Source organism: Manis javanica, chromosome 3 (genome assembly GCF_040802235.1).
Source record: "Manis javanica isolate MJ-LG chromosome 3, MJ_LKY, whole genome shotgun sequence".
Taxonomy (NCBI): Eukaryota; Metazoa; Chordata; class Mammalia; order Pholidota; family Manidae; genus Manis; species Manis javanica.
Window position 1 is genome coordinate 19,758,616 of NC_133158.1, and position 288,358 is coordinate 20,046,973.

The following is a 288,358-nucleotide window of genomic DNA, read 5'->3' on the forward strand; positions in this document are numbered from 1 at the left end:
ATGCAATTGTGAATGGAATTGTTTTCCTATTTCTCTTTCTGCTAGTTCATTGTTAGTGTATAGGAAAGCAAGAGAATTCTGTGTATTAATTTTGTATCCTGCAACTTTGCTGAATTCAGATATTAGTTCTAGTAGTTTTGGAGTGGATTCTTTAGGATTTTTTATGTACAGCATCATGTCATCTGCAGATAGTAACAATTTAACTTCTTCTTTACCAATCTGGATGCCTTGTATTTCTTTGTGTTGTCTGATTGCTGTGGCTAGGACCTCTAGTACTATGTTTCTTGTGGGCCAGAATAACAATGGGGAGAGTGGGCATCTCTGTCTTGTTCCTGATCTTAGGTGAAAAGTTTTCAGCTTCTCACTGTTAAGTATGATATTAGCTGTGGGTTTGTCATATATGGCCTTCTTGCCCTCTATACCCATTTTGTTGAGAGTTTTTATCATGAATGAATGTTGAATTTTGTCGAATGCTTTTTCAGCATCTATGGAGATGATCATGTGGTTTTTGTCCTTTTTTTGTTGATGTGGTGGATAATGCTGATGGATTTTCAAGTGTTGTACCATCCTTGCATCCCTGAGATGAATCCCACTTGATCATGGTGTATGATCCTCTTGATGTATTTTTGAATTTGGTTTATATTTTGTTGAATATTTTTGCGTCATGTACATCAGGGATATTGGTCTGTCATTTTCTTTTTTTGTGGGCTCTTTGCCTGGTTTTGGTATTAGAGTGATGCTGGCTTCATGAATACTTTGGAAGTATTCCCTCTTCTTCTATTTTTTGGAAAACGTTAAGGAGAATGGCTATTATGTCTTCTCTATATCTCTGATAAAATTCAGTGGTGAATTCATTTGGACCAGGGGTTTTGTTCTTGGGTGGTTTTTTGATTACCGATTCAATTCGTTGCTGGTAATTGGTCTGTTTACATCATCTGTTTCTTCCTTGGTCAGTCTTGGAAGGTTGTATTTTTCTAGGAAGTTGTCCATTTCTTCCAGGTTATCCAGCTTGTTAGTATATAGATTTTCATAGTATTCTCTAATAATTCTTTGTATTTCTGTGGTGTCCATCATGATTTTTCCTTTCTCATTTCTGATTTTGTTTATGTGTGTAGATTCCCTTTTTTTCTTAGGGGCTTATCTATTTTGTTTATTTTCTCAAAGAACCAGCTCTTAGTTTCATTGATTTTTTCTATTTTATTGTTCTCAATTTTATTTCTTCTCTGATCTTTATTATGTCCCTCCTTCTGCTGACTTTGGGCCTCATTTGTTCTTCTTTTTCCGGTTTCAATAATTGTGACTTTAGACTATTTATTTGGGATTGTTCTTCCTTCTTTAAATAGGCCTGGATTGCTGTATACTTCTTAGAACTGCCTTTGCTGCATCCCACAAAAGTTGGGGCTTTGTGTTATTGTTGTTATTTGTCTCCATATATTGCTTGATCTCTGTTTTAATTTGGTCATTGATCCATTGATTATTTAGGATCATGTTGTTAAGCCTCCATGTGTTTGTGAGCCTTTTTGTTTTCTTTGTACAATTTATTTCTAGTTTTATTCCTTTGTGGTCTGAAAAGTTGGCTGGTAGAATTTCAATCTTTTTGAATTTACTGAGGCTCTGTTTGTGGTCTAGTATGTGGTCTATTCTGGAAAATGTTCCATGTGCACTTGAGAAGGATGTGTATCCTGCTGCTTTTGGGTGTAGAGTTCTGTAGATGTCTGTTAAGTCCATCTGTTCTAGTGTGTTGTTCAGTGCCTCTGTGTCCTTACTTATTTTCTGTCTGATTGATCTGTCCTTTGTTGTGAGTGGTGTGTTGAAGTCTCCTGAAATGAATGCATTGCATTCTGTTTCCTCCTTTAATACTGTTAGTATTTGTTTCACATATGTCGGTGCTCCTGTGTTGGATATATATATATTTATAATGGTTATATCCTCTTGTTGGATTGCCCCCTTTATCATTATGTAATGTTCTTCTTTATCTCTTGTTACTTTCTTTGTTTTGAAGTCTTTTTTGCCTGATACAAGAATTGCAGCACCTGCTTTTTTCTTCCTATTGTTTGCAATATCTTTTTCCATCCCTTCACTTTTAGTCTGTGTATATCTTTGGGTTTGAGGTGAGTCTCTTGTAAGCAGCATATGGTGGTCTTGCTTTTTTATCCATTCTATTACTCTGTGTCTTTTGATTGGTGCATTCAGTCCATTACATTTAGGGTGATTATCGATAAATATGTACTTATTGCCATTGCAGGCTTTGGATTCGTGGTTACCAAAAGTTCAAGGGTAGCTTCTTTACTATCTAACCATCTAATTTAACTCTGTTACTAATCTATTATAAACACAGTCTGATGATTCTTTATTTCTCTCCCTTCTTATTCTTCCTCCTCCATTCTTTATATGTTGGGTGTTTTATTCTGTACTCTTTTGTGTTTTCTTTGACTGCTTTTGTGTATAGTTGCTTTTATTTTTGTCTTCAGTTAGTATTTGGTTGGTCTGCTTTCTTTGCTGTGATTTATTTTCTCTGGTGACATCTGTTTAGCCTTAAGAGTGCTCCCATCTAGAGCAGTCCCTTTAAAATATCCTGTAGAGGTGGTTTGTGGGAGGCAAATTCCCTCAACTTTTGCTTGTCTGGTAGTTGTTTAATCCCTCCTTCATATTTAAATGGTAATTGTGCTGGATACAGTATTCTTGGTTCAAGACCCTTCTGTTTCATTGCATTAAATATATCATGCCATTCTCTTCTGGCCTGTAAGGTTTCTGTTGAGAAATCTGATGATAGCCTGATGGGTTTTCCTTTGGAGGTGATCTTTTCTCTCTCTCTGGCTACCTTTAATACTCTGTCCTTGTCTTTGATCTTTGCCACTGTAATTATTATATGTCTTGTGTTGTCCTCCTTGGGTCCCTTGTGTTGGGAGATCTGTGGGCTTCCATGGTCTGAGAGACTATTTCCTTCCCCAGCTTGGTGAAGTTTTCAGCAATTATTTCTTCAAAGACACTTTCCATCCCTTTTTCTCTCTCTTCTTCTTCTGGTACCCCTTTAATGTGAATATTGTTCTGTTTGGATTAGTCACACAGTTCTCTTAATATTCTTTCATTCCTGGAGATCCTTTTCTCTCTCTCTGCCTCAGCTTCTCTGTATTCCTGTTCTCTCATTTCTATTCCATTAACCGTCTCTTGCACCTCATCCAGTCTGCTCTTAAGTCCTTCCAGAGACTGTTTCATTTCTGTAATCTCCCTCCGCACTTCATCCCTTAGCTCTTGCATATTTCTCTGCAGGTCCATGAGCGTGGTTATGACTTTTATTTTGAATTCTTTTTCAGGAAGATTGGCTATAGCTATCTCACCAGGCCCTCTCTCTGGGGTTGTCTGAGTGATTTTTGACTGGATCAGATTCTTCTGCCTTTTCATGGCGATAGAAGTGGTCGCAAGCATGTGGCACATGTTTCAGCTGGGAGAACAAAGTCCCTTCCTGCTTGCTGGTCACCTTGCCCTTCTCTGCTGCCTGTGCCAGTTACCCGCACCCTGGGAACAGTCTCTGGGATAACCTCCTGAGCTACCATGGGTGGGTCAGCCCTCGGGATAGCCTAGGGCCCTGCAGGGGGTCGCAGCCATGCCAAGTGTGTTCTCCTGTGAGAACGGCGTCCCTTCATGCCCTCTGGACCTTGTTCCGGCTTCTGCTGCCTGTGCCAGTTATCCGCATATTGGGGGTAGTCTCTGGGATAATCTCCTGAGCTGCCATGAGCGGGGCAGCCCAATTTGCTATTGTTTCATGCCACTCAGTTTGTGGTACATTTCATGGCAGCCCTAGCAAACAAATCCTGCACTAAGGACATCATCCCTGTAACCACTTGTTTCTGCCAATCGGAAGGATTCACCTGAGCTTCTGAGTAAGCTGACGCCATCTTGGTCTTCACCTCATCTCCTCACAGGTCACCTCCTCAGAGAGGCCTTCCCTGACCACCGCATCAGAAGCAGCAGTGTCCCCCTCATTCCTCATGACCTGCTGCATTGTGGACTCCTTAGTGCTCCCCACAGTCTGAGGTGGCCTGTTCAGGTGTTTGTTCTTTGTTTACTTGCTTCCTCCCCTCCCGTCCCGCTAGGACATGAGCCCCAGAGGCTAAGGACCTTGCCTGAACTGTTTCCTGCTGTATGTTGGTTTTCTTGAACAGTGCCTGCTACTTAAAAGGCTCCTGATAAATATTTATCTAGTGGCTGAGTCTAGAGTAAGTTTGAGATAATAAAACCATTTTCCACCTGTTGTTTTTCTCTCTCTTTAGGTTCTTCTTCCTCGTTTCCCATGTCCCTGGAAGATCTCAGGGAAAGACTTTTTCTCGCCCCTCCCCTCTCTCTCTCCATCTTCCTCTTCCCTTTCCCTCCCCCCCTCACTCTCTTCTTCTTCCCTCTGTCACCATTTGACCAAGTGTCTGCTGTGTCTCAGGCACTGGGCTATCAGCACATCCGCATGGAGCTTCCTGTCTATCAGGGATGACAGGCCCTAAACAAACCGTTAGCATTTTACTGAATATGAGGAAGGAAATTTCCCAGGAGCTATGCGTGCTTGCAGTGGGAGATCTTCCTCAGTCTGGAGAGTTTGTGTGGATGGTGAAGCTTCTCTGAGGAGCTGTGATGTCTTTCCTGCAGCCTGTAAGTAGAGGAGGAGTTGTAGAGGAAAGAGGTGAGGAAGGAGATTCTAGAAAAGGAACAGAATGTGCAAAGGTCCTAAGTGGGAAAGAACACCCTGGAAGAAATTGAAGAAGGCAAGTGGGGCTGGAACAGGGATTGGGCTGAGGAAGGAGGCTGAAATAGTCATGTTTAGAATCAGGGGCTTTTCACTGGAGCAGTGGGAAGTGTAGGATTTGGGCTGAGTGAGGGATATGTTCAGGTTTGTATTTTAAAAACAATCATGCAGGGGTGGGCAAGACTGAATTTTGGAGACCAGCTTAAAGACTGCAGTGGTGGTCCTGCTGAAAAGTGCTGGTGGCTTGGGACAGGGAGGTCCAGGTGGCTTGGACACTGTGTACGCCCTATTCTGACAGCTGCTTGTGTGAATGGTGTTTCCATAGATGTCTGTGATGGGCTCTCCTCACACACTCCACACAGCTGGGCAGCATAGCAGTCGGCACAGCCTCCCTGGAAGTGTCATCTCTCAAACTAAGAAAAGATATTGTGATATCCTTTAAAAGCTCCATTTGTGGGGCTGTTAATGAAGCAATGGAACAGAGCTGTAAAGGTGGTTCTGTGAGGAGGTTCACTGCTGTGCTGCTAATGGGAAGCAAACACAGGTGACAACTTAAATGGCCCTTCTCATGGCACGATTCATGCCCATGTGCCCATGTGACAGTACACTGCGCACTTGTGGGAAATGATGGACACGGATGTTTATTCATGGACGTGGGGAAATGTCCACAGATCTTTTGTAGGGGAAAAAGAACGCCACAGAAATTATGATCCTATTCTTGAAGTAAGTAGACAGGTGTGCTCCAGCTTCCAGGCAAAGATAGAAATGCCTCTTTGAGTATTTTCTTGTGCAAGAGGCTCCGTAGGCTTGCTCTCACTCAGGCACGAGGAAAACAAGATGGTTTGGGGGATGGCTCAGGTGGTTCTGTGCTGAGACATGCAGATGGATGCAAAGTCACTTCAGGAGGTCGTTCTCACTCATGCAGCTGGTTTTATGACCACCCTTGCATCCTAAGGAAGCTCCTAACCATGGTCAGTTGTTTGTTTAAAGCGGTACCCTCAATTTCAGGAGGGCTCAGCAGGCCATGTAGGTGGCTAAGAGTGCTGACTTTGGAGTGAGCCCTGAGGGTGCACCGTGGCTCTGCTCTCTACCACAGGCATGGTTTTGAGCAGCTTACTGCACCTTGGGCAACCTCACAAGGGCAAAGGGGCATGACCTCCAAGGACCTCTATGCACCGGTTGTGATCCCAGAGCTTAGTTCAATGCATGGCACATATTAGGTGCTCAGTGAATGTTGAGGGGTTTTTACTGCTGCCTTCTATCTACTCCCAGATCCTGACAGGTTCTCCTCAATTTTAATTGACTTTGTAGCCCTTGGGGACCACATTCGAGGGAGGATGGTGTAGAGATAAAAGCATCAAACTATAAGTAAGAGACCTGGGCTTTTCTATTCTTGGTTTTCCACGAACCCTCTGTGGGGCCTTCAGGCTAAATTTCTTTAACTTTAGAGCAGGAAGGTTACTCTGAGTAAGCTTTCATCTCTATAATTCTAAGACTGCAGGGCCTCAGGCCTGATAAAACCTATTTGACTACCCTGGTGAGTCTCCCAGGTAGAGGCCTTATCTGTGTGCTCTAGGCAAGAAGGGATGTTTAGTGGACTAATAACAAAGAATTCTGTTTCTATTTGCTTTCTGATCCTGTCGCCCCAGCTGATAGGCCTGCATAAAGCTGTTATCAACAATGTATGGTTACCTCAATGCCCTGATCTTATCAGCAAAGCTAATCACATTTTAAGCTTTTTGAGTTTTTCTACCTCACATAATTGCTTGCTTTTACTGCCTAGCAAATCTTTAAGTGATAGTTTGAGTCTTCCATGTGGGAGAACTCAAAGATGTTTCTGGTAAACTCCAGCTCTTTCTGCCCCAAGTAGGGACCTACTGGGAGAAAATGACAGTGGCAAACTGTTCCTGCTTTGCAGAGAGCTGTGGGCCTGGGCTCCGGCTGGCTCAGTATTGGCTGACTTACTGCTTTTTCTGTGTGTCTCTAGCATTACCCATAATTCAAAGTTTATTACCAGCATTTTCCAATTATTTTCCTTAGTAAGTTGTTCTTCGAGATGGGATTGGATGTTGTAAAATGAAATACAGGATGCAAAAAAAGTTTGCAATGAAATAAAATTAGAGTCTTTGTCAACTGCATTTCTTTCTTTTTCTGGAGATGCATAAAGTATTGCACCGCAGCCAAGTTACTAAGATGCCCTGTCATCAAGAAACACTTGTTTTTCACTTACTTAATTCAATTTTATGAATAACACTTCTTTTGTAAATAATGCTTTTTCATTGCATCTCAGTAAACTTACTTTGAAAATATTCTGGATTTTGCCATTGACCCTTTGAGCTGAGTTGAACTCTGAATGTGGCTTCTCTTTAAAAGAACCTTTGAAAAGCGTGGTGTACTTGACTGCCGGTTTCTCAGCTATGGCGCGAGTGCATGAGCTGTCTTCGCTAGGGGTCACTCACTCTCCCATCTCCCCCACCGGGTTGTACGCCCCTTTCAGGGCCCTGTGTGATGTCTTCTGTCCCCACTTCACGGGCCTTTGTGTAGCTGAGCTGGGTTCCTAGTTCAGACATGAGGGGAGCATAATCTTTTCTCGCCTACCCCATTTTGGGAGTCTAGCAACTCTGGGGCAGGCCAGGGGCCAAGTGGATATTCTGGCCCCTGAAATCCAGGTTCTCCTCTGTGTTCTTGCCCTTGTAACATTGGAAATCTGGGCCACCTGCCTCCTACCTGGAGACTTCACTTTCCTGCTCTCTACCTCATCATCTTCTCACATGCTGTTCCAGAGGAGGTGCCTGCACCTGCCTCTTTTGAGCCTGGCTCTGATTGTTTGTGTATTTTTATATACACACACACACATTCAATAAAATGCAAAAATCTTACTACACAGCTCACTACACTATGAATTTTGACATACATACAGTTGTGTATTGATCACCCAGATCAAAGTATGAAATATTCTCACTAATTTTTTCCCCCTTTACCTCTTTCACCCATCCCTCCACCCCTTCCCCATGGCAACTGCAAGTCTGTTTTCTGTGTTATGAGACTATTTCTAGCTTGTTTATTATTTTTCAGATCCCATGAATCAAATGGTATTTGTCTTTGTCTGACTTATTTCATTTAACATAATACCCTCTAGGTCCATCCGTGGTGCTGCCATGGCAAGATTTCATTCTTTTTTTATGGCTGCCAGTTACTCCATAGTATATTTGTACCGCACTGATGGACAGTTAGGTTGTGTCCAGATTTTGGCTATTGTAAATAATGCCATGATAAACAGAGGAGTACACATACCTTTTTGAATTAGTGATTTTGCTTTTTTTTTTTCAGTTAAGTTTCCAAAAGTGGAATTATGGGTCATGTGGTGGTTCTATTTTCAGTGTTTTGAGAAACTGCCACACTGTTTTCCACGGTGGCTGCACCAAGTTGTGGTCGCACCAGCAGTGTCCATGGGCTCCCTTTTCTGCACATCCTTGCCAACATTTGTTATTTCTTGTCTTGTTGATGTTAGCCATTCCAACTGGTGAGACGTGGTACCTCACTGTGGTTTTGACTTGCATTTCCCTGATGTGGAGCATCTTTTCATGTGCTTGTTGGCCATTTGGATGTCTTCTTTGGAAAATATCTGTTCAGGTTGTCTGCCTAGTTTTTAATAGGATTATTTGTCTGGTTTTCTTTTTTATACATTTTGGCTATTGCCCCTTATTGGACATATCATTTGCAAATATGTTCCCCCATTTAGTAGGCTGTTTATCATTTTGTTGCTGGTTTCCTTTGATTTCATTTGAGTTTTTAATGGGGCACTCCCCAGGCAAGGAAATAATTCAGTTTGAGAAAGAGACGTGTTGCCCTATTCCGTGTGAGTGGCTCACTTGCCAGGGCTGAGGTGAGGAAGTGCCGTGACATGGTGGCCTGGACAGCAGGCATTTACTCTCTCATAGTCCCAGGCTAGAGGTTCACAGGTCACCATGCCAGTAGTTTGGTTCCTTCCAAGGCCTGTGAGGGAGAATTTGTTCCCTGCCTCTCTACTGGCTTCCACTGGTCTGCGGACTGACCATCTCTAGCATTTCTTGGCTTGTCGGAGCGTCAGTTTGATCTCTGCCTGCATCTTCCCGTGGGCTTCTCCCTGTGTTTGTGTCTGACTTCCAATTGTCCCTTCTTATAAGGACCTCAGTCCTATTGGATTGGGGACCACCCTGACGACCTCACTTTAACATGATTACCTCTGTAATGGCTCTCTCGCCACGTAAGGTCACATTCTAAGGTACTGGGGGTTGGGAGTGTAACACAGGAATTTGGGGGGACACAATGCAACCCATAACATTGGATGTTAGGGAGCACCTGAATGGTGATGATACCACAGTATTCCCCATTCATGATGTAAAACTGGAGGAAAGGGCTGTTGACATTACCTTGCAACATCCAGACCACAGCAGCAAAACTGTGAACCATCTTGGACCTGTCGTTCATTTAATGCTTATAGAGCATCATGCAAGTTGGCATGAATCATCTCATTTAAACCCTTAGAAAAACCACCCCACTACCTATAGGTGGTCCCAGGTGCCTAACATCACCTCTCTGACCGAATCTCCAGTCGGTTACTTCCTGCTCTCCTGCTGCAGCCCCACAGGGTTCCTTGCTGTTCTTTGAACATCCCAGGTAGCTTCGCGCCTCGGGTCTGTTGGACTTGCTGTTTCCTCTGCCTGGAATGTTCTTTCCCTGATACCCACATGGCTCCCTCCCTCCCCATTCTCATCTTTGTTCAAACAGTGCATCTCAATGAGGCCTTGGTTGAACAGCCTATTTTAAAGAGCGATGCCTCCTTACCCTCAGGACACCTTAACCCCTCCCTTGCTTTATTTTTCTCTGTAACACTTTTCATCAAACACGTAATGTTCTTTTTTGTTGTTTATTGTCGGTCTCCCTCTATTGGAATGTAAGTTCTGTGAGGGCAAGGATTTCTTTTTTCTGTTTTGTTCACTACTGTAGCCCTAGCCCATCAAACGACACCTAGCACATAGTAAGTTTCAGTAACTATCTATTAAATGAATGGATGAATGATTGGGGCAAGTGTTGGCCTCCTAAATTACAGATGAGGAAATAAATTCAGATGGCTCAGGACCAAGAACCCAGAGATGAGCAGTGGGGCCACAGTTCAAGTCCATGCTCTAACAGACATGTGCCTCGGAACCACAGTGAGATATCACCTCCCGCCCTGTAGCTACTGTCAGGAAAACAGAAAATGACAATTATTAAAGAGGATGTGGAGAAATTGGAACCCTTGTGTCATGTTGGTGGGGTTTTAAAGTTATACAACTGCTACAGAAAACAGTGTGGCAATTCCTCAAAAAACTAAAAGTAGGATTACCATATGACCCAGAAATCATACTTCTGGATATGCATCAGAAATAACTGAAGGCAGGCTCTGAAAGATATTTGCACCAGAGACATTGTTTTCAGTGAAATAAAAGTCACAAAAAACAAATACTGCATTGATCCCATACTTATGAAGCACCTCAGTTAGAAACAGAAAGTCAAAAGGTGCCTATCAGGCCCTGGGGAGAGAGTTCTTGTTTAGGGGTATAGACTTTGAGTTTTGCAAGATGAAAAATTTCTGGAGTTCTGTTTCACAAGAGCGTGAACATACCAAACTCTACCGAAGTGCAAACGGTTAAGATGAACTTGAAAATGGTTAAGATCATCTAATAAAAAGAAAAAGACCGTTGCTGTTTATACAACATTGAATTCTGAATAAAATGAGGGAGGGTGAAGAAAAGGAAGGGTTTACATTGCAGGAAATGGCAACTAATAAATGTTGAAGGAACATAAAAACACAGAAACAATCCATACTCTATAGCCTCTTGGGGTTTGATCTCTTGAATGTGCCATCTGGGTGCTGGCGAATGTCTAGGCAAAATGGTAATGACCTCAGCAGGGCCGCCCCTGTTCAGAAACGGAAGGGTCTGGCTCCGGGTCCCAGCTTGGGAGGAGGCAATGTTCTCTAAGGTTCGTAGAGCACATTTCCCATCACCAAGCACTTGTATGTCTGTATGTCTCATTTCCTCAGGAGGAATCTGGTCCTGGGGAGGTAGGCAGAGGCCAGATAGAAAAATCCAGGGCAAATGCATGGCAGAGGCTCTTAGACAGCAGAGTCAGGCCATACTATGTGCTGGTGTCTTGCTGAGGGTATTTCTCAGAGAAATTAGGGCAGAAAGTACAGAATAGAGTACAGAATAGCTTATACTGGGCAAAAGTAAAAAATAGGGCCTAAGGAAATGCATATACCCAGAAAGTTGTTTTCTATGCAGGGGACAAAGGAGAGCTCAGAGAATCTAGGGGAGACGTGTGCCTGAGACTGGCTCTGATGCAGGCGCTCAAGACATCTCAGGGGACGTCTCAGGCCCAGCTGGATAAGACAGAGCCTCCACCACCTCCTCGGAGCTGTGCCCTTCCAGGTGTGGTTAGGGCCACGTGCACCCCCAGGGCCTTAGGAAAGCAGTTTGAATTGCATTTGAACAGTCTGGCAGGATGCTTTTGGGAAGCTGGGGCTGCAGGGGAGGAGAAAAGAGACTTTTTTTAAAATGGAGTCCCGAGGAGTCCTAAAATTTGGATGGTGATGATCTGTGATGGTCATTTTGATGTGTCCACTTCGTGGGGCAACAAGGTGCCTAGATTTCTGGTCAAACATTATTCTGGGCATTTCGATTAGAGCACGTCTGGCTGAGACTAGCAGTGAATCAGCAGGCTGAATGAAACAGTTTGCTCCTACCAGTGGGGGTGGGGCTGTCCATTCCGGCGAAGTCAGGCCGACCATTCTCCGAGGGAGAGAAATGTCTTCCTGCCTGATGACCTCTGGATTCAGGTATCAGCTTTTATTCTGCTTTGGGACTTGCACTGAAACTTTGTCAGCAATTCCTGGGTTCAGGCCTGCCAGGTTTTGGACTGGAACCAAAGCGCTAGCTCTCCTGGGTCTCCAGCTTGCCCATCCACCCTGCAGATCTTGGGGCTTGCCTGCCTCCAAAACTACATAAGCCGATTCTTTATCATACATCCCCCCTCATCCCAGATGCTATTGGTTCTATTTCTCTGGGGAGTCCTAATATAAGTTCTAAGTTAGGAGTTAGCCACTACGGCCTGTGGGCCAAACCAGCCTGCCACCTGTTTCTGAATGGCCTGTTAACTAAGGATGCTTTTTACCGTATTTGCATCGATTTGATGACAGGAACACAAACTTTGAACACTAAGGAAGCAAAATGTTACCCTATCCATTCCATTCCTCTCCTTAGTAGACCTATATTACTAAAAATTGTACTCATATGCTTTGAAATTTACCAATAGAAAATTTTAGAAATTTATTTTCTCTATTCCTGTATAAGTATCTACCTAACATCTTTGATTTTGTCTCTTTGCTGACATATCCTAACATATTTGCTGGAAAAGTTTGCTGACCACACCTCTAAATTCTAATCTTCTGCTTTAAGTGAAATTAGTGTGGATATCTTAAAGATAGCTACAACACAATTTTTTTTTTTTTGCTATATGTAACTTCAGAAAGTTTCTCTGTTCATATTCTGCAGTTTTTTTTTAACACTAAAAACATGAAATCAAGAAAATTTTCCCAGTGGGTATAATTGGAGCAAAGCTTGCATCTGTTACCGATACAGGTACATGCAGAGAGGAGGCTGTGCCTTCCGTGTCTCTCTGCCTGGCTTCGCGTGTTGCCAAGGCTGGATGGGGGCTGGGTGTGCGTGACATAGTGTTTCAGCAGTGGCTTGGCCTAACCCTTTCCTCTGGCTCCAGGAGGCTTGACTCACTGCAGTTGTGTGTGTCCCTGGCTTCCCTCATTTGCTGCCTTTCACCCCCATTTTCTGAAGCCATCCTGACTTGGTGTGTATTGTCTTAAACTGATGGGGGCTGGGCTAGCGTCAGAGCATTGTTCAGAGTCAGAGTGCCTGCGTACTACCAGGTTCTCCAGCCTTGCTTGCTGGCTGGCGCCCTGGAGCCCTTGTCTGGGAGTTCATCCTGATGGGAGCTGGGCTCTGCAAATGATGATGGCTTTGTCTGAAGCTGGCCGTGCCTGGTGGTTTTATACACACAGTCAAACAAGCAAGGGAGTGATGCTCACAGAGAGGGAAGATTTTTTCATCTACTGGTTAAGTTAAGGGGAGACCAACCCTTGTGTTCCTTGGGGAGGTAAGACTCTGGATCCCAGAGTCAGAGATGGGATTCTCAAACTGCAAAGTGTGGCTTGTCAGGCAGTCTGGTTTTGAAGAAGGTGTTTTCCTACTCCAGGGCTTTTGCACTTGATATCAGAGTCAGCTTGGAACAATCTTGCGCATACTCTTGGTATGGCTGGCTCGTGCTCAAATTTTAGATGGCAGGTTAAATATTTAGAGAGGTTGTCTCTGATGACCCCAATTGTTCACTCATTTATCAGATTTTATGAAGTACCTACTATGTCCAGGATTTTACCCCAAACATTAAAAATCTCTGCTTAGTTACAGTGTTTCTCAAACTTTAGCATGCACCTGAGTCATCTCGAGGGAGGGCATAGTACAACAGATTGCTTGGTCTCTGAATGTCTGGGGTGTGGCCTGAGGATCTGCATTTCCAACAGTATCCCAGATGATGCTGGGGCCCCCACTTTGAGAGCCAGTCTAGCGGGTAGTGATGTCCTCAGACCTGTGCTTGTTTCCAAGAGTTAATCTGCCTTTGTTCACTTTGTTTCTGTTTTTGCCTCTCCCGGCTGGAGTGGGAGCTCTTTGAGGGGGGATGACCTCTGCCCTGTCCCTCATGTATCCCAGGTGCCTTGCAGAGCAGCCAGCACGTCGTGGGTGCTCCGTAGATGCACTAGGAGCTGAAGGCTGGCAGGGAAAAGGCCCTCTTTGCTAGCCTTGCCTGTGAATGCCCGTCTGAATGTAGCTGCTGCCGTTCTCCAGAAGTCGTGGCTGGAGGGCCAGGCAGAACTTGGGTTAGCTTCTCATCCCCAGGGAAAACCTTACATATTCAGTAGGATTACTGCGGTGAAAACAGTGCTTTATGCCACGAGGCAGGAAAGTGAGTGAGACACACACAAACAGAGACACTGTGTCACAGTGGTGGTCCATATGTTGGGTTGGGTGGTGGGAGGGAAGTAAAAATTGCAAATAAAATGCAGCACTTATGTTCATTTCTGAGACAATGTACATAACTCCCAACAATGCTTGCAACAATCTATGTTCCCAAGAAGCCAACTCTGGCTTGCGAGTTAGAAGACATGTGTTATTTATATATATGTTTAAATATTTCAGGTTTTTTTCTTTTAATATAAGAAAGCATTTACTGAGCTCTTAGGGGTTTTAAGAAACACATTAATGACGTGGCTTTCTTTTTCTAATGCAAAACTATATGCCAATGTATATGTTTGTTTTGGAATTATGCTTGTTGTTAAATGAAAGAATGAATCCCAAGTCTGGCTTATAAATTGTATGTGTTCTTAAGGGAAATCAAACCATGATATCTTAGGCAGGTATTAAAGACGTGGCCCCTGGTAAAGAAGAGGAAAAAGCAGGTGCGTTAGTGAAGCAGAAATAGAAGCAGTTCACATTCCTGAAAAGGCTGGATCAGGAAGAGCCTGAAGATTTACAACTTGATTAAAAATTGGTCAAATATAAGCCTCTCCCCACCAAATAGCACTTAAAACGTTGGCTTGGAACCCTCAGAGCGGGCATGCCCGTGACCTTAAGGCGACAGAGTCCACAATGCTGGCAGCAAGGTCAGAACCTATTAACCCCTCCCCCTAAGGCTCTGCTCTATAACCCAAAAGGCAGGTTTGGTTTGGGTTGTTCATTCCGGGCAAGCGTTAGGCACTCACAAAACCCACATTCTTTGTTTTAAACACCCCGCTTCTCAGAAAGCAGGGAAGAGTTTAAATTATATGTAATTGGGATTTATTTAGCTTCTCGGTGCTTCCAGATCATTGGCGCCGAGTAACTCCGATATGGCCCATATGGAGGAGGCCGTTTAGTGCCTCTGGAACCTCGTGGCCTCTGCTCATGACACCTCTGAGATCGCTTACGGAAGGAAGCAGCAGCTCGCTGGATGGCAGCAGGGGTTGGAAGGCCTCCCCCCTCGGTATGGAGTCGCCCTCATCAGTTCACGCAGCAGGGCGCAGCTCGGGAGAGGTGTTTAAGAAGGCTGGCTAATCAGGGAAGCTCTGTGGCCTGAAAACTAGCTAAACTGCCTTTTTCATTATGCATTTGGTGGGACCCTTTCCTCAGATCAGGTGCTGCGCGTCCAGGTGGTGGTAAAAACTGGTAGGGACAGCTGCTGCTGGAACCGAAGGAAGGAGGGACCTTCTCTAAGCTATGTGTTCGTGGTGGATTGTGGAAAGGGAGTCCCGTTAGGATGTGTTCAGGTCAGTGGTCAGCTGGGCTCTGCAGAAGTGAATTGACTAAGCCAGTTAAGGTCCTCATTTGCAAGGGCGTAGAAATGGGAAGCAACATGGTTATAAAGAGAGTTATCCCTGGGCTAGATAAAGGCAGAGCACAAAATGATCAACAGGCTATCCACTCTTAACTAAATGTCTGCATGACCCTCAAATTCACGTGTTGATGCCCTGACCCTGGGTGATGTAATGGTATTTGGAGGTGAGGTTTGGGGGAGATAATTAGGTTTAGAAGAGGCCTTGAGGGTGGGGCTGCATGAAGGGATTAGCATCCTTAGAAGAGGAAGAGACCACTGCTTGCATCTTCCTCCGCTATGTGAGGATGTGCTGTCTGCAGGAGAGAATTGTCACCTGAAGCTGATGGTGCTGGCACCCTGCTCTTAAGACTTCAGGCCTCCAGAACTGAGGGAAATAAATTCTGTGAAGCCACACAGTCTGTGGGATTTTGTTACGGTAGCTGGAGGTGAAACATAAGTGTTAGTTATTTGCTGATCTCTGAGCCTTTCCAGAGTGAAAGCCTGCGAGCCCCTGTCATGGAGGCACTACTTCCCACCACAGTGATTATGGATTGTTAGAACTGGCGTCTCTTCTCCTCTAGCTGTGGACTGTTTCACTTTGAGCAAGTTGTTTCCCTAAACATTTGTTTTTTTAATCTGCAAAATATAATAACCCATCTCATGGGCTATTTATAGTTCAGCTAGTTAGCGTAGGTAGATTTAGCATATTTTTTGGCACACATTAGGTGCTCAATAAATGTTGGCTATGTTTAATAGGTATTATTTATGGTCAAGTAGATAGTCTGGCTCCTTCCTACCTCCCAGTCTCATTATACATTTTCCTCTCCTCTGTTGCTTCCTGATCTCAAGCCACATTGGCTGTCTTGTTAAAAAAAAAAAAATGCCCAGGCTCTCCTACCTCAGGGCCTTGGCATATGTTGATTTCTTCTGCCTGGAGTACAGCCTTTGTCTTTGTCTAGTTAATGCACATTCATCCATTCGCTCTCAGCTCGACCATAACATGTGGCCTAGCCTCACTGTCCATCCTTCCCCCTATAGGATCTTAACATTTGTTTATTATTGTCTTTCCCACTGGACTGTAAGCTCATGATAAGTCACTCTTGCCCCGAACCTAATGGGCACAAAAGCTACTGGCTGAACAAGTCTATGCTGGCTTCTGATAATTTCTACAGAACAGAGGTGGTTAATGATTCCTGAAACTACTAAACTAAACCCATAATGTCTGGGGTGCCAGCTGAGAAGACAACTAAATATATGTTTCACCTTAATCCTAATAAACTTTTTGAGACTCCGAGGCCCAGGGAGTTTCTTTTGGCTTTTGAGGATTTTTGACAAGACTTACTCACTTGGGAAGAAGTTTACTTTTGCAAGAGCCCCACTGAAGGAGGGGTCATTAGTTCCTCATTTTGCATTTTAAAAAGATGCTGAGAGCACTGAGATCAGTGTTCCGCCCTGGAAAGGCAAAACCGCCTTACAGGCAAACCACACGTCCGCGTGGGCCATGCCCCTTCAGGATTAGTTGAAACTGGAGCTGAAGACAAATGGATCATTTAAGCAGAAAGGCCCAACTTAATGAAACCCAAAGAACCACACTTTGTTTTCTAACTGCTTTTGGGAATTCACATTTAATCAGAATTGAAGACTATATACAGCATTTGCCATGAGAATTCTTGCATCTTATCTCGGTTTTAGTGATTTCTTTTCAATTAGTGGATGAGCCACAGAAATCCTAACTCATGGAACAATGGGGAAGGGTGCTTGTGGCAGGACTGTGTTTACTTCCTTGGGTTTGGGTAGTAACTTGTTCCCTACTCCCAAGGCTGCAAGCAGAGAACTGTTTAGTTAATTTCCTTACTGCAGTTTATAATCCTTACCAGTTCTCCACCTAGTATTCCCGTGGCAGTGGGTAGTCCTACCTCCTCAAGTTTGTGATTCTTGCTATTTGGGATCCTGTTTTCATACCAATGTTGAAAAGCTTAGTTTGTGTCCTCAATTCCTGTATTTATGCGCACCATTGTATGTTCTTGCCAAGAGTTAGAATACTCTGTATTAATTCCAAGGGAACTGAGTGAAATGCCTGTTGCTTGGAAGCAGTTTTTTAAATTGAAATCCTGTGTTACAAATGGTATCAGAACCTGAGCAGACTTCCAGTTAACTTCTTGAGGAGATGGAGGCACAGTGGTGAGATGGAGAAGGTTTGGTCTCAGGTGGATGCAAACTGAAATTCAGTCTCTGTGCTCATCCGGGCAGAGTTCCTCATCTGACTGTAAACTGTGGATAGGGCCATCTGTCTCACAGAACTGCCCATGGATTTGGTGACAAGAGGTTGAGCATTTTGCACATATGTCCTGGTCATCCATGTATTGGTGCTATTGATAGAAATGTAATTTAAAAATTTTCTAGCACCCACATTAAAAAGGAAAAAGGTGAAATTATTTGTAACTGCAGTTGACCCTTGAAGAACTCAGGAGGTAGGGGTGGTGGCCTCTTGAAGTTAGAAGTCTGTTTATATAACTTTTGGTGCCCCGAAAGCTTAACAGCCTACTGTTGACTGGAAGCCTTATGGATAACATTAACAGTTGATTAACACGTATTTTGTATGTTATCTGTATTATACACTGTAATCTTACAATACAGTAAGGTAAAGAAAAAAATTTCAAATTGCTGCAAATTTCCAGAGATGTTTTCAGTGTATTTATTGAAAAAACCCTGCTATAAGTGGACCCATGCAGTTCAAACCTGTGTTATGCAAGGGTCAATTGTATTTTATTTAACCCTACCAATGCAAAATATTATTTCAACATGCATAAAAATTATTTAAATGTTTTACATCTTTTTTTGGGATACTAAGTCTTTGAAATCCATTTTCTCAGAACATTGCAATTTAGAGTAACCTTATTTTAGGTGCTTAATGGCTAGATGTGGCTGGTGGCCACTGTATTGGACAGCATAGCACTAGATGATCAATCCATTTCATTTCCTTCCCTTTGTATTTTAGAAATTGTTTGACCTTGAGTCATCCAGCCAGTTGGAGTGGCTGCTGTGCAGTATCAGGAACGTGTCCTCATAGTTTTACAATTTATTCAGCTTTGAGAGAAGCACCTACTAGTATAGTGACTGGAAGAGCAAAGGGGCTGTTGGTTTTTTCAACTTCAATTGCCTTAAACAATGTGCCCTCAATAGGAAAAGAGTATTCCTTGATGTTAAAAATGGGCATTACAATCAGACAGTGCTGTAAGATGCAACTAAAGTAATAGTTTGAGAAATAAATCCACAGAATTGTTAAGTTTAGTGGGTCTACACTTGGGATTTTTGCAACTTTAGAGGAGGTCCAAGAATGGACTTATGGGGCATGTAAAACCTCCAAAATTATATGCAACTTATTATTTGTCATATGTGTACTTTTGTTTGGAAGAATACATAGCTCCAGTTAAAATTTTAAATGGGGAGGGAAATACAGCACCAGCGGGTCAGGTGGTAGAAAGGCCCGTTGGGTGCAGTGGGCATCCTGCTGACATGGCAGCTAGGATCTGACGTGAGAACAGAAGTTATAAATGGTCTCTTGTCACTGTTTCCTAGGAGAAGCCCTCCACTTGCCCACTGGCTTGGAAATGCTCGCACTGTGAGGCACTTGGGAGATCAGAGTCAAGAAGAAATGGCCGAGTCACGTCTTCTGGCTAATGCTCACCCCAGGGCATCCACTGGTAAAATGTTGTAATTTTTTGGTTGGGGGCACATGGTTGAATGTATCTAACTTGACTGTTCTTCACTGTGCACTTGACGTCTGCTTCTCCCTTATAGAGGTGCTGATGGGAGCTGTGGGAATAGGTGCTGGGTTTGCAAAAAAAAAAAGGAGGAAAGGAGGGGAGGAAGGGAAGAAAGGCCCCCTTTCTGTGTGGGTCATGCCACACAGTACAGCCCACCCAGAGTCACCACAGGCAGCAGTGGTTCCAACCAGCCACAGACATTTGCATTGTAAGTATGACCCTGACTGATAAAGTGGCTCACAGTTATTCTTGTTTATATTATAGGATTTTGGGCCGCACTGATGCCATCTGTAACACAGCACCTGGAATACGGACAACACGGTGAGTTTGATTCTGTATTGTTGACACACTTTTGTTTCTTCCCTCTCTCTGGGTTCCAGGCAAAATGAAGGTACTGGATCATCTGAAAGACTCAGATTCTTCCAAGGTAGGATGTAATGCAATGAAAGAAAAAAATAAACACTGCAAAAGGCTTTTATTTTATAAGCACCACTGCAAAATGAGGAATCACTTCGGAACATATCAAATAGAAAATAATTTATTTTAACTTCATTTTACTTAATGTTTGTAACTAATCATGATTTCGTGAACTTGCTTGTAAAAGTCTGTCCCTTCCAATCTACAAAGCAAAGGTTTACTACAATGATCGCTTAAAAGTCCACAAACCATCTCCGTCCACAACTTTCCTGCACATGCACATTCTTCCAACAGGCTGCAATATTTGCAAACATGCTTTAAACTTCCATAAAGCTGCACAATAGTTTGCTTTCTGTTGAAACCTTTACACCCTCTTGGGAACTTTAACCCAAAAAATGTTTAACTGAGCATCCCAGCTGTAAACACTGCTGGTTTGATTATGTGTGTTAAGTCGTTAATCAGAGTTTGGTGGTTTTTGAGTTGAAGCTTTGACCTAAATAATATATTAATGGTCACTCATATGAAACACATTTAGCAAAGTAACATTATAAAATACTGTTCCATTAAAAATACATACTGGCAGTTGTATTTGTGTTTTTGGCAGGAAAAAAAAGCGTGTTTAACTTCTTTATATGAATATAGTTAAATTATTCTGTGAAAGTATGCTTAATAAAAGATCTTTCTGAAATTTAAAACACTTCATGTAAAAGGTAAGTAAAAAAGTACAATTGCTATTTGAAAAAAGCTTTGTTTGTTAATATGCCTTCCAAGACAGTTAAGGGTGGTTTTTCTGCACTTAAAATAGACCTCTGACACTTAAGAGTTGTGAAGTCCACCAATTTTCACTATAAACAGGGTGATTTTATTTATCTTATATACAAAACATGCCGCATTGAACGAGGCAGGAATTTCTACCCCAATGGTAGTGTTCTTTTATGTACACAATGCAGAAGTGGAAATTATACAGTAGTCACAGATAAGAAGGAGTTGTATACTCTAGTGCCATCGGGTGACTTTGTGCCGTGGGTTAAGAGTTCTTGGATTGTCATCCAGTTATCAAATATCTTCTTATTCCTCTTCTTCATCATCTTTTTGTGGCTGAGTTCGAGGATGTTCATCTCTCTCCTGTCGTCGGCCCCTTGCTGCTCCTTCAGGCACTCCAGCCTGCTCTGCATCATGAACTCGCGCCTCCGCCGCTGCTCCTTGGCCTTGACCACGTGCTGCTTCCTCTCCTCTTTGCTCCAGTAGCGCCCCATCTTCAGCTCGCTCACCGCGTCGTCGTCGGTGGTCATGCCGCTGCGCTCCTCACGGATCTTGAGCGCACGCTCCCGCAGCAGCCGGTCACGTACGGGCCTCTTGGTGATGTAGCGCGTCCCGTCGCTTCGGATCTTCACCTTCCACTCCATTCTCGGCTCCGACTGGTTGGCGGAGTTGAGGTCCTTGCACATGCTCACCAGGCTCATCTGGCTTTGCGCGTACTCCACGGCCGACTTCTGCTGGATCAGCTGCATGTAGCTCTGGTAGTGCTGCGCGTGCGCTGGGATGTGGGCGTGTTTGTACGGGGAGTGTGGAAAGGGCGACAGGTAGGAGCCGCCCAGCTTCGGGCTGGGGCTCCCGCTGCTGTCGCTGGCTTTCCTCTCCTTGCCCTCCACGGCCTGGCTGGGGTCAAGCTCTTGGGAAGGGCTGCAGCTGGGGCTGCCCAGCTCAGGATCTTCCGTGATGGAGAGCAGATTCTTGGGGGTCGGTCCGTAGGCTTCCGTGGTCCCCGCAGCCCCTTCGCCGGCCGGGCAGCTGACGCTGTCTGCCGCTCTCCTCAAGGAGTTGTCGGGGGACGTCTCCAAGGTGAGCGGTGTGCTCCGGCAGCTCTCCCCGGTGTTGTAGGCGCTGGAGCTGTCCTTGTCGGACTTCTCCGGGAGCTCGGTGATGTCCGAGAGCTCGTGCCTGCGGACGCCCACGCTGGTGTTGTAGTTGCGGAAGCCGCTGTCGTGCAGCATCCAGGACTCGCGGCACTGCTCCTTGAGCTGCTGCATCTTGTGCGCGCGCACGATGCTCAGGCACTCCAGCTCGATGCTGCGCAGTTCCTCATTCAGCAGCTCCAGCTCCTTGTCCACACTCTCGGGGTCGCTCTTGCTGGCGTCCAGGGGGCTGCTGGGGTAGTACAGGCTGTAGGCGCCGGCGCTCCTCACCTGGCACTTGAGCTCCAGGAGCTCGCGGAAGCGTTCACACTCATCCACGGGGATGCCCAGGTCGTCGGCGTCCGCACAGTCAGCGGAGATGAAGGACTCGTTGCTGAAGGGCAGGTCGCCGCTGCCCAGGGTGTCCCGGCTGCATGTGAGCTTCCTCTGCGCGGCCAGCGGGGTGGAGGATGCGGTGGCGTCATCCCCGTTGTTCTCCTGCTCCGAGCTCTCGTCGTTGCGGGTGCTCTCGTCGGTCCGCCCCACGCCACTGTCCTTCTCGTGCTGGTTGGACAGGATGGTGGCTGTATCTGTGGTACCACCGTCTTCTTCGTGCTTCTTCTACACAACAGAAAACAGCAAACTGATATGATGAGGGAGGCCTCAGGCGCGGTGATTGGGGGACACCCTTCCTCTGGGACAAGGGCCTGGGAATTCCCCAGACCACCGTCCTGTAACTAACCACAGACACTCCGCCTCATCTAGTTTTCCCACCTCTAAAATGAGGAGAGAAGTCACCTTTACCTCAGTGACTGATTGTAGCTGGTCAGTGACCTAGTGCATGGGGAAAGCATACAGGCCTTACTTAGCTCCTGAAGTGCTCCTTAGTGAGTTAGTATGAGTCTGGCAAGGGTGGGGACATAGAAAGGACAGTGAGGACTCAAGCAACTCAGGTTCAACAGGGAGTTGGCTTTACTTTTGGAACCACAACTTGATTTTCTCTTACCTCTCAATGCAGACTCCTGTGCCTTCCAAACAAGTGTCAGAAGCTTAGCTATTCCTCGGCATCACCACCCGCCTCGGAAGCCCCATGGCCCTCTCATCCTGGGAGGCTAGTGGCTTGCCCATCTCTACTGCTCTAGTCGGAAAGCCCTGAGTCTTTGCCGCCTTCCCGCGGGTGGGGTTCTGACAATCTTGAGTATCATGAAGGAGCTCTGGGTGGGGCGGGGGGTGCAGATCGTCCCCCAGCTCGGGGGTCAGGGGCGGGGCCAGCCGGTACCTGCTGGAGCACACTGGCTGTGAACTGCATGGCCTGGTGGTGCTGCTCCTCAAGCATGTCCATGTGCAGGTCCTCCAGAAAGTCGTTTCTGTCATCGTCCATCCAACCCTCGTCCAGCTGGGGAGAAGCAGCAGTCACATATGCCTCAGATTCCTTTGGCTTTCATTTTACTCATTCTTATCTTCAGCAAAGGGGCATTACCCTGGGGAAGAATATTCCTCTGACTCCCTCCAGGGTTGTTGTTTTGCTACATGCCAGGAAAGCACCCCATCCTCACATGAAAGGGACTGCCCTCCCTCCCCCACTCCATGTCTAGGGAGGCCTCCCAAATGAATTTTTATTTTTGCAGAGGGAGCTCTTTCATCCTCCTCAGCTTGGCGATGCAGGCCACCTGTGCGGGGAGCTGGCTAGGTAGAGCTAGCCCCGCCTCCCAGGCCACACCCAGGCTTACCAGGCCCTGAAGAGAAACTACTTTCAGGGTGGAAAGAGTTCTTTTTGACCAAAAAGTAGGTCTACTGACTTGCCGTTTTTCCTGGGCATGGCCTCTCACTTTTATCAGACTCCTCCTTGCTTGTAAAAGAGCAGACCATTCAGGGATCTGAAATCTACAGTCCAGGGCCCAGCTGTGGCCTGGTGTGTAAAGTTTAATTGGGGCCCGGCCACACCCGCTTGTTTCTCTGTCCTGTGGCGCTGTTTGCGCTGTAGCGGCCAGTTCTAGCACCTCCACTGGAGGCTCCATGGCCCCCCAGGGCCCAACACATTATTTGACCCTTTAAGGAAAAGTGTGCTGACCAAAGTTCGTTCATTAAAATAAAACCGGTGTTATAGTTGAGATGTGACTTGGTATACACAGTGACATGATTACTACAGTCAAGCTAATTAACATATCATCATCCTGTGGAGTTAGCATTTTTCCAGTGATGAGAAGGCCTGAAGTTTACTCTCAGCAAATCGCCCGACTCAGTACACTGTTACCTACAGTTGCCATGCTGTACATCTCCACTCTGCAACTATAAGTGAGGGGCACACAGACCTAGGCTGAGGCAGCTGTCAGGCTGGGCAGTCAGTCGCCTGGCTGGTGGCAGTTGCTAGCAGTGTCTCCATCCCATGACACTTCCCTCTCTTGTTCTCTGTTATCCCTGTGTTAAGGAACCTGCGGGGCCTACAGTGTAAATGCCAGGTGGATGTTCTTAAGTGGTTAAAATACCAGACAGAGTCTAAGTCACAGCAAGGTAGATGAGCTTTGCATAGTACAAGGTGCCTTCACATTCAGTTCTAATACTTGTGTGGTGTTTTGCAGGGTGGGGACTTGGGTTTTTGATTTTAAAAATTCAGATCCAGCTTCCTGCACAGGAAGCTGACTCACCTGGAGTTCAGGCCTTGCAATCAGCAAGGAGAAGTTCTTGTTTTCTTCACTGGTTAGGAGAGCCACAGCCTCTTCACGGTTCTGTACCTCTATCCCATTTATCTTTTAAAAAAAAGGTGCGTGGAGGGGTGGGCAATAGCATAATCAGATCATGCAAAATCAAACAGGACTGTTTCAGGCCTGCATCTCTCACCCACCCATAGCTGGACACAGAACTTTGATGTAACTTGGAAAGAATGCTGACTTCCAGAAGGAAAGGCCTTGCTAGACTGCTCCAGGGTGGCTGGTGTGTGCAGAGGCCTCCGCAGGGTACAGGCAGCTGTAATGTGGAGTGGCCAGAGAGGCTGGGACTCCAGAAGGCAGCCTGAGAAGTACAGTGTGTGCAGAGGGAACATCTAAGGCATCTGAGCAGACATCATACTCAGGCAGGAGAGTAAACAGAATATCCTAGAGCATTATTACAGCTATTTCAGATGCCGGGAGAGGAAAGCAAGCCACATGTCTCCTGTGAACGTGATGGATGCCGTGGGCAGAGAAGGAAATGGAATGGCCCGAGGTGGTGGGTGTGCCCTGCCTGATCCTGTAACGTTTTCAGGCAGGTCAGGGTCACACGTGATAACCCTCTCACAGGACTTGTGCTTCCTGTGCAGGTGGCTTGGAGCTCGGCTGGTCTGAGTTTTAAATGCTTCCTCCAGGGGACACAGGGATGGTTCCACTGGGCTGGAAGGTGAGCCTTCCACCAACTTCTTCTGCCAGTGAACCAACAGGCAGAGAAAGGGGTGACTTTATTGGCTGGGGCAGGTGATGCTGGGTACCAAGGGGACAGAGGGCTGAGGCCATGTCGAGAACTCAGGATGTCCATGCCCCAGAGCAAATGCCAGCAGTAAACTAGGACAACCAAGGCAGGCAGTGCTGCTGAGGGGTCAAGTCTGGGGGAATGTGGAACAAGCAGTGGAAACAGCAAATGGCAACTACTCATGGGGGTTACATGATGGCAGACAGGAAAGCAGTGAATCAGATGAGGAGAGGCAGAAGCCAGGCCTGTGGGACTCAGGGAAACCAGGATTTCCATTTCTGTGAGATTACAAAAGACTGGAGCAGAGAGACAGACAAACTGCCCCATTCTGACTGCAGAGACCAGCAGGGCTCTAGGTGGAGAACCTGACCTTCCATGTAACGGCGAGATGTGAGTCATTTAATTTGAAAGACTTCTCAAAGACGTTCGCACTTTAAGGACAAGATTAAACTTGAAACACTTGGTCCAAAATGAGTCCCCAGAGAAATGTGACCATTATTCTGGTTCACAAGGTGCACACGTTCAGCCCGCTTTGGCCCACCGAGAAGAAAGGCAGTGAGGTGAGCTGGCTCATACTCTGTAAGGTGCAGAGGCAGCTGCCCTCTAGAGATGGGGTGCCTTCTCCCCACTGTGTCTCAGTCCTCCCCATTAACCTGTTGTTTTCTGCAGCCTGGGCTATTGTCTGGCCTCAATACCCGTGTTCTTTAAGAGTTGCGTTTTTAACTCAAAAGCTACTCTCAGAACCAGTTTGCTCTGTGGCGGCAGGCTGAGGCTGAGGCTGAGGCCGCAGGTCAGAAGCCGACCTACCTGGATAATGCGGTCTCCTTCTCGGATGCGCCCGTCCTTTGCGGCGATGCTGTTAGGGTCGATCTGAAACACACAGCGGACATCTCAGCATCAAGTGGTAACTAAGACATACACAAACATCAGTTGTAGGCTTTTCAAAGGATGTCTCTGAGACACAGTCATGCTCATCCCCATGTTTTCATTTTGCATAGAAGTAAACAATACTTAGTACCACATAAGGATAGAAGCCTGGATGGATCTGTGTACAAGCCTCTAAGACGGTGCACTCTTACCACTCATGGGAACCCTGCCATGTACCCTGCGGTGTGCACAGGCCCCACTGACCTCGGGACTGGAAGGGCCCTGTGACTTCCGCGTGCAGAGGTGGCATTCAGAAGTGTGATGCAGGACAGGTTAAAGGGTCCCCGTCCTTCAGTATTGTTGACCAGCAACTTCTTGATTATTTTACCAAAGGCTTATGTTCAATTTTGGAAGGCAACTTTACAAATGAAATGTAATTAAAGTAAGTGAGACGGAGTGTGGGAAAGAGGTCCCTAAATGGAGTAATCACGGGCCAACTTAAGCTTAGTGAACCAAGTACACACAAAGGGGTAATTAGGAAGCCTAGCAGATCCATCCTTGGTTACCCCAGAGACACAGATTTTATTTCCTGACAAAAGTGGGTTTCTGTGCTTGCAAATATGGGGGTGGCAGGTAATAGAGTCACACTGCCCTCGGCTGCTTTGCATGTCTTCTCTAGGAAGATCCAGACAGTTTCTGTCTCTGTACTTTAAAGTTGCATTTAACTTGTATGAATTCAACAATATACAGTCCACCAAAAGAAAAAAAAAAGAGATAAAGAAACACTTTTAAAAGTGTAAATGGTTCACTATCTCATTCAATGAACATGAGATGGGAAATGTGAATCTGCTCTGCCCTCCGGGTTGAACACACACAACCATGTAAAAGGCTCCATTTTATGGCCGATTTGCAGGCTCCTCAAGGGTAATTGTGCCTCATGTGCAGACATTGGAACTTAACCCCCACGTAAAGATGTAACTCCATGGCGGGCGATGAAGGGGACAAAGACATTGTCTGTGTCTTTCCAGAGATTTCTCACTGAGCCAGAGTTAAGGTCAGTTAACACATAAAAAAGGCTCTTTGGGGCTTGGTGTGATACTGGGAGGAGAGCTGCCTGCACACCCACCTCACTTATGTAGATCCCGATGTCCTCCTCGTCGTCTGTCCGGTAGCACACGGTGAGGCCCAGCTTGTCCTGGCTGTTCATTCTGTAGAGGTCCACCTCCTACACAAAGAAAGGGTGCTCCCGGTGAGGTGCCAGCAGGCACGTCCTCTGCTTTAAAAATATTTTGTTTAAATGATGAACTAGATTTCTTCACATGTGGCTGTGTAGAGCAGTTAAGTTACTGAACAAAAAGTGATTATGGACATGGGATCAATGCCCAGGGCATTTCTGACCTTTCAGTCAATATAAAGTCATTTTGAAAATAGTTATTTTATTGATCCCCCAAAGAAAAATTACCTATATTTCACTCAGCGTCAAGACCTTTTCTGAAGTAGAGCTTTTTGAAAGCATTCTTTCAATGTCTGCCACAAACCAGAATATCTCCATCCCCTGAGCCATCCAGCCATTTCAGTACAAATGTTTCCAGTGCTTTCGGTTAGATTATTTCCCGTGGCATGCCCTTAATATTCACAGTCATAGAACTTGCAAACAGATTATACATAAATTGATCCAAGAAAGGAGGGTAACGTGATAGTGTGCAATTAATGCTTTCCACAACAGCTGTGATATTTACAGTCAAGAAATTAGTTTCAGCTGCTATTAGTGCAAATTAAATAAGATAAAAGCAAAGCGAGCCCAAATGCGAGACACATGAGCAGAGGGAACGCCACTGTGTGTGCCAATTAGTATGCACTTCAGAGTGAAGTCAGAGCTCCGGGATTGCTGGAGCCGGGGGAGGGAGTTCTGGGGTCTCTGAAAGTATTAACAGGCCATGCCGACTCTGGCCCTCTGCCGACTCCCCATGGGGGGTTCTGCAGCCCTGAGCCGCAGGCCTGTCTGAGGGGCTGCCTGGTAAGTTCTAGGTCTGGTTTTCAGGGTTATCTGCTTGCCAACCAAGAGGGTAGGGGGCTCAGGAAAGGCGTCTGTGAGCCATTGTCTCTGGGGGCTATTTTCTCTCTCCAGGCTCTTCTTGGAGAATGGTGGCTATGCCACGATTTTTGCGGTGAAGCTCCAAGTGGTTACATAGCAGACACTTCCTTCCTGATCCCTTCCCGGTGAAAGACAGGGTGCCCCACACCACGGACACTTTCCAGGCAGCAGAAAAGCAGGTGCAAAGGCCCTTGGGCCAGTAATGCCAAGGAAGAGGGGGTGGGTGGAGCATGGCCAGGCAACGGGGCCAGACTAGGTGATAGTCACTCATGTGACTATGTGATAACCATTCAAAGGAGCTTGAGATGGAGAATGGCCATATTTTGGTTTCCTAGGAGAGAAAAAGCTCTAAGAAGAAGATTGGAAAATGGACATTTCTAGAAGTTGGAGACGGGCAAGGTTAGCAGACATGCCTCACAGTCCAGGGTGCAGATGGGGTCAGCTTGTGCGGCAAGCTGTACAGGGGTGAGCTACGTAGTAGAATCACACGCTGCCCAGGGATGCCCTGCAGAGTAAACTGACTGGCTATGGACTAAGCCCTTGTGGCTTCTCACTGTGCATCGTGTGAGAGCCACGAATGACTGTGTAACACACATCTCGAGCTGAGAAGTCCGTTTGAGAGCTCAGGAAAGTGAAAAGTCTAGAAATCATCTCTTGGAAAAGAACCGCATAATGTACTCAGGATATTCAAGTAGGAAAAGGGAGACTCATATGGAATGTGATGGCTGAGGTCTGCTAGGTAAAAAAAAGGCTTACATTTATTTGCCTGGGACCAAAAATGTAGGTGGTCTGATATCTGAAGGATTTAGCACATGATTTTGAAAAAAAACTACTTGAAAAGCATTTTTCCTCTATGTTTTTGATTGACAGATATTTGGGGAACTATGAAGCTATAAATGTGGATATGAGATCATGGTGCTACAGGTGGGGTGATTTTTAATCCTGTACTTTTCCTTTTCTGATTCTGCTAGTGTCTTCCAACAAATCTTTTATAGCCAGGGAGAGAGGTTTCTTAGAACAAAACATCAGGCTGGAACGGAAGATATCCTAAGACGTATCACTTTAAAATGTTTTCCTCTGACTCACCGATAACAGAATCAAGGACTGTGTCTTATGCTTTCCTTAAACACTTGTATGCTGCCAGTAACCCACATGTGGCCAGCCAATTAAAACTGACTCCCCATCAATATTGCTTGGAATTATATCACATCTAATACAGGATGGTCATACTTTATGGCATTTTTGCCTGCGAGAGAAGTGGCGCTCATTTCCAGGTCTGTTTCCAGTTACTGAAATTCTGGGATTGCAGTGCTCCCTCAGTACAGCACAACCATGTAGAGCCCAGTTGGGCATCTAGCCTTCACGGCCCACTGCCGATCCTCCTAGGACAGGTGGTCATGGGTGCAGTCAGCCTCATGTTGGCTGGACTTGACTTAAATATGGCAAAGGCCAAATTCCATCCTTGACGTGGATGAGAGGCCCAGGCCTGGCTCTAGCATGACGCACACATCCCGGGTCGGGGCAGGATCTTGGAAGGGCTGGCTCTGATCTGAAACATTTGCCCTGAGTATGTCAAAACTCTCTTCCACCCTCAATGCCAGTTGATTATGGAGCAAAACTTCAGGATTTGATCTTTAAAACAGACTTAAGAATAGGAGAGTGATTCTAGTTTAAGGGCAGTTCCCTGGGAGCAGCTTTCTACCTTGGTAATGATCTGGTTTTGATAAGGACAGGAGCTGGAAAAGTACACTTCAAGAAACAATAAAGCAGAGGGCACTCTGGACTTTATTCTAGGTATGTACTTGACATTGATGCTCGACAGGATAGTGTGGACTTATATAATATTGTGTTGTCTGGATCTTCTTAGGAACTTTGAACAAAAGCCAGAAAAGTTTCCACTGGAAGGCACCCAGATCACTTAGCTATGGTCCCTCAATTTCTAAGGGGTGGTTCAGTATCACACAGAAGAGCCTCATTGCTAAGAGTCAAGCAAATTTTGAACCATAAAATGTTCTCAGACCCTGTTCAAAAACACCACTGTAGGGGTTGCTACTGTTTTTGGGTCTGTATAGATTTGGGTTTTATCCTGGTTGCTGATAAGGAAAATTAAAGTAAGGCAAGAGCAGCTGAATAATGAGTCGTGCAGTAAGGCAGTGTCTAACCATATATACCGTGCACAGCAGGTAGTCAATAAAATGGAATGAATGAGCTTCAGACTCCGAGGCAGAATAAAGATACCAATGAAAAATAAGCCCGGCCCTGCCATGGACAAGCCAGTTCACCTTGGGAAAGTCACTTCACTTCTCTGAAGCTTCTGAGCTATTCTACAATTTTGTAAACAGACACAGTATTTTGGGGCTCAGAAGAAATTAGGATTCCTCAGACTTACTGAGTGGTTTGTAAAGTCTCAACATTTCATTCTGACTCTGAGCTAGAGGCAGAGGCTCACACAACTGAGCACATGGTGAAAGCAGAGAGGGTCTCAGTAGCTGTCTGTGAGGGTGGAGATAAGATTTCAAAGATAACTGTCAATCAGATGGGTATGAATAATGTACTAGCAGTATCTGGACTGCGGCTTCCCTGCCACTGGTGTCCTGTGGCTTATGCGCCTAGATGGACTATTGGATAAAAACGCACAGCTAAGCCTGACATTTCAGACGAAACTGAAATGGGAGCCCTATTAAGAGAATTAGGGCAGGATGGGGGTGGTGGGGGGCATTCCACCTCATTCTACCTTGGTGGTTCAAGCTGTTTCAGCATCAGCTGCTTTAATCAGAGGGGGTTCCAAGGACCAACTGATGGCTCACCACCCCTAGGAGGGCTGGCCACCGAAGTGTGACTCTTCTCTGAGGGCCAGGATGGCTTTGTGTATTTGTGTTGATGCATGGTAGTATGGGGGAGTTAGCCACATCTCTAAGAAGACTGAGGTTTCCTTTAAGAACATTAGATTTGAGATAGGGTGACAAGGCATTTATTTCTTCATTCAAATGTTTATTGGGTGCATCTACTCTACGCCAGGTCCTGTCCAGGCAGGAGCCCAGCCCTTGCAGAGCTGGTGTTCTGGTGGAGAAGCCCAACAGTAAGTGGGAAAGGGTACAGGTGCAGTAGGGGTGCTTCAGAGTGGGAGGCAAGCTTCTCTGGACATGACACCTGGACAGAGGACTGACCCTTCCTGGGGCAGGTGGCAGTACAGAGGATTGGAAAGTGGTGAGGTGCCGACTCCATGAGAGCCTTACTCTAAGAGAGGGTTCCCTGGAGGAGCTCTGGAGGCTTGCCTTAAAGGCTAAAGAAAAATGTGCACACTGGCTGGGACCTCCTGCGGCACCTCCAGGGCAACCCCGTTCCCTGTGACTGGCCTGTGCTCTGAAACCAGGTTTGGAGATCATTTTGGTCTCCCAGTTCAAACTGTAGCTTTCCTTTCCTTTCTGGCCTCAGAATTACATCTCAGAACACCGCCTAGGGGATGGCAGCTTCCTAGCCTCGATAGAATGCTACCGATGAATCAACTGGGAAATTAAAACAATAGATTAAGGAAAAATCCTTCTTTAGACATGTATTTTCTTTCTTAATTGCCTACAGGAAGATCTAGAGCAGGTGTTTGGTACCTGAAAATTTATGGGTAATTATTTGGCTGCTCAACCCTGGGGTATACTTGAGTGGAATCCTTTTACCTCTAACCAGTTCCACAATAACAGGGATTTGACACTTACCTAAATACGATCATTTTGTGTGCCTTAAAAGACAGAACATCTGTTTTTCTCTGTGCATTTGCTTCAGTAATATCCCCACACACTCATATATCTTGGAACCATGGAAGTAGCTATTTTCTGAAAGGTGTGGACGTCAATCTAACTCACCTTGGATGGTGAGTGGTGTGTGGAGATTGGCCCCCTTACTCACACAAGCCTGCTCTGTGATCTAACCTCAGAGAGGGAACAGACAGGCAGCAGGCCTCAGGAGACAGGCTGTTGACGGTTCTAAGAACTCTTGTGAGGAAGAAGGGGTGACAGGTATGTGCCAGTCTCCCTGAAAACTGCGCCTGCTTTAGGAAACTCGGTTCTTACCAGTGTGGTTTCTTAGCCTTCTTGAACTGACCAGGCTACCCTCCAAGGACAGACCTCTGAAACAGGGCAATATGAGGGGGACACTCTGGTCATTGACTGCAGTGAGCTTGGGGAGGACTCAGGGAAAGCCGTTCATCCACAATTACCATGTTTACTTTAATGAGATGGTGCTTAGTTAACAGAAATAACCTGGTGGCATCTAAGCATTAGACAGAAGTCTAAATGTGAAAGCAGCTGCCCTGCCTAGTACAGACTCATGTGACTATGTGATAACCATTCAAAGGAGCTTGAGATGGAGAATGGCCATATTTTGGTTTCCTAGGAGAGAAAAAAGCTCATGTCTAATGAACCTAATGCGTTATGGACCTCAAGGGATATGAGCTCCTTAAGGGCAGGGTGGTGACTTCCTCATTTCAAGTGTCAAACAGTATATATTTAATATAACAGATTCTCAGTAGAAGCTGGGGCGAGTAGAACAGAAAATGCCTCATGGCATCAAAGGTTTAATATCAAGCACTTGGCTAATTTTCTAAGTACTTGGATTCTTTGTCTCTGCTTTTTATCATGAGAAGAAAGAAACCTTAGCACAGTGTTGCATGTCTACATGGGACTTAGTCACTTCTAGCCTATACAATCTCACTCTACATGGACAGTGTGGATGGTATTAGAGGCTTAGAAGAGCATCTTTACACTGCGGTGAATGAAGCACAGCCAAAACCACCCTGACGCTGTGACTCATGAGAGCAAACCAAAGCTCAGACTTCTCCACCGGGGCCACTGGCCTCAAGGTCTGGGCTCCTCAGACTTTAATGGGCACTGAGACACCTGAGGACCTTGTTAAAATGTAGATCGTGATTCTGTTGGGCTGGGGGGTCAAGAATCTGCAATGTGTGTAATCTCCCAGGTGATACTGCACTAGTCCAGGCACAATACTTTGAGTAGCAAGGTTTTTTTTCTACCAAAAGCAAGGTGCTCTCAGTTCACTCTGAGAAAGTTTCTTCCGTTAGGACAATAAGACTCTGTTGGGGCTGCCTTAACACTTCTTTCATACTAGCCAGTGTTCTTACAAAAAGAGAAAGAGAGCCAGAGCTAATAGAGAAAACTGGCCCCAGGCTCCCATCCCTTGGCAGGCACCAGGTTTAATCACACTGCCTTGTGTCCACTGGGTTTACTGGATGGCACCTTCTGTTCATGGCATTGATGCTGATTTTCTGTGTCAGGAAGTGATATGACATTTTCTTTAAAATAAATTACCTTAGTTTAAATGAGTTAAAGCAAACAATGGTTCTGGTGGTATTCAGGTGTAACAACAAAAAAGGTAAGGCAGAAAGGGCCAAACTGGGCAGATACTGTGGAGCTCAGTGACCTTCCAGAGACCATCAGGCAGCCCTTAGAGGCAGGAGTGCTTTTCCAGGCACAGACCATAGCTTCCACCAGCTTTACAAAGGTGTTCGAAACTAAAATAGAACCATTGCTATGAAGACTTACAAGACTACACTAGCCTTTTAAAGACCTTTACAGGCATACTTGGTTCTATTGTGCTTTGCTAGAATGTAAAAAAAAAAAAAAAAAAAATCTGTGATGCACAAATCGAGGGTTTGTGGCACCCCTGCATGGAGCAAGTCCATTGGTGCCATTTTTTACAATAGCATTTGCTCATTTCCTGTCTCTGTGTCCCATTTTGGCAATTCTTGCAATTTTCTAAAACTTGGTTAGATTTGTTATGGTGATCTGTGATTACAACTTGCTTTAAGCTCAGATGATAGCATTTTTTAGCAGTGTTTTTAAAATAAAGCATGTATGTGGTTTTCTTAGACACAGTGTTATTGCACACTTAATAGACTTTAAACATAACTTTTTTATGCACTGAGAAGCCCAGAAATCCCTCTGATTTACTGGCTTTACTGCAGTGGTCTGGAGCCCAACCCACAGCATCTCCGAGGCATCCTGTGCTCTGTCACAGTTACAACAATCAGCAGAGAACAGTGTTGTTCTATACTGGTTTTTAAACACCCCTTCTTCCTGCAAAGCAGTGTTCCAGAAAGCTCTAGACCCGAGAAATGGTAACAGGTACTTGGTGAAAGAGAGGCTGTTAGGTCAAACAGGTTTGGCTATTGCTACCTACTGTATCCACCCCTCTTTCCTAGGGCCTTTATTGTGCTGATTAACATATTCCAGAATCTGAGAAGTCCTCCAAGAAAGAAACCTGTTTTTATCTCTGTTCAATCTGACATTTTTCAAATGCCTCCAACTGTGGAGCCCCCTTTGGGGTCCCCACTGGGCATTCATGACTCAATGAACAACTGAAGAACCAATGTAGGTGGGGTGCTCCGGCTGTTTCATGAACTAGCCCTGAAGCTGGAGAGATGGGACTTGATAAACAAGGGGCAGAATCCTGAATTTCCTGGAAGGCACAGGCACAGTAACCTGTGGGGGGGCAGTTGTTGGGAGGGTGCGGGCTTTGGTCTGTGGCTGACAGCAAGCAGAAATAGCTTTTATAGTTAGGATAATCGCCATTCTAGTTCAGACCATCTGCATCTCCTGTTTTGGAGCAGAAACTCCAGGGGAACGAAGGCTTGCAGAGCGTGGCTCTCTCCCAGCCTGGTGCTGCCTCTGTCACTCCGGGCACCTAGTGCCACCAGCCAGCTCATCAACCCCAGGAGGACTGGTGGGACGCCGCACGGTGGATGGCTGTACATTGAATTAAACATTATTGGATTTTTCTTGGCTCATCTGCTTGGGCCAAAGGGTTGATCTCTCAACATCCAGTAGCTTTTTAAAAGGTACCCCATTTCATAAATTCTGTTTTCAAGAAATGTGAGGATACACAGAAATATGAAAGTATTTACCCAGAAGTATACATACTTATTGAAAAGTTGATTTTCTTCTCATTTTCTACCTCTCATTAGAAGGAAAATGAGGAATGCACCAGTAAATGGCTTAAATATTTTAAAACTCAGAGGCCAGTTTGATGTTATACAGCATCTACAATCATGAGTCCCAGTTGGTCTCAAAGAGGACTTAAGGAGAGTTAGGGATTTGCTTAATTTCTTTGAGATCAATCAGCATCAGAAAACTTGTAGCCAGTGAATCAGTGTGTAAACCCTCGGACTTGGGCTAGGATCCACTTTAATAATTTATCTACCTCTTCTGAGCACTTGTCTTGGAGTAAAAGTACTGATGACTTAAAGAGTAGAAAGTGAGGAAGCTTACATTAGTTCTAAGAATGTACAGATTTTAAAGCCTGACAGGAGTAGATTACGTAAATTCAAACGTCCAGCACAGGACTTACTACCCTATCTTTTAACTACTTTAAAACTTCAATTTCTACCTTGGGACCTGATTGTTCAGCTCTGTTTTGAAGGCAGGGAGATGAAGCTCACCTGTGACTTTGAAATGGCAGGACCAAAAGGGGTTTTTTGAACAGAAACCCACTAAAAGTCCATTCAGCTTCCATAAAGTAAGTTCATGCTTTTAGTCGTTAACAATGACTCTCAGAACTAGACCAGGACGGTCTCCATACCTCCAGCTCCAGCTCCTCTCTGTCCATCTCTTGATGAAGGCCTGCAATGTAGTCATTTGGATCGTAGTATTCATGGGCTGCTGGGTGCCTGAGAAAAGAGGAAAGACCTTTAAGGCCCTGCTTGCAGGTAGAAGGTCATGTTGTCGGCGCATGTGAAGCCCACAGCTGGGTGCTCTAGGGCCGGGGGCACCATCTCAGCTCACATCTCTTTGGTTGTGTCTCCCGGCAAGGTCTAGGGCCTCTGTCATACTATTGCCCCTAATTCCACTAAAGTCTGTCTTCTCCGGAAGGAGTTAAGATGCAGGGTGTGAATAATAGGGGCTTTGTTACTTGCAGCGCCCAATTTCCAACGCCCTCTCTAGTCAGGAGCTGATATACCGTGTAGCACTTGACGATTAGATTTTATCTCTGGGGAGAAAAAGGCTTGACTTTAGGCAATACTAAGCCGTATGTCCTGGGTTCTGAGACAGGTTCAAAGGGTACTCTATCATCTAGGACGGTGCCTTCTCAATACTGCTTGTCCCACAACAAGAAATGTGTGTGACATCACACCCCAGCACACACGTACATGTATGTAATGTACATACATAAAATGCCTGTGTGTGCCACTGCTGGGAGAGGGGAGCTTGTGTTTCTCTAAGACAATGTTATGTGACACACCATGCACAGAACCCACCACCTGTCTGGGAACATCACTAACAGAACCCCGAGGAGTGAAGGCAGAGGGAATTATAACCTGCTCAGACAGTGGCTCTGAAAAGTGCCAGCTATGGATGGAAGGCTTCAGGCTGATTGTTGGCTGGGGACCCAAACCTTCACGTTCCCAAAGGTCAGCTCGGCAGTCAGTGGGCTCTGGTCTTCCCTCCCAGGCACTTAGTTTTCAAAGAACAGATCAAACACGAGTGGTCATCAAACCAACTGGCTTTCAATTTTCTGGACCCATCCGGCAAATATATTGCCTGCACTTAAAGGGCTTTTAGTCCGGAGAATGCTGGCGGAGGGCCTGGGCTTTCAGGCCTCAGGGTAACACTCCTGTTCAGTCCCCAGGCACGCACTTGCTGTCCTCAGACCCAGCAGCCGGGGCCGGAGAGGTCTGACCTCTGGACTCATCTGACATTTCTCAAGTTTCCCCTAGGGGATGAGTCCTGTCATGTTAACTAGACTTAAGAGGAAATTAGGGGCTAAAAGGCCCATCACCATGACAGTTCAGCATCTGAGAGTCAGGAGTAGCCTTAAAGCCCTCATCAATACAGAGAGGCAGTTTTGGTCTATAAAAGCAGGTAAGTGGTTTGAATGAGTGTACTCAGGGACTCGGCCAGTTGTGTTAGCAGGATCAAGTGGGACGCTACATAGTATGGCACCTGAGGGCTGGAGTCAGGTGAGAGAGCTGGCTTTCACTCGGGCTACAAGGAAAGCTGGGCAGAATTGCTAAGCCTGCAGTTCTTCGTTCTATAGAAGTGACAGTGGTCAGAAATAAACAATGGTTCCTCGCACACTGTGAGTGAATGTCGGATGGTGCCTCCTCTGCCTTTACATGCTGTTGGCGGCAGCTGTTGAATTTGCTTTGTGCACGCCTGGGGGATTAGCAGGTTCGACGGCGGTGAGCCTTTGTCTGGAATCTGATGGAACCACAGGAAACGTGCTCACTCCAGTGACTGAGTTACTCACAGAGGTCTAACAGGTATCACTCCAAGGTTTCCTCTAGAAAACATAAAATGCCCTTTGATCTGAACCAGGAGCACAGTGAGAAGAGCCAGGAATGACTCAGAGGTCAGCTAACGAGACTGACTGAGGGCAGTGGGCAGCTTGTGAGCCAGGGGCCTGTCTTAGAAAACTTCTTGTCATTTTTTTCCTAGATATTGTACATCAATTACTAAATTAATATGGGAAATATAAAGCTCAGGGAAAGAAGGTAAACTGGCCCGGTTCTCAGCTAGACATAAGCTTGAGCATGAGGTCTATCTGACCCAAGGGCTCTGAGCCACTCTATCTGCAGGACGTAAGATAGGAGGACAGTATGTGTAAGGTAATTAGTATGGGGTGTTGTATCACAGCTGTTACTTAATTGGTAAAGGCAGTACTTAGATGAGGCATGTGTGGCCTTATTAATGTCAATCCAGGTTTGAAATGAGACCCAAGAAAGCAGAAAGCACAACCTTCAGGGCACTCTCTTTACACCCACAACTTGCTCCGTTGTCTGTTCCAAAGAACCATGAGCATGCCTCTAGTTCGAGGAACAAACCCTTTGCACCGGAGGCAGCAATACCTCTTATTCTGAAACAACTTCTAAGACATTATTTGTAAGTCACTTTGTTCTTAGAATATAATCTGAGTAACTCTGCTCCATGGTTATAATAAAGTAACTAACACGTTGGAGCAGTTTTGAACAGGACTCAATTAACTGCCTTTCTAAATAATCAGGTTCAACACACGCAATGTGGAGGAACATTCTAAGGTGCATTAATGTTCTTCAGCATCTGGCAGGGAAACCAAGTCACTGTCCTTCCTGCCCACTCTCCACGCCCGAGTGCTGCACGATCGGGTTACTTACTCTTCTGGCAAGAGATAGGGAGCCAGCACAGGCGGGGTGGGGGAGGACATCTTAGTGAGGGCCATGATGTGCTCAAAGGTGATGTCGGTCTGGGTGCCCGTGTCCACCAGCTGTGACTCTGATGGCGGCGTGAACATTTTGGTCCGTGGGGTTCTCCTCAGCACCTGGACCACGATGGGCTCTTTGGCTGTCTTGAAAGCTTCCACAGCCTGGTCATGAGTTGCTCTGGATAAGTCTTTGCCGTTGACCTGCCGAACACATTTTGGGTGGGATAGGATTATAATTGAGCAGAAGCTGGTAAGGGTGTGAGCAGCTAGCCGGAGGAGCAATTTGGAGAAGTCGGAGAACTTTGATTTTGTGTGTGTGAGGATTCCCAAGGCCTGCCTGGTGTGGAGGGGGTGAGTTTGGAGGTGTACAGACTTGGCACTAACTGACAAACCTCGCAGCAGGAGGTCTTGCCTTCCTACCAGAATGTCTGTAACACAATTTCATCACCTGCTAATCTTGCCTGTGAGAGGAAAGAGCAGCCCTAGGCTAAGAGCTTCTATCAGGGAATAATAGCTAACTAGAAATTAATTACATTGTTATGTTCTAATGGTGTGTATTTTTCCAGTTTGTGTTAGATGACATTAGTGTTCCTTTTAGGGAAGTGATATGGAGTTTCTTTGAAAATGAATTCCTTTGGCTTTTCTTTAAAAAGCAATCGAAAAATATTAAGTAGATGATGGCCCAGGCTGAAGGCGGATGTGGTAGATGCCAAAGAAGCACTCCAATGGCTGACACAGGAGCTGATGTTGGGGACCAGCCTAATTGTCTCCCACTGGGTCTGGCCCTTGGCTGCTGCTGCGTCCCCAAAGCTGGTGCTTACTGAGTACCCCCATCTGCTGCATGCCTTAAATGAGGGTGCCTCTAAACCGTTTGCTCAGATCGACCCAGAACGTTGGCAGGACCCAAAGTATGTTCATCTCCCAACTCTACCGCCTCAAACCACATAACATCACCTTGGAATCTGGGTCCAAGTTGCTTTACAACAGTATAATCCAAACTAACTCAACATGGCTATCTTTAGAATGGCTTACACAAGAGAAAACAGAAGCCAGAACCTGATTTTTAGAAAATGAAGTTATTCCAAGTGGTGTAGAAGTCCCACTGTTTTATTTATCCTACCCTCCCATCCCCCACACAAAGGACTATGACATTATGTTCTAATACTTGGGTAACGTCAATTGATTGCACTGCATGAAAGTTATCAGGCTCCTAAATATTTCCATAGTATTCCCCAAGTGGTTGCTTTGCTTTTTAAAGTCAAGCATGAAATGATGGTATAGGAATCATATTCTGCTTAGCTTCTCAGATCTTTTCTGGAGAGCAACTGACACATTCATCTCACATCTTTTAGGAGTTCCTGAATTTAAATCTCTAGCATTCCAGTCTTTCAATATACATGGGTTATATTAACCCCTGCATCTCCTGCAAATGCTGGGCATAGAGAGTTTACCTTGTGATAGTACATTTGTCCCTGGGCTAAATTAGTGCCCCAGGCAACACCCTTAGGAGATGTGGGTGTGTCTGACACCATGTAGATATGCGGGCCTTGGAGGTCACTGGGGAATGGCTTGTACCTGAGGTAGTATTAACCACAATGAACTCAGACATTATTTATGAATGTCAAAGTGAACATTGAATCCTTTCCTGTCTGGCATATATGTGCCCCACCTTAAGTATCTTATACTTCAAAGCGCACTGACACCTCAATCCTCTGAGGTGGACGGCATTTCGGTTTCTCTTTGTGAATATGAGAATTGATTACAGAGCTGTTTTTCTATTTTTTCCCAAATCCTTTCACTCTGGCCTACAGAGATGGGAACTCTAGGGCTAGAGGGCCTTGTCAACAACTGTTGGGCTGAGGAAAAGAGGTCAGATTCTCTCCTTGTAATGAAGCCCAAATGAATCACGCCAGTGGATATTATTCATGCTTTGGAGTCAATCCACTTCAGTAATTTACTCATATTATGAGGGAGTAAGACAGACCAAGACCTCTGGGCTACAAACCAACTCGAGGGCTCTGGTAAATAAGTGAATGGCGGAACCAACAGACCCTTAAAAATGGCCACCTGGAGGACTGGCAGCACCAGGCTTCACACCGAACAGTCTTCACTCTCCTTCGAGAAAAGATTAAAAAGACACAAAGAAATCTTCCTAACTTCTAAACCATTTGCCCCTCGTGCTCAGAGCCTGGATCGCTGAGGGCCTGGGGTGGGTGGTGGAACAGCAATCTGGAGTGCCCTGAAATTCACGCTGAGGCAGGGCTCTACGCTGTGTCTCCTGCAAATGCTGGGCATAGAGAGTTTACCTTGTCCCTGGGCTAAATTAGTGCCCCAGGCAACACCCTTAGGAGATGTGGGTGTGTCTGACAGCATGTAGATATGCGGGCCTTGGAGGTCACCGGGGAATGGGGTACGGGGGAATGGCTTGTACCTGAGGTAGTATTAGCCACAATGAACTCAGACATTAAAGTTTTTAAATGGGTCCTGTAGATATGTCAGGTCTGTGCTTTCTGCTGAAGGGGAATGAGCAAGGGATTTTTTTCCCGGGAGTCTTCTAGTTGTGTCTAAAAAGGAATCCATCCTATGAGTCTTTACCTTTTACATGCACAGTTGGGTCTCTCAGCTATGACAGCAGACAGTTTTAACTGCCTGGTGCGCACTATTGTTCCTTGTTCCCCTGCTTCTGCTCTCGTTTCCTTTCCACGTGATCAGAGGCATTCCCTGTGGGCCTGTGGACCGGGCACCTGCATGTGTTGCTGGGCCTCACGGAAGCATCTTGGAATCATACTGGGAGCCAGTCTCTGAGACCAAATGAACATACTGAGGGATATGAAACAGTAAAATGGGGGAACTGGGGTTTCTGATGATATTGAGGAAATGAAGTAAACAAGCTTAGAACCTCATCAGGTTTGATAGTGCATTCCTTACACCTCAGGCCATTTTTTAACTTGGATATGTGCTACCTGCAGCCCAAAACATCCCCAAAGGGGTAAATAGTGCACAGATATAATAGAAAATTAGTTCCAGAAAGAATCAGGGAAAATGCATTTCTGACTGGGAGGTCATCCTAATCAGCTCCTTTTTATACAGAAGTGATGGCAACTAGTGCTTTCCTTGGATGGCTTTGTAAGCCAAGGCTAGAGCAGCTGCGAGGAAATGTAAACAGTAGCCAGAAAGAGAAAAACATGGAGTTCCCACTGGGTCAGGTCGGCCCAGAGGATTCTCAGGGGCGAACAACTGCACAGCACAGGACGGCTTTGTTGTGGTGTCCGCTTCAACAAAGTGGAAGGCATGGATGCAGAGAGCGCAGTGGCCAATGCCCAAAGGGCCACTCTCAGGAGCCTAGAGCCACGTGTGCACGTTAATGAAGCACAGTTCAGTGTACGCCTGCATGACCCTGGGAGCTCCTCCTGCCACACACAGCAGCTTGGGGCTGAGGGGGTCAGGCTGGGAGGAATCCTGACTGGAGGCTTTGGGAAATTCAATTATTCTGTTTCTGCATCTGCGAAATATGTATAATAACTACTGTGTTGTGCCTCTTGGGGTACCTAACATGCAAACAAGAGGGATTCACTAAGATACTAGGGCTAATAGGGGTCCTATACCAGAAGAGCCCTATTTCCCAATGAGAAACACCTCTGAGGCACAGCTTGGACATGCAATAAAGTGAGTTAAATTAATCTTTTGGTTTTCCAGTGCATAAAAATTATCTTTACACTACATGTACTATGTACCTACTGTAATTAAAAGACTATGGTGAAAAAATGCTAACCATCACCTGAGCTTTCAGTAAATTGTCATCACGGATCACCATAACAAATAGAGTAATACTGAAAAACTTTGGAGTATTCCAAGAATTATCCAAATGTGACAAAGACACACCAAGAAAGCAAATGCTGTTGGAAAAATGGTGCTGACAGACTTGTTCAATGTAGGGTTATCACAAACCTTCAATTTGTAAAAAATGCATTATCTGTGAAACACAATAAAACAAGGTATGCCTGTGATCTGTACATCAAGGACTCAGAAGCCTACTTAGGTACTCTTCAGAGGCATGTGCATCCTGCAAGGCTCTCTGCCTATCTCATGTTCCTGGACCACCCCACATACACATTAATATTTCCAGTCCTCGAGTTGGGGTTCTCCTGGGAAGGGGGGGAGTACAACAGATAAACTTGACCCCTGGCCACATACGCTTCTTGACTTGGTACTTTAGGGACCATTACATTCTCTTAAAGGATGACGAGATAAGGAGGGAGTTGACTATCCTAGACGATTCATTTTCACAGCCAAATTTGTTTTGAATTACCTTGTGCACATAACACTTATTACATTGTCATGCTGGAATCACATCACTGAGAGACTAAGCGAGGTGATGACTCGGGTGCACCGCCAGCCAACCGAGGATGACAACCTCTATTCCCGGGATTAGCAGACATCCACATTACACAAAACTGCCATGTCGATGGCTGCAATTCCAGGCGGAATGTTCCTGCAGTGACGTCTGGCCCGGTCAAATTAAATATCATTAACTCGCCCAATTGAGCAGATTGCTTTTAAAATAGTTTATGCAGCTCTAAAACCAAGTAAATGGAATGTTTTGGAAGAAGAAATGCTGATTGCAAACTTTATCTTTATTATAAATTAAATGCTTAAGTTATTCACCTAAGGCTCTGGCTGGTCCCCTGGGACTTAGGTGCAATTATGGTGAAAATCCAATCAGTTTGTCTCAAGGTAGATATCCTTGCCACAAATGTGACATGACACTAAGGGACCTCAGAGAGGTCTTTTAGTGTAAGGTCTGCAATGAGACAATTATGCTGAGGGCAAGAATGACTCCATTCCGGTTCCACTGACACCCAGTAACACGCCTGCTGCTTTTTCTATGAGGAGCTCCTGACTGCGTTTCCACGGTCCTGGGAACTAACGCAAGCTGATACGGTTTCCCGTGTGAGGGTAGGTTTCACTAACAGCCGACTGCCCACCTTTCAGTTACTCACTCATTCAGCAAGTATTTACTGAGGTTATTTTGTGAGATTTGTTCCCCTCTTAGCTGCTGGGATGCTACTTGGAAGAAGTTCTGCCGAGGCATCAAATGAGGGAGTTGATCTGGCTGAGATTTAGCTCACGGAAACACTAACTGAGCCCAGAATCCACAGAGAGACTTAAATTTTCACTGTCTACCTGGAAATATCATTGGTGAGATAAATGTGACACACCTTTTGCATTACATTTCAAAACAGGCCCAGAATGCTTGCGGAGTTCCCCACAATTGTAAGCAGTTCCAAAGACTATGAAATATGGTATCTAGAGAAGACGTATCATGCTTTCTCCAAATTAGAAAATAAGTATCTATTTATAGGAAGACGTGTGATTTCTGAGGATCAGCGTATCTCAATCACCTCTATTTCTATGGCCTGTGCAAATGACCCCAGGGTCAAGCGCAAATGCAGTTTTACATCCTGCCTACAATAAATTGGGCCCCTGGCTAAAACCCAACTTTTATGGGGTTCATTTAATTAAATACAGGGGCAGTGATTTTATTCTGTAAAATATCACACCTATGTTTTCAAACTAATTAAAACTTAGATTCCACTGGAAGCGATAGACTATAATAAACTACATATGGAAACGTAAAAGGTTTCAAGCCCTGATTTAGGCTGAATTTAAAAAAACCTTTTATTTTTTTAATTCAGGAAACTCGTGTCTGTCCTAATTTATTTCAAATTTATAGGCTGCTCTAGGGCTCGATAAAGGGAAGGCCACCTTATCTGAAATGTAGGTTTTTGTCAGCTAAGAAGGAATATGAGTCTTAATGAACAAATGGTGTTCAAATTTATGTGTTTCTATGAAAGCATGCTAATAGTTAGAGATGAGATCTGTGTAAGTCTAGCCTATCATACATACACAATTCTAAAACTTAAATTTCTACCATATATCTGATTTCCAAAAGGGAGTACGGTGGCCACAGTCCTTCGTGATATCTCAGTGTGTTCTGATGTTACTTCCCCAGGCTTGGTATTGCTACAACCACAAGATACGCCCACTTACTGCGTGCCAAGCCCCCTGCACAGGTGAAATGCTAGCTGGGGTACTTTTCCTGTGAGGGGAGTCTCCTTCGTCTCTAAAATAAGTATCTCACATTTTAAAATCGCTCACTTTTTTCCCTAAATAAAGAAGACACCTGGCTATAATAAAACAGGTAACGTATCTTAAAGAAATAAAGAACTAGAGACTAGAAATCATGCATGTACTTAGTTTTGTAAAACGTATTGGCCCTAAAATGTTATACAATGTTTTCTTTTTGGGTAAAAACTCTACCTTAACAATACCTGGCTTATCGCCTTTTGGAAGCCTTGATGGCATTGCCCCCAAACACCATTTTAAGTGATGACATCCAAGTGTCCATTGAAGTACACTACATTTGACCCACTTATGCCCATTTATATGTCATTTTAAAGGTGGTTATTTAAAGCAGCAGCTCAATGTACGTGAAAGCCCAGTGTCGAGGACTTGAAAACAGCGTTTGGACAGCTTAATCTCCCTACTTCCTTTCCCTTATTCCTTCCTACTTATCTGGAAAAACTCAACCCATCCTTAGCGCCCATCCAGGGGTCTCCCCGTCTCGCCCCCGGAGTTCAGTGATGCTGGAGAACAGTCCCACAATGAGGTGCCAGCTCGGTCAGATGGGTCCTCACCCCCCACAGCCTTCCCCTGATGTGTAATGGCCAGAGTTATTTTACATTTGATGGGCTGCATTTTCCCACCAGACACTAAGCTCCACGAGGGCAAGGACCTTGTCTTTTCTCCCCTCCACTACACACGGCACATAGTATGGCAGCTGGCATGCAAGAGGCTCACTATATGTATGACCGAGTGACCTACTGTTTGTAGAAAGTAACGTCCCCCCTCACACACATCTGTTAAAACACAAACTCTGCATTTTCTGCTCTTTGGTCTTATATGCTTGGCTAATTTGACCACCAACCTGATTTACATTATAATTTCCAGATTCCCAACAAGAAAATAATGTTTCACATTTTACATATAGGCATATTTCATAAGAAGCATTTTCAATCTTAAGTGTGTGTATATTGTACCATCCCTCGGTGTGATCAACACGGTATCAAGAAAGCATTACTCTGCTTTTGTGGAGAACACAGAACATGAGGCCAGAAAGGCCGAGCAGGTGACCAGGTGAGACACGAGAAATGCCAAACTATAGACCTCGCAGAGAATCAGAAAATGCTAAATGGCTTCTCTTCCTCTGCACGTTCCTTTCTCGCCTGCATCTCATCTCCTCCCAGCCTGGCTCCGCGTGCCCCACACCCTCCCCATCTCTGGAATCGGTTATGGTGTAATCCTGGGCAGTGAGCCCCGGCCGGGAGAGGAGCAGGGCCGTGGGCCGTTGGGCCGGAGGAAAGGGGACCTTTGCCTAACTCACGCTGATGTGCCAGAGGGGCTGGCAGCGGCGCATGCTGGCTGTCACCAGGCCAGGAGGCCGCACATGAGGACTGGCCTCAGACATACAGGAGGGGACTGTTGGCAGCTCAGCTACCGTATCGCCACACCGAAAGGGTCGGGAAAAAGTGCCCCCCCGAGTACTAGCAGGTCACAGAGTCTGAGAAAGCAGGTATCAGCTTGGTGCTCACCTGCTCTCTGCAGACAGAGCAGAAGCCTGAATACTTAAATGCTGGAATTTGACACTTCAGTCGCCAGAAAGCCAACAGTGGTCAGCACTCCCTCTGTGCCACATGGTATGCTAAGCACTCTATACATTTACTGATGCCATCTTCACAGGAGGGAGGTGCGCCATTGTTCCCATTTTACAGGCGACATGGAGAGGCACACGGAGTGTCTGTGTGTCTACAGCCAGCCAGTCAAGATGCCAGTGGCTTTCACCAGGCATTGGGAGACGCATGCTTAGCACACAAGTAATCACGCTTCTTTCTGCATGTATCAATTTCATTGCATTTAAGAACCTATATTGGCATCATCTCCCACTGTAAAGGTGAATACAGCCACAAATCAGAAGAGGAAGGCATGGCCAGGTTTTTGTAAGAATCATATTAAGAAAATCATCTTATTATGTCATTTCCATCTCATGGGTGGAAATTTCATATTGGTTTCATAAACATCTTGTAGAAACTTAAATTTGTTAGCTCTGTTTTCTTCAATGACTAGAGAGTTGGTTAGAATACAATTTCTACCCTTAAGCCTCAGAGGAAAGGACATGTAGGAAGATCCCTCCATAAAATGAACTGCTGTTGTGCAGATTTAAAAGAATGTTATAACAAAAGTTTGATGATGCTTTATGTCATAGCAGTCAGCTTTCTAAATAAGTTATATCTTCTTATATACTTCCAATTTCCTAAAGAGCAGTTTCAAAAGTTTCACACCAGGGAATTACTACATAGTACATCTGAGATTCAGAATGTAATTCAAAGACTAAAGCTACTTGATGGTAAGGATCCTGTCTTTTACTTCTTTGAATGAACACTTCTGAGTGTTTTCTGTGTATAATGCACTATGCTTAGGCATTTTACATTCAATCGCTCATTCACTGCTTACTGGTCTAATAGATGCTGAAAATGACAGTGTGCCCAGCATCCCTCCTGGGGTTTTCAGTACATTGGTGAGCAAAACCAGAAATGGGGGCTGCCCCCAGGACGTTCCCAGCCTGGTGAACAAAGCAGATGCTAACAATCTGATGAGGGAAGGAAAGACAGCCTGGCAGGGGCTGGAGTGAGTGGGCTCCCCTGAGGAGGAGATGCTGATTACAGAACAGAAGAATAGACAGGATTTACATGGGGAGGAAGAGAGTAGAGAGTATTCCAGATGCAGTGAGAATGTGCAAAAGTCCTGTGGCTGGAGGAAACCTGGTACACATGAGGATGTGGAGAGGTGGAACAGACTGTTATTTGGTAGGAAGAACTCAAAGTGATCCAAGCAGAGCAAACAGATATTTAGGAAGTAAAGCCCCTCTTAACAGCCATTGGAATTCATCCATTTTTCACTGGAAGCTGAGACTTGCCAGGGTAAGTGACTTGCCTAATGGTTACAGGCTATTCAACAGTAGTTTGGGGAGCTTGAACTTGAACTCCAAACACATTTTTCTTACTTAAGCCGAAATACTTGCTGAGGTATGAATATCAAGGCAAAACCAATGCAAGTAGCAAATTTTAAAAACTTGAATAAGGACCTAGGCAGATCCTAGCTTAACAATTTTTGCCACTCTGCCACTGGATTACCCCCTAAGAGACAGGCTGTGTGTGAAGGTCAGGATCCTAAGTCACTGCTCCTTCCAGGGGGGCTTCCCGCACAGGTATGCGTGGGCAAGTAGGGCGCTATAGGTAAGAGCTTCCGCCTGCTGTCCTTGCCCCAACGCAGGCTGCTACTTACTGCTGGAGACCTTGCTTTCTGAGACTCTGGAATCCTACACCTCTTCTCTTTTCCTGGAAAACCAGGAGGTTACATTATAGAAGGAAGAATGGTTTATTCTAGTGACTGATCACAAAAGCCACTCCATCCTGTCTTTCAACAACTCTCTCTATAAAATGGGACACATACTCCCCAGCCTCAATGGGAGAAGCTCTGCCCACTTGCTGCTAAAACACTTGGTTCTGTGCGTGAGCTGCCCCGCACCACTGGTGTTCTACAACTACATCAAAACATCTAAATCATATCCACTTACACAATTCCCAGATTTGTAGCTTTGATCTTTACTGGACATCAACAGCTCTGAGTGGTACTATGATGGGTAATGTTCAGCACTTTCATTACGAAAATTTTCGTCACTTTCTCTTTCCTCTTGGTGCTGCCCAGGAGGAAGATTGCAGATAGAACGGCGGCCACTGCCACTCAAGTGTTCTCAGAGTGGGGATGGGAGCCATATTTTATTCTCCTGACTTCTGGCAGTAGAATCATTTTGGAGAGACGCGGTGTGTGTGTGTGTGTGTGTGTGTGTATTTGTGTGCAGGGGGATATCATTTCAGTGCTTATCTAGTTGATATGATGAAAGCACAAAAACTAACCTGTTTGCCCTCCACTTGGACAAAATTCTGTATTTTTAACAGCAAATTATTGCTCACTTGGTTGAGGAAATTTAGGTTAGGAGAAAATATCTGCCTCTTTTCTGATAGGTTGAGATTTATTTCTAAATTTGAAAGAAGCTTCTAAAAGGTAAAACATTTTATCTTAACCAGCTCACATTTCATCTGTACTCTATGTGAATATTCCACTTAGGCGTGCTTATATGCAGTAATGAATCCAGATGTACCTTTACTGAATTCAGAGCTTGGAGAGACCCTCCCTTGCAACCAGAGACCAGATACAACTTCTTATCAGTAGGTATAAATTCTCAAATACACAATTCCCTAATGGGCACTGCAGAAATTAATGCAGACTGCTGGAAATAGTGGCTTTGAAGGAAAAGCCAATGAAAGTGAGTAGGAATAACTGACTGGGGGAGGAATGGAAATTGGGAAGATTTAGACCCTTTATGAATCAAAAATGAACTTAAGTTGGTACTTCATTCTCAGAAGATTTATAAATGTGATTTATAAATGGCACAAAAGAATAATGATGACATCCTAGGATATTTATCGCCTCTAAAATAGGAAATAAAATGACTCTCCCGCTCGGCCTCACAAGCACCGAAGGGCTTTAAAATACGACCATGTTATAATAATTGATCTGTGTTTTGGTGATTAAATTCTGGGAAGTACAAATGGCAGAGTAATTACCAATTTCTGCAGTACAGAACTAGCATATGGGAGGCTGTTGGTAAGTTTGTCAGAGTGAACAGAAAGAAAGATATTTGTGGAAAATACAAACTTACAGCACTGCTAGACACAACTCCACAATCCCCTGCTCTGACAGTTAGTCCCTTCCTGGGAGCATGAACTACGTCCCCAACCCTTTCACATCCCATGGATACTCATAAGGTAAACCTTCCCGATTGCCCTGTTCTGGTTGCAGGGAAGCGTCCTATCAGAGTGGTGGGCCCTGCAGCTATCTCCCTGACTCTCACAGCCAGCAGAGCAGAGAGGAGATGGACTTTGCTGGTGGCCAACCTGCAGGAATTTTGTTTATATGGCAAAATAACCTGGAGTATATTCCAGCGAGGTGAGCCATGAGCGCCATTTTGACAGCTCTCTCATGCTGTGCAACTGTTAACAGAGTTTTAATAATGAAGCTAACAGGGGTTGCTTTTGTGAGAGGAAGGAGAAAAAGCCACTGGGACACAGGAATGAGTGTGTACACTCCAATCCCTCTGACACAGAAGAACCAGCAGCATTTTCTAGGATGATTTATCAGACAAGGGTAGAATTCGCCAGAAACCTACCAGGACCGAATCATCTGGGAAGGAATTAATGATGCAAACAAAACACTTGATAATGCAATTAGGCAACAAGGAAATGTAGGGGTATTCCAGAGAGAGACACAGAGAGGAGTACAGTCCGTCATTTTGATGATGTCCATCTTAAAGCTGGCAAAGAGATGTTACAGTTTTTTAAAGAGTACAGTTATCAGAAGGGAGGGAAAGGAGCGGCGTGATATTTATAGTTATTTATAGTTGTGTTGCTTCCATATAGTTAGCAAGTGTGCCCAGTTGGGTGGAAAGGCACTTGCAGCTACATTTCAGCAAAACGGTGGGGGGGATCTGAGAAGAAGCAACGACGCAGCCGGCGGCAAAAACACGGATCCCCGCCGTAGGACAGCAGAGGGCAGCCATGGGAGCACAGCTTTTTTCAGTAGCTGCTTTAGGAAACAGTGAAGATTCCCCCCGCTTTTGTTTGGGTCAGGGATTTTTTTCCTTTAAACCTTTTCTTAGTTGAGTTAGAAACCAAGAGACTACAGCTCTTGAAGCTTCTCTTTGAGCTCATCTCACCATGCCTCATGGATGAACTCACTGGAAACTGTGTTTTGCAGCAGTTAACAGCTGTGTGCGTCCAGGGGAATCTTCTGGCCATGCGCTGGCCTAACTGCTCCCCAAGGCTCTGTGTACAGACTCTCTGGGTATAACATAGGGTGCCTCTTATTTACATGAATGGGTAACTATAATTCCCTTAATTAGTCTTTTAGTTGGGAGAGGGTATGTGTAATATTTTTAATGCCTATCCAAAACATTTCTTCCTTTAAATATACATTGTAGAGTCATGCCACTATCAACACAGCACTTTTATGCTTTCAAAAGTGTTTTCATCTGCTTTAACTCAATGAGTTTGTGTCAAACTTGGAACAGCACCCTGGAAACAAAGCCCCCTTAAACAGGAGAGAGAGCACATGAGACATAAGCACAGGAAAGCATTATTAATGAAATGCTTTTCCCAGAAGGCCAGGACCCCTCCTGCCCTCGAGCCTAGCCTGGCTGACGCTGGCTGGTCCATGCTCAGGTGGTCAGGGAGCCCGGCGTGGCCACCCAGACTGGGCCCTGCATGGCTGGCAGTCTGGCACCCACCCCCAGTGCTGGTCATGCATGCCTTTCCATCTGGTGAAAGTTGGCAATGCTGCCCCATCTCTGGGAGGAAGTGAGACTGCCGCCTTGGGAGTTTTGTGGCTGTCGCAGCAGCACTGCCACTGGCTGACCCTGCTTGGCACACAGCAAGTGTCTGATAAATAACACAGTGAACCAATGACTGAATCTGAGCATTTTCTCCAAATGTGCTGCATATTCCCACCTTTGCGTATTATTTTTGGGAAGCTCTGGCCTACATACGTGTGTAAAAGCCCCACTATCCTTTAAAAGAAATGTCAGCAACTGGTACCTAATGATGTCTACTAAGTTGTCCTTTTGGGATTCACTCCCCTTATGCATCTCTCTGGAGACCTTTGACCTGTAACGATGAGCCTTTTTAACCCAATTTTGGGGGCCTGGCTGCTACCACCTCCTCTAAAAATGCTAGCCTTCTCCCTCAGTCCCTACAGCCTCGGTCATCTTGTTTTACAGCACGTAACAACTAACACGCCCTACAACACCGTGCGGCACAGGTTCTGGCCACAGGCGCTGTGAGCACATGGCTGTCCTCAGTGTCTCCCTCAGCACGTGAGTGGCTCAGGGAACACAGTAGGCACTCAGTAAGTGCTGGCCGTAGGACAACCACATGGCGAGTCTCAACTGGGATAATAGAATCCCTTTCCTCCTTTAAGAAAAGAATAGGCTGGACTTGCACGCGAGTGTAGAATCAGAGACACACCACATAACCCCTCAAGCAGCAGCACTAACCCCAGTTTACAGAGGGCACCACTGAGCAGATCTTTGGCCTTCCTGTGATCCCTAGTTCCTTGGCATCCACCTTGTGCAGGAAGTACATGCTCATTAGTGTAAGATTCCATTTCTGACCTCCCTTCACCCCAGAACATCAGCCCCACAATGCAGCGGCTTTCCTTTCTGTTAATGGCCAGATACTTAGCCGGGTCCTGGGGTGGAGAAGGGCCCCCTAAGTGTGTGCTGGAGGCGTGAAAGGAGGGGTGCTGCCCGCGGTCACTACATGCCCCAGTCAGGCAGCCCCGCTAGGAGGACCCTGGCTCTGCCCCTTCCCAGCCGTGTGATCCCAGGCAAGGCAGTTGGCTTTTCTAGCTGACCCTCTGCTGTCTCTTCTGTAAATGGAAATAACAATAGTACCTAAGGGGCTGTGTGTGAATTCCTTGAGGTCTGTATATAACACATGTTTAGAAACCTTGTGCTGTGGCAAACAGCACAGTGAGTATTTATCATTTGTTATTAATTATTAGCATAAGAGCTCACATCACTGGACTATATTCATCTAGGGCCTTTGCTGTTAATTCAAGGATAAATAATTCAATGCCGGAATTGTTTCCTCCTGTCTCTGGACAATTCTTAACTGTGGCTGGCTAGGAGTACGGCTGATTCTGAGACTTCACGGCCAACTGAGGAAAAAGACATCAATTCACGCCGATTTCTCCTTGGGGCTGACCCTCCCCACCCCCCACCTGCCACCCTGTGCTCCCTGGGAAACAGCCACGTAGGTTCCACTTCATGGAGGAACTTGAACAGAAACTTATTTGGGCAGGGAGAGAGTAGACAGGACACACAACTCAAACCTTAATGCCGGGAAAGCTTCCCGATCCCTAGCCCTCTACTATAAATCTCAGCCATACAGTTCCCAGAGAGAAAACGCCAAGGGAGAAAATGCCAGGCCTGGGGAAACAGAGGCACCCCGCATTAGGGAATTGATTCCAAATCAGAACACACCGATATAGGCAGCTCAGTGCAGCATATGGTGGCGGATCTCCAACACGGAGAGCGCGTTCAATGCAAGTCATTCATGCCAGGCATCCCGTAACTAGATACACAGGAACAGACTCGCGGATGCAAAATACCATCGCAATTCTGGTGGGGAGGAGAGCCACTGCTTTTTATCTCCTGAGGCCAACAGAAATACTGTTATGAAGGACAGTAATGTCTCTCGCAGGCTCCCCAAACAGTGAACACTGGTTGGTAAAGGAAAATTGGCTCATATTCTTCAGAGTTTTCTTTTATTAAAAGGTGTGACCCCCCTCATGTGGTGTGCCACCACCACTGATGCTTGAGGGCCGCGGAGAGGAGTAATTAATTGTCACGTAAGGCAACCAGGACTGTGTCTAGGCTGGGGCAAAACTGCTCCACATATTGCGGGGGGCTGTTATTTCCCCAGATGTCTGACAAATTAACCATGTTTTCATTGGTTTAATACTGTGAATAGTTAAGTGTTTGCATTATTTGGTTTATGCACTGTTTGTTCACAAACAGTTTTGCTTAAAACTGTTCACAAGGACACTAGCTCTAACTGTAGTCTTACAGAAATCTTCTGTTACAACAAATATTACGGTTTGAGAGCATTCTCCTATGGATAAGAACGCTTAATATATTAAGACAAAAATAAGGCGGTATTTTATACTTTTTAAAGATCTTTATAGCCAACTAATTCCTTTCTCCCCCTCATTACTGTGTCTGATTTACTTTCCTTCAGAATTTGGGGGACAGGGAAGCTTGTAAGGTATTTCTTCTTGGGTATCTTAGTATTTTTATTTTATTAAACATTGAATACATTGACATTTTTCTAAGAGATATGTAATTATAAAGAATGCTCGCACATATATTTTAAGCCCACCACCCACTTTGAGAAGAACAGAGCTGATACATCAGTGTGACAAGCGGAACATCCCATGTCCAAGGGTGGACACGGTGTAGAGAATAGCCAAGGACACGATAAGGCGACACTGGGGAGGGACCTGCTCTACCAGGGACCAAGAATTACAGCATAATGACAGCGCAATACAACAGACACTTAGCGGCACACTGGGAATGCACAGGGAATGAAGGAGCCAGGTCAGAAAGGCCACCAACAGCCCCTACCACACAGGGAAACTGGCACTGACCCTTGATGGGGAAGGATGGCCTTTTTTCCAAGAGGGACTGAAAAAATCCATCTTAAGAAATTAAGTCGCTTCCAACTTAAAAAAAGTAAATGTGAAAGGCAAAATTTCTATAAAACTTTTAGAAGAAAATATGAGAGTAGCTTTATGATTTCAAAGTAGAGAATACATTTTTAAGCAGGTTAGTCCAGAGACTAAAAGCACAAACCATAAGAAAAGATTTATATATCTGACTATACTCAACTAAGGATTTGGTTCATTGGAAAACATCATAAAGTGAAGGGAAAGATAAGCCACCAGCAGGGAGAACATCTTTGCACCTCATATCTGATGACGAACTGCTGTCCAGGCTATGTTTTAATAAAAAATCCTACAAACCAAAAGGAAAGGATGAAACGTCCAGGAGAGAACTGGGTAGAAGCCTGAACAGATGCTTCACAACACCAAAAGAAACTCAAATATGGCCAGTGTACATATAAAAAAGTAAGACACTCAACTTCACTGTAACCAGAGTAAAACAAATTTAAATCATAGTGAGATACCGCTTCACATGCTCACTACACTGGGGAAGTTAAGTCAGACAATACCAACTGTTGCCAGGGATGTGAAGCAACAGGAACCTCTCTTCTATGATGATGAAAATCGATTTGGCAGTAGTAAAACTGAAGATGCGTAAACCCTTCACATGCCTGCCCTCCCTCCCCATCTCATGTCCTTTCACCAATCTCCCACCTTCATCCATGCATCCATCCCCCACCCATAAATTATGTATGTCTTAAAGGAGTGGTTCTCAAAGGGTGGCCCCCAGACCAGCAGCACCTAAAACCTGGGGGTGGACACAGGACTTGGGTGTTTTAACAAACCCTCCAGGTAGTTCTGATGCATGTTCTAGTTTGAGAGCCACTGCCCAGAGGAATTTTTGTACCTTGAGACTGGTGTAAAAATGCAAGTTACAAATGAGAGTCCATTTGCCTCCCACCCGCTTTTGCTACCAAATAGGCAAAAAAAAAAAAAAAAAGAAAAAGAAAAAGGAAAAAGAAAAAGAAAAAGAAAAGGACCATCCTTAATGCCCAGTGAGTATGGGGTGGGGATTGATGTGAGCAGACACTAATATGCTGGTGGGTATTACACCAAAAGGCTTATCTGGGAGGGTACTTTGACAAAGCTTATTAAGAGGTTTAAAAGTGTTCACTCTCTGACACAACAAATAGAAATAAATTTTAAGAGAATTTTTAAAGACTGGCCAATAGTATTGTTTAATTGACAGACACAGTTACATGGAGTACTGCGACTCGAAAGTCCCCGCAAGGCAGGGTCTGTAAACCATGACCTGCCATCCTGGTGCAAGCCCTGTGGCTCATTATCAAAATGAGGGTCCTGCTCAATTTACTTTCCCTGGAAGTCTGCAATTTTGGTTTTGTTTGGGTATCAAGGTCCCTGTCTCTTCTTAAAACACATTCTTTTCTGCCCATTGTCACTCACATTATTGGGAATTTCTTTAATTAGATTACTTCCCCATTCATGATAAGAAAGGGCATGTTTGCAGGAGTGGGAAGCCGTTTGGCTTAGGAGGAGCACAGGATAATTCTGGAGCCTGGGCTGATTCTGAGAAGGACAGCTGTTGAAAAATATTGAAGGTTAGTGAAGTTTTGTCTGTAAAATATATACAGACACATACACACGTATGTTGCTGTGTATGCATGTATATATATATATATATATGTGTGTGTACAAGTATCATTTACAGATAAAACTTCACTGATCTTCAATTTTCTGCTTAGAAACTAAGTAGTACACAACAATCTACTTGGAAAAAAGCTCTGCTTAAGAAAAATGATGTAACTTGGTTTTGGTATCAACCAACAGAAGGTTACATCTTCGATAGGCATCTAAGCACCTGAGATAGGAACTTGCTCCGCTGTCTGTTCACCCAAAGGAAGATGTGTGAAAATCTGCCTGAGTCCTTCCTTTCCCGGTGTTTGTGGTCTGACTTAGAACAGAGGTACTCACACTTAAATGTGCACGAGGCCTTGTTCAACACAGGCTGCCAGGCAGCACTTGCAGAGATTCTAGCTGGTAGGCCTGGGCATCTGTGTTTCTAACCAGTTCCTAGGGAATGGGGATGCTGCCTGTCTGGGGCCGTACTTCGAGAATAACTGACTTCAAAGAAACTTCTGGAGACTCTTAAGCAGTCAGAAAAGCTCTCCTTGCTCCCTATTTCCACTCACATCAAGACTTGGTTACTCCACAGTGAACATCAGTGTGAGTAATTTCCTTTCACTCCTGCCCTGTTTCAGCTTATTCCTAATTACAGGCTGATGCATATGATCAAATGTGTTTAAAAAAAAATCACCCTGGTAGGCAGGTGAACAGTGGGGCTGGGAAGGGGACGCTTCCCTTGAAGTTCAGTAACAGACACAGCTCAATATGCCCTTAATGGAGAAACAGGAAAGCAGGTCAGTCATAGTAGACATTCATTCCTGACATTTCTAAGGGCAGCACTCGCCATCTGGCAGTATGGTCCCCTGGCCTTTCACCAGTGTTGTGACATCTGCCACACCACTAAGGGACATATGGCTGGAAACACGGCCTTGTGGGCTTTGGAGAATGGATGGCATGTTCCGGCCCGGTGGCATGGTGGTCAGAGGATGCAGGACAGTCACTGTGGCTCTGACCCGCCTCTGGAGCTGACAGTGGTATTCCTCTGGGCCCCGTCCCCGCAGCCCTGCCTGGCTGAGCATGACCTCTCCCTGCATTATTAATGAGCGCCAGAGAAGTCATTCATGAAAGCTGCAGTTTCCCACTGTTTCGTGTGTTTCCATGGGCTGTCGTGGGTGGATGACAAGAATGTAGAGGGGCAATCCTTCCCCTGGGACTCTGTGCCACCTGCCTCCTGGCAATATGCAGCTGTGCATCTATCTGTGGGAGCCATCAGAGTCCTGGGACATGGGCTGGTTTGTCATTACTAAACACCTTGCCAGACCAAAGTGGGACCCACTTGATACATTCCTCCTTCAGAAGTTAATTTGGTCAACATGTCCTGAATAGTCATGAGGTGTGTGTCAGGACCCAAGGTGTCACAGGACAAGGCCACACCCCCACCTTCCAGGGGACTGGGGGTTGGCAACAGATAATAACTAAGTATCTGAGCTGTGAGACGTGCTAGGAAGGTAATGAACTGTGCACAGAGAGATCAACGTAGGTTGGGGCAGTGGACCTCCCAGCTCAGGGAGGGAGACATTTCAGCTGAATCCTCAAGGAGAAGCAGGTGAACTATGTGGCAGAGGGAGGGAACAGCCAGTTTGCAAAAGCTTAAGTGGGATCTGGGTGCTGAAAGGAGACTTGCAAGGACCAGGGCAGAGAAGCGGGGGGAGCACAGGATACAGGTCAGAGGCCATGGTCCCTTCTGCTCTGTGGGTACTGGGAGCCAATGAGCCGGGCGCCGGGGGCTCCCTCTTCAGCATGTAGTTGGCTGGTGAACACACTGTCTGAATGAATGAACAGTAAGTGCCTGTATCCCCTTTGTTCTCTTCTGCACCTTCTTGGTTCTAATCAGTCAGTTACCTGTCCAACAGCCAGTTCTCTTTCCGGACTCCTCACTAATACCCTTGTTCTGTTCTTGTTCCTCACCCTCTATAAACACATATAAAATCCAACCTGTTCAACCGTGTGCTGAGGATGAAGGTGGTGAGAAGCCTGCCGGGAGTTCCCAGGGCAGGGGAGGAGGCTGAATTAATAGGTAACCCAGAGATGAGGTGTGGGGAAGTGTAGGGATGCAGCAATGTGCAGGGAATCACGGGACACTCTGTGCAGGGCCTCATGGGAAGGCTCAGAATGGCTCCGGAGCTGGGATGGTGGCAGGAGAACTCCTTTACTGTCCCCTAATCTTCCTATCTAAAGAAAAGTCAAGAAGGAAGGGAGGAGCAAGCCTTGGGCTAACCCTGAGCCACTCCTTTTCATTGCTTCATCAACATAAAAGTGGTTTATGATCCATTGTTAACTACAGAGAAGACAGCTAGTGACAGATAAGTGCACACACTGAGAAGGGACTTGCTCAGCCACAGACAGGCACAATGCTCATTAGTAAAGGGCCCCCAGTCTGTCAAGGCAGGATGGGATGGGCTTTCATTTTCGATACCTGTATTGCCCAAACCAATTCAGAACGTAAAGGTGCTTCTAAAACAAAGCTTTTAGAATTGATAGATTGTTTAGGCAAACACACTCTTACTTGCAGGAAAATAAACCAGGTTCAACACTACTGCATGGAGGTCAAGTTTATGCTCATCCAATTAACCATCATTAACTCTGTCCATACTTAATCATACCCCAACCCAGCTGATTCTCAGCAGACACAGTTGCTTTGCTCTAAAGCCATAAATTCATCTAATTGAGTATTGCATGTAGCTAATTAAATATGAAAATAGGATTGTGTATAGCCAAGTTTCCAGAATGCTCCTTGAACTTGTGGATTCTGATTTGCATTTACTATAGAAACGCGTGGCCTTCTGGCCAACTGGCTAACAGACTGATGTAGAAAGGATTATGAAAACATACACATATAGTTTTCTGGTAAACTGCAGTTATGCGGTAAAATTTTTGCTTTTTAAAACCAACAACTTGAAGTGGCATAAAAACAGCACAAATTAGCCTTTTTTTTTTTATTACTGAGAGGCAGAGCACAGTATTTTCGAATTATTTATTCTTCATACTGCCGAGGCAGTTTATGGGAATTCTGTGCTCCACCTGATCTCCCTTCTCTTTGCCGGCCAGTCTCCATCGATCTGACGAACTAGAGGCTCTGTAACAACCTGTCACTTGTAAGAAAACAGACCCAAGTGCTCCAGGCTGTCGGAGGTGCCACGCAGCAGGCAGCCTTGTTTGAGAAGGTGGGGTGTGCACAGTCCCACAGAGCTGCGGGGAGGTTTAAAACAACCCACTGTTCATATAATATTGGTCAGCCATTCATTGGCAAGAGAAGAACTGACAAATGGAATCATAACACAAATGTCACTCCCAGTCCCACGTATAATTCGTTTGTGTGTGTGTTTCTTCATCTTTCAAGTGGGGATGATAATTTGAGGATCTGATGGGTATTAGCACAGTGCCAGCACAGAGTAAGTGCTCAATAAATAATACTGCATTTGCTGCAATGAATGCCGCTGCAATTACAACAATATAGTTTCCTTGCCACCTTGACATTGTCCATGCAGAATTTAGTGAATGTGTTTGTTTCTAAAATTTGTAGTTGGAAGCCTCAGTCCAAACCAGAATTAGTTCCTTGTTGCCAAATTAAATTAGTAAAGGTCACAAAGAGTCTATGGCTGACCGGAGAAGAGGTGGAGGGAATGAAAGGTCCTGCCTGGTGTGTTGTTCCTTTCCCCATCCCGCACGCCTGTACCCGAAGACCCTCCTCGGAGCGTCCACACAGTGGCCTTCCCCTTGGCCTGAGCAGACAGCATAGCTGGGTGCAGGGCTGGTGCTGAGCCTGCGGTGGAGTCGCCGCCCCAAGCTCACAGAGCCACAGGCGTCCCCATCCCTGAAACCCTCTCCCACCCGAGTCCTGATGACCAGGTGCCCAGCTCTTGCTGGATTCCAGCCACAGCCCTAGAGCTGCAAGGCTCCCCATCCCGTTACCCCTGAACATGACATCCTGGGGTAAGTTAGCTTACCCAAGTGGAAGCCTGCACCCCTTGATAGGCTGAATGTATGCTCCTCTCCTACTTCCCTGTCCTTTTGCTTTAACCATGCTTCTCTTTTTAAACAGTATGCAAAGTCACCTGGCACAGGCCAGTTTCCCAAAGCACGGAGCAACTGCTAACTTAAACTTGAAATGCCCGAGAGGCACGGGCCCTGTGTTGCTGCTCCCTGGGACACACAGTTACCGTAAGAGCACCAATAACTGCCTTCACTTACTGATCTTACAACTCCAGGACAGGCAAGGGGCTTGTCCTGAGCTCTCCTCAGCAGTACCCACAACGTGCCCATGAGCTCAGTGCTTCCTTTACCCTGTGGCACATATCACCGACATGTCTGTGCCCTGTGTGGCACCCTTCAGCAACCGGGCAGCTTCATGGGCTGCTGTTGTTTTCCTAATGTGATTAAAGGAACAATAAGGTATGTGTGCAACAAGAGGCAAAGCCATTGTTCTGCATCATTAAGCTCACAGCAGCCCCAAAAAGAAACTGTAGGCAGGTTGCCAAAGGCTCTAATGAAGAGCATCTCTTTGAATTATCTCTGGATGAGGAAAGGAAAGCCTGAGCCTCGAAATATTTGATCCTCTTTGTGCTGCTGTTACTAGGGCTCACTGAAGCCAGACACACTGGACCTTCTGGAGCTGTGATTTATGGAAACCTTAATTTCTCTGCGCTAATAAGGCTTTGCATAGTAAGAGTGGGAATGCAGTTATTAATTCCCGCAAGTGTTTTGTGAATTCCTTTATGCTACAGTTCAGGACTTCCAACGCATAGGAGAAGGGGTTTTACTTAGTTGGCACAAGGGTAATGGGTCTGAAAAGTAGTTTGAGTTTCCTGAAAATAAATCTGCATGGCTTCCTAAATTGCTGACAAAGTGTATTCCAGATGGAAGTCATTTATCAGCAACTTACTGCACAATGCTTTGGCCAGAAATATTTCCACATAAATCCATCTAGTACAAAACAAACAAACAGAATCTAGGTGGCTTCCTTTTGGGGGCAGACGGAGGATGAGCCCCAATACTACAGATGAATAAAGCATCAGTTAACACAGATTTGCAGGACATAGGACAGGATTAATTTTGGATGGTGCAAGTGTAATTTTTATATTTAGAGCAATGAACGATAAATGGTATTTTTGTGCACTGAAAGTTAAAAGTGAAAAAACAGCAAGTTATTGAACCTGCACTTTCACACACTGTATTCACTTTATAAGTAGTGGTGAAAGTCTGTAATACCACTGCCTAGCTGATGGTTCTGTTTTCCGCTTGCTTCAGTTCAGAATGTATGACTCCCTGAGAAGCAGAGGCTCACAGCTTATATTGCACATCATACCTTGGCAAAGTCATGATTACAACATCACTACATGGTCCCATAAGGGACAGGAGCCCCATTTCTGGTGGCAACACCACTTCTGCCCAGACCTCTGATAGGAGCCCAGCCTGCTTTCAGAAGGACAGGAGTCCAGCAGAGTCCGGAGCACGACATTATAGGTCAGAAGTACATTTCCCAGACTTGCCTCAGATGCTTGGTTTTTATAAGGTATGTGCCCTCTGCACAGGAGTTGGGGTGGGGCTCCCAGGAACCAAAAGGTTTGTTTTGATCCTATGGCTCGGTGTGGAAAACACACACACACGCTCGTGTTATTCATTCGGGGTCCCTCTAACATTAGATTTTGTCCATAGAGGCAGTTGGCTCACATAGGCAGCTGTCTCTCAGTCTTTTAAATGCCAAGCGCCCCCTGGTGGCTTGTACAAAAATGACACCCAATTGATGGCTAATCGAATTCTTTTTTAAGCCAAGTCTGGTCCTTTAAAAGAATATATTAATATACCATTAATTGTGTTAGACTAAAAAGCAAGCACCTTTTTTTCTCACTCTAACAACCTTCATATGCTGTTCTAACATTAAAACACAGCCTTTTAAACGGGATTATGATTTTTTGATTACTGAAGAAAAATGGGAAGGATTTAGAGTGATTTAAGGGGAAAACCCTCACTTGCCAAGTCAGTACTATGAAAATCTCCTAGTCCACAATAAGATTTGAATATTTAAAAATAAAACACTCTACACAAATGTAAGATGAGTTACCTGGAGTATGGAGTATACCATAAATAATCCCATTTCATCACAAGTGAAATTTCACATTAGTAATGATGCAGAAGTTTCACGAAGTGGATGACAGCACTCAAGATCATGCCACTTGCTCTTGAAGTTCTTACAATTTTCTGAGAGAGGTACAGAAAAGGCAAGCGTGATGCACAGATATGAAGCACACGTCCCAGTCCTGGGAGTTGCTGCAAGAATGAGGTCTGCAGTACACACAACATTAGGGCCCCATGGAAAGGAGCGCCTTGTAACTATTTGTAAACAGAGACAAAACTGTGCAAGCATTAATCATCGTGCGCGTCTCTTCCAGCTTGTTCAAAGGGTATGTGACCACGCTTTGACCTGAAGACATTCTTGTGACACCCTGGACAGCGGTCACTTGTAAAGGAGCTATGTGACGGGACTGCTTGAAAAACATTTTATGACTGTCAACATCTATTTAAATATTCAAATATGGGCACTTGAGTGCCACTGTGAGGGAAATTATGCACGCGATATAATAGCAAATACACAGAAAAGTCAGAAAGGCTGTCTTGTTCAGAACACAAATATGCACACAAATCCCCAATTCCTTTCCCGGAAGTTACGCTCTGCCAGGTGAGTGCCCTGCACTCCCACAGAATAAAAGGCCATGCGTTACCTGACAAACTTCATAGAGTAATTTGTACTGCTCCTCTTGCTTCTGCAGGCTGCACAAACTGCATCCCATGTTTAGAGGAACGTCAAAGGAGGCTTCAGTACTCGCCAGCGCCCGGGAGAAGCTGCTCCCTCAGCTTGCAGACATGTAGGTATCCTCAGAGAGAGCCTCAGGTGTGCCGGGCGGCTGCAATACTTCACATTGGCATTGCTCTCTACGGCTGAAAACAACTCTCTGCCTGTCCACGCTCCCCTCCTTCCCTCGCAGCATGCACGTGAGTGCGCGCGCACACACACACACACACACACACACACACACACACACACACACACTCCCTCCTCTGAGGGACTCTGGCAGCTGGATTGTGGTCCAATGCACACGCTATATATACTGCTGCTCATGCATATTAATCAGCTCTCATTGACTATTCATAACAGACAATGATACAGAAGCTATAATTGCCAACTATGACAGTTGAAATTTCTCTAATTAACAAGCAAGTGTTCCAGAGATAGGGAATAATAAAAGACACTAACAATTTTGCAAGCCATTTCCTGGCACTTACAAATAAACATGACTGCATTTTTAGTAAGGTCTCCTAGGATAATCCCTAATGCATTTAAGCTAAGTAGAAATTCATTTTTAAATATATCATAAAATTTCTGATGATATAAATGTATTTAATGCTGCAGATAATGATGGCATATAAATGGGTTTTATAGAATGCACATGTTTTGAATAATGTTCATATAATATTTAGCGCTTTACTAAGTTGCAGGAAAAATCCTCCACATATGAATAAAATACAAAAATTTAAATTGCGAGATATATGCTGCATATGCAAAGTTAACCAGGGGTTGTTAAGGAGAGAGGCTGCCCTAAAGGTGAGCAAGAGGATCATCTTTGCTAAAGTGCATTTTTAATTCCCAAAGCAGAAAGTTATTTTTTCAAGGGCTGCCCAGCCCACTGGAAGAAAGAGAAGCGACCAGCTTCGTGCCATCTCCATGGCTATGTAGATGTTGCAGATATCTCAGAGCCCATGCCACCCAGCTAATTGCCACTGGCCACAACAGATCTGTACCTACTCTGTATCTGCCTAGACTTTGCCCTGTGCCCTGTGTCAGGAGAACAGGGAACTGTAATCACAGACCGAAAGAAGGTGAGCACAGATGGCATTTAAGGGTTTTAGTCCTTGCTGTGTTGTTTCTTGACTCCCTTTCATTCAGCTTCTGTCCCCCCAAGTTTGATGGCTTTAAAAAAAAAAACTTCTTTTTTTAAGTGATTGCCCCACTACCTGAATGAAATGCACAGGGGCCATTTTTTTGGAACCAAAATTGTTGATACGTGAAATTCTCACAGTTGCTCCCACAGCCTTCCCCCTTTCATTTTAGAAAGGTTGAACTGTCAGGAGGACTCCCACGTCTCCTGTCACGTGGCCTGACGAATAATGGTACCTTTCTCTGGGAGCTGAGATATACCTGTGACGTGATTAAACCAGTCCCAATAAAACCCCGAGTGGGCTGGCAGCCAGCACATACATCTGGTCCCCTGTTTGGACCTGGAAGATGCAGCATGACTGTGTGGCTTGGCTCTGCTAACAGCCCTGGCTTGCTGGAGGGGAAAGAAGAGAGCCTTCGTCTCACGCCCTCTCCTGGTGTCCCTGTCTGGGCTGCAGCAGAAAGCTGAGGCACGCAACAAGGAAAGGAAGCCACGGATGGAGAGGGCCAGTGGCAGTGACCTCTCACTTGCTTTGAGGCTGGCAGGGCCCATGAGCAAGTTATTAGGACCTCAGCTTCCTAATCTCCAAGTATGTCTCACACTAACTGCCTGCAGAGTTGTGCTGCAGGGATGTGACACAAGCTGCTCACCTGGCCTCAGAGGTCACACTTGTTCACATGCCTCGCCTCATTCCCAGAGCCTGCCATCAGCGAGTTTGCTCTCTCCTTCTCCAACTTAGATCTCATCCCCGTCCACTTCCGTCTGTTGCCCATCCTCCTGTCCCCCATCCAGTGGACCCACCGTCTAGTCTCACCTGGGAGAGAGCCTCTGTCTGCTTCCTTCCGCCTCCCCATGAGTGACCCCTCCTCCCAACTCACTGTCCACACACCTGCCAGGTTGGTCCTTACAAAGCAGAAATGAGATCATTTCTTTTGCTCACTTCAAAACCCTTCAATGGCTTCTCACCACACTTGGATTAAAACCAAATTCTGCACTATGGCCTCCAGTGTCCTGTAAAATATGGTCCTTGCCCATCAATTTCTCCATTCATCTCCCCCTGCTCCACTGCTCACCTCACTCCCTCCAGGACATAGCCTCCCTTAGGGCCTTTGCCATTTTACAAAAATTTTTTTAAATTGAAGAGTAGTTGATACATATCATTAGTTCAGGTGTACAACACAGTAATTCTGCAATTATATATGGTATGAAATGCTCACCATGGAAAGTGCAGTTCCCACCTGTCATCATGTAAAGGTGTCACAGGGGGGCTGACATGCTCCCTGTGCTGTGCTTCCCATCCCCATGGCTTCTTCCTCTAGTAACTGGAAGCTTGTTCCTCTTAATCCCCTTCACCTATGCTGCCATCCCTCCACCCCATCCCGTGACAACCAGCAGTTTGTTCTCTGCATTTATGGTCTGTTTCTGCTGTTCATTTGCTCACTTCATTTCTAAGATGCACAGGTGAGTCAGATCCTATGGTATTTGTCTCTGTCTGACTTGCATCACTCAGCAGAATGTCCTCTCTGGCCGTCCATGCTGTCATGAACGGTAAGTACATTTGGGGTTCCCTCTGCCAGAACTGTTTCTCCCTGTCTTTGTACCCCCTTAACACTCCCATCTCAGCACAAATAAAGCCTCTTTAGAGAAGCCTTTGCGGGCACCCCAAATGAATTCTGTCTCAATCCTCCAAATTATGGGATCTGATCATCCCATTCACTTCCTCAGCATCTCCCTTTAAAATGAGTAATGACCCTGTTCACTTTTGCTTATTTTGTGACTGTCTTCTTGCCCCAAAGGTAGGGGCCATGTGTGAATTTCCACTACAGTTCAGCTCTGGGAAGGTGCTGGGGATGCACCTGTCTTTTGGCTGAGTGAATAGAGGCAGGCTGGCCCCGAGGTGCCACAGACTCAGACATTACAGTGCCAACGAGAAGGGCCGCATGCAGAGGTAAAGGGTGTGCTTGGGTCCCCACGAAGGAACCCTGATGGGTTTTCCTCTCCCAGGGCTGTGGACTTTAAATTACTTCCTTGCAAGGTTTTGCATTTCACAGTAGCTCTTCTCCAGCTTTTTCCTGCACACCCACAAAACAAGTGCAGAAGTGGGCCCTTAACTAAATGGATAGGGAACTTAAGCAAATCCCTTTACTCTGTTAAAACTCTCAGAGCTAAATCACAGGCCAGGAGAGTTTTATCACCCATTGCCCTGGACTTCAAAGCAGTGTTTCTCAAACTTCTGGGTCTTTGGAACCCCTTCATACTCTTTAAAAATTTTGAGAACCCTCAATGGCTTTTGTTTATGTGGATCATACCTATTGATGCTTATCATGTTAGAAACAATCAAATTCAAAAATAGTTTTTCTTCAATTCAAATCAAAGAACAATGATGAACCCATTACCTATTCATTAAAGTAACATTTCCATGAAATTTTTTTCCAAAAAAGTAATTTTTTGTAAAGAATGACATTGTTTTACATTTTTATAAAGCTGTCTTGCTTAATTGAAGACAACTGGCTTTTCACATTTGCTCCTGTGCTGAGTCATTTCTGGTGTGTCATAGAGAAGTCTCTAGAAAACTCTACTGGACTGTGTGCTCATAACAGAGTAAGGGTGAAAGAGGAACCTGACATCTTAGCATTTTTATGTAGTTAGTTCTGTCCTCACAGACCCTCCCCAGACCGCCAAGTACCCCATGGTGCCTGGCTCACACTCTGAGAACTGCTGTGTGACATATTACTGGAACGTATGCTTGGAATCAACAATAATGCCAACACCCACGTTCCCATTATGCCCAAAACAAAACTTTACTGAAGTGATGATTTGCCTTAAAAATACCCTTTACTGTGGAAAATAACTTAGAGCACCTAGAATAGTCTCATTGTCACACTGTTGTTTCCTGAGGGTGTGTAAGAAACACCCCACTGTATGAAAGGATTGTGTGTCACCTGTACTGTCCTGCACACCATGGCACTGAACACCACAGATCTGAACGGTACAGAGCATCTTAGTGCGTTAGGGACAGGAAGCTATTTACAATATAACTGTTTTTGACAGAACAGCTGTCCCCATAAACAGGAGAAACTCCTGGCCGAACAAAGGCACACACTATCTGGAGAAGGTGTTGCATGTCCTCTTCAAGTCAGTGATCGCATTGTGGGAAAGCATCTGATAAGCTCGCCAGGGCCCCTCTGCCCCATCAGATGCCCACCTCCTCCTGTGGGCATGAGAAGTACAGTGCAAAGCCAGGGCACCGAGGCCATGCAGAGACTGTCAGACGGGAGAGGCACGGACAGTCAGGGCTGAAGGTGCCCTGGGAACACCTGTGTAATCACTCTTTGAACTTCCGTAAGTCACCAGGGGATGCTGCTGGAGTCACCAGGTGGAGACATGGACTTAGACTCACTTAGCTGCAGGAATATATCTACTTCGAGCATATCATTTGCAGCACACAGACTGGGGTGTCTGTCTCATACCTGTGATGTGACCTTGTTCTTCCCGGTGTGTGATGAGTGCAGGACCCCTCAAACCAGGCAGCCAGCTGAGCGATCCCTTCTGGGAAGGGCCGTGACAAAAAAAGAACTCGGGCCATGGGGCCAAACAGGAAACCAAGTCCGTAAGAAGCAACAGAGGCCTGTGGGGACCGGCACTGCTTGCCTCAGGGTGAATCCCGCCTCACCCCAGGCCCTAAGTGCCGGCCCACTGGGTCTGCCTTGCCATAGGATCTTTTCAGCTTTCTTCTGGATCACACTGATTCACTAATTTGGCTTCTTCATCATTCAAACCTCACTCTCAGTTTAATTCCTACTGTACAATGCAGCTACACAAACACAAACAGCTGATAAGCCCACCACCCTGCAGACCCAGTCCAAGCTTGCAAGCATGTGGCCCCGGCTCCGGCCTCCTCTGTAGTCTGGCAGCACTTCCTGGGTTAGATTCCTTCGTGCCTCCATATCTGTGCACCTGCTGGGCCTTGGCCTGGACTGTCCAACTCCATCATCTTTGCCCCTTAAGCCTCCCCTTTCTGCCCCAGTGACAGGGACCCCCAGGGCACACTGCACTTCTGCTGCCCCCGTATGGCACAGTTCACACTGCAGGGTCCTCTGCCTTTGCGTCACTCCTCCTTCACTGGAGATGGCTCTGCCAGTGCAAGGTGCAGGCCTAACTCAGCTACGCATGCCCACCTCTCCCCGCAACCACAGATGCTCAATATACATCTGATGCATACCTTCAGCATCTGGTATTACTGAGCGCCTGCTCTGTACCAGGAGCTCTCCTGGGTTCTGAGAATACAACAGTGACCCAAATGGACAAAGACGTCTGCTCTCTGCCATGAGAAGATGAGGGCCATAAACCTGGAAATGGCACTTTTCATTCCTGCCAGGGTCTGAATGTGTGTGCCCTCCCCAAATTCATACACTGAAAATCCTACTGCCTAATGTGATGGCATCAGGCCCGGGGGGCCCTTGGGAGGAGCTCAGGGCATGAGGGTGGAACCCTCAGGAAGGAATCAGTGCCCTAGGAAGACAGACCCCACAGAGCTCCCGGCCCTTCCATTGGGTGATGACACAACTCACCGTCCGCGACCGAGCGGCAAGCCTTCACCCAGTCACACCGGCACGCTGATGGTGCACCACCACCTCCGGAGCTCGGGGCAGTCAGTGTCTGCTGTTTATAACCACAGAGTCTGTGTTCCTTTGTTTCAGGATGAGGACAGCACCAAGCAGTACTCAGATTCACGAGAGCAGCCCTAACGGCCTAAGAGGAGCACCTTTTGTAGAACTGAAAATTGCTCCTACAAGTCCTGGCCAGAGACTCAAAATCACCATGTGCTGAGGAAACGGTTTAGTAATTTCTAGTTTGACCCTCACCTTTGTCAAGGGGACTTTCATCAGCTTGACTGAACCACATTTAGTAAGTTCTCGAACTGATCCTTGAACAAGGGGTAGGAATTGCTAGAAAGCTAAGTGTGGATGAAAAACAAATCATCGTAGTGAAGGGAAAAAAAAATTCAAGGATGTTAGAACACACACACGCTTAATGTCAGAAGAGTTGAAAAAATACATATTAGTAGCTATGAGTGCACTTTTGTTTCTGAAAAGCTATATAAGCTCAGAACATCTGCTTGGGACCTCAAAGCTTATTTTTAAAAATGAAAGGATATTTTTCTCTTGCCAAATTGACTAAGGTGCTCCTGTGCTGAGGGTGTTTCCTCTGGGCTCCCGGAGACTGAGAGCTCACCCCTCGCACCTGGAGGACTCTGGGGACGAAGCGTGCACCGAGCCTGGGAGGGAGCGGGCAGCAGGGGGTGGGGGCATGCAGCTGCTGTGCCCTCCCCGCAGCCGCCACTCAAACACCACATGCCAAGGAGCATCGGCTCCAGGAGGCACTCAGTGGGCCACAAACCAGCTGCTGGGCCGGAAAACAGCAAGAGCGACAAGGACCAGTCACGGGGAGGCCGGAACACGGACAACTTTGCTGAAGGCAGCCAGTGTCCAAGAGCTCGGATAGGCTTCGACTTCAGCAGAACATGCCCATTTCCTAATGGCCTTGGGGCTTGGGGACGCTAGTGGGGATGCTTTTGTCCCTTGGAGTCCCCAGGCACGTGTGTGTTTCTGGTGGTGTTAGTGCCTTTTCCTACCATTACAACAACGTGTCTGCCTCCATTTCTCTGGTGAGATTTGAAATTCCTGGAGGGTGGATACCTGAGTCACCTCTGTGACCCCTGAAAAGCCTGGAACAATATCAAACCCCAAGGAGGCCTTGCCAGGTGTGTGTGGGTTTGTCACAAAGAGGAGAGAGCACGCACATGCAGGTCTGGGGCTGTGAGTGGCCCAGGGAACTCAGCCCAGTGCACTCCAATGACTTGCAGAGGTCAAGAAATTCACCGCCTCCTGGGAACCTGGTTTCCCCACCCTGCAGGACTGCAGCTTACAGGACCCGTGGGGCCCTGGTGGTGGGTAGAGGGCTTAGTAAACAAGACCAAGCTTGGAAAGTTCTTGGAAGGCAGCCTGTTAGGTGTGAAATAAACCAAAAGGAAAATAACGCACTTGGAGAACCCTGAGTCCCTGCCAGTGTGTCCCAGGGGTCGGCAGGCTTTCACTGTATAGTGCCGGATGCATTAAATATTTCCATTTTGTGGGTCAAGAGACAAAATCAAGGACACTATGTAGGAATTTCTATAACAACCATTTCCATCTGGAAATAGGCTGCTGTCTAGATCTGGCCTGTGGACCTTAATATGCCAAGCAGACTATCACAGACTGAGCCAGGAGCTCTTCGGTACTCACTGACTGATATGCTGGGGCAGACACCCCTCTTGTCCCCATTTTATGCAAGAGGGAACTGAGGGTCAGGGAGGCAAAGTGATTTACTCTGGAGCACACAGCTCTGCAAAGGCAGAGATGAGATGGGGTTGAGTCCGGGTAACCCCAAAACACGTGAGCTGCTCTGTGTGCATTTGTCTCCTGAGACCTACACGTTCACGATGGATGCTGGGGCATGAAAACAGGCTGTAGAAGCTGACTTCTTGTTGGGTAATGGCAGGAGATACTAAAGAAAACAATCTAGGAATCGCAATGTACTCACGATGTTCCTGATCAACATGCAAAATCTGTAAATAATTGGCCTGATCAATGGGACAAAGCATGGCTTGCTGACACTGTGATGTGTTCCTATCTCACTGTGAGTATTATTTTCCCTTTTCATATTTACAGTCACCCAGCAGCCTGACCCCCAGCACTCCTACCAATCCTGGGGGATATGAAGTATCTCATGGCCCCACGCAGCCTCTGTGCCCATACAAATGCAACAGATGCATCAAAAGCTTCCTTCTGAGCGGCATATGGGGGTGACAAATACCCTGTGAGTCACCTGAGGCCTGCTGGGAACCGCGTGAGTCTGCGCCAACCACGGGGCATGGGGTTCCACCTGACAGCGGGAAAAAGGATTTGAGGCCTGGAGCCCAGGCAGCAGAGAGGGAGAGAGAAGGAGGTGTGACCGCAAGAGGCGTGTGAACACAGAGGCAGGGGAAGGGAAGATGCCTGAGAGGCAGCGGGACAGGACTTGAGGAATGAAGGTGGGCCACACCTGTCCTTCAAAGTCATGGATGGCATAAGCCTGGCCTAGGCGGAGGAGAGGGAACTTGGAGGGAAGCATGTGATGGTAGAGAACAGCCCACACAGGGCACATGGAGGAAAAGGGGAGGGGGAGCCCCAGAACTGGAGCTGAGGGATACAGGAAAAAGGCACCACTGTGTTCTTGTGGAGGCAGAGAAACGACCAGAAAAACAGGCTGGGACAAATGTACATAAATGGACAACTGAGCATCACACAACCTTGGAGGGACAGAAGAGAAGATCTGATCTCATCCCATTCAGTTAGAGGTCATAAAGTATGTGGTGCAGTGCAGCAGCTTCCAAATTTTGGATTATGTGCTGAGATCTGACCTACAGGGGCGTGCGTCCCTATGTGATGAGCACGAGAAGGAACAGAGTAAAGGCTGTCCAGGGACATGGTCCCCACTGCCCTCCCAGGCCTCCTCGCTGGCTAGCTGAAGCTGGGCACACCCCGGTCCCTGTGGCGTGGCTTATATATTAAAATACAAACTGTAAGGGGTCTCGGTGTCAGGTCACACGTGGAGGCTGCAGGCCTGCCTCCCTCCTGTGCCTCTGGGGAGGCAGTGCCCCCCAACACTGGGTCTCCTGTGGGCTCACGTCCGGAGGGGGCATGGGAACAAGGCTGCTCCCAGCTCACCAACAGCAACAGAGGAGAGCGGCAGTGGGCGTCAGTGCTGTGGGGGCACAAGATGGGTGCAACTCACCTCCCAGCTGATGAGTCCTCGCCTACCCTGAGCCGGACGCTGCTGTTTGGTATTAAACAAAGCACACAACATCCCCCCCTTGTGGAAGAGCCACCCGGCTTCTGGTGTGACGCTTCCCCAGGACTAGGCTCTGGCGGGGTTCACGGATGGCTTCCCAGCTGTCAAAACCTAACAATCCCTTGGTCCTTGGCCTGGGTAATTTCTGCAGCAGTTTCTCCTGGGGGGCCTTCCCATTTCTACACTGGTACACTCAAAAGTTGATCTGCCACGGGTTTTGAAGTATGGTCTCAACACTGTTTACTTCATATTTTTCTTTAAAGGTAGTTAATTTGGTTTTCTTTAAATAAATGTATTTTTGAAAGAAAATTTAATACTTCCTATAAATGGGAAACCATTACTATACAATAATCACATGAATTAAAAAAGACAAAAGGAGGTCATTCTCATACCACGCTGACTCTTCTTATATCCCATCATGTTTAACGTGCTGCTTGGAATGAGCGTCCACTTGGTACTGGCTTTCAGCCCCACCGGGACCGTCCCCACACCTGCCCTGCCTGCCTTTTCTCTCTATCCAGCCCCTGCTGTGCCTCCCGTGCTCAGATCTGCTTTCTGATGGGCACCCCAGTCTTTTCACCCCATGATGCTTTCATTGAGCCTGGTAGCTCTACCTCCATCACCCTGTGTACATTCCTTTGGTTGCTGAAATTTAAACCCCCTCCACTGAATTCCATTCATACTAAAGCCCACCCAAATTTCCCCCCCTCAAAATCCACCTCTGGCTCCTACAGCAGTTGCTGCCATCTGCACTGTGCTAGTTTCTTGGGGGGCATGTTTGCCTATTTTCCTAACCATTTAGGCTGGCAAACATGATGCTAAGCATTTGGAATAGAGTGGTGACCAGCTTCTTTCTTCTAAGAGGAAAGTCCATGTTTCTGAAGTTAGAAACCCTGCCATATTTTATGACCAGTGCAGAGCTTAATTAGTGATTCATCAGTAAGCAAGTCTTCCCTAAGCATTTGCGGTTCACATTGTACCAGCTGAGGGAACACAGAGAAGTTGTAAATGCTTGTCCCTATACACAGGCAGCCTACAATATCCTCTGGAAAGGGGGCATCAGGGAGACCAGCACGGCAGAGGGCAGGGGTGGAGGAGAGCGACCCCAAGGAGACAATGGCAGCAAAGCTCCTCTGGGCTTGCTGTGGCCGCTACAGCCTCTGCGGAGCAGGCCCCACTGGAGCTGCCGGGGCAAGGCAGAGGGAATGTGGACACAGGAAACAGTCCAGGCTGGGGCCCATGGAAGGCAAAGCAGGGGAGCAGCCTCCTGACTGCAGGTGAAGGCGGGGGCCTGGGCCGTGGTACCTAGAGAAGGTAAGCCCAGGGGAATGGAATGGCAAGTCTTAAAGAATGATGGGCTGGATGCAGCATTTGAGAAGCTGGCCTGGGTTGGTGTGTAGCTGGCGGGAATGGGGGAAGCTATAAAACGGCCAGAGGGTGAGACTAGGGTAAAATCAGGCAGTGAGAAAAGAGCCCAAATCTGAATTCAGAACTGGGTATCTCAACTGGAAATTCCTTTGTGCTTTTTTGGTGGGTGCCAGGGGGAACTATAGCCAAAGCACCTGGGAAACCGAGCTTCTCTTTTCCATGCTTGGCCAGATGCTAGGATTCAGAACGTGCCCCTGTATATATGCAGACTGTTTTTTTTCCAACAGCCTGTAATTGAGTCGTAGGCTCCTGGGCTGTTGATGTCTGAAGGAATTTGGAGGCTGGGAGAAGCATGAGCTGGATGGATGACTTGGGAAGTAAAAGGAAGCTAATTCAATATTTTAAAATCACTCAGAAGATAAACAAGTAGTTGCAATGAAGAGACTTACTCAAGGATTAAAAAAAACATTGCAAAGTGAGGCTTCATAATTCATTTGTACCTATGAGGTTCATATGCTGTCATCTGAAATTACTTATCAAGCTTCTATCCTGGATTTACTTTCTATATAAAATGGCACTTTGGAGAATAAGTAAGTAAACACTATTATGACCAGTGGTTTAAGAGAAAAATGCTTTCACAAATGGCAATACTAATTTTCTAACATTCTTTGGGAAAACATAATAGCTTGATATACTTGAGAACCCGGTAAGAACTACAGACGTTGTACTTAATCTTTAAAACTGATAGAGGTGTGTCCAAAAAGCTAATGCAGTTCCCTCTGATATAAATGGGGGAAGTAAAACACTAGATCACAGGCAGCACTCACACTTCAGATTCTGGTCTTACAGGCAGAGCCCAAGGGCAGGGAAAACTGAAGTGATTTAAAATAGTCTCTGATAGAATATACCTGATATTAGCAGGTTTGCTGAAGCGAAACGGTAATATCACAGAGATACAAAGGTGTAAAACCCATTTATGTGCGTCCAAATGTTCTGACGCCTGGACCGCACCATCCTTCAGGCGATCTGGACACGGATGGGCAGAAAGGTGCCGGGTACATATTAACAAGGAAGCTGGTAAGTAGGTGCTCTGAGGCCACATGTATTTTATGGGATGAACTGAGGAGCACTAGTGGGGTCTCTCATTGCACCCCTTTCATTGTTAGGGGTCCTGAGCAGCACCCTGAGTTCTGGCCACCTTCTTTTCATGTCTGTCTGCCATGACCTACCTTGGGGCAAGGTATTTTATGACAGCAGTAGGAACAAATACACGGTTACGTAGATGGTGGACCAAGTTCCACGGTTCCACTCACCTGCCAGGCCCACCTACTTAACTGTACTGTGAACACTACAGGCCAGTGGTTCTTTGTTACTTGGAGGTCCTGGATTGGTAACATTAAAGGGGATGAATGTCTGAGGCCAACAGAGTGGCCAAATGCATTTTTGCCTTCTGAGGACTTTTAAAATAACATGAGCACCTGAGTTGGAAAAAAAAAACCCTGAAAGAATTAATGGACCTAAGAATTTAAAATAGAAATTTCTGTTTATAAAATACTCACTACACTGCCCTATTTGCCTGCCTGTAACTGTGCTGCAGGTACAGACAGCAGGATGTCCCAGTGAGGCTGGAGAGGTGCAGAGCCTGGCCTGCCGCTAGTGACGCGGCCTTGCCCTGACCCAAGGAGGAAGGGTGCACAGAAGAATTGGGCATTAGAGCCCTTTTCTGCTCAGTACCTCCTTTTCCAAGTACTGAACCATGCTGCATCAGGCACTCATTTTTCTCTGCTTCGCCCTCCTGACCTGGGCCTTCTGGGTTCCCACCTCAGCAGCTCCCAGTTTCGCCTCCTCCCACTTCCCTCATTCCCAGCTTGCGCCAGCGCTCCAGGGACAGGCAGGAGACAGTAGGCGGGGACTCCTGACTGACTCAGACTTAAGTGGGCGGAACGTTCACTGCGTCCGACCAGTCGTGGAAGTACACGGATTTCTGCAAGCTGTGCGTTTGTCTCTCTGTCAGCACCCCTCCTCCAGCCACTTGCCTTGGTGGAGACATCAGGTGCACACGTCTCCTTCCCCCACACGGCTCGCCCTTCTTCCTTCCTCCATTCTGCTCCTCAGTTCATGCATGTGACAGGGGCCTTGTCCTCCTAACTCCAGCTCTCCCACATCGAGCCAGAGCCTCAGACGGTGACCCGCCCTCCTGTGCTGTCCAGTCCAGCCCCTGCTGCCTGTCCCTCCCCTCCCCAGGCTCACAGAGGGCTCCTTGCCGTGCAGACCCCACACCGGCCACCTCCTGGTCCACCCCTCCTCCTGTTCACAGCCCTGCTGGGCAGGAGTCCCCATGTACCTTCTCTTACTTCTCACCTCAACACCCGGTGGGTGGGTTTGCCCTCTGCACCCCTTTTGTGCACACTCAGACACACTCCACTAAAGCCAGCCCACCTACGTCACAAGGACCTTGCAAATGTCACAACCAAGGGCTGTTTGTAAGTCCTCCAAGCAGGAGGACATAGAGATCAAGAGTCCACGCTTCACCTCTGCTCACCTTACCTGTGATGAAGTTGCAGTCCAAAAAGACTGAGGGCCTTGTAGCCAAGGACGCCCAGCTACTTAGTGGCAGATCTGGGATGTGGTCCCAGATTTCTGGCCGCTGTGTTAATGTCCTTTTTCCGAACACCACCACTTGCCTTGCCTCCCCCTGCAGGGTCTGACCCTGTTGACCACCTGCTCTTTCTTAGTCCTCCTGACAGTATATGTTCCCAGTCGCCATGGATCCCTCTGATGACAGTGCTAGCTCCCCTTCTTTGTCCTACCTTCTATACAAATGTACATGTACTCAAAGGTCATGGCCTTTCCAGCAGTACGCAGATATCTAGCACAAAAGTTACTTTTCTCCTCCTTACCTCTTTTCTGTCTCTGTATACTTGTGTCAGCTGGAGTTCAACACACTAGAAATGCCCTCTGGCATCTAAAAATGCCCTTCCCCTTCATCACCTGTAAGTGAGCATCTACTGTGTGAGGATCAGCAGAACAGAGTGAAGAGCGAAGGACTCGGGCTCAGAATGCCTCCTTTCCAGTCCCAGCTTGGCCTCTCATTTACGGGCGATGCTGGGACTTGCCACGTTTCTTCCTATGTCCCTATTTCCTCATCTAACCACATACGATTGCTGTGAGGGCTGATGAGAAAGCTTTCTGAATTAGTCAGTAGAGTGGCTGGCTCACAGCATTCTTGGTAAATGATCAGTAGATTTTGCTTTTTTAAATGTTCATTATTCACCTCTGTCAGAGAGGACACAAAGCCCCGGTTGAGTAGCTCAGTGTCTATAAGGCCCACGGACAACGTCCATCTAGTGGTGCGATCAACTTTAGATGTGCTATGGCAGGTGTGTGTGAGAGGTAGTGTGGGGACAAAGGAGTGAGGAGTTAATTCTACTCAGGACGTCAGAAAAAGCTTCACCAGAAAAGCTGCCCATTCATCTGAATCTTGTTTTCCCTCCTGGGAATTAAGCTCCCCTATGACCATATGCAACCTTTGGGTAAAAGGAAGCTTCACAAAGAACAGTATCATGACAAGAAAAATCCTAAAATATTTAGAACAGAATGACACAGGATTTTGGGTGCATCAGAAAACCCACTTCCTGGGGGTGGTGAGGGGCTGGTGCTTGTTAAATGCAGATTCCTAAGCCCCACCTAAACCAGTGGCTGTTCACTAGGCTTGGGCAGCCTGGTTCTTCAGGCAGGTGGTCCATGAATTGTTCAATGGGCACAGTCACTGAGGTCAAGAATGGCTGTACTGACAGACATGAACCAAAGTAGCTTGTGATGATCATTATCTACGTGCTCTTGCCTCTTCCTAGGAGTAACCTTAACATCTTGAGTTGCAAACATGCTTCTGAATCCAGAAGGAAAAAGCCGTGCATTGCAAACGTCACATATCGGTCAATAGTGACCAACCGTCACATTCACCCTACAACATGGATTGGGTTGTATGAGTAAACTCTGCCTGGGTCCGTCTGCTCCTGCCAGGTCTCCTCTTCACAAGGGAGTGAGCTCATATTTGCCCGTTTAATTCTAGCTACTGGGGGCAGGCAAGAAACAAAGGCCAAAATCATTCGCGGCCTCCCCTGGAGACATTCACAATGTCGAGCGCCTCAAGCCAGAGAAGCCATACAAATCACAGGATGTACCCACACTGCTGCACCGAGTCAGAACAGGCACCTGCAGACTTAAAACCAGTCACCATGACTACCATTACCAGTTTCCGAGGCTATTAAGGACCATCACTTTCTGCTGCAACGTGGTATGTGGGGTGTGGTGTGGCTGGGGTTATAAGGTTGACTTTCATGGGCCTTTGAACCTCCAATTCTTGTATGTCTTTTTCATTTGAAGCCCAGTCTTTGAGAGACAGGGGGAAGAATTCACAGATAATTAAAGCTTAAAATATTCTCACTTCACGGTGGGGCTAACAAGTGAAACTACAAGTAATGATGTAATCCAGCTTGTCAAAAAGCAAAATGAAAAGAGGTAACAGAAGGCAGGACAGAGCCTTGGGACCCGGCATGCCATGCCGTCTTCTAATTAACTAACTGATCCTTTAAAGTGCCAAAGTCGGAGAGGAACTCTATGGCCTGGCGTCTGATTAATATTCATATTTTGGGTACCGATGCCCTGATTTTGGTCCCAGTGGTTGTAGTTTAACATCAGTTGTTAAGAAAGAGAGAGAGAAATAAAAACCCGCCTGGCCAGCAAAGTCCACGGGGTTTACATTCATAGGGAAATGTGGGGAGGCCACCCTGAAGCCCGGAATCCGCAGTGGGAGCAAATCCTCCACAGATGCATATTGATTTCTGAAACACGATGAGGACGTGTATATCGAAAAAATAATTATTTTGTTTCTTCCTACTGGCAGCCACATTGTTAATCACACTCTGTGCCTCGCTGTTAAATAAGTGAACAGCGCATGTAAAATTACATAGCATTTGGTAATATAATCAAGCTTTTAATTTCAAACAAAAATAATTGAATATGTAATTTAATCAAAGCAAGCTAGAATCGATCATTTAAACTATAATAAATGGCAACCTGGACTTTTATTCTTATGGCACAGGCTGCAAAAGAATATATTCCCTCCCTTACGCTGACTTCCCTTGACTAAAAAAAAAAAAAAAAATGCTTCCGTCCAGGATGTGGGAAGTGCCTGTTCTGGTTACATGCTTTTTGTGGAAAAGGCAGGTGGCTTAAACATTCAAAACCAGCCTCCAAGAGCGAGTGAGTCTGGTTCTCACTCTCAGCCCACAGCCCTGCAGGACACCCTCTGGGTCGCTCCCCTGGAACATGGCGACAGGAGGAAGATCCTTCAGAGGTACCGGAGCAGTCAGGCCTCTCCCCACACCCTCAGTTCGTATTATATTAATTAAAAATCTTCAGAAGAAGAAAACAACTCAACCCAGTTCTTCTGTGACTTCTAACATCGCTGGCTTTGACAAAGTATTCCCTGAATCACAATTGAGCATTACCTCCCAAGATGTAAGTCCACCCTACATTACTCTACCCTAGGCTGGGATGCCATGTATCCCATAAGCCTTCCCTGTGGCCATTCTTCTTTATCCTACAGAACTTATTTCACATTCTCTAGCCCTTGCTAAAATTACTAAGATATTTCAATGTATATTAAAAAATGGGTGACTATTTTTTAGTTAATGTCCAGATTGGGATAATTCACATGCATACTGAAAACAAATGGTGTGGAACAGCTAGCCTCGAGCTAATCAATCCAACCAACAGATACTGAGGCCTACCCTTTAAGCAGACACATTAATAAGCCACAGTTCATTTCCTTTTGGGGGGGGGAAACATATGACCCACACAATACATTTTTAATAAGGAAATCACCCAGTTCTAATAAATAAGTATATACACACAAATATATACACTTTCCAGAAGTCATTTATGTATTTCTACTAACTAGACTAGAATGATGAAAACCACCCAAGGCATCAGGATCATTGGGCTGAGTCACCCCACCTCAGCAAAGCGAGGGAAAGACTGCCTGACACCATCCCCCGGGAGTCTTGGTTCTTTCAGCCCATCTGGAGGAGAATATCACAGTTAATGCTCAAAAATGTCCTTCCCCCTGATAATTATTTCTAGGATGACTTGGGACACTTCTCAGGCTCTTTCTAAACAAAAAAGCTGATACACTCCAAAGTCACACGGGCCCCCTTCTACTTGGAATCTAGGCCCTCGGGGAACCACCGTCCCTGCCAAGCCTGACCTGTAAGGTCCATTCTTCCTGTAAGGAAGCCAAACCCAGGCAGGGCCGGCCTTGAAGTCTCACTTCAGAGATCAGCGCACAATGGCAATGCACTGCTCGCCAGACGACACCCCGCACTGTGCTCCTCGGAGCTGCAAATACTTCTTCCAGTGGAGAATGGACTCCAGGGACACCGAAACTGGCTCCACTCCACAGACAATAAAGTAATTAATGGTGTTTTTCAGGGCAAGCGCAGTAAAAAATAATTGCTCTCAAATTTTTATTGCGAATGAATGATTGATTGGTACAGTCAGTATTTGTGTTGTTGGGTGTGTGTGAGAAAGAGAGAGAGACAGACAGACAGACAGAGGGATGGACAAGGAGAGGAAGTCTTGTGGATGCAAATACCCAAACCAGGCCATCAGCCCGCTAAGAGCACTGAAGCACCAGACCACAAATGCTGAATATGTTTGACTTTAAATGTCTACGGGGAACATGTGCCATGGATCAAAGAACACACTGATTAATCCTGCAGAGACCAGAGTCTGTCACTTTGGTCATGGTGCAAAGATGTGCCAACAGGATCACTAAAGAGAGTAAATAAATGGGAGAAGAATGCCAAAGCAAAATTGGTGTCAAACAGGAACTGAGCTGCCAACTACCTGTCCAAATGTGACGTGATCAGGTAAGGACCATTCCTTCCCCAGTACAGTGTTTAAAACAGTTGTGTTAAAACAGTGCTTCCCCTTTCCTAAGACAACCGCCAGCTCACTGACGCTAGGTGTCCCCACTCCTGCCGTCTTCATTTAGGGTCACATTAGGTCATTGGCTTTCCCTCTGCTGAATCCCACAGACACCCCAGCTTCTCACTGCACACACGGGCCTGTAAACACAGACTGGGAGGTGACTCTGCTCATGGTGTTTACTGGGAAGTCAGTTCTCATGAGCAGGAGGAGTCCACTGCTAGTATGAACAGTGAACACAGAGAGGAAACTGTCAAGGCCAAACACAATCAGATCTTCACTGGTGCAGGTAAAAAAATACGGTGCGCTGTTTTTATGGGCCACTTAGCTTGGCTGGTTAGAGCACGGATGCGGTTGAGCCACAGCGGTGAGCCTGATTCCCGGGTGAGGAGGGCAAAAGGCCTCACCGCTGCGGAATGAATCCCTTTTCTCCACTCATCGTCCCACAGACATACCCATGGGATGCGTGTGGGGCCCCCGACTAAAGTGAAGACACTGTCCCGGTGGTAGGTTAGCAGGGGAGGCTCAGGCAGAGGGGTGGCGGGGTGTAGTTCAGCTTCAGCAACAAACACACTTCTCTTCTTTGCCACCAGCATGATGACAATCGTGTTATTTTCCCCCAAGGAACCACAGAGTATCCACGCAGAGTTCTCCAAAACTGATATGGAATGAACACTTTGGATAATTCTATTTAGATGTGCTTCTCTCGAATTCCACTGAAGGCAGAACCATGGGCTGCGAACTCTGTGCTCACAGCTCTTCGTGGGGCACCATGTTTTGTTTGTTCATTTGTTTTGAGTTTTCAGTTGCTCCACTGCTATACCCCAAAAGCAGGCTAACGCTTTACTCCGAGGATGTGGCTAAATAATTTTCTAAGTTATTCATGAGCTAACAACTGGTGCCAAGAAAGCAAGCTTTGCAAAGGAAGTTCTTTCTAGCCAGCCACAGAGCTGCATTTCTGAAAGTCCAGTTGTCCTTAACTTGTTCTTCTGCATAATTTATTGGGCAGCTGTCAAACACGTGTGCTCTCGTCTCATCTCTGACATTTGTACCATGAGAAATGACATCAGAAACAGGTCGTGGACAAACGGTCACTCTGAGACTGAGTAAGTGAAAGAAAAGGAGTCCAGTGATGAGGGAAAACAGTTGGCGGCAAGTATGCTGCAGCCTTCTTGGGCAGGCGGGCTGTGAATGGGTCCACTGTGATTCCTGAGCAGCCCGCAGAACTGGACTGCCTTGGCCAAAGTACCGCACAACTGCAGTTATGTTTTCTTTTAGAGAAAAGCACAATAATTTCAATACACATAAAGTCATGCCCTTCATGCTTTAAATATATATACAATATCTACATCTAATTTCATTTAATTTAAAATGATTTTGCAAAGTTAAAATGTTGATATTATATGAAAAACTCTGAAAAATTTCCCTGAAGAGAAATGCCTAATTCCTCCAAGTGGGCCAAAACATGCCATTCTGGAACCCTCACACACGTGGACAGCTGATCCCCATGTTAACCCAGGAAGTACTGGGGCTAAGCTAAAGTACTTTCTGATCTCTTTCCACTTCCTGTATTGTATTCTGCGCCTCTTATCCCTGTCCAACATCAGCAGGTCATTCGCAGAGGGGTCAGCCCTGGCCAAAATAAATAACCATTATAAAACCTCGAGCATGTTTTAAATCAACAACCAAAGTGGCTTACACTGTTTAAAGAATAAATTCCAAATATTTTCATGGCAGAGACTAGCCAGGGCCTGTGAAAAGTACAAGTACAAATTATAGTTAAATAATCAGATCACAAGGCTCCCTATTTTTAAACCAGCTTGGAAATATAGATGACAGTGCCCCTTGGGCCGGATGGTAAGCCTGGACTTTGTATCATAGGCAGGTATTCCATGCACATGGCTGGCTGAAATTACTGTTAAGCATACAAATGCAAGGGTTCTCAGCCAAATCTACAGGAGCCAGAGCCTGAGAGAACCTAGAGAAACGCAGTGCAGGAAGAGGCAGTGATTCTGTTAGTATTTAGCTGCCTCTTCTCCCACCCTCCGAAGCCTATTAGTAATGACCGCCCCCCCTCACCTGAGCAGGGCAGTGCACTGCAGTATCACTGTGTCTCCAACCTCCCTTGAAAGAGGTAATGGAAAGGGACAGATGTGAATAGCCCAGGAGGTACTGACATCTAGCTTGAGAAGGAACACATGTATCCTGACTCTGATCTCTCTCCCTCTTCTGTTTGCTTTGCCTAGGCTGTTACTGGAATTAATCTGCATTATCTAAAAACAGTCATTAAGCTGGGTGGAGTAGTATCTATAAATGCTAAGAGCCACGCGGGCCAAGAATAATATTGACCATGGCCGTGATGAAGATCTACATTTACTGCCATGGAGAGGTGGCTAGAGCATGGTGCTGAGTGAGGGAAAGGAGGTTCTAGAAAAAGCAAGAAGAGTTTAGTATTATCTTACATACAAGTAAATAGTTGATTCAAAAAAATTCATGAATAAATAAATGAATATGTAACATCAAGAGGATGTATACTCAAATCTCATCTCTGTGTACTGTGGTATCAGCCAATTTTAGGTCTCTTCATTATAATTTTTCTTTTTGCATTGATGTTTTAGTCTAATTGACTTAATATCCCCAGGAAATACGACCAGAATGCTCTACTCCTTTGGTGCACTAGCTGATTTCTCCTACTAGAGTCCCATCCCATTTTGCACCTTCTATTTCAAGCTGTTTCTTTAACATATCTTTCTGGTGAACTGAGCCCTTATCATCTGCAAGTTCTCTTCCAAATTTTCACAAAAAGTTTCTATAATTAGAAAAAGCTGCATGTTGAGGAAAGAATCACTATGAGTTATGACCAGAAACTATTTTCAGATCATCAACAATAGGCCTTAAGCGTTACTCTGAGCCGCACTTTAACTTAATCCTTACAATAACTCCACAAGGTCAAAACTCTTCCTAGAACATCCTTTCCAGTGTGTAGACAAGAAAAGCAAGGTTGAGAAGGGTAGGTAACCTACTCAGAATCCCATAGCTAAGTGCTGGAACCAGAAGTCAACTTCAGTTGATCAAAATACAGAGCTTGAGCTCTTAGAGACTGTACGATGCTGTACTGACAGTAAGAAATGGGACATATATATATGTGCAGACACTACACCCACACTTGCAAAGAAAGACATTTTGGATCCAGGAAGTCAAGACATTGGCCACTACATGCTACCTACAGAAGTCTACTTTCTTAGGCTACAGAGGATTTCCAGTAGCAAGGCATATATGATTTCTGAGCTTCTGTTTTTCTCATCTGCTAAACAGATATTAGAATAAATCTTGCTCTAAGAATGGAAAAGCCTCATTTGTTTCTACAATCCTCTGAGAGGGGGGGCTGTAATTTGCTAGTTTAAACAATGATGGATCATTTTTCTCTAGCATTGAGCTAACAAAAGCATAAAACTGTGTTTAGCTTTTTCAAACACAGATTTAGACAAGTCAAAATGAACCTTTACTTCCTTCACTAGGCCAACTGTCCTTTGATGCCGTTAATTTTTCCTGATGATGTTTGGACAGAACATGCTGATTTGCATAATTCCATGTCATGCACAAAAATAATCAATGATATCAGGTTAGGGGAATTAGACTTATTAGTTAATTAAAGAACCAGCAGAGGGAGCACAAACCCTGCATAAATAATAACCATTTCTTCTGAGCTTCTTGGAAAACAGTGGTAATGGTGGCAGGGAGAAATACATTTAAAACTAAATTATCAGTAGTCAGAAGATGGTTTTGCTTTCTAGGAATGGTAATAGGGTAAAAACCCAATACACTGTCATACAATCTAGTATAAATGTTGGCTTCTTGGTTATCTAAGAGGAAGAAAGGTGTGTGTGTGTGTCCCTTGGTCTCATGGCGATACCCTCCCCACTCCCGGAGTAATTAAGGTCAGATGGTGAGACTTGCCTAGAATTGGCAAATATTTACTTGTTCACTTTGATATCAGAGCAGCTTTCATTTCGGTTCTGTTCATCCTAATAAAGCCCTGGGTGAATAGACCAATCTTATTCTATGATGCAATCAAGGTTTTCATTTATGGCTGAATAAAGATTTGACACAGAAAAACAAAATATAATGTCCACTGGTTAAAAAAAAAAGATAATCATATTTTTAAAAACTATCTGCTAACATTTTAAATAAATAGTCATTATTTTTTAATTTGAAGCAGATACTGACCTTTTTTTCTGGAAGAACAAATTACTGACAGACAGTAAGGAGACACAGTCCTCCAACCAAAATACTACTTTCATATATAAATGGAAGTTGAGAGACACGGCATCTATTTACCCATCTTTGGATAGGTTAGGCCTGCTGTTTTCAAGAAACCTATGACCACCACCCAGCAAGATGTTAAAATTTAGCCATGAAATGAATAATAAAAGACTTGCTTTCTGTGCTATGAGTTTCTTCTGTTGATTTTGAGAGGAATAGTCTCCCCACACTGAAGTGGGAAAATTAAAAAGGCAATACTGGTACTTACATGGTATCACTTAAATTATATATGCATCCCCACAGTCCACTAAAACAAAACATTTATTTTGAAAAAGTCTCCTGTGGGAGGTGGGGGAGACATTTCCACTTGAGCTCATATTCAGAGAATTAACAAGGCTCAGGAACAGAGGAATGGTGTTGGTGAGGAAAGGCCCCGACCTGTGTGTCTGGCTCTGCCCAGAACCGGTTTGGGGGTATGGGCACAGCCACAGTGCTAGAGGGCTTGTCATTCCCGGGTGGCTGCCGGGCACCTGCTGACCTCTTCTTCCATATCAGGCCCCTGTCCTGTGGGCAGTGTTTGGAGTCATCCTGCTCATCCAGGGCTGGCTGCCGTCCTGGGGACATGGAATGGCTGAGCCAGCATGGAAACTGGAGAGGAACTCTGGTACAGAGACCTGGAGTCTGGCCATTAATGGGGGAAAACGAGCTCTGCCCTTGCTTTTTATCCTTCTTGTCCCCTGAAGGACGGTGAACACAGCTCCAGCCCTCTTCTATTGGTTCGCGTTGCCTTTAGCGTGACTTCGCTGTCTTTAGCAGCACGATCAGGAGACAAACGGCAGTGGGGTGCGATCCCAGGGGGTGGACTCGCCTCTGGGTCCTGCTGGCGCCCAGTTAGGGCTGTTAACTATCCCCAAATCTGATGCCAACACCTCTCCTTAAGAGACTGGCCACCTCTGAGTGGCATTTTCTTTCACTGCTTTGAAAAACTGCAACTGCGTTTAGCTTCCGGGGTCAGGTAACTTCCTCTGAATGGGTCCTTTGTCGCAGTGCAAATATTTCTAAATCTTTTTCCCACTTAAAGTAGTTTTCCTCTACCTTTTGTGCTTATGTGAAGTTTTAATGGCAACTAGGATTTACTGAACACCTACCCTATGCTAACAGTGCTAGGAGTCTTAGCTACATGATCTCAGTCCTCAAAATAACCGAGTTAAGCACCCACTTTTATTACTTGTTCATAGACGGGAAGCCTGGGACTCAGAGTAGGGGACTTACCTAAGGTCACCACTCTAGTATGTGGTGGTCAGGAATAACATCCAGATGTCTGTCTGTGGAAGTTCCCGTGGACCCTTTCTGCATGCTCCCTGAATCTCCCATCTCAAGCAGAAAAAGGTGGGTGGCAATGTGTACGGGGGCTGGGAGAATCCACTATTGCTAGAACTCTCCTAAGTGTATGGTAGGGTGTGGTGTTGTGTTATGCAACTCAGAATTTGTTGATTTTGAGAACTAAGAGTAAAAGGAGATGTCTCAGCAGAAGAATCCTGTCACTGGAAAAATATCCCTTTGCTGGGAGAATGAGGATCAGGAAAACAGTGGCCTGTGCTAACACTCGCCCCGTGGCCCTAGAGCCTGCGGTAAGAGCTGCATCCTCATTGGGAAGGAGCTCCCCTTCCCATCGTGAGGGCTGAAGGTCACTGCAGACCCAATCAGTGAGCCAACCAGCCCCTAGTCTCTCCAAGTGATTCAGACAAAAATAAACGGGACCAACAGTCTGAGGCCTTGAATTCTGATTCATCTTGACAATCCACTGAAAACTACAGGTTCGTTATGAATAAAGAAAGTTTAAAAACTCTCCTCAGGGAGCATATTATATATCCAGCATGTGTAGCCCAATCATTTACTTTATTTCTGATACCACACTCTAAATGAAAAGGTTTAGCATTGACTGGGATGTAAGTGTACTTTAATAAGCTTCTTAACTGATTGAGAACAAAGAAGCAGGTTAAGAATGCTTATTTTCACCTGGTAAATGGATTCACCAGCTTGCCTCTAGATTAGGCATGAGTACAGAGATTCAAATTATATTTACTGCAGTGCGCTGTGATTTGTGTCAAGCGGCCTCAGGATGAATGTATCAACAGAGACCAGCGCTGGGTCTCATCTGATCATGTTCCTAAATGGTTGAAAAATCTAGACCCTATCATTTATTCCAGTGAAATCAGCCAGGCTTGAGAAGAGCCAGCCATTTGTTGTGCCTATATCCTATGCTTGTGTTTTTGCTTTTAGCATTTCATAGCCTTCTCTGCCAATTTTGCAGATAATTCTGGAAGCCTTATACGCTTAGGATAGGCAGTGTGAATTTGGAGACCCCAGAAATTTTAAAAAGGAATCCTCAGGACCCTTCCCTCCATTTAACTGAATAAACACCAAAAAAATCCATGTTAGAGGAACTCATCTCATGAACTTACGAAGAACTGATCACCACTAATATGTTTATGATGACAACAGGTACTCTGCTTCATCCTTCTGTTCACAGATACTGCCTCCCCACTCACACTGCCACAATCTGGAAAAGAAGCCCAAAACTTTTCACATAGATTACTGAGTTCTCCTTTCAAAGAGCGAGCCAGAGACAGTATTAAGGCATTTGAATGGTTCTGTGGTCAGTGGCTGTATCTTATCACAGACGTGTCACACATGCATGAAAAAGTACATGTCACAACAGCCAAGTCACCCACAACCCAAGGATCCCTACGGACAATGGGTTCAGCCCTGGGGCAGCCAGAGAAAAGGGCCATGATTCTCTCTGGCAGGGCCAGGGCCTGAGCACAGTTGTCTTTAATTGCCTGGCTGTCATCTCTGAGATACTCTTGGGTGACATTGTGCTAGAGTAATGAAGAAAATAAATACACAGAATCCCATATATTCTGGGACCCCGAAATGCTCTATTTATTTGCTCAATATTCATTAATGGGAAAAAAATTAGAGTCTATCTTTCATGTTTCGCATCAATACTGTACATCATTTTTGCTTGAGTGAAAATTGGGGTGTGTGTTCTTTCAATTACAGGAAAACAAGGTGTCAACAAGATCGCACATTTGCAATGACGCTGTTCTTTATGCCTGCAGTTTTGACTGTGAAGGTCTGTCATTGGAAGTGAGGGTAATCAGCTCAGAACAATCTGAATGGTAATTTTGCTCTAGATGTGTAAAATCATAATTTCATCACTAAAGTGTTACACAGCTTGCACACCTTTAAGAAGGAACTTGATTCCATTAGAGGTCTGAAGTTTTCTTTCTATAGCATAATGAGCAAGCTAGAAGTCTTGTTAAAGCATTTTAGTTGGGTATAGGGGCATGGCAAAAGAACACCAAGCCTCCACTTGGCCTCTCCAGACCTCTGCATGTGCTTCCAGGGCGCTGGCCCTGTTCTCTCAATTAACAAAGCAGCGGCTGCAGTCATGTAGTACGTGCCCACTGCCTGATCCCAAATACCACGCTAAGCACTTTGCACACATTATCATCATGTTTAACTTTTCCAACACCCTTTCGCCATATACATTATTGGTTGTATTTATTTGTACAAATGAGAATGAGAGGTTTAGAGGCACTAAGTATTATGTTCAAAGTCAGGATTCACATGCAGGTCTGTCTTGCTTCTGAGTTTGTGATCTTGACAACCAAAATACACTGTTATCTTGAGCTGCTCTGTTTGTTTTGTGACAACTTTCTGTGGGGACCACCACTGATGGAAAGGGAACAGCAGAGAAATATTGAGGATGAAGCTTTAGCCTTGCAAGGAAGATGGGCATACATGTGAAGAGAGAGGGCAAGGTTCAAACGAAAGTGGTCACCTTGCTGGGTGGTAGAATTCCTGCTCTCTTGGGGCTCACTTGTGACCTCAAGTAAGCTCCATCCTTACTTTGTGAGACTTGGGGAAGGAAAGATCTAGAAAAATCAAGCAGACTGCTGAGACTCCCAGATGGTACAGTATTTCTCAGCGTCAAGAGGTTTTTGGTCCTAAGACAATATCCAGCTAGGAACATGAGAGCCAGTGTATCATTCACACCTACTACTTATACATATTCCATATATAGGCATTTACAGTAACAGACAACTTAGAAAAGGGTGTCTCTCTCTTTTAAATTTGGAACCTGGATTCTGCTCTGCTAAAGTTTTGGGTACCCTTGATCACAATGTAACTATGGCTAGACCATAATATCTCTAGACTGATTAGCTATAATATAAGCTGCTCATGAGTCCCCTCAAGACCACCAACTTTAAAACGAATCTCCAGTCATGCGCAGCTGGGGTCAGCTAGAACATCAGATGGGGTCTGGCAGCAGGCCCTGGATATGGCTGTAGACAATAAACTGTGAGTCTCTTAGCAGCGGATCCAGGATGAATTCTTGGGGACCCATTTTTGTCCCTCTTTAATGTCTCCCCAGTGCCTTACAAAGACAAAATGAAATGATGCATCACTTAACATGCTCAAAAGGGAAGGGAGAAATAAACCCTTGCTCTTCTTTTCCTGAGAAGTCTACATACATTTCTGCCTCGTTTTTAATGTACTGTGGTATTCCTTCTTCCTTATTTGTTAAAACAGAATCCTAATACCTCATTGGCAGTGCATGGTTTAAACAAGAATTATGTTGCAGTGAAGTTCCTGGATTCCCATCAAAGCAATTTGATCCTCCCTAAAAACTCATTATAGAGTTTGTGTGTTTCGAAAGGGTATGAATGTAAGCCCAGAACCAATTCTAGGTCCCGTGCATCTTTTATGATTCCCACTGTCACTCACTGTATGGACCAGCCCACCCCCAACTTAATGGATTCACTGAGGATTGTCTCCCAGGTCCGAATCCTAGCCTGGAATGGCCTGGGCTTGATGAAATGGCATTAATGAAGCCCGGTGTTTCAGATAAGGCTTTGTTACCATTTTACCAGTGACTCTGAGACGCATCCACCCTGAGCATCTTTACCTTCTGTTGCTCTATTATTCGTTGTTGTTTTTTCATGATCACAGATTTACTGTTCCCCTAAAAGAACTCTAGGGGCCCTACCTCCCTTTATCATTCTTCAGTCCTATCCAGCAATAACTGTTTGCTTGGGGAGACAAGGAAACTTTTGTTGGTCATTTCAGATAGGATACCATATGTCAAATTTGTAAAATCTTGTTAACATTGTGTTTTCTTCGCTAGAGAATTACCCTCTAGTAGGAGAAAATGGAACTGCCAATTACAGCAGGCTCCTGCTGTGAATAAACTGGTGTTATATTCCCAGACATAGGGCTGCACAAGGAGAGAGCCCCCAACTGCCTTTTCTTTCCTTGCCTGGTAGACAAAGCTTCAAAGTATAATTAGCTTGACTGACAATCAGAAAAATACAGTCTTCAGGATCTGTTTTTATTTTAAGGTCATCTTGTTTTGGAGACATATTCCAAAGCCATTTGACAATTCATTCCTCAGTGTACAATTCAGTCAGTTTGGAGAGGCCGAATGTGCTTAAAATGTTCAGTGTTTCACAAGAAAGATAAATGAATCTACCTGGTAGCCAGAGAAATTTATGGTATATCAGACTGTAACTATTAAAAAACAAACCATAAATCCTTATGGCAGTAGTGCTAGTAAAAAAATTTTAAGCTGACTCCTTTGGGGGGAATTTGGACCCTACACTAAGTTCTTAATTTTATTGGGACAGAGATACTGCAAAAGGAAAATCGTTTCTCCAGCACTAAACACAACTAATGTACAGCAATAATCGTGACTTCCCAATAGCCATTTCCTGGTCCTCAAACGAGGTTAGCTTCATCAGTGCAAGGTGGCCTGGCTTTGTTTATCAATTCCCCGCCTTTCGGAGGTTTTGTTTAACAATTAGAAAGGGATGTTCTGTTCGGTTTCATTTGAGCTTAGTTCCAAACCCCTCCTTGAATATCGCAGGTACTCAGTGGATGTTCAGACTACATCCTGTACCCCCATGACTAAGGAAGGCAATTTGTTTTAGACAGAGGATGATTGACGCTGGGTGAAGGAAGGGACATATCTAGAAAAACAAGAGAGGCTCAGATTCATTTCATCCTTTAAGAAATACTTAGGGAGTGCCCAGTGTGTACCAAGCATCAGGCTAGACAGTGGGGATAAAGCGCTGGCTACTATACCAACTCCACTGTGAGCACTGATTTTTGGCATGGAAAGGAGGGTACGCACTCTAGTCCAGTGTGATTAAGAATCAACTACATTATACTACATTGCTAAACACACAAACTCTACAATGAGTTTTTTTAGGGAGGATCAAATTGCTTTGATGGGAATCCAGGAACTTCACTGCAACATAATTCTTGTTTAAACCATGCACTGCCAATGAGGTATTAGGATTCTGTTATAACAAAGAAGGAAGAAGGAATACCACAGTACATTAAAAACTAGGCAGAAATGTATGTAGACTTCTCAGGAAAAGAAGAGCAAGGGTTTATTTCTCCTTTTGAGCATGTTAAGTGATGTATCATTTCATTTTGTCTTTGTAAGGCACTGGGGAGACATTAAAGAGGGACAAAAATGGGTCCCCAAGAATTCATCCTGGATCCGCTGCTAAGAGACTCACAGTTTATTGTCTACAGCCATATCCAGGGCCTGCTGCCAGACCCCATCTGATGTTTCAGCTGACCCCAGCTGCGCACGACAGGAGATTTGTTTTAAAGTTGGTGGTCTTGAGGGGACTCATGAGCAGCTTACAACCACTGGTACTCACAGTAAAGGCAGAGAGTCAGGTCAAGTCCTCATTTTCAGGGGAAACTAAGCTGCCTTTTGTTGCCACCTGGTGAGACGTAACTGACGATGAACTGGAATCTTCCCAGGTGAAGGGACGGGCTGCGCAGACGCTCTCCTTTGTTGAGTGCACTCAGTGGCGCGGACATTCCATGGACTCCAGGAACAGCATTACTCTCCACGGAGACTACTGGCTCATTCGCTGTTCCCACCCATGTCTCCTTTCCTACCTGGATGTTCTCCAGCAGTGATTCCCAGGAGCACCGGACTCGTCTTTAAGTAAGTGCAGGGACCGGCTTTGAATCTGCACTGAATCACATAGCAAAGAGTTCTGTTCTCTCAAATGCTATTCCTCCAGATGAGGGGAAAGTGAGTCTCATTTGGCCCTGATACATCTTTTGTACCTTTCTAACATGTGCTTATCTCAAAGGGAGATAAGAAATCAGCAGAATCTACCTGGCATCTAGTAATGAGTTATTTTCAGTGTATTGATTTTTACAGTTCTTCTATTATGACACGCATTTCCAGAAGTAAAAATTTTTCATTTAAAATATAGTGACTCATGCTAAGTGAAATTTGCTAGTCACTCAAAGACAAATATTGCATGATTCCATTTATATGAGGAAACAGGAGCGGTCAGAGCCACACAAACAGAAACCGGTACAGCGTGTGCTGGTGGGGGTGGGGGGCAAGGAGGGGATGGGGAATTGTTTATCAGGTACAGAATTTTAGTTTTCTAAGATGAAACAGTTCTGGAGATTGGTGGCATTACAATTTGGATACAGTCAGCAACCACTGAACTGTACACTTAAAAATGGTCAAGACGGTACATTTTATGTATAGTGTGTTTTATCACAACAACAAGAAGGTGGAAGAAAGAAGCAGAGGGAGATGTGTCAGTGGCGGATGGTCTGAGCGATCTCATACCGCTGCCCCCAGAAGCTGGAGGAGGCAAGGAAAAGGGTCCTTGTCTAGAGCTTCCGGAAAGGAAAGCAGCCCCAGAGAATCCAGTAAGACGCATTTCAGACTTCTGGCTCCCAGAACTGTAAGATAATGAGTTTGTGTTGTTTTAAGCCCCTTTTCCTCCCACCTCTTGAAAAATACACCTACTCAGAGTTTTTCCCTTGGAGTTAAATAAAGCATATTTACACATGGTGGTGAGGAGGTACATGCCTGTGGAAATACTGTGAATACAAGTGGACACCTGATGTTTGGTGAACATATACCCTATCTACTGGGCTGTAAAAGGCAGACCGAGTTTTCCAAGATGTACTATACATAAGAGGCGTCACGACCATGGGGGCAGATGGGAAACGTGTCTAACACGCTTTGCCTGTAGCTCAACTACAAGCAGTGGTCTTTACTGAATACAAGCACCCCTCATTCATCCTAAACTCAGTGTTTTGACTGATGCAAATATGAACCAAGAGTTAAGTGGGGAGGGGTGGGGGTGGAGGTGGGGGTCTGGAGGCAGCAATCCTAGGTTTAACCGTGACTGTGGCACTCACCAGCTGGTCCCCTAACTTGGGCTTGTCACCTAACCTCAGAGCCTCAGTATCTGCAGCTGTGAAATGGGCTAACTCAGCATTCCATCACAAGAGGTGGTGTGAGAATCAGGTAGGAAGATGCATGTCAACTTTTGGCTCAGGCCTGATTCCTATTATTGTTATGATTATTATTACTAAGCATTCTGATTCTACCAGATATCTATTTTCTTTCTGGAAAAAAAGAAAGGATTCATAACTTTAATATAAATTAAGTCTGAGCAACTCCAGCCACCAGCCTTTCAGTATTTTGGAAGTTGTGTTATTTGAAATCTTGGGACCTTGCATTCCTCCACCATGTGGGGCTGTTCGTGGGGATGGCTCTGCGATCTGGTGGGCTCTGAGTGGGAGTCACGGACGCCGGGTGCTGTCTCACTGCGCAACTGCCACGAACGGAGGGGCCAGGCCGAGAGCGTTGGCCATTTAGGGTTTGGAGCCTGGCTTGAGGGCCAGGTTCGACCCAGCTGTCACTTATCAGCGACACAATACCCTTGGGATATGTATTCATCAAATGCTTATTGACTTAGAAAATACTGCTTCTCATTTAAATAGTTCTCCTTGCAGGATGGAAATAAAACACAAAGTGCTATTTACATGGTACCCATTTTCTGACTGGATGCACTGATTGAAGGTGAGCACTTAACTCATGGAAATACCTTGGGAGCTTGGGTAAGGGTTCACAGCCCCAGCACTGCTGACGCCTTGAGCCAGATCATTCTATGCCCTGGGTGTTTAGCCTCTAGCCTCTGCCCACTAGAAGCCAGTTGTACTCCCATCCTGAGCTGGGACAACCCACAGTGTCTCCTGGGGCAAAACTGCCTGCCCCTGAGAACCACTGCACTGGAATCTGATGTCAGCTCTGGGGTTGCCACCTGGGGCTGTATGCTAAGAAAATATCTAAAATATTTAACATGAGAAGATTCACAGTTATGGCCACTGGGTATGAATAATTTAAAAGAAGCATTTTTACTTTGGATAGTGTCCTTCACTCCAATAAATACATATTAAGTGAACAAGTGAAACTGCTTTGTAAATGGAAAAGTACAGTATTAATGATTATTAAAATGATATCAACACGCTCTGGGATTCTACAGAGGATGAGCTGCTTAAGGAAGTAACTTTTAATAAGCTCATGCTGTGTGGTAAGTACTTCGCTCATATCATCTCATTTGTGCTTTATTCTCTCATTTTTATGGATGAGAGAAAAAAGGCTTGGGAAGCCAGTATGATGATCAAGGTCTTTCAGCTAGTCAGAGGTGGCGGTGGGATCTGAACCTAGGACTCGAACTCCCAAAGCTCATGCTCTCCTATCCTACCTAACGCTGTTCTGCAACAAGAGGGAAATATTCGCATGGTTTTTGACAAGCCCTTCTGGGAACAACAGCACAAATATCTAGAGAAGTGTCGGAGTGAAATCTACAACCGAGCTGAGTCATCTGAATGGTTCATGCAGGCCTACAATTAAGGAACCAGGAGCCACCGGGCCAATTGGCCAAACCTGCCAGCCACAAACTGACATTTTTAGGGGCAGTTATTAATACTTGCTAAGCTTTCTTTTCCTCTTACACAACCAGGCTATTAGGCTTTGATGGAAATATTTGGAAGAAGCACATTCCAAACTGACCTAGATAAGAAGAAGGAATTTAGATTCTGTTTTGCAATTTTTAAACTTAGTATCTGTAATGAGTTGGAATGTGTTCCCTAAAAAGATTATGCTGAAGTTTTGTAATCCACAGAGCCTCAGAATGTGACTTTATTTGGAAACAGGGTCTTATAGAGGTAATCAAGTTAAATGAAGTTGGCCCTAATCCCATAGGCTGGTGCCTTTATAACGGGAAATTTAGACACAGAGGGAAGATGATGTAAAGAGTTATAGGGAGAAGGCCATGCAGAAACAGGATTGGAGTGATGTATCTACAAGTTCAGGAATGCCAAGAACTGCCGGCAAACTAGGAGAACCTAGAAAGAGGTGGGGAAGATTCCTCTACAGCCTTCAGAGGGAGCGTGGCTTGGCCAACACCTGGATGTCAGACTTCTAGCCTACGGAGCTTTTGAGACACTAAATTTATCTTTTTTAAGTCACCCAGTTTGTGACCTCAGGGATGAGGGAAACCAGTGTTAGGACATTCCCAGGAGACTCTTACAGTTCCTATCTTTCACAAGTTAATCCGTAAGCAAACTTGGGGAAATGCATATGGCATGTTTTGGGGGCTTCTAGAATACTGTACAAAGCAGACCGAGTCTTCTGAGGTGGCTCATCAGCTGAGCTGTGCCACCAGACGCATGTTTTGGTCCACTGCAGCACCGTCACGGGGCCCTCGCCCATGCCCACGGCATCTGGGCCCAGTCTGCACTGGCCACTGGTTTTATGCCCTAGGAGGGCTGTGACCCCCTTGCTGTTACTGGTTTCTCTCCCACTCTTGGTCTCCTGTCTCTGCCCTCAAGACATGTCTTGCCTAGGTCCTAAGCAAGATGGCCTCTTGGCTCTAGCCCCTAAGGCTTAGAATGTTGACTCACAGGATTTCTAACGGATTTGTAAAAATAATATCTCAAAGTAAAATTTCTATTATACAACAGCTATTTAAATACGTTCAGAGAAAAAAGAGGAATATTTACTAAACATTGAAACGCAATTGGCATTATTGTTCATTCCCATCTGGAAGGTGGACAAAGACTAGGATAAGCTGGTAGCTACAGGGGGGACAAAACTGACAAAGATTTTTCTTAATTTTTTTTTTGAACTGCAGTATAATGCTGATCTATTGTCTTTAAGATACTGATGTGGAGAAAATCAATGTGAAAAGTTAAAAAGTTCACATCTGGCATTAGTAAAGAAATGGAGAAAACAGCAGGGCTCCTCTCTGGGCTGAGCTCCCCTGGTGCTGTTATTTAATTATTTCAATTCTGGCTTTGTTACAGCTGCCAGCACTGGATTTGTTTATAGGTGTCCTTTCCTTCAAATCCGCCCACAGGGGCTCACCCACATCATTTGTCAGGGGCTAAGTAGCCCGAGGCCAAGAGCAGACATTTACTTACAGAATCTTCTGTCTCCTTCAAATAGGCCTTTGGGATTTTGCCACTGACCACTCTGTGACAAGAGGCTCTGGAACACCTTTGCGCTGGGTGTTCTTTTAAATGGCTAACTTCGGTGTCTCTGTTGAACACCGCTGTAACCCACGCATGCCCTCGGTCAGAAGCTCCCAATGACCTCTCTCTGGCCCTCAACACATATGGCTGAGATGAGGCAAACATCACTTGGAAGATGAGTAAATTCAATAACTCAATTACAGCTGCACCAAAGTGCCATTTGTCAAACTCGGACCACAGCCCTTTGTCTCTCTTAGCCCTCTGTTTTTCCATGGCCAGGCATTTGGGGAAAGTCGCTAATCAATTTAGGAATGATTAAATTGGAATTTGTAACACTTCCCATTATTAAACCTTCAATCTTCATTACAGCAACTTAATGATTACATCATGGCCGAGCAAAACAAATTATGGGGAGCTGGCATGGTTCAGAAAGCTGGAGTCGCAAGTAAATTGTTGAAAACACCAAAAGTCTAATATGTGTTGGTGTATAAACGATTGTTTGATGGGCACAAGGGAACAGCAAATTGCTACTTGCTTTAGATAAAAATATACATGAAAACTTGACATAGAATATTGGCATTTACAGCATCCTTGCTCTTTTTTCTAGATTGTATTGATTAGCCTGGAATGGATGGATGGGAGCTGGGAATGTCTCAGAATCCTAGGCAACCTTGGATGTGTGCACATGAGCTTTGTTCCAGGAAAAAGGTCCAAAGATCCCATCTGTTCCTTGAAAGTTTAGAGATGGTCTGACTCTCTTTAGTTTGGGCAGCCATGTTTTAAAGTTTCTGCTATTACTTAACTCCTGTGCCCCCGTGTCCTCTTTTTCTCAAAGCCCAGTATTCACTGATCAAAAACTCTTCTGCAGAAATCTTTTTTTCTCCTTGTTTTAATGACATGGCCAATGTTTTGTGCAGTTCCCTGCAATTCTATCATTAACATATCCTCAATGTCCAGGTGGCCGTGGAACACATGGTGGAGGTCTGCCCCTGCTTTTAGGTATTGACATTCTGATGGGTTCTAAGTATGGACAGGCAAGAAAGAGTGTGGAATTGAAGGAAGTGGGAGGATTATTAGTGGCAAAGAGGAAAAAAAAAAAGGGAGGGGATTGGTGATATGCAGGACCATTTAAACAGTAAAGAAATTCACAGGGTAGATATTGATGATGGTGGTGATGATAAAAACATAATACTGGGAGTTTATCAGGAGTTGTAAGATATGCTAAGCTCTTGCATTAAATTCAAGCTTCTCTGTAGCTCTTCGAAGTGTTACATTCTTCATCTGAGAGATTATGAAACAGAGACTCAGAGAAGCTAAGGAACTTGCCTTGCTGTGGTGGCCAGCCTCCCAGGTGACCCCCAAGTAGCCCTCTTTGGTACCCGTGGTCTTACAGTCCTCACCTGTAACGTACCAGCACCGGAGCGTGTAGCTAACGGAATATGGGTGAAGTGACTGTAAATCACTTCTAAGATTAGGGTCTAAAAGATACTAAGGCTTCCTCCATTTTAGACACTCTCTCTGTATCTTGGGTTATCTGCTCTCCAGAAAGCCGGCTGAAGAGACCATGAGGAGACCCTCCCATGGAAAGGCAACTGAGGCCTCCTGCCAACAGCCATGAGCGTGAATGAGGAGGGGGCACCTCCAGCCCAGACAGGCTGCAGGTGTCTGCTGCTCCAGTCAACAGCCCCCCGTGCCTTGCTGAGAGACCCTGAGCCAGAGCAACACAGACTTGAGTCACTCTGTATTGCTGACATTCAGCAACTGTGACATAATACATGTTTGTTGTTTTAAGCTACTAGGTTTCAGGGTAATTTGTCTCATAGCAATAGATAACTAAGATAACAGTCACACACCTCCCAAGCAGTTAGGGCCTGGATCTAAACCCAAGCCTGCCTGGCTCTAGAGTTTATGTTCTTGACCACTAGGCCACCCCATCTCCCCAGTGTTTCTAAATCATCCCTTCATTCACCCAGTTCCTTTTACAGGAGAACATACTTGACTTCTGCTCCCACAGCCACTGTCGTAGGTACACCTTAGTACTTTAAATGTAGCTGTGGTCTTCCCCGGCCTGCCAATCACCAAAGATAAAGGACAAAGGAAGCAGAGCTCGGCATCCAGACAGGAGAAATCCCAGCACTTCGCAGGTGTGCCCTCTCCCTGGTTCTACCAGCTTTGGAAGTTTATTTTATGCATACAGGATTTCTAAGGAAGGTTGTTGTCAATGGTGTTCAGTGGGAAAATAAAACCACAACTCAGAATTACCTTATTGATTAAAAAAGGTGGAGCAGATTAAACTCACCAAACACCGTCCTGCATCACGGGGCTTACATATGCAATTTACTGAATAATAAGATCATTCTCATGTATTCCATCTCCATTTAAAAACTGATTCAATCAGAAAAATGCCTGCATTAAAACAGCGTAGGTCCATAATTTCCTTGCAATCCAAACTTCATTTGTGGTGAGGGCACAGAGCAAATGCTACTATGACGGCGACAGTGTACACTTTTAAGCTCAGAGAATAGAGGCATTAAACAAAAGAGGACCAGCGGGAAGCTCATCCATTTCAGGCCCTGGGAAAGGTCCCTTTTGCCAAGTGAAGGGGGAAAAATGAGCCATAAGGCATTAAGAAAGGAGCAAGCTGTGAAATGAACCGAGGGGTGGATGGTGAGGTTCATGACCCTGCAGCCTCATAACACAGCCCTTCAGCCACGGGGTCGCTAATGAAGGGCGATGCCTGGAAATTAATGGAGTGGGATGAGGTGTTGGGGTGAAAATGGGAGCATGGCGATTTTTTCCAGTCCTTTCTGCTCAAAGAGTCGGGGCAGAATGCTTACAAAGCTTCTAGCACTTTGATAAGTTAATATTTCACCATTATATTATTAGAACGAGTGAGCCCAGACACCAAGTATCCAAGCATCTTTTTGAAAAACAGAAGGGCTCACCAGCCCTCGGAACAAGAAAAGAGAATAAAGACATGCCCATCTGATTCTAAGCTCTGATGTTCTGAAGAGGCAAGAGCCTTCATTTTCTTTTGTTTTGATTCAAACGGCCCCTTTTGCCAAGTGGACCCTGCGAAAATCCTCCATTGAGGGCTCACACCCTCATCACATCTTTCCAAAAGCCTCACAAATAGATATTTATGGCAAATACAAAAACACCCAACGTGCTGACTTATGAAAGGTGATTTGTTCCATCTGTGAATTGAGACCTGAAACCGTTCTCCTTTCATGTTAGCTGTCATTTTTCTCCCACAAATGAAATGAATAATTCCTCCTCATGGCAGTCAATTTCAAATTCACAGGGCTCCCCCGACCCCCACCGCCGAACCCATTATATTTTGTTGCATAAAACCCATCTCATAAAATAAACCTCTCAAAGTTGTAAATTAAAAAATAAACATTCTTGAGAAAATGTCAAATGCAGGCCTGAGAGAAAAGGCCAAAAAATCCATTTAAGGGAATATTGCAGTGAATCTGTCCCAAGAAAATTGGGGGGAAACACTCAGACTGCTGATTGAATTTAAATTCACTGCCTTCAGCCAGTTTGTAATGAAATGAACCTTTAGCTAGGGGTTGCTATATACTTTTAAGTATAAGCTTGGCTGAAAGACGAGCTGTACCCACAGTGGAGGGAGATAAAAAAATATGTACCAGAATATTAAAATAAAAGCTAGGGTGAACAATTGGCAGAAGGGCACACACAAATGTTTGGCACCATCTCTGGGTAGGCAAATAAAAAGTCACAGAGAATATTCTTCACACATGCATGTGGTTGCGCTTAACCTATTAGATGTACCCATTTTCCAATAGCTCAAATTGGTAGGGTTACAGAGGCAAAACCTTAATTCCAGAGAAACTGTCATAGGGCCTCTGGTCAACTTCCCCTTTTCATGGTTTGGTATGTGAGTCAATATACTTAGAAATATGTGTAGTGCACCAATACAACTGTGGCAGTCAGCCTCCAAGGTGGCCCCATATGCCTCCTGATAGTCAACCCTTGGGTGCTTCCCTCCCACAATGTGCCAGACTTGGGTGTTTTTCAATATTGAGTATATACAGTAAAGTGTACAAAGCTTGATCTATTCTGACAAGTGTTTACAGTCATGTAACTATTACCCAGGTCAAGATAACAAACATTCTCACTCTCAGCAAAGTGGGTATAGAAGGAACGTATCTCAATGTAATAAAGGCCATATATGACAAACCCACAGCCAACATCCTCAACGGCGAAAAGCTGGGAGCTTTTCCTCTATGATCAGGAACAAGACAAGGATGCCCACAATCACCCGTTTTATTCAGTGTGCCCAGAGCTGTTCTGTGTGACTGACAGGATATGGTAGAAGTGAGAGTGTATCACTTTCAAGATTAGGGTATAAAAGACACTCTCGTTTCCGTCTTTTGCTCGCTCTCCCTTTTTCTCTCTCTCTGCACATTTGCTCTGGGGGAAGCCAGTGGGCATGTCTTGAGCCTCCCTCTGGAGAGGCCCATGTGGTGAGGCACTGAGACCCCTGCCAACAGCCAGGGAGGCCTTGAAGAGGCCTTGCCAACAGTGCTTTCAGTGCACCACTGTCAACACAGATCCTTAGCTAAACCTCCAGCTGACCACAGTCTGGGTCAACGGTTTGACTGCAGACCTCACAAGAGACCTTGGATCAGAAACACCCAGGTAAGCTCCCCCCAGATTCTTGACCTTCAGAAACTGGGAGAGATGTCAAGTCTTCATTCTTTTTTTGAAGCACTAAATGTTGAGGCAGTTTGTTACACGGCCATAGGTAATGATCACAGCTACCACATGTTTACTGAGCTCGTAAAATATACCAGACATTGTGTGAAATGCTTTCATGAACTATTTCACCTAATAAATTGCTATACCCTAATTATGCAGGTCCCATTTTATTATTCCCAGGGTGCACCTCATGGCATTTGCAGTGAGAATTAAGTGACACGTAAAGCAGGTAGAACGGTGCCTGGCACGTAGTCAGCACTTTATAAATGTTAACCATCAAGACTAATATTATTCGCAGTAGATGAGGAAGGAAATCAAGGTTCAGCAAAAGAGTAAGTATGGTTACTTCTAAGTCTCTCCCTGGTCCCAAGGCTCATATTCTTAACCCAGGATGCTTCCTCTGACAGAGCAATCACAAAAACAAGACAAAATGCATATTAAATGCAAAGGCAAATGATTCCTGGACTGTCCTCGGTCTTGTACTAGCCGCGATCTTGGATTATTTACATGAAAATCCCCTTTGTGGGCTGCCGACTGAGCTAATAGTATTTCCTAATTCCTCAAAAGTATTCTCAAACAGTAAAAATGAAAGCAAATTCTTACCAAAAAAAACAAAAACCCTTTATAAAATATCAAGATTTCTATGTGAATACAAATAAATGTTTTTATTTGGAATGGTAAAAGATTGTTGAATACCAATGATATTTAGAGCATGGACCTGACTAGGTGCTGCTGTGAGTCACTAAGTCATGGCTATCTTTAAGATGAACTCAAAGCACAGAGGTTGAATGTATGTTTTTCTGGGCAAACCCTGAGCCTGCAGAGAAACTGTAACTTAGGAGTTTTGGGTACCAGGCTCAGTAATTTTAGAATTTTAAATACTCAGAGAGGTCCACCTCTGTGACTGATGTTGCCTTTTTCCTGCCATACATTCCAGGTGGGGTTATAATCTCTAAGAGATTAACAGGGATTAATAGAAACTGCATGCTGATGTTGTTTAAAAAAGTGCATTTTGACCAGGTCTTACAGAATTGACTGATGCACATCCAGCTTTTTTCCTTGGAGCAGAACCTTAGGTTTTATGTAATTCACTGCTGGATGAGCACCTGCTCACTATTAAGATCTTAGCATGAGCACTTGTGGGTTGGGAAAAAAAGAAATGGGGCCTGAATCCTATTCCACCTTCCAGCAGTCTCTGCTCCTTTGAGCAGCTTGAAAAAGGCCCTGGCTTTCTAAGATCTCATTTCTTCATGATAACCTGATCGTATACCAAAGTAACCTCAACAACTTCAAATAAAACTGCCACTCAGAGCTATCCATGCTCTTTCAGGTTCCAAGGGAAAAAGTTCTTTCTGTATATCAGTTTTCAAGTCATGAAGGGAGCAATTAACAGACTTCAACCCCGAGGACGTCTCCTTAGACAAAGGCCCACTTTTGGGCAGTGCCCACTTTCCTAGAGTGCACCCTCTGTGCCCCATTGATGGTTATTCCAGAGCTCAGTTTTGTGCCACAACTAACCACCCGAGAACTCAGCAGAGCTCAGGGCCGGCGCCTGCTGGAATAGCTCAAAGCCAGGGTGCGTGTGCGGGCTCAGCCGGAGGAGCAGATGAGCGTCTGCGTGGCCGGCAGGATGTGCTTGCCCACAGTCTCTGTAATGAGAGCTTTGAGACGAGGGCCCATCTTCCCCTCCTCCAGGAGTGACCCAGAGCAGTCCTGTCTCCCATCCTGCACCGTGCCCCGAGCCCACGCTCCCGACTCATGCAGTGGGAAGCTCAATTCAGTCTTCACAGATGTCCAGCCCTCTCGTGGATTTGCTTAAAAGAGGGGAGGGGGCATGATTCACACATGGCTGTATGTGGTATTATTTGGCAAAGCTAGAGAGACAGGCTGATGGGAGGCAGAGAGGATGAGTGGAAGAGAAGGCAATCAGGTTAGGTGATAAGGATGGTGTGGTGTAATGGAACACAATTCCCAGTAAAGATGCCGGCACCAGGTGTTCCAATAAACCCTTTTGTTTGTAATGTGATTTTATTGGGGGCAATTCAATTACAGAGAGGTTCAAACCACCATCCTTAGGGTAAGACCTGAGGCCAGGGCCTAACTATTAATAACTCTATTAATACTCCTCCTCCCCAGACAGACTAGGTCTGCCCTTGGCCACTGTGACTGCCTGTCAGAGAGTGGCCTGACCGTAAAACCCTCAGCGCCTGCAGGCCAGCTTGGGTCAGGCATGGCTGAAGCCATTGTTGTCAAAACTGTGGCCAAGAGGCTATCATGCCCGAAGAGTTCCAATCTCTCAGAGCTTAGCACCAGGGCAAGCCCTTTGTGATGTGGTGCTTACTGTTGCTGAGAGCCCCCCTGCCCCCAAACCCTCCACATTCTGCCTCTGCTGGAACGGTGTCAGTTCAAGATGCAGGGAAGCAGGCTGAAACCACTGGTGCTCTGCAGGCTTCCCGCATTTAGTCTGACCTCTTGGTCTAGCTCACTTCTAAACCATGCAGAAGGCTCCGTTCTTTCCTGGACACTGTCTCTGCTCAGCTCTTCAAGTTCTGACTTAGAAAGCTCTCCTGGGGTGTCCTGCCTACTCCGTTAGCCACAGCCCACGCTTGCTTCTCTAGCAGCACCGGATCTGAGAATGCCTCTTGGTGTGTCCACCTCTCCCCCCACCACACCGTGTGCTCCAGTGAATGGAGGCTTTCCCTTCGCTGATCTGTATGCCCAGCACCACAGCTCAACCAGGTGACGGGTGAGCCTCATGAAAGCCCATCCTATGCCAGGCCTGGGCTCCCAATTCAGTATGTTTCTACAATTAGATGTGCCAGAGGGTAAGAAACAGGTCATAGTCCAGGATACCCTCTAAGACTAAAATACTGTGGAGAATTATCTTCTCCTCTTACCTTAAAGTAATGAAAACTGGGGAGAGTACAATTTACTAAATTGAATAAAAAGGTTTGATGACAGGAGTCTGTCTCCTACAAGACCAAGACCTGAACACATGGATGCCCACCGGGTCCATGAGCAGCAAACCACTTACTCTTATTCCTTAACCTTGAAAAAGAAAATGGAATGTTCAAGTTTATGAAAATTCAAAACATTATAAATTTTATGTTCAAAAAAGTTAGAGGGTAATTTCAAAAACAGAAGGGATGTCAGAGATTCTTCAATCCACTTCCCTCATTTTATAGCAGAGAACAGAAAGGCGAGTGAAAAAGACTTGACTGAAACCGCAAAGCCAGCTGGTGGCAGTGTCAGGACTGAGCACAGGTATCCTGAATCCTGGCCCAGCTTTCATTCTGTCATTCCAAGCATGGCAAATTGTTTTCAACATTAAGGGTGTCTCTGATTGACTGGCAGTGGTTGGCTCAGGTGACACATTGAGAAGACCCTGAAGCCACAGTGGGCTCTGAGGATAAGAAGGAAATGATTGATTAGTCATGTCTGATGCAGGTATGGGATAATAGCATTGAGGAGTAAACTACTCCCTTCTTAAGTTCTTTTTTCACAGAAATGTGTCTATTTCATTGCAGTGAATTCATAATTTATCTCAAGAGCAATTATATGAACACCATCACAAGTCTAGCTCATTATATTGTTACAAATCTATGTCAAAGAGAAAATACATTTTGATTTGTAACACAGGATCCAAGAACTGTAGTCCCATCTTTAGAGGAAAACCACCAGAAAGGGAGATAAAGCTGGAATTCACTGGGCAGGAATTCACTGAATCTCAATTCTTCATCCTCTTAACAAGTGGGCTACTTTCCACAGACATGACCTGTTCTATTTCGGCACACTGGCTGTCACTCAGCAGGACTGTGTTAGAATGGCCAAATCATGCACTTACTACCTGGCTTCTGAAAGCATTTGAAGTTGTAAAAAAAAAAAGTCTCTGGCAGTCTTCAACTCCATTTTTTAAAACACTAGGCACACTAACATACCCATGGAATGTAGTAAGAAAACCTCGTCTATTCTTGGATTGCCTGAGTGAGCTCCGTGAAGTACCTAAAGATTCCAGGGAGTGAAGTGCCCTTGGATATTCACAGGGCTGCTCTGGAGAGCCTCCAACAATAAAAGCAAAGGACCAAGGTTGTCACAAGACTCCATTTTATAGAAATACAGCACTTAAGGGGTCTTGAGCTTACACTGTTTCTGAGGACAGACCACATCTGTCTTCCTGCAGAGCAGATCCAGAAGGTATCTTACAGGCCCTGGATCAATCCACAGCAAGCAACGCTCTCCAGTTTTCCTCATTCCACAGGAGTGATTTTTTTCCGGATGCCACACAGGACGTAGGGAATTGCTATTGCTGGTTTCCTATTTTATAACAAATGCAAATCTTGTGCATTAGAGACTACAGACACCTTTCCTTCACCTCATAATCCAGAGTGGAGATTGGAACTTTTTCTCTACTTTGGTGACAGTCAATTAGCGAAGGAAAGATGACTAAGATTGTCATAGATACACCTGGCATCAGAGTGGCTGTTCAAAGCATGCAGAAGGGAGAATGTCACCAAGAAAAATCTGCCAAGATTAAGTGAAGAGGTTCATTTTGGAGCAGTCCATAGCAAGCCACAAAGCTGTGCCTTGAGCTCACTCTCTCCCCTTGAAAGTTGACGTAATGAAGATGCGAGAAAGCTGTTAACAAAGCACTTCTACTAGATGCACTTTTGAGATCCAGATTCTCTGCCAACCATGTCTTCACAGCTCTGCCAGTCATCCCAGGGAAGAAATGCGCCCTGGGTTCCCAAACACTATTGTGTTTACAGAGAGGAGAAATGTACTTTTTAGTTAGTTCGCCAGATGCTATCATGGCAACTATCATATGTTATTTCAAGTTCCCTGTCACTACCTCTGGTCTGCGCATTGCGGCTGCCATGTTATTAAGCAACTATAGATCTGCATATAAACGTACAGCTTCTTTAAAAGGCAAGTACGGAGGTCACTTAAATTAATTTCATTCACTAACAGGTGAGGTCGATGATCTTATTGATCATGTTGTTCACAACACAGAGTCTCACAGGTGAACAGTGTGGAGGGATTTTAGATGCAGCCACAAATATAAGTCTGTCTATTAACCTTCTGGGGCCTGCTTTCTGAGAACAATGGCCTAATCAAGAATTTGGTGGAAAAGGTGACTATGAATGGTGTCAGTAAATTATGACCCAAATATATTCAGAGTGAGCCGAGAACCACTCTCTGCTTTTACTTTTCCCTGATTTGTCTCTGGAGGATGGACAGAAAGTCAATTCTCTTAGTCCCTTTCCTATCAATGCAAAGTGCAATGCCATCACTTAAAGGATGAGTTGGGTTTAGTTGGTAAGGCTGGGAAGGGCATTACAGAGATAACACACAGTAGACACAAAGGCCCACAACCATGACAGTCCCACATGCATCTGGGACACAGCATGGCTAGTGTGCAAGGTTTGGGTAGGAGCAGTCCAGACAGGTAAGTGCAGGTGGAAGAGGCTGCCCAAGTGGCTGGAACAACAAGGCACCACCAGAACATTTTTTTTTTCATAAGGAAAAAGTAGATCAGGGTTTTAGAAAAATTTTAATGCCTTGAGGTAGAACAACAAAAGGATTGGAGGAAGGAGAAAATGGAGGAGAGAGGTAGGAATTAAGGAAGGAAGTACAACATCTGGGCAAAGGTGATGGAGAGTCTGAACCGGAATACAGAGAGGATGGAAATGAGAAATAATATGAAGGTAGGCCTGGCAGAAACTGACAGGTGGGTGAGCAGGCGAGTACAGAACATCGCCAAGGTTTACAGCCTCAGCAGCGGGGGAGATGACGACGTTAGGCGTGACTGCCAAGGTACCGAGGGGGAGGGGGAGCAGGGGTCTGGGTTTATACCCCTTAGCGGTGAGATGCAAAATCATCCGAGCAGAGAAGGCACAGGGCCAGGTGGAAACACAGACCAACCTTGGGAGATGCCTAAGTACAGGACCCCCAGAGCATGCCAGAGAGACGAGCGGTCAGAGGACCACTTCCCAGTGAGGGCAATGGTTGGGAAAATGCCCCAGAGGACATTACTTTCTGGAGAACGAGGGCAGGAAGGTCCCACAGTGTTCCTCGTGAGGAAGTGAGATGAGATTAAACAGGGGGAACTGACCTTAAAAGGTAGCCAGAAGGTACGTATATTCTGACCTTTATTCCTTTTCCCAATTTTCAACAAATAATCATGGGTGATGAAAATAAGCTTTTTATGGATCTCAGTTCTCTGACTTGTAAAACAAAGATAATGAAGAATTATTTAACAATTAATTTTTAACATCATCATCATCATGGAATGAGACACATACTTTTTCAAACCCTCTGCACCTCTTTGCAGAAAGAGACCCTCACAGATTTCACATCAGTAACCGCGGGATTTTTCAGTGGTTCAGATATTGCTCCCAACTTAGAACCTTCACGCAGAAGTACTTTTCCTACCATTATTTGGCTACTAAACGTCTGACAGTTTCAAAGTCAAATACAGTTGGACTGCATCACAAAGATTTAAGCTCTACTTTTAGGATGCATGGTAAATTGTAATCTTCCAAGACCTTCCTGAATGAGATCTTTTGTCAAGTCTAAATTTACCAGTAGCAAGAGATGTTTATTTAAGCTATAAGACCGTGAAAAATGGTCTTTTTAAAATGCAGGCACTCAAAGAAACATAGCTAGCATGCAAAGGATGACAATGAAATGGGTTAAGTCAATTTCCGGGAAATTGGCAGGTAATCTGATGTGTGTTAACCTATCCACCTCCACTTGTAATGTTCAGAAAGAAATGTGGAAAACCTTACAGGCAAGGCAAGGATGATAAAAACCTCTAATTACAACCAAAAGGCAGCCCGTGGAGCATCTCTATCAAGTAATTAACAACATGTCTGGCAATGATTGCACGTGACTCACTGTTTCCAATTTCTGTAAGTGAATTTTAAAGCTATTACCAATGCCCCTGCCAACACACAGCGAGGGATGTGGCTGAGCAGCTTTCGTGCAAAAAAACTTTATCTTCATCAGAGGAAGGTAAGTGGATCAAGCTGACAGGCAGCTGGGAAACAGCACCACTGCACAAACAGACGTGTGTGGGGAGGGAGATGGAAAAATAATAAACACATTACCAGCCAGTGGGGTCTGGGAGATGCTGGTGGTGGGGAATAGCTCGATTTTAGGTCAACAGCTTGAATCTGACTCCAATGGGCAATAACTGCAAATTCTATGGCCTGTGTGAAAGCCCACGGATGGGAGGGGTGGGACTGCAATCCAGGCACAAGTATACCGCTGGGAATTGCCACGGTTTGAGAGTCAACAGGGCACTCACAGACGGTCCGAGCTCGGTGTGGGAGGAAAAGGATCGCTCAGCCCACCAATGTGATTTTCCAAAACCTGAAGGCCAGCAGGTCAAATCAACCAAGAACGAAAGCCATTCGTTTGCTTGGTGGTTACAGAGTTTCTGTGTGGGGTAATAAAAACATCTGGGAAATAGATAGTGGCGATGGTTGTACAACCTTTGGAACATAACAAATGCCGCTAAATCACACATTTGAAAATAGTACATGTTAAGTTACATACATTTTGCCACACAGAGATACAAAAGAACAGAAAAAAGCCATATAGTTAATTCATCCAGTCCATGAAAATTTCCTCAATGTAGCACTGGCCAACCTGGGAGGCTGGGCTTGTAGGCACTTTGTTTTGGGATTACTTGGGAACCTGCCAGCAGCAGATTGGCACAGGTAACATCTAAAGTTTATCAGCAGACATATCAAAGGTCAGATGTTGTATTTCCTATAAGGAAAACTAAATATTTTGAAGGTATTGGAAAGACATGATCAAATCAACTTAAATAGCCTTAAACCCATGGTGTATTTTAGGATAAATGTGCCTTGTCTAATTAAAATGTCCTTGGCTCCAAAGTTGATACCTGTTTTACTTCATACCATTTTCCCCCAACCCATACCCAAAAAACAAAACAAAACTGATTAAACATATATTCTAATTTTCCTATTTACATGGAAATTGAAAGGATTTTCCAAGCAAATAAAAAAATTCCACAATACTGACTTATAAAAGGAAGGATCGAAATGTCAGTTTGCTGTACTGTTATTCAATAACTTAAATACCTCCAAGTTTAGAAAGATGTTTCCCAAGGGATAGGTTCAAGTTTTGAGATTCAAGACACTTTCTGGAAAAAAATTTTGTTTCCCTGAATTCAAGTAGCATTTATTTCTCTCTTATTATTAGAAGGTCATGTTCTTCTTTAAAAAGAAGACAGAGATTTTTTACCATTGGTAAAATAAATATCACCTATGCAGTAACTACTTGAGTAACACAAGAGAGCAGAGGAACCTCAGGTGTCATTTTATACATTTGTGCTGTACACCTCCCAGGAGCAAGCGGCCTTCCCTGCCTATGTTTTCTGCGAGGAAAACGGCTCAGTTCACTGTAACACAGAAGGTGAAGATGTCCCGACTACCTGACCCCAGCTAGCCACGCTGAGGCTGTCCAGGACGTTTTTGAGCTCTCCTCTCCTATGACACCTGAGCTTTCTTCTCTGGCTGGTAGCTATCTGTTCTTCAAATTCACAACAAACGTGGCCCATTAAATTCACCACAACCTTTGCAATCTTGAATTTCCCCAAATGTCTAAAAAATGATTCTTGTGTAATCCAAGTAGTTGCTGGGGTGCTATTTGTGGCAAGTGCAGGAAGTAGTGGGGCCTGCGCCTGACCGTCCCAGTGATTTCGCTCAGTCACCTCCAGAAGTGAGGCCTTTTACAGCTCACTACTGAAAGCATTCACTGTTCAGGCCATTTCTTGACAGAGCAAGGCCTTCCAGAAACATCACCTAATGAGAAGTCCAGAAGCCATTTCTTATCTCACAGCCGTGCACAGAAAAAAGAAAAACACACCATATACCCTCTGCAGGCTGATTTCCCCCAATTTTAGATAAGCTCTTTTCAATAAGGTTGTGATCAAGGCACTAGGCTTTTATATTTCATGGGGACAAATGGAAGGCATGTAGTGTAGTTTGATTTTTAGATTAATTGTCAACACATGTGTCAGTACAGTTCCTTTGGCTACTGGATATTATCTTCCTTAGAAGGAAATGAACTACAATCTAGTTTTCTTTTATGGTCTCCTTGGGAAGAAAAAGCTGAGTGTTTTGGGTAGAAGCTAATCCAAGAGAATCAGGTGTGCAGAGATATAGGTACCACGTAAGGAAAAGACAGCACTGACCAACAAAACTTATCATGTCCCCAAATACCTCTATCAATCTTTCCCACCTTCTCCCATGCTGCTCTCAACATACCTTCTCAAGCTGTAGCCACATACCTGCTTTTAGTTTCTCCACAAGCCAAACTCTTTCTGGCCTCAGGACCTTTGCACATGCATTCTTCTATGCTTAGAACAACCTTCTTCCCAACTCTTCCCGTGGCTGCCTGCCACCTTCTCATAGCTTGGGTCTTGGATTATATGACCCATTAAGAGGCCACCTGCCCACCATCTCGTAAAGTCTGTTGCCTTCTTGGTCTGTCTTTGCCCTGGCCTTCTTATTTTCTTTCTTACCTTAGTAGAAATTATATTCATTGGAGGTGGGAGATAGGGCAGCCAGGAGTCTATCTATCTTTCTCTTTTTTCACCTGTAAGGCTGGCTTTATGCATTCAGAAAGGCCCCAATCTTGAGGTTTAATGGTCTGTGGTCTCAATCTTGAATTTAGTAATTTTATTTTTGGATTTGTGTTTTCTAAGTGGAATCTGATTGAACAATGGTGTATATGCTGGGGGCTTGGACACTCGGCTCACACTCAGTGCCCCTGGGCTCTGCTAGCCTTCTTGTCCCTGCCTCTGTGGCTCCCCTCCATCCTTGGGAAGGGGGAGGGCAAGGGGAGGGTTGGTGTCAGGTGTCTAAGCCTGACATCTTGGGGCAGGGCACAGTGGTGACTGTCCCCACCGTGGCTGGTCCTGGCGCACTGGTGCCAATAACTCTGGGGACCACCCAGCAGCTGTGGATGAGGGCCGTGGGCCCGTGGGATGGGTAGATACGCTGGCTCAACTCCCCTCCCTGTCTGGAACACAGAGCACTGGGCAGGTGACTGGCAGGAGTGGGGACCAGCAGTGGTGGCCGTGTATGTGCCAAGAGGCAGGGCAGGGCCCCTGGAAGTCTGTGAAGGTCGAACCTGTACCTGTCCTGTGAATAGCTCCATGTCTGAGGGAGCACAGCATTAAATAGCAAGTAAAAACACCACGACAGGTAGGCAGGCCTCGGAAGGAAAGAAAAAGCTTTATACTTTGGTACCTTTAATGACACATCTTTTCAAAGAATGGGGCCCTCTACGGTCATTCTTCCCTGGCCCTGCAAATTATGAGGCGGATCCCATTTACCGCTCTATCTCCAGCATCCAGCACAGAGTAGATCCTCAGCTCCCGTTGAATAAAACCCTCTGGCCCATTCGTCAGAGAAGAGCTTCATGGCGTGAGAGGAGAACTTGGGTGATGTGCACTGCAGACGACTAGCTACGATACCCGAGGCTGTCCTACCTGGTGCACAGGCAGTTTCCAATGGCTACAGGCACTGAGGTGGCAGTGATTTGGAACGTTTCTGGGGTACGTATATCCACCAATGGGATTACAAAGTGCTGCTCTGACTGTATGAGTAGCTTGTGGAGTCATGCCGTGGTACTCATGATCACATCTCTTTGTATGTGACTACAAGTCCTTTGATGAGCTGATTTTAACTGGCATTACCTGCCTTGCAGAACCGTACAGGCATTATTTTTTGGGCAACAATTAATTTCACCTTCACACCCCAGCACATACGCAGCCCCGATGAGGCACACCACTTCCTACGTGAGGCTACATGAACGGTGAGGCTTGCCTCCCTCTCCTGAGGGAAAAGGGACAGAGCCCTGCACAGCCCAGAAGGTTCTTCACGGCCCAACAGCACTGATGGTCTCGTCTCAGAGACGGACTCCGGCTCCTGTACGTGGAATCCCAAGATCCCTCTGGCCCACAAAGGGGTGAGAAAACACTGGGCCTTAATAGGATTCTTGTTTTCCTAGAGCCGGGCCATCCTGAAGGTTTTCAAACCCATGCTCGACTTGGTGGAGAAGGAATCTAAGCCTGTCTTATTCCCCCTTTGCAGGAGTGGTTCCTGCTACTAGGCATTGGGCGCCTGTATCCCCAGAGTGGCGAATGTGGGCAAAATCCTTGTGGCAGTGTTTGTACCAATGGCTGAGCAAAGGTTTTATTCATCACTGATACTTTCTAGCTATAAATCCAAATACACGCAAAGTCTGCAAAAATTGGGCATCTGAATCAGCATGGAATCCCCCATAAGGGGGAACAGGCTGATATTTAAGTCCATTGAGATCAAAATGATCTTTCTGGGGAAGGCCTTTGGCACGCACGCCACCACAGGGCCTACGCCTGAATGTGGAATGCAAGCTCTGGCTTCTGGTTTCTGTACCCCTGAACTTCAAAGTGACCGGGCCCAGTTGGCTGCCAAAGAAAGCTGTCTGAGGACTCCCTGCCTAAAGGTGTGAGTAAGCAGGCTTTAAATGCACACGACCTCTCTCTCCTGCCCCTCTCACACTGAAATTACAGTATCAGGAGCCAGTAAAAACCTGCCAGGCAAACCCTCCAAGTTCAGGGTCAGTTCAGCAAGCTCCAGGAAAGCCCAGGGAGGTCGCTGTGACTCCCAACAGTCTTGTTTGCTTGCGCTCAGCTCACACGCTACAACCCTCTGGCCTCCTGGCAGGCAGGCTGCATAAGCCCCTGTACCAGATGGGCTCCTGCTCAGGTTACAGAAACTCATATTTTAAATCAGTGAAATTCTCTCTGGGGTGCTTAGGAGGAATTCTTGCAGCCCGTGTCATTCCTACTACAGGGACTGCACTAAGATTATCCTATAAATGACTCTATGGCTCACCAGGGGCCTCTTTCCCAGACTCTCCCAAGAACAAGTGGCAAAGAGGGGAATCTACACGTCTGAATGCTTTTCACCGCGTTCTTGGGTGCTGAGCTGCCTCAGCCACCGTAACTTGCTCCTTGGAGTCCATTTGTGAGGATGCAAACTTATACTGTTGGTGGGGCTCCACACCAGTTGCTCAGATTTTAAACTGCAAGTGTGAGGCCATGAGAGAAGGGGGATTGTTAATTCAGGTGGAGAGATTTTTCAGTCACCAGGAAGAACAAAAGAACTGTCTCATGGGGAAGGTTCTGGATTATACCAGAGGTCCAGTATTCCAAGTGTTTCCCAAGATGCTCTGTGGCTCTAGGAACAAATGAATTTGGAAACCTCTCTGTCTACCATGTGCTTCTCCAGATCCCCTTCCCACAAAAGAAAAACACATGAACCATTGAAAAGAACAATCTTTAAGATTCTGAGCACCAGCCACAAAGAAACCTTCAAGCAGTGTTTCTAATACTCTCTAATCCTAGAATTCCCTTCCTGGGCCCTATCAGGCCCCTATCCAAATTTCAAGAGGGTCTCTGAAATTTATAAGTTAGTTTCCAATATTAAGAATCAAAATATTCTCAGCAAATCCAAGTTTTCTGTCTTCTCTTACATCTTTTCATGGCAGTAACTGGCTGGCTCTGAGAAGTGGCTTGTGTCCGAGGCCAGGCTGTGCGCCCATGAGCGTACCTCCCCCCACACAGGGCCCGACCTCCTTCACACCTCGCTGGCCCTAGGCAGTACTCATCCTGAATGTGTTCTGGACCATGTGAGATGTATCACTGTCCAAAGGACAAGTGAAGGCTATTCATGGCACTGTTCTTGGTGATCTAGGACTGCAGAGGTGGTTAAGAAAGCCCCCTTCACAGGAGCTTCCAGCAAGGTAAAATGATACAGCATTTGTAAGATAAGAAGGCAGTGTGGTACTGGGGCTCTGATGTCTGTGCTGATGCCAGCCACCTGCCCTTTCTGAGCCTCTTTCGAAATGAGCATTTCCCTTTCTCTTTTTACTTACCTCTTGGAAAATTCTTCTCACGTTAAAATTTTAACCAGGATGAAATAGAAGGTTGTGGCGGAGGAGGGTATGCCGCGGGCCCCATGTCCTGGCCTTCCCTTGGTCCTCCGTGACTTCACCCTGGCCCCAGTGGACCTGTCCTGGAGCTTAAGGCTCTGTAAAGCTCAGTCTGGGCCTCAGTGGCCTACCTGACACCTCTGGTCTCTTGGTACCCTTAGGTTTGTTCTGAGAAGCCCCATGGCAATGGGAGGGTGGGCATAACATGGGAGTGGCCCTGGTACCTGGCAGAAAAAGGGGGAAACAGAGACAGTGACAGTACTCACAGCCTCATAAACATGGAACATGTGACCCTGAAACTGTAACATGGAAGGTCAAGTATCATCTCAGCAGCACCTCTAAATGTGCTAGCGTGGCACTCACGACTGGAGCATGACGCCACCCAAACACCGCATCCTAGCCATGAGGAGGGCACACGTGAGACTGTATACAGACAGACACACATCCACATGCGTACAAGAATATGAGCCCTGGGGGAAAAGGCAGACCACAGATAGCAGACACCTGCTCTCTCTGGAATGTGCATCTCTCTCTGCCTGCCCTACATCCCTTCTTGGAAGTAGCTCCTTGTTTCCCCTTGGGCAGTCATCCCTCCTCTCAGCATGGATCAGCTGACATGGGCTCCATCACTAGTCCAGGGATGAGTGTGTGCCTCAGGACTGGCCAATCAGACTGCTACACTGCTTTGGCATCAGTGATTGCTTAAGGGATGACACATGACTTACAGTGGGACAATGAGAGACCAGCCTTAGATTTTTTGCTGTAATTATCAAGGGAAGAACTTGCTGGGCTGGCAGGATCAATCCTAGAGATGCTAGGGGCCCCTTTTATCACCTGTGGGAAGAACATGGCCTGAAATAAAGCCAACAGAGTCAGGCACAGCTAAGAAATGGAAACAGACCTATGTTGGATGGCACAATTTGAGTAGCTAGATCTAGCTGAGTCTAAAGCTAGATATGCTTGTTTTTTTTCCCACTGCTTGAGTCAATGAATTGGCATTCATTCTTCACTTTCTTTACTGCTGAGGTCACTTTGGACTGGGGTTCTGACATACATGTTCCCAAAGAATCCTGACCAATATAATCTCTCCTCACTGACCACCACTGTACTTTTAGTTAAATACCTTGCATTTATATTTGGGCTGTCTCACCATAAAACCAAAAGTTCAAATCAGATAATTTAAAAAGTAAAAGCTTTTTATTGTCTCATTAGTAGTTCCAGATCTCTAACATTACTTATTAAAAAACTAATTTTGACCAGATGTCCAAATCTAACCATTCCCTAAAATAACTCACTTTCCTTGGTTACCTATGAGGACAGTTTGGGCACATTTACATAATGATACTCCGGGGGAGAAACGTGAATAAAATATATGTCTGTCTTATGTGAGGTCATTTGCTCTCATCCAAAACCCCAATAAAGGAACTCAAATACCTCATATAACACTTACCAAGGGAAATATGAGACCTATCAAGCAGTATTTGTAAAAAAAAAAAAAAAAAAGTTTGGTGGCAACTGCTTATGAGTTGTTTTTATTGAAATGGAATATTTAAGAGCTGTTAGTTCTGGACATAATTCTTTGGCTTCATGAAGCAGCTTAATTTATTAAGTAATTTTTGCCTGTCTATGACCTTTTTTCCTGCATTATTTTAAGAACACTTACGTAACATTATTTAGTTCTATGTACCATTCAGTGCCAAGACATTTGAAGAGCCCAAAAAAATATATATAGATGATATTTATATATTTAATGAAGAATATGATTTCTGTTCTTTAATGTGCCATCAGATAGAAGATATAGCTTACTTTTCAAAAACCACACAGGCAAAAATCCAGTATTACAAAACAGATAAATTAAAGAAAATCAATCACTTTAACAAAATGATTTACTGAAGAACTCTTTCATTAGGAACAGTCAGCAACTGGCTTGCCTTCTACATCATTTTTAACTGCAGAAGTAATACAGAAATATATTTTGCGTGTAGTAAAATTAAAACATGCCTGATACAGCTAAAATTCCTCTGATCACCTCCCCTTTCAAGAGGAAAAACCACTATTACCTGTCTGGGTGTGCCCTCCAAGATCTGTTCACTTAAGGGTCTGTATTGTTTGGTATGTACATGCCCTTCCATAAATGTTATCAGACATTACGTCGTATTTTGTAACTTCCTTTTTTGTCTCAATAGCATGTCTTAGAGATCTTTCCCTGTTAGTGCACATATATTTGCCTCATTATTTTAAATTCCCTCCTTTAACCATTCTGCCATTGATTGGCATTTAGGATGTTTATGATTGCTTTTTCTCAATTATAAACAAGGCTACAATGAATACTGAGGTATAAGTCTCTTCAAGCACTTAGACAAGGACTTCTCTTGGCCAATTGACATTCGCTTTTTCAGACAGATAGCTGTTATGTAGAACAGGATGCATTTTTAGGATAGAGAACAAACTCCGAAGGAAGACTGTCATGAACCAAAGTTGTTTTCTTTAAAGAAAGCTGCCTAATTAAGACAAAAATTAGAGTGGGTAATCACAAGACATTTTTTACTTGCTCAAACACCCTGCCCTCCCCTCTCCCAGGAATTTCAGCATTACATATCTGATTTTAGTTAATGTGTTAATTATAAGGATTGCTGATTCATCAAAATGTAGTCCTAAAGACTTTCATAAAGTCATAGTCATGACATGTATCTGAAAACAACTTTTCCATATAAATGAACTTCAATTGTAAAACAGAATATATAATATACATAAAATAACACACACATGGTATATGGACTACAAAGAATGATAAATCAAATATCCATGTACCTGTCATTCAGTAAAAGAACACTCTCCAAAATGTGGATGCCTCTTAAAGGTCCCAGCCCAACTGCCCTATTCCCAGGGGTAACACTAATTTTTCATTACCTTTTCTTTGTTTTACTGTGGAAATCTTCAAACACTTAAAAGTAGAGAGGATGACTTAATAAACTCCCTTGACCCACCACTTAATTTAAATGGTCAACCTTTGCCACTCTTGTTTCATCTACCCCCACCCCCAATTCTTTTTATTTTCTGGGTGTCTTTTAAAGCAAACCCAGAGACCATGCCACTTCATACATAAATACTTCACAATGTATCTCTAAATAAAGAGGACTTAAAAAACAACTACCAGACCACTGTCACGCCCAACATAATTAATACCAACGCCTTAATTTCATCTAACCTCTGCCATATTCAAATTTTCTCAAAATCCAAAGATGTCTTTTTAAAGTTAGTACCAAGGTTAAAATAAGCTGAATTAGGATACAAAACAAAAACCCCACATTATTTAGAAAATACTCCCCTTTAAACTACTGATGGCCAATCTTTCCCTCAAATTAGCACGCAAAAGAGTACTCTACTGTATCAGCAGTAACTCAGCGGACACCACCAAGTATATTCAAGGAAGCTGACCAGGGGCGCAGTCTCCCCCCAAGCCCCCGTATTGGCCAGAGCATTCCACAGAGGCATTAATGTATATGCGCAGAGTAACTGGGAGGGTTTCAAGATTCTCTAGTGTATTGACGCGGTTAACAGATGAACTGAATTATATGGTAACGATAGTGTGACAATGTGACTAACACACACTCTGGGCCTTATTTTCCAAGCTTAAAAATAACTGGGTAGATACCACAGAGTATTTGGGTTTGGAGCTTGTTTACTTTGCTTTAAGGAAGCGTGTGATTGATTAAAATGCGGCCATTCAGGAGTATTTGCTTCCCTGTTCTTTTGCTCTTTACACTCAGAAGAGAAAAAAAAAAAGCATATTTGAAAAACAGTAACACATGTGCATTTGACAGGGAAACTGAGGTAAGTATTAAAACTGCTCCCTGGGGCTTTGGTCCTGCTTTTCTTGGTGTATTTATCAACAGTGAAGAAATATATGAAAATCCTTTTTAAGTTGAATGATCAGATTTTTGTGGATTTGGCTACTTTTTTGAAGCAAATGCCTCATTATCATTGCTGATATATAGATGCATCCAGATTTAATAAAACTGAAAATCCAAAAGGCTCAAGAATGAAAGGGTGATTACTGATGTGGAAAAAAATAAAAAATAAAAAAAGTATTTTTTTTTAATATTATGGCAAGTTCTGAGCATATGGAGGGACACTGTAATGAAACGTCATACAGCCATCACCCGGCTGGTAAGTCACCAACTCACTGTTTATCTTGTTTCAACTAGACCAGAAACAGTTTAACAGTGGTGACATCACAGGGGAATTGATGTGCCTCCCTGGACATCTTAGGAATGTAGGGAGAACAGCTCACCCAGAGCCGGGGCACAGCCCCACCTGCCTAGCCCAGTGCTGGGCCCAAACAGGCTCAAACACCTGATGATTGCATCAAAAGCCTGCAAGAATCCCCCACCCCTCCTGAGGGAGGCGACACAGATGTGACATGCTGATGTTTGAAGAGGCACCTGTAGGCTATGGTAAGGTCTGGGAAGGTGCGCTGGGAGAGTCAGAGATGACGTCTGAGTTTGCGGGATTCCAACTCCTTCCTCTCCAGGGACCCAGGCATCCGGGTCATTTGCCTCTTGTGTGTATAAACAGAAAATCTCCCTCCCACCCACCCACTCTCATTTTCAAATATGGTAAATTGTCACACTCTGTCACTCCATTTGAAAATACCTCCTAGACCTGTCCCATTTCCTCCATCCTCCTGATAACCCCCTCTCCTTCTGCAGTCTGCCTCGGTGGGTGGCTCCATGTGCACCCCGGCTTTGAAAAGCTCCTCACCTTTGCGGCCATGTGAGAGGTGTTGTGGGTGGTCCTGTAAGGGCAGGTGACAGCACGTGTACCAAGATCACTGCTGCAATCTAGGTATCCAAAGAGGACACAAGAATCTGAACAGTATTTTCATTAAAAAAAAAACAAAAAGGGAAAAAAACCAAGATATTTGAAAAATGGTAGGGTAAATGATTTTTTTTCTACTTGCTTCATGTAACTATAACCTCACTCTCTTATCTTTTCCTATCAGTAGTAGAAAGGGAGTGCATAAAGGTGCTCCAAACCTACAGGGATTCAACGACAAGCTAGCTCTGCACAGCACAGCTGGGGCGGGGCCGGACAGTGGCCGGGCGGCTCCTCGGTCAGACCTGCTGTGGTTTTCCGGGGTAGAAGCTGAGCTGGCGCCAACCAGCATGGAGGAACCAAGCTCTGTTCATGCACAAGGAGGATGAGCTGCAACTCAGTCGGCTCCCAGGGGTCAGGGACACCACACAGAAGGGTCCTGTTTGTGGGCTCACTAAGTCTCAGTTTCCTGTGTCCCCTTCGTAACGGGCTGACACCTGGCTCCCTGACTTACTCCTTTCACCAGACACCGGTCCCAGCTCTGCTCCAGGCACTGGCACGGAGCTGTGGACAAGCCGGATGGGTTCCGATCTCATGCAGTTTGCCTTCGAAATCCCCACAGTGTGATTAGGGATCACCCATCGCCAAGGCATGGGCCTCCAGAGCCCAGGCCTGGTTTAAGAAATAAAAACAAAAAAGCCTGGACACTGGTGGTAGCTCCCACAACCACAGGTGGCATTCACGTTTCCCTCGGGCTCTGGCTCCCAGACCTGCCCAGTCCTCACACCAACTCACCACCCAGCACATTTCAGGCACACCTGTTACTATTAATGTAAGTGCTCTAGACATGAGTGGCCATGAATACTGGATTTTCTGGAGCTACCCTACTTTCAATGACTCCACAGTAGTAAGTAAGAAACCCCTGAAATTCCAACATTGTGACATCCTCTGAAATGCTTGATACCTGGGTACAGGGACAAGGAAGGGCAGAGAGGATCTGTTCAGTGACAGAAGGTTATCTGGGGAGGCTACGTGGCTCATGTCTGGGTTTGCTATTCACTACCTGTGTTTTCCTGGGTGACTTACAGAACCTCCCCATGCCACAATTTCCTTGCCTGTAAAATGAAGATAATGACAGTTCCTACCTCTTTTTATGTTGTTGTGATGATTAACTTACTAAATGTGCAGGGCCTAGACAGTCAGCCACATCGTAAAAAGTCCAACGGATGTTAGCTAATATCACTGTTTTTATATTGTTATTGTCAGAGATTTCTTTCATTGTTTGGAAAGTCCCATCCCCACAGGAATGGGGGTTACAAAGAATGTCAGGGGGAAGTCCTTGCTTTCTATTTTTTTTTAAAGTTTGTTACTAAGATTGAACTTGAACTTGGCCTTTTAAATTTCTTTCTGATCCTCCTCCACCCACTGAATGCCAGGTGTGCCACGCTGCAGTTTGGGCCGTGAATACCGGAGCCAAATTACTAGGACTGCCACATGGCCCCAGTTCTTACGCACGGCCCCAGCCCTTATCAGCCTCACTGCCAGAGTAGCCCTCCTGTAACACAGCCTTCACGTGTTCTTCCCCCACCCGACAATGGCTGCCTGTTAGAGACTGAATAAAGGGCAAGCTCCTCGTCTTTCCATTCTGGCATCTCACCCAGACTAGCCCACCTGCCAGCTCCCGCCGCCAGCGATGCTGGGTCACCCCCTCTAAGCCAGCTACGGGCTATCATCAGACCATTGCCTTTGTTCACCACAGCCACACCTTTGAGCTATGATTCTTTCTTTTTTTCTTATTTAGTTTGGTTGGATTTTTTTCCTCCGGTATCCCAGACAGATTCTAAATTTCTCAAGGGCAGACATGGTATCATATATCCCTTTTACATTCCACCTTCCCTTCTCTTTCTCTACCCAAGTCCAGTTAGGTGATTCAGAAACCTCATAATCTTTGGAACTGTCTGGACAGGTTATCTATTATAAACTCTTGCTGAAATTTTGCTGTGACTTCACAAACCTGATTACAGTTGCAAAACCCAAACAGAAAACCACAGTTGCCTTGGTTTGCTGGGAGCTCTGAACAACCAAATCATTTTCTCCACTTATTTTCCACTCTTGACTAAAATTGTACCAACTCCCCTCCTGAGTCAAGGGCATCTTTCCAAGTCCTCTCTCCACTCTGAACTGGGGAGTGGGTGTCACAGATGATGCCTTCTAACCAGGGTCCCATGTACTCTTAATAAACATGTTCCCATTTATTCCTGGGATCTTTGGAATCTGCCTCCTAAACAGGGTACATCCATCCTATCCCCATATTCCCTTCAATTTCCCTTTTTAGGGTACAATCATCTGTCACTGTGATAACTGTACAAGACTCTTATTCATTCCCTCTACCTGCCCAAGCTCTCCACTTTTAGTCTAGCAATGATTCAGTCAACAAAGATTGAGTGTCTACTATGTAAAAAGCATAAGCAACAATACTGGAAAGAGAGAAGAACACACCCCGAGGCTCTCAGGGTATCAAAGGGGAACCCTTGCTGAACCGGACCCTCTGTTTCCATTGGTGGAAACAATGTGGGTGCCTCTGTCACCTAAATTCTAAAACAGGCTGTCAGGAAATGAAGTTCCTTGAATGGTCTCCAGCTTTTAGACTAAATGAGACTCTTTTCTTAGAGCTGTGTTATTTAGGAAAGAAAAACACACCAGCCGCCAATATGAGAGAAAATCAGGAGCTACTATACACACACATCTCGACGTAGTTGGCTCATGATCCACAGAATCAAGTGCAAAACCTTTGTTTAAGTTAATTACTATGTTTTCAGTCAAAATTATAACTTGGTTGCAGCACAAGTGATAGGTTTTTACAAAGAGGATTCCATTTCCATAATGGTGTTCGCTAGTGTCTTAATAAATGGCTTCCTGTAAGAGGGACCCTGTCAGATGGATCTGAGAAGTTTCTCTAGAAAAGAAGATACTTAGTTTGCCATAAGTTTACATCACCAAGTAAAACTGTTATCTTCAATGTCATTGTGGAGTCTATTTAATCATCATCTTTCTGAATATTCTTGTATTATAGTAGTTCCCCAGCACATATGCATAAATAAGGCTGATGGGTCAGAGTTCCTGTGTTACCATATATTATGTTCTGGAATTGGTATCATGAAACCAGGCAACTGTAAGAAAGGACAACTTTCAATGTGCAGCTACAGGGAAGGCAGTGCTGTCAAGGGTGTTAGGTGGTCACATGGACGGCAAATTCCTCAGGGGTGCAGGTGTTTCTAAAGACCAGCTCTGTGCCATCTTACAGGAGTTTGGAGTGTGGTAGGGTGACCACAGCTCGCTTCTTGAGTTGAAAGGGCTGCCCAAGATAAATGGTATCAGGGCGCCACCTTCTGGTACAACTATGCCAATGTTTTACATACACCGCTTTGTAGAGGACAATCATTTTGATCCTATTTAAACAAATTTGAAAAATGAAATTCTCCCTATGGGCGAGAGACAGTCACAAAAGCAGAGTTGTGGTTTTGCATTATTATGGCTGGTTTTATGGATAAAACTGCCCAGAGAACATTACACTACCATGGCTAGTTGTTTTGTTTCAGATAGGTACTTTCTTCTCAATGTTTCTTGATCTCAACTTTAAAACTTTAACATTTCATGATAAACACAAAATATCATCACAAAGAATTTTGATGACTTGGTATTTCTAAAAGCAACAATTTTAGATAGCTGTGTTTCCCTTACAGGCTAAATCTAGACTTATTTTAATAGTTCCTTCAAATTTTTTCCATTAGGTGCTACTTTTATAAGCAAATGTGTAAGTAGTACATTATTTATCTACAAGATTCTACTGAGGTCATAAATCTGATGTGACTTCCATTTGCACATGACAGGTGGGCTAAACATCTGGCAATGCATAACCAAGTTCTAACATTACACATGGGTAGTTCTTTATTTTTAAACCTCAAGGAAGTATGATTTCATAGTTTAAATACCAAACTTTAAAAAAAGGCAATATCTTCATTTTAAATCAAACTTTTATCCATAATACTTTATTCCAAAAACTTTTCCCATTGCTATCTACTCAGCCTCAGCTAACGAATAAACAAAAAGTCCTTTTGCTTAGTTTGATAGTTTTTGAATATAGAGAACATTATCTAATGCTTTTTCCTATGCACTTCTCAAAGTCTTCAATGACAGAATGTAAGTACATTTTCAAAAATACAACATAGCGTTCATTGTGTCTGAACCGTCTTGGTTGCCACCATGAATATATCTTGAGAAATTTGAACTTCTTTGGGGCAGAAAGCCATCACAGACTGAAATTTTAAAAACCTTGCAATTTAAGCTTTTTTACAAAATGTATACACAGATCAAGTTTTGCTCTCTGACACATAGGCACGAAAGCAAGGAGGGTGAGGGAAAGAACTTGGACAGATGTGTTTTTGTATTATATAGCCAGCCTCTGCATCTAAAACGTAACTCAGTGTAACATAAATCCCAGCCATGTTATTCCTTTCCCGGGTAGCAGAGATGTGAGTACGGTACCTCAAAGATGCAGGGCGCGTGCTAGACGTTCATCTATGCATACGTCTGCCTTCTTTATTAAGTGGAAATTAGTATCACACTGTTGGCTCTGTATATCTGTCTGTCTTTTGTGGGTACACTATTGTTCTCCCCAGATGACCAGCCAATGCAACTCATTCGCAGCATTAATGAAAAGAGTTACACGGTTAAACACATAGGAATTTGGGGGTAGTTAGCAACTGTAGTGTAACAAATGAATCCACATCAAATTTGCATGTGCTTTAATTAGCTGACAATGGGTCATTAACTGAGGGGCAAGAGAAAGGAAACAGGTTTTTTTGGGACACATAAAGGTGCCATTCAGGGAGATTAGATTGGTTTTTATGCAGCCTTTCTAGGCTAGGACAACCACCTGTGCAAATACGGGGCTCAAGGCAGACGATGGGGTTTTATGGTACCAGGAAGATTTTCATCTCCATGACAACTTTCCTGGTTCCAAAGAGGGAATGTTATTTCTCTGGAGTCAACATGTCAACCACTCTAGCAGACTCAATCTGGGCCTGGCGAGAATCTGAACACTTTTTTGGGCAGTCGTTACTAAGTGGAGGTGCTTCTGCCAAAGCATTCTTGGTTGGTGATCACAGATCTAACATACTGTGAAATGACTCCATATTCTGAGCGCTTCAGTTTCAAGGCATGAAGTAATGCTCTGACTCAGCAACTCAGGGGAACCAGAAACCACTGCCCCCGCTAAGCACACCTATACCCACGTAAGGCACTGCATTTTATATACAAAGATAAAAGCTTTAGTATCATTTACATGCATGCACATACGTAAGTTTTCAGATACTAATTAACAATGTGATTGATTTGTGAGGGAAATCACACAAAAAAGGTTTCCTGAGAATGTCTCTCAAAATTAGTAGGGGATAAAACCAAACAATGAGATTCTTACACAAATGTGCTTGCGACATGAGAAGGACTGTTTGCAGCAACTCCGGCAAGTGCTCTCGGCTCTGTGGAAATGATATTCTATCAAGGTTTTGATTTACAACCAAGTCCTATTCACATGCTCAGATAGCTCCACACCCCAGGGAGGTAATTTGGAATCGAAGAATATGAGATATTGAACAGCAAAAATTTTGTTCTTTTAATTAAGAACGAAGCTGAACTTCCAGACATGGGTACCATTTTGTGTAACCAGTTTCTCAGGAATAGCCCTTTTGGGCACTTTTGATATGAAATGCCCCTCTGACGGAACCCTTCTAATTAATCCAAGTCCCTTAGAGTCATAGACTTTGATTCACGATTCAAGACATAGAATTTGGTTCACCATTAAAAGTCACAGAATTTAATTGATGTAACTTTCTTCCCCATGTCAAGTCTGTTGCTATTAGTTATAACAGCACTGGGCCACAATGCACTGGGCAGAAATACTATTGTACAAGCAACTCTCAAACACTGGAGCACTGTGTAAACAAACCGGAAAAATACATATTCTACTAGACAAACCAGTAGACCTATCAGCTTGAAGATCAGAATTTTCAGTCTGTCCTGTAAAAGTTAGTCTAAAACAATGTATCAAATTTTGAAGCTTGAAACTTTATGTACTATTTAACATAGATACTTATTAAATAAACAATTTGTTTATTAAATACAGATTGTTTATTTGCACCTCTCAAATCTCAGGAAGAGGCAAACCAAACGGGAATAAATGTTTGCATAAAAAACAAAAATGTTGGTATCTCTAATATAAATGAAGCTTTTCAACATCAGGATGAGATGAACATATCAAGCCAAACACAGGCAAGGGAACAAGCCTTGCACCAACGAGGAAATACAATTGGCTAATGAATACATGGAAACACAGTCCGACTCAATTAGATGTAAAAAAGTGCTAATTCAAATGGTGAGGTGCTGTTTTTCACTTACCGACACAGCTAAACAGTAACCCAGTACTAGTGGGAGGTCCCCACCTTTCTAGGGAGATTCCTGTAATAATGGCTCAAACTCTCCAATTCTAGAAACTTTTAGGGAAGAAATGCATAAATGGACAGAAAGATTTACACATAAGGATCTTCAATACTGCACTTGTTGATATTGGTAAAAATGACAATAAAAATGTATCAGGGAAGTTTCAGTTCAGCTACATGTCAAATATTACATGGTCATTAAAGGCCCTGAGGCCATAAACTATCTAATGGCAAAGGATATTGTTTATGGCATGCTGTTAAGTAAGAACAGGCTGTAATACACCAGGGAAAAGATGATTCCTTTTAAAAACTGTGTGTGTGTGTGTGTGTGTGTGTGTGAACATACATTTTCACTCTCACACTAACTCACACACGTGCATGTACAGCTCCCCTCACCCCACCCCCACACACCCCATAAAGAACAAGGCGTACACTGGAAGGGGAACAGTGGCTTTTGCTGCACTATCATGTGACAGTTAACTTTTCATTTTGGGTTTTCCAGTGTTTTTAGAAGTGACATTGTATTTACTTCAGTAACTTGGAGAAGTTATAGGGTTTTCTAATGTCAAGTCTGATTAGAATCAGCTGAATGAGAAATCAGTTGAAGACGTGGCAGGGAAAAGATGAATTTAATGAAACTTTAACCAATCTCTAAAACTGTACATGGGGAGGGGTGCTCCGCCATTAGCAGTCATAAGTCAGACTTAACAAAATTCCATAATTAAAGTCATAGCTACGGTCAGCCCTGTTGTCCACTGCTCACAACAGGTATAGCTGTGGATTAGAGGCTTACTTGGAAAAAACCTCTCCTCCTCATGTGCACGACGCCCGGGCTGCGTGCTGAGCTGCAGCCACCTCCGACCGACGAAGGGTGACTGAGCTGCAGCTCCTGTGCATGGACACCTGGGACCACCAGGGGGCGATCGAGGCGTGAACGGGTTTCGATCCTTAAGACCCACGAAGCAGCCCATCCTTTCCAACTTTTATTAGTCACTGGAGGGAACCAGCTCCCAGGCAAAGCCTGTTCTAAATTTTAATTATAAATAAAAGCAGGGTCTTTCTTATTAACATAAAAAGCTTTCTGCTGGAGGTCTGAGAAAGGGCCAAGGTATGGTACACAAAATTGATAAGGTGGAGAATAAATATTTTTCTCTCACCTGTCTACTTTTGTCATAACCAAGGCTTCCTCCTCCAAAAGACAAAATAAATAAGTAAACCTCTGGCAGCAGAACTTCCAGTGTCCCTCTGAGGTTCTATTTGTATATCACAACTGTAGCTTATATGGACCGGCCTAAAAACTTTCTGCAGCAGCAAAGATGATTTTACCCAGCCTGGTTGCTCAGCATTTGTTACCTGTAAACCTCATGCGGCAATTAGTTGCTTACTGTTTAGTAAGGGCTCTGGCATTGGTGTTTGATACTCATAAGCTGCCTCAAGCCTTTGTGGAAGGAGGCAAGGTATAAATAATAATTTAAAAGATACACAGGCTTAGCCTGCTGTTTACATTTTCACGTGCTTGGCTTTGCCTTTATTTTCCAAGACCCCTGAGGACGTGACTTTGCCTTCATACTTGCATCAGAAACCAGCCACCCTGGGATGGGCTGGCCTCAGGATAAGACACGCTGTCAGGACCTGCCACATGGCCAGGTTTGGGGGCTTGTTCCAGCAGGACGCGGCTTTTCACATTCTGTGCGTCCCCTGATTTCTCCAATGTGTGAACTACACTGGTCATTTCACCCCCCACCTCGGTGTCCTCGTTCGTGACGACCAAGGAGTTGAACTAGATAATGGCTGATGGCCCTTCTGGGTCTCACAATGCTGTGGTCAAGGGGGCAGTCTGCCAATATTTATTAACTTACTGATAAACTGGGTTGTGAGCCCTGGAGGGCAGAAGCCTCTCATCAGGAGGGTCACAGCAAAATTCCACATCATGTTGGGGGTCTGGCTTTTTGGCCTTTGGAGGGAAAATAGCCTCTTCCAGGACCTCCTAAGCAAGTGTAAGCAGCAGCTTTCAGCTCCAACTGAAAAACCCAATTCTTGCCGGAAGATGCCAGAGTCAATACCAAGCAGACAACTTCCTGCCGTGGATCCTGGCACAGGCGCTCTTCTGTACGACGTCTCTGAAAGCCTCTGCAAGTGTTTGCATCTGGGAAAGTCAGCGGCCAGGGTCTCCTGCAGCCTTCCCTTGTAGGCAATAGTTTATCTGTTGCTCTCAGAACACTTCCATCTTGAAAGCAGCACTGGCAAAAGCCGTGCGTCTACAGGGGCTCAGAGACGGGAGGCCCTCAAACAAATGCTTCCTATCAGAGCCCAGTATTTTGATAATCAGGAAAGCATCAAATAGATGTGCAACCAGCTTGGTAAACCCGGTTAGCTTGAGTACTCAACAGGGTCCTGACTGCACTCTTTCTGTCTCCTGTCTCCTCAGTCCATTTTCCCGTTGATTAATCTGCTGGCCAGAAACTGGGCACAAATAATAACAAACATAGTTAGGGGTGTATGTGCAGTTAGTGCTCTTGCTTACAATGCTTAAAGTCTGGCCTTGCCTGGGAACCAGAGATCCTGTTCCCAGGCATCCAGCAGGAAAGATATGAGGGCAGATACACAGGGACATGCACCCAGGAGCCACTGCCACATTGCTCAGGAAAGCAAAACACGCACACACAAACAACCTAAATATGCAATGACAGGGAGTGAACAGAGTGTGTGCAGCCATGCTGGTGAGGAAGCCTGAGACAGAAGTTTAGAAGACCCCCTACCTAAAGAAAGCAGGCAGAAGGATGTCAAAGGGGGCCAGTGGTTGGCCTCTGCAGCAGGGAGGAGTGTGGGTTATTCCAGGAAGGCTTTCCTTACACAGGTAACATTCTACAGTTCTTATGTTAAATATGAAGGAGACCCCAATATATAAACGAAGGAAGAAAAACCCACCAAATGCAGGTGTGGGAAAATGCTCACAGCGGCTGCTTTAGGGGGCAAGACAATGAGTGACTTAATTTCTCACTGTGCTTTTTTTTATTTTTCACCCATCCCTACCTTCAATAAGAAAACCAATAAGCAAGCCTTCTTTTTTCCGTGGCCTCCTGAACACCCGCCCTTAGGGAGAATGAAGACTAGTGAAGATGTCTAGCAAGCGCAAAATGAGGCCCAAAGCGGGAAGCAGGCACTGTTCTCACTTCTTGTCCATGCTGGGAAAACTGCTCCTTCTTTCCAAACCACCCCGAGCCCTGGCCCTGGGTATTCGCAGATGCCCTTCTACAGCGGGGGGTGGGAGGCCACAACTGGCTTTCAGATGGGTAAACCTGGGTGGATTTTGCACTTGATCTTGCCTATGCATTTAGATGTTCTTTGTGGGGCAAGCTTTTCCCTTCTCATTTCCCAACTGCTCCTTGAGGAAATGGCATTTCTGCACGTCTCATTCTGAAATCCCATCCTCAGGGTGGCAGGCCTGGGGCGCATCAGGGATGGAAAGAGCAAATGACACTTCTCACTGTATCAGCCACAGTATCAGGAGACAAAGTGGGGCATGTTGTAAAGAACAGTTCTGCTGGCCAACGGAAAACAAATCTGTGTGTTTGCACCAAGGCCCGGCAGCCACTTCTAAAACAGACATCTCATTGTGCTCATTCTAAAAGGAGCCCTTCTGAAGCAGGGGCCTTTCGGGCTGACAGTTAAATCACAGCGGCCGGTATTTATAGGAAAGGCTTCCAACTGTCTGGGCTAATACATTATATTGCTATTTCACAGAAACCAGGGATGGTAACAACACAGAAGCTGGAAAGAGCAGAAAGTAAACCTCTGATTAGTATGAATGTGTTTAAGAACCAGAACTTATACACTTGCAGGAGTTGACACACTCCTTCTGTAAACAAGTTTGTTTTTTTTTTAATTAGGTGACAAATGTAATAGATCAGAATACACCCATACATACATGTCTCGAGTGAAGTATGTTCCTGGGAGTGTGTTCAGCTACGCGGGCATTAGCAGGGAAGCTCCAAGATTCTTAGCTTCTCATTAAAAGCTAGGAAAGCCCAGCCTGGCCAGCCCAGAGCAGCAGCTAACCATTCCAAAGGCAGACAGGAAACACCTGGAATGCTGTGCGCCACTCGGCCCGCACTTTACATTTCAAAATAGAGGATTTGGAATTGTTCATAAATATTTGTCTTGTTTCAATAAAACACTCTTGAACCAGTTTCATAAACCCTCAGTTCAGAAGGCTAAAACATACACGCTACTAGTCGTCCACATACTTTTAACATTGCATATATTTATGTGGACAATATCCTGAAATATAAAACCCGAAGGAAGGCATTTAATAGCATGGTAAGGGAATTTCAGGGGTTTTTTTGAGGGAAAAACTCTTTCCCCTATGAATAAGGCAAAAATCATGCTTTTTTTCCCAAGATTAAAAAAAAAAATGAATTGAAATAGAAATTAAACCCAACTTTCCCTAACTTGACTCTGATTGTAAATAAGACCCAGACAAACCCTCCTGGAGGCTTAGAAATAATTTAATATAGTTGATTATTAAACTTTGAGCTACACAGTAAAGTCATACCAAAGGCCTTGTAGCCAATATTCATACTTGAACGTCAAGTCCTCTAAAATGTTTTAAAAAGCTGTTTTTAGACACTGAAAGGAAAATGACTTCAGCTTCCATGTTGAAAATTAGATTTTTTAAAACTGCTTTCTTTATAGTTTTAGACTTTGCCAGATGTTCCAATATTACATGGATATGTATCGCTTTTAATATATACTTTGATAATCAGAAAAATGAGAATGTCGCGTGCACACGTGCACGCACACACACACACAGTTAGACCTACAAAGAACGAAGGAGGGGAGAGAAAAGGAAAAGACGGGCCTTGTTCAGAGCACTTCATAAATGCTGTGTGCCAACCCATGGGAAACCTGGGTGCTGGAGAACCTCTATGAAAAATGACCAAGGGCTGGTTCCAGGGCAGGGACTCCGCTCAGTGGTGGCTGTCTGGGAGCAGAGCCAACTGCGGGATGGGGCTCAGGGGCGGCACGAGCCACAGACTCACACCCACCCGCCTCCAGGGTGCCCTGACTCTGCCTCGTCAACCTCGAATCCTCCAAAGTCAAAAAGAAAATGGGAAGACACATGACCAAGGGTTCACTGGGAAAGTGGGTCATGAGAATATAAACTTCGAAGCACGGTTCAAAGACAGCGGTGAATGAGAGGCTGTTTCGTTTCTGTTTTGTTTTTAGGATTAGTGATTAAAAATTCTTCATTTGACCATTAACTGCTTACCCTGGTCCACCTAAAAACCATCAGCACTGCCCCCCAGTTAATGAAGATTAGGTTTGGCGGTGATAAGAGATTTCATAGAAGCTCTTCAAGAGATTTCATAGAAGCTCTTTGGAACCATAAAAGGCAGTAGTTAGAGGTAATGATAAACTAAATCTGAATACATGGGACAGCGGATACTAGGACCTAGGTTAATGATTAGCATGCTGGACTCTGGCCAGTTAAGAAGCTGTTTCACCAGCGCCCCTGAGAAGCAAACCTGTTAACGTTCACATGTCCATAGCGATAGCCTCTGTTTTTTCCCCCTAACTACACAGAACTGAATTGCAGGAGAGTTTTCACATTCTCTGCACAAACCAGGACATTTAACATCCAGGTCCTGAACTAAGACCTGAGAATGAAGTTCCTGTAATTTTCTAGCATCCCTGAACCTTTACAGACATTCAAGCAAAGAAGTATTGCTCTCCCAGGAAACAAAAATATTTTGACCCACAGTTGATTAGTAATTGGCAACAGCTTTTTGTTCCTGAATGAACTAATTTTTATTACTCTTGAAAAGAGACATCCCCAAAACTCAGGTTTGTCAATGAGATTATAGTTGAAATAAAGGAAGAATCCTACTTATTTCCATACATAAAATTTCTGTGACCTTCTAGTTGGTACAGTTCAGAGAGGCCTCCCATATTTAAGGGTCAGGCTGCCTTTGTCAAACACAAGGGAACTGATTAGGGACATTTAATCTAATTTTATGAACAATGCATTTGAAGAGGGTGATCAGTAATGCAAATGAAAAATCCCCTTTCTTTGGGGTAAGCAAGACAAACACAGGAACCTTACAAGTACAGTGCTGGCTCAGGGGGAGGCAACTGCTTTGATCAAGCTGAAAGGCAGATTTAGAAGACTGGAAAGCTTAGTCCCGGGGTAGGAGGTCTGGACTCTGTTTATCCTACTTAGTTCAAGTTGAAATTAATGCATTTAAAGGTGTTAAAAACAAAATTCATCCAAGTAAATTTGGACTTTAGGAAAGGTTTGAGATGACCCTAAACTGCTCTTTCACTGGGGCAGGACTGAAGCAAATGGTCGATTTAGGCAAATGGACGCTAATAAGTGTGTGTGTGCAACAATGAAATGCGGTTCTACCAAGATTTTGTTTGAAAAAAGATAGAAGAGGTAGGTCAGAAGGGTGGTGTGCTGGTGGGTAAGGGAGGCGGTACTCAGGGATTTACTTGGGTCTTTTTATTTGGGCAAATCCTCGGGTCTTGATTTGGACTCTGCGGGCCATGAATGCACAAATGTGCCTACATTCTTGCACTTCCTGTCAAGGTACCTGACCTAAGATATTTAAACCAGCAGGTCTAATCTAAGAAATTTCAACTAGCCAACAGTCGAAGTTCTGATCCTTTGAGTTCATTCCCTGTTGATCAATGCTGGTTTTGTAACCTACTTAATTGCCAGAATCCCAAGCCATGACCTATCTGGGCTGGTTGGGTTTCATCCTGGCAGAACTGCACATCCTCTTGAGCTAAGATTGTACGGTTCTGGCCCAACAGTTAAGATAGGTACAAACAAAGGCTTGCCAAGTGCCAGGCATGAAGATAAGCATTTCACCTGTATTATCTAACTTAACCCTTAAGAGCCCTGGAAGCCACATACTATTTACAAACCCATTTTACATGGGAGGAGACAAGCGCTGCTAGATTACCAAGGGAGAAAGCGATGGAAGCCATATTTAACTCTGGTGTTCCTGACAGCAGAGCAAAATCCCCCATACTGGTTCCCAACATGAACCACCCCCAAGAGTTTACCCTTCATGCTCATTAGCAGCCTGGTACACAAGGGCTTCAAAGACACAAAAGTCTAGGTGTTCTTTTCTAACCAGGCAATTAGGAGAGCCCCCTTTTCCACCAAAAAACAGCCCTGCTCAGAGTACAGAGCTGAATGTGCTTCCCTCCTACCCCAAATAGTTCCTATAAGGAAATAACCTCACCTACACATTCTGTTTCAAATATAACTCAACCCAAGACTTTTAAAAGATGGATTTCCACAGAAAAGCTGAGCTGAGGATACATCCAGGTCACAGTCTACTTTGGAAAGCAGCTCTCCATCCCTCAGTAGGTGACCTGTAGTTTTCCCTTCTGAAAAACTAGCTCTGGAAAATGGTACTGGACAGATCGGATCAAGACTGAAAGCTAAATTTGGTTGTCTATAACTGTTAGAGCCATTTGCAAATGAATTTCCATTTTTAAAAAGAGGATGCATGGGGAAAGTTTCTTAGTCACACCCTAAAACATACTCCTAGTAACAATTCCTTGCTTATTCTTCTATATAAAAGCATATACTAGTATGTAGATACATTGTTTTAAGAAATGATTTGCACAAATACCTGTTTCATTAGTAAATCTTGAAAATCTGCCCAATAAAGCACTTGCACATCTACTCCACACTCTTTAATAGGGCAGCCCATTGCATGGATGTATAGTTGTTTCTAGCTTGCTTCTAATTTCAGAGAAACGGATATCTTGTTGTGGTGTTGCTTTTCCACTGCATAATGTTACAAGTAGCATCCTTGCCTGAGTGTGTGTGTGTGTGTGTGTATGTGCACGTGTGCACATATATCTTGCCATACTCTTGTGATTGTATCCAGTGTAGATGCCTAATAATGGAATTTGTGAGCCAGGCAGATTGCACATTTTCATTTTAATAGATGTTGCAAAAAGCTGCATCAATTTAAACTCCCACTAACAGTTTATGAGGATGCTTACGTCAACACACTCATCAATGTTGCATATTATCTGACTCTTCTATTTTTGCGAACATCATACCATTTTGCACTTTCTTAATTATGAATCCAGTTGCGCACCCTTTCATACATTTACTGATGGTATTCTTGGCTCACTTTTCTATTGGGTAGTTGGTCTTTTTTCTTTTGACACGTAGGAGCATATTAGGAAAGCAGGAAATCACCCTGTTGTCTGCTCTTGCTAGTTTATTTTTGATTTTATTATATTTTTGCCACTATATGTAAGTGCTTCATTCTGAATGATAATCAGCCTTTTTCCTTCTGGCTTCTGGAGAGACTGGGTAAAAAACAGACTGAGATTCGGACCTATAAATAGGTACCCATGAAAAATGTAAAACCAACCCTAGCCAAAATTAGCCCTGAGTTCTGACATTTAAAACAAACACACCGAAAAGGGGTCTACACTTGTTACAGCACAGAGAGTCCTGGACACCTGCCCAAACCTTCCTGAGCAGAGCTCTACAAATCCATTTACGGTCTTGATGTACTGCCGTTGTGCCCGTTTGCCTAAAGGCTGGGGCTTTGACAATCCTTTGGGGTCAAAGTGGATGCTACAAACAAAGGGAAGCTGCGTTCAAGTTGCCAGGCTGAACTGAGCTGTAAGCACAGCTCCCTGGAGCTTTGCTGGATCTCCCATCCACTTCAGTTCCTCTAATTCCACCACCTTGGGGAAGATACAAAGTACTCAAACATTAAATACTAAATTAAATTTAATTAAATATTTGAGGGACATGTTCACTGGCCACCACAAAGTGGGTGTTGAAGTAATCCAAATGTCTGAAGAGGGGGATGTGTGTGTGTGTGTGTGTGTGTGTATGTTTATCCTATCACCGGCAGCTGTATGTGGAAGCTCTGAAAGTATTGTCACGTGGAAAAACCCAGGCTTAAGTTCTGAATCTCCATTTACTAGCTCTGCAACTTTGGGTAACTTAGTTAACCTTTTTCGATCTCAATTTCCCTATCTGGCAAATGAAGGTGATAATTTCATTGTCTTTCAGGGTTAGGAAAGTAGTAAGTTGAACAGATATGTAGATCTAATAGCTAGGTGTCTAGGCTACAGTAAGTACATAATCTTATTATTATGTAAAATAATTCATATGCAACTAACTTTTGGAAAAGTTATAATATGATTCCAAACAGATTAGTTTCTTTTAAGTTTATAATCCATTTTCCAAACAGGTCTTCCTCCTCATGAAAAGGATTCTCAACATGACCACTGTATAACATGCTTGTACTTTTGGCACTTAAACTTAGTTATAGAAGGATAGATATTAGATAAACAACCAAAACTTAATGTCACAGCTAAGTTTAGGCACAACAGGATGTTGTAAGACTCTTTTAAAAGGCTGGACGGGCTGTCCACTGCGATGTATACGAGAGGGTACTATCACAATGACAGCAAGGCAACTTAGAGAATATTTGTAGAATCTGTAGCCATAGCAATCAAAATATTCAGTATGCCATATAATTGAATCCATATCTGTAATTTACACATCTGCTGTGCAAATTGGCTTCATATTTCACAAGGAAGATGATGTAGAGTTTCTGCAATGCACTCTGCTAATACTTTTGTCAACCAAAATATTTGTCAGCATCAAAATTATTATTGGGTTAAGACAAAAGCAATTGACCTCCACAGACATGACTAAAATAAGTTTCTTTGATGTAGAATAATATAGATATATAACAACCATAAGAGTTATTAGCCTTTCAGGTCAAAGCAGACAATATAAATAATAGAAGATGAAAACAGTTTGGTAGATGCTCAAAAAATTAAAAATAGAATTGTCATATGACCTAGCAGCTCCACTTCTAGCTATATATTCAAAAGAGTTGACAGTAGGGTCTTGAAAGATTTTTGCATACTAATGTTCAGAGCATTATTCACAACAGCCAAAAACTGGAAGCAATCTTAGTGTCCATTGGCTGAAGAAATTGTGGTGTATATGTACAATGGAATATTATTCAGCCTTAAAGAAAGGAGATTCTGAAACATGTTACAACATGGGTAATCTTGAGGACATTATGCTAAGGAAAACAAGTCATTCACAATGGGACAAATATTACATGATTCCACTTGTATAAAATGCCCAGAGTAGTCAAATGCATAGAGACAGACAGTAGGAAGATGGTTGCCAGGAGCTGTTGGAATAGGGAGGAGAGTGAATTATTGTTTAATGAGTAGAGTTTCAGTTTGGGATGATGAAACGTTCTGGAGATGGAGAGTGGTGATGGGTACACAACACTATGAAGGTACCTAATGTGAGTGAATTACTTGAAACTTAAAAATGGATGGGGAGAAAGGGATCAAGAGGGTGGTGTAGGAAGATCCAGAGCTCACCCACCCCCTCCCAGAGACACACCAAAGTTACAACTACATATAGAACAACTCTCTCTGCAAAAGACCCAAAGACTAAAGAATAGCCCTTCCACAATGAAGGATGAAAATAAATACATAAATAAAGCCATACTGAGGCAGGTAGGAGGGGTACAGAAGCAGTCTTGCCAGGATCCCCACTCTTGGTGAGGCCACCCACAAGATGGAATTATCTCACAAACACACAGCTCCTCTCTCAGGAGCAAGGGGTTGAGCTCCACATCAGGCACAGAACCTGTACTGGAAAGGTAGGCCCCCCCCAAGTGACTGGCTTTAAAAATCGGTGGGGCTAACATCTGGGAGAGCCAGAGGGCTGTAGGAAACGGAGAGTCTGCTTTTGAAAGGGCTGATGTTGCTCATCCTACCCCAGTGTGCCCCTGTGTTTCCACCCTGCCAGACCCACCTGCTTGTTTGTCCACCACAGACTTCATCCCACCACAACCGGCATTGAAGCTTGCCGGGGGCCAGCCCTGGGTCCCCTCCCCCACTAGTTTATCAGCCTAAAATAGGTGTTATATACATAGGATGCTATATGTGAATCTCATGGTAACCACAAAACAGAAATGCATAGTAAATATAAAAGAAAATGAGGAATCTAAACAAATACTAAGGAAAAGTCACCACACTAAAGGGAAGTGAAAAAGAGAAGAAAGGAACAGAAAGGACCTCCAAAAATAGACAGAAAACAACAAAATGGCATTATGTACATATTAATAATTACTTTAAATGTAAATGGATGAAACTCTCGAATCAAAGTCACAGAGTGGCTGAGTGGGTTAAAAACAAGATCTATTGTAAGAGACTCATTCCAGAAGTAAGGGCACACACAGAATGGAAGTGAAGAGATGGTAAAAGATACTCCATTCAAACAGATGTGAAAAGAAAGCTGTGTTGCTATCAGACAAAATAGGCTTTAAAATGGACTATAATAAAAGATGAAGGGAATTACATAATGATAAAGAGGTCAGTACAGAAAGAAGAAATAATATTTATACATATGTATGCATCCATCATATATGAGCATCAAAATATATAAAGCAAATATTTAAGGACCTAAATAGAGAAACTGACATCAATACAATAATAGTAGGGGACTTGCATACACCAATTATATTAATGGAAAGATCCACCAGATAGAAAATCAATAAGGAAACATCTACCTTAAACACATTAGACAAGATGGAATTAAGAGACATACACAGAACATTCCATCTCAAAGCAGAAGAATACACAATCTTCTCAAGTCCACATGGAACATTCCCCAGGAAAGACCAGACTTTAGGCCATAAAACAGTCTCAATAAATTCAAGCAGACTGAAATCCTATCAAGCATCTATGACTACAAGGTATGAAACTAGAAATCAATTACAAAAAGAAAAGTGGAAAAAACACAAAAAAGTGGCAGTTAAACAACATGCTACTAAAAACTACTCAGTCAATAAAGAAATCAAAGGATAAATAAAAAATAGAGACAAAAACAGATATATGACATACCAAAATAGATGAGATTGTAGTACAGCAGTTTTAAGAGGACAGTTCATAGCAATACAGGCCTCCTTCAAGAAACAAGAAAAATATCAAATAATCAATCCAACTTTACACCTAAGGAAAAGAACAAATGAACCCCAAGATTAGTAAAAACAAGGAAAAACCAAAGGTCAGAGCAATCATAATGAATGAGACCAAAAAAAAAAAAAAAGGAAAACATGAATGAAACAAAGAGCTGGATCTTTGAAAAAGTAAAAGTGAAACATTCAAGTAACCTAACTGAGAAAAAAGAGAGAGCTTAAATAGATGGAATCAGAAAGAGAAGTTACAACAGATACCACACATATACAAAGGATCACAAGAGACTACTATGAATAATTATATGCCAACAAATGGACAATCTAGAAGAAATGGACAAATTTCTAGAAAGAGAATCTTTCAAGACTAAATCATGGAGAAATAGAAATAGTGAATAGCTTAATTAGTAGCAAGGAGACTGAGTCAATAATAAAAAATCTCCCCATTAAATGAAAACCAGGACCAGATGACTTCACAGGTGAACTCTACCAAACATTCAAAGATTTAATGTGTCCTTTTCAAACTCTTCCAAAAAAAGAAAAGATGAGGGAACACTTCCAAACTTATTTTATGAGGCCATCATTACTTCAATATCAAATGCAGTTAAGGTCACACACACACACAAAATTCCAGGCCAATACTCTTAATGAACACACATGCAAAAATACTCAACAAAATGTTAGCAAACTGAATTCAATACATTACAAGGATCATACACCATGATTAAGTGGCGTTTATTCCATGAGTGCAAGGATGGTTCAACATCTGCAGCTCAATGTGACACATCACATTAACAGAATGGAGGGTGAAAATCATATGATTATTTCAATATATGCAGAAAAAGCATTTGACGCAATTCAACATCCCATCCATTTATGATGAAAACTCTTAACACAGTGGGTACAGAGGGATAGTACCTTAACATAATAAAGTCCATATATGGCAAATCCACAGCTAACATCATACTTAATGGTGAAATGCTGAAGGCTTTTCTTCTAAGATTGGGAACAAGACAAGGATGCCCACTCTTGCCACTTTTATTCAACATACTGTCTTAGCAGGAGCAATTAGGCAAGAAAAAAAAGGCATCCATATCAGAATGGGAAAAGTGAAAGTGTCTCTATTTGCAGATGGCATGATACTTTATATAGAGAACTCTAAACACGCTATCAAAAAACTATTAAAACTAATAAAGGTTAATTCATTAAAGTTACAGGATACAAAATCAACCTACAGAAATCGATGGCATTTCTATACCCTAATAACAAACTATCACAAAGAGAAACTCAGAAAACAGTCTCATTTACAACTGCAAGAAAGGAATAAAACACCTAGGAATAAATTTAACTAAAAAGGTAAAAGACCTATACATTGAAAACTGTAAGACACTGATGAAAGAAACCTAAGAAGACACCAATAAATAGAAGATACTCCATATGTATGGCTCAGAGAATCAATATTGTTAAAATATCCATACTATGCAAAGCAATCTATAGATTCAATGCAATCCCTAACAAAATTATGATGGAATTTTTCACAGAACTATAACAAATAATTCTATAATTTGTACGGAACCACAAAAGGTCCCAAACAGCCAAAGCGATCTTGAAAAAGAAGAAAGTTGGAGGTATCATGTTCTCTTGCTGTCAAACTATATTACAAAAGTAAAGTAATCAAAGCGGTATGGTACTGGCATAAAAACAGACACACAGATTGATGGAACAGAACTGAGAATCCATGAATATGGAACATTTTTCACCTATATGGAAAATTAATTTATGACAAAGGAGCCAAGAGCATACAATGGAGAAAGGACAGTCTCTTTAATAAATGGTTCAGGGAAAATTGAACAGTCACATGCAAAAAAATGAAACTAGTCCATTATCTTATATTATACAGAAAATTAAATCAAAATGGATTAAACACTTGAATGTAAGACCTGGAACCATAAGAGTCCTATAAGAAAACACCTGTAGTGAGCTCCTTAACATTGGTCTTAGTGACATCTTTGTGGATCTGACTCCAAAGGCAAGAGACACAGAAGCAAAAATAAACAAATGGGCTACATAAATCCAGAAGGTTTCTGTAAAGTAAAGGAAACCATCATCAAAATGAAAAGGTGACCTCCTGGATGGTAGAAGGTATTTTTGCAAATGGCATGTCTGACAAGGGGTTAATATCCAAAATAAGAACTCGAACAGCTTACCAACAAAAACAAAAACAATTAAAAAACGAGCAGAAGATGTGAACATTTTTCCAAACATAGAAGGCTAATAGGCACATGAGAAGATACTCAACATCACTGATTACCAGGAAAATGTAAATTAAAACTACAATGAGATATTATCTCACAGTGGTTAGATTAGCTATCATCAAAAAGACAAGAAATAACAAGTGCTGGAGAGGATATGAAGAAAATAGAACCCTTGTACATTGTTTTGGAAATATAATTTGGTATAGCCACTAAGGAAAACAGTATGGAGATTGTTCAAAAGAGTCAATAGAAATACCATACAATCCAGGTATTTCACTTCTGGGTATTTATCCAAAGAATAAGCAAACACTGATTTGAAAAAGATATTTGCATCCTGATTTTCATAGTGGTTAGATTTATTTTAACAGTAGCCAAGATATGGAAATAATCTAAATGTCCATCAATTGATGAATGAAAAGAGATATATGTACACACACACACACACACACAAGAACACTACTCATTCATAAAAAAGAATGAAATCTTGCCATTTGGGAAAACATGGGTCAACCTAGAGGGTATTATGGCATGTGAAGTAGGTCAGCAGGAGAAGGACAAGAACAATGTGATTTCACTCACAGGTGGAATCTAAAAAAACCTAACAAACAAAAAACCAAAGAAACAAAAACAAACTCACAGACACAAAGAACAGATTGGTGTTACCGGAAGGGAGGGGTGTTGTGAGGGAGGGGGAGGAGGGGAGTGAAGGAGGTCAAACGTACGGTCATGGATGGTAACCAGACTTTTGCAGGTGATTACTTTGCAATGAATAGAGGTGTCAAATTATAATGCTGTACATACGAAACTTCCATGTTATATACCAATTTTACTTCACTAAAAAATAGTTAAGATGGTATATTTTATGCTATGTATACTTTACCATACATTCAAAAAGAAACCCCCCAAAATCAAACAACAACCAAAAAAGAGATACATATACCTCTGTAGTGAGGAAACAGATGACACAATTAAGACAAATCAGGTTGACCTGCCAAGTGGGCATGTAGGCACCACAAAGACCAATGGCAGTGAGGCTGTTTCCACGCCTAGGCATGTGTCCTGCAGAGTGGGCCCTGAGCTCTGCAGTGAGCTTCCCTTCACAGCTGTGGGCAGCTTCAGACGACCTGCCAGGGAGAGAGGGTGAGGAATGACGCCCCAACCTCCTTTTCATTCCTCACTTCTGACAGCCTGCAGAGTGCCCCACGGCCACCCCACCTGGAAGCTAGAGAACACCAGAACTGCTGACAGGGTCCCCTGAGCTGAGAATAGGGTGGGGAAACAATGGAATAGACAGGAGAGGCAATCACGATTCTGCAAAGGCTATATGCTCCATAATGGAGAGCATGTCAAAACACTATTGAATGATAATAGTGAGTTGCAGACCCAGAAATCCAATATGATATGCATGGTAGGGGGAGAGAAAACAGCAGAACATGTACATTCTACCAGTAAATGCAGACAAGAATCAAAAGGGACATATACCAAACTGATAACAGACATCTGAAGTAGAGATGACAGGAAGTCAAAGGACTTTAGACTGATCAGTAATGTTTCAAAGATTTTCAAGAAGAATGCTCATGTGCCACTTGCATGGTTCAATATTAAGAGCATGAGTAAATATAATCATTTAATTTGCTTTTATAAAATAGAGATGCCTGTAGCTCTTGCGAAATTGTCTTAGATACCCTATGCCCAGGCATGTCCTAGAAGCTTTAAGTGAGTCAAGTGTTATAATAAGAAGTTTCATGTTATGCTGAGCCATGTCTATACCAGTGGTTCTCCAAGTGTGGTCCTTGGATAAGCAGTACCACATCACCTGGCAAGTTGACAAAAATGTGTATTTTCAGGCCTGACCCCAGACCTAGTGAATCCAGAACTCTGGGGTTGGAGCTCAGGGAGAGGGTTGTATGAAATGTGTTACATGGGACAGGAGTTTAAGAACAGATGTTGCTGGACCCTGTGAAGACAAGCTGCCCTGTATAGTAGCATAAGTTGTACACTGCACAACTGAAGGAGCCAGTATTCATGCAGACTAGATGAGACTAGTCCTATGATAAAAGTAGTGCCTCCTAGGGTTGTGTAGTACAAGACCTGCACACCATACCTGGAAGTCTTTAAAGCAATGGGAAACCCACAGAAGGGTTTTCAGCAGAGGGAAGACACGATCAGATTTGTATTTGAAAATACACCTCTGACACGAGGGTTATACAGAAGAGAGGCAACAGGGAGCTACATCTAGCCATTCTATGTCCTGCATCTCCTTGGTGCTGTTTATAAGCTGCATCAACAGTGCAGTAAAATAAAAAACATCTTGAATGGAATCTAAGTTGTCTTTATAGCCAAACCTCAAGTTTATATGACAAGATACTTGGGTCTAAATTAGCAGAGGAACAGGGGAAGGTAAAAGGAAGACTACGAAATATGAAACACTTGGACCTTCATTTAGCAGAGAGGGCAAAGGGGAGGGAGACAGAGACAGAGGGGAGGCAGGGAGGCAGGCAAGCAGGTCTTGTGCAGGAAGAGAGGAGCTCTTTGGGCAGGCAGTTTGAGAAAGAAGCATGAAGCTGGAGGCAGGTCTGGCTGGGGATCCCGATCTCAAAGCCTCAGTGCCCGGATGGTAGTGAGGCTACCAGCAAGGATAAGATCACTCTGGGGGAATGTGTAAACACCGGGAAATCAGGGGGCTTCTGACTGTGCACTGCAGAACCTTTACGTTGAAGAACACGGGCTAGTGAAGGAGTAGGTTGTGCCTGGCATAGAAGCTGAAAAGCTGGAAAAAAACCAGCAGGAACACAATAAAGAATGCTTGCCATGGAAGAGTCAAGAAGTTAATTCAAGTGAGATGTGTCAGCAAGAAAAAAATAAAAAGGAGAAGAGCAGAGGGAAGTGCCGCCAGTGGACTTTTTCCCGGGGACCCTCAGCTGCTGGTGGACTCTTTAGATGGGTCATTGGGCATGCAACTCCATCAGGCCCACGCTCAGCCTCCGGTAAGGCTCTGTGCTCCCGGACATCTCTAATGAGGCCAGCGTGCAGTTCCCCATTCCTCATTAATTCTCATTTTTAAGGAGCTAGCTCAGCTAAGGAAAGTTTCGGGAAGCTTCTGAGGATCAAAATGTGCATCTGGGAGGGGGTGGGCAGGCAGATGGCGCCAGATTAAAAAGACACTGGGGTTGCTGGCTGCTCTGTGGTCTCTGGACCGTCTCCAGCACAGCAGTGTGGAATCTGTTCTCCGGCATATGACCTAAAAACTTGTGAGTCTCTCTGAAAAGACTCTGTCTCCTACAAGATACTGGGGAGAAAGTGAGGCAATTCCAGAGGGTCTGAGGTTCTAGAAAGCCCACAATTCACCAGGAGCCTGCTGGAGTCAATGATCACACACATCCTCTGCTGTAAGTCTAAAGCATTTTTCACATTGTGTTGCAGTTGTTTATTTTTTAGGACTTCCACCCTGCTACCCTACCCCTCTCTCCAACTAACCTTTAAAAACTCCGGAAACAAAGATCATCTTCTTCGTCTCTGTATCCATACTGTCCAAGTCGGGGCTGCCATGCAGTTATGGGCCCTCAAAAATGTTTGTCAAATAAGTGTCATGGGGAGGATGATTTGTAGAAGTGCTGGCCAAATGCACACCTCCTCATTTATGTGAAGTTCTAAGACATCTGTGTAGGGCTGCGTTGACAAACTACAGTCATGAACCAATTCTGGCCCCTGGGCTGTTTGGGTGAAGACTTGTGAGCTACGAAATGATTGGAAGCAAATCTCCTCTGTAATGTGTGAAATCATATGAAACTGAAATTTCTGTGTCCATCAATAAAGTTATTGGAACACAGCCACACCATTCATTTTTGTATTTGTAATGGCTGCTTTGGGACTATAACAGTACTGTCAAGTAGTTGTGGCAGAAAAAGCCTGATCCCAAAAGACTAACGTTTTTACTAACTTTTTATAGAAAAGGTTTGCTGACCCCTAACATCAAGTAACACTAAGTGAGGAGATAAACACGAGATACTTCTCAGCGTATGATCTTCCTCACAAATAAAGGTCTTTTTAATGACCTTACGACTTTCCAATCACGGACATGAAAATGAAAGACATTTTAACTCACTGTGGGGCATAAACATCAAAACATGAGCAGTGGTTTAAAGGCAGCAGGCTCTGGATGCAAAAGGGCCTGCATTTATCACCAGGCGATAAACTAACAGATTGTTTTACTTCCTAATTCTCAGTCTCCTGGGCGGTAAAATGGGCACTTTAATAAGACTTCTGAGAGATTCTTCTAAGAATCAAGTAATACAATTTTTTTTAACCCCTTAACCTGGTATCTGACATCTAATAAGGATATAATTCATTATTATAGTACACTGTAATTATTTTCCTCATCTTTGGGAGAGTATTTCAGTTTGTGGAAGATATGCTTTTTGAAATTTGCCTCCAAAATGAATTACTTGTATTAGAGTGCAGTTTTGATATTTAATTATAAAATTTGACTGACTACTCCAGGACGTAATTGCTAACCGCGAATTCACTCAGTCATCAAGGATGTGTACCTACATGAAATGATTCTTATGACTGAGTGAGTGAGCTTTAGCTGGTGAAATGTGGCAGGAAAAATGAAAGCAATGAATGGTTAAGAGAGATTGAAAGAGAGAAACAATACTCATTATTTAGAGATAACATGACAGAATACATCAAAAACCCTTACAACTATAAAACTATTTAAACAGTTACCAAGTAGTACAATATCTATATATATGTACATATATATGTATTATATATACACACATATATATTATATACATAGGCATATATGTAGACATATATGCACATATACACGCATATAAAATAAAAAATAGCAAACAAAAGATGTAGTGAGTCTTTGCAGAAATATACAATATTTTACCGACGGATGCAAAGGAATGTCACGAAAAATATGTAACACGTGATTTCAAGTAAGTGATCATAACACTTCAGATAAGTGAAACACAGGACCACAAAAGCAGACCAGCTGGTTAAAGGCCCAGAGAGAAATCTGTGGCGTAACTACAGGGATGGAAGGGATTCAAACAGCCTCAAGCTCAGCATTACACAGCGGGACAACACACAGCCCTCCCATTGCTCAGATGTTGGCCAGTGCGTTCTGGAAGCTGCTTTCACTTAGGAGTGCGCAGATGCCACTGGCAGGAAGCAGGAGGCTGTTCGAGAGGCAGCAGGAAATGAACAAGCAGGGAACACATTCACTGAGACTCTGGCAAAGGATCCAACGTGTTCCGTGGAGGGGTTTGGAGCCTGGAGTCGATTTGCCAGACTGACAAATCAGGAAGGGGTAGCTTCAGGGCTGAACTGTTTGTTTCTCACAGCAGATACCAGAGGACATGATTAACCCTTCACGGAAACCTCTCTGTTCACAGCACATGTGTGTTCAGGGTGTTTGGGAAACATTTTTGGACTGGAAGCGCTGACTTTTACTTAAATACATAACCCTGCCAAAGGAAGACAGGCCAACCGAAGCCCACTGTGCCTTTTCACGGTCAAGGCTGTAAAGCTATCAGAGATTCTGGAGGACTAAGAGACAGTCTACCTGGCCGATCAAGAAAAATAAATAAATAGAAGGGAAATTTAAGCAAAAGTAGAAGCACGTGCCTATTTTACCTTCTTTAATACAAAACTCCTTCACATTACAGATATTCAGAATTGGTCTTCAAAAATCACTTAAAAACTGCAGTGATGCATTTTGTAGCCAATAGCCTAAAGGGAACCAGAGGGAGATTTGAAGTTGCCTCTGATTAACAAATTAGCCCCCCTAAACACATCAAGTTCAGAAACAAGAAGTGGCCCCCCACCCGCACCCCCAGAGCAGGCTGTGACCTCAGAGGGCCACTCACCCTGGGCTGCCTGGGCCGGACGCAGCGCGCTCAGGTGTGCCTTCGGAGATCAGAAAGCCTCTTTATTAAAAATGAAAGAGAACTTGGTCTTCTCTTGCTGCTTTGATGTAAGATCAGCAATTTCTAATAAAAGGGAGTTGGTTGCACCCACCCCACCCGGGACGAGAGGGCGACACAACAGAAATCTATATTTAGAGAGGTGTGTTTTCACTGGCGAGCTCTCGTTTAATTAATTTTGATTTATAAAGAAATAGCAAAGGTTAGGGACACTGTTAACCAGGAATGTAAATTCAAAGTGAACATAATCCTAGTTTACATGTTGGGAAACTAGACTCTGTATCTCTGGAGGTGAAACATACCACAGAAGGGCCGAGAGAGGTGTTATTTTCAATAATTTTTAAAGAAATGAAATGTTGCCTCCTGTGGCAGAATCCCAAGGTATGGCGAGGTCCTACCAAGGCTTTTCATGAAACCTTTTTGATGGTCGGCATGATGTTGCTCTAATTAAAAGCAGAGCAAATAAATTAGCATTCATTACATTCATGCATAGCATGTCGCAGCACTTACAATTACTATGCTCTTTTGAGGGCTTCCTTGCTCAGAGTTATGACTGTTACTTTTGTTTTTTTTGAAGAATGTATATAAAGGCAGAGGAACATCATGTTTTATGAACACATGTCAGGTTCTAAGGAACCAAGCCCCATAAAAGACCACTAAGGAAGTAATCTGGGAGCAGAACTTCAAAACTTCTCCTTCCTTCTGTTTCCCCATATTGGGGAGCGGGGAGGGGAATGTGAAATGCGGCCAGTTACAGGCTTCATGAAAAGGCTGAATCCCTTTCATGTTTATAAATTTGAACATATGTAATAAAAGAGAGAAAACACTAAAGCCGCAGAGGCAGCTGGAGGATCTTTTTTTTCAACTGATTGTGAAGAGGTTTGAAGCTCAAAGTATTCTTTACCAATAACTATGTAGATCATTTTGAGCAGCTACTCTGTCGGAGCCCCTGGCCCAGTGTCTTCCCATCTCTTGGTTTGAACACCAGGGCCCCTCGGCTCCCACGTGTCACCTGGCCAAGTGCCATTTATTTTCTAGCTCTCAGCTAAAACGTCACCCCTCAAAAAGGCCCTCCCAGATTTACTAGTCTCAGTGCCCCAGCGCATCTCTCTCAGCTTATCTTGTCTCGTCTCTTCACAGTGCTGGGCAGCGTGGCCTTCATCTGCTTAGTTTCTGTTCTTTCCCCAAGGGACCCTGAGCTTCCTGAGGATGGGGACCCTCTGGGCCAGCAGAGCACAGACATTATAGCATCATGGTTAGAATGCAAGTTTGAGAGGTGGACGATGGGACCAGTTTCACCATGCACTGGCTGTGTGACCTCAGTAAGTTACTGAGCCTCTCTGGGCAGTGGTTTCTCCATCCGATGTGGAGTTATGGTTAATAGTACCTTCCTCATGTTCCTGTGGTTAAAGTGAAATGTGGTGATGTAAGTGAAGCACTTAAACATGATCCCTGGCACACAATAAGCACATCAGACATGAGCACTATTATTATTTACCACTGTATACCTGCTGCCACACAGCTCTCATACTGAAGGTGCTGCATACTAACAAAAGCAATACCCTTGTATATAATTCTATGAGAGTATACTCACGACAGCCCATGAAGTATTTCTATGCCCACTTCACAGATTAAGAAAACACAAAGACTATGAAGAGCTTCCTCAGAATCTCTCAGGAATCTAGAAGCTTCTGTTTCCTGAGTCACAGTCCCATCAGCATAAGTTCAAGACACTATTCCCACTACATTTCTCCTGAGAGGTTTTCACATCACCCTGTTGAGGGCAGCAGCAATGAGACACAAAATGAACTCTAAATCTAATGAGAACAAATCTACAGGCATGAAACACTGTTTATTAGATTTATGGTGTGATGTGGACATTCTCCTGTCCACTCCCATAAACACTGTGAGCCTCAGTTTTTACCTTCTGTGAAACGGGGATAACAAGTATTAAAGGAGGTAAGTAACAGTGTGTGGAGAAAGTCTCAGCCATGGCTTTGCACTACTTACGTGCTCAAAAAAAGGAGCTTCTGTTCTTTACTTCCTCATCCTCTCCAGAAGATGTGACTTGGTAAATGATTTCTTAGGCCTAAGCTACACTTTATCCTGGTTCTCCACAATTCACTGTTGAGAGTCAGTTAGAAACAGCTCTTGTACTTCCAAAAGAGTGCACAGCTGAAGTGCTGAGGTTCTTGAATTTACAGCAGACATTATGTTAGGCCATTCTTCCTAAAAGTTTCTCGGTTCTCTTATGATACCATATGAAGAATCAAAAATACCATCTGTACTAGAATCTGACTGCCAGCCTGGACACTTCCAATTCCTGAATGTAGGGTGTGAAAAAAAATCACATATTCTGAGCCGTTCTTAGAATTCTCAGACTCATGAGTCAAGTTGATTTAGGGAAAGTAACTGTCTTTCTCTGAGCCATTTAAAGTGGTCCAACTAAAGATTAAAGAACTTGCCCACTTCTAATCTTAGATTCATTTACCAGAACTCTAGTTAACAGGGGCTAGCGCTGCTGCAGGAAGGAGAAGGGGAACCCTACAAGTCAGGTCTCACATCCTGTCCCAGATCACCCAGAACAACTAGTCGACCTAAGAGCCAAATGACGGAAATAAACCCCTATTTACTCAGATGGGGCAAAACACAAACAACAGGTAGGTCTTCTCTCATGATGAGCAGTCATGAGGCTTCCTTGCAGGCACTGCCAGAAGCCCACTGGCCTCTAACCACACACAACAAACTGAGACAGATCATCCTTGCTGACACTCATAGATATGAAGGTTGAGGTCAAAGGGCAGTGGGCTCTGAGGTCAAGCGCTGCCCACCATAGGCTGAAGAGGCCCTGGGCGAGAGCGCTCCTCATTAATGATGTGGTCAGCCTCCTTGGAGCCCTCTGGCCTAGACTTGCCTGTGAAATGGGCATTCTAGAGCAGCTGCTTTAAAAATCTGCTGAGGCTTTGAATGCCTAGTCCTGCTTTCATCCAGTGCGCGGAAAGGCTAAATTGAATGGCCTACTCGAGGACAGAGAAGCTGGCTAAGGAGTTTGAAGACAACCACTATAAAGAAAAACATTTCAATGGGAACAATGGCCAACAGGGGCAGATGGTAAGCAATGATGAATAAGGGTGAGATAAATCATCGAATATACAGTAGAGTTCTACCGGAGTTACATTAATGCCACAAAAATAGAGTGTGGCCCAATTTCAGCCCAAGGAAGAACAGAGACTCTTGGGGAAACTGTTAAGAATAATAACCAGATGACTCAGACTACTGATCATTTTTGCATGCAGTTGTGAAGTAATGTAGATGATTCCAAATTCTGCCAATTTAAGCATTAAATGACGTGCTTCAATCTGTTTCTGGCTGCCTTTTTAATTACATTTATAGTATGTACATACATATACATACATACATAATTACATTTAATTACATACCTGTTCAGAGCTTGTCCACAGTAAGACAAATTGAAGCAAGGCCACGACACAGATCTGCCCCAAGATGGGAATGCAGATCGCTGGGTGACCTGTGGTCTCTGCTGCATGTTCTGCACTATGCTCAGTCCTCACCCCTCCCTGTCAGTTCATCTGTCACACCCCCAGCCATTTGCACTGCCACCTCTGCTACCCCCTCCTGCCTTACTGCAAGGCTCCCCCCACCTCCCCAAAGAGCCCAGATCATTCATTCCCAACTCAAGCCAGCAAATACTGACTCCATCATCTGCAAAGTACTTTGCTCAGTAAGGGGAGTGTTATAGGTGGGAAATGGGAAAGGAAGATGCAAAAACTCTGACAGTGCTTGTCCTCCAAGGGATAACAAGGCACTGGCAGGGGAAATAAAAAAATCTTGTTTGCAGAGCCTGGGTCTGCTTCCATCATCTTGATGGGCCTACTCATTAATTCTCTTCAAAAGAGAGAGAGAGAAAGAAAAGAAAGGGGAGGGGAGGGGAAGGAAGAGGAAGAGTGAAATGGAAATGAATGAATGAATGAATGAATGAATGAATGAGGGGCCTGGCTTAGTCTTTCTTTAGGAAAACCAGGCAGTTTTCTGGGTATCACTTCATTCTTTTATCAAGCCAGTTCATCTGCTTTTCTGTCTCACAACTCTTAAATTAAAAATTAAAATAAATCAGAAATGGGAAGGGGGAAGTTTGTACTAAATATCCAACAGTAGCTAATAGTCCATCAATGGAGAATGACTGAGAGAAACAATACAACATATGAAATTGTAGATTTGTGAGCCTAAGCACAGTTTAGGAGTTTAAAGAGTAACTGAGAAGGACAGGACAGTCACTGTCCTTCCAGGAGACTCACGGTCATTTAAAAAAGGTTTAAATTACACCTGTGACATGCTCTTTAAGGCAACAGGAGAGTATAACATACTTTATGAAGAGTTTCATAAAACCGTTAATATCCGCTGCCCTGCATGGGAAAGTTTCTGTGAACTTCCCAGACAATGCAAGGAAAGCATTGCTATGCTGTGTCAGGAACTGTCTCGGCCATAGGGATGTTAGCTACAGGTGAAAATCAGTGTTTCTACTTGTGGCTTAGTCTTCTCCAGATGCTCCTAAAAGGAAACACAGGAGGTAAGGACATCAGCCAAGCTTGATAGTCTAAATTCTGCTGCTTCACTAAATGCACCAAACCGGGCAAGTCATGTCGCCTGTTTGTGAACCATGCCGGCATGTGTACACACTCTGTCAACGTTAGCTGTCAAAGTCATCAGCAAAATCATTAGCGTGATTTTACTTCTTATGCATTCATGTAACTGTAATTCCTTAACCTTCTGATGGTCACTACAAAAGCCTAATGCAAAGCCCCAGAAAACAGAACCTCTTTACACTCTGGGGGTCAAATTTTGGCCTCACCACAGCAGTTCTGTTCAACAGGACTTGCTATCAGCCTGAATTTAACTCTGGAATGCAGGAACAATGACCACAAAGATGTCTGGAGAGGTCTGGTTCTTTTACTGAGCACAGTGTAGACACTTTTTATGACTTAATAATTATGCAATAAAAATTAAGTGGTTACATAAGACCACCACAAAATGACAAAACCACGATTATGTATTGGTTCACTCCAAATTCCTTCATGGAAATGGATACTCGTTGAGGACTAGTTATTAACATGAATAACCTCAAGATCAATGCCGACATATTCACATTTTTATGAAAGCCAATGTAATCCTTGGTTCCTTGTGTATTAATAAAAATCAAAGTGATCTTATACAAAGTCCTGATGTACCAGGTTATGCTAAATCTGGGTCAAATATAAGAACCAAATGGTATACAAAATTGCAGATGTCATTCAAAGCAGAATGCAGCTGATTAAATTGTAGTGAGAATACATATCAATTTTTTTTAAAGCGAATGTAAGCCAGAAGTCTTGAATTTACTTCTTAGAGGAGAAAACCATGCAAATCTTTGCTTTTCATTAATTTCTTATGTACTTCAACATGTCATCAGTCAAAACTTTTGAATTTTAAGGAAGAGATGTCATTAATTCATTAAATGGACCAGTGTACCAACTGACAACTCTTTCGTCAGTTTATTGTGATAAGTTTAGCAATTTATCATGAAGACCAGAAAGGGGTAAAGCCTTGAAGAGAAGAAAGCCAGGGGAACACAGAGGATTATCACTGGATTATAATTTCAATTTATCTTACCTTGATCAAGAGCGCTTATCTGATGCAAAATATGCTTGGTAAGGAACTAGCCTACTGAATAAGACTAACTGAACTCTGCCTTTTCTGCTGGCTTCTCCACTACAAGCCATATTCCCTAGGCTATTGATATGTTGTAATTTTTCACATTCATCATCTCTACCATGACCACACGTGCCTGTGTACTTGAGAGTATCCTGGGTGTTTATCTATCACCCCACTCAACGGCTGGTTATAGGGTCTGATCATCCTGCCTGAGCCAGAGTCCCAATATCCTTCCCAAATGCTACTTCTGATGAGCTGCTGCCAAAGCTGCTTTCTCAGCTAAACAGATAGCCTTTCTGGGAGGAAGCATCTCTTTTTTAGTCATGGGTGTGCAAGGGACTACTGTCCCTTGCCAGAGCCAAACACATTGCAAGGTTCTTATACAGCCTCCAAACTTCTCAATGCCACACAGAAAAGACACGCATTTGTTCATTAGTCCATTTAGCCGAATGTCTAGGCTGAGTGTTGCTAACACTTGAGGTGGCCTCATGGAGCAGGCAGGAACATGAAAGAGGGAAGGGGACTCATCTCCACGCAAGGAAAGCCACCACAACTCATCTCCAACTGATTGTTGGTTATGTGGGGAAGAGTTGGGAATATGCCATGTTGCCAGTCTCAGTTTTCATATAAAGTCAGAAACCCAGACTTCTCTATAAAAATCTCCTGGCTTTCAAATGCTGAAACCAATTCCAAACATTTTTAAATACAGTGGTAGCTCAACGAAACATGTCTCTTAGCCACATCTAGCCTACTGACTGCAAGTTGTAGAGATGACTCCCCAAAAAAGGTCAGGAAACCTGAATAACCTGAATAGTATTTGCAAATAAGCAACAAATAATGAGAACCGACCCTGTGTCAGGCACTGTGCTAGGTACTTTTCATGTGTCGCCTCATTTTGATTGTAATTACAAACTGAGTTTAATATTGTCACCCCAGTTGACAAGATAAACAAAGAAAAGCTCTTAGGAAAGATAAGACTTTGTTTAGGTTTCCCAGCCAGGCAGCAGTAGGATTTGAACTCGAGTCTGCATGACTTTGAACTCCACCTGCCTCCCACTAAGCCTCAGGAGCTGGACCTAGAAACAACAGGACAAAGCAGACCTCACAGGAAGGCCAGTTAGTCCAGGGGAAACAACTGAGGGGGTATTTCAGATCTCCCCACTATTTGCTAGGGTATACGCTGCAAAGCCCATTGTTTTGGGGTCAGTGGTCCAATGTGGTCAATCTAAGAAGTGAGAAACAATACTGTATTCGACTACATTTCAAACTTGGGTTTCAGCCCTTCAGCTGAATGACTGCTGACCGAGTGCCACAGCCAGAAGAGGCCGGAAATCTGGCTACTAAGTACATTTACTGGCAAAGTTGCTTCTTAAAAAAAATTTCTTTGAAAGAGTAAATCCAGAAATAGTGTTTTCAGAAGCCTCTACTCAATGAATCTTCCTTATATCTACAGAGTTCATGTTTAACAACTTGATTTTAATCTGATTTCAACATCAAAGAGAGAAAAAGTTCAACATCAAATGGATCAGAAACGAAGTATTTTACAAAAGAAGTCCAAAAACTTCATCCAGCACTGCTGCTTAATTAAGTTAACTTAATCAACTTTCCATATTCCTTAATGCTTATTTTTTTTCTGGCAAAGATTAAAGCAAAAGCAACTGAATCCAAAATTAGTGCACAGGCCAGTTGCGATTTTCATTTGCCTTAATTTCACTTGACAATAGAGCCATTGTGAAGGGTACAACTTGCTCACAGAACCCTCTTATGCGACCTAGTCAAGAACCAACGTCCATTTATTTATAGAGCTGCACAACGGGAGGTTTTCATCCCTGATCAAACCATTACCTATTTTCAACCCCAAATGCAAAAACATAAATTGAGAAATATGTCTTTCTACAGTGTATGATGAACCCAAAGGGCAACTTCCTGGTTTTATAAAGTAGCTGGGAATTGTGTGGGGCTGCATTCCCATGTCCTTCGTGTCAGAGGAGCGGCCTGCTGGGACTGTGTGGACGACATGCGCTACACAGAAACAGAATACCTATCAGACGTCTGTGGGGACCACTTTGTCAGGAAACCGGAATAGTGGCTTCTATCTCTACAATATTTGTGAAGGAACAACGAAGACTGAATGCCTGTTGTATGCCAGGCACTGTGTTAAGTACTTCCTATGTGTCATCTCGTTTTGATCCTAATTACAATTTTGAATTAGTTTATAACCAGCCTAATCATCTTTTTCAAAGTTATCAGCTCCCTTTGCTTTAGAAACAGGAAGGCCTCATAAGGTATAACACAGTAGTAAGAAACCCAGTTCAGACGGAACCAAAAGAACCAGCATGGGTGGCACTGCTGGGTTTGTACTCCGTATTTTCTGTTCCCTTCCTCTGGAATGCCACTGAGTACTCCCTTCACTTGCCCTGGGTCTCTGCTTCCACATCACCTCTTCAGTGAGGCCTAACCTGACCAACTTTTACCAAACAGCACACACAGTCCACACACCCTACTGCCCACCCACCAAACTTCCTATCCCACTTACCCTCATTTTGTATCAGCCCTCTTAGCACCACCTGATGTCTTGTGCATCAACTCATTCGTGTCTGTTTTATTTCTCCCACACCGTATGGCAGGGCCAGAAGGGCTGGACCTTTGCTTGTTCTGCTCATTGCTGAGTGCCCAGTATCTATTAATTATCAAAAGGTATCTTTTGAATAAACTAATTAAAACACAAGTGAACAAATGATAGCTCATTAATAGTCATACTGGCTAGAATGTAGATGCCTCAAAGCTGGCTCGTGCTTGTTTCATTTCCTCAGAGCGCCCCCCGTCCCCTCCACCAACCTGCAACAGCACCCAGCACATAATGGGTGGCTGAGTCTGTGCGTCAATGAATGACATGCTCCGAATGAATGATGTGAATGAATTTCCACTGCTGAACTAATTCTCTGGCCTGGTTGCAGCGTTCTTCCCTGTTCGGTCAAGATGCCAGTGGCAGCTCCAGTTCTGCTTCTCCTCTTTTGGATGGGTGGGACACCTCCACATCTTTGGGGGTGAATTCTGTGGTTAGTTAATCTCAACTTTTACATGTTAATTTTGCTATTTTAACTCTAAAGAGTGCTAGTGGAAGGAAGCAGCCTCATTCCAGTTGCCTCGTGGGATGGGATGTTTTTGGAAAGGAGTACGTTTATGGGAACAAGGAAAAAACAATGACCAGATCTCAGGAGGTTCAGAAAATCATGGGTCAAGATGTATGGGGAGTCTGAAACTCGAAGCAGGAGCCCCTAGGCCTCGCGTGGGCAGCCTACCTCTCTCGCAAGGCTATGTCTTGCCTCCCTTTTCCCAGATTTCCTATCTTCTCCTCACATCTTGTATAAAAACCCTTTTGACAGTGAAGATTCTTGGTCACCTCTATGGCAGCAAGGACCAGAAAAGAGCGACGAGTCCATTTCTGTCTTTCCAACAGTGTGTCATCCCGTCTCCGCCGGCCAGACCAGCACAAAACACCTCTGGCTTACAAAGGGCAGCGTCGAGAAAATAGCTCTTGCCTTGCTGAGAGCAAAAGGCTGCATGACTGCTCAGGGTATTGCTGCCCTGCCCTGCAGAAGGAATACACTCCCCTGTCCTGGTGATGTCAGGCCTGACCATGTCACTTACTCATGGAATGTGACTGGGAGGGAGCGTGCCCCTTGGGAGCAGAAAATTAAGGACTGTCAGTTGGTTCTGCCATGTTGCCATTTCCTTCTGCCTTGAGACAGCAAAGTCCAAGGTGGGGAAGCCCTTCCTTCAGCCTGGGTTCTAGAAGGCTGAGGATGTGGATTGGAGCTACTGCTGACCCAAGGACACCTAACAAAAGCAAGAAATAAACCATTGTTGCCCCAAGCTGCTGAGATTTTCAAAAGCTGTTATTGCAGCACAAGTGAGCCTAAGCAGAAGGATCCTCTGCTGCTTTGAAGTGATGGTTCATTTCCTCACACTCCCTGGTGGTCATTAAGACATGGGAATAAGGACTGAGTAATGCCCTTAACAGTAACCCCAATTTCTGTTCTCTACACACCATTAGTGGGACACTGGTACTGCGTGTGCCCAGTAATGGCAAAGGCCAACACCTCTCAGCCAGATCACAGACTATCTGTGCCCCAGCCCCACTCCGAACATTTAAAATGTGAAAACAGAGGCCTTAAGAAAAGTAAACACAGACATCTCCATAGAGAGGGCTTTTGGGGGAGAGAATCTCTTGTGAGAGTTTCACCCAACAACTCACAGGGGCAGACAGCAGTATGAAAACACATGAAGGTCTTTTTGGGGCCCATAATTAGTGTAAGTGCATTCTTACAACCTGCATTTCCTATACTGTCATTCCTGTCATCTGTCGTCATGTACTGTGCAGACCTTGTACACAGGGTACACCTGAAAGGTGACTGTGGAATAGTCCTTATTATGTACCCACATGTGTGGGACACTGCAGAAACTAGCAGAGCAGCTCCAGCTATGGCCTGAAGTAACTCGGCATAAGATTTAACAGCAGGTAAAGGGAGATTTTACAAGGATATGAATGTGGGGTTTCACTGTAACTATATATTATGTAACATAAACATAAAAGGAAAATGTGATATGATCTAGACAGGCTCCCTTAAACACACACATACATGCATTTAAATAAATGTGGCTGAGCTATAAAAACCACAATCTTTTTTTGATGTTAAGTTGACAAAAAAAACCCTCCCAGGAATGTCACTGTAATTTCTCTAAACTTTTGTTTAGGGTAATCAAGACGGATGTCCACACCACCGTATTCCACAGTCAGCCATTTCTGACAGGTCACGGCATCTGCTAAGATCTTCCATGACCCACAGGTACTGAGCATACATCCCAAAAATGTTGGAAGTTTCACTGACTTGAACTTTAGATTAATAAAAACTAGATTTAGTGCTCCATATCAAATGTTCCTGGAGTCCTTCAACAAGAGGGCTTGCTGGATATGAACGGCAGGTTCCCATACCCGGGCCCCCGGCAGTGAACTGTGTGGTGGCCCAGAGCCTGCCCAGTAGCCCAGCACCACTCCCGTCAGGGCAGACACCCTGGGGGCGTGGCTCTGCTGGCATGACAGGGACGTGTGTCATTTTCGAGTATCTTTCTTGCCTACTGAAAAAGTTACCAGCCACACATCTGAAACCTCTGTCCCTTTGCAAAGATTTCCAGCTGTTTCTAATCCCGACCCTTGAGAACTTATTCTAAGAGACAAAGGTTTCTTTAAACTAGTGTCCATAACTGGAAGGAAGATCCTATGTCTAGGATAGTACACGTGTTCTTCTGCCATTTGGACCCTTGAACCCCCCATGGTGGTGGATTCTACACAAGAGAACACATTTTCTATGCTCATAAGCCACTCCATCAGAGACAAGAAAGGCAATGGATTGGAGGGCAATATGACCACAGGGCTTATTTCTGCTGGGTGGTGGAGGTGTGCACAGGGGCTCCAAGAAACATCCTGTGCCTGCAGAGCATTACTCCTGCACTGCAAGAGTCATCGTCATTGCATATCATCCCAGGGCTTATGGAGAGGCCCCCTTTGCTGGTACAAAGACTGCTAAGTACATCTGAGGGTCCCGGATGCAATTATCCTCCTCCCAGTCCTCAGCTGAGAGCCAAGGGCCCATGCAGCCCTTGCTCTGTGACCCTGCCCTGCTCTCTCAGCTGGACTAGTCCTTTCAGCCCCTCCTGCAGCAAGCTGAGTCCACGTAACAGGGTTCTTACCAGCAGAACATGAGAAGAAGTGATGTGCATCTATCTCTACAGAGCCAGGCCCGTAAGAATCTTCCCTTTGGATTCTCACTCATTTTCCAAGAGAATGCCTAGGAGTCCTAGGGAAGGTGGTGACACAAGGTGGGAGAAGCCTGGGTCCCTGAACTGCTGCCAAGAACAGCGCCTTCAGCCCCTGCTGACCCACATCTGGCCCCTCACTTGAACAAGTAGTAAATATTTACAGTGTGGAGCCTCTGAGGTTTTAGGGTTGTTTGTTACAATAGTTAGTCTATTCTAATACAACGACAAATTTGCTTTAATCAACCAGATGATTTAACTTGCAGTGCTGAACATCCTAATATTTGGAAATGTGTTGATACTTGGCATCAACTCCAGGAAACACTCCTGACTTTCCATCATATATGGAACACTATGGAATCCAGACAGACTAAAGAATGGCCAGAAAACACAATTATTATCTTCTTGACGACAGGATGCCTTTCTTTCATGTTCTCCTGGCATAGAGACCTGCCACCATGGGGGATTTAAGGACAAGGACAGCTGAAGAACACATGTGGCATCCTAGACCTGGGACCTCATCCTAGTTTCTAAATTATAGATATTGGTTTAAGGAAACTTTATCTCTTAAATCATGTTCAACATCAGCACCCAATTCACTGTTTGCAACATGGGCTTCTGGACCAAAACGACTCCCCAATGTTCTAGCAAATCTCGAGTGGGGATGGCCCTGGAATCCACAAAGCACGTTTACACTGTGTTCGCTTGTCCCAGGCCTGGGACATGGCCTGATGGCCTAGGATATGCAGCAATGCATCCTACTTTAACTTTCCACCTTCATTTTACACTTCAGACTTCCAGGGAGTCTTGCAGCTGTTTTGTAGCAGCCACAAAGACATCCTCTAATTGCTTCTGCATGAAAAGCAGATACTTTTAATTTCCTCGCACAGAACATGCACGCATTGCGCACACTTCAAGCACACTGTGGTAGTCTCCTTTCCTGTAAATACCGTCCTCTGTCTGTTTCCACAGAAGAGCTTTTTCAAATCAAAAGAATACTCCAAAAAAAGGCAATCTAGTTTTCTGAAGTTCTTCAAAATGAGGTTAGCCAGAACTGTAGGGACTCCAATTACACCTATTTACCTGATGTGCTTTTATAGGAAACACAATTCAAAAATTGTGGACTTTTACACTGTGCACTATGCATTTAAAAAATGCATATATGATGTCAAGCCTTTTTTTTTTTTCTGGTTTCTTGACATTACCACTCATTCAAAGTAGTTTCCTGGTCCTTCCTTATGCGAAGCAATGCAGTTAACCTTCAGCAATATAAAGCACATAAGGGTTTTGCAGGACTTGTTTGGCATCTATTTTTCTCCTGCACAGAACATTCAAATTTTCATCTGGTTTTGATCTTACACAATGATGTAGGTAGAGGAAAACTCTAAGACCTGATAATTAAGCCCTCATGGCAGCTCAGCAGATGCACAGGAGATGTTTGCTGGGCACAGTGCCATGTTGGTTCTGCTCTGGAGGGCTCCCCGTATTCCTGAAGGTATCTCAAAAAAATCCTTCATCCAACTGCTTTCACAAAGACCCACACTGGCCAAACTGGTTTCTTGCAACAAAGCGAATTCCCAAAGGAATGTTGTTTTATAAATAGCAACATGGGCTTTTGACAGTGACACTATATACCTTTGTCCCAGCCCCACAGAAATGCCACCACTTCCCCAAATCTGTCCCTGTCCTTCTGGGCTGATGATTAACTTGTGTTTCTCCAAGGGTTGGAGAAAGTCAGCTTTGCTGACTTTACCGTATTTACTAAAATATAACACAATTAATTCTTCAGACTAGACAGTCCCCTCATATTTGAGTCATTAAACACGTTTTCATATTATAAGTCATTCTCTAAATTAGTTTTTAGCCACAAAATATTGCTTATGGAAGACAGGCTTGAATCACTTTAAATCAAGGGAAGTGTGGGATGCTTCTATTAGTTACTCGAGAGAATTAGTGAAAATGAGGTGATGGTAGGTTATGAATTCCCTGTTGCTCCTCTCATCAAGAGGCACAATCTGTTTCCTCACTACAAATCCAGGCTGGCCTTATATTTTACGGTGACCAACAGAATTCAAGGGGAAAGTGACACTGGGTGACACCTGAACAAGGTCTCAAAGACCTTGTGCTTTCTATTCTTCCCTCTTGATGCTCTGAGACTGCTTATCAAGAAACCTGCATTAGTCTCCTTGAGCAGGGAAGGTGACACAGAGAGAGGGTCTCAACCAGTACCCAGAGCCAATCGCTGGGGTGTGAGTGGGCCCACCTTGGACAACCATGCATCTCAACTGTCATCAGAATGAGTCCATGTGAGACCAGTGGAAGAACAGCTACTTAACCTATGGAATCATGAGGAATATAACTGTTAATTTCAAGCAACAAATTTGGAGATGGTTTGGAACAGAGCAGTAGATATTCCTGAAATCAGGGGAAAGATGGACAGAGGCTTATTATTTATTCTTGGTGGGTATATTTATGCAATTCCAAGAATCGGCTGCCAATGGAAAGAAGTCTTTCAAAGATTGATTTTAAAGGCAATCAATAACTGGTTAATTCTGAAGTGCACAAATATACTTAAATAGGATGAATGGGAAAATGTCAAAATTCTGCATGGATGGGTATTTATGGCTCATGATGAACCTTCATGTAACATAAAAGGATTCAAGAAGTGTTGGGCCTCTCACAACTTAGACTAAAGTGAAGATAGTGCGCTGGGAAACTGCTGGATGAACAAAGAGCTCTAATGAGATGACAAAGACACTGGTGTTGAATATGCAAGCGAAATTTTAGTAAAATTATTTCATGAAATATGATAGAATAGAGGCAGTATTTCCAACTTGGCATATTATTTTATGTGATCTATTTACCTAAGACCTGAAATATGTGTAACTGAAAAATTTCAGAGTTAACATTTGAATATTTTGTCTGCATCTATGACAGTTACATATTGATGGTGGCCCTTTTCAAATCCAACCAACACAAGCTGTTTTTAAAATTTTCTAATTGGAGAAATGAGGAAACTGTCCTATATTTGGGTATAGATGGTATTTTATAAAATGATGAAGCATAAAGTACAATAAAAGCCTGGAGACTACAGTTTGGTAAAAGTTACTCTCAGGAGGTACAAAAATATATCTTCTGGAAACAACTACAGCTAATTAAATTACCTATTGAGATGCCTGTTTATCTGATTCTTAAAACTCTGCTGTTATAAGTGATAGAGGCAATGAAACTAAATGTACACTAGTTTTATGTACGCTGAAGCTTCTCAAGGAGCAAAGAGGTTCTGGGAACATGAGGGACACTTTTAATTCCATTTATGGAGGTTAACAAGGAATTTGAGTTGAATGTCGGCAGAACATGTTGCCTGACCTCGTGAAAATATGCCCTAAATGGCTTTTCAGGCAATCTAAGTGTGAGTCACCTGGGGTAAACATATATTTAAAACCCTACTCAGAGACCTTATTTTAAAAACACATTTTTCCTGAATACCAAAGGCATGCACGTTCGTTCATTGTAGAAAATACAAAAAAAGTTTAAGACCATGAGGAATAAAATATAATCTTCCACAATTTCATCATTCAAAAATGCCCAATTTACCTAATATTTACAGAGTGTTCATGGTAAATCAGATTATGGTCTAAATTCTTTACATATATTCATTCATTTAATCCATCTAAGCCAGTTAAGTTACATACCAGAATGATCCTTTCTCAAATGAGGAACTGAAGCAGAGAGAGTAAGGTAACTTTCAGTTATGTAGTCTGATGGTCAGTAAAAGAACTGGCTGTTCTGGTTCAAGACAGGTTCTGAATCACTGCAGATGCTGCTGCCATGGGGCTGGCATCCTGCTACTTCTTTCCAGTCCTTTTTCTGTGTTATATAGTGTGGATAAAATGAGAGTTCCTGTGGCCAGGATTCTCACCTGGCTGTGGTTGACTAGCTCACTGCACACCTGTGGGCAATACATGACTGTTGACTCTACAAAGAGAGCTCCGCCCAGTTCTCTGGGCGCAACACAGTGGCAGGGCTGCAAGGCTGCAGGAGAGCAGAGCAGAGCGGAGCAGAGGCTGGAGTGGTGGCAGTGTCGAGGACAGGCCCAGAGGACAGCTGTGTGGGATGACTGTGCGGAGAGGCCCGGAGGATGGCTGTGCGGACAGAGGGACCTTGCTGCCTGCAGACTCACTCTGAGTGAACGGGATTCTAGTGACTGACCTGCCACCTGGAAATAAACTTGGGTATAACCCGTTCACCCCAGGAATATTTTGCTGTCAATTTCTTTGGTCACACTAAATCCATAGTGAACTTGCCCAGGGCTGAAACCCATTGGCAAGACATATAGATAAGGTACAGACACTGGACTTAAACTGAGATTTTTTTTTTGAGAGAGACCTAGTAACCATCTAGCAATGTCTCACCTATGCCACAGTCTTTCCCAGTGTCTCTAAATACACACAGATTACTCTAAAATGGCTACTTGCATTATTTCAAACATTTATTTCACACTGTGGGCTTCAGTTCAATGCATTTCCCAGATTACTGAGGGCAGGACCTGCATTTTATCTTCATCTCTCAACTTTTCAATATGATCTAAAATTCTGTAGATGCCAGAAACATTTGGGTGCTTGACATATTTTCAGCAGAGGGTATGCTAAAGTAGGAGTATTTGAATAACTAATTATCAGAAACCCTTTGGAAATATTCTAGACTCCAATATTCTGATGCAAGAGACATCATCAGAAACCAAGATGTAGGGGAAATCAAATGGAAGGCAAGAATAATGTGTGGTTTTCCTAGAGAAGGAACTATTAACAATGTGGCCAGTACTGGCAAAGGTTCTTTGGAGTTTTATAAATGACTGGGGGAAAAAAGGATGCATTGAAATGCCCAACTTGAATGGCACTACTAAATAATTATGGACAGAGAAGTGCAAAGCAAGAGAGAAATAAGCAGAAATACTTTGAGGTCTCTCTGGATGATCAGAAAGAATAAGGTCAACAGCACTTGGGCAGGAACACAGGTGTATTTGTGTTGCTCAGAGCAATAGCCCTGCCATCACAGCACCTGGGGTGCAATCCCAGTCCAACTGCACACTGTATTCTGCAACTGATTTTTCTAGCAGATTCATAAGTATAATCTAAACAAATTATTTATATGTAACAAAGGAAAATAAGGGGTATTCTAAGACCCCCTTGCTGATGATCACTCTATGAAAGCACACACACACACACACACATACAACTTTATACGGTTATGTGGAGTGTCATCAAAGTTGGTACTTCATGAGCCCAGAGCACTCACGTCCCCTCCAAAACCGGAGCAGGCCACCATAAATGGTACCTTTCTGCTACGTGCACTACAGGCATCTGGCACTTCTGGCCACTCCAAGTTCTATTCTGGGATTCTGAGTTTAACTGTATAAATGCAAACACACATAGCTCATTTTCATGGACAGCTTTAGGAGGGTAAAGACGACATCCAGAGAGAAACCTCAAGGGCTCAGACTTGCTTTCTATTTCCAAGTATCACAAGTAGTGCTTTGCTAGAACAGCAACCAGAGCCAGGAGGAGCTCCAGGATCCAATTTCAACAGGCTGGCAGGTCCAGAGCCCAGACCCTGAGAGGCTAGCCCTGGAGGGGTGGGCCCCTAGCCTATGGCATGTCCCAGGAGCCCACAGCAGAACTGATTTACCCACATTCAGCTGGCCCGTCACCTCCTCAGTACTGAAAGGGCAGCTTCTGCAGGGAGACAGGGGCAGCCTTTGTGAGATAAGGTAGTTTCCCTTAACCCAAACCAGGGAAAGTTGAGGCTTGTACTGAGAACAAAAGGGCATCTCCTCCAGGCTTTACATTTCTTTCAGCAAGCTTACAAATGTGATTTGGCCATTTTTTCTCATAGTCTTTAACTAAAACTTTAAAAATGGAGGCATTTCTAGCAGATAAAGGAGTCAGTATTTCCTCTCAGCTTTTCACCTCTCCCACAGTTCTTCCAGGGAAAGCTCTCGATGCAGCTGGCACGGACACATGCTACAGGCATGTTTTATAAACCTAGACCAACTCTTTGACTCAGAAATGAGGTTCACTGTAGGGAGTGGGCTAAGCACAGTCAATCCTTGTGGCTGTAACACAGTTTATCTGATCCTTTAACTTCTAAAACACACTATCAACACTGACAGGAGACCCTCAAGCAGACTAAAGGAAAGAGCATTCAGCTGCCTAACTCAGATTCAGTACTTTCAGTTGTTTTATCCAAATAAATGTTTGTTATTAAAAAAATTGAAAGAATAAAACAGGCTTAATGAACTAAAATTTCCTGTACTTCCCCAAAATCCCTCCCCCAGCTGCAGTTAAGCGTGTGCTTCTGTAAACCATTGTTCTCTGCACAATGTACTCCCATGTGTGTTATTTTACACACGGATGAGACCCCATTACACATGTTTTAAAAGTTGCTCTTTTTACTTAACAATGCATCTTAAACAGTTATGTACATTTGAATAACAATGAGGCTTAGCTCAGAGAAAGTCAAACACTCAAAGGTACTGCCACTTCGGGCACCAAAACACTCAGTTTCACTCAATTTTTTCCATCGATTCCCCTGAATCTCCACTATCTGTATTTTTTTCCTGAAAAGACTGAGTTAATGAGATGCTTTGGCATTTACAAGGAGCTTAAGAAAAATGCCATAAAATCAGGTACTTTATTTTGAGAAGGAAGGAAATATCTGTTGGAGTTACTATTAATAACAACAGCCTCTGGGGAGCTTACTATCTGCCAGGCATTGACTTGGGGCACATTTACTCATAGATTTCAGAGCGTGTATGAGCTATAATTTGAAAACTGAACAGGATTCTGTACCTTTGCATCAAAGTCTCCATAGCTGTATTCCCCAGCTCCAAATACTTACATATATATATACAATTAACAACAAAACAAAAACAATGTGCAAGGGAAAAATTAAATAAAAAAATATGCATGATTATTCTGTTCATTTTACAGCATGCATACCTACTCTGATAATAGCAGTAATAAAAAAACTTCTAACCTTTACTGAGCCCCACTGGGTTCCAAGCACCTGGTGTCTCATGACAGGGCCTGGTGGGGGGTGGGCGGCGGCAGGCGGGAGGGCAGGTTAACTGATGGTGTGGAGTATGCACCTGCTTTATCTCCTGGGCCTTCAGGACCACTTTCCTTAACACCTTAGGAGACTCCTAAGAGAGGATGATAGCTTCGCTCTCAGTAAGTCATAATCTGAAGGATCAGAGAGTCTAAGAAACCCTTTGGGAAATGGAAGATTGCACTGTAAAAAATCCTATTAGCTACTGCTATAAAGGTTATGAATAACAAGTGTTAATAAAATATACAATTTCAGCTACCAAAAAAATGTAAAATGGACAAAAGCCAAATAGTTCAGACCGCTCAGAAATGCTGGAGTGCTGGGACACGCATGGCAACTTTATGTACGTTTATTGAGCATTTACAGATGACGAAGAAAACCTATCAGATTAAACCATAAGGAACTGCCACTATTTGAGCATTCTGACAACAAAAGCAAATTTAATATGGTTACCCTAAAAGTTCTAGTCATGGAGACATTTTCAACTAGAAATTGCTCAGAACATGTTGGCAAAAAGTCCCTGATCTTTAAACTTTCTAGCTGCAACCAAATTCTGATAGAAACTCTTTTTCCTCAAAGCCTTGGACTTTGGGGAGGGGGTCTTGCTGGGTGCTGGGGCAGAGCTTTTCCCATGGGAGTGTAAGGGCTGTTGTGAGGGGAGTCAGCTCCGGTGCGATGGGAGGAAGGTGGCCACATTTTGCACCAAGCTGAAGGCCCAGGTTTACCACTGGGCTTGCCACTCCCTGGGTGAACCCCAGAATGTAAGCTCTCCCAGCAGGAACAGAAACTCTGTGAAGACAGAGTGCAGCTGTCCTTGACACTATTTCCCAGCACCAACAATGGGGCCTGGCCCAGGGAAGGCACTCAGTGGCTGCTGAATGAATAAATCAGTGGATGAATCACCATGGGCAAAATTCATTGGATGGACCTCAACTTCTATTTCTCCACCTAAATGGCAGACAGTGCGGGGACACCCAAGGAGGAATTAAATAGACACTGGGTACCATGCTTGTCTATCTATAACCCGAAGGTGGCATGTATTCCTGGAGATTAAGGAGTTGGAGGCAGCACAAAATGAGGAAAATCTTGCCCACACTTATGTAGCCTATCCCATGGTCCTCTCTGTCAGGCCGACTTCAAGCCACTTGATGGCACTTTTGTGATGGGCTGACAGTTACCCTAGAGCATAGAAGTGCTCACCTACTCACTTGGAGAAACAGCTACCCAGATAAACTCAGCACATGGTGGCCACGTACCCTTTCACCAGTGAGGAAATAGCTTCAACACAAGTGTTTTTGGTAATGGTATTTTTCCTGCCATGGGATTTCAGGTGACGCTCAGATTTCAAGGTTGCACAAGACATAGTTCAGACGCTTCTAGCTTGTCTAAAACATTTTACAGGTGCTGTAATTTTAAAATTCCACTGAGAATGGCTCCACCACTTACACAGATGTAAAATACATACATTATAATATTTAACAGTATTATTGCCTTTGTGTTGGAGCTAAGCAATGACTTGATCAAAGCCTGAAGCACGCTTCTGCAGATGTGGAGGCAATGTATTTATGAACAAGTGGATTTTATTACACTGCATGTCCACATGAGGAAATAAACACACTCTGGAAAGAGCCTGAGTTCAGCAGCTGGAGGTGGGGGGGAACTCCCAGGTCTAGCCTTCTCCCCACTACCTGCTTCGGCATTTCCCCATGCCCAGGCTGTGGCCCCTGAAGGGCCCAGCACCAGCCTGAGTCAGAGGAACAAGTGGGGACATGCAAAGACAAGAACGGATTTCCTCCCACCCCACTCATGAGAGCAGTCCAAGCAAAGAATCCGATGCTTCCAATGGCTCTCCATAATTCATCTGCTTCAGGATCAGGGAGACAAATTCCTCACAACGTCTTGCTGACTGAACCTTGGAAGTAGGTTGGCTCATTCATTTCTGTGGTTTTAGAGTAAAAGTTCTGGCATCTTAATGGAGTAGGAAGTATTTCCTTAAAGCTATGAGCTTTGCTTGAGGAAGAAAAGCTAAACACTCAAAAATGTCATTAAATGGTGACAGCACTGCTCTGATGTTAGAGCTGTGGGTGCCTGTGTCATGGTCCCAGCAAAAAGACAGACACCACTGGGGTAAAGGGAGCCCCTTGTTAAGAATCTGAGGCTGGGAAGGTCACGGAATGGTAGAGGCGACTGGCCAGTGGATGGAGGTGGGGAACCGCTGCAAGGAACCCCTCCTCTGGGCTTCCCTCTGCTCCCGTCTGCTCTGTGCTCACAGGCCGGAGGGAAGAGGCTCCGTCGGAGAACAACTGTGTGGAGTCCACTGGCGGCCTCCATGGGATGCCGAGGGTGAGCCCCCATTCGCTGTTTTGTGAGGTTTAGGTGGGATTAGTGCCATGTCCTCCGCACCTTTTAAAAAGGGTGGAGAATCTTTTCTGTTGCTGCTGAGGCTGTGAGTCCGCTGAAGTCTGGTGGGCTGGACCAGAGACAGAGTCAACCCTGAAGCCTGATTTTATTTACTCTTGGCAAGTCCCAACTTCCTGGTTCTAAAGGGAAAGGGGTGGGGGTGGGAGGGGTGAGTTTAAAAGTCCCATAAAAAAGGCTCCAAATGCTTCTTGGACACCAAAGAACTCTCAGAAAACTACATTTTGATGAGCTACATGTAAATGAACCAGAAACATATGGATTTCATTTCCTTCATAATACACAGGGGTTTAGGAATGAAGAGGTGGGGGAGTGCTCGGCAAGACGAGCCTGGGCTCTGGCAAAATGTTAAAGCGGGGAGCTTCAGACACTTGCTAAACCTGAATTCACACTAGGCCAAGAACCATCCCCACCCCCCCTACTCTGGGGGCCTCTGCGATCCACCCCCAGCCTCAGTGCGAGAAAGTACTGCATACCCCACCTGCCAACAGGGGGCCTGGGGCCTTCTCTGAGGATGTCTGGGGACTTGGAACTTTTCTGTAACCAGTCAAAATATGCTGGCTCTTTTGGGGCTGCTGAGGATCATGAAGCAGATTATGTAAAAATTTTATGTCCCTAGAATCCCACTAAAAGAGAACACGGGTGACGTTTGCCTAAACCGTGCACGTTCCTATGTGCCACAGCACAGAAGGAATCCCACAGTGCAGCTCTTACTCGTCTGAGGGTCTTTGGGGCACCACATCCTGGAAGGCCGATGCTCCCACCAGGGCTCACCCAATCCAGCCTGGGGGCCGGAGGGAGCATGAGACAGGCACACTGTGCAGGAGCGGTTGGTGACTCTGCCTTCTCACACATGCGTTTTATTAAGTTAATGAATTACTGGGAGTAATAAAGGAGCTCGGAATAAATGGGGTTTCTGGAGTGGGCCACTTGATAAGGTCAATCACTCAACACCTGTTTTGGCTAAAAGTTAAATGGACTTTTAATTTTACATGTTAGAGAAAGCCAGCAACTCCAAGCCAAGGAGAGCAATGCTCACCAAGGAAGTGAAAAAAAAAAAAAAAATAAGAAAAAGCAGGAAAGCAGATACTGGTAAAGGGAGACATAAGGAGAAACAGCAAACTGGTGAACACTCCACGGACAATCCTGGGAACTGACAGAAAGAACTTGAAACAGACAGAGGAGAGAAAAAAATACTAAGGAAAATGGCACCTGTCCCACGTTAAGCACAAAGCCAGTGGCCGTCAGGAGGAACATCGCTCACCACAAGAGCCATTTTCTTTCGATGCGTCAAATGCTGCGTGGCGTGTCTTCTCACCTCTGAACACAAGCACAATCACTTTCTGTGGATAACGACGTTAAGCTTAATTACACAGAGGTTGCACCGGAACATTTCCTTCCTTAAAGCTGAAGCGATGCCATTATTTTTCATTTAATTGCAGAATAAGGGGTGTTCTGTTCATGAAGTTCAGGAATGGCTAATCCAACAATAGTGAATGCCATGGCAGTGCTCGACTTCAATTTTCGTGATTACCGTTAATGAAGGGTCTGTCCAGTGGACAGAAAGGGCTTTTTCTTCTCTCTCAGCCAGCGTAGGACACTTTACCGGAGAGAAGTTGCGCAGCAGGAAGAGTGTTGGGTTCAAAGCCCAATCCTTCCAGCCCAGGGAGCTGGACACAGAACAGCTGCTTTTACAAGTTCACTCTTCCCAAAGGTCAGGTGAAGACAAATGACAGCAACACAATAACCGCTCTCCTGGTTCATAGCAGAGCCAGCATCCTAGGACGCCAAACATTTCACGATGGCTTTTCCACTTACAGACTGAAGGAAGTGTTTGGAAAATGAAAGGGGATTTGGAGAAGTTCAAGAATCAGATACAAAGAACTTATGGTGTCCATTCAAATAATAAATACACATGCCTAGTAATAATGTGTAATTCTGCAGTGTAACTGTCTTCTAGTGGGGGTGGAGCTGTTTATTCAGTTTTGCATTTCTGTGCTGTATTTCATGCTGTCCAGAACACTGTGTTTCCATTCACCTATTCACAAGCTACATTTCTCAGTAAAGCTACACAATCCATGGGTAATTCGCTAGCCTGAGTAAGAATTTTATAGATGCTCACATTTTCTGTTATGTTTTTGTTTCAAACTTCTAACCTTCCTCTAAGCCAGTTCCTTTCAGTTCCTGGTTCTCTAGCTGCCTGCTAGTGAGGATAATGCTTTTAAGAAAAACGTTAGTGACCCATCTTTCCTAGGAAAGGGAGGTACACATTTAAATATGAGTGCCTAAAGCTGCTGTTCTACTAAAAGCACACTGGGTATCTGTGCCGGCATTCCTTTTTTTTCCTGTAATAGAATCACATAATGCTATCTGAAAGATGCCGCTAGGCCAGTGGTTCTCACAGTGGGTTCCCAGGACTAGGAATCAGCACTATTCGGAAACTGGTTAGAAATGCAGCATCTCAAGCCCTCCCTTAGACCTACTGAGCCCGAAGTTCTGGGGTGCAGCCCAGTGGTCTGTGCCTTAACAAGCCTATCAGGAGATTCTGTGGCACACTTGAGTTTGAGAATCACTGCCCTGGGGCACTGGTTCTCAGTCTGCCTGCACTTGATATTACCTGGAAGGTTTTTTAAACCACCAATACTGATCCCACCATAGATCTTGCAAGCCAGAAATCTCTAAAGGTAGGGCCTGGGCTTCAGTCTTTATTTAAAAGTGCTCCAGGTGATATAGTGAATGGTCAAAATTAAAAACCACTATTGTTGGTGATCAGCAATGCCCTGTACAGCCTCAAGCTAAATCTCACAGCAGCAGACATTTCCAGTGACTGCAGGCAGTGACCCCAAAGCAACCTTATTATTCTGGATTACTGCTTTCTAAAAAATAAAGGCCTACCTATGTACTGCGGCTTCCACCCAAAGTTGTCTTTCTCTAGTATCAAGTTTGTGTATTAGAAAGAAATACAAGCACCAGTGATCAAGGAGAAGACAAATGAACTAATGTTCAAGAAAGTTAAGTCGGCATCTAGGACTGCCTCAGAAATTGGGAGATTTGTTGGGACAAGGGTCACAGACAACCATGCTCCAAAGCAGCCCTGCCAGGCAGAGCAGAATGCTGCAGAATGTTCTTTTTTTTAATGTTTACAATCGAGCATCAAAAAGAAAACTAGTGAAAGCTAAAGAGTACAGAAAAGATTTCTGGATGCTGTCAAGGAACTATGGTTTATTCTTCTGCATGTGTTAACATCACAGTTCATGTTTAAAGTGCTAAGAATTGTAATGCAATTTACTTAAGTTCAAGTGAAACAAGATCACTTGGAACAAGGAAGCCACTCAGGCATCCCTGCCTGTGCAGGGTTTCCACCCAGCTACCGCTTTGTAAGGCTGGTCTTGCTCCTAGAGTCTCAGGCAGCTGAGAGCGGAGACATGAGCAACTGCACCTTCCCCAGGCCATCTGCAGCAGTGCAGAGGCCTCCCCGCAGTGGGGAAGAGCCCATGAGGAATGTCGGCCACAGCCGAGGAGAGCGGTTCTGTTTCAATACTGCTTTCTCATCCATAAAGATGTCGACCTCACTTCAAATTCTCTTCAAAGGAGATCATGCTTGGGAAGCTCTCTTCTAAACAGTAAAGTTTCTATCTTCAAGTTCTTTAAAGATACGTTCAAGTGTACACTTCTGAATAGCTTCTTCTCTTATTTCTTAATATTGCTCTTTACCAAGGCCCTAAATTTCCTATTGCATGTTCTACTCAGTTGGATATATTCTTTGTCCCTAGAATGCAGATTGTAAATGTGCCACTACATCCTTTTCAGTCTAGGTTTCAGTATAGTTTATACTGAAAACCTTGAGGTTCACAAGGGAGGGAAATAGTATAGTATTGTACCTGTAGCACTAACTTTGAACTCAGACCACTAGGGTCCCCCACTGGCCACTCTACTTATAAGCTCTGTAACCTGAAACCTCAGTTTCTGCATCTGTAAAATGGGGCTAAGAATATTACCTACTTGAGGGTTACTATAAGGAATGAAGGAAAGGAATGTGTTTTTCATATTTAACTCTTAACCTAAGAAAACATCTTGTCTTAATTTTGGAAACCATCTTTAAAAATGCCTAAATAGCAAAGTCACACATGAACTTTAGAACAGTCCTTATACAAGTGGGTAGGCAGGGAATGGTATCAGTGAGAGCTGGAAATGGGGTAGTGTCTGTTCCCCACAGAAATTACCTCTCAAACAGCTTTTAAGCCATCATGGCATCATGATAAACACTTACAGAAGACGCCCACATCTCTGTTTGCGTCACTATTCACTGAACTTGAATGTATTTAAACCTTGAGTATGATATCTGATAAAAATAAATTTAAGGGAAGCATGTGCAGCAAAAAAGCATGCACAAAACCTTTGGCTTTGATCACTCTTGATTAGAGTGTTTCCCTTTGTAGAAATGACACTGAACTCAAGCAGATAGGACTGTCCACGAGGAAGAAGCAGCAGTGAAGGGGCCTGGAACACCAAAGGGGTCAGCGTCCCTTGGACACGAAGGGTATTTCAGCTCAGCCACTCCCCAGTCACCTGGGGCATACCCACTTCCTGACTTCCTTCCCAAGCTCCCTTGTTCTGTCCCCACATTTACTCATCTTCTCTGGGCTTCAGTTTCCTCACCTAAACATTGCCTCTTGGGCTTTTTTGTTGGAATTAAGTAAGTGAAAGTGTGCACGTGTACCTACATACCTTAGACGGTCAGTGCTACATAAACAATCACTATTACACTAGCAATTAGGTACTAGTCATCCTAGTAACTTTGCACCACTCAACACTTTCCCCCTAATAAAGTATGTTAATGACTAACTTTAATTGAAATTAATTGGATGTAGACAGTAGGTTCAGTGAGGAATTCACTCAATTATCTCATTTATTCCTTGGGACCCTATAAAATTAAGGTATTTTCTTCCTCCCTGGGAAAAATATGAACTATAAAGAGAAGATATTTGTGGTGTGTATGAGTTTTGGGTGTGTGTGTCCATAATGGCTTTTAAAAGAGACAGTTCATTTTCATTAACTAGATTCAGCAGAAGCCAAGAGAATGATTGTAGAAAGCATTACTGCTAAGACATCACTATTTGTGTTATTCAGCAAATTCTAATTGGAATGATTGAAATGTCTGCCAATGGAATATTTGGACAGGGAGAATAGGTGTCATTGCTTGGAAGAAGTACGATTAATCAACTGTTTGGAACATGAGATAGTCAAATATGGTATTTGGAGAAGAGCTCTTCAAAATTAAGGTAAATGTTCCTATTCATAGATAAACAAAGCACAGTCTTACCGAACACAGTTGCTCTGCAAGATGATTCATGCATTCTTGGCAATGTACAACTAAGTGATAAACATGACCTGCTATCTACTCAGCACCATGGCTTGATTATCTGGTGGAGAAGGATCAGGTGACTCTACCCCACTAATTTAAACAGGCAGAACTAACATGTAAAACAGAATAATTTAGGGGTAAGGTACAGATTACAAAGAAGGGAAAGTGTTTTGAGAATGTAAAAGAGTAGTAAAAAGATTCTTTATGAAATTCGTGTCATTTATTCTTCATGAACATATGAAGTAAGAACTATTATCCCGATTTTACAGATGCAGAAAGGAAACATCAGCAAAGCTAAGTAACCCAGACCCAGTACTGAACCTAAACCGTCTGACTCCCCAGGTCACATGCTTAAGCACTCTACTGCATGACTGCAGAACATACGGAAACATCAATACAGACTGGAGTGGTTGGTTTGCAAAGGTGACAAGCAGGAGATTATCTTGAGTTCTGGCAAAGGATTGGTAGGATTCAGATAGATGAGAAGGCGCGGAACAGGGTGAGGAAAGATGCTGAAATATGCATGGCACACATATGACAAGGGAACTCATCATGACCAGAGCCACAGAGGGTGTGAGGGAAACATTCAAGAAGGGGAAAGAATGGGCATTGGGAAGTAAGAACCTCCAGGTATATGCAAATGTCTTACTGGCAGCTAGAGATGGAAAGCAGAGGCAAATGGAATCTAGAAATCTGAGAATCACCAGCACAAGCTGCTGGCTGAAGATTACACACAGCTTTGAGATGGAAAAAGAGAGTGCCAAAGTCTGGGTCTGAATAACAGCCACCACTTAGAGTAGGAAAAAGAATCAGGAAAGAGGAAAATGTATTTTAAGCTTTTAATACACCTATAAGGTTCTATCAAATACCTGCTATGAAACTTACTCTGTTACCTTGGTCAAGTTAGAAACCATACCTGGGCCTCATTTTACTCAAATATAAAATGGGAATAATAATAATGCCTATCTCATAGAATCCTCATAGAGGATTAAAACACACGCATGCATGCATGCACACCCTAGGAAACAGGACAATGCCAGTATGTAGTGTTTTCAAGTGTCTGATTATTATTGCTGCTGTTCTTGTCATTGTCATTATCATCATCATCTATTCATATAAGCATGGCCTGTAGCATTGTTTATAGTAGTGAAAAATTAGAAACCACCTTAATGTGTGTTCATGGAGAAATGGCTATCCCGTGGAATCGCATGCATTAACTTAAAAACAGGTTAGAATTCTATACATCCTAACCTAGAAAGGCCTTTAAGACATAAAGATGAAATAAATAAATAAGCTGAATTCCAGAACTCCCACCCATATTCACTAATTGTGACAAGGCAGTGACCATGTCTTACATACCAACATCTTCGGCATCTAGTAACTTCTCAGTGGAATGAGTCTTTGCAGACCCCTAAGTGGTGGGGAAACAGTTTTCTATACTGATGCATTTAGCAGGGGCAAGCACATCATGAAGCCTGAGCCAAAGCCCTCGGAGACTGAGAGGGGGACCAGATTCCAAGAGGCCTGACTGGGTATTGCCTGCTTTAGTCAACAAAGCACATTAAAGTTGCAGGAGGGAGAGAAAAACTAAACAGGTCTGTTTTTGCTTTTCAGAGGCAATTAGGGATTTACAGCAAAAGTATTGTTTTTTGAATCAGAGCCAGTAATTATTTTCTTCTTTCAGAGATGATGATTATACCATAATCACTGACATTTTTGAGCCACCACTTTACTCCCCTAGAATAAATGCTACTTACTAAAACCTGCCCATGTCCCTTGGGACAATGAAGAAAATGTGAGTATGAGGTCCTGGAGAAGCTCTCAGAAGGAGCACCTTTGTTCTCAGAATAAAACAACAAAACAAAACAGCTGCAATGGTTATTGAAATGCAGAGCCAGACTCAGAATCCACAGACCAACAGGGAGAACACCGATTTGCAGAGATTCCTATATTGCAGGATGTTTAGAAACAGTTCAATTCTCTTAAGTAATTAAAATGTTCCCACTGACACTCTGTAAAAACTATTATTCTCTCCTTGGCATACTCTTTCCTTATGAAAAATAAGAAGTGTCTTCAGGCTAACTCCAGCACTATGACCTCGAATATCATATGGCTGAGTCTGAATTGATGCCATGTCTCATAGTCATAAACTGTGAAAAGGTAAAACTGACAGTAAACACTCACTGTGACTTTACATGGAAGGGAAGGGAAAACTCTGAAAAAGATTCCAGGAGATGACAGGGAGTGGCCTGTGGTAATCTTGGTCTGCTATTTTCTGAATTTAAATAAACTACCTTTAAAATGTATAACAGTAAAGAGACTAGGTGTAAATGCAAGACTGTTTATAGCTGGATTTAGATCTTCCTTCCATGTCCTTATCTGTAACTAAACACATGCACCAATTCAAACATATGCCCAATACTTACTGCAGGCAGGATGCTGCACCAATTACTGCAAAAGGCACTGTGACTCGGAAAAGGCAATAGTTACAAAACACACTTAGGGATTCACAAGAGAAAATTCCTGAAAATGTCCCCAGCCCCCTAATTTTCTTCCCCAAGTCTACCACTGACTGACAAATCCTAATTTACAAAATTCTCATTTTTAATATGCACATAATAGTTATACACTCACTCTGATCCTTTTGAAATTTTTAGTGGCTGAACATCAAGGAAATCTCAAACATGGTAAGAAATAACCACTCACAATCTATGAATATTTTTCATTTAAGAGAAAAATTTGAAAAGTTTGGACATTGCCAAAAATGGTTTCAGACATTTGTAGAGCTTATACAAAGTAACACTATTTTTAATGCTATAAATATCTAATATAAAGAACACTGCAGTAGTTTTTACCTTTTCCCACTGGCAAAGACAGTGTTATGGCCACTAAAGAGCTAATAGAATTTACATGAGCATTTTTAGTCAAGGGTTTGAGATAACTAAATAAAGCAAGAGAAGTAAAAATGACCTGCCTCAAAGCCTTTTTTGTTTCTTCTTTCACTCATTGACCCTTTACCAAGGGCTTCATGTGGGCCAGGCGTGGTGCCTGGTGCTGAGGATAAATGGTGGACAGAAGAGGCCGAAGATGACATTAATCAAATAATTCTACTAATATTATCTATAAGCCATAGTAATGAAAACTCCCCAGTGCCTGGGGATGATTTCAAGCCAGGAATCAAAGGCAGCCGTGAAGAACTGGGACGCGAGCAGCTGTTGGGCGGCCACGCAGTGAGTTCACGGGACGTCTACTCCACTCTCCACAACGCCTCCCATCCTGTTCCTGCTGAGGCCCTAGGCAGGGCTTACGAAGGGGAGACACACTGAAGCGGGGGGGTGGGGGGGAGCGTCGGCCGAGTGAGGAAGGGCAGAGGAAGGAGAGTCTGTCTGTCGCTCCTCCTCCCTCTGCTGTGACTGGACCCCGCACAGGATGACTAAAGCCTGCTCCCTGTCTTCTCCCTGCCTTCCAGCAAATTCGCAAGGAAAACACCCAGAGCCTGGGGTTTCTGAACTCCAAAACAGCTCAACGAGGGGAAGCCAGTTGCTTTCAAAAAGAAACAACACAAGGACTCTATTTTATAAGACTTTTTCCATTTCTGAAAAAAAAAAAAAAAGTATGGCATTAAAGACAACAGCTGCTTCAAGTTAATAAAATCTGAATTATCTTTGCTTGGAACCTGATCACTAGTTTTCAGTTAGGAAGTTGGACTTCCATGCCTATTTCTCATTTTATGATTTGAATCCTTCATTCTGGGGGTGGTAATAAAACGGAGAGAGTGGTTCAGGTTCATAACGATATATTTCAAATCCCAAAACTCGTATTTTAGAAAAGTATGTAATCAAATTAGTTTTTGTAACAAAGTATTACAAGTCTGGAATGTATTTCACCATTTTTAATCAGTTTATCTCATTGGCTATTTTCTTCTATCTAATATTTTAAAGCCATATTCTTACATCTAATGATTACATCATATTCTGAAGAACGTTTAAAGATATGGGAGAGGGTTGTCATAATGATTAAGAAAGGCAGGCATATTAATAAGGTTTTAAGGAATCATTTCAAATCAGTTAAGTAACTCTACAATCATTTGAGTTTTAGGACATTAAATACGATTTAGTTCAGCTTGTGTCTTACAGAGAAGGAGGGAGAAGCAGAAGAAAATTCACAAAGCAGTTGAATCTCAGTATTTTTTTTCTATGTATAAAAATAAAAGAGTAGAAGAAACACCATAATGTTAACACTGGTTTTCTCCAGGTTTCTATAACATGAAAATGCACTGCTTTCCAAAATTGGAAAAGTAAGGTTCATACTTTTACTATGTGTTTTTTTCTTTCAGAGTGAAGACCTCAAATACAGAAGTTGTTTCCAAAAATAGGTCTTTGTAGCAGAACCAGTTATTTTTATATAATGAAAATAAAATCCTTAGCGCTCTATCGTGGGGGAAAGCTGCCTGGGTCTGTGGCGTGGGGGGAAGTTTCCAGGAGTTTATACAGAAAGCTGGTAGGCAGATAATTTTTTAAAAAGAGTAAGTATTCAGTATTAGTGTAAATGCCCTTGCTTTTGCATAGTGTAATAATTCTTTGTAAGATGTAAGTATTATCGCAGGGTTCAAAATTATTATTTTCAAAGCTAAATTTTTAAAATATAAAATATATTAAACACCCCTCCTTCTAAAAAAATTAAAATAAATTCTAGGTATCCACTCAACCAAAATAGGAAAGTATGCACACCTAAACGGAATGATGTACCCCTCACTGGCTTTTGCCCTGAGACGTCCGGCACCCAGGCCCCAAGCGTGAGCGCGCAAACTCTCCACCCTCCTCCTCCTGCCCAGCAACCTCCGCTGTCCGGAGGCTGGGACTCCAGGACTCTAAGGGTGAGGTGAGAGGTGGGTAGCTCCAAACCTGTAGAGAATCCATTCCAAGGCTAATTCCAAGGCTAACACAGCTGGTCCCTAGACCCTTACAAAAGCACAAAGAGGGGAGGGGAAGGCAAAAAAGTTCAGCTACTAAAATATTTCGGGCAAGCTTCACACTAACCTGTTAAAGCCACGCACTCAAAAGCCTGTGCATTTCCTCACTGACCCCAGAACCCAGGAAGACATGAGATTTGCAATGTTTTACAGTCCATGGAGGAAGAACAACAAAGGCTTTCAAGGACACGGGGCTGCTCTGCTTGGCAAGCTGCCAGATGGTCCCTGTTTGCCCAGTAACTGAGTAGGGAGAACACCGCGGGCAGACTGCTAGGCTGAGAACCCATGAGAAATGCTCAAGTAGTGTTGAAACATGCCTCCTGTCCTCAAAAAGCCCTTGGGGCCCACCAAGCCACCAGAACACCCAGGCAGCCACAGGACGGGATCTGTACCCAGCCGTTCTCTAGCCGATGTCTTTCAGCAGGTGAAGATTTGGTACATTCTGCCTGGCTGACAATGTTCTTCCCAACCTGAGGGACTTAGCTGAGGAAGGGTTACTTAACTCAGTGTTTCTTAAACATGCATTTCTGCCCAGCACCATACTGAATTTTGATTCCTCCTGTTTCTGATGTATTTTATGGACCAGTGGACAAGGAATGGGAACCTCCAATGATAACGAGGTTAATAAAAGAGTAGGTTGCACTAGTAAATGAGGTCTAATCTACAAAATGCAGGCATGCCTCATTTTATCGCACTTCACTTTATTGTCCTTTGCAAATATTGCATTTTTTACAAATTGAAGATCTGTAACAACCCTGCATCAAGCAAGTCTAAAAGTGCCATTTTCCCCAACAGTGCTTTTCCACATTTCATGTCTCTGCATCACATTTTTGTAATTCTACCAATACTTCAAACTTTTTTGTTATTATTCTATTTGTTAGGGTGATATGTGATTGGTGATCTTTGATGTTAGTGTTGTAATTGTTCTGGGGCACCGCAAACCATGCAGATATAACACAGTGAACTTAACAGATAAATGTTGTGTAACACTTAACCGTGCATGAACTGGCCATTTCCCTATCCCTGTCCCTCTCCTCTGGCTTCTCTATTCCCTGAAATGCAACAAAAGTGAAATTAGGCCAATTAATAACCCTACAATGGCCTCTAAGTGCTCAAGTGAAAGGAAGAGTCACCTATCTCCCACTTCAAATCACAGGCTGGAATGATTAAGCTTAGAGGCAGGCATGTTGAAACCTGAGATGGGTCAAAAGCTAGGACTCCTGTGCCAAACAGTTACCAAAGCTGTGAATGTAAAGGAAAAGTTCTTGAAGGAAATCAAAGTGCTCTTCCAGTGAACACATGAATGATAAGAAAGGGAAACAGTCTCCTTGCTGATATGGAGAAAGTTTTACGGGTCGGGATAAAAGATCAAACCAGCCATTACATTTCCTTAAACCAAGCATAAGGCAGACCCAGGTCCCAAGTCTCTTCAATTCTATGAAGGAGACATGAGGAAGCTGCAGAAGAAAAGCTGGAAGCTAGCAGAGGTTGGTTTCATGAGGTTTCAGGAAAACAGCTGTCCCCATAACACGGAAGTGCAAGGTGAAGCAGCCAGTCATGATGGAGAAGCTACAGCAAGTTAACCAGAAGATCTAGCTAAGATACCTAACAAATGAGGCCAAGCTAAACAACAGATTTTCCATTCAGATGAAACAGCCTTCTATTGGAAGAAGATGCTGCTTAGGACTTCCATAGCTAGAGAGGAAAAGTCAATGCCTGGCTTCAAAGGATAGGCTGACTCTCTTTTCAGGGGCTAATGTAGCCGGTGACTTTGTTGAAACCAGTGCTCTTTGATCATTCTGAAATCTTAGCCCTTAAAAATTATGCTGAATCTATTCTGTCTGAGCTCTATAAACAGAGCCACAAAATCTCGATGACAGTACATCTGTTTACAGCATGGTTTACGAAATACTTTAAGCCCACTGATGACATCTACTTCTCAGAAAAAAAAGATTTCTTTCCAAATATTACTGCTCATTGACAATGCACCAACAGTTCCAATGGAGATGGACAATGAGATTAACACTGTTTTCATGCCTGCTGATAAAACATTCATTCTGCAGCCCATGGATCAAGCAGTCATTTCAACTTTCAAGTCTCATTTTTTAAGAAACACATTTTGTAAGGTCATAGCTGTAATAGACATTGATTCCTCTGAGGGATCTGGGCAAAGTAAATTGAAAACCTTCTGGAAAGGATTCACTATTCCAGATGCCATTCAGAACACTCATGACTTGTGGGAAGAGGTCAGAATATCAACATGAACAGGAGTTTGGAAGAAGTTGAGTCCAGACCTTACGGATTACTTTGTGGGGTTCAAGACTTCAGTGGAGGAAGTCACTGCAGATGTGGTGGAAACAGCAAGAGAACTAGAAGTGGAGCCTGAAGATGTGACTGAATTATTGCAATTTCATGATAAAGTTTAAAACAGATGAGCAGTTGCTTCCTCTAGATAAGCAAAGACCATGGTTTGTTGAGATGCAAATGGTTCCTGGGGAAGGTGTCATGAAGATGGTTGAAATGACAAAGGTTTTAGAATATTACATAAACTTAGCTGTGGCAGGGTTTGAGAGGACTGACTTTTATTTTGAAAGAAATTTTACTGTGGGTAAAAGTTATCAAACAGCAGCACATGCAGAGAGATTGTTCCTGAAAGGAAGAACTGACTAATGTGAATTTCATCGATGTTTTAAGAAACTGCCAGAGCTACCCCAGCCTTCAGCACCCACCAGCCTCCCAGTCAGCAGCCATCAACATCGAGGCAAGACCTTCCACCTGCATAAGATTATGATGCAGTGAGAGCCCAGACAATAGTTAGCATTGTTAGCAATGAGGTATTTTTAATTATGGTGTGTACACTGATTTTTCTTAGACCTAATGCTATTGCACACTTAATAGACTACAGTGCAATGGAAATGTAACTTTTATGTGCACTGGGAAACCAAAAAATTCATTTAACTTGCTTTATTGCAATATTCACTTTATTGCAGTGGTCTGGCATGAAACCTGGAGTATCTCCAAGGCTGACGTATATGTTGACACATGGATCCTTCAGAACTCATCCAAGGAGCCGGCATTAAGGAGATGCTCTCTGAGTGGTGGTGCTGACGCATCATAAACATCTCTCTCTCACACTTGATCACCTCCCTTTTGCACAAGGTTTGAAAGCCTTAGGCTTGGACCCTTCAGCTCACCTAAAGACACTGCACTGTGTAAAAAAGCTAGCTCCCCTCTACTGACTGCATGTAATTGTTTCACACTTATGCAAGGAAAAGATTATTTCCTTTTAAAATAAGGTTGCATTTAAAGAGAGCACATTTAAATAAAAATATTAAATACATAATGATATGGAGGATGAAAGAGCTGATGGTGGTGTCTGAATGCCTGAAGTCTGGCCAAGGATGGGACACAGTTTCAATGTGCATGTACTTAAAACAAAACAAAAGCCTAAACAACTAGAAAATGTCCCACCACAATATTATCTTAGTTCTTCCTTAGAATCAATATTTACAGTCACGGTGGATGCGTGAGCAGACAGCTCACTCATAAGTCACGGGTGCGCTCTCTGTCAAGGGCAGAAGCAGCAGCCCTGCCAGGCCCCAATCCTCACCGGGTCTGATTAGCACAGCTCAATGTCTGTCTTTGTGGGGGACAGGGTCTGCACCACACAGGGCCTGCTTGCAAGGTAACCAACAGTCTGTAGGTACTAACATGTTTTTAATCCAATAAAGCTTAAAACAGTGCCTCAAAGCCTTAAAACCATTTCCCATAAAATCATAAGAGAAGAAAATTCTTTGGAGAGTCCGTTTAATGTGCCAAGTGCTGTACTGGGCACCCGACACATGTCCTCCCAGTTTGATGATCACAAGGGTCCCATCACTTAGTACTACTCACGTCCCCCATTTAACAGATGAAAAGACAGAGGCTAAGAAAACTGGAGTGACGAGAAACAGGGGCAGGTCCAAAACTCAGCCCTGAAGCTGAGGGTTCTCCTTCCCTCACCTCTATATACAGGGTGTGTTTGGGAAGCACAACGGTTGAGAAATATGACATTCGAGAGGAAAACCTGCATCACTGTATACATGGCAGCAGAACTGGGAAGTTATTTAAACATATCTGCTCAATGGCTTGTCAGATTCAGTTTGCTCCGTAACTGGAAATACTCAACCGAACCATTCAAAGGAATTCAAATGTACCTTTGTAAACTCTGCCCCTCTTTTCATTTTGGGATGGAATATGGCCTTTGGCAGGTGGATCCCTCTGCATTAACATCAGATTAATTACACAGAGATGGACCACAGTGATATTTTTTGTCACTATGGTCAGGCTGAGCCTCACTCGTGGTTGGGAAAACTGCATTATTAAGATGAAGATTGTCAACAGAGAGTCCTGTGGCTCCTGGAAAGCATCGATGAGTGTCATGGCTCGTGTGTGTGAAGGGGATTTGGCACAATTTTGTACACTCAAATCTATTTGCTGGGTCTAAATGATGAAACGGGATGACACAGGAGGAACAAAGGGAAGGGCAAGCAATTGTGTAACCAGCCCATCTGGGGAAACCATTTGAAAAATAAGCACATTCATCTACCAGCCTAAGTAAATGGATCCCGTTCCTAACTTCACACAATAGACTTCCTTCCCTTCTTTCTTACCTGGGAACTCTTTACTTCTCACTAATCAACTGGATACTTGAATAAAATATGTGTTTTGCCTGAGATTTGGTTGATTGGTGAGCAGGATAATGTTTTGTGTTTTTATCTCCCCAACTGCTTTTGTGGATCTGTTTTCAAGAGAAGTGGCAAGTATTCTGAAAGCTTTCAACCTTCCCACAAATAGGGTTCAGCCCCCACTTAGACCAACTCCTATGGCCTTTTCCTTCTTCATAACTGCTGTGGCCAGAGCAAGCTCTCTTTCTGTCCAGTGGCTGCGAGGGAATGAGTATCCCAGCTGATTACTCGGCATTCCCAGAAGAGGACAGGCTGCCACACACCAGTGAGAGGCAGGACGCAGGGCTATCTGGACCACGGACACTGTGTCTGGGCACCAACAGAGGCCCAAGTGTATCCTAGATGTGCAGGTGCCTGAGTTGGAAGTTTTATTTCTTAGCATCTGATATTACTACTGCATTCACTTGCCAGAATCCTGGCATTATTTGACAAATACTGAACTACTGAAATATAACATATTTTCCATGATGAACACAGGGAAGGACACCATAGTCAATCTTCAAACACAGGATGTGGGCACTTGTCTACCCTTTTCCTGAGTCCTGTGGGAAATTTCAGCCTAAACTCATCGCGCTTATGTTTCCATCCCTGGACAAGCCAACTTAAAGAAAAAAAAAAGTTCTTTTTCCTTATTTGTTAGTGTGATTTTAAGCAAATAATCACAATGTGGTACGATTAATAGAGCAACCCAAATCATCTTTTATGCTGCAAAGCCATTTTCCCCGTTTTGTTGTCGCTGTTCACCTTAGGAATCTACATGAACTTGCTGGATTTCAAGAAGATCCACTCGGATCACCAAACTCTATTGATGACATCCCTCAAGAGATTTATGTTTTGGTCAAGAAGATCATATGATCTGAGTTGATCACTAACCTTTAAGCAGCACGAAGAGGCTGAGTCTTCAAGCCACTGACTCACAGAGCTGAAGGGACTGACTTCTCCATATTCCCTCCCTCCCTCTGTGTGCTACACATACTAGGAGTGGACCGACTGTTATTTAATGAATGTCAGACAGATAAAACATAGTTATGAGAATCTCATTATAATAATAATCAGAGTCAAGACTACTCAAAGAAATCTAACAGATACATGTAACTCATTGCGGTCGCCCTGTTCCCAGAAGGCCATGAGAGGCGGGGTCCCTGTACACACTGACCCGCGAAGCCCATGATGTTAGGAGGCGTTTCATTAGATTGAAATTAGACATGGCTTCCAGAGGCCTTCTGAAAAAATAAACAAAAAGGCCCCATTCCCTGTAAACTACAGACAAAACATGTCATTACTCAGACCTCAATTTGCTTTTGGAGAACTGTTACAAAGCCATCCTCCAGCCCCACAAACCTCTATTTGCCTTGGTCAGCCCCGTTTCAGGCAAGCATGTACTTTACTGGCCTTCATTCAGCACAACAGCATCCAGAGTTTGCAGAATGGGGAGCACGATGGAGACATTTCCTTTTCCCCATCTGACCTGAATGGACAGCACCATAACATGGCTTTTTGCATTTCTATGCTTTTTTTTTCTCTTTTAATTTAAGGAGAGGGGAAGAGAATTCTTTACCAAAAAAGGTTTTAAGCGACACTTCTCAGTTACCTCTCACCATAAGAATGAAACGTACCTCCTGTAAGTGGTACTGTCAATATACAACATTTCTACATCAGCTTAACCCTTGTGTCTATAAATAGAAACACGTTTCAAGAGTTCCCTGTGGTACTTATTTAACCATGGGCTGCAACTTGCCAAATTATATTTTCTATTTAAAAAAAGGCAGATGAGCTAAATAAATCAAAAGCAGTGTGTAGGAGAAAGCTGAGCAGACTTGCAGAAAGAGCATGCGCCTCTTATAATCACATTTACATAGAGTAAAACCTTATTTTAAAAGAAATTACCTGTTATTTTGCATTTGACTGTGTTGACAGTTTGGAGTATGAAATCTAACATTTATGGCTACCATTTTATGCAATTTCATTTATAAGTGAACGGCCACTTGCCTATGGTAGGCTTTCCTGCATATTTTCTATGACAAATAATAGATTTTCAAGTGCCTGAATTTTCTACTGACTTGTGGCAGAGAATAGTTAACACAGAAAATATGGTCCCAATGCCAAAAATATTCATTTGTCCCTTTAGAAAAAAGATTTGCCAACTCCTCTTCTGAATTTTACTGAACTCTTACAACACCCTATGAAGTAATATCATTATCTCAGTTTCACAGAAAAAGCAATCTGTTAGGAGCAACACAGCGAGAAGACGCAGGAGGTATAGGACTTGAGGGGGTTTGCCTCCAGCGCCCAGGCTCATAACCATGGTGTAACCTCAGTGTTACTGTATTACTATAATTATCATCACCAACATGCACTGTCTGGAACCCACACATTCCTTCCTGGGCCTTTGCGCTGCCATCAATATGGTTGCTGGTTTAGAAGTTGCACCTCTGCAGTCTTGGTGCGCTGCCCTCAGGTCTCCTTCTAGAGCCAAACCTCTATAACTCTACATCCAGTATCTCAAACCTGGGGCCTGACAATCCCAGCTGAATGACTGGAGTTGTGGACTTGGGGCTGCTGTTTGATGTCTCTGAAAATTCTGTTTTCCCATTCAGAAAGTTTATAATCCTGTGGCTCGCCCGCCTGCCTTGCAGGGCTGCTCAGACATTAGCCGGTGTCTCCCTCCCTGTCCACGGCCCTAGTCTAACCTTTCACCTAAGCTCCCACCCGGCTCTGCTCCCACCAGCAGCCATCTGGCCTCAGCTTGGGGGAGTGTGCTGTGGGGAGCTGGGATTGCACCCCCGGCCCCACCTGCATTCCATCAGCTCCCTCCAGCTCCGTGCCAACTCCTCTTCTCAAGGCTTCACCACCTCACTGAGGTTTCTTCTCTCCTCTGTTCACCCTCTGGCAGGTTGAAGAGGCTGACCTATTTTTCACCTGACCTGCACAAGGCCCTAAGCCATTCTTTCTTAGAGCTGCTCTTTCTTTTAGGTCACGCCTGATGCCCACCATTCAGAAATCTTTCTTTACACCATGATAACCTCCGCCTCTCCTTCCTCCACTACGATTAATGTTCAGCCTTGTCCCTGAGAATCCGGGCTCTGAAAAACCAGCCAAACCTGGGCTGGAATCCTTGAGATGCTACTTACCAGCTTTGTGCGAGTGGGCAAGTCTAACCTCTAAGCTTCCTGTGTACAAAGGGGACTAATATGGTTTCTGTGAGGCCGAAGGGCATCATGCCAGCACAGCTCTAAGCGTGCTGCCTGGAACACAGTAAACGCTCACAGTAGCGGCTATCTTATGGTTTTTATTATTCCCAACATTCCATTACCACCACTATCAATTGTGACTTCTATAATATCAAAATTCCCTAAGTGTGGAATTGTTAATGTAACTGCACATCCCACTCTATGCAATATGGTATGTGCTGGAATGTTCTCTCTGGGGCAACAGGGAAATACTGCATCCACCAAAAATTAACAGAAGTGAATCAGTCACTTGATCTCCCTATGCCCACATTTCCTCAATGAAAAGGAGAAAAGGTGGATGAACTAGGGGTTAATTGTTTCTGAATCATTTTGTGAAGAGTAAGGTTGATAAACCTGTATGTGTGTTGTTTTCAACTTCCACCATACCCTGGGAAGATGGGACAAATCCTATGGGCTTCCAGAGTGACGGTGTTTGTTGACAGTGTTTGGTTGAAAAGCACCCCCGCTCTAGTAAAAGTCAGGTTTGTCTTCATTCCTCAAACCATTTCCTGACACTTATCCTGTGAGATAAGGATTTTTATGTCAAAGAAATAAATGACATATGAGAAAAGTAAAAATAAACTCAATACCCTTTCTCAACCTCGGAGAAGTCAAACACTGGAGAGTTTAAATGTTCATAGAGTAGCAAAATTAGGGAAAAAGACAAGATAGTACAAACTTGAAATTTCTAGACACCGCATGATTTTTTTGTCAATTTTAAGTTAAATTTCAAATTTCTGCTGTTAGAAGAGAAGAGATGGTCTCACTTTGCAGTTAGACTGACTCGCAACGATTTCTTTTCCTGATTTACAGAAATCAACATCTCTTCTAGTACAAGGAATGCAGGCAACCTCAAACGGCAAACAGGCATGCTCACTTCCCACACCGGGACTAGAATGTGTTTAAGATCTGATCGAACTATTCCTATGACCTGCGAGCACTGCATTCATCTCATAAGTACTAAAGGAGTAGCTTTATAAAAAGTTCCCAGGAGAAAAATCTTAATCTAAAAAGATCTTAATTCTTTAAAAAATCTAAAAAATCTTAATTCTCCACCAAGAAGAACCATCACTTTGTCCCAAGTCGGCACCACGTTCATTATCTGGGAGCCATAAACCCATTCACACAGAGGCTTCTGGTAGGGTAAACCTGGATTGGCAGTGACCACTTACTTCCTACCCTTCTCTTTCTCCCCTTTTCTCTGACAGCACAATCTACATTTTAGTCACCTCCAAAGAAAGAGAATAAATCCCAACTAGGACAAGCTAATCATAGTAATTTATGTCCCGTAATTGGGTTAGAAGTATAACCATTTCTGTCTAGGAAGCCACAACAGGGCTTCCAGGAAAGCATCTTTCACCCTTACAGAGAGATGGAGAAACACTGCCTTGCTGCTATCCCTGGGGGCTGTCATGTCTGGGGTGATGCCCGGGCCTGTGGCAGCCAGCTTTTGACCATGACAACACCAAGATGACATCCTAAGGATAACCAAGCAGAACCTGGGTCCTTGGCAAGGTCCCTGAGCTACTCAACTCACTGACCGGGAATTATCCAGTCCTTGTAGCTAAGCCAACATGCTTAAGTTTAAGGTGTTTTGATCTGGAAGTTTTATTACCTGTAGCTGTGAATACCTGAAGTCACTGTTGGACCATGGGAAAGTGTAAGAGAAGAATCTAGTTGTTCATTAGACATGCCCTCCAAAGGGGATCCAAAACTGGGTTGTTCAGCTTCACCCCAACAGCACTATGTAAAAAGGACCAGGTTTTAAGAACCCTGTAGTTTGAACAGCATGGACACCGATCATGAGAAGGGAGCTTTTCACAGCTCACCTGTGATATGTACTCCCACACCAAGTGGATGACGTCTTACTCGTCCCCATGCGGTAGACTCCGCAATCTATAAAATGGGGATTTTAGAATAAGTCTCCTAAACTACATATGGATATGATAAGGTTCATAAAAACATTAGTAACTATAAAATCTGTAAACAAAAGCCAGGTACAATTGCTATTAGAAATACAAGTTCAAACATCCTGGCCTGAGTTTCTAAAGTTTTGAAAAAAAATTCCTCAGGGCTGTAAAACAAAACTGATAATTAATAGATTTTATCAATACTAGTCAAGTAGAACAAGCACTGAAATTGCTTCTAGTTCATAGTCCATGAACAAAAAAACAAAAACATTCCCTCAGGTCTTTTTATCTGCTGGACATTATTCAGAGAACTCTATACATATTAAAAGCATAAACCTGGGTCACTTGGGAAAATGTGTTTCAATAACAGTTCTCACACCTCGGTCAACCTTCCCCCAGCCTGCTGCCTTCTGATGAGCAGCTTAGCCTTGAAAACCTCGTTGAAAATACTCTGCTACCTTCCTTGCTTAAACCTGAACATACACCTCAGGTAGGTCAGGGCAGCAGATAAAAAGACGCAGACCTAGACTTCACGGAGAATATGTCCTCATGGTGGCGACAGACTCATAAATGAAATTAAATAGGTACTAATAAATAAAAAAATAACTGACTTTCATTTCAGAAATAAAATGAAAGCTTGCGATTAATGCTAATAAGGAAATCAGTAAGGGGCTAAAGGAAACAACGGAAGGAAGGGGCTAGAAGAAACAATGGGGAAAGCAGTTCTACTTGCAAAAGGAGAATTAAGCAAGGCTTCTTTGACAGGTGACACGCAAGCTGAGCTCTCAGGGGTAAGAGGAGGCAGCCAAGGGAAGAGCCACGTGGAGCCAGGAGCTCAAAAGACATGGCTGCTGGTACCAAAGCCTCAGTCGTGTCAGTGATCGTATCTGTAAAATGTGCAGGCTGTCCCTCACCTGCCCGTCCCCTGGGAGCTGGTTATGATTATAGAAAGTCCCCCTCTCCTAAAATCCAAGGGTAAAAGCCCTACAAATGATAGGGTCCTTATTATTAATCTCTCATTGGAAAAGCATGAGGCTTCGGTTGCTCCCAAAATAAACACTCACTGCCTGTCCTTGCTATAATGATCAACTGCAAAAGCGCCTTCTTAATAGTTAACCCAAGTGCAAGCCTGATCCACCAGGATCCGGGGGCAACTCATTTGATATGGCAGCAGGTGGCGGTGAAGGCAGCGTGGAATTTGCTGGCCGCCCCTCAAACCCTGTTGGTGGCATACTCTTTTTATAGCCCTAGCTCCTAATACGTGATATTTGCCACACAGTTGCGTAAAAAGCAAACGAACAGCCACAGCGCTAAGAGGAAACTAAACTCCGGTGATTAAACAAGTGATAAGCACAGCAATGAGCCGGTCTCAGGACAGCGCCGCACTGAATACGCTGAAGCGCTTTCTGTTTGGTGAGAGGCGTGAGCAGGACCTGCAGGTCTTAAAGACTCTGCACCGCGTCAGGGGAAAGGCCATGGAAACCAGAGCACTGCGCAAACGTCTGCTCAGCCCACGATCCCTCAGGATGGAGGTGGCGTGATTCCCATTTCCAGATGAAAAAGCTGAGGTCCTAGGAAGTGAAATGACTTGCCTATGATTGCTGCAGCTAAAGTTTGAATCAAACTCATACGTTTCCAAACCACGTGTACTTTCTCTCCATCACTTTGCCTCACCTGGTTAATCATGTTTGACTCTCCCTCATTCCTTGATTAATCAGGAGTAATAATGTTTCCAAAGGTCCTTCATAAACATTTTAGTCCTTCAAGATGAGTAAGAGGAACCTGAAGAATGTTGTAAGAAATGAAGACAGAGTTTGTCTCTAGACAGCTTCAGGCAAAGATCACAGCAAAGCAGGTGGTAAATGATCTTTTTTTGCAAGGAGTACAGGGCAGGTGGCCCGCGTGTACCTCACCTGCACAGCAGTTCCTAGTCCTGCCTCCTAGACGTCATGTTCTTTTAAGACTTGAGGTTTCTACTCTGACAATTCCCACTGCTCCAAATGCCTTTCTCTTCTTTCCTCTCTATGGAGATCAGCCCCTCTGCAGGGAAGCCCTCTGATGTGGCTTCCCAGGCTGGGCCTGACCCACCCCATCCTGCACCCTACAGCCCAGGGTGCCCAGGGCTACTGGGATGCTCCTCGCAGGGTGGCAGAGTACCTAGGTGCCCTTCCTGCTGGTCTGGGACTTCTGCACGCAGGACCTGAGTTTAAGTTTCTCTTTTTCTTTACTGCTCAGCACAGTGCCTCTGAGTACTAAGTTCAAACAGGTACTCCCTGAGCCTTCACCTGGCCAAACGGGTCAGGTGCAGGGCTGGAGGTGACCGTGCCGGAGGTGAGGGGTTCTGGGTGACCTGACATCTACCTGTGTCACCTTGGCATTTCAGATGTGTCTCAATTTCCTCATCTGTAAATGAGGGTGACAGTCCTGCTTTTCCCTCACAGACAAGAGGTACCTCTGGTCAGGATGACAGGCAGTGGAGGTTGGGAGACACTGGCACCCGCAAGTGGCTGAGGACATAATGGATGCTATTTACACCTTCTGTCACTTTCTGTTCCTATTACTCTGCTTCATTTTCTTCCAGGCACTTATTATCCAGGTGACACACTACAGAGTTGACCCTTGAACCACATGGGGGTTAGCCCTGCACTATCAGAAATCTGCACATAACCTTTGACTCCCCCAAAACTTAACTACTAACAGCCTACTGTTGACCAGAAGCCTTACTGGTAATGTAAACAGTTATTTAACACATAATTGCATGTTATATGTTATTATATATATTCTACTCTTACACTAAAGTAAGCCAAAGAACACATTTTATCGAACTTTCACAACTTTCCAAAATCTTTTCCAATATATTTATCAAAGAATATCTGTGTGTAAGTGGACCTGTTCAGTTCAGACGTATGTTGCTCAAGGGTTGGCTGTCTATTTGGTTTTGCTCACTGCCAAGTTCTGCCCTCCCAGGCGACAAGCCCATTAGGACAGGACTCTGTTCTCCTCTCTGCTGCGTCCTGGCACCAAGGACAGTGACCAGCGTGCAGGGGCCTCAGGTGTTTCTTGAATGAAAGAACGAACAAGCAAATGAACAACTGGACAAATGACAAAGCAAATGGACACTGGCTGACTGACTCACAGTCTAGAGGAAGCTTGTGGGACCTCAACAGAATAGAAGACTATGAATTGGAATTTGATGGCAATAATTACAGGGATATTTCATTTTTGTGTTGGTCACAATGTAAAAATGGCACACAAGTAAAATTCTTGGAGTGAATTTACTGCTGATTTCACAGGTGGCCTATACCCCACCTGTCACCAGATGCTGCATTATGTAATTAATGCTGTTGGAACCCACCCACAAGCCCACTTTGAATCCTCTACAAAAAGAATAAATCCTCAGTAAGAAAACCTCACTCCAGCTGGCCACCTGCCTAGATCTGGGTTTCCTCAAAGGCTAGTCTTTGACTCATCGGGGAGCAGAGGTTTCCTGTCCACAAGGAAGCATCGGTGTAGGCCAGCAGGGGCCCCCAGCCATCCCAGTGGCAATGACAGTAAGTTGCAGCAGGCACGAGAACAGACGGGAAGGAAGGAGAGGTTATGACAGCGTCCAAGAAAGACGACCCAAGGCTCCGGAACCCCTCTCTGGACTCATGCCTTCCAACATGTTCCTAAAAAGTCTCATGGGACTTGCTTTGTTCTTGTCCATAACATCCTACAAATGAATTTGCTCCTGTTCTTCCTGATCTACCTGCTATGGCAGTGATAAGAAAAACTTGTGAAGAAGAGAAAGAGAAGATAAAAAGTCCTTTTATTATCATCATAGTTACTTACTCAACTTGCATGAAAACCCTACATTAAAAAGCATCATTTTACTCCCTCCAATACATGGACTGGGTTTTTCAATTCATTTTTTAGAAGTAAATGTTAACTATGACTTTCCTCATGATGAAATTAACACATTCCATTCAACAACCCACATCCCCACAATCTCAGTCCTACTGCCAAATTTCTACACTCTAACCTATAAACACTCTAGCACGCTTCTACTTCTCTTATTTTTAAGAGGTCTTTGTATCCTTTTCTTCTCAATGTCCAGCAGTGATACATCACCCACCACAGTACCACCCCTCAGTGTTCCCACCATAAATCGTGCCTTTGTGACAAAACTCTTATCTTAAAAAACAGATGGCATCAACCATTACGGCTTTTTATGTCAATGTCCTTTTATTTAAGAAGCCCTCTGTTTTCGTTATAAATCCTTAAACATATTAGTAGGAGACATATTCATGGCAAATGCCTTCGGTGAGGGGCAGTCCAGCTGGAGCCACGTTCTCCCTCCTAAGCAAGGGCAGAACCCCCAAGTAAACATGGTCTGCAGAGGCTAGGGCTGACATACATTTTTCAAAGACCAATGCCATTTGGCTGAAGTCAGCTCCGGAGGGCTGCATACCTTTTCAATCAAAGCACAGCTGCCAGAGTGAGAGCCCTGCCCCAGGAGAAGAGCCCTGGGAACCGCACCCCCTTGAAGCACGTGTGCCCCACCTCCCGCGCAGACTCTGCTCCCACAGTTTATTTCTAAGTCAGCTGTTCAGAACCAGAAAGCTGAAGCCATGCCATGAAAGTTGATGGGGTCATAAATGCTTCCCAAGTTCTGTCTTCCAAAGACAGCAAGGTTATCTTCACCCCACTGACAGGGCTTGGCCATCCTCAGACTGCAGGCAGGAAGAACACCAGCCACGGCTGGGTCGGGAAAGTGTCCCAGGGAGCTGTGTACTTCGCTTGAGCAAGAGACAATATGATAGTTGTCAGAATATTAGATTTGTGTCAACAGATTTTTGACTCATACAAAAACAAAAACAAAAACCCAACCCTTAAAAATCACGTCATTTGGCATCTTCCTTTCACAGGTAGACTAGCTGACTGAATAGCTAGGATTCAAGCCTCTAAAGTCATTCTTTCTTTTCAAGCTAGGTAAGGAAAAATTTTCAATGGAACATGCAATCTGTTTGTTCAGAGCTGTGTGTTTTCTAAGTGTTAGCCTATCTAATGTATGGTCACATGAATTATCTTGGTCTCTTATTCCTCTTTCAAAGGTTTTGGTAAGTTCTTCCAAAGTATCAAACTTCATGGAGTTAATTGCTAGCTGCTCACTCAGTTGTGATGAAACCCAGTGTTACATCCTATCTGAGCAGAGAGCAAGAAGGAAGTAAGACCTGGACCAACCCATCATGATGCTTAGGAACATCTTCAGCATCCATCTGCTCCTTGGACTGAGCTCCTCTTCCCTGGGCCTCAAGACCTCACATGGATGTCAGAGACTGAAGCTATCTGGTGATCTCTCTGTGAACAACCCCATAAATCACGCTGTACATTCCAGCTGTCAGAAGGCATATAACTCAACCACAGCTGCTTGCATCCCAGTTCCAGGCACACCTGAGTCCCTGCAAACAGAGGGACAGCAGTCCTGAAAAGCAGCAGAACTGTCCCAAGATAGGAGCTGATTGGTGCTAACAGAAATAATCACACCAACCCAAGAGGAGTTGGGCACAGACAGGGAAGCTTGGCTTTGCAAGAGGCCCCCTCTGCCCAACTTTCTACAGAAAAATACATTTCCTTTCTGCTATTTGGAAAAACTATGCATATTTATCACTTGGTTTTCGATAGTTGAACAGAAAACTTGGAAAAACTTAGGGAGTTTTGAAAAGATAGTTCCTGGAGCTTTCATGCTGGAGGCCTCAGATAAACTGAGAAAATGCCACAAGCTCATTAGCAAAAGGGGTTTTTTTCTGTTTTATGTCGCACAGAGTGACCCTGAGATGATGGCTTATCTCAAAGCCAGTGCAAGATACAGAGCTTGTTGATAGCTGTTGGGAAACCAGCGGGCTTGTGCAAATGCTGATCAGCCTTATTTGCCCCAAAGGCCTCTCTGAGGTCCTGAAGTGACCATCTTTGGTGGTACAAGACCCCAGAATGCACAGCAAAGCAGGGACTCCATGGCCTGCACTTGCCAGGGAAAGACATAATGTATCCACTGCACCCCAAGACCGACTGTTTCGTTCCAAGGTGCAGCAAGTTGACCACCTGGACTGTAGGTATCCAGGAGGAACAGGAAAAAAAGTGAAGGTAAACTGGCCTCTAAGACGAAATCTGGCTGCAAAGAGACCCACACATCAGAAGCGGTACTTCCCAGCAGAGCCTGCAAACTGAATTTGACCTACTGCCTATTTGTTTTAAATAAAGTTTTATTGGTATTTAGCCATGCTCATCTGCTTACATAGTGTCTATGGCTGTTGTCACACTAAGAAGGTAATGTTGGGGAACTGCAAAAGAGACTATATGGCCCCCAAAACCAAAATCATTTATTATCTGGCCTTTTACAGAGACTAAAGCCTTATTTAAAATGTAAAATGTAAATGTTATGAGCCACTTCCATTCTTCTAAATCTACACAAGCCCTCCAGAGATACCTTACATGGCTTGAAAAATAGACAAAAATACATATAATTGCCACCCCATCACCTGGGTCATTAATTACCTCACTGGGTCCTAATGCTAAACCTTGTTATAACACTTAAAAAAAAAATCACAGCAAATATTGAGTAAGATAAACTGGTCACTTCTGCCTCGCCGCCAATGCCAACTCTAGGCTGCCAGACCGAGTCTGTCGCGAGACTCGCAGTATATCCTCTGGATGTGAGTGGTTTGTGGGAGGCAAGAAGGCCTGACATTTAAAAGGGCAAAGACCCTTTATTCTCACATCACAGAGATGCAACAGTTGTCAGGATTCATGAGCTGGCTCTAGCTCTGTCCGATATTTGACACTCACCTTGCAAGGGAAAAAATGCCCAACATTAATTACCTTCTAGGGCAAAAGGCTGCCCTCTAAGTCCACTCTGACCCCCTCTCTCTGAGCCTCCTGACTACTAATCTTTTCAGCCTCAAGAAAACCGGCCCCAGGATAAAAACTCCTTCTTGGCTGAAGCTCTATGAAGTACTTGACTGTGCTAATTAGGCCGCCTGAGCCCACACAGCTAACAAGTCCTTCTTCGCTCATCAAGGTTCCCCAGCACTTCTTTAAAAACAGAAACAAGTCAGTGAGAGCAAAGCAGCACATTCACTACTGCAAAACCGCCAAACATTAGCAGCCAGTATGGACTCGAGAAATGACAGTGATTTTTAAACTGAGTTCAAGGCTTTCCCCTCATTTAGCCTATTTCTATCTCTGGCAGTTCAGTCCTGTGCCAAATAATTGCTTCATTTAAAACACAAGTTGTGCTGGGGACCTGCTGTCAAATATAACTGAGTTTTATACCTCTCAGCTCACCGAAGGGCTGTGATAACAAGTCATTCCTTTGAAGTGTGGTATGAGAGAGCAAAATGATGGTTTAAAAAAATAAAGTTAATAATATACAGAAAATCTCCAAGGTCGAAGGATTTCATCTTCATTGCAAAAACTAGTACTTCTGTAATTCACCATGATTACCTATATAAACAGTGAACACACATAGCACTATACTGTATTTAAAAGGAAAAATGGGTTTGTAATTACACAGCTAATTTTTGAGATAGTTCACAAACAACTACAGAAAAAATATAGTATGTGTGCTGTTCAGAGATTACCAAGGGCCCTGGAACCTTCTGGAAAAGCCAGCTCTATATGACCAACTCAAGTGTCACAATTTATACCTCTAAGAGTGCTAGGAGATCATGTTTCCAAAGCAAGTCTGCCTTCCAAACTAGTATCTGTGACCAGCTCAGTAAAGCTCCACACAAGGAAAAGTTGCTTCTAGAGTGCTCAATTTATTGCTTTCTCCCAGAAATTGAACTCAGCAAATTTCTCAAGTAGAAGCATAAGAACTTTAGGAGAAAAAGTTCAGAACAGAGGACTGGAAAGCATTTGACAAAGACATGAGCCGTGTTGTGGAAACCGCACTGCGGAAGAGCAAGCCTCGTTCCGTCCCCACTGTGCCATCCAGCAGGTGCGGGCCGGGCACCAGGCCTTCAGTACCTCCGGTTTCCTCATCACTCCACGAGCCAATCTTGGAGGATCATCAGATTGTATTTATGCTTTTCTAATTATACTGATCAAAATAAATTTATGTGTAATAATTCAGCAGGAATCCTTTTACCAAATGTATGTTTGAGTGCCAGGAACACTCAGAGTTGCATCATCTGAAAATTAGGGTGGAATATTACAGAAAGAAAAAAGAGGGATGGCAGGAGGAGGAAGGAAGAGATGTCAGCAAAGGAGAGAGAACCCCAAGTTAGTCACCTTTAGTCATTTTGCTCTCACTCTGCAAAGAATAACCAGATGTCCTTTTGAAGAAATTACATGTGTGTACACATTCATGTGCACATAAATGTACACACACTCGGGGAGCAAGTGGCCTATTTCCTGACAAAATCTTTCCTGTACCCTCCTCTACCCCAAACTGGGGAATTAAGTTCTATTGGGTGTGTAGGGCTAGAGAACAAAATCTAAATTGAGAGAGATTAAAAACAAATGAACTAACAAAACAGAAATAGACTCAAACACAGAAAGCAGCCTGGGGATTACCATGGAAGAGAGGGCAGGGGATGGGTGAAATAGGTCACAGGGTTAGGGAGGGACAAACTTCCAATCACAAATTAAATCAGTCTTGCGGACAAAAGCACAGCACATGAAAAAAAAATTCAGTAATAGTGTAATAACTTTGTATGGTGCCAGATGGGAGCTACACTGGGCGTTTCACGTCGTAAGCATTTTAAAATGTGTAGTAATTGCTGAATCAGTATGTTGTATACTTCAAACCAATATAATACTGAATATCAACTATACTTCAGTTTTAAAAATTAACCCCCCCACACACACAAAAACATCCCATTTTACCTGATGAGAGGTGTTTACACAATGTCATTCAAAAATAAAGTTGATCAAATAGGACAGCCACATACCCAGATAAGTGATACAGGATGAGCTAAACTGCATCCTTAAGACTTGAGCTGAATTTTGCCCCAGTCACCAGTGCTGGCACAAGTGAGGGCAACTGCATATCCTCCCAGGTTGCAGTGTGCCCAACAGCTATGGCAGGGCACTGCCTCTTTTCGTGGGGGCTTCTAATACGCAGCTCCCTAAATGTAAAAGTAAGTGTGATCCAAACTACAAAAATGCAGAGAAACAAGTTTTCAGGGTGGTGCAAGAAGAATTCTCAGCACCCCCCGAAATCCTAAGAGATGTACCTTTTCAAGACAACTTGCTTGTCCGAATACAAGTAAGTACTGGCACCAAAACACAAGTTCCCTGAAGCAAAGGATGAAATCACCAGCTTTTAGCCTTTTAAAATGTTGCCTGACTAAATACACTTGTTGATAGAATCCCATACCTTTTTATCCTGCATCCCGCACAAGTGGAACTTTACAGAACTGGTATCTTACTGGGTGTGTGTTACCATGCATTAGACTGATAGTTTTCAAAGCTGTAAATACAATGTTAGAGTCCTAGAGAGAAGTACAATTTCTAGAGAAAACTATGAAACTGAATTACAAAGGGAAAAAAAACAATTCAGGTTAAAGCAAGCACAACACTTAGCCTCATGATCCTTATTAAGTATGGATCATAAGGTTATAAGACATTCATTTTTGCTGACCTTACTTTAAGCTGTAGTGTGGTATGATTATTTTCGGATATGGCTAAATGCTTTCCTTAAATGGAGTCACTCACTCATCCAGAGTTGATGAATCATTCTATAAAAGGTCAGTTTTCACACATTCATTCTAGCAAACAGAGTGTCCTTAATTTTACACCCCAACTGAGAACTCAGTGTATATCTTTCCAAAAATATCCATGCAGGAGGAAGAATCCGGAGGAGAGCTTGTTTGGTCCGAGGGATGAGAAATTGTTACATGACTAACTTCTACACTGAGTAGGTCTCTGTGGAAAGTCCTATTCAAGCTCCTTTTACTCACTCTTTAGATTGTAAACTGCAAGATGACATATAAACCCTCCATGTAATCACAGAGGGAGATGTTAATGAACTAGGATTGATGAACAAATTGGAAAAAAAATGTTTACAGAGCCTTGGTGCAGGGGGAACCCAGGCTAAGTGTGCTGGGTGCCATTATCTCATTAACTCCTCCAGCCAGGTCACTTCCTTTTTTCTATCCTGCTCTTTGTTCCCAGGGAGGAATTCTTTATAGAACAAAAAGGCAATGTGCTCCCTTGCTGTACTGGCTTCTAGAAGGCTTCAGTCGGTGGGGCACACAAAGGTGGAGCAGGAGAGGGAGGAGAAATGACCTGCATACTGGTCCCCTAGTCCCTCCTTGTGGGGCGGCCTCTCGGCAGCAGTGTCCCTCCAGAGATAACAGCTCCTGTCCGGGCAGCCCTCTCCGTAGGGCACCCACCTTCTGAGTTCTGGTAGCTTTTTCCTGCCTTGCCCTTTAAGACAAATGTGGTCACAGCAATGCCTACAGTCAGATTACTGTCCCATCCCCTTTGATTCGCCAACACCAGGGGTCAACAAACCATGTCCCATGAGCGAGATGTAGCCCCAAGCCTGTTTTATTAATAAAGTTTCATTGGAAGCCACACACATTCATTTACATGCTGTCTACAGCTGCTTTGGGCCCTAAAACAGCAGAGTAAAGTGGTTGAAACAGAGGCCAAAGGGCCCATGAACCTAAAAATATTTACTAGCTGGTCCCTTTCAGGAAAGTTTGCCTCCCGCCCCTCGCCACCGCCACACATCCTTCCCACTTTCACAAAAATAGTCCTTTTACTGATTTCTTCTGATTTGTCCCATCTTAGGTGTGACATCTGTTTATTCTTGGATACTGAATGATACCCTCAAAGACTCCCACGAGGGTCCTTTGCATTTCAGAGGACTAGGACATTTAAGATTCCTTTAGAAGGAAATACGTAGGTGAGAGTGAGACAGACAAGCAACACCACTAACAAAAAAAGCCTGCTGACAAGGGGTTTACAGAGAGAGTGCTTGATGGATCAGTTTATGAGTGAAGTGCTTAAAAGCTGTCAATACATTAAGGATCCAGAGGAATTTTCCTCCCTTATTACAAGATAAATTAATAGCAGCCCAGAATCCAAGTTTGCCTTGGCAACTTAAGAGAAGCTTGCCATTTCCTGCTCTTTCTGCTTGGATGCAAGCAACATCAATACTGAGTGACCTGGAGGGATTTTGCTATAGAATTCTTTTTTCATTTATGAACAGTGTGAAAACAATTATGTGGGTTCTTGGTGGGTGGATAGAGAACTGCTTGGTTAAAACACAGTTCCTCTTAGCCGGCCCCTCCTCCCTACATTTTGAAAATTACCTCGGTAACATCAGAGTTGTATTTGAAGACAAGTGTCTTCCAAGGCATGCTGAATTTGCAAGGCCCTGCTCTGTGGGGTTTGAGGTGGGTAAAAAGCTACTGTTCGGTAATAATAAATAGTCATCAGTTCAAACTTCCAGCTATGTAGCACTTTTGCTATGCCAAGGCCTATGCAAACATTCTAGGATGGGTTTTTTTATTTTTTATTTTCTTCATTTACTGATTCCAACGAGCTTAGTTTAAAAAGTACTACTATCACTGTCGTTTTTTGGATTAGGAAATGAAGGTGAATGAACAGGTACTGAGAACCGGTCTGGATTTTTATGTGACAAAACCTAAAATTTAACCAGCCTTTCTGAATGAGGCCCGCTGACAATTGCCCCTGCAGGAGAGTGGCCGTCACTCTTAGAGAAGAAAGAAACCTGCTGGTGAAGATCTCATTACATAGTACGAGTGCAGCTCAGAGGTTTCTTAAATCAGTGCACCACTGTTCTTGGAACTCCTCATGGTTCAAAACTATTGTGGTCCTGACAATCGACATGAGGTGGTGTTTGCTCCACGGGACCCAAGGCATTAGGTCTCAAGTGTGTATGTTAGATTCAGACTGAGTCCTTCAGACGTATACAGAAAAGTGCCAAGTTCCAAACCCCACTGGAGAAGCAATGACTCCAGATGAACCTAACCCAGGAAAGGAAGGACCTTCCATCTCTCTCTCACCATCTATCATTTTCCATGCTGTCCGGCATCTCATGCCCTGCAAGTCTGTATTCTGTGACGTGCTCCTGTGGATGTTTATTTATCCAGCTGGAAAACTGAGGGCCCCTTTTAGGATTAAGTTGGCCTTGACTGAGGGATTATAATCATTTTCAGAGCTCTGTCTAGGGCCCTGACAACTCAAGAATTCTTAACAAGAGGTTCATGGGTGCATTCCAAGAAGTCTATGAATCCCATGAAATCATGTGTGTGCATGCACGGGATGGAGAGGGAATGAGGGAAGATGAGAATACGCCTTTTTTGGCGAGAAGATACAGAACTCTCATCAGATCCTTATGAGGCAGTCTGTCCCCCACAAACCACAAAGATTGCTGAGATGAGAGCTAACACGGTCCTCCTTGCAGCCGTGCTGGCTTCGGGAGATGGGCAACTATCTCGGCGTGCAGCTGCCGCCTCTTCCCTAACAAGCCCACAGTGTTTCCCATATGCCCATATGCCTTACTCACCATTTACTCAAAATGACCCCATGACGTCACTATTCCCTACAGAGTGGAATTCGACACAGAGAAGGCCAGACTGGACTCCATCCAAATGGTTTAGTTACTCAAGTAACACCAGGGCCTCCTCTGTGGCCATTCCACCTGTGAGGCAATTTCTTGACATCCAACCTAAGACTCAAAACAGGGCTTTTATTTCAACTTGACTTTAGTCTGACTACAAAAAAATGCATATGGACATCCTCATGTACAAAATCTGTGGTTTGGTAATTCTCCATAAATGACTGTGTTTTGTGATTGTTATTTTTCCAGAGAGTGGTTTGAATTATATTCTGCTTCATAACAATAAAATTTACCTCAAACTAATTCAGAAATACAATATAGCTGTCTTTACAGTATCCAGTCAACAACCTCCACATCATACCACAAGCAGCCAGCGACAAGTTTGATTTCAGTTAAATAGCTATTCTAGAAGGGAAGGGGGAACAAATTCTGGGGTTTGAGGTCCACCCAAGTATAAATGTTCAGCATTCAAACATACTCCTATATATAGAACAGACTTACGCAGAAGTACAAGCAACATACTTTGGGGTTCTTCTCTGCAGAATGGGTGTCTTTCTGTCTGTCTGTCTCTTTCTTCAGTCAGCTGAGCAGGGAAGAGGCCCATGGTTTGCTTGGTATGTTTGCCAGTTTCTCCCATATTTTAAAACAAAAACACTGCCTGGGCTGTGACTACTTGTCCTTACATGTTACCTTACACCAGAGAACTCCACAATGTCACGGATGAACCCCCAACTATGTTGCACTAGTCTTTCAATAACGTGAATCCGCTTCTGGAAGATAGGTCTCTCAATTACCGGCCTGGGAGTTTGTGCAGTGTAACCATGTGGATGTAAATGTGTGACCATCTAGTTCAACACATTTTATTTAAAATTTTATTTCTGATTATGAATACCAGCTCACTGTAGAAAATAAGATTCCCCAAATTATATGAATGTAAGTATACATACTTCTTGGAGTCCAAGTCCCTAGAACAAAGGAAATATGCACAGGAACCTATTAAAATAGTGCTTTCAGGTCGAGAAAATGCAAAATAATCAAAGGCTATATCATATATCAATACATGTGTCAGTGGATAAGCTAGGGTCACATGCACATGAGTTAGCAAGCATTTGTTAAAACCAATGAGTTGTATCTGTATCTATTGGTGGTACATGTACAACACAGTTAAAGAAAGAAAACATTGGAAAATGAGGACAGGATTGCATCTGTGTAAAGACAGTGATCTAAAAGAAAGAAGAGAAAGCTAATGTCCCATATGTGTGCACATGCTTGTTTTTGTATAATCCTGGAGAAGGCTACTGAAGGGTATGCGCAAGGCTCAAATACCACTTACCCCAAGACACAGGAGGAGGAAAGGGGGGCACAGCAGGCAGAGATTAGTCCTTTTTGCTTTAAAATTTCCATTATTCCAATTTTTGGGGCAACTACACATAACTTTATATTTAATAAAAGTGGTATACTCAACTTCTACCCTCTATCTTAAACCACTGCTGGCATTTTGCTGTGTACAAATTTCCATTATCCCTCATACTTACACTATTTAAAACAATTTTTTAAAACCAAATATAAATACTGTAAATTATAAAAATATTTATTATATGTATCACATATGCAGTTTTGCAAATGCTTGCTCACTTAACGAGGTTCAACTTCTTTCCACTAGTGGCGGGGGGTGGGGTCTGTCTGGGCAGAAATGTGACTTCAAGGAAACACACAGAGCCAGATGGGGACGGGGATCCTGTCATCCTCACATGCGACCCATTGGGGAAGGCACCTAACCCGAGTCTCAGTAGCGCCCGTTGTAAAACGGGACAGGACTGCCTGCTCCTGTAGGGTTTGGGGAGGCTTAAGCGAAACCCCTTAGGATAACCAAGTTCACCGCCTGGCATACAGGAGGTGCTCAACAAAAAGAAACTATCGATCACGCTGTAATAATAATGTCACTGAGTGTTTGCTATATGCTAAGGAACTCTCCTAAGAGCTTCTTAATATCTTGAGATATCTTACTTCAGAGGCACATTCAGCTTCTGAGATAGAGAACATCACCCTCATCTTGCAGGTGAGGACAAAGGCCCAGAGAAGTGACTTGCCCTCAGCTGCACGCTAATGGCACCAGTGCTGGGATTCGAACCCATGCAGCTCGCTTACCTTTAGTCACTATTCACACTGCCGCTCACTGTGACTGGAGCAGGGTTTTACAGAAGTACTTTCTTCTACAGGCGCATGTGAGGGCCATGTAACAACAGCTTAAGCATACTAGTGAAAACCACCTTGGCTGCGGGTGGATTTTCCCAGCACTGGCTCCCCGGCCTTCTCATTTAGGGACATGTGTGTGTTCACCTGGGCATCCCAAACCGGGCACCACTCTCCCCAGGTGTCCATCGGGTACACCATGCAAAGGGGACTCAGCAGCCAGGACCCTCTCTCTCCTTCATAGGTACTTCCAGAACCCAAAACAAAATTTGAGCCAAAGCAAGCAGAAAACACCACAGGCGGTACAGGACGAGGTGGCCTCAAGTCTGTACTCCCCTGAACCACAGTCCTTCAGTGGGGCAGCACAGGGGTCTGCATGTCAAGTGGACAGCTCACAGCACTGAATACCTCATTATCTTATGATGGAATGAATGGGCCCATGTTGGGCTCTGATTGTGGGAATCCTGTGACCAGTTTATTAAATGTACAGGCGACCCTAATGTCATGAGAAAAACGACTTATTTCACATCTTCAAAAACCAGAGACACTTAAAAATGTGTCTACCACCACTTTTGGTACTCCTATATTAAATCAAAATGACATTTTGGTTTTCATAAAGATCTGAAAGGCCTCAAGTTCTAGCTTTGTCTCGTAGGTGGTCTGTAACATTAAACCGTCAGCCATTAGCTTTACGCTTTCACTTCCAATGCCATGGCAGGTCTTTTCTCTCACTGACAAGGCCAGGACATTCCCTCTGTCTAGCATAGTAAATGGGGGGAAAACATTTGGAGAGGAGAAAAGCAGGCCCTTTGTAACCAGACGGTGGGCTTCAGTGCTCTTAACGAGTGGAATCTGCACCCTTGTTACAGGAGCATCTTGCCTGATGTGAGGTGAAAGTGAGGAAGGGAAAAAGGAGACACAGAGAAAAGAACCACTTTCACCCAGGGAACAGGATAATGGCAGATAGACCCCTGTCACTCTGGAGTTTAACTTGAGTGCTAAGAACATGTTTTGTTCAATTAACATAATGGCAATATTTCCAGCAGAAGTTATCAACTTTTATTTCTTAATTGGTGCTCCGTTTAGTGGTGTGTGTGTGTGTGTGTGTGGGTGTGTGTGTGTGTGTGTGTGTGTGAGAAAATAAAAGGGAAACTGATTAAGAAGAAAAAAAATATTACTAACAAAATAACCCCACTTCTTGTTTTGTTTTCATAGAATTCTTTGGAACATGTATTTTGATTCCTCTAGAGTTATTCTGGCTTAGATTCTAGTGTGAAAATGGGATGTCCTGAAACAACATTTCATGGCAGTCTCCCTAAGACTAACACTACATTGCATTTTATTATTAATGTTGTGCATTCCTGTTCTGGAAGCAAGCTAAAAGCAAACTGTTACATTCAATGTATCCAAATTCACAGAAACGTTAACAAAAGTGGCAAATTATGCATAGAGCCTACCACTACTCTTTCAATATCTTTAATAGAGATCACTAATTTCAAAAAATGTCCATTTGAATTATTTTTGCCATCCCATATTCTGAAAGGAGAGAGAAACTGCATGGTTATTATTATTTTTTATTGTCTCCTTTTAAAATCTTTAACAAAAACCGATTTTAAAAATATAAACTCCTTTCCTGTAGGTCCAGGCTGCTCCCACTTGAGATACCATGCCTGTTTTAAGCTGGTTGGCATATAAACATATAAGCAAATGCCCAACTGTAAACAAGTTTAGTTGCCTTTCTTGGCTCAAGTGTTTAAAGGAAAAACTAAGATTCTAAAGCTTAGGAATTCACGTTTTGAAGTGTCTATTAGCAAATGTTATTACAAAACAGATTAGAAAATGTCTATTAAGAAAGTTCTACCTGAGTTCTTCATTTATACCAACATTCATGTTGTTTTTAGCTTAATATTAATGCTATGAGGACATTTATCTATTTCCAACTTTTCACCTTTTTTCACTAGTTCAGCACAGAACACATATCTCAAACATTTTGGCAGAAATTTAACAGCAAAAAGGGAAGATACATCTGTTTTAGGCTTGAAACATCATCTAGACTCATTAAATCCCCCCTGGGGTGCGGTCTGGGGCAAGAAGCAGGAAAGGCCTTTCCCAAGGCATGCGTCAGTTCTCTCATTTGCATTCCCTTCCAGAGAAGCCCTCACAAAGTTCCTCCGGGGTTTATCGCCTTACTGACAACTTGGTTTGATCAAGCAACTACGGCAAAGGAATTATTTCCTAGAACATACATGAAAATTCCACAGCAACAATACTGGCTCAACCTCTGTGGAAGAAACGAGCATCCTCAAAACAGAAGTGAGTGAAGGCATCTGCCAGAATTTAGTTGTTATTGATTTTAAGTTTAGCTAAAATGGGTCCTACAGGAAACCCAACCAAGGTCAATGAGGTAGAAGACAAGAAGGGACCAGGGTTAAATATTTCCTAAACATGGTAAAGCCTGCAGCCCCAAAAGCACGAAGGACAACTGCTAAAGGAAACTTACACTCCATCTCACATGAGGGGCTCACCAGAAATAATACTACCCCCTCTGCTGGACTGCGAAACATGACTATGTTTGCCTCAAACAGAATGCCTGGAATTCACAAATGCAGAGTCAGTTTGGTTTACAAAACCCAATGTGGTAGATCACAAGTCGAACTCCTGGTGTTTCTTATGACATCTTTAGATTTACCTTTAAAAAAAGGTTTCTTCACAATTTCTGTCTGGCAGGCCCATTTACTCCCTTGCTTCCAAATAAAGGAACGCTAGTCCTAAATTCCCTCTGGCACTAGAGGAGATGTCTATTTTAAGCCACTGCTATTCCTGTGTGGACAGCTGGCATATTCCACCTGTCTGTGGGAGGTGTTGTCAAAGTATCAAATGTCCCCAAGACCTCATGACACACAGTCATCTGCCTTTAATGATTCTAATGTTAGACCTTTTGTAGTTTTACCCTCATAAATTGAGAATCAACATCTACTTCCAAGTCAGGCAATAGATGTTTACTGATCAAATGATCGGCACCAGGCATGGTGCTAGGTGCTGGGAACACTGCCAACAGACAGCTTGATTGATGTGTCCCCGCTCTCTGGCCACTGCACTCAAGCAGGACACTTCCTGGTCCTTCCCTAATGAACTACACGCCTCAGGGGATACCCTGCATAGGGCCCAACAGATGCAGGATTCAGAAATATGGGTATAATTAAAACCTCTCCATAGACTCTTGAAGGTACTCCTACCACAGGCCACACAAAGCGTCCATGTCCAGTATCAGAGAGATACAATCTTCCCAGTGAGAGAGGATATGCCCTGCACGCCACAGCTCTGTGCTTAGAAACAAGGTGGGTTTCCACAGGCTGGACCTAGGTCCCTTCACAGTGAGTCCATTACGACGCAAGGGACCACTACCGCCATCCCCTCTCTGGGTGGCATGCAGAGCCCATGAACTTTGCCTCAGGTGAGAAGTTCAGAAGTGAAAAGTTGACAGGTAGTGGAGTTTATTTTTGCAAACACAGTCATGTATTTTAATATCAGATCTGACTCTCTTCTTTGGCATGGGGCTGGGATTTAGATGTGCCATCAGTGGATCCAACAGACTCCAGGGTGTGATATCAGAAAAAGACAATGTGCTGTCAACACGGAAGGTACAGCTCTGTCCTCAAATGCAGAACATTTTCAAACAGTTGGCTGCTGCCCTTTAGTGAGCCATGCAATCATCGTAGTAGGTGGCAAAGAGCATTCAAAGAAAAGAATCAGACAGAAACACCAGACTGCATGTAGTAAGGATACATGTCTCTCATGAACATTCTTTCCATTTTTATGCATATACACCAAGCCCCACTCATATTTGTGAGTGCTGAACTCAGCTGTATAGATTTCTTACTGGAGGCCAGCACTGAAAAAAGTTTGCAAAACACTCTTCTGAAGAGCAGTCTAGCATCAGGAACTATTTAAGCAGTTCTTCTGTCTATACTTAGGTTGCAGAAGTTGACAACTGTGCACATTATAAATGGCTGTAATTGGAATGTGTGACGATAGTATAGTTGCTCAAAAAAATATAAAAACAAAACTTTATCAAAGATGGGTTCCCTGATGTTTAGCCTAGGATTTTAACAGTTGCCTTTCTGCCTCTCAAATTCTTTAACAATGATGGAATTACTCCTCTGTGCAGTAATTGGTAAGAGCTCCTTCATTCCTCAACAAACCAAAGTAGCTACACAAAGCATTTACTTAGAGGGCACATGGCTGCAGTAAGCAAGATGAAGTCAGGGACACTTGACCGTATTGTAGGTGGCTCAGGGCCCTGCTATTAGGAGGATGAGCAAGTCATTCCGTTGTCAATCTTCAACAAGTCTGATAGCATCCAGGGGACAGATTCGGTTTGGGCCTAAATGTTTGTAACACCTTTCTTAAAAATAAAACCTCATCAATTGGTAACACGCATACAGGAGGTGGATAAATCTTAGGTGTACATCTTGAGGTCTGAGCACACTCATGAACCACTGCCCAGATGAAGAAAATAGTCAGACCAGCACCCCAAAGATGCTCTTAGGGCCTGCTCCCAGTCACCTTCCTTACTGATCCCATAAGTCTCCCCTTAAACAGAAAACAAGGCTCAGGATCAGCTTCCAGCGAGCAACAGTATCTAGCTGAAATTGACCAGCTCTCCACTTTTATTGTATTTATTTTTACTGTTACCTTCTATTTATAGCGCATGAAAATGAATTTCCACTTACAATCATGACATACCGATTCCTTTTAAAATAATTTAAGTTAAACAAAAAATATGTTGTTTTAAGGAAAATGTTAAATATTTAACAAAAACAGGTGGTGTGTATATGGCAAAACCCAAACAGGAAGTGCATGACTGACTATACAGTTTGAGAAGTATTTGTTTAGGTTTGCTCCACAGTGTGAAACGCTAATCAGGCCTCACTGACCGTCCCTCAGGCTGATTTTCTGGGGATGAGGGTGGATTCTCTCCTGATCCAAGGTATATCAGAAGAAGTAATTTCTTCCCTTGTATAAACTTAAAACAGTTTAAATGTCAGTACTCCCAGGCAATTGTATGATGTTGTTTTTATACCCTCTGGCTTGTATTTGTTACATGCACCATGCTTAATAATCAAGACTGGAATAAGCTGATTCAGAATGAAAGGAAATCTATTGGATTTTTCTCTTCTTAAATCTCTACTATCTTAAATTTTAAAAGATCACTCAGAACTGGGATCAATTTTAACAAAAGGCCAAGAACAGCTCATATCGAATGCGTTTAATGTTCTCATTATGGCAAAGAACATTTATACAGCCTTTCAAACAAACGGAGAAAGGAAAAGATCATTTCTATAGAAAAGCAACTTGTTTCCATGTCTCCTTTCTCTGAACTAGTCTAATTCCTTGTAAAGTTTGCTAAATCTAATAATAAATTTACCAAATGAGATTCTCTGCATTTCACTTAATTTAACGTATCGCGCAAATTAACCTAAATTTACCTATGAATATGCTTCACAATTAAGCCACCTTGTTGAAACAAAGATTTCCTTGCCTCCACTTTACACAGCACCACCTCACCAAAGGAGTCTCCTTCCGCAGTTTAGGAAAGTATAAACAGAGGATATTAAAGAATCTATTCAAACAGCCTAAAACGTTGCCCAGTTGATCTCTGGTCTCTAGTAAGACACAAGAGTCACACAAAATAAAGGCGAAACCTCGAGGGTACTAACGTAAAGTCAACCGAGTGCTTCTGTCCTCAGGCATACACAGTCACTTACAGATGCATATATATATTTATACTGAGAGTCACACATACACATACAGTTTTTAGAAGCTCTAATGCAATCTAAAAAATCTTACTTGTCAAAATATAGTAAGTTAAAGGACTGGAGCTAATAAAAATTAAAGTGTGGTTTAGAACTTGATTGAAACACAAATACCCAGAGTACGACAACTTTCCCCTGAAAATGATGCCACCAAACTCAGCATTTAATGCCCTTCCTCTGTATGACTACTATCCTTCTGCTGTTCGTACATTGAAAGAAGTGAGTTCTCTAGATACTGAGATGCTGACTAGGGCAGCTGAATGGAGAAATTACAACCTTCGCTAACATTGTAACCATCATCATTAGTCCTTTAGAAGGAAAGGGGATAGCAGCTCTTTCCAGTTTTTAAACTTACCTTTTAATCCCCAAAGAAAGTTAAGATGTTGCTCCACTGCTGTTAAGCGGCTTTGGGCTTCTGAAACAAGTATGTTGAATTATTTTTTCTTGGCTGATTTCCTCTCATCTACAATTCCTTTATCACCAGCAATTCTATTCTGAGTCCCCATGATATATTAATATCATTTCATCCAAGGTTCTTACAGGCACACTAACTCCTTCAGTATTTCAAAGAATGATGCAGAGCCTTAGAAATCTAATAACAATGCTGTAACAAAAGCACGCTTAATCCTATTTTACTTGAGCTCTTCCCATTTCATTTAAGTTAGCTTAGAACAAGTAATGAAAATATATATTTCATGCACAATTTCCATTCCCATCAGATCTAGCACATAGGCCACTGTATTCATTCCTGATGGAGCGAACTGACCAAGTCTGTATCAAGATAATTTTTACTATCATTAAGGGTTTCTATTTTCATCTTTATACTTTACTATATTTGTCAGTTTTGCTACATTGGTGTACTGCATTTATACCAAGATATAAAAAATTACTCTAAAAAGAAATTAACTGTAACTTGCAATATTAAAGGGAAGATTTTGTCAAGGAAATACAAACTCTTCAAAACTTCAAGAAAATCTCAATATTCCTGAGTCAACAGAAAAATGGAAATCTTAAACTGTTTGGAACTTCAAAAATAGCTGATAGTAAAAACAAAAAATAGCTGATAGTGAACACACGATTATGTATTTTTAGAACACTTAAGTCAGCACATAATGTAATTAATAACTATGCTGTAATTTTTTACATTACAACAAGATGTAAATTAAGAATGACTCCTGATTAATTATTTTGATTTAGATGGCCTTAGAAAGTGACAGCTCTTTCTCTATCCAGATTCAAAGGGGCAATAATTTTAAAAAGAACATATGAAACAAGTTAAAATGCTCTGTTCATAGCTGTAACTTCAGGTTTATGAAACTGTGACACTCAATGGTCATCAAAGCACTGGCTGGCAGGAGGGTCCCTCCAGCCCAGTTCCCCCATATAACACAGGAAACAAAGCTAACCACCTGGTGAGTGTTTATTCTGTGGCCAAATTTACAGTATTTGGCCACACACATAATTTTCTTTGTAAGAACAACCTCATGAAGTATGTAATGGTGTCCATATTTAACAGAAGAAAGCAATGCTCAGAGATGATAAAGCTTGCCCAAGGTTGGGAAGCTTGCAAGTGGTAGAACTAGAATTCAAAATCTGTTCTGATTCCAGAGCCCGTGAGTCTTAACCACTCCCTATACTGTCCTTCTCATCACCCCAGTCATTTATCTTCCACTATACACTGGTCTTAATGTAAACTCTCCACAGCCACAAGCCACGAATTCGTTCTCTACTGATCCCGATCTACCTCATATCAGGGAGAACTCAAGGCATCTAATGCATGCCTGCTAGTGGTTTCTCTTCCACTATTACCCTAAGAACTCAACATGAAGATTCTCAACAGGCCACAACCAGAGATCCCTGTGTGTATGTATATTCACTGTATGTACACACACACACACATTTATATAAAATATAAAAAAAGTCATCCTCCCAAATTTTTAAATAAATACCTAATAATTTGGGGGATATGAGCTGCATGTGTTTGGCTAATGAATTCTCAAACTAACATGTCTGGAAACATAAATTTCCCAGCAACAGTCATTCCATGAAGAGAACAAAACTGTCTTCTTTGATTAGGGACTGACAGTCTCAATTTTGTTCCAGCCCAGAGTGTCTCCAAATATCGAAAAATAAAACAATTTATCTATTTAGCTCATTTTTACAACAGACTGGACGGTGTCTTTCGGGAGGTGGAGGGGGTAGCCATGAAACCAAATCTTCTCAGGCTTTCTGCCCTCCTGATTCCTGAGGGCTGTCAGATGACTCACTCGGACCAGCAGGCCAAAGAGCAAGTGATGAAAGACAGAGATTAAGAGAATCAAAACATCCAAAAAGGCAGCAAGGAGGGCCACCCTCAAGAGAAAAGGGGTGGGGTCCAGCCCCCCTGCAGTTCTAATGACCATCAACATAGACAAAGACAGGGTCAAAGGCGGAGGTCTGCTGGGAGCCCCGTGGCACACAAACTCGGAACCAGCCGCCCTCCCCTGTGATGCTGTGGGAATCATTACTCATTAGATGAAATCTTGCCGCTGCAGCTTCCCACCCTCAGGTATTCAGAGCTCCCCGTACAAGTGGCATAACTGCGAATCAGTGCCTGGAGCCACCGATCAGTCCCTGAGTGCTCCCACTTGCAACTCCCACCGACAATTCCTAATTCAACAGTCCCTCCTCTTGGACACAGCACCTTTATTCTGTGCTTAGTCTGTTTCCAAAACAGTATCAATCTATTCATCTCGTGGCTCCCTGACAAGCTACTTTTACATGCACTTCATAGTTTATAATTTAAGTCAGAACATCCCAAGTATACCTTCCAAATTCCACAGAAGTGCATCTAGCTCTTTTTGTCTTATGGCAACAGAAAGACTGAAACTTAATTTCTTAAAAATAGACAGGGGTTATGGTTCTCAAAACCCCCATACTTAAAGACAAGTGTCTTAGATATCCTGTGTAAAGAAGATGACAATATAAACTGTTTCCTATCTGTGCTGTTTTGAACAGTTTGCTGTTTCACCGTCTTTGGGAAATGACCAAAACTTAATGTTTTTCACCTAATCTTTATTGGAAAAATTTCATGGGGACACCAGTCACTCAAGATTTACTCTTGATTTGAAAATATTTTGTGGATGATCTAATTTAATCATTTTATCAAGGGATGACCATGACGGGTAGATTTAAAACTGCTGCCGGCCAGAACTCCCACAAAGGTACACAGTGTCAACACAAAGTGAACACTAAATTCGCACGGAGCCTTGGGAGGGAGGGGAGGGACGTGCTCTGCCAAAGAGGGGCGTCTGACACCCTGATTCAAGAGTTTCGGCGTGAGCTGCTCACACATTTCCATACGTTATGAACCTTTAGAAGTGAGAATGCCAACTCATGTTTTAAAGGGAACATACAAGCAGGAGTCAGCCTTGTGATATTTAAAATTCAAAAGAAACTTCTAACTCCTCACATGTTTCAAGTTTATCACTTTCTGGATTACTAAATAATACTCAACCTCTCGGTGAATTCCAACATTACAAAATGTGACTTTTAAAATTTAAAGTCCACCCCAATAACCCCACTCGACAAAGTAACTATAGTAACTATAAATGTTTATTAGCTCAGAGTAGTTTTTCCTATGAACAGACCAATATACATAAATACCTTTAAAATAAACAAATTGCATCACACCACAGGTTTCCATGCTTCAGTTGACTTGCGTGTTCCTCTGGCTGGAGTGCAGTGGGGTCTGTTACAAAGACGTTCACTGAAAAGCTAGTTTTAATAGCAAAACAAAAGAAAAATAACAGTAATAGAGATAAATATCACCAAGTCCATACATCAGCCATTAGACATTTTTTTTAAAGGCAACCAGGGAGCAAAGAGATGATATTTGGTTTTAACTGGTCCCACTGTTAATTTTGGAAGTACCTGTCTCTCAAATAGGTCAGGGGTTTTCAATTATCCTACAGCAGCCCTACATTTTTGCTAAAACACATAACAAGAGGAAAACAGATTTCAGAAGTATTTTGCTAACTTCCATACTTAGCTTTGGCATTTAAATTCCTGTATCAGACCCCAAAATTCTAATTGGAAAAAAACAATTCTTCACATTTGCCTTTAGCAGCAAACATCCTTTGACCTCCATCATCTCCCTGACCCACTCACAGAGTGTGACAGGCGGGGCAGACAGAAAGGACAGCTCTTCACATTTTAGAGATGAAGAAACTGAAGCTCAGTGCTTTGGATACCAAGACCACAGAGTGAGCACCTGGGAGAAACCCAAACCTGGGTCTCTGATCTCAGGGCTCTCTTCCCCCCAAACACATACCTCCTCATACTAAGGAAGCCAGCTGCATTTTAGAGGAACATTACCTAAGTTCACCAGGATCTTCAACTGCAGTAGTACTGACTATTCAGGTAAGATTAAAGTGGTAAGAGTGGCTAAACAGAGGGGCAGGAGGAAGGGAAAAACAAGGCATAATAGAAAGAGTTCACTTTATCTTACATGTGGGGACCAAAAAGACTGATATGTTATTATGGAGTACACACTATGCCAATGAAAGGCTAATCATTACCTCTAAATGATAATGCAGTCATTCCAATACGTCATTTAAATGAATCCATACAGAGATGGCAAATATGTAACCAGAATGTCACCCCTCTGCTCCTGTGCCCACGGGAGACATTGCTAAATGCCTACCACATTTACCACGCTCATCCCCACTCAATCCAGGCATGGCCACAGAATCCTCGTGCATCATTAATTCAGGGTTACCACACTGTCAACCCATTGAAATTGGTATGTAAGATGAAACTCAAGTCTCTGCTTCTAGAAGTGGACGGTTGGAGTCTATGACTAAGTGCTGAACTCTAAGACCTGCTTCTTTTTGTACACAACAGACTTCTCAACACAGCTTGAATCATACCCAGTCTCTTTCATCAAAACAGACTTGGGTAGCTGATGCAATAGCTAGAAATTTCTAATTCATATGATCAGGTTTTACTCCCCAGAGAGTAACTGCCACAGAATTCTTTACTCTCCTTTGCTGCATATGATCAATGGGTGTCAGTCACTGCAGAAGACAGCAGTCTAACCTTGTGTGTTTATTTCTCCAATTACCCCAAAATGTGCATATCTGTGTCTGTTTAGCAATAGTAAGTTTCTTGCATATAGTTACATGAGAGATACTGAACCTTTCTTACCCTTAAAACAAAAAGGAAAATGTAATTATAAAATCATCTATTTAGTCTATGGCATATTTTTTCCTCTAAAAGCAAACAAAACATAATATGGAAATACTTTACATAGTTTTCATCAGCAAGTTTTAATTCACTGACAACATCTAAGCAAAATGAGAGATTTGATTCAAAGGAGAAGACACATCCATCACCACTTCAAAAGTACTTCTAGGATTTAGAAGTACTTAAAAAGGAAGGATAAAATTAACCATCTAGACTTGGTTTGGAAGTGGAAGTATTGATACAGGTGTAGATTTCAATATGTACAGAAGGATGAATAGAGAAATAGATGGAGAAGTGTGTGTTCTTGTTGCTAATGTTGTGTTTTTATATGTGTATATTTATATTTTCTAGCTCTTTCTTCTGAGAGTGCATAAATAAAACCCCACTCATAATGATCACACTAGGACCCGTATGTTGGTTTCTAAACACCACTGTTCACTAAATGGAGCTGGAGCTACCAGGAAAAGAACCTGATTCCAGAGCTAGGGCAAAGAGTACAAGATGAGCCTGGAACATCCTGTGGTGCAGAAAGAGACTGCTCAAAGATGATTAGAAAATGTCAAGACGATAGAGGTACCTGATTAAAAGAGCTTCTTTTGGCCAAAACTGGCCCATGTGACCACCAAATTATAAGAATCCATGAGTCTAAACTGAAATAGATAGGTGGATGGATGGATAATAGATGCAGGTAGATAGGCAGATAAAAATGGGTGGGGTGGCAAGTAAAAAGCCAACTAGTAAATATAGAAGGAATGCAGTTAGAAAAGCACCATTTGTCAACCATCATATTAATAATTGAGTCAAGTAAAAGCCATACGTGGACATTAAACCTGTCTGTGTATGAAAGGTTGAGGACAGCAGGATATTCACATAGCCTCAAAATATTCTTCCACAAGATACAATATAAAGGAGAAAACACTACCTTTAAAGTGGAGAAACTTGGCAGATATGCCTTTAACCAAGTGGTCCCAGTTAACATCATCAATAAAGGGACAAACTGACACCATGTGGCTCATGACATGATATACTTGGTATCATTTGTGTAGTATTCCTGCCCAAAATGTATGACCTGAATCCATACTCATGAGGAAACACCCGACTAACACAAATTGAGAGATACTCTACATGTAATGACCTTTTATCTTGCTACTCAAAGACATGAGTACAAACCCAGGTTTGTATTCAAAGACATGAGTAGCAAGATAAAACTGAGAACTGCTCTCAAGTGAAGAACACAAAGGACACTAAAGAAATGAGACAACTAAACAAACCCTATCATCTGTAATTTTCTCTTGCTCTAAAGGACATTATAGAGATATTAATGAAATCAGAATAAATTCTGTAGATGCTACCAATATTTATTTTCTGATTTAGATAACTGCACTATAGTTATGTAAGAGAATGTCATCTTCCTAAAAAATACATACTATTGCATTTAGGAGTAAAGAGTAGAGAGAGAAAAGGGTGAAGTAAATGTAGTCGATGCTAATATTTGGGGAATCTGGGTAAAGACAGTACAGGAATTCACTTATCTAAGTCTGAAAGTACGTCAAAATAAAAAGTTACAAGGAGAGGAACAAAATCTTTGATTCCTTTTTTTTAAAAATAAACATTCCAGCTGGGATGGAAGGCATTTTTAATCCCTTCTAGTCAACCCATAAGCCAGCCTTGTTAGCAAGGACAGACTAACTAAATCTAGAGAAAACAAAACAGAATGACTGATTTACACAAAAGCTGCTGTGGTTACATGGCTTCTGCAACTACATCTTTGGGTCTTCAAATGGCAACACTTCCAAGATGAACACGTATTTACAGAAAACTGCAAAATTATGGTTATTGGCATCAGGGGCTTAAGTCTCCCAGTTTTGCCACATTCAGGGAATCTTATTTGCTATCTCAAAACAGAACAGGACATTGCATGTAACTCAGACAATTGTTACAGAAATTCATTCACCACCAAATGAGAGGCTAGCACAACTCAAAAAGGAGCTCAAATCTTCAACCCAAGAAACTTAAAGACTGGCAAAAAATAAATAAATGTGGATGGTTTCTGTAAATCTTTGAGAAAGAATTTCCATGGAGTTGGGTCAGCTGGTTGTTTAACTTACATGCAAGCCATGTGGATAAAAATAATTGGAAAGGGAAATTAATATATTGATAGCACAGACCTCAATGTGCATTTGCTACTTTCTTGTAGGTCTATGTTTCCCTGGGCTTTTCTCTGGAGGAGCAATTGGCCCAATGAGGGATTTGCATAACAAGTCCAATACCTCATATGGTAGTTGACTGAGGAAACAGTGCAACAGCCCAACACTGGGGAAACCAGCTGGCTGGACTGATGGAGAGATGGTATGCTCCCCACATGGCACCTCCCTAAGGGATTTTTGTGGGTAATATTGACCACATGTGATTTTTCACTTTTTGCTGTCTCCCAAATAACTTACAGAATTGGGTTGATTGTGACTGGTCCAGGGTAGATTCTGGAGGTCACAGAGAAAGGTGATATGTTTGTGACAAAACCTGCTTATACCACACTTGGGGGGCACTGAGATTTTTCCAAAGGTTTCAAACTGTTTGAATAAAAGCATAGTTCCTTTAATAAATCTGGTCGTGTTAAGGAGCACTCCATTATCTTCAAAAGGGAGGTCAGAGAGTAGGCCCTGAACAGAAACACGAAAACTCCTAGGGTATTTCTGGTTTATATTGAGAACAAAAGGTACTGTGCTACAATATTAAATAGGAGGTAAGTATACACAATCACAGGTGGGATCAGAGGTTGTGAAAAGGGCCTGGGGTAGCTCCTAAGTAAGGCAACGGATAAGACACAAAAAATCAGAAGCAAACATGGAATACACTGGCACTTGCTGTTTTCTGAGTACCAGATATGAGGGAGGATGGACACAACAGTCTGTACATCATGACCCAGGGCCTATGGGGAACATGATGCCAGTGGAGAGCATGGGCTCCAGAATCACAGATACACAGGCCAGGAGGGCACTTGATCTTAGGCAGCCCAAGATTCCCAGGCACAATTCCAGGACAGGCCAGCTCAGGTCTTGGGAGCCCCCAGGCAGGACACCCAGTGGTGGGCTCTCACTTGGCACTCAGGCTGGAAGCAGGGAATGTTGACAGCTTTGTTTCTGAGCAGCTTGCCTTACATAAGGTTCTCCCTGGTGCCCCATCACTCCTGGAGTTAGTGCTGGAGATCTGGGGACATTCTTCATTGTTACAATGACTGGGGTAGGGACCAGGGATGCCAGAAGTCCTGCAATGCACAGAGTCCCAGGCAACGGAGACTTACTCTGCTTCCAGCACAATGTCTCCTGAACCCTGTGAGACATTCATGAAAGTAAAATAACACACTTTTTATAATTACAGTGTAGACATTAACTTGCTTTACATATAAACAGCAAGGGTTTTCTTTTTCTTTTGCACTTTAACTATACAAATATTGCATACCTATGTTCACATCGGTATTATTCACAACAGTCCACAGGTGAAAGCACCCAAGTGTCCATCAATGGATAAAAGATAAACACAACGTGGCATATGCATCTATATATGTAGTGGGAAAGTATTCAGCCTTAAAAAGGAAGGAAATTCAGACACAGCCACACATGGGTGAACCTGGAGGACACTAGGCTAAGTGAAATGAGCCAGACACAAAAACAGATCCTGTATGACTCCACTTACATGAGAGACAGAAAGTGGAGGGGTGACTGCCAGGAACGGGTGGTAGGGGGAGTAAGGTTGTTTAATGGGTACAGCTTCAGTTTGAGAAGATGAGAAAGTTCTGGAGAAGGAGGGTGGGGATGGCTGTACAAGTGTGCATGTGCTTAATGCCCCTGGAAGGTGTCTTTAAAAGTGGTTAAAATGGTAACTTTTATGTTAGGTATGTTTCATCACAATTAAAAAAAATACACCCAAGTGTGCAAATCAAAGAAAGAGTGTACTTTGCTGTGCCAGAATTTAACCACAATCTGTTCACCCCAATGGGGAATCGAATCATGAGTGGGGACGCTGCTCACGGCGCCTGAGTCACCAGCCCCACCCACCTGCCCCGGCAGCTTCCTCGGCTGCAGCACCACAGCGAGTCTGCGAGGAGGTGCAAGGAGCCGGCGGTATCACAGGGTCTTCTGATGTCGCTGTGTCCCAGCACTGACATACGGATAGGGAGTTGTATTATAAACTGTCTTCCTCTACTTTTCTGCTACATTACAGTACATAGGCTCTGCAATGAGATATCTATGTATATAAATATTATTTATGAACTTGATTTCATGATAGTATTGGTGGCATTTCCAATATTTGTTTTAAGAAACAAAGAGAGTGGGCCTGCTTCTGATATGCTTGGGGACTGCTGTTCTGGTCTCAGGGAGCAGCCAGCAGTGGAAGCAGAGCATCCAGTGAAGGCTCAGTAAGGAGGAGATTTCCTAAGTCTCTCTGGATTCAACATAAGCACCCCTTTGCACAAATAAAGTTCTTACGGAGAACGTCTGCTGGTAGTTTTTCCACTCCCCCCCGAAAAGGAAGAAATCTGGTGGAAATCTAGAAAGCCCGTGACTCCTCTCAGTGATGAAACACATACACACACTTAAAATAATCAAATTCATGCCTGGTAATAAACTCAGATGCAGACAAGGTGAACCAGAGAACATACTTCTCAGTCATGGGAATCACTGTATCATGTCAGAAGAGATTAGACTTTAACTGAGGAGGGCACAGCGTGTCAACTGCAATCAGACATACACTGTTTGTGTATTGTGATCATCCTCATTTCTATCCCCACACTGGGACACGATTAATATTTTATATACTGTCCAAAGGGAGAATGTGACTTACCAGAAACTGTGCTGAACATTTCAAATACAGATCACCCTCTGCCAAGAGAAAATCCTGCCCAGCTGTAGATTTCTCATTTGCAAAACATAAGAGCAATGAAATTCCATTACTTAGAGAAACTGGCTATTCCACGGAACCCTTGGCAACAGAAGCTGTACTTATCTTTTTTGAACAATAGTCTCAGAAAATGTATTCTCTCTCTCTCAAAAAAAAAAAAAAAAAGAGACAGTAAGTATGCATTTGAGCTCTTGAGAAAGCTCTGTTGCCCATGCAAATTCCTGTCAGGGAAAGAATCCACTCTCCCAACCTGGGAAGTGCAGAGACTGACCCTGAAGCACGCAGCAGAAGAGCTCCAGGTCTAAGAACCCTTCAAAAAGCCAACGGGCAGCTAATAATAATGTCCTTAAACAAAACCAAAGCCAGGGATCCTTATGATGTGTAAGTTACCGCACTGCAGCCACACCCTCAGAAATGTGACTCTTATCCACTAACTTGTTCCGTCTGTTTCCTCATGAGATTTAATGGTATATTTTCCTGTGATGTAAATTATCCTAAAGTGTACCGCTCTGCACACCTCAGGATGGATCCAGAGGAGACTGGAGAGGGGAGACTTTGCTCTGTCTTCCCAACACTCCTTCCCCAGGAGAAGCATGTGGCCGCATTCCAGTGGGTTACGTGAACCTCGCTCACAGTTTCTCTCATGGTCAGAGTTCCCACGTGGTCCAAGGTTTTGAAATGGGCCATGAAAATACTTAAGAAATACAGACACTGTGCAAATGTGTTTGGAATAAGAAACACCCAGTGGAATCAGTGCAGTTTTTCTGGTTTCCGATTTAATGTGCTGTATTGTGGCTAGTGGCCCACGGGTGAGTTTCTTATGGCATTCAACATATCATCTTGGAGACTCATATTTAATTTTTTCCATGCAGGAGACCCAACAATTTTAGCCCATCAAAAGAGCAATAAGAATGGCCAAAAAAGAGTCATTTGTACCAAACTTTGCAACAAGAGCCCATGTAAGAAGGCAATGAATAATCCTTTCAGCAACGCAGAGCAGCCTAGACCACAGTGTGACCCCATTCCAAAATCTTGCATGACGGGGCCGAGAGATCTACCTCCCCCAGTGCCAATCTATAAAACATGCCATACAGAAGTTTAAAATGCTGAGTGAAGAATTGAAAATGATGAAGTCAGCGATGATGGGGGTAACTACCCCGCACGTCAACTTCTGCCTGCTCATCCCTGGACGGTCAAGTTGTACAAACCGACCACAGGCAAAGAGGACACACATAGGTAGAGAACATTGCATCTGTAATTTGTAGAAATAACTGTTCTATGTGCTCAGAGGACATGAGGAGGACTCCAAAGCTGACCATTATGCCCCAGTAACCAGTATGAACAGAGACACAATTGGCACTTCAGGGACTGTTCATCTGGTTCCAACTACCGCACAGCTCTCCAACGGCTTTCACACAGAGCTGTAACCGAAGCATACGAACAGATGCACGGCTGCCTGCAAAGAGCCAAATCATGAACATGCCACTCATAATCTGGCTTCTCTATATTCAATATAAACAAAAACATAACATCAAGGCAATCAATACTCGATCTGGTCCCACACAATCGGAAATTCTGCCTCCTGCCCAACTATCTACCAGTTTAGGCCTCCCTCCCCCACTGCACATCTCACGCTGAGCCGGCCGGAGATGGATGCCAGTATTCGGAGACGCTGGCCAGTGTTCACATACCTCAATAATCCTGTCATGAATTTGCAGGCCTCCGTCCTTGGCTGCCGGCCCACTGTCAACTATCTTGGATACAAAGATTCCTTCACTGGACGATCCATCTTGGTTGTCCTTTGGGTTAAGAAAATACACGCATGAATGCTAGGCATTAAGTTGGTCATGAAAATAAAGCTTACCCTCTTAACACAATAATTGCTGGTGTCAAGGATGGCAGTGGGATAGAAGCTGTTAGCTTCGCCTAATCTCTGTTTTAAACTAAAATTCACACATACACATGGTAAAATAATTGAAATGGTACCAAAAGGTATGAAAGGTTAAGTCCTTGAAATGCCAACCCAGTGTTTTCTTCCCCTATGCAGTATCTGTTTGTAGTTGATGCATCCTTCCCAAACATCTTGGTGTATCTCCTTCCTAAACATGTATTTGCTCCTGTTTTATGCATATAAATTGGATTATGCTCTCCCCAACCTTGTGATTCCTGCCTCTTTCACTTGCTAAGAATCTTGGAGATTTTTCACTTTCTGTCCCACTTACTTGGTGATTGGCTTAACAGTGTCCCAACATAGTGATAATCAGCACTGTTTCAGTTGTTGGCATTAGAGATAATGTCTTTAGCACCTTCCTACCTGTATTTTGAAAGAGCTTTGCTAAATGTGTATCTGGGAGCAAATCCCTAGCAATGGCACTGTCCAGTCAAAGGATGTTCAATTGACAGATATGGTCAAATTACCCTTCAGAAAGTTTGTGCTGACAGCTCATTAGACACAGCATTCTCTACATCCTGACCAGCAGGTAACCTTTGAACAACACGGGTCTGAACAGAGCGGGTCCACTTACATGCAGATATTTTTCAATAAATATTTTGGAAAATTTTTTGGAGATCTGTGACAACTTGAAAACATGTTTTCTTTTCTTCAGATTAATTTGTTCTAAGAATACAGCATATAATACATATTATGTACATAGTATGTGTTAACTGTATGTTATCAGTAAGGCTTCCAATCAACAGAAAGCTATTTATTAGCAGTTAAGTCTTAGGGAATCAAAAATTAGATGTGGATTTTCAACTGGGAGACAGTGTCCTTAACTCCCATATTGTTCAAGGGTCAATTGTATTATTAAGCTTTTAAATATCTAATAATCTGATTGAGAAAAAAGCATTTTATTTTTGCTCTGATTTGCATCAGAAAAGCCCACCAACACCACCCAATCCTAATAAATTCTGATCTCCAAACTCCTTGAATCCCTTTAGATCTTTCAAAGCCTGGACTGAAATTTTCTGGGAAAGAAGACAGCTCACTGCTCAAAATCCTTCTTTTATTTAAAATCAAAAAGTTCCAATAAGCTCATAAAAAACCCTCACAGCTTGCTCATGAACTTCTTTCCAAACAGCACTGGGATGTTTCTCCAAGTGTGTGGATTAAATTTTTAGTGATTAACAGATGGATTTATAAATTAAATGGCAAAAGCATGGGTTGTTTCCAAATGAAAGCATTTGAAACTAAGTTCAGGATGTTCCACAAAAACTCCAAAATCTACCTTCATGCTAAATTCCTTGCCATAATGTCCCAGATCTATTTTAATACTAATTTCTCTACATGCAAATACATACAAATACCATTTGCTAAAAAATAACTATGAAAAACACAATATTTTTTTTCTTTAAAGAGCAAAGGAACAAACCCTATAGGCTAAAGAGGGAAAGGGATGACTCTCAATGTGGCTCGGTCTTCCTTCTCATTTGCAACAGCAGTAAATACGGATGAGAAAAGCAGGCTCTCCACCCCTCCCCTTCTCCCTCCCTTTCTCACAAAGAGACACACACACACACACTCTCTCTCTCTCTCTCTCTGTTATATGATTCAGAAGAAACCAAAATCATAACCTAAAATGAGCATTAGGTATTTTTCCCAACACTTATCCTCACGACTAAGAGAGGTCTCTAACTGCCATCTGGATTCTATCAACACTATTCCAAAGAGAAGGGTCAGCGAGACTGCGGGTGCTGTTCTAGATCAGCTCTCCCCAAAAGCATCCCTGCCCAGCATCACACACTCCACACAGGCCCACTAACCCTTTACCGTCCGAATCTCTACACACCTTTCTTCCTCACAGCTGCCTAACTAAAATGCACTGGTCCCAATGCATCTGCACAGCTCTCTACATGCATATCTCAAATATGAGAACCTGTGTAACACCTTCTGTTTACCGAGCACATACTAGGTACTTGGTACACAGTAAGTAGTCTATGTCCACTGCTGAGTCTTCACAATACCTAAAAGTGGCAAGTACTATTATTCCATTTCATAAATGAAAAGCCTGAGATAGGTTAAGCAACTTATTCAAGGTCACACAGCTAAGTGGCGCAGGTCAGTTTCAAACTAAGGGTAATAGGTTGATTCTCTTACATAAGCTTTAAGTACAATTTAATTCTCCCACTGAGAAAAATCTCAAAAATATATACTAATTCAGAAGTCCAACCTTCCAGGCTATGGAATATTCCACTAGAGCAGCATGAAGATTCTCAGTGAACCGCAAAGGATTTATGGACAAGCTTGAGTTCCCGAGGAGGTGATGTCTATATATCAAATGAAAAAGAAATCTGTGTTTACTGATTTAACTGCTTTGCATTTCTTGGCTGGAGAGGAAGAAGGAGATAGGGGATGGGATTCTGGCTTTGGTTCATTTTGCAGAATATTGCATTTTACACAGATAATTTTTCTTTGGAGCATCAGAAAATTCAAGCAAAAACCAGAGAGGAACAGGCAAGAGCAAACACCAAAATTTAAGGTTAAATTAAGACAGTGGTTGGTAGAGGGTGGGAACAAAATGCAAAAAAAATACAGAAAGCACAAAACCAAAGAAAACCAAATCAAGTACACCCTTGATGGCTAGATTTTTCTCTTAAAGGACATCCCTTAATTCTTAGTTGGTTTGACTACTCTCCTAATACATTTTAAGTTAGAGCTGTTTGTCAGGGTGGACCCACGTGACTTGGAATTTGCTTTGCTTTGCTTGCTTGAGAAAAAGAAAAATGAAAGGGATTGTTTTCTTCCCATGGGTACCTAGCTATGACGTACACTTGCCAAAGGCTGAAGTGAAAGGTTCTATACACCAGACCAGCTGCTATGTCTTTGGGGATAGAAGAACTAATGAATGAATGATCTGATTTTGCTAAGTGCATATACTTTGCATCATGCAGTGAAAAGCCTTATGTCAGAGCCCCCTGGCTGGGCTGCTGTCACAATCGAACCAAGCACCTAAGCCATGAATGTCTTGGGAAAAACACACATCTGTAGTGCATTCTACTTCCAATAACTGACAATGAGTGTGCACTGTGGCTCCATCTTGGCTTTTTAGCATGTTCTCAATGACCTGCCAGATTTTTAGGCAACAGTGCAGAATACATTTAGGTTTCATTATGCAATTTCTGCTTATCAGGACAAGTTTTTAAAAAACACTATGGGAAATGCATGCATATGGAATTAACTTTTCCTCCAGGGGAAATGCATGTAGTATTTGTAAAAAGACCACATAAACTGAGAACACTTTCGAATGCTACAAATTCAGCCTGGTTTGTACTTAAATCACGTTTTTAAAGGAGAAAGAAAATAACCTAGAACATGTTCTTTGATAAGCACGAGAAAGAACCGTATCCCAGTGAGGTTGGGAGCGTCCTTTCTCTTCGGAGAGGTGCACAAACTAAACAGTTCATGGACTTTCACAGAGTTATGTTTCTCAACTATCACCAAGCCACAGGCATGCCTCCCCATTTCAAGCATGTGTGAAACCCTGGGCCCCTTTTCCTACAGACGCTTTGGTGAGCAGAGAATTTGGGCTGTTTGGGCTGTAGGAGCTCCTTCCACATCTACTGGTGAAGTGCATCTTGTTTTACTGACTTTGTTTCTTAAACTGGTAACAACGGGGGAGGAGAGGAGGAATCACAGATATGAAGGGAAACCAAGTTCAGCCAACTCTCTATTATTCATGCTCAACAGCAAAACGAGTTAGGCTCTTGACGGTAAGTTGGAGAACTCAGGGCTATCCCAGTCCCCGTTTCCTGTGACCGGTCCTCAGACGCGCACCCCACCCCAGAGCGGGAGGGTGCTGACCCCCGGCAGCGAGGCCTACATCAGGGCAGCCCTGTGGCCGCACTCAGCTAGGGGCAGGGAAAAGTAAAATACTACCAACTAGACTTAACTAATTTCTTAAGAATTCCACCCAGTAACAGGAGAAACACAAGGGCGTGTGTACAGCCCCTGGGACTCAGCAAAGAGGGAATGCCCTGATCCCCTTCAGAATTCTGGTCTTTTCACCTCATCTAAAGGGTCTTTTTTATATGTTGTATTTTATAAGGCAGATCATGTATAGGTTCGTCACTGTAATGGCTTTGTATCACCTATAACTACGTTGTCATTTCTTACAATAAACAGTGGTTATTTTTGAAACTGTGGCTTTGGTCAAAAGCAAATGGAATTTAATCATAATTCTCCTCGTGTTATTCCCTGGTCATCTTCTGCAGGCCTCTTCTGACCATCCTACCCCTCAACTTCCACCATATTCTACTACCTGTAGTTCCCCCAACTTCCACTTTTGTCCTGATTCCTGGTCTTGTATGGGCCTCCCTGGGCCTGTCCACTTTCTTCTAGCTCTGTGCTCTTCAAAGATGGGCACATGCAACACAGTGCACTGGAATGATGAAAAAACATTCTAGAAATTTTATTCATACTCCTATTTTAATTTCACCATTTAAAATGTTCCTTTTTGCATGTCACTTTGATAAGGCAAGGAACATTCATGTGATAGTGAATTTATATTTTATAGCTAACTGAATATGCTCAATGTTTATAGTTAAGAGTACTCAAGTGACCATATTATGTATGGACCTCTGACCGTGAAACTCCTACTCACCCTTCAGAACTCCATTCCAGTGGGCACCTCCTCCCCTAGGTTCAATGGCCCCAGGCACAGAGTCCATCAGTGAGAGCAGTGCCACCTCTCCTAGCTCATCAGTGTCGCCACCCAGATGAACGCCATGAAGGCAGGGCAAATGACAGCCCTATCCGGATGGCTAACATCCTCTTAATCCTTTAGCTTTCAGCGTCATCTCTACTCCTCTCTCTCCTCATACTCTAGCCAATAATGTCGTTTGCTCCTTGTTATATCTACCATATGCCGTCTTCCTTTTTATTTTTTCCTGCATGACAATTTCCCCTATCTTTAATTGATATATTTACTTGTTCTTTGACTGATGTCCCCACCAGCACATACACTCAATGACCACAGGGGCCCAGTCCCCCTGGCCTCCACAGTATCTCCCAACCCCTAGTTAACAGCTAGGGGGCACAATAGCTAACAAGTCACAAACTTGTTAATGTGCTTTTTGTCGAACGAGTGAATTTGGCTTTCTTTTCCTTTCTTTTGACTACTTCCCTTTTAAGCTAATAGATGAGGAAATGGTCAGCAAAGGAAACAAGCAAAGAGATACACATTCTAGCAATCCTGCTTGAAGGGTGAGGTCCTGAAACATATCCTCTGACACCTCCCTGGGCCTCCGCAGTGGACATTTTCCTCCAACTGAAACTGACAGATCTGAATTGGGCCCCTTCTTTTGGGAGGAGGGGCTTATTAATGATGAGTGGGGTGGAAAAAGAGCTGCTGTGGGAGGAAAACACTGAGGGACACAATAACCCACAGCTTAGGGTCTCGTCCCTGACTGGTGAAGAGATGCCAGAGCAGAACTCCAGATCTGACTTCCAGTCTGGGAGCCCACACCCAATATGAAGGGAAACTTCCAGACGCACACTTCCCACAGCTTTCTTTAGCTCAACTGCTACACAACCAGTCTGTGCCCCAAAAGCTTACCAGTTTAGATTGTTCTAAAACTGTTGTTTTGCTAGAACAATGCTATTTCAGGAGACCACAACTAAATAAAAATCCTCAAGGGTGAAGATATTACATAAGCCACAGACTGATTACACAGACTGCAATGAGGTAAGTAACATTCCTACCCTCACCCCTCAACCAGGACCCTTCTTCCAGCTTTATCAGGGAAAGGAGAAACCCAATTGAGCAGCTAACATACCACGCACGGCCGGCCACCGATGATATTGAATCCCAGGGAGCCAGAGTCCCGATGCAGGACCAGAGTCAGGCTTCTGGTTTCTTCACCCTGCAGGGAACAAATACGTTCAAGCTTTTATTTACTAACAGGAAATAGATGTGAGCAATTTCTTTTTGATCTAAGTGGACTCATGGACTACTGAGCTGATCGTCAGAAATAGTGTGTCTTGTGGGATGTGTATCCAGGGTAAGTTTTGGGGCCCAAGCTGAAACTCTGTCCTGTGTGGAGGAGGAGGTCACAAACTTTTCTAGACACTGCCTAACTCTGGAGTGACCACATAAGAATGTTTGCAGATGTCCAGACATGCTTAATGAACGTTTCCTATCAATGACTCCTTGGTCTGCAAATGCATCGTTCCTCTGACCAGCTCATCGGATGCTGGCTGTCTAGACAGCTACTTTCTGTTTGTTTCTCTATCATTCTCAACAGCAGCATTCATGTTCTGTCACGAAAGGTTCAAATAGCAATCCTCACGGACGTCTGCCCATGGCCTGAACGTTCGGCCTGTCAATGGTTATTTGTGTTTAGGAGGCTTGGGGGAAAGATAGTGCATGGAAAGTCAGATGCAAACATGGAAACAAAAAATCCTGAATCTTACTGAAAGTGGGGAGGGGGCCTTTTCACAAAGTAATTACTGTCCAGTCCACAGGGGATACAGACCGCTTAACAGAAAACACTCTGTTCCAAGTAGGCTGGTCCGCATGAACCCCTTTAAATCAACCAGTAGAAGTCACCTAGGCAGGTCACACAGGCACACAGTCAATAGTCAAAAGGGATGGAGATGCCAGGGCACCTCAGCTCCCACTCTCAAGTAACAGACAGATGGATCAAAACACATTTAACCTTATGTGCACATTGTGCTTAAAGATGCTTTAACACAAACAGTAAACTTGCTGATACACTTCTGAAACTTTGTCATTTGAAGGATATGCAAAACTTCCCATGTCCTGACTATACAAACTTGCAATTGCTTCACTTGCATTTTCGGTTTAAAGACGGTCCCTCAAGGTGGTGTGTTTTAAATAAGTGAAATACTTCACTGTAAGCTCGTTTAAAAAACCACACCGACAGCTTATCACAAAAGAGATTTTATGCTGATATTTACTGCTTCCTGATCAGATTTTTGCCATCTATTTTTTCTAGGGAAATAAATGGCAACATTTAAATGGCATGAATGATGCTATCCGACTCAGCCACACTGGCAAAGCAAACCATCTTCCTGCCCTGCAGGGCCCAGGGGTTTTTCAGGAACTCTGCGGCTGTGTTGCTGCAGTTGTCAAGGTAAAAATGTTTCCCTTTTTGGCCAGAACTGTGGCCAATGGAGTCAAAAAAAAAAAAAGTATACATACACACACACATATAACTAAAGACTAAGGGTCCTCAATATAAAATATTATCCCATGTTTAAAATCTTAGTAACCACAGCTATTTCTCATGACTAGTTAGCAGATGGCAGAATTCAAAATATTTTCAACAATTTCATGTCAATCTAAACATCAATTACTAAAACCCTGTAAAAACAAAAATGGCAATTGTTAGAAAAAGATAGTGTTTGATGAGAGAACAAGGCATCCTGTGAGCGCAACATGACAAAATATTCATGTCTGCAGGATTACTTACTTGATATTTGAGAGTATATTAATGTAAAAGATCAGCAAGTCTCTAACAAGCTACTATAATTAACAAAAAACACCAGAGCCTCTATAATGACAACCCTATTTACTTTTGTAATTCTTAAATTCCAGCTCACAGCACCACTATCCAGAGCATGGGGTGATGCTATCAATTTCTATAATTAATTTGACTAACACTAAGTTAAAAGACAACAACTTTCACTGCTGTACCAGCATAAACATTCAGGATCAACCTAATAGTTTAGAAATGTGAACATGATGATTTGCAAACTGAAATAGCTTATATCTTTCTGCCTTGGAAACAGAAAATCCTGGTGAGCCCACTGCTTGCTTTGCTATCTTAGAGGAGTGAAAAAGTAGAAATACACGGTAATTTGATCATGTTATTGTACATATCTTAACATTTCTGACTTTCAGAGAGAGAAACTGCAGTTACACAATAATCCAAGACAGATGGTGCCAGTTTGATGATCTCAAATGATGCACGAAGGAGAACAGACAATCAAATTATTAAAAACACTAGTTTTAAATCTACTGTGTGATAACCACAGTCGTATAAAAGATGGAAGAAAAAGAAAGAAATATTATTTCACTACATTAGCAATGGTAACAGCTAACGTCTACTGGCTGCTTACTATGTGCCAGAAATTATATTGATCATTTAAGTGCTTTATTTTGTTACTCATCTGACCAATCCTATCAACTGGCACTATTATATCTTCATGATACAGGTGGTAAGGCAGAATGGTTAACAAAGTTGTCCCATGTCAAAGAGGAAGAGGTTGAGCTTGATTTGAACCCATGATCTCCAATTCTTGACTGACTTTACTCTTCTATACTACTCCCTTTTAATGTGGAATGTAGAAAAGCATGCCATGTAGTCTAATGACATCTTAGATCCCTCCCAAGATGGTTCAATTGGTGGAGTTCCAAAAAGTTCCACAAAGGAACTCATTCTAGGAGGTCTTACTCAGAAAACCAAAGTCAGAACAAAACTCAGAAATGCTGACTCAAATAGTTATTTCCGAAAGACCAAATCTAAGATGCCCAAAGACACCTAAGTCTGGCCCTAGCCTCAGAGATTTGTCTCTAGAAACAAATGAGAAAATGCGCGAAACATGACATTCCTCAGCTGAATAGCAAGTTGCAAAGAACATTTTGGAACAAACTGTCTACCTCTGCCAGATGCAATTGCTGGAGAGAACGAAGGGTTATTCTAGTTTTCTACACACATCTGGACCTAGTCTGCAGTCCAGAAGGGTTACACATTGGCTTTAGGTGGCACTGCCCATTTCAGGACTGATTGACAGCACTGAGCAACATAGGGAAGACTCAACACATAATACTGGAAGCGATAACATAAAAGAAAGCTGTCTAGGCTGTATTCCTTTCATTTTTCTATTTAACTAGCAAAGATAGTTTCTTTGGCATCCTGAGCTTGACTCTAGTTTTTCCTTTCCATTCCCCTCCCCAAAAGTAATCTTAACTACTTCAGTTTAATTTCTAATTCTTAAGAAATACTAATATAGAATTTAAACAGTAGACTGCACATAACACATCTACCACATTAACATTAATTCCTGCTTAATTGTTTAGCCTGTTTCTGGAGTCAAAATCCATCTGGATAGAGGGCATTTAAATGATTCTCATTCAATTATATTCCACCCATTGAAGAGATGCATAAATGGGAAAAGAGTGAAAGCTCTCATCAATGCTGCTGTCCTGACTGGTCACAGACAATATGTTAAGCCATCTTCTGTCTACAGGAAAATTTAATCAGTATTGGTCTCTTCTGGTAGGTTGTCATAATCCACGCTTTGAAATTTTCTCAATGATCATATATATTACAGCAAAGATGGGAAAGAGCTCTATTTCACGTGAATAACTGATCAACCAAAACCTAAACCTTTGGAAGCAGGCATTATTATCAATGTCTATACCTGAGAAAATGTCTAAGCTTTGAGAAATTCATATACTTGCCTAAGATCCCAGAGCTGCAAAGTGGGAGAGACAGGACTGGGATCCAGATCCATGGGACACCAACACCCAGGCTCTTTGTGCTATGCTGGTAAATTTTTGGATCCTATCCTAAATTGCTTTGCCTCAAAAGACTGAGCCTTCACAGTAAAGTGTCATGAAATATTAAACATCAAATACGTTTTGGAATTAGAGTTTTAAGCAAAGCTGCCTTGAATGATGCAGTAACAGTGGCAAAGACAGGAAGTAGTTGGTATGCCCTAAAGGGCATCAGAATAGTATTATGCCCCCAACAGGAATTGAGTAATAGTCAGGATTGTGGACTTCAGAGTCAGAGCCTGAGTTTGGTCTCTTCATCCACAAAACATATAATAATGATTTCTTCTTACATCACAGGGTTATCATGAAGTATGCATGAAGCGGACAATCGTTGCAAAGTACTTCAGTACAGTGTCTGGCCAATAGTTAAGTGCTTGCTCAAAAAGGAAGTGAGGGCACAGTGTGGATGGAGACTAGCACAGCTCAACACTGAGGCCGTGGTCCTCTTATACTACCTACATCACTCTGCCGCATAATCTAAGCAATGGACAATGTCTAATCCTAAATTAATCTAGTCAGTCTAAACCAAGTTTGGGAGAGCTGGGGCCTGAAGGTCAGCAAACAAGGATCGTTATATATTTATCACCCAGCTGGCCATCTGATTGGAACTACTGCATGTACATGTTACTCTTTTCCCCAAACCTGGACAAAGGGTGACACGTTCTGGAAGGACTGCTGAAGGGCCAGTAGAAAGTTTTTAATCTGAAAGTGGTAGAAGGAAGACAAAAGACTATGTCTGGACTGTCAGAGGAGAAGAGATGGGACAGGAAACGCTATTGACAGGTGGGCTGCAGGGCATGAAGAGCGGAAACCATGCCCAGGCCCAGGCAGAGACGGCCACGGGAGCAGGGGGCAGGGAACAGATGCTGGTTCAAGCAGGACAGGACACACATCGAGTCTGAGAGGCTGTGGACTGCGGTGGGGGCGGCAGAGGTGGAAGCAGCAGGGAGGGGGAGAGCAGAGGGAGCTCAGGGGTGGCTGAGCCTCGGGGAATGCTCCAAATTCTACCAGCTCAGGGGTCTGGATGGGTCTGTATGGGTTGCCAAGGGAAGGGGAAAAATAGAGGGGATAAACAACAGCAAAAATGGAAATGAAAGCCACCTCCTTGGCTCTTCCTAGAGCTGCCCCTGATACTCTTCCCAGAGGGCCTGTGTCCCCTCCCTGCAGAGGCCAGGCCCCAGAGGACCGAGGAGCCCTCACAGGAGCCTGGAGGGGAGAGGAAAGACTCCAGGCCTATTCTGAAGTCTAGTGACATCCCCATCTCCCTGGCAAGGGGCAGAAAGTTCTAACTGATCCTCACTGTACATTCCAGAGCCTAACCTAAGGGGGAGGTTGGGCCCCTCGTGCAGGGTAGAGTGGACATGCAAAGTGCTTCGGTCTTCAGCACTGAGAAAGGGCAAAAGTATGACAACCCCAGGGAAGGGGTGTGTGGCTATCAAGTCCTAAACAATGGCCTGAGCCACGAGCACCACCCATGCCAGTAAGACACAAGCAGAAATGGAAGGTCGATGTTCAGGAACATGATAATAAACTGAATAATAATTCATGATAATTTCACTGAAAATAAGTTTCCTATCACAATCAAACATGTAACTACTGGATGGATCAGTGTTAAAATTATCCAAGTCATAATCTTCTCAGCTCTCAACTCAAGCTCTAACTGGACAAGAAGTTGGGGGGCAAATAAAAGTCACAAGGAGAAAGCAAACAGCAAACGCACTTTGTCAGAAAGACACCTATGGTGGCTGGATTTTTTTTTTTAATATCCAAGAATGTGAACTGTCTTTTATGGGCACAGTCCCTTTCCTTTTTAGTATAACTCTGCCACCATTCTCCAAACAAGCAGGCCTCTGAAGCTTGGATGGGTGCCACCTCCTAAACGGTGTGGCAGCCCCAAGAGCCCACCCATGCCACTGTCAGTGTGGATTCTTTCTAAACACTCCTTTCTGCCCAGTGATGGGTGTTCCCCGATTACTGCTGTTGTGGGACCTGCAGCTGAGAACTGGCTGGACTAGAAAGCTACCCGGTGGGTTTTGAACACTGTAACTGACTGACTGCTAGTCTGTGTGCCTGGGGTGAGATGACACTTCTCTGCCTCAGATTATGCAAAGCTCTCAAGACTATGTGGCTGGGAAATGGCTCTGTCTACTGACTGGTGACAAGGAAGTGCACAAATGTGCAGGGGTGGGGGTTGTGGAGACCAGGAGGGAGAGCCGGCTGCCAGAATCCTGTATCAGGGAAACGGGGATGGCTTCACTCCCTACGCCAAGAGGTCCGTGTCCTCTCTGTCACTCTGTGTTTAGGCAAAGCAGCTTGGATCAAGCCCTCCATATAATTAAATCTCTCTCCAGTTCTAAAGTGGGGGTTCTTGGAGGAAGGACAGAAGAGGAAACTGGTCAAGCCTAAAGTTGAGGTAGTCGTGGGGATGGTGCTTGAAAATTGACTGAAAGGGGATGAGACAGTCAACAAGTTTCAGCAGCATGTATCTGTTAACAAAACAGGTCTGGAGAAGATGAAAAAGATAAAGGACATGGAGAAACAGTAGAAAGGAACAAAGAAAGAGGTTTTCCAAAGTCTTAGTGTCACAGAATAGTATACATGCTCATTCATAAGCCAAACAGGATATTTTTGAAAAACAGTGTTAGAGGAATACTTTCCAAGACCAAAAAACATACCTGTTTTTTTAATCTGTTGCTTTATTTAAATAATCTGAGGAATTCCTAAATCTCTATTCCCATCAGTTTTTTTTTTCCAGTTTGTATCTCTAATTTTTATCATCAACTCATCTGCTTTTCTGGCTTCACCAACAGAGAAACAACAAAAAGCCTTATTTAAGGTACAACAACATTTCCCCATTCCCACTTCATGGCCCCGTGGGGTGGTTGCAGTTTTTGCAATTTAAACCTTCAGTTACCCAATCTAAAGATTTTCTTCCCCAAATCAGAAAGTAAGCCAAGGCTGTCCCACTGTAATACCATCATTCGTTGCTTACAGGGGGGCGGGAGCTCCGCCTCACTGCCCTCTCCTTGGCACTGCTCATTTCAGTGTGAAAAATGCAAATATCCATAACTCCCCAACTCTCATTTTACACATGAGTTTTAACCAACTCCTGTATATCTTAGCTGCGAGGTGCTACCCACACAGTGAAACTGATCTGAATATCCCTCTTTCTCATGATTTCCACCTGAAAAATTGATAGAAATCCAGAGAACTGGTCACACAGGGCAGCAAGAGGCTCACACTGATACTGTGACTCTGTGTAAAAAGCCCTTTCTGTCTCCTTTAAGCCACCTCCAGATTCAAACGTTTCTTCAGCAACTTAACTGAAAAAGGTCTAAAAATCTACAGGTGCCAGGGACTTAATAAATGTCTGATAAATGCTTGCCAGTCTTACTGGACACTTTATGTACATCCTTCATTTAGTACTACAGCCAACTCTATCAGCAGGCATGTTGTTATCCCATTTTAGAGATGAGGCAATTGACGCTTAGAGGAGGTGAAAAGATCCTCCCAAAGGCCCTCTACACTGAGGCAGAGGCAGCGTATGAACCCAGTATCACCGACTCTGCCTGCTACCCACAACCTGAAGGGACTTCTTCCCTCTTGATCTATGAGCAGCAGACACAGGACAACTGAAAACTGCTTCTAGCAAAATTCCAGGGCTGCCCTCTTTGCCAGGACTCATTTCTGTGTGCCCATTACCCACCGCCAGGGAGACCCTCCCCTTTGGTGTCTCTGTCCCTCAGGTTCCTTGGTGAATGTATGTATGGGCAGGGTGAGCAAGACAGATGCTCAGGTCCATCTGTTAGTTATTTTCTTTGTAAGAGTAATCACTATTATACCATTTCCCTTTCTTATTGAAACAGGCTTGTTAGAACACCATTAGTCAAGGAAGGACAGAGGCTAAACCACTGCTAAAAAGCTTGGGTAAGCAAAGAAGAGTAAGACCTGTATTGTGTTTTCAAAGACACAAGTGGGTGTCTGATTATTCCCATGGGTTAAGGCTGTTGTAGTTCACCTCTGTATCCATGGGGGTCCATCACGGTATCTGGCATGTAGTATACAAGAATGTGAGAAGATACATTGCTAGAATACATTTGGAAGGATTTAATTTGCTTCCTGTCAACCACCCTTTAAATTACTAGGATAAAAATTAGAGAAAAGTGAGCCACTATTCCATCCAGCCTACCATCTTTAATTCCTTCTTACTCATTTTGTGTGAACCTCCTTTACTGCCAGGACCTGTTTTGTTTTATATTCCACGCACAGTGCACCAGACCCAGGAAAATGGGACTGACGGCATGGAATGAATACACCAACACTGTGGCCAGAAGCCATCAGACCACATCAAAGCCAAAGGAGGAGGCTGGAGGCTGGGGAAGTTATCTGACCGGAGCTTCTGCTTTTGCATCTGTAATATGGAGGGTAATTGGTCATATGGGAAGAGATCTTATGTCACAGCGTCTGAGGATAAAATAAAATCATATATGCACATCTCCAATCCACACGGTGCTTGCATATGTAATAACAGTCCTTTGGAAACCTGTCTGAGACTTTGGGGAGGATCCTCTGGAAAAAAATGCTTTTCTTATTTTGGTAACAGTGTATGAGCTTGGAGTCAGGTGTTGGGTTCAAATTCCAGTTCCACACTTAGGACCTGTGTGACTTCCAGCCTTAACCTAGCTGTCTGATAACAACAAAAAAGGAGGTCTACCTAATGAAGAAGACGGAGAAGCTAATATATATAGCATATAAAGAACCCTAAGCATATGGCACCCAGTAGAACTCCATGAATATGACTTCCTTTCCTTTTAGGTTCCTGATCTATACTCCAATGCACAACTGCCTTATAAATAGACTCTTACTCATCAAGTATTTATACAGAAAGGCAAGCACCATTTCTGAATGCAGAAACTCTTACAAATAAATGTCAACACAATCCACAAGTCAGATTGTTCAGTTATGATCACTAAATCCAGTGCAGATGGATAACATACTGTAAAACAAATCCTAGTATTTTTAATAAAACACGGAGATGAAATGGATGTGACAGCCCCCAATTCCCTTAGCTGAACTGGGCCATTCTGTTAGATGCAAGTGGAATGGCTATTTAGTGAAGCTTTTCAGAAACAGAACCTATACTGAATGGTGAACACTCAGATACATTTCAAAGTGTTTGACATCTAGAACACCTTTGATACAATTGTCTATTAGATTCACTTATGTCTGGGAGTTCTGAAATGGACAAAATCATTTCTGGGATTGGGGGCTTCATACGATTTGATCTGGGTGGATCTAGTGGAACAAAAAGAATGCCTCCTAAAAACCTGGGAACAATTTTATTAAGTTGGGGGTCATGGAAAAACTCATCTTTTTCAATACTAGCTCACTCCTGGTTAGCAATCTGAAAAGACAACCCTTTCTATCTTGAATTCATCCATGGCTCAAACACATATGGCAAGCTTACATGGCCACATGGCAACCTCTGCCTGTGACACAGCCCTGAAGAAGGCACAAGGGGTCCCTCCTGGGGAGACAGATAATACATAGCTCTTCCAATTGTTCCATTACTGCTGTGATAAATACCATACAGGGGGAGTACCAGTGAATATCTCAGGGCACCAGACCTAGTTCATGAGGTTAAAGGGCATCCTCCTAGCAGTAACATTTGAATTTAGATGGGAAGGACTGAAAGGTTATGCAGCGCAGAGCAAACCCAAAGTGCTGACAGAAAGGCAAGAGACAGGAAGACAGAGTTCAAAAACTTGCAGATTATCTAGTGCTGAGTGGTTATTAAGACTGTTCCAAGTGAAAAAAAAAAAGAGCAAGTGCAAAGGCCCAGGGGCAGGAAAGAGCTTGGGGGCCATACTCAAGGAACTACCAGAGACAGTAAAGCCAAGAAGAGAGAATGAAGGCTGTAAGAATACAGGCAGGCAGACGCTGGCAGGATCCAGACCTTACAGCCATACGCCGGAAGGCACAGAGACACTGGAAGGCATAGCAGAGTTTAAGAAGAGTCATGTAAGGTTTACGTTTCTACGACATCATTCCCACTGCTAAGTAATTGGAAAGGAGCAAGACGATACAGAGAGGGAGCAATTGTGGTTCAGGCAAGAGATGGTGGTGGCTGAGACCAAGGCTGTCCCTCTGGGGAAACATTTGGCAGTGTCTCCAGATTATCTGTGATTGTTAGAACTTGGGGAGTGCTGCTAGCATCTTGTAGGTAGAGGCCTGGGATGCTGGTAGACAGCCTACAATGCACGGGACACCCTCCCTGCCACACACATATACAGAAGAATTATCCAGCCCACAATGTTAATAGTGTTGCAGCAGAAAAACCCTGGTTTGGACCAAGGTGGTCATGGGATAGGGATGGAGAGCAGTGAACAGATTCAAGAAGTTTTAGAAGGTAAAGATCAACAGGACTGAATGGCATACTGGATATGGGATACAGAGAAGAAGGCAGTAAGGATAACTCTCAGTTTTCCAACAATGCCAAGGAAATTTATGCTCAGAGCTTTCCTTTTCCCAGAAAGCCAAAGAAGTTTTTGCTATAGAATACTTTTGCTCTTAGAATTAGATGAGTAAGCCCAGGTGGGAAACTGAGCCTGAGATCAAAACTCTAATGTATTCAAGGGTAGCAGCAGGAAGCCTGCTGGAACCCAGATGTGGCTCCACATGCCTTTCTAGACCATGGTTACCCACCACACAAAAGCTGGGAAGTCTGGGTTTGAGGGCTTTACCTGGTCTTTCTTCAAATGTTTAGGAAGGGATGTTCAGACAATGATCACTAACATCGTAACTGTGGAGGTCACCAATGCACATTTGTCTATGTCTGTACTTGGGCCTATAACCTCCTTATCTGGCTGAACAGCTACTTCAAGTGTGATGGGTGGATCAGCATCACCTGGGAGCTTGTTAGAACCACAATCTCAGGCCCCACACCAGCCCAAATGGATTAGTACCTCCAGGTGCGAGACTCAGAAATCTGCAATTTAACATGCTCTCCAGGTGATTCTGATCATATGAAGGTTGGAGAAGCATTGCTGTCAGTCACATTTTAGAAAAGGAACAGTGATGCTTATGTAGGTACAGCATTAACAAGCCCCAAACACTCAGCTGGTGTCAGAATATGTGAAACCCAAGATAATTTAAATAATGCCAAGTCTTTTAGGGAACAAAGTCTAGGCCTCGAAGGGCTATAGTATTGAAAATCTTCTGTTTCTTATCTGCGTCAGCTTGTACCAGGGAGGTAGACACTGAGACTTATTTTTTAACAAGGGTTGTGCCTGAGAATTTTCAAGCAATATAAATCCTTCCAGTTTTTTGGGGGGAAAAGAATAAACAATATGTAGCAGGGGTAGAGAGTCAGCCCAGTGAAATAAACAAGTTCTTAAACAGCTTGCAGTAGGAGGGTTTTTTTCTGGCTGATTCAGGAACAGCAAAAGCTTTTCGCAAGGGCCACTGAGGGTTAACTTTGGTGCAAGAGAAGCAAGCTTCCCTAAGGCCTCAGCTGAGGCCAGCCAGGGTGTGAGCCAGGGAGAGGAACTAGCAGAGCTTTGAGGCCCGGCCATTCTTGGCTGTCCTCTAGGCTAGCACTGGAGGTGCATGAAAGTCCCAAGCAAGGGCTCCGACTCCAGAAGGAAGTTTTCTGTGAGCTCGATAAAACAACATCTTGTCCCTAAACTTAATACCCTTGATTATCCTCCCAGCTCACCCTACAGAGCTTCAAAACCATCCACAGTTTTGATTCAAGTATCATATTTTTGAGTCGGAGCGTTTACCCAAACACTCCAGAAAGAAAACAGAAAGGCAAGAAGAAATAATAAACTAGCTTAACAATGAATGATGTATAAACTCTGGGCGAGTGAATGGCTTATTTATAAATAAGCATCACTTAAAACTAGGCAGGAAGTCTAGATGACAGCATAAACAGGCAAAATTCGGGGACTCCTTTACCCCAAACCTGGTGCCTGCTTAAACACCAAGCCTTGCCCTGTGTTTAGGTGACTTGCTGGCTCACAGCAGTCTTTTTTACAGGCTTGTGCGGTCCTGGGTGAGCCTCTGAGCTGTAAATATTTGCCCTCCGCCCAGAGCCGGCCAGCTGCTGAGGCTGCAGCTGACAGACAGGCTGGGGGCCAAGATGGGGTGGAAGCAGGGAGGGGGCGCTTGGAAAACTTGCAGGCCTGGCGTAAAGAAGCGGGGGTTGGGAGAGGGCTGGAAGAGGCCAAGCAAGACAGAGGTCCCGGGGGGCCCTGTTGGGCAAATATGGGCTCCTTTGCTGAGCCAATAGAAACAGCCCACCATACCGTGGCAGCAGTATGGCTGTGTCCCTCCCAATTTGTTGAAAATGTGGGCTTTGCAGTTGGCGAAACACTGTTTCTCAAGGAATGGATTTTGTCCCCTGTCCTGGAAGACACTTGACAATATCTGGGGACATTTTTGGTTGTCACAACTTGGGGGAGAAAGTCATATTGGCATGTAGTGGGTAGAGGCCAGGGGTGATGTCGAACATCCTCTGGATACAGGACAGCCCCCAACAACAAAGAACTATGGGACCCCAAATGGCAACACGTTCCCAGGTTGAGAACTTTGGGGAAGAACCTGATTCCTCACTCTGTTCCAAGTCACTGTTTGACTCTGGACAAGTCTCATGACCTCTCTGAGCCTGCTTCCTCCATCCCAAAGGATTAAATAGATAATGCTTATAAAGGGCTTACCACAGTTACTGACACATAATAAACACTTAATAAATGGTACTTGCGGTTAAGAGCTTGGGCTGAAGAGACAGGCACGTCTAGGTTCAGAACCCAACTCCGGCCTCCTGAAACTGTGAGCCAGGCACATGACTGTCCCTCACAGGGGCCTCAGTTTCTTAATGTACTGAATGAGAAGTACTGTGTCTACCTTACTTGATTAAAAAGGAAACAACTGAGAAGTACTTAGCATAAGGCCTAGAGCGAAGTAAGCCTTCACAAGTGTTGGCTGTTAAAATTACACTAACTACCAGAACAAGGGGATAGCTGGGGAGAGGGGAGGTGGGAAGTATGTTAAAGATAATTGCAGATACCACTTGTTGAGCATTGTCTTTCTACCAGGCACAGTGCCAAATCCTTTAACTATTTTCTCCCCCTGAAAGCTGACAGCCTATTTTATGTTTTGGGAAACTGAGGCATATGGGGATTCCGCAGCAAGGTTACCCAGCTGGTTAGTCAAAAGCCCATTTCCTGAAAGTTTTAATTCCAGAGAACGCACTCTGAATTATTACTTTATTCTTGGTGCGGTTCCTTTAATTCTTCCTGGAATCACCAGATGAACACTACAGAGAGTGCCTGGCTATGTTTCACTCGCTCTGTGCTCTGTGACATCTCTTGGGACCACACTTTCCAACTTTAGAGAGGTTAAGCAGCTTGCTCAAGGTCATCCAGCTAGCTGGCAGCAAAACCCCTGTTTGGATTCAGCTTTTACTCCGGAGGCCTCTCTTCTGGCATCCTTGTTAACTTTCTTTACACTGGCTGTGGGTTCTTTTTAGTCTTTCTGGAATTCCTGAGGATGCATGGATATAGTTCATCCTGCGTGCCTCATGTATAGGGACCATGTTTCCTAAACTTAAAACAGGTTAAGCGACTTCCCCAAGATCACCTAGCTGGTCTGAGCAGCAAAGCCTCTGGACACAGCTCTGACTCTGAAGCCAGTCACTCTTCTCTAACCTGGCTGTGGGGTTCTTTTCGACTTTCCAGAACCCCTGAAGCTGTATTCACTCCGTGCGTCTGATCTGTAGGGACCACACTTTCCAAACTTAGACTGACTCAGAGACCTGACCTGCTCCTTGTGACAATCGCTGGCAAGCAGTGTTAGAAGAGGACGGCAAGGATGCTTCTTGGAAGCTCCCAGCGTCCCAGGGCCCAGAGGGGCTGGCGGGGGGTCGGGGAGGGCGGCGGGTGCCTACCTTGCCGCCGGGCGGCGCGGCCACGCAGCGACTGAGCGAGTCGAGGCGCGCGCTGTATTCGGTGAACTTCTTTTGGTAGCGCAGGGCGGTCATCTGCAGCTCCAGCTGCGCCGCGGCCAGCTGCGCCACCAGCGACTTCTCGCGCTTACCCGCGCGCAGCGCCTCCTTCTTGAACGCCTTGTGCAGCGCGCCCAGGCGTGCCTGCAGAGTGCCGTTTTGCGCCCGCAACGCCCGGGCGCAGCAGTGGCCTCCCGCGCGCTGCTCGCCGTGCGTCAGGGGCAGCCCGCAGCCCTCCTGGCAGCGGCCCACGGGCCGCGCGTCGCACGCGTCGCGCATGTGCGCCTCCACGTCGCGCCGCATCAGCACCTGGCTGCAGCCCGCGTGGCGACAGCGCGCGGGCGCGAAGTCGCAGCGCTCGAGGTGCTCCGGCAGCTGCTGCAGCTTGACCACCTGGCTGCAGCCGCGCGCTGCGTGCGCGCATTTGATGTCCAGCTTGAGGATGAGGCGCTTGAGCGGCAGGACGTGGTTGAGCTCCTTGGCCGACAGGCGACCGCGGCAGCGCGCCGGGCAGCTGCCCTCCTGCACCACCCAGGGCAGCACGCAGCCGGCGCAGAAGACGTGGCCGCACGGCGTGGTCAGTGGGTCCTCCAGGACCTTGTGGCACAGCGCGCACTTCAGGTCCGGGTCCACGTCGCCATCGAAGCGGTCCAGCTCGAAGCCCATGGTGGCGGCCGGGGCCCGGGGTCGCCGCCGGGCGGCCGGCCGCCCCCTCCCTCCCTGCGAGGCAGCCCAGACAAGCCGGCTGCGCCGCCCGCTCGCTCGCTGACTCTCCCCGGACTGAGCCTAATTGCTCCAGACTTCCTCGGAAAATGCCCGAGGAACAGGACTCCTCCGGCCGTATTTGCGCGAACGCGTGCGCATACGCATCCTTCCTCAACTGCCTCCCGCCCACCCGCTCGCCCTCTGCAAAAGAGAGAACGCCGGGAGCAATTGGGGAGGCAGAGGACAGAGGGAAGACCCAGAGGCTCGCCGAGGGGACTGGCCCGCCCAGAACGCTAGCCTGAGCCCTCCTTTCCGCGACTCCTTGACTGTCTTGCAGTTCACGGTATTGGAGACAAAACGGCAGCTGAGAAAAGCTCACTGCGTTTGTTACTGAGGCTGCTGTCGTCCCCCAGACAAGTTCTCTTGGAGCTCCTTCCGGGACAAATCGCGACTTTTTACTCCTCTCCTCCGCCCTCTTTTGGTGGCTGATTGCAGAGATTGAAAAACATCTTGGGGCCCGCTCTCTTCAGCACTTACGGTCTTTATTTATTTCGATCCAGGGAAATTAGAGAGCCTGCGGGACACTCCTGCAACTACAGTTCCGACCAGAGGGTTCTGCGGACTCCAGGAAGGTGTCCAGGACCCAAGTGTACCTCTCCCGGGGCGAACATGCAGGGACGACAGCTGCTTGCGGGCTGTCAGTCGGAGAGGCTGGTGTGCTGGCTCTGCGGTTTCCCAAGTGTCTGCACTTGAGCGTGGCACGCGTTGTCCTGGGCGCTTTTAAACCGGTCCCTTCAAAAATCATCAGGACAATGTTGCAACAGAGTGTTAGCTCCACGTAAAAAGTACTTTTCTTTACTACAAAAGAAGTAATGCTGTTTGCACAACATCAAAATCTTGAAAAAACTTCCCAAGTATAGAACATGGAGATGTTCCCCATCATCTCCTGCAATCATATGGACTGCGTTCCTTCAGTTTTTCTGTTTGCTCTGTTGTATTTCCATTTTCCAATCCGGGAAACAGGCTGGGATAAGACAAACGAAACAAAACAAAAAAGCTGTCCCGTAGTGCAGTGTTTCTCAAATTTTAATGTGGATGTGAATTCTGATCCAGTGGGTCTGGCGCGGGGGTCTGAAAACGTCCATGTTGAAAGAGCTTCCAAGTGATGCTTAGCGCTACTGGGCTGAGGAGTTCCCCTTGATTTGAAAGTGGCCATCCATGAACCTGGACTTCCCTTCTACTCTGGGGTAGCTTCATCAGGCAGTTCATACAGTGAGCCCAGCTGGGTAGTTTTCAGCAACACTCTAGTGCGGAAGGTAAAGTTTGGGATTCCAACCTAGGTGATCAATTCACAGCATCATGAATGGATTTGGTAATTTTTTTTTTTTTACTCTCCCAAGGCTGTAGACATTGTTAAGAAACACAGACAGTGTTGGTAAGAAAGGAATGAAGCTGTGGAATTTTCATTTGGAATCTGCTGCCAGTTTCTGAAAAGTGAAGTGGAAAAGCTGGATCTCTGCTTAGTGTGGGTTGGAGGCCTGGAAAGTGGGATTACAGCATCCATTTTGACTAATTGCTTTTACTTCTCCCCTTTATGTGGCTGCTAAAGCCCCATGACCTTCGCTATTTAAGTGCTTCACCAGAGTGAAAGGATTGCCTTGATGTTCCTACAGATTGTTTTGAACTGACCTTTAAGAAGTTGTCACTGACTAGATTTTTCAGTGCAGGGCTGAGGTCACTGGCTATAGTGTTCTCTAATCAGTGTTGGGGGCATTTATTGTCTACTTGTGGTAGAGACTTTCTTTTAATTGCTTTAATCAATTAATGCATTTCTTTGGTAGGACATGGGCTGGAACATAAGTGGCTTTTGTTCAGATAAGCAGGTTCCAGAAATCCTCCCTCAGTATATTAAGCTGCTCACAGGTTCTCAGATAATGACTAAAGAACACATTCTTTCAACAAAGGTGTGTGGGCTTGTCAGTTTCACAGGGTGGGCTAGTGTCAACAGGGTGATAATCTTCAAACCAAACTGGTTTTGAGGAACAGGGAAAGCTCATCATACCCCGTAAATGGGAAATTAGTGCTTATTTTGGATATACTCTTCTCTTAGGAGCTGTCACACCCCCTCACATGCCATAGCAGACGGAGAGCTTGCTGATGAAAGGCTACATGATGATAGACCTTGTTAGGCAAAAAGGACATCCATCTAAGCCACTCCTCATTAGCTAATTTTAATAATCAAAATTTGGGAGGTCAGGAAAAAAAAAGAAACCTCTCCTAGAATGTCAGAGCTGGTGGACTGTGCATATGACTTAGGGGCTGAATTTGTCAGACAGGGGTCTTGAGAACCAGAAAGGTTTAAAAAACAAAAACAAAAAGGACCCTTCAGGCCATGGTTTCTCCACCTTGACTCTAAGGACCTTTTCGGTCAAACAGTTTCTGCTGTGGAGCATCCTGTGCGTTGGAGATAATTGAGCAGCTTCTCTGGTTACCGCTTACCAGAGGCCACAGCCTGCACCCCTTCAGCTATGACCAACACCACACACTGCCAGTACCACCTGGAGGCTAAAGCGCCCTAGACTGTCAGCTCCTGGTGTAGGGTAGGAACCTGTGTAAACCTCTGAATATAAGAGACTCTATTTTGGGGACTGATACTTCATCCTGTTTTTTTTTAAAGAGAAGCTACACTGAATTATTGAACTATGCGAAAGCATATGAGTGAACCCAGGACTAGGATCACCACATTCTGCATAAAAATTGGATGCTCTGCAAAAAAGATTTTCCTAGTAACCATCATGATGTAGTCAAAAAACCAGTCATCTGTGAAATCTATCTTCCAATCATAATTTTTGGAAAAGAACTTGTGTAAGTTCCTAATACTTCTGCAATTTGTTAATAAAGACCCCTGGCTTTTACTCCTCAATGGGATACAGTTCGGGTTCCCTTATACATGCAGAATCTGTGCCTTGAATTGCAATTCTAAGAATCCAAATAAGTGCTTGTGTTTTGTTTCAGTATAGCTGACCCTTGGACAACACTGGACTTAGGGACATTGACACCCTATGTAGTCAAAAATCCTCATATAACTTTTGAGTCCCCCCAAATTTAACTACTGATAGCCCATTATTGACAGAAGCCTTACCAATAACATAAAAAGCCAATTAACATATTTCTGTATATGTATTACATACTGCACTCTTACAATAAAGTAAGCTAGAGAAAAGAAAATGTTATTAAGGAAATCATAGGGAAGAAAAAGTGCATTTGCAATACTGTACTGTATTTATTTTTAAAAATCTGCATGTATAAGTGGACCTGCACAGTTGAAACTCATGCTGTTCAAGTGTCAACTGCACTTCCTCTTTTCCCGGTGAACAAGTGCAGCCTTTCATTCACGGCTGAAGTCAGGCCCTGCTAGCAGCCCACATGCCCTCCAGTCTGTGGAATGAGCTACTGAGTGCAGTGCAGTGAGAGAGGGGTGTTAAAGTTGAGGGATCACACTAGTAAACAAGGACACAAACTGTAGGAAGGTGAATGTTTGGTATGGCAGGCCACCTGAGAAAACAGCCAGGTTTTCTGATGTGGATTAGATGCTCAACGATCTCAGAAGCATCTGAATGTTTATGGACAGCTGGCCCCTGGGGACAGGTGGAACGATCACCTCTTACTGCACCCACCTTCTCTGCCGTTACTCCTTCCTTCACACTCCCATTATGCGCTTTCTAACCAAAATATGGTCCCAAGCCTAATCAAGATGCTACATTCACCACCACTGATTTTAAATGCTGTTTTTACCATACTTCCCATCAACATGGTTAATCAGAAGATGATAAGAATATCTAACACATTTTGAGCTGCCACTCGGTGCCAAGCATTCTTCATTATTCACTATTCCTCATAGTCCATCAAGATGTGTTTGTTAGCTCTATTTCAGATGATGAAACTGAGGTTTATGAGGCTATATAAAGTATGGAAATGGAAGTCAAGAATGTAGACAGGATTCCAAAACCCTCACTCCTAACCCCTGTGGGCACTTACTGCCTCCTCCATAACCCCAAGCTTGGGAGTTATTGATGAATGAGAAGGATGGTCACCCCACACCTCCAGCTCCCTTCACCTCCCCTTGCCCTGTATCAACCCCAGCTTCCTCTCGGGCCTTAGGTAACTTGTGAGTCCACTACTAGAGAAAGGAAACAAATCAAGGTTTTTTCCTTTCTGGATGGCTTCCCTAGGCTTAACTATCTGCCGTCCATGAGCTGGGATAGCACCATACAGTTAGATTAATAGCATTTTTCATTTCTTTTTTAAACCAAATAGAAATACTGCCCGAGATTAATAAAGTGCATTAGTCATCCACAAACAAGTGTGAAGCCTCTCGGTCAGAAGGCTTACCTCTTAACTTAGCCAATGGCAGCCATTTTGGGGCCTGGGAGGCTCATCTGGTCTTGGGTAAAGAGAATGGTTACTTTTTGATCTTCCTGGAGACTTCTGAAGACATGGGTATAAGTCAGGATGAACTGTCACAGTGGGGGCCTTGGACAAAAAACAGGGAGCGTTGAGAAAAGGCTTCTTACAAATCTGTGCAAATGTCTGGTGCTGCACATGCTGAGTGAGGCCTCCTTCCCTGTCCCTCCAGAGGGCATTAGCTTCCACAGCACAGTGTACATTACCTCATGTCACATTCAACACTCTTGAAATATCTTAATCACTTACTGGGTATTACTGTATGCTAGGAGGGTGCTGTTCTGGCCAGGAGAGCCAGGGCGAACACGATGGTCAGCGCTGCCTTATCGAGCCCTCATTCCAGGGTGAGGAGAGGCAAGTAACAATAAACACCTTAGATATTAATGGGATGCAGTACGTTATCTAAAGCCGTGCTGCTCAACGTGTGGTCAGAGGCAGGGGAATGACCTGGAAGGTCGTTGGAAATGCATACTCTCGGGCTTTACCTGGATCTGCTGAGTGAGGTCGAATCTGCAATTTAACAGTATCCCCAAGTGATCTGCATAGGCTTAAAGTTTGAGAAGCGCTGCTATAAAGACTATACCGCAAGCTAGTGCACTGGACAGATCGGAGAGGAGCTCATTCCAGAGAGGGAGGCCTGATGGGAGGAAGTGTGAGTTGTCACTTGAAGGACGAGAATGAGCCAGCGGGAGTCGGCAGAGCATCACAGGCAGAAGCAACAGAAAATGCAGTGGTTCAGAGGGAGTTAGACACCTTGGTTCATGTGAGACAAAGCAGGTCTAGAGCTTAAAACAGGGTGACCTACGGGGAGAATAGACTTAAATAAGGGTAGAAAAGTAGGCAGGAGCCTAACATCCAGGGGCTGCAGGGCACACACAGTAAGAGTTTTAAATGATTCTGATAGTGCTGGATGGCACTGAAGGGTTTGGGGCCGTTGGAGGGGCACAGAGCCATCAGTGAGTAGTTCCCAGCCTACATTCTATTATAGAATAGAGGCATCATGTTCACTTTCTATCCCATATGTTTAACTCTTAGTAGAGACTTAACAAACGCCCCTCTTGCGGCTGCATGTAAGTTCCTCCTTCTAGGACCCTATTCACAGTCTGATGCTACCAGCATGAGATACCTGTATCACAGCTAAATAGGCCTCTCTGGCTTATGTGGAGTACCTGCCATCAATACTGTTCCCATAACAAAATCAGCTCTGAATTCTGATCAGCCAGCACCACAGGAGCAGCCAGATCACTGTCTTGTGAATTGGATGGATTTGTACAGAAAATGTGTTCTGAGCGACAAAGACGATACCAAAGACTCACAACAGACATGGTAGACATTTGGAGCTCGTGGGAAACTTCTCTTTTATTCCACAAATACTTAAATTCCACTCTCTTATTGAGAACATGGAAGAGAAAAGTATGGAAAAGGGCACAGGAACTTTAGAGAACTTACAGGGCCCCTAAAGTTGCCAACTGAATGAAATCACAAACAGTTCTAATACAAGAACAAATGTATCAAGCATCTTATCCAAACTTCTTTATTGGATGAGGAAATGAAAGCTAGGAGAAGCTAGATGACTTTCTAAATATATAGGATGAAACATACTGTCATTGCAGACACTCAAATACCCCTTCCACCCAGTACAGTAAAGCAAGGATTGAACTAGGTGTCAGGAGACCTGTGTTACACTGTTCATGGTGACCTTGAGTAAATTATGTCATTTTATATAAATATGAATGTGTATGTATATGTATATATTTATGTAATATGTATATGTATATATGAAAGCAAACCCCAAATGCTCTTAGAACTAACACTGAGGAATTGTTTCTCACTCTTGTCCTGGGGTAGGTACCCATGGAGTCATTCAGGGCCCCAGGTTCCTTCCATCAAATGGCTCTGCCCCACTTCATGTCCTCTCCTCAGAGGTTTCTGCTTTCAGTCAGTGAATGGAGAAAAAGAATGGAAGATTGCCCATGAAAGTCTTTGTGGACTAGGCCTGGGATGGCATACATTATTTCTACCCACATTCTACCAATTATAATTCAGTCACAGGGCCAAACTGATAGCAAGGGAGTCTGGGAAATGTGGTCTCAGGAAATAATGTTCTCAGGGAGAAAAATTAGGCTCTGTGAGCACCTAGCCAATGCACATAATGTGTGTGTATATGTATCTGTGCACACACACTTTACATATGGCATACACATGTATGTGTGTATATATATATAACATACATTCACATATACATAAACATCCCTTTATACATACAAGAGAAAAAAAGATTAAGTTTAACTGAATAAAACAGAACATGCAAATGCATGGAATACACAAACTAGAAATTACATTCTCCCTCAGGTAAATAAATATCCATAGTTAGCAGCCCAATGCTGATGCAGTGGCTTCCAAGTCATCAAGAACTCAGGATTCTTTTATTTTCTGCTTAACCATCAATAGGGAATGGCCTCTGTGCTCACCGCATGGGCCAAGGTGTCCACTACAAAGCCAACCATCCCAGGCAGAAAGATCAAAGAAAGAGAGGAAGGCCCATAATCCCCACTGCTAACTCAGCCTGCTAAGAGCTTTCTTTCTGTTACTTGTCAGCAGTAGCCCCTATGTGCAAAGAAGAGGATTTGTGAAATATAGTTTTTTATGAGGGCACCTTGCTTCCTGGAATATTAATAGGGTTTTACCATGAGATACCATTTCACATCCACATCAAAAAGACAGACAATAACAAGTGTTGGTAAAGCTATGGAGAAATTGGAACCTTCATATATTGCTGGTGGGATTGTAAAATAGGACAGCCACTTTGGAAAGCAGTTCGGCGGTTCCCCAGAATGATAAACATTTAGTGACCATGTGGCCCAGCAATCCCAGTTCTAGATATATACACAAGAGAACTGAAAGCATATGTCCACACAAACACTTGTCCATAACGTTCAGAGCAACATTATTCATGAGAGCCAAAAAAGTTGAAACAACTCGTATGTCCATGAAGTGATGAATTCTATCAACAAAATGTGGCTCATCCATGTAGCAGACGATCATTCACCATGACAAGGAATGAAGTACTGATTCATGCTATAACATGGATTGGCATTGAAAAAAATTATTCTGAGTGAAAGAAGCTAAATATAAAGGCCACATATTGTATGATTCCTTTTGCACGGAATCTGTAGAGACAGAGCTTAGCACTTGTCAGAAGCTGGAGGAAGGGGGAAATGAGGAGTGACTGTTAATGGATTTGGGATTTCTTTTTGAGGTGATGAAAATATAAAATTAATCATACTGATGGCTATATAACTGAATACATTAAAAGTCACTGAACTGTACTCTTTCAAAGGGTAAATTTCATGGTATCTGAATTATATCTCAATAAAGCTATGATAAAAAGACAGAAATGCTAATAGGGTTCTGTTAATAAGGAAGAAGGGAATGATGGATATTAGCACTCTTTATGTGTCTCTATACATGCATAAGCTTTTTTACCTAAGATTATATCTATTAAAACCAGGGTTTATTTTCTCATTTGTGTCAAAGGCTGTATTTTAAAAAATATATTTATTTGAATTGCGTTAGAACTCTTTTTGCCTACAAGTTTCTGAAACCCAATCCAAAGTGACTCAAGCATTAAAAAATAAATAAATAAATAAGAAAAGACTGGCCACATCACTGAAAAGTTGAGGAGGTAAAAATGGCTTCAGGCACTGCCGCATCCAGGTGTTCATGTGAACACATTATCAGCCCTGTTTTTCTCTGGGTTGGCTTCCTTCTCAGGCAGGTTCTCCCCACACAGTTAGACAGACAGCCTCTGCAGTCCAGGTCTGCATCTCATGAACTTATCAACTCCAACAGAAAGAGTATCCTTTTCCTGATAGTTTCAGTAAATGTCCAAGGCATGCCTCTTGGCCCGCCTTAGGTCATCTGTGCTTATCTGCACTAGGGAGTGGGGACAATCTGACCCAGACCACAAGAAATGAAGGTAGGCGAGGGTGTGGTTCCCCAAAGAGATGCCCAAAAGGCAGAGAATGTCTGCCCACTACAGCGTTATTACAGAAGTCATCACTAGTTCTAAAAGGGGAAAGAAGCATTAGCTATAAAGTATATGTAGATCCACTGTCTCGGAATAAATTTCAAAAACACCAGCCAGCCTCCTTCACCATTATCAGTTAGGCTTCACTTGAAGTGGTCATCTGTGAAGGGGAAACATATGCATAGAACAGAGCAAGGTAATGCTCTTTTTAATAAATGCATTCAAAATGACTTTTCTTTTCCTTTAGCTAAATCACACAAAGGGACAGCCTCTAAAGTTGAATTAAAACATTTAAAGTTTGAAAGATACCCACCACGTTGGTCAATGCTGGGTCCCCAGGACCTAGGACAGTGTTTGGCTCACAGTGGACACTGGGTAAACATGTCAATTGGCTATGTAACCTACCCAAATATTTACTGGACCAAAACACAATTTTCAGATGTCTGTAACCTTGGTTATTTTTACAAAGAAAAAAAACAAGGACTGTGATTTGAAGAGCGAGGCTTATGATTGCCTGGAATCCCCCATCAAAAATAACATGACTGGGTCATCACAGCTATACGGGAAGGTATATGATCATAAAAGGAAATAGTCACAAATAAAAACAGAACTCCAGCCTTGGTTTCATTAATAAATAGGATATTTTTAATTTGGAAAATCTGTTTTTCCAGTGTTTAAGCTTCACTTTTCAGCGTTTTCTTTAAAATAAACAAGCTCTTTACCATCCTTGCAGCTCAGGCCTGTTATCTTGGAACTCGTTAATTTTAATTTTTCTCCTGGCACCTTCTTCATCACTTTCATTTACTCTGTAAAATTATGATAATAATAATCTGTGCTTACCGAACCTATGGTAATAATCACTCATTAACAAGTTTGTATATGTAGAAACCCCTGAAGACTTGACACCGGTGCTATGTGGCGGTATTTCAGGCTGGTGGGGAAGATGCCACTCTCTGTTGTCTAGAGCGACGGCTCCCATTTGAGTGCTGCCTGTTCCCTGGGAATGGACTATTAGCAACTCCTTCCGTGTGTCTTCTTTTGCTGAATGATTTGACAAGCAGAATCCTGCAGAGTGATATCACCTCCTCTGGCCACCTGGGGCTCAAATAACTAGCATAGTGTTCAGGGGTTCATTGGTCAATGGGGTGCTTTTTACTATAAACCACTTTGGGAGTGGCACGAACAGAGGTCTGAGCTGGCAGAAGGGAGAGCTGCAGCCCTCAAACTGATGACTTCCAGAGGGTCTGCCCCTCTCCCCCCACCCCGCAGTAATGGAAACTCACAATAGCTCTCATTTAAATGTCATTCGATTGTATTAAAAAAGAGACTTGTTCACTGTTTTTTCTTTTCCTTGCCTTTTCTTTTTATCATTTTTGACAACAAAAGAGGAACTTCTTTTCTTCTGGGAGGACTTCAGACAGAACCTTTCTGAGATGTCAGCCAACCAAGAGAAGTGTGACATCACTGGTCTTTGAAATCTTGTCCTGAAACTGCGGTGCTGGTACCCAGATCAAGCAGGAACTTGGCAATGATAAAACTGAGGTGGAACATTAATGAAAATAGTCCTACAATACTAGGGTGTCTCTAGGATAGTCATATGCTGTATTTTTACAGATTAAAGTCACTTTAACTTTTCACCCTATTTTCATCACAGTTCAGGAGCAGACACAAAGTATTTTACAAATATATTTGGCCATGAGTGACTTTTTTATGGGGGTGGGGGATGGCAAAAAGCAATCATGGAAAAATCTTCAGCGATGATTTTTTTCTGTGCAGGTAAAATGGAAAATGTGTCCAAATGCTGGCATATTCTCTGTAATTTTGGCAAACAGCACACTCCATCTCGACAGAATAAAGAGAGCCTTAGAAGTGGAATCCAGAAAGATGAAAGGACTTGGAGGACAGTGAGTCAGTTTGTCACTGGTGGGAATCTTTGTAGTAACTTATAATTTATCTGTGGGTTGTGTAAGCTTAAAGATGAAGATAAAGCTGGAATTGGAGAGCTCATGCTGGTGTTCTTTCTACTCTAGAACTACAGTTTCTGATGGTTCTTTAAATGGTAGCAGGTAAGTGGAAAAGTGTGTTTCTAATTTTTGGAATATTTATTTTTGTTTTTGTTTCCAGAGGGCAGGAATCGATGATCCAAGACAGGGACTACCCAGTTTGTAAATGGAATCAGGGGGTGCTGGTCCAAAAATTGCACACAACCTCAGATGCAGTAGGTGCCTCCTTATCCACAGGGGATACATGCCAAGACCCCCAGTAGATGCCTGAAACTACAGTTAGTACCAAACCCTATGATGAAGTTTAGTTTATAAATTAAGCACAATAAGATATGAAAATCATTAACAAAAAAATAGAACAGTTGTAATAATATATGTAAAAAAAGTTATGGAAATGTGGTTTCTCAAAATATCTTATTGTACTGTCCTCACCCTTCATCTCCCCATGATGATGTGAGATGTGAAATGCCCATGTGATCAGATGCAGTGAGGTGGAGGACGGACGCAGTGGGATGTAGTGTTAGGCTACCACTAACCTTCTGACCGTATATCAGGAGTAAGGTCATCTGCTTCCAGACCATGCTTGACAGCAGGTACCTGAAACCATGAAAAGCAAAACCATGGATAAGGGGGAAGACTGTAGTAGCAAAAACTTAGGGGTGCCATTTGGAAAAAGTCAAAAGAAGTTTCACATTTTCACACTTCAATTGGGAATAGTGCATTTTCTCCGTGCTGAAATTCCCCCTCAGATAGGTTTCTGACCTTTGTGTTTTGTGGCAGTTGATGACAATTTATTGAACAAATAATACAGACGTATAAACTTAACATTTACACTGTCATTGTATGACACCAGTCTAGTCGTTAGAAACGAGTTCATCGAAGAAACAATACATACAATTGTGCTCTGTCTTGGCGTTTGGCAAGCTTTTTCTGTAAAGAACCAGAGAGTAAATACTGCCGGCTTTGCTGGCCACGCTGTCTCTGTCACAACCGCACCACATAATGTTGTGGCACAAGGGCAACCAAAGGGAATGAATGGTGGTGGCTTTACTGAAACACATTCCAATAAAGTTTTGCTTTCAAAAGGATTTGGAATGGATTTAGTCTGCAGGCCTTAGTTTGCTGACCCCTGTCGTACATAAACACCTTGCCTTTCGGCGAGACACAATCAGCTGAACTTGAGCCCATGAGACCATCATGATGAGACAGAGTGATATGGACTTAGTAATAAAAAGATGTTCAATAAATAAACTTTGAACAAAGGGGACAGTAGAGCATTATGACCTTGGGGGTCAGAAAAGCCTGTGTTCAAATACTGGTTCTAAGACTTAGCGGCTGTATGACTGTTGTAAGCCATTCACCTCAGTCTGCTCATCTGTAAAAGGGAGATATCATTAGTACCTGCCTCACAGAGTTGAGGTAGATTAAATGGGATAACGCTTAATTTAGGAAGACCAGGGAAAACCTTGGCACAGTGTCAGGCAAGAACTGAGCTGCAAAAATAACATAAGACTGGGTGAATGGCCATTTGGAGGTGAGCACTCCGGTGGGCTGGCCCTACCTATGCTTCCTGAAGTTACCACCCTGGGATGCAAGGACCCTAATGCATCTGTATACAGACTATGGCTATGGCGTGATAGATGGAGTGATACTAAAAAGTAGTTGGCTGACATACTTCAACAGAAAGGAATTAGAGGAAGAAGAGGCCATGTCAGAGCTACACATGAGTCATTTCTCTCTCAGAGTTGTTATTTTGTGAATTAGCCAGGTTCATCACCATAACAATTTTGACATCCCCGAAAAAATGAAGATCGGAAGAATGTGATGTCCTCTCTCTTTAGGAAATGATGCCTAGAGTCATTCAGGCAATTCCTTGAAAGAGAATTACTGGATGGCATTGTCTTTCAAGGCCAAGTGTGTCCACCAAGCTAACCATAAAAGCCAAAGGATCTTGGCAGGAGCCTTATTACTGAGATTGCCAGTTAAGATACCTTCATTACTAGAAACTCATTTTAAACAAATGAGGGAAACATTTGCTCATCTTCTGTTTACAGGGATTAGAGGCAGAAATTGAAGAAGTCATAGGTCATGTTTGTTCACCTCTGTGTCCCCAGGATTGAGCGTGGCATCCAGTAGATGCTCAATAAATGCCAATGGCATTGTTTACTAACAGAAGAGAAGGTGCTGTGGCTTTCTCAGGTTTCCAATGGCACAGATACCAGGTCTAGAGCATTCTACTATCCAACGCCCTTGCACTGCACTTTAGGGCATATTGGAGACAGTAGCCGGCTACATCATATTATATGCTTGGCATAATTATAATGTAGGCTTTTGTCTCCCTTGGTGCCAGTCAGTCTCAAAACACACACCGCTTCTTCGTTTTGCTTGTGTCCAGCACTGGGGTTGCCCACTCACTACAATTGGGATTTGTGAACCCCTTCAGCCCAGAGTCTCATGCTTGGGAGAACCAGGGGGGCTTTTCCCCAGAGAAGATGATCAGCAATGGGCATCTGAGTCCTGGAGGAAAAAGAGGAAAGTAGCAGACGAGGGCCAGCTGGGGCTGCATCCGATGGGCAACGGTGATCGAGTTTTCTTTTAGTATTAATAATAAATCTACTTTTACTCAATTCCTAAAAAGGGAGTTTAATCTGTATTGAGCTGCAGCACCTTCCCTCTAAAATCTCACCCATTTACTGCATGTCTTTACCACCATCCTCATTGAAGCCACCAGGTCTCTTACCTGGATGATGGCAGCACGCCCCTTCCATTTCCACACCATGGCCAGGGTGATCTTTTTAAAATGGAAAAATAATTCTGTGCCATGGCTGATAACTACTTGGTTCTCTGAAGAGAAAATCTGCACCCTCCACTCACTTCACCTCTGAGACAGGCATGATCTCACCCTGCCTCACTGGCTAGCTTCATCTGATGCTTCCCTCTTAGTTCTATACTTCAGCAACTGAAGACACTGGCAATTGTCCCTCCATAATCATTTTCCCTTATGTTAAAAAAAAAAAAAAGCTGAGTTTCCCCTGGGCCTCTGACTGTCCAGCCAAGAACTATATTTCCAGCCTCTCTGAGTTCTGGACAATAGGACATGAGCAGAAATGATGTTGTCCCTCAACAGGAAATAAGCCTGCCCCCTATAACCATGACTCCCCCTCCTAATAATTAGCAGACCAAGCACATTTGACCAGACAGGGGCCCACACTACATCCTACAGGCCAAACCCAGTCCACCGTGCTTATGCCAGTAAAGATGATCGGAACCCAGCATGTCCATTCACGCAGGTATTGTCTGTAGTTGCTCGCAACTGAGAGTCTCGATCCAGAAGTTGCGACAGAGACTATGTGACTTGCAAAGCCAAAACACTTCCAATCCGCTCTTCACAGAGAGGGCTGCCCGCCTGTGCCGAGGGGATGCAGAGCCGCAGGACAGAAGGAGCCGAGGTTCGTGGCACTGCAGAGCTGGTCCAGTCAGGCAAACCAGTCCATTTGGGCAGTCACATCCAGGCAATACATCTGTTTTGTGTAAACCTCTGTATTTGGGCTTCTGTTGAAGAGTTCCTCAATGTCAGAATTACTGACATTTTGGGTTGGACGATTATGTGTTTTAAGATGCCATGTTGAGCTCTGTAGGATTTAGCAGCATCTGCGCATCTGCCCCTAGATGCCAGGAGTGTTCACACCCCATGCTGTGACAACTGCAAATATCTCCAACACTGCCAAGTGTCCCTTGGAAGACAGAATCTCTCCTGGTTGGGAACCGTTGTCAGAGCAACTTAACTAGCTATGCTAAGCATCTTTCTCTCCATAAACAAGTCAGAACTTTGAACCCAATGCCAGGGACTCCCACTCATGGTTTCCTCTGTCAAAAATGCTCTTACCCCATCCTTAGTTACCCCTACTTAAGCTTCAGGCATCGGTTTCAGCATCATACCCTTGGGGAAACCTTCACTGATACTCCCAGGAAATAAATGCTCTGATAGTCACCTTAGTTTTCCAAAGCAGCAATAGTGTAATTATTGATACATTGCTCACCATTCATAAACCACACCTCAGGCCATGCAATAAATGGTTTTTGACTGGCTTACTGATGTGACATCACAATTTTGCAGGGAAAGCAAGAGGCTAAAGGTATAGGAGGCACTTGTGAGTCTTCCATGGTCATTCCCAACCAGAGTTCATATTACTGGTCACAGGATGAGGGAGGAGCAGCCAGGGAGAAATAGAGTCTCCTTGACTCCCAGCCTCTGAGTTCGCATACACCAAGGGATCTGCCCTCCTTCCATAGCAGCCAAAACATCTGCTAAAGTTAGTGCATCTCTGTATCTCAGGACAACATAGGATTTGTACTTTGCCTCTGGTTTCGAAATCACTTGCATTTTAACCTTGCACTTTTCAGGCTGTTAAGTTTATATGATATGATTTATTAACGATGCACTACCCTCCTAAATTAAAAATAATTCCTACAGTCACAGTCTAAATTGAAATGCAGCTAAATATGTGCCTGCTACACTCTCTAGCCCCTCCCATCATCCAAACTAAGAGCTAAACATTCAGAGTGATCTAGATGCTTCCCTAGCATAAGGCCCTAAAGAGAGATGTGTGTGGTCTATTTAATTCCTTTCCTATTTTTCCCTCTATTCAGTTAGAGCTTGTCTTATGTCTCAGTCCCTCTCTTTAGACTTCTGCACCATCGAAGCCAAAATCTTTTTCAAGATCCCTAGCATTCTGCAAGTGAAACCCATACACTGTTTGCAACAAAAGCACCCTTCCCACCCTTCACCCTCTCTCAGTAGACCCTACACTAGGTGTGTGCACATGTATGTGCTGGTGGCAGCAGAGAGCTCACCATCGTGCCAAGAGCAAACACTTTGTAGTCAGATTTAGTTTCATCAGTTATTAGGATGCCAGGATGACTGTGAGCAATTACATAATCTCTCTGAGTCTTAGTTTCTCATCTTTTAAATGGGACTAGTAATGCTTTTCTTAAGGTGGGTGGATTGAGTGACACAGTGCCTTGTACGTACTAGGCTTTTGATGCATGTTAGCTATTTCTATGAGCCATTCACCCTGTCCTTCTTAGGACCCTGAGATAGGTCATAGGTCTTCTTGAGATGACCAGCTGGTGCATGGGACAGACAGTGACTGTACTCTACTAGCCAGACCACATGGGACTCTACCACTTTACCTTTACCCGACCTTTTCAGACAGCCCCTGGCAGACATTGTAAGGGACAGACTATCTTTCTCATTCTAATTCCAGGAGCACAGGAGGTGAGCGGTCCCCTCGTGTCCTGGCCTTGTGCTTCTACAGAGCTGCACTGTAGGTATGCATACATGCATTAACTAGCAAGCTCATGCTCATGCCCATGCTTGTGGATGCACAAAAACACCACCCCATGGCTGCCCCTGGGACCTTGGTACTGCTCAAGAAGTCTTAACCCTGTGACTTTTCTGTGAAAGACACTGTGCTAAGCTCTGCCAGTTTTTAAAGAAGCTGCAGACATTTTCCCCAGTTCTATACTTCATAGCCCTGCTCCTCACTTTTTCCCTCTCGTAAGGCTGTGCAGAGCCATGGATACATGGATGGAAGGTGTACATAATGGTTTCAGGAACCCCTGGAACAAGGAGAGGGCAGGACAGATTGTGAAGTCACATCAGAGTAATGATAGGCCAGGAAGACAGCAATAAGAATGAAGTGTCAAGATATCCAAAGGTATAAGATATCAAGCTAAGCAGAACTAAGCATACAGGAATTTTATTGGTAATAATAATAATAGCTGTCATGTACTTTGCACTTACTCTAAAGACAAGAACTTAGGAAAGAATGTAAGAGCTACTTCATCTAGTCCTTGCAACAATCCTAATGTGGTAGATACTATTGTCCCCATTTGACAGATGAGGAAAACGAGGCCCATATTTGCCCAAGACTTCCTGAGGACCTATGAGTGACCAGGCAGAGTTTCAAACTCCTTTCTCTACATTCGTCTCCCCCTTCCACCAGCTAGATTCACAAGGCAACCCACAACTTAAGAATGACTGAACCTGGAGGTAGAAAAACCCTGGGTCAGCGAATCACTGACATGGAAGCAAGCAAAGCTGACTGGCAACACTCCATCAGGACACTGCCATGAGTAAGAAAGGAACTTCTATTCTGAAGATGCCATCATAACTTTTAGGTTTTCTTTGTTACAGCCATTATACTATCCTAACTAGTACAACTTCATTTGCTTTAAGGAAGAAAAATTGCCCCTTATTGGTCTGATGAGCCTAAAAAGCCCTGGATGGCACGAGTAAATAAAAAATGAACCAAGGCTCCATAAAATAAACCTCTTCATAATTTGGAGACAATATTAATTCAAACACGACTTATTACACATAGCTATTATTTAAAACTGTTTATATCCTATCCCCATCCCTTCAAATAAAGCAAGACAGCTGTTAGAGAAAATGTGAATAGACAGCAGACAACATTAATAGTATTTCAAACTATGAAAGTGTTCTATCGATGAAGTTATTTCAAATTAGTAATAGGTGAAGGGAACGAAATATTTACTTTAAAACATCTTTAGCTCCTCTTTCCTGTGGCCTGGAATTGTTTCTCCTCATTTTCTTCAGTCACACTTTATTCAGTTGAGTGTCTGGCATTCTGAGCCAGCTTGTCTTTTATGAATTTTCCTGGTGGCTTGAAACCCAGAATAATTAAGTGATTTCTGCACGGTTACAAAGAGCTGTCCAGTCTGCAGGCTCCTCTCATCACCTCCAGGCTTCCTGTCTTTGGATATTCCCCGCACAAAACCAAACCAAAATGATGTCATTTTCTTGGGAAATGAGCATAAAAATCTCTTTTAACCTTAACATTAACTTACTTACTTATCAATGCTAACCCACTGTATTTTAAAAGCTTGGGAATTCATATTTGATATGCCAAATCCTGAGAGCATAATGATAAAGAACTACCTTTGCTAAAGTTGGTGCCTGTTGAATATTCCTAGACAATTGGAAACAAACTCTCTGCTTGTCTCTTTGCTTTGTACTTGGTGCTTTAAGGGAGAAAGGGAAAGTGCATGGAATTAAAATGCAGACGTGGCACCCAGTTACAGCCCCCTGTGGTTCTGGCTTTATGCTTTTATATGACAGGCTCAGACCAGAGACAATAGCTAATACATGGGCCTAATTACTCTGTGTGTGCCACTTGCAAGCTGCAGTCTGGACCTGGGTTTGATTTAGTGTTTCTGAATAGAACACAGAGTGTACAGCTAAGACTCATTACCACAATTGTGGTTTCTAAGCGGTCACGCCCACAGAGAAATGTTGGTTCAGGCTCCATTTTTAAAAGCTACAAATATTTCACCTAGCTCAACAGCCTTTCCCTGCAAGCTTAGAAACGGGGCCTACAAGCTTTGTCTTGTAAACTTATCCCTCATAGTACTCACATTCAAGGGTTTCTTATTCAGGTCTAGGCTCCTGTCCCCAGTAGAATTCTCAGCCATTGGTCCTGAGGCTATTAAAAGCTGTAAAATGTGGCTTTACATAACATAATATCACCCTGTTCATGGTAGAAGCCCGAGACTGGTCATTTCCATAAACAGCCACCCTTATTTCTCTGACTTCCCCTACATCTATCCACTTGTAGCCTTACCTTTGAAGGTGAGAATTTAACCTCTTTATTTTGGCCTCTAATTTTGGGGTCAACCTGCAACAGTCCACCTTCATCCCCACCCATAGCTACTTCTAGGGTTTGGCATGTAACAGCCACCCATTAAAGCTAAGGCAACTTTTATGTCGATTATCTGATGGGACAAATGAAAATTTCAGAAGCCTATACATAGTCAGCATTATTTCAGAGACAGAAGAGATCTCTGAGCATGGCTGTTGCTTGTCCTGGCTCGCCATCAACATCCTCTTCTTCTGCAAGTGTCACTCTGATTTTTCCTTAGGGGTGGATATTATAGACCCCTGTTTTCAGGCCAAGTCATTGTCCTATCTCTCAAATTTAGGGATGGATGTGGGACCCACTTTGGCCAATCAGCATATTCTGGGCATAGTGATCAGCGTAAGATTGGACACATGCCCCAGGTGCCATAGACTGAATGTTGCCCCCACAGATTCGTATGTTAAATCCTAACAACCAGTGTGATGTGTATTAGGAGGTGGGGCCTCTGGGAGGTGATTAGGTCATAAGAGCAAAGCCTTCATGAATGGGGTTAGTGCCCCTATAAAGAGGCCTCCCAGAGCTCCTCTGCTCCTTTCACCATAGGCAGTTACAAGCAAAAGGGTGGCCATCCAGGAAGTGAGCCCTCAGCAGCCAGCAAATCTGCCTGTTTCACGAGGTTGGCCTTCCCAGCCACCAGCACTGCGAGAAAAAGATGTTTGTGTTTACAAGCCACCCAGTCTGTGGTTTCTTGCTGTAGTAGCACCGACTAACTGAGACCCCAGTGTAGTATAATCCGAGGAAATCCATGAATTCTACTAGAACTACTGCACTGGAGAAGCTCTAGCACTGGGTTTGCTAACAGCGGAATGTAAGCCTGGCTCCGTTGGGTACTAAGGAGTAGCCTGGAATGAAGCCAACACAGAGGAAAAGAGAACCAAGAAATAACGAGTGACTGAGTCCTGGTGACATATATGATCTCCTGGATCCATCTGTGCCTGAAAACATGTTGCCACTTGGCCTTAATGGTATTTGAACCAAGAATTCCATATTTTGTTCAATGTAACTTAATTAGGGTTTCTGTCATGGGTGTCATATGCAAAAGAGTTGACTGAAATAAGGCCAGTGTAGCTACATTCAATGATTTTCAACATATGGGCTATGAAGAGACTTAAAAACTGTGAATTTCTCCTGGGCTCCTTTCCTTAGTCTTCCCATATTGCCTCACTCTCACATATGACTTTAAGTATCTTTTGTACTAGCAAAGACTCCAAAATTGATATGTGCTGCCCAGGTTTTTCCTGGGTACCCCAGATTATCTCAGTTGTTTCTTAATGTATTTGCCAGAATACTCAGAAACATCTTAAATGTTACATTTCCAAAACTGAACTCTCGATTTCTATTCCAAAACATATTCTTTCCTTGATCACTCTCATGTCAGTGAGGGCCTCCACCATCTACTCAGTGATCCAGACCTACAGAGACAGCTTTGTTTCCTCCTCTGCATTCACCTCCCTCATTCACATCATCAGAATGTCCTGTCTGTTCTCAATTAAGAGTATCTCAAATCTGCAGATTTCTCTCCATCTCTGCTGCCTCCAAACTGGTTCAAGGATCAATACACTCCGTCCAGGATTACTAGAGCAGCCTTTTTCTGATTCTTTTACTGTCTCTTTCAAATCCATTCTCTATACTATAGTCATTAAAAATAGATTTAATTGTATCATGGCATACCCCTGCCTAAAATGCTACTTCATGCTGGACATAGAATTAACTTCTCACTGAGGCCTAGAAGGGCTCTATAAGCCCTGACCCCAGCTGTATTGCTAATGTCATTTTGTACCAACTTGTTTACCAAGTACCCAGCCCTAGGAAGTAGTGTTCCCTTTACTGAGCATGTTCCCCCTTCTCCATCTCTTTAAATGATTTTGACCTAATTGTCCTGCAGGTCCCAGCCTGAATGTGAGGCCATTGTGTGCACAGGTTGTTCCTCTGTCTCAATAGCCCATTCATTTCCTTCACACACTCCCTCCTACATACTGAAACTAGTTATTTATTGGTTTACTTAGGTACTGTCTGTCTCACCACTGACCAAACTCCATGAGAGCACATGGTGAGCACCTGATAAATATAACTGAATGCAAAGGAGTTCCGTGACTCCATGTGCAGACAAGCCATTTTCTATAGGCAGAATAGATAGCATGTGCTGTTCATACATGGGCTCTTTGCCAAATGTTTGCAGATGTGACTGTATGTACCAAAATGCAAGTGCCTTTAGTGTTAATGAATTCATAGTGGCTTTTTGTCTTTAAGAATTTTTCTAATTCATGGTTTCTTTACATTTTCCCCAGTTTCACTTACTGACTACCAGGTCCCTGTAATTTGTACAGATTTATCTCCTATCTCTACACCTCCTTTAATGTTAAATACTGGTATTCATTAGGGCCTTCATGCTGAGAAATTCTAATTTTGGGGTTGGCAAAAATGAGGGCTATATATCCTAAGGAAATGAAAAAAAAATACATTTGGTGAGAAAGTATAATAGACCATAAAGCTGAATGGAGGCTACAGACTGTTTCAACACTAATTCAATTATGCACCTCCCTACTGCCTTTAGCAGGTAGTGTGACTTATTCAAAGATACTAATAAGAAAAGGATCAGCATGGAGCTTATGCATAAAAACTGGAAAGCTAAGAAAAATGTTATAAATAGGAAAAATTATATATTACATATTATATATGTGTAAGATGAAATACACATAATATGACAAAAACAATCTCAAAGGAAACATAAAATATAATCTCATTAAGAAAATATTTCAAATAAGAGATACAAAGATTCTAAGGAGAGGCTATAAAACAATAAAAGACACTAAAGTTAGTTGGCGAAGTTCAGAAAACAAGGAAGAAAAACAGTGAAATTCATTGTAGATGGTACAAAAACAAAATTGTAACTCCAAACTGATGATAGGCTTGAAAAAATCCTGCTAAGTAAAAGGAAATATAAAGACATAAAAATTATTGTAGAGACCATGGTAGGTATGAAAGACAGATGAAAGAGATACATCTTAAGCATAGCTGGGGTTGTTGAAGAAGAGTAACAATAAATGCAGCAGAAGAATATAGTGCAAAGACATAACAGAAGAAAAGAGTTTTGAAATACACATTCTAATTTGGAGACAGAAAATGTGATACATTACAGTAAACAAAAGAAATATCCTGGGAGAAGTTAAGTTATTGAAATTTTTTAAAAACCAAAAGAATGCTTTGTTCTTCAAAAACAATGTTCTTTTTTTAAACAAGAAAAATGGGGCATTCAGAGGGGATAATCAAACATAATGGGTGAGATGATGATTAAAATGGGATGCTTTTGGCTGTAGGGAATAGAACCGTGACTCAAACTGACTTACAACCTTGGTACTCCCAAGTGTCAGCCCTCTGCAGCAACACCAGCCTCACCTGGAAGCTTGTTATAAATGCAGAATCTCAGGCCTGATCCGAGATATGCTGAATGAGAACTCACATTTTAACAAGATCCCCTGGTGATTCAGTTCAAGAAATACTGACTTCAATGATAGATAATCTTTTTTAAGTAGGTGTTCTTTGCCTTGACTGTACATTAGAGTCTCCCTAATAGCTCTAAGCAATCTTGTCACAGACGCAGCAACCCATACTGATTAAATTATCTGGGATCCAGGCTACTACATTTCATTTTTTAACATTCCAGAAAATTTCAGTGTGAAGCCATAGTTGAGAACTACTGTACAGAAAAATCTAAAAGTAGGTGGGATTTCAAGGTTGGTCAATTCCACAGTTCAACAGAATCATGATAGATCTAGGATCTTTTCATCTCTCTGCTTTACTATCTGCAGGACTGGCTTTTAATTCCTAACATATCTTCCTTTTTCTTTCTTTTCATCCCTCCCTCCCTCCTTCCTTCTTTCATTTTTTCCTATATTTCCTACCTTTCTAGCTTTACTGTGTTCCTTTTCTTCTTCTATGCATAGAGAAATATTGAATGTAATTATCTCTGAATGGTAAATGGTTATTTCTGGGAATTTGAGGGATTTAGAGGTATAAATTAAAAAATGATGTAGCTATATTAATTTATGTACCTCAAAATTACTATTTTAAATATGGATTGGCTCCCCATAATTGAAAATATTGAGAACCACTGGCTTAGTCCAACACTTTCACCTTACAGGTGAGGAGACTGAGGCACTAAAGTGTAACATTAGGAAAAGCAGTGAGAGGAACGAGTTGGTGAAGAGTCTTGGTGCTGCTCTGTATAGTCTAGAACCATCAATAATGCCCATGGTGTGGCTTTACCTCTTACACCTTGGGACTAAGGGGCTCCCTCAACAAGTCTTCTAAGCATTTTGAGTCAGGAGAGGAAAAGGAGTGGGAAGGAAAGGATGGGACTGATTTAGCCAAATGACTGGCGTCTTGGAGATGCAGAACTCCTGCAAGATTGCCAGGAAGAAAACAGACTTTTTGTATCGATGGCATCTTGAGTTGGTAACAGTTACTAAGAAAGGAGCCATACCACCGAAATCATAGATGACGGGAAGACATCTGTGTTCTAAGCCATGCAAAAGTTGTGCAGCTGTGTAGTGGACACCTCTCTGAGGAGGTGGTGCTGGAGTAGAGACTTGAATGGGGAGGTGAAGAAGTGAGATATAAGAGTGCAGTCACCCAAGTTATACCAGAGACCCAGAGCTTCTATTTGTTGTTTGGTTTGCTTGTATCTCTTGATGGGGAAAGAAAGACAAACTTTTCCACTGATAGACAAAGAACAGAATTGCTTCCATATTCACAGTTTACAACGCTGGTTTTGCGTTCTTTTGATCATTTTATTATGTTTCTTTCTAACACTTGTAACTTTTTCCCTGGGGGAGCTGGGAACATGTAAATCCTGCCCCATGAACCCTGAAACTGTATTTTTGGTCACAAAATATGCTGTTACTGTCTAGAACTATGCCATCCAAAATGATATGGCCACTAGCCCTGTATGGGTATTAACACTTGAAATGTGTCTGGTCTACAAGTAGATGTGCTGTAAGCATAAAATACACACTGCGTTTTGATTTTATTTAGAGTAACTATTTAAAAATAATTATTTAAAAGTAATTTTTGAGTAATAATTTCCTTTATGTTGAATAGAAGTTAAATGATATTTTAGATGTATTAGGTTAAAGAAAAATTTTTCAAAATTAATTTCACCTATTTTTACTTTTTAAAATACAACTACTAGAAAGTTTTAACCTCCACATGTGGCTTGCGTTATATTTCTAGTGGGCAGTGCTGTGTGTTCTGCACCCATTCCAAAGCTTGAGTCACTTCCCAACAATAGGAGACAACTCGTTATTTTAGATGGGTATGAGATCACTGTTCACCCTTTAGGGCCTGATCTATTATCAGAAATATTGAGCTATAGGCAGAGGTCATGAAAATAAAAATATCAGTGCTCACAATGCAATCTTTCCTACGATTATGACTGCTGCTCTTACAACCGCTCTCACTGTAGAGTTCTTGCCTCTGTTACCACCACTGCTGCCACCCAAACTCTCAGTTCCGAGTTGCAGATACTGAGCCAGGTCCTCTTTTACACACATCAGTTCTGACCCTTACAAGCAGCCTGCAGATATATTTGCTTTTCTCACCTTCAACAGAGGAGGAAACAGAGGTTCAGAGAGGGGAGTTACTTGCCCCAGGATGCATGGGGACTAGATGGCAAACAGGGACTTAAAGCCAGGTCACCACTCACCCCCTTCCCACTCACAGCCAGCTCCCTGAATCTGCCTTTGGGCCATCCACAAGTCTCCAACTGCTGAGGGTGGTTTGTCAAGGGTTAGTCTAAGAGGCTGGCCACTGCTAATAAATGAGTTTCCTCTCCCAGTTAACAGTGGACACGGAGCCAAAGTAAACCAGCTAAGCTTCCCCAGGGGATCCTTCAAGAACGAGACAAATGCTGCATCGTTCAGTCAAAAAGCAAGGCCAGGGAAGTGGGAGATACTTTTTTCTAAGCACCTGCTGACAGCCCTGAAATTCTACCTTGGCTGTCATCATCTGCTCTGCTTACAAAGAAGTTTGATCCTTCGGCCAACAATAGAACCAAAGTTCTGAAGTCTAACTTTTTAAGAGAAGGTCTCTTGATCGAAAGCGGACCCTTTCTGCTTTTTCTTTTCTCCCTTCCTTATTTTGTTCAGAGCAAGCATGACCATTATAATTCACTTCTTTTCCCTGTTCATCCTCCTGTTAAAAGCCCCATGAGAGCTCAGTCACATCTGCAGCCTTTATACCCCAGCATCTGAAACATAGCAGGTGTTCAGTAAATACTCATGGCATAAATAAATGATTCTAACATTTTTCCCTTCTCTTTGCCCTAGAAGAGATACTATGCTTTTATCTGAAAAAATATCCTAATACCATTTAATTTCAAATAATGACCGTAGCTCCATCGGCAATAATTAGGGGCCTGGTCCCTCCAGGGCTACCAGCACAGGGGCAGTTACGTCTAGCACTGTGAACCCTCTTAGTGTGACCTGGGGCAAGCTGTTTATCTCTCTGAGCCTCAGTCTCCCTTCCCCCCACCTCCTGCTGGTATAATGTAGGTAATATTAGTTGGGAGGGTAATATAGGTAATGCTCTGGAAGCATTTGGAAAACTCTTTGGAACTATGCAAAGTAAGGGATTTCAGTTTCAATATCTTGTATACCAGAAGTGAGAACTTTAGGAGGCTCATTGTATCCCAAGGATTAGGTAGGTCCCCAGAGGTAAAGCCTCAGATGAGGATTTGTATGAAAACTATTTATTAGTAAGGGCTCTGGAAAAAAGAATGTACGAGTGGGAGCATGATTCAGGGAAGAGAAAGAAGTCAAACAAGGATGCCACATTGTGCCCTGCCTTCCTGATGGGGACTTCATCCCATGGAGGAGCTCTGGACACAGCAAAGTTCAGGCCTCACAGCTGTCCCAGTCAGGCGCAAGCAGCAGGTTTATGCCCCGCACCCCTCAGCCATTGATTAGTAGCCCCCACCAGGGGTTGGGGTGCACTATTTCCCAGGTACTCCTCCTTCAGGAAGGCAAAGCAAGCTTCACTAGCCTGGGGGTAGCTCTTGGACAGAGAATCACATGTTGGGCGTGATAGCATTCCAAGAATCAATGAGCATCAAAACAGCAAAGGGATTAAAGGGACAGTAAAGGTGGACAGAGCCTACACCAGGAAATTCCGGTCTCACTCACAGACTATTGTACTTGGCAACAGGGTTCACATTATGAAGTCAAGATTAGATTTGAGTATACTACTACCTTGCATTTATGCAACACTTCTCTTTTCTCTTTGAAGTGCTTCTCCATATAACTCATGAGAAAGGATAGCTGAGAACAGACTTAGCTGGATCACGTGCGAACCATAAAAAAGTACATTTTCAAGGGCAATAGGTTAAATAAAGGAAAGAGGTTCACTGGTTTTACAACCATGAGTGGTTTCTATTTTTCAATAAGTCAAACCCCTTAGAAGACATGGCTGAGTGGGCAAAGAGCCCTCTTGGGGAAATGCTTTTACAGTTTGATTTTCTTTGGGGTAAAGGGGAAAATGCAAGCCATGGTTCAAAACTATTCATTTCGCCATGATCCCCCAAAAAAGTGCAGTATTGTTTGTGAGAGGGGATGCTGTAATAAAATATGCCGTGAAAGTATTACTTTTGGATTGTAAGTGTTGCTTTTCACAGTCAGTTTTATTCAACTGAAAACACACAGGCTTCTTTGAAGGACTGGCCTTGTTTTGTCTCTTGTTTCCACCCAACAAAACACCCTGGCTTTACTGACTGCCAGCAGCTGGCCTGCAGGAATGCGGCAGCCCAGGAGGGCGCTGTCACTGCATTTGCCCCTGGCTTGCCCCTGGCATGGACGAGACCTTCTTTTTGCCATTTCTGTGTGGAAACTTCATGGCTCAGTGGAACAGAATTCCACTGGTTTGGATACAGACACAATTCAGCTGCATGGCCTAAGCCAAGGGTTTGCAAATTATGATCTGTGGACAAATCCTGCCTGCTGTCTGTGTTTGGATGGCCTGTGGGCTAAGAACAGGTTTTACATTTTCAAATAGTTAAAAAAAAAAAAAAAGGCAAAAGAAGAATTGTAATCGATGTCATGTGAAAATTATATGAAATTTAAATGCCAGCATCTGCACATAAGGGTCTCTTAAAAGAGCCACGTCCATCCATTTGTATTTTGTCTAGAGCTGCATTTGCAGAGAGCAAGGCTGCAGCTGTAACACAGATTTAGAAGATCCAAAATATTTACTCTCTAGCCCATCAGAGGAAGTTTGCTGGTGCCTGGCCTGGACGGCTCACTCCTCTGAGCTTCTTCACTTTCTTCATTTGTAAAATGGGTTGATCAGGGAACTTATCTCCCAAGCTGACAGCTTAGTGAGGCACTATGATGAGGACTCAAGAGCACAGACAGTCAGGATTCAAATCCTGCCTCTGCCACCTACAAACTGGGAAACCTCGGGAAGGCACCTTAGTCTCTCAGTGCCTCAATTTCTGCTTCTGTGAAATGGTGATAATGGGAGGTTCTTCCTTCCTACTTACGAGTTTATCATATGTGCATCACTGGGTACAGCACCTGGTGGGTATGAAGTGCTCGGCAGTGCCAGCTATTGCTACTCTGGCAGGGTTGAGGTGAAGAGAAACATTCATGTTAATTAAAAAGAAAAAAGGTGAAATCATGGTCTTTGTTCAAAATGCTCCAGTAGCTGCTTGTCTCATATTAAAGACTCACCACGGGGCACAGAGAGCAAGGACGCTGGAGCCAGCCTGCCTGGGTGTCAATGCAGGCTCATTCCCGCACTGGCCCTGAGGCCTTGAGCATCCCTACCTGATCCTGTTGGACCTCAGTTTTATCACCCGTAAAATATGGGTAACATAATGACAATCGCCTCTTTGGATCTCTGTGAGGATTACATAGGCTTGAACATGTGTTAAGGATTTAAAACAGTGCCTAGCACAGGGTAATACGTTAGCGGTTATGTAAAAACCACTTCTCAATGCCATTAAAATAAGCGCATGATTATGAATGAAAAAGTTGACTCAATGACCACCTAAAAATCACCTCTCATGAACTAACGGTACACATACTATGCTGTGGGAAGCACTGGCTTGCTGAGAGACAGATGGCAGAAATTTTTGGAAGGCAAAGGGACCAGGCATAGGTCGTCTCTGGCCCTTTACTTGTCAGGCTTTGCCCCCAAATACCAGGATCAGCCTTGTGCCTGAGCACGGGTTGCTTGTCTGCAGACTTGGCCTTATAGTGCATGGTCACCCTTCACTGGTGTGACCCACTGGCCCCAGCCCACACCTTCCCTGGATATTCGGCTCTGACTGCAAGCCACCTCTGCTCCCATTTCTTAGCTACTGTCCATGTTGCTTCAACCTGCACCTTGAGGAAGCTTCCCTGACTCAGCTTCTGTCCTTTCTCAGGCACCGTCCTGGTTCTGGGCCCAGTCTGCTGGCCAGAGGGAGTGGACCCCTGACATTTTGGCTGTGTGACATGTGAATATTCTTTCTAGGGGATCCCGGGATAGGAACAAAGCAAGGTCCACCTCTCACAACAAAAGCTAAGAGGGTGGAAGGTGCCCTGCCTCTTCTGCTCTCTGGCCGCATGGTCCATCAGGCGCTGAAGTCTAGGACTCTGCATCTTGCGGGGGTGCCACAAAGAAGAGCACCAGACAGAGGGCATTTGCTGCAGCGCTCAGAGCCCAAGGCCACGGAGGGAGCCATTGGTGGCAATGGCCCTGGTGGGACACACTGACTCCATCAATCCTGTGGCCAGGTTTTGCCTTCTCTGGGCTCCTGCCTGAACTGGGTCTCTGACTTCTGGATTCTATGAACTATCTGATATCCTTCCAATAAATTTCTTCTCTGGAAAAGCGAAGCAGAGATGTTTCCACTGTTTGTAACCAGAACCCTGATTAAGTGCACCAGGGTTGGGGAATTGGACTGTGATTGATGATCTATGTTTACAATCAAGCTTGGCCTGCTGGGTCTCCCACGACTGAGCCAGAATCTCTCCTGGGAGGCTCCCCAGGGAGTGCAGACAGTGACTTATATTTCTACTCTGCTCTTTTCTTAGAACCATTATTGCCACATTATTAATTTTTGCTATTTGCCATGCTCGTTTCGCATTCCACACTCCTTTCTGACCATACAGCACTCATCTGGTTTATAAAATTTAAAACCGTCGGAAGCCTAGACTTAAGCCAGCAAGAGGGGGAAAATCTTCTATTGAAACTGTAAGTCAAACTTCTTTGGATGAAGCCACGTAACAGTATCTGGAAGAATTCGGTCCCATTTTTCCTTAGTGAATTTTCGGTGACCTGATAGCATGTGTCATCTGTTCCACGTATGGTTTTTGACTTTTCATTTTCACTGTGGTCTTGGGTTTTTGAAAACCGCACATGGGAAGCACATCTTTTTGGACTCTCGGGGGTGATAGTTGGAGAAGAAATGAGGATGAGCTGTCGTCTCATGAAATATTGAAGCAACATTAAGAAACATCAAGTGTACACAGCTCCTTGCACACAGGAGTCTCCACAGTCCATATAACTCCAAAGACTCGAAGTAAGTACATTGACTCCATTGTCCAGTAATTTCTTACTTAGATAGATTTCTATATTTTCAACGTCTTCCACTGTTGGCTGTATTTGTGGCCTACTTCATGTCCCTTTCCAATATCAATATTTGCTTAACAAGTATTTACCGTGAGCCCACCTTCTTGCAGGCACATGAAGACATGAGGAGAAAACATCCTTCCTTATTCCTTTGTTTTTCCAGATCTGGAGCTTATCCAGAACAAATCTGCAGTCCGCATCTTACTCATCTTTGCACGACCGGAGCCTATCCCTACGCCTGATATACAGCAGGTGGTTTCATAAATGTTGGCTGAATAGACGAATAACCCCACTCTCAGAGAACTCATGCAGCACCACAGGCAAATACGTTCAGGTATAATTGCTGTACAACAGGACAGATGTGCTTAATGGAAGTAGAAAATAAAGTATGGAGGGTACCCAGGAGAGGGAGGACACTGTAGGGAGTCAGGACCAATATCTTATTATTTTTTGTACCCCCTATAATGCAATCCACCAGGCACCTTCAAATCGCCCTCTTCAAGTGCATTTGAAAGGGGGTGTCATGCTCACGCTCACAGTGGCTCAGGTCAGTCCCCCTGTGGTGTCTTTGCATCCTCTCTGTGTAGCCTCTGGTCTTCTCCCCTGTTATTCTCTCTGGCCACCTCTATGCCAGTCTCAATTCCCTTTTCTTCCTTTCTCCAAAGCACTCTAAACTGAAAGGCTATGGGGAGTGGGAGACTTCTACTGAATTTTGGAGTAACTACAGAGTAGAGCCAGATACAATCGCAGAGGCAGTGCTTGACATGCCCGTCCCTGCGGTCTTATTGACCACTCCTTGCTCCTGGGCATTTGCTTGCTGCTCATAATAATGCCCCCTTCCTGCCCTTTGCAAATGCAGAGCAGCTCACGAATTCTCGAATTCTCTGAATTCTCTCGTGAGTTCTTCGTGCTAAGCAGGATAGGTCTTCTCCTCCCCTCATGTCTGGATTTCCTTTTATGTTCCCCAAATGCCTTAGTGGTGCTCTGCTACACAAAAGACTATCAACCCTGGGGGTCGAGCTTTAGCACTATGAAGACCTGGGTGAGGCTCCAGCCTCAGAGGTCACGCTGAGGCAGGAATCCCTCCTCCACCACCCGGAGCAGAGCACTGGATGGGAGGGGGATGTGTCTTTCTCGCTACACATCTCAGCTCTGTGCAAAACACCAAGAAGTACTCCAAGGTGTTGAGGAACAGGATGCATGGAATGGGAAGGAAGGAGGCTTTGATTAGCAGGGGCAGGTCAGCACAGAGAAGCGCTGTGCAGAGGAAGACAGGGACAGCTAAGATAAGACAAAATAACTGAATTATGGTGTATGATTTCCCCTTGATTTTTTCTGTAACTAGATATGAATAGGATAGGTTTAGGGAACATTTTCTCCTTGGCAATTTGTCCCAGACCTCCTCCATCAGAGGTGGGACATGTGGCCTGTCTAGACAGGGAACTATAAACTTGGGAAAATGGATCAAGTGAAGGCAAATACAGAGCTTGGAACCTTTACAGTCTCTGGATATGGGGAATCAGCTCTAACATGCCTTACAGAAGGAGAGGTGCTTTGAATTTATAGGACTTACTTCCCTTTCAAAAAATAAAAAAGTCAGCAAGCCTGGCTCTTATTTCTTCCCTTTGGCTTGTCTAGGACCTGTACATAATCTCTATCAGTTCCAAGGACGGCTAACAGAAGGAATGAAGTGTAACTGGATCCCAGCCGTTGCTTTTACAGTCCACTACCTTACCGGACTACAGAGATGCATATAATTTTCCAGCTGTCCACTGAGAAAAGGAAAGGAAAGAGAAACAGTAGCACACCACACCGTGCTGTTCCCTGGGATGTCCTGACTTTGAAAAGGGATCAATCATCTTTAGCTGAAGTAATAAACAGTGTGTCGTGGGATGGATATACATTTACTCTCCTCAATGTGCCCAAGTTTGAACAAGTAAAATGTATTTTGATTGTGTATTCTTATTCCCGTCTACCTGTGTGAATGGTGATAGATAATGAGTTATTTTTCAATTCTGTAAACCTCATAGCTGACAGAATTCCATGATTACAAAGAACCTTTCAGATCACAGAGTTCTACCTCTTACTGGCATTTGAATCACTTTATGAAGCTCCCATCAAATGGCTGTCCAGCTTATATGTGCCAAACTCCTGTGTGGATAACTCATCATCTTTAAAGACAGTTCATTTCTTCTTTTGCCAGATATGACGATTGGAAAGTCCTTATTTAGATAGCATCCCAGTTCACCTACCATCAATCTTTTTTTCTACCTTTTAAGGCCATACAGTAAATCTTCACTTACCCAACTGTTCAGGTCAGACATTTGAGATTCTTTCAATAAATAGTGTTGAGAAAACTAGACAGCTATATGCAAAAGAATGAAATTGGATCACTTTCTTACACCACACACAAAAATAAACTAGAAATGGACTAAAGACCTAACTGTTAGATCTGAAACCATAAAACTCCTAAAAGAAAACATAGGAAGCAATCTCTTGGACATTGGCCTAGCAATATTTTCTAGATCTGTCTCCTCAGGCAAGGAAAATGAAAGCAAAAATAAACAAGTGGGACTACATCAAACTAAAACACTTTTGCACAGGGAACGAAACCACCAACAAAACAAAAAAGCAACTTACTGAATGGGAGAAGACATCTGTAAATGATATATATGATAATGGGTTAATATCCAAAATATATAAATAACTTATATAACTTAACACCAAAAATAAATAATCTGATTTAAAAAATGTGCCGAGGAACTGAATAGACATTTTCCCCAAGAAGACATCCAGATGACCAAGAGACATATGAAAAGATGCTCCACATCACTCTTCATCTGGGAAATGCAAATTAAAACCACAATGAGATATCACTCATACCAATCAGGGTAGCAAGTATCAAAAAGACAAGAAGTAGCAAGTGTGGGTGAGGATGGGGAGAAAAGAGAAAGCTCGTGTACCATTGGTGGGGATGTAAACTGGTGCAGCCACAATGGAAAACAGTATGCAGGTCCCTCAAATAATTAGAAATAGAACTACCATACAGTCCACTAATTCTACTTCCAGGTACTTCCCATAGAAAATGAAAACACTAATGAAAAAAATTGCGTACACTCTTTATGTTTAGCATAGAATTATTTACAACAGCCAAGATATGGATGCAAATCTAACTGTCCAGTGGTAGATGAATGGCTAAAGAAGATGTGGTACATACACACAACAGACTATTACTCAATCATAAAAAAGACTGATATTTTGCCATGTGCAACCATATGGATGGACCTAGAGGATATGATGTTAAGTAAAAATAAGTCCGGCAGAGAAAAACAGTTCCGTATAATTTCACTTATATGTGGAACCAAAAAAAAAAAGGAAACAAATGAATAAACAAACAGAAATAGACTCATAAATATAGAGAACAAACTGGTAGTTGTCAGGTGGAGGGGAGCAGGCCGATGGGCAACATAGGTAAAGAAGATTAAGAGGAACAAACTTCCAGTTGTAAAATAAATTAAGCCATGGGGATGAAAAGAATAGTACAGGGAATACAGTCAATAATATGGTGACAGACGGTAATTGCACTTATCATTGGCGAGCATCTCCTAATGCATGTAATTGTCGAATCACTATGTTCTACACCTGAAACCAATATAATACTGTGTGTCAACTATACTTCAGCTTAAAAAAATCTGAGTCATTCTTCTTCTCCATCTCTTATACTCTCTTTCCGATCCATCAGCCAACACCATAGTATCTACCCTAAAATTTATACTGAGCTACATTTTTCATCTCTTTTTCTACCACCTTAGCATGAGCTGCCATCATTCTCTTCTCCTGGACTAAAGCAGTAAGTTCCGAACTGCTTTCCATGCTCTCTTATTTGCCTGCCTTTATTTGTTGCCCATATAGCACCCAAGGGGGATGCTCTTGAAAAGTAGGTTCTACCACATTATCCCTCAGTCAAACCTTGCCGACAGCTTCCTAACTCACTCACTCTGTGGTCCGACAAGGCTCAATGAGATATGATCTCTGTCTTTCTCTCCTATTCTCCCACCTCATTCCCTCTCACCCACTGCTCTCCACCCACTCCTAGAAATCCCTTGAAAAAATGCCAGCCTTTGCATCTGGTGTTCCCTCTGCCTGGAATGCTCTTCCCTCAGGTGGCCCCATGGCCGGTTCCTTCACTTCACGCTGGTTTCTGCTCAAGTGTTATCTCCTCAGAGGGGTCTTTTCTGGCCATTCAGTCTTAATATCAGCAATGCTCTTTATCCCAGCTTTGATTATCTGCATAGACATCTGCCTTGAGTATTTTTATAACACCAACTCCTGACATTTGATATAGTTATTTCTAAAATATGTTTATTGTCTGTAACCCCTGGATTGCAAACCCCATGAGTGCCTGAATTTTGTGTTTGTTACTCTGTAACCTGACAACATACTTCCGTAAAACTGTTACGAGAAGAGTGAAGGAATAAATGATTAGACACATCTTGAATCTTTCTCCCAAACAAGTCTCCTTTGGTCATTTGAAGATAATTCCTTATCTCCACGTCACTCTTTCTCCAGAACAGGCAATCCCATTCGGTCAGCGCTCTGCAGCTGGCTTCCCATCCACTTCCCCCGGGGGCTCCCTCTTCCTTCCGCATGGAGTCGGCCAACTCTCCTCTCACAGGGGCGGGCACTGGATGTAGCAGTTAAGTGTGTGGGTTCTGGGGTCAGCCTGGAAGGTTGGGGTGACTTGTTTCCCTTACTACTGATGACTTGTTTCCCTCGACATGTCACTTGATGTTCTTTACTAATAAGTAACAGAAACTGGCTAAATTAAATAATAAGAACATGAACTTATTGTAAGTATATAATAATAAGAGATTTGATGAAAAAGCAAATCAGGCCCTGGAAAATTCAGAAGCAAGAGGAGCATGGGGACCAAAGCAGTGGGGCCATTTCTGCAGAGCCCTGATGTCGGGGTGTCATCAGCTTCATTATTTTCTGCCCTTGTTTCATGGTGTGAATACCTGGAAGAGGTAATGCTATGGGTTTGGTTTGAGTCATCCTTCTTCCCTGTGGTGTAGAGTTTGACTGACGCTAGGCCACGACTGTGCAAAATGGTGGAAAGGTAGCCATTCAAAGAGAGAGGATGGAATGGGCAATGCGCAGGCCCCAGGGAAGGTGTCCAATCCACTTTCTAACCAGTTTCAAGTTGTGAAAGGGGGATGGTAACGGTGACTTCCGCAGTCATTGTCTGAGGCTTAAACAGGACCCTAGGTATACAGGGTTTAGCATAGTGCCCACCACACAGGAAGCCCTCAGCAAGCCGGGGACCCAGAATGGCCCTTGGCCCACTGGGGCATGGCAGCGTGGGATGCCACTTTCCTCACTTCAAACCCCAAGATCAGAGGCTAGGGCGGTATATACATTTTCCACAGCAATGATGGACTCTCATTCAACCTTTTTTCAACCAAGACCCTGAGTTGTTTCAATTACTGCTTTTGCCAGCTCTTAAATCTCCCTCCTCACACAAACACAGCCGATTCTTTGGTCCTTACCCTTACCCCATGGAGTTATATAAAAATCTCCCTCCTCACACAAACACAGCCGATTCTTTGGTCCTTACCCTTACCCCATGGAGTTATATAAATAACTCACCAAGGGATTTAAATAATAATAATCTTTAGCTAGGTAATGAGCCATTCACTGCGGTGTTTCCTTCATTAGCCTGAAATCCGATTCTGTCTTCTCACAAAAACTTTTAGCTTTGTGTCACCTGCACACTTATTGCCAGATTAACTGATATCACAAGAGAACATGCGTATGAAATCCTTTGGAAATACGAAGCACAACAGAAATTATAGGTGTTATTTTAGGTATCATTTGGGTCTTCCCGAGAGGTGATGGATGAAGACGACTTCATGCAGTGTCCATATTCCTGACATAGGCCCTCTTCCCTTTTTTCTAGTTTCAGTTCCATTAGGTAAAATAATGCTGTGTGCCTTCTCAGAGCAAGCACCTCTGAGTACTCTCCAAGCAAGAGCACGTGGGGTTTCCCCACCAACGTCAGCGTTCTAGATAGCTTCAAGGAGTTTAAGGTTTTAAACAGACAGCAATCTAGTTCTCAAGCCATATGGGCATGTGTTCTTCATCTGGTGAGTATGATCTTGGCTGGCTTCAAAAGCCGCCACCAGTGGTATTTCAGAGCAAATGTAATTTACATTATCTGATTGTCAACAATGCGATTTCCCTGCTCCCCAGGGTCACGGTCAGGTAGATAGCTACAATAAAGACTTCACAGGAATAGCCTTGGTGAGGGACTTAGAGTACTGTTATTTATATAACTCGAACTTCTTCTGGGGAAACCATACAGATGACTGATAGTCTGTGAAGAATACAGTAACGATATATGTCTGTAGGTGCACGTCCTTCACCTTTACAAATTTACTTAGATGTCAAAAAAAACTCCTTAGCACTGCTGCTCTTTTGACTAAAATTAAATTCACCTCATCATATTCAAAAATAAATATCTTAGTGTACAAAGATGTTACATATCCATGTACTTTAAGCCACGGTCAGTACAGCTGGGTGCCTAATGTGGCCTGACACAGGCAATATTATTTTATATTTCTATGTCCTATGCCACTATAAATGTTCAGGCTTTCCCCAGACATCTTTCACATTGACATATATTAACTTTATATTCAAGCAAAATGCCTTTCTTGTCTGTTCAAAAACAAATATTTCAGGAGTTACCTAACTCATGGCATTATAGTTTTTTGGCCTTTCAAATCCAGGTACCTTTAAAGAAGCCTTTGAGAAACAATGTAAGGCCTTTGTCCCCCAAAGCAGGCCTTGGTGCTGGAAGGGTAATGATCACAGCTGGAAGTGGGCTTTCATGGAGTCAGGCAGAACAAAGCGGAATGCTGGTATGAGTGCTTCGGGCCAATGCTGACCATTAGGCAGCACTTCCCTTCTCTCTTGGAGATTCCCTGTTGCACAGGTCCAATCTGATGACCTTTCTGCTCTTCACAGGCACTCCCTCAGCCCTCTGCGGGTGATCTGGCCTCAGTTCTCCTCAAGATAAGAACTGCTCAGTTGTGACAAGAGGCATTTTGAGGACGGAGCATGTGTGTTACAGTACAGGGCCTGCCAGGGCAGTGAGGTTTGCTGAGTCCTGGAAAAGTGGAATCTAAACAAAGGCCTTTGAGAGTGAGCGTGTCCCCCTGTGGGGAGACGTGATGACCTCACTTGGGTCCCCTCTCCACTCCCCAAGGGATGGCATGGCTTCTCAGAGCTTTTATGTTCTGAATGCTAATTGGTAAATTTAAACCCGATAATGCTTCTCTCTCCTCTATTTATTATTTGTGCTTGGGTGAATTCTGACCTCACAAGGTGAGCTCACAATCTTTGGTGTAAAATTCTTTGTAAGACAACATTTTTATTTTGTCCTCCCTACTACTTTTTAAATGTCCTGGGGCCCAGTTCCATTATTTCATCTTTCTCTCTGTCTTCACAAGGTGGATGATAGTTCCTGTCAACTGGCCTCCTGCTTTTCCATTTTCACTAGTAAGAGAAGATCATACCTGCACAAGTTTCCCTAGAAGATGAGACCCAAGTGACCGTACAAGGTGAATATACATGTGAAATGGTATCAATTAAAATTAGAGTACAGTTTCAATAACATGACATCATGACTTGGTATTTGGAAAGTAAACACAGGCTGGAATTTCACTACAGAGTATAAATGAGGTGGAGGGAAACATAGGCTGAGAGGTTACAGAGTAAGACTTTGTAATCTTCTTTAGCGGCAGGATCTCAAAATGTATTTATGCTCAGGACAGCTTACGGAATTCGGTGCTGATCATGCAATCTTGGAACAGCCCTTAGGTCAGAGATGACTCTTATCTCAGAGCCTGTTTTGTATCATCGTTTCTGGTCCAGTCTTCTGTGCAGCCGATGATCCTCGGAGCCCCTAGGCTGTGCTGTGGAATGTCACATGTCTTATAACTAATACCCTTCCATGCATGGAGGCAGACACAGAGTGCATATCACAGCATTAAGGACTGTGCTTTGTGTTATCTTGTTCCCTATCATGTGTGGGAAAATGATCTGCTTTAGGTGTTGTGGCATGAGATTATCTAACTCTGTTTTCTGTGTATTTGGTTGAATTGCAGAGCCTACTGACATTTAAAGCATCTATATCATGCTAAGTTCTATCCCACCCTTTAGCTAAGGTGAAGAAGGATCTGGGCACCTATATGCCTGCAGATGAGGGGGAAGATTCCTCAAGAAAACGAATGGGTGAAGAAGGAAAATACTCAAAGCAGCAATTCTCAAACTACTGTGCCTCAGATTCACCTGGGATGCGTGCAAACACACACACACACACACACAACATCCTAGGTCCCAGGCATGGAGAACCTCATTCTCTAGCTTTAGGTGAGGCTCTCTGTATTTTTAACAAGCTTCCAGATGATTTGGAGGTAGGCAATCCATTGGCCATTGGCCATACTTTCAAAGATGCTTCCTTGGGAAGTGCTGCCTGGTACAGGGAAGCGCTCACACACGGGAGTCCGGCTGGTACAGGTTTGGCTGCAGTGCTGCTTTTGGTCCAGTTTTTCAACTTCCTTAAGCTTTATTTTGCTCATTTATAAAATAAGTATAGTGGTACCCCCCCCCCCCTGAAGTGAATACTGGTATCAGTAAAATACCTAGCACAGTGTGGGGTACATGATAGGAGCTCAATACATCAGAATTATTATTATTATTACTGTTATTTAAAAAATATCACCTTCAAGGAAATGCTAAAGTAAACACTAGATGAACTCCTGCAGAGCAGGGAAAGGACCTTGGGGCCACGCCAAGAGAAGGCCTTTAGGTACCGGTGGGTACATACTCCCGGCTCCTTGAGCTGGCCCAGCCTTCCATCTGTTGTTGCAGTTTTCTTGTTTTTATTCTATGTGATGTTTTGCTCTTTTCTAATTTAAAGGCAAACATCACAAAAACCTATTTTGTTACCATACATGTTATTTCCTCATGGATATACCAGTAAAAATATGAAGTGAGATATTCCTCCCATTTTTTTCCCCTGCCCATGCAAGGTGGTATCACTGGGGCTGCTTTAATATTCCAAAGAGGTTCTTTGAAGACAGTGAGCTCAGTAAGAGGAAATGCCAGGAAGATGTGCTCAAACCCAGCTCCTCTGCAGTGACTGGAGCTGTGCATAGGCACAGCTCCGTCTCCAAAGCTGGCCTCGGTGTTCCAATGTGCTGGCTGCAAAAAAGGATGTAATGTGTCTGAGGGTGGGTGATGGTGGTGGTGGGGACAGGGCTGGGGTCATGGCGTGTCACTCATGAAGTTGCACAGGGCCTCTTGCTTTGAAGGGCCCCACCCTTGTTTTAATGCTCTCCTACCACCATCCTGAAATTCCGAGTAAGTCTCAACAAGGCACTGCCTCTGCATTTCGCACTAAGCCCATGTTTTGTAGCTGGTCCTGGATAGATATCAGGAGTGGCCTTGTAGCTTACTGTTAGAGACACCACCGCAGGGTCTGAAACACTGATGTGCTCTGATTCATAGTCTTTTTTTCCTACTGAGTAAGACTAGATGATGGATGAATGGGAAACAGAGTGGAAGCCAAAAGACCAGTGAGAAAGGAGGTCATTTTTGTATCCAGGTGAGAGATGGCAGTGGGTTGGGATAGACTGCGGAAATGGAATACTCTGGGCTCCAGAAGGAATAGAGCTGAGGTGCATGTGTTGATGCTATCAACTTCTCTCGTCAGCAACATGGCTTCTTGTCAAGCTGAGCAACCATGCTGGTGGGAGCAGGGAGCTGTACACCAGACTTCTGGAGCTGACCCTGCCAGCTTTCAGGTTGGGGGTTTAATGGCCACGCCAAATGCAAGCTCTGCAGAGCAGGTTTCAGGCTGACCAAGGTCATCCAGCAGCGAACCCTGCAGCTGGGGTCAGAGAAAGAACCTAACTTGCAGCTGTGGCCCGAAGCTGCCAGTGACAGCAGTTATTGATGGCCGTCCTTTGTCTTGACTTGGGGGCAATCAGATGACAATGAACATAAGCAGAATGGAGAGGCTACCACTGGAGTGGGTATCTGAGTACAAGACTGTTAAGAGAACACAGAAGAAAATTTCCCAAACTCTAGTTAAATGGTTCTATTTACAGCACCCAATGTCCTGTAGACCAGAGAGGGCAGCATTTAAATATTTACAGTGGTTGCTTGTTTATTACACTGTGTTTTGTTTGGCCTGTGGAAAATATTACAAAGATGAATTTCATGGTTGTTGCTGATGATTAAATTCCATAATTAATTTTAAACTCAACATGACCCACTGCTATTTTCTTTAATCTAACTAATGAGACTCCTTGGAAATCACATTAGCCAATTAATCAACATGACCACAGGGAAGATACTAGGGCCTCAAGTTTCCATAGTCACAACGTCAACAGCCCATTCAAATTTAGAACGTCAGAGACATAAGCTTATTTTATCCCCACCTATATTGACTTTAATCATGTTTATAAAATACATTGGGCTACCATTATTTTTAATTTCTTGAGTTTCCTCTGATTATAGAGCTGAGAATGTCACATGGTCTTGAGATAATGAGCTTCTTTTGTGATGGCCCCATGACAGGCTTTTGTGATTGCTTCATAAAATGGAGAAAGCAAGCTAGGTTGGCTGTTCTTAAATGAAAAGTGGTGCTCCAAATCTGAGCTGACACTTTGGACTAACAAGTCTACAGTCCTGTGTTGAAATGCAAATGGAACCCTAAAAATGCTCACTGCCCACCCACCCGCTTTTCTTTCAAAAAAACTGACGTACAACTTAAAGGCTGTTGAGTCACTTCTGCTTTGTACCTGCTTTTGTTGTGCTGGGATTTTGCTAATGCAGTATCATCATTTGATGAGATGAACGTGAAAGAAGGGAAGAACGTCAATTCCTTCAAAAGCAAGGTCGCAGAATCAAATGAAACTCTCATCAGAATTAAACCTTTGAGCCTGTTTTCATGTGTAAAGCAAAACGGGGGCCTCAGAAAGGCACTGGCCAGCAGGCAAATATATTTGTTTTAATTTGTATATCCAATGGATCTTAGAATCCACTTTAAAAATACATAAATATTTTCATTGGAAATGTGGATACTTCCTGCATTTATAAAGGACAAATAAACCACAGCTCTGTTTGTTTTGCATGGTCAGACGGGGCCTAGATACAATGTGGGATGGAGAGAAAAAGAAATGGGTTGGCATGAGGCCCCAATCCATCACCAGCTATGACCTTGGGCAGGTCACCTGCCCCCAGCCTCAGTGTCAACTGAAAAATATCAATCAAGTCGTGATGTGAACGCTACAGTTTCTTTTAGTTCTACAACTTTTCACTACCAGGTGCCACTTTTCTTCTTTCACTTTTACATTTGTAATCATTTAATGGAATTTTTTTTGCACTAATTTGAAGCTCAGTTCAGTATTTTTCCTTTATCATCTTACCTTCTCTCTCATTAAAAAAAGATTTCTTTTGCCCTCTGGCGAACCTATCAGGCAAAGCAAGATATCTGTCCAGAGGGATTTAATTAGGGGTTTATTGATTTTCCTCACAAGGGTCCATTGTCCTTTTGTTTTTTTTTTGTTTATAAATATACAAACTCATATTTAATGTTTATAGGCACAGATTATGTAGATGCATATTGTAGAGCCAAGGAAACATATAATCACAGAATTGAGGTGGTTGTTGATACATTTTTAAAATATTTGACTTTTTTCTTGGGAAATAAGAAATGTAAAGAGCCTCCAGCCTACATGTATTATACAGACTGGGATCTAATCTATCCATACATCCATCAATTGATCCATTCACCCATTTTCTCTCTAGCAGAAAATACTGCTATATATAGAATAATGGCAACATTTGCACATCCTGAGATTGTTTGAACTTCAGTGTTGTACCTGTTAAGAGTTGCCATAGAATCTCACTTTTTGACTAAGTAATGCTACTCCCGTCTCTCAAGCCAGTGCCCACACTCCCAGCATTTAAGACAGTTACAAAAGGTCCAATGAGCTACTTATTTTAGAGTTATCACAGGTCTCAGGAACAATTTCCTAAGGTCCCTTGTAGATTATTCTAGCATCACCCTCAGATTTCCTTGCAGAGCTGCTAGCATTTGTGCGACTTTCAACTTAATTTCACCGTAAGAGAAAAAAGCTTCAGAGAAATTGACGACTGTAAAGTGTTTACCAAAGTTCACTTTCCCCTTTCTTCTGAATAGTTAATGTTCCATTGGAAAAGGGATTTCAGATCAAACTCTGAAACATATTATTCAAAGATACAATTCAAACTTTCACAGACACAAGAAGACAAATATTTTATGATACCAAGTATAACAGGTACCGATTGTACTCAAATTCATAGCGACAGAAATTAGCATGGTGATGGACAGAGGCTGGGGGAAGAGAAACTGAGGAATCAGCACTTAATGTGTACGGAGTTTCTGCTTGGGAAGATGAAAAGTTCTGGAGATAGGTGGTAGATGGTTGCCCGACAACATGAATGAATGCCACACAGAACTGTGCACTTGAAAATGTTTATAATGGAAAATTTTATGTTAAAAAAACCTTTCAAAATATTCTGAAACCCTCATTTGTTTTTCAGCTATAGGGTATCTCTATGTCATTAGTCCAGGATGCTGATTTTATTGGTCAGGTTGTAAAATAATTAATATTCCATATGTCCAAGTAGAAATTTAGTGGAATCCCTGAGCAAAAAATAGAAATTACCTTTTAAAAGATTTTGAGTATCTTAATGTTTTCTTAATAACTGAGAAAATCTAAGACAGTAAATGCAACAAATGTTGACATAAAGGTGTCCCATCTCTGGAGTAACACTGTCCCATAGAAATAAAATGTCAGTCATTTATGCTATTTTGAAGTTTCTAGTAGCCACAGTTGAAAAAAAAGAAATAGATGAAGTTAATTTAAATAATACATTCCATTTAACTGTGTATATCTATATTAATGAATAAGCAATAGAAAAATTATTAGATATTTTACATTTGTTATCTTAGGTTAAGCACATGGCAATTTAGGTAGTATATTTTCATTGAAAATTCTTCATCAATTTTAGATTTTATAAAATTTACAGTTCAAAAAATAGATTCTCATACCTAAGTTGTTCCAAACATACATAAACATTTTCTAATAATTGAATTGAATATCAAACAATAATTCCCTCTAATATTTGCATCCACATTGAAACTAGTTCATTTCTTTTAGCAGAACTGATTTCATTTTGAATCAAAAGCATCTGAATTTCACATCTATGTGTGTCCTGATTAAATAAATTTACCACCCTTCATCAATTCAGGATTATTAACATCAAACCCCAAAGTGTAAAACATAAGTTGAAAAGCAACTCTGATTTTTTAATATCAACAAAGTATTTCTCAATTTTTTCTTAGACTTTTTATAACCAATTTATATAAGGTTACTAATTATAATTAACATATTCTGCATATTGATTTGTTAGAAAATGTATGATATCACTATTATTGGTATGTATTATGAGAAGTTTACATTTTAACAAATTCTTATACTTGTTTAGCTTTGTCATAAAGAAAGCTTTTTTTTTAAGTATAAAGACTACTGTTTAAAGTAGTTTTACGTTTATAAAGAAATGGAGAGAAAGGTACAGAGATTCCCCATATGCACCTGCCTCCGCATATACAGAACCTCCCCATTATCAACATTACTCACCAGAATGCTACACTTTTTACCAAGGATGAACCTATATTGACACATAATAATCATACAGAATCCACAGATTACCTAAAAGTCCTTTCGGTAGTGTATATTCAGTGGATTTGGACAATGTATGACAGCATATATCTGTCATTATAATATCCTACAGAACATTTTCACTGCCCTTAAGAATTCGCTGAGCTCTGTCTGTCTTTCCCTCCCCCAACCCCTGGCAACCACTGATCTTTTCACTTCCTCCACAGTTTGGCCCTTTCCAGAATGTCATATAGTCGGAATCATACAGTACGTAGCCTTCTCAGATTGCCTTACTTCACTTAGTAATATGTATTTAAGATTTCTCCACGTCTTCTCATGGCTTGCCAGCTTATTCCTTTTTAGTGCTGAATAATAATCCATTGTCTGGATGTACTACAATTTATTTATCCATTCACCTACTGAAGGACATCTTGGTTGCTTCCAAGTTTTGGCAGTTATGAATAAAGCTGTTATAAATATCTGCATGCAAGTTTTTGGGTGGTCATACATTTTCAACACATTTTGGTAAATACCAAGGAACACACTTGCTGGATTATGTGATAAGTGTATGTTTAGTTTTGTAAGAAACCTCTAAACATCTTCCAAAGTAGAGGTACCGTTCTGATTCACACCAGCAATGTATGAAAGTTCCAGTTGCTCCATATTCTCACTAGTACTTGTTATTCTCAGTGTTCCAGATTTTAGCCATGCAAGTAGGTATATGTTATATCTCATTGTATTTTTAATTTGGATTTCCCTGAAGACATATGCTGTGGAATATCTTTTCATATGTTTATTTGCCATCTGTATATCTTTGGTGAAGTGCTTATTAATTTACTTAGCCCTTTTTAAAAATTGGGTTGTTTTGTTATTGAGTTTTAACAGTTCTTTGTTTATTTTGAATAACAGTCCTTTATCATGTGCCTTTTAAAAATATTTTCCTAATCTGTGGCTTATCTTCTAATTCTCTTGATACTGTTTTTCACAGATCAGAAATAAATATGTAATTCTAATGAAGTCTGGCCTATCAATTATTTCTTTCACGAATCATGTCTTTGGTGTTGTATTTAAAAGGGCATCACCATACCCAAGGCCATTGTAAGTTTTCTTTTATATTATCTTCTAGGAGTTTTATAGTTTTACTTTTTACATTTAGTCTCTGATTCATTTTGGGTTAATTTTTGTGAAGGCTGCAAGGTCTGTGTCTAGATTTATTTATGTATGTATGTATGTATGTATGTATGTATGTATGTATTTATTTATTTATTTATTTATTTGCCTGTGGACATCCAGTTGTTTAAGCACCACTGGTTAAAGAGACTATCTTTGTTCCATTATACTGACTTTTCTCCTTGGTGAAAGATCAGCTGACTACATCTATGTGGGTCTGTTTCTAGGTTCTCTATTCTGTTGCATCAATCCATTTGTCTACTCTTTCGCCAAAACCATCCTATCTGAAGCCACAGTAATTAGGCAAGAAAAAAAAAGCTATTCAAATTGGAAAAGAAGAATTAAAACTGTCACTATTTGAAAATAACATGATATTACATAGAGAAAACTATGAAGATGCTACCAAAAACTGTTAGAATAAATGAATTCAGTAAAGTTGCAGGATAAAAAATCAATATACAAAAATTAGTTGAGTTTCTATACACTAACAACAGACTTTCAGAGAGGAAAATCAATGAAACAATCCCATTTAAATTGCATCAAAAAGAATAAAATATCTAAGAGTAAATTTAACCAAGGAAGTGAGAGACCTGTATGCCGGAAATTATGATGCCAGTTAAAGAAATTGAAGAAGACATAAATAAATGGAAGGTTATGCTTATGGATTAGAAGAATTAATGTTAAAATGTCCACAGTACCAAAAGCAATCTAGAGTCAGTGCAATCCCTATCAAAATTCCAATGGCCTTTTGTGCAGAAACAAAACACACAATCCTAAAATTTGTATGGAACCACAAAATATCCCAAATAGCCAAAGCAATCTAGAGAAAGAACAAAGCTGAAGTCATCCACATGGTGTGCCACAGTATGGTATTGGTATAAAAACATATACATATTGTGATATAATGAGTCATAAGAAATAGATATTTGGTCATTCATATGACCAAATATATATTTTCCAGGTATAATTGATCTTCATCCAGTTTCTGAAAACACTGCAGAGTCTTAAAGGTGGAATGGGTGTCTTGTCATGTTAATGAGAGACTTTTGGACCCTTCACCCAAGGGCAGGGGCTGCCGGTTGAATCAGCCAATGGCCAGTGATTTAGTCAGTCATGACTGTGCAGTGAAGCCCTCACATACACCCCTGAGAAGAGCTTACTGCCCTCTGCCTGTTGGATCCTGCTTCTCAGTTGGAGAAAACCTATACGCTTGGGGAACCAGAATACTTCCACGTGCCACTGAGTCAGGACTATGAGGATAAAGGCTCCTTTATTTGGGACCTTGCCCTATGTATCTCTTCACCTGGCTGTTGACTTGAATCCTTATTAAGCTGGTAAACGTGTTTTCCTGTGTTCTGTGAGCTGCTCTAGCAAATGAATCAAACTTAAGGTGGGGGTCGTGGGAACCTCCAATCTGTAGTTGGTAGGTCAAAAGCACAAGCCTGGGGCTTGTGACCAGCATCTGGGGTGGGGGGTTCAGGGTAGTTTTGTAGGATGGAGCTCCTAACCTGGGGAATCTGGTGCTGACTATGGGCTGATAGCATCAGAAGTGAGTTGAGTTCTTGGACATCCTGCTGGTGTTTGATAATTGCTTGGTGATGTGTGTGTAGGAAGATCCCCACGCACCCCTTACCCCTTGAAACCTGGTCCAGGAACCCAAAAAGAGTTATACTACTTTTACTGCTGTGTATAATATACTATTATTGTTGCTGTAATAAAAGAAAACACCACCATCTTCATATATAAATTGAACAGAACAGAGCCCAGAAATAAACTCACATATATATGGTTAATTAAGTTATGACAAAAGAGGCAAGAACATACAATGGAAAAGGACAGTTTCTTCAATAAATGGTGTTGGGAAAATTATACAGCGAATTACAAAAGAAAGAATGAAACTAGACTACTATCTTACACCATACACTAAAATTAACTCAAAATAATTAGAGACTTGAATATAAGCCCTTAAAACATAAAAGTCCTAGAATTAAATAGGGGTGGTAAATTCACTAACATCAATCTTGGCAATGATTTTTTGGATCTGACTCCAAAAGCAAGGGCAACAAAAGCAAAAATAAACAAGTGGGGCCATATAAAACTAAAAAGTTCCCACACAGCAAAGGAAACCATCAATAAAATGAAAAGGCAACCTGCTGATTGGGAGAAAATATTTACAAGTCATAATTTGATAAGGGTTTCTATCCAAAATATATAAAGAACTCAAACTACATAATCAGCAGAAATGACAATAACAAACATTCTGATTAAAAAATGGGCAGAGGGTCTGAATAGACGTTTCTCTAAAGATACGCAGACGGCTAAGAAATACATGAAAAGATGCTCATCACTAATGGGTGGAAAATGCAAATCAAAACCACAATGACATTATCACCACACACCAGGTACAATGGCTATTATCAAAATGACAAGAAATAACACGTGTTGGCAAGGATGTAGAGAAAAGGGAACTGTTGGTGGGAATGTAAATTGGTACAGCCAGTATGAAAAACAGTACAGAGGTTTCTCAAAAAAAAATTGAAAATAGAACTACCATATGTTCCAGAAATTCCACCTCTGGGTATTTATCTGAAGAAAACAAAAACATGAGTTTGAAAATACATATGTACCCCATGTTCACTGCAGTGTGATTTGCTGTAGACAACATATGGGAACAACCTAATTGTCCATCAATGGATGAATGGATAAAGATGTGTTATACATACATAATGATATACTATTCAGCCATGAAAAAGAATGAAATCTTGCCATTACAACAACATGGATGGAAAATGAGAGCATTCTGGGAAGTCAAATACAAAAAGACAAATACTACATGATCTTATTTATATGTAAATCCAGAAACCAAAACAAACAAACAAAAACCATTCTCATAGATAGAGAGGACAGACTTGTGGTTGCTGAGGGTGGGGGATACAGGAAGTGGGTGAAATGGATGAAGGGGGTCAAAAGGTAAAAAATTCTGCCTATACATAAAATAAGTCATCGGGATGTAATGTAGAGTAGTGACTATAATTAGCAATACTGTATTGCATATTTAAAGGTTGCTAAGAGAATAGATCTTAGAAATTCTAGCAAAAAAATAAAAATTCTGTAAATATGCATGGTGATGGATATTAAATAGACTTATCATGTGATCATTTTGCAATGTATACAAATAATTGAATCACTATGTTGCACATTTGAAACATAATGTTATACATCAATTTTACCTCAATTAAACAAAAACACACTGTTGTGGTTCCTGTAATTTTATAGTGAGTCTTGGAATCAGGTAGCATCAGTTCTTCAACTTTGTTCTTCTCTTTCAATATTGCATTGTGTATTCTGAGTCTTTTGCCTCTCCATATAAACTTTTTAATCTGTTTATCAATATCATAAAGTAACTTGCTGGGATTTTGACTGGGATTGCATTGAATCTATAACGAAGTTGAAATGAACTGACATGTTGAGAATATTGAGTCTCCTCAGGAATGAACATAGGGTATCTCTCAACTTATTTATTTCTTCTTTGACTTAGTTCATCAGAGTTTTGGCATTTTCCTCACATAGATCTTGTATATATGTTGTGAAATTTATATCTAAATATTTCATTTTTTGGGGTATTAATGTAAATGGTATTGTGTTTTTAAATTCAAATTTTATTTGTTTGTTATTTGTATATAGGAAAGCAAGTGACTTTTATTTACTACCCTTGAATCCTGCAAACTTGTTTTAATCACTTATTAGTTACAGGAGGTTCTTTTTTGTTGATTCTTTAGATTTTCTGACTAGATGATCATGTCATCTATGAATAAAGACAGTTTTATATCTTCCTTCCCCCTCTGTATACATTTTATTTCTTTTTCTTGCCTTATTGCATCAGCAAGGACCTCTTTCATGATGCTGAAAAGGAGTTTTTGAGAAGTGACTTCCCTACCTTGTTCCTAATCTGAATGGGAGAGCTTTAAGTGTCTCACCATTAAGTACATTCTTAGCTGTAGGGCTTTTGGTGAATGGTCTTTATCAAGTTGAGAGAGTTTACCTCTATTCCTAGTAAGAGATTTTATCATGAACAAGTGTTGGATTTTGTCAAATGCTTTTCTGCAACTATTGATATGATCATGTGATTTTCTTTTTTAGTTTGCTGATGTGATGGATTATATTAATTGAATTTCAAATGTTGAACCAGCCTTGCATACCTGGAATAAATCATACTTGATTGTGCTGTATCACTCTTTTTTATACATTTTTGGATTCTTTTTGAAGATATTTTGTTGAGTTTTGCATCTATGTCCAACAGATATATTGGTCTACAGTTTTATTTTAACATCTTTCTTGTTTTTGTATTAAGGTAATGCTAGCCTTACAGAAGGAGTTGGGGTGTATTCCCCTGCTTCTATCCTCTGAAAGAGATTACAGAGAATTGGGTTAATTCATTCCTTAAATGTCTTGTAGAATTCATAAGTGAACCCATTTGGACCTCATGTTTTCTGTTTTAGAAGGTTATTAGTTTTTTAATGAATATCTTAGATACAGGCCTATTCATATAATCTATCTATTCCTGTGTAAATTTTGGCAGATTGTGTCTTTGAAGGAATTGGTTCATTTCATCTAGGTTATCAGTTTTATGGGCATAGAGTTGTTTATAGTATTTCATTATTATCCTTTTCATTTCCATGGGATCTGTAGTGATGTCCCTTTTTTGTTATCTGATTTTAGTAATTTGTGTCTTCCTTCTATTTAGTTTGGCTAGGGGCTTTTTTGAGTTTATTGATATTTTAAAAGAAGCAGCTTTGGGTTTTGTTGATATTCTCTAGTGATTCTCTACAGTCGCACTGATTTCTGCTCAATTCTTATTATTTCTTTTCTTCTGCTTATTTTGGATTTACTCTGCATTTCTTTTTTCGAGCTTCTTCAGATAGAAACTCTGATTACTGATTTTAGATCTTTCTTCATTTCTAATATATGCATTCAGTGCTATAAATTTCCCTCTGGCCTGCTTTTGCTGCATCCCACAAATTCTGATAAGTTGTATTTTCATCTTCATTTAGTTCAAATATTTTAAAATTTCTCTTGATATTTTTCTTTCTTTTTTTAAAAAAAGTTTTTTATTAAGGTATGATTGATATACACTCTTATGAAGATTTCACATGAAAAAACAATGTGGTTAATACATTTACCCATATTATCAAGTCCCCACCCATACCCCAATGCAGTCACTGTCCATCAGTGCAGCAAGATGCCAGAGATTCACTGTGTGCCTTCTCTGTGCTACACTGTTCTCCCCGTGATCCCCCACACTATGTGTACTAAGCATAATACCTCTCAGTCCCCTTCTCCCTCCCTCCCTACCCGCCCTCCCACACCCATCCCCTTTGGTAAGCACTAGTTCATTCTTGCAGTCTCTGAGTCTGCTGCCATTTTGTTCCTTCAGTTTTGCTTCATTGTTATACTCCACAAATAAGGGAAATCATTTGGCATTTGTCTTTCTCCACCTGGCTCATTTCACTAAGCATAATGTCCTCCAGCTGCATCCATGTTGTTGCAAATGGTAGGATTTGTTTCTTTCTTATGACTAAATAGTATTCCATTGTATATATATATATATACCAAATCTTCTTTATCCATTCATCTACTGACGGACACTTAGGTTGCTTCCATAGCTTGGCTATTGTAAAAAGTGCTGCGATAAACATAGGGGTGCATATGTCTTGATATTTTTCTTTTACCCATGTTATTCAGAAGTATGTTACTTAATCTCCACAGGTTTGGGGATTTCCCAGTTAACTTCTGGTTAGTGAATTCTACTTTAATTCCACTGTGGTGTAAGAGAAGACATTATATGGTTGTTTTCTTTTAAATTCTAAATTCATTAGGGTGTGATTTATGGCCCAGAATGTGACATATCTTGGTGAATGTGAGCTTGAGGAAAATATATATTCTACTGTTGTCAGATGAAGTAGTCTAGAGATGTCAATTACATACAATTGCTACAAATAAGCTTTTTTGAATTTTCAAATTTGGTTTGCTCACATGTAGTGTGGCTTTTATTATTGAATATTTGGGAAGCGTTCAAGTTTCAAGAGAGTATTGGAGATAAATCTGTAAAACTCTTCTATGACTCAACCAATGTGCATTGGGGCAAAATACACACCAATTATGTCATTGTCTTTTAGTCTCATCAACAGTTCTTCAAACTGGTGATGATTTCTAGCATTTGCACGTACACTGAACTATTTTTAACTACTGCACCCACAATATTTTTCATGAAGTCTGCTTTAGAAAACTGAGCACAAATAGTTCAATATGAATCTAATTGTGGAGGAAAGCAATAAAGGAATCATC

At 43.4% G+C, this 288,358-nt stretch overlaps 1 protein-coding gene across 2 annotated transcripts; it reads right to left on the reverse strand.

Moving 5' to 3' along the window:
• Positions 1-19,400: 19,400 nt before the first annotated feature.
• On the reverse strand, positions 19,401-238,324 carry PDZRN3 (PDZ domain containing ring finger 3). 2 transcript variants are annotated; one of them, XM_037019319.2, is made up of 10 exons: positions 237,475-238,324; positions 223,777-223,863; positions 217,695-217,802; positions 37,796-38,043; positions 35,245-35,332; positions 26,689-26,787; positions 25,503-25,565; positions 23,900-24,001; positions 22,534-22,650; positions 19,401-21,875 (listed from the first exon to the last, which is right to left on the reverse strand). In XM_037019319.2, the coding sequence occupies exons 1-10, from the start codon at positions 238,195-238,197 to the stop codon at positions 20,319-20,321; spliced, it is 3,192 nt and encodes a 1,063-aa protein (XP_036875214.2). In that variant the 5' UTR covers positions 238,198-238,324; the 3' UTR covers positions 19,401-20,318. The 2 variants fall into 2 exon arrangements, with proteins under 2 accessions (XP_036875214.2, XP_073087020.1); XM_073230919.1 differs by lacking the exons at positions 217,695-217,802; positions 223,777-223,863; positions 237,475-238,324 and adding an exon at positions 61,665-61,791.
• Between the last annotated feature and the right edge of the window lie 50,034 nt (positions 238,325-288,358).

Coding starts and splice junctions, on each gene's coding strand:
- PDZRN3 (XM_037019319.2), bottom strand. CDS start 238,197: ATGGGCTTCGAGCTGGACCGCTTCGATGGCGACGTGGACCCGGACCTG. Junction 22,651..23,899: donor TTGCAAGGCCTGAACTCCAG/GTGAGTCAGCTT, acceptor GCTTCTCCCCAG/CTGGACGAGGGTTGGATGGA. Junction 21,876..22,533: donor CAGCCAGTGTGCTCCAGCAG/GTACCGGCTGGC, acceptor TCTGTTGTGTAG/AAGAAGCACGAAGAAGACGG.